Raw genomic sequence first — 276,315 nt, forward strand, 5'->3', positions numbered from 1 at the left:
ACACACCCTCCACCTTTCCCAAAGATAGTTCCTGAGACTCCTGTCCCATGGGACCAGGCCCTCAGTTTGAATTCCAAATAGTTCCCATCGCCATCTGGATAAAGTCTCCACTCCCCCAGCTGGCCTTCCGGACCCTCACCATCCGGCCCCATCGCCGACCATCCTGTCTCCGTCCTTCCATGACCTCTGAACATCCTCGTTCCCTTGTCTAACTCCTAAACATTCTCTGAGGCCACACTCTGTAGCCCGTCTCTGAGGCCTGTCCCCACGAAGCCGGCTGGCTGGCTGGTAAACGAGGTTACCCAAAGGAGAGCCTCTACTTCCAAGTTTCCCGGGACAGGAAGTGCCCCTGGCACGAGGACAGGGCACGGCGTGACGCCCTCAGGGCCGCTTCTTGTGGCAGGTGCCCCTCCATCCTGGTTCAGTGTGGGACGCTACCGCCAACCCCCGCTAGGCTCCAGGTAGCACACGCTGGCTGTGTCGGCTTCGGAGGGCGCATGCGCTGGCGCGGTGGCTGTTTCCCGGCGACCCCGCCGCCGGCTTGTGGACACGCGTCCTCGCAGCCTGGCTGGATCGCGCGCGCGCGCTCGGGAGGCGGGGGGGTTGGGGGGAGGCGTGTGCAGGGAAGGGGAGCGCGGGCCGCGCATGCGCATGCGCAGCGGCAAGCGGCGGCGCGAGCCGAGCTGGGAGATGGCGGCGGCGGCGGCGCCGAGCGTGTGAGCAGCCGCCCGGGAGCCGCCGGCCCGGGCCCAGCACGACCCCGACCCCGCCCGCCCGCCATGGGCAACGAGGCCAGCCTGGAGGGCGGCGCTGGCGACGGGCCACTGCCGCCCGGAGGCCCGGGCCCTGGCCCCGGCCCCGGCCCCGGCCCCGGCCCCGGCGCAGGGAAGCCGCCTTCAGCACCTGCTGGCGGCGGACAGCTCCCCGCTGCTGGCGCGGCGAGGGCGACCGCAGGACCACCGGGCCCAAGTCCTGGCCCAGGCCCCGGCCCGGGCCCTGGCCCAGGTCCCGGAAGGTAAGCGCGCGTCGCGGCGCCCGGAGTGGTGGTGGTGGCGGGGGGGGGGGGGGGGGGAGGTAGCTGCAGCTTGAGTTCGGGGCCGGAGCCCGCGACCCCTCGATGTAGTCTGAACAGCGAGGTTCGGACGTCCGGCCACACTTTGAACCCAGTCAGATTGTCGTGAGTCTGGTGGTCGCGGGAAGTGGCCCTCCTTTTCAATCCGCCCTGCCTTGGTAAGGCAGGATGGTGAGTGAGCACAGGGTCAGTCGGGGCCTGCAGACCATGACTCCGTCACGAACCCCAAATTTGCTTCCCCCCAACGCTGGGCTCAGGAGGGGCTTATGTAACCTCAGCCTAGTCCCTCTGCACTGGCGAGCAGTGGGATGGAAAACGTCCTCCTTGTCTGCTGGTGTCTGCATGTGTCCATTGTGTTGGGCCAAGGAAAGAGCACAATGGGAGTGGCTGTCAGGGAAGATAAGTGTCACTGCGAGAAACAGAGAGATAAGGAAATAGTTGAACCATGAACTTGGTCATGCGCTTTTCTCAGGCATTTAGTCACCATAATCACCTTTGGAGGAAGGAAAAATGCCACCAGACACCAAAAAGTACTTATTTAGGCTCAAAATACAAACAGGGTCATGTGCTTTCATCAAGGTTTAGTGAAACACTCTGGGGTGAGGCAAAAATGCTATTGAATCATCTATCACCAAATATGTTCCTGTTGCCTTATGATTTCCATTACCACCTCAAAACCAGGGAAAAACGGAAACCCACATAGAATGCTTTCAACAGAACATATCTGATCAAATACTGTGAAACCGGCTTGTTTAAAATGTATGCCAACTGAAGTCCTACAAAAACACTCAAGTGGTAGTGAATGCAGTGGAAGGGAATGCCAATATATGATAGATTGATTAGTAGACTGAAAACTCAGGAAAGATACAAAGAGACAACAGGATAAAATGGAAGGCATTATCTTTCCACCAAATGGGACTAGGGAGTAGAAAAACCTGGGGTAGGGGGTGGGGGGTGCCGTGCTTCTGGCTCCATGAGAGTCTGCTGATAATTTTGCCTTGGCTTTTCTGTGTGGGAACACATAAACTGTGAGGGAGCATAATTTTTGATTCTTTGGCTGCCCAGCTGTGCCTCTCATGTGTTTATTTCCTCAGAAGTCATTTCTTAGACAACTAATCGTAATGAAAGGCTCTTAATAGCCTGAAACCTGACACAGACAGGCCAGCCTGTGAGCACCCCCTTTAAAGGGGAAATTTGCCCATTTTACATTAGCTATTACAGTAATGCAGTTGGTTAGCATACGGTTCTTAGCACTGCAAATACTGTCCATTTTGCTGCGTGTTGAGCTGCTGTTTGAGTTTTAGCTTGAGGGAGCCTCACCCAGGCTATAGAGCTCTCTGTCCAAGGGAAGGCGTCTCCAGATGAATGGAAAAACACCTTGTTATTGGTAGTTCTCTGTATGGGGAATTTGACGTTTCTCTTCTGGTAACCAAACAGGATGCTCTGTTTATAGTTTATCTGATGTTGCAGAGCCAAGCATATGAGATTTTGGAAAGATCTGGGCAGCTCAGAAGGACAGGAAGGAGGCTGGTGTCTACTCCTCCAATTCCTTTCATTTCTACCCCATCTGTGCATTCTGGGGAACCATGGGCTCCTGCTCCATTTAGCAGTCACATAATATTGCTCCTGGCTGTGGGCAAGGTTCACACATGGGCCTGTGGTGCTAAGGTCCTATGGCTGTCAAGCTCAGGGCAAGCTGGTTACTTGTCACCAAAGCTCAGGTGACCAAAGCCCCTTAGGAGACAGGATATACTGCTCCAGCTGATATTCAGCTTGTTACAGAATCTGAGATGAGTGGCGCCTCCATGGTATGTCTCTCCTTCAGCATTAGAATGGCTTCTACTTCTCACTAGAGCGTCTCAGGTACCTGATGCCAAATTTAGCATGTTCTGTTCAGAGATGCTGATGAATAGATTGGCCCATTGATGAAGAAAAAGCCCCGTGGCATAGGCTTTTGGGCATTCAGGAAAGAGCAGTGGCACAGTTTCAAGCAAGCTTGTGAATTTGAGGGGTGGAAAGCTTCATAGAGGTAGGTGGAGGGTCACATAAGGGGGAAATCATTTTGCTAACCCCACAGGGGAATGGAACTGAGGTTCTGGGGGAGTTGATTCCTGGCTCTTTCCTGTTGCGTTATCACCCCTTACTACCCCAGAATTAGTCTTTTCATCCTCATACTGAGCCTACTTGGGTGCTGTGAGGGCACAGTTCCACCAATTATGATGGAAGAGCCTGACTTGAATGCTGTAAGTAGCAGCACCACCACACCCACAGTGCTGCCTCTTAGCCCATTTTGATGATATGGCATTTCGGGCATCGGATAGTTCCTCAAGGCCAGGGGCTCTCTGTTTCTGGTCTCAGGGTCACATGTACAGTTATATAGCTTGTGCCTTTCTCAAGAAGTGCCAAATCAGGGAAGGCTGAATTCTGTCTCAAACTCTACTCTCTGAGCTGTATGCCCTGGTGTGGGCTGCATCCTCCTAGAGAAAAAGACACTTATCACTCATTCATTCATTCACTTATTTTTATGCCTGTTGTACAGTGAAGTGCTCAGATTGATGGGATTTAATATATATATATATATATACACACCCATGACACCACCAGTTCAAGATGAAACTTTATCAATACCCCCAGAAAGCACCTTTTATTTTTTTATTTAAAAAAAAATTTTTTTTTAACGTTTATTTATTTTTGAGAGAGAGAGAGACAGAGCATGAATGGGGGAGGGTCAGAGAGAGGGAGACACAGAATCTGAAACCGGCTCCAGGCTCTGAGCTGTCAGCACAGAGCCTGACGCGGGACTCGAACTCATGGATCGCGAGATCATGACCTGAGCCGAAGTCAGCCGCTTAACCAACTGAGCCACCCAGGTGCCCCCAGAAAGCATCTTTTAAAAAAATTGCACAAAGGAGCCACATAAACCAGTGGCAACCTGTGTAATCTATACCAGCCCTGTGGACTTTACATGTTCTGACATTTGCAAATTGATCTTCACTCAATACAGCCAAGGTGTATTTACTAGTATCAAGAGCAAGCACTGTTCTGGGTTTTGTGGAGGGTCTGGAAGGATATACAATGCTCCCCTGTCCTCTAGCACCTCACAGTCTGGTTGGTCAGACAGCTCTCGAAGAGCCAAATCATGGAGTCTCAGTCTGAGCAGCTCAGACTGAGAAGGCTCGGTGTCCGAGCAGCTCAGTGTCTGAGAAATGCCAAATAGACAGTGTTTATAGAAGGGTTGTCAAATGAGAAGAGTGGAGAGGCAGAGCCAAGTCTCAAAGGAGAAATCTAAGGCATGCTGGAAAAATGGTGGGGTTATGAGAGATGGAGAGAAGGAGACAGCACAAGGAGTGTGGTCTACATAGGCTGGGACAGTGAGAATGGGGCCAAGGGCAGGAGTGTGGAGGAGAGCTGGGGCAAACCAGGTGAGGCGCTTTTCTCTCATTACCCGTCAAAATCCGTGATCAATGCCCAGGTTGCCTCTCACTCACTTTCAGCTCAAATATTGTAGAGACATCTTTAATCAAAGGCAGCTGGCACACAGAACTTGCCCGTGGGCTGGAAGGTGAGTAAGGCTACTCTGAGAACCACATCCTGAATTCCTTTCTCAAAATGGGTTTGTCGTAATTCTATCTCAATAAGAAAATAAAAATAAAAAGTTTGTCAGGTACAGTATATCTGGTCTGGGATTAACCAGACTTGTTATACTATATCAGCTAACAGTGAGTCTCTAGTAAAATCTGGGACTAATTTGTAAGGATGAAATGAAAGGATATAATTGCCAGGTTTAGAAATAATGGCCCTTTGTCATTTAGAGATCACGTTTGGCCCTAGGGCTGGATTCTCATGGAGGCATGCCATGGGGATTATACTAAAGTGACCTAACATCTGAATGGAGATGATGTCAAAATTTCACCCAAAGGGGCAACCATTTTTCATCTTTTGCCAGGGAGAAAGGAGCAGCTTTGAAAATATAGCTTTTCCCAGCATTAGTAAGACCAATAAATTGCTGCTAAAAAAAAAAAAGTTGGGGAAGAAAGGCCATCTGTTTTCTTTTCAACTTTTTATTATGGAAAATTTCAAATCTACATAAAAGTTGAGAGAATAAGCTAATGAACTCTCATGTTCCCGTTGCCCAGCCACAGTTATCACCAACTCATGGCTAGTCAAGTTTGTATCTTCTTCACCTGCCATCCTCCATGGAGGCCATTTCCAGACATCTTAATATTTCATCTTCTATGTTTCAGTGTCTATTTCTAAGAAATAAGGGCTTTGTGTGAACATTACCACAACACCATGATTGCATCCAAACAGGGTAACAATTTCTTCTTTTTTTTGAATTTTCATATTTTTAAAATTTTTTTTAAGTTTACTTATTTTGAGAGAGAGAGAGAGAGAGAGAGAGAGAGAGAGAGAGAGAGAGAGAATCCCCAGCAGACTCTGCACTGTTAGCACAAAGCCTGACATGGGGCCTGAACCCACGAATCATGAGCTCTTGACTCAAGTCAAAGTCAAGAGTCAGGCACTTAACTGACTAAGCCACCCAGGCACCCCTGAATTTTAATTTTTTTAAAGTAATCTCTGCACCCTTTGTGGGGCCTTAACTCATGACCCCCAGATCAAGAGATATATGCTTTACCAACTGAGCCAGTCAGATGCCCAATAACAGTCCCTTCTTAATCTCAGCAAATATCCAGTCAGGGTTCAGGTTTTCTGATTATCTTATGAATTTATTTTTCCAGTTGGTTTGTTTGAATTGTGATCTAAATAAATGCAATACACATTGCATTTGTTTGATACATTTCTTGAGTTTCTTTAAATCTGTAGATGCCATTTTCTTTTTTCCCCCTTGCAGTTTATGATTGGAGAACTGTCATTTGTCCTTTGTTTCTCACATTCTGGGTTATGCTGATTGTGTCTCTGTGGTGTCATTTGAGATATTCCTCTGTCCCATATTTTTACTGTAAGCTGGGATTGTATCTAGAAGCCATTCAGATTCTAATTTCATTCTTTTGGCCAAGAAATTCTAGCTTTTTAATTTTATTTTTACTTAATTTTATTTTATTTGAGAAAGAGAGAGAGAGAGAGAGGGAGAGAGGGAGAGAGAGACAGCACAAGTCAGGGAGAGGGACATAGGGAGAGGAAGAGAGTATCTTAAGCAGGCTCCATGCTCAGCTCTGAGCCTGATGCACGGCTCAGTCCCTCAATCCTGGGATCATGACCTGAGCTGAAATCAAGAGTCAGATGTTCAACTGACTGAGCCTCCCAGGCATCTCGAAATTCTAGCTTTCAAAAAAAATTTTTTAACGTTTTTTATTTGTTTTTGAGAGACAGAGACAGAGTGTGAGCAGGGGAGGGGCAGAGAGAGATGGAGACAGAATCTGAAGCAGGCTCCAGGCTCTGAGCTGTCAGCACAGAGCCCAACGTGGAGCTTGAACCCACAAACCATGAGATCATGACCTGAGTTGAAGTTGGACACTTAACTTACTGAGCCACTCAGGTGCCCCTAGCTTTTTAAAAAAGAGTTTGTTGAGGTCTTTAGACATGAAGGGTCTAGAGCCAGACCTTGGACTAGTTTGGGAGCCAAAGAATGATGCAATGGGTCACTTTTCTGTTCTTTTTTTCTAAAGTTCTCCTTTCTCTTAGTAAGTTTGTTCTGAGTTTAAGAAGGCAAAGCTTTCAGAGCCTGTGGGTCATGCCTTTACACCCAGCTATGGGGAGCCCTCACTGTATATTTAAGTAGTAGGCTGCTAGGATATAGGGTTTGGGGCTTCAATAAACCCTCTCTCTTCTCAGAGGTCCTGCATGTCTCAATAGTGCCCTTTCTTCCCATTAGTGATGGAAGTGGGGAGAGACAGGCCCTTCCATGTGTGGGCTATTTGAGGGGAAATCTGTTCCTGGAAGCTGTAGCCCATGTGCAGCAGGCTGGGGCTGACTGGGGAGGTAGGTTGGCAAAACTGTCACAACGGTTATAACTACTCGTACTGGATGTCTGCTTCACCATGGACATTCTGCTCAGTGTTTTGCACACACCTGTTCCTCACTCCACTTGCCTGGCCATTCAGCTCCTGTAGGCCCCGTCTGTCCAGGTCTTACTCATCCTTCCTGCCTGGGGACTCACTTTTTACAATGATGAAAAGGTAGCTGAGACCTGCATGCCTACAGCAAGGGCCAAGTGTCACTTTAGGACTTGAGGCCCTCCTGGTGAGCTGGGACAGTCTAGCCATATGGGGACTCCTGCCTGGGCCTCTCAGTTGGTGCCAGGGGTATGTCACACTGGCATTGATATTTCATTGCTTGCTTAGGCTCCTTTCCAGCCTTGAGGACCCTCTCCTTCTCCAGTCACCAGCGTAGTGGTGGAAGCTGGTCATAGCTGGGGAATGACTTGGAACCATGGCCTCTGGGGTTGCACCTGTGGTAGGGTAGATGGAATTCTGGTGTCCCACTCTCTGTGGTTCCCTTCCTGCAGATGGGGCCTCTGGTGGGTGTCTCTTGCCCCGTGGCATGCCCTCAGCTCATAAGTCATATACATTAGGTTCTGGTCATCTGTGCCTGTGGGATGGAACTGGTAAGCATGCACCCTGATTCATCTGTGCTGTATTTTGAGCTCCAGGCTGGTCACAGCCCTGCTCTGATCTCCCCATCTGTTCTTTGCTCTTATGGGCATCTAGGCTTCTTAAGAGAGCTTTGCTTTAGAAGAGACCCCTTACCTGGTACCCCCACTTCTTTCTAGCAAGAAGGTCACATGGAGGCATATTAGGAGCCTCTAGAGAACTCTAGGTCACCCTGGGATCAAATCCAGAACTGTTTGGGCAGGCTGGCTGCCCCTGAAGTGTGTGGGGCTGCTGTTAGGGCCCAAGGTGAATTTTCCCTGAGGGGAAGTAGAAAGGTTAGCTTCTGGGTCTTGGCCCCAACCATTGAGGAGATCAAAAGCCTCAGCAGCATCTCAGACAAGGATCACCCAGAGGAGATTTCCAGGACCCAGTCCAGTGGACTGCCCCTGGACCCAGAGTTGCTCTCCAGTGCCATTGGCTCAGGGAGGGAGCTATCCTTTCCCAGGATGCTGGAAGAATCAGTAAGGCATTTGGGTGCTTTGGAAGAAAAGGGGGTAAGGAAATTCCCTAATAGTCACACCTGTAAATTTGACACATTTGTAATGTATCAGGTAGGTAATATGGGTTGTCTGCCTTTTTTGTATATGGGGGTAGTTGTGAGAGTTTCTACAATTAAGTTCTACTTAGCAATAGGAGGATTTTATTTATTTATTTATTTATTTATTTATTTGTTTGTTTGTTTATTTTCAGAGAGAGAGGGAGCAAGTACAAGCAGGGAAGAGGCAGAGGGGGAGGGAGAGAGAGACTCTTAAGCAGGCTCCACACTCAGTGAGAAGGTGGACGCAGGGCTCGATCTCATGACCGGGAGATCATGACCTGAGTGGAAATCAAGAGTTGGACACTTAACCAACTGAGCCACCCAGGCACCCCAGTAATAGGAGGATTTTAAAGTGAAAAATGTGGGGTGCCTGGGTGGCTCAGTCAGTTAAGTGTCCGACTTTGGCTTATGGCACAATCTCGTGGTTTGTGAGTTCAAGCCCCATGTCGGGCTCTGTGCTGACAGCTCAGAACCTGGAGCCTGCTTTGGATTCTGTGTCTCCCTCTCTCTCTGTCCCTCCCCCACTCATGCTCTGTCTCTCTCTCTCAAAAATAAATAAATAAACATGTAAAAATTTAACAAAAATAAAGTGAAAAAAATATTTTAAAGGAGGCTTCACACCCGACATGGGGCTTGAACTCACGACCCTGAGATTAATAGTCGCATGTTCTACCAACTGAGCCAGCCAGGCCCCCCTTACAGTGAAATTTTATCCATGTATTCAGGAAACTGTTCGCTGAATACCTACTAGATGCTTAGCCCTGGGTGAAATGTGAGGAACAAAGGAAGGAGCACGAAATGGGCTGTACCCTCAAGGAGCTTCCAATCTGGTGGGAGAGAAAGAGGCACTTGTTTCGATTTTTACCCTGAACTTCCTTAAATTAGAGTTTGCTCCTGCTTTTTCTTTGTCTCACAGAGGTAAGATAAATGAGCGCATGATTAGAAGGGGTTGGATTATTTCATATTCTAAAATAGTAGAGCATATATTTGTATGGTATTTTACAGCTTACAAAACACATTCACAACATTAACTTATTCTGTTGGGAACTCCAGAGGCCTAATATGAGAGATTTAGAAGAACAGCCAGCTAGCTGACTTTAGCAAACTGAAATGCCATACACCAAGCACAGCTGGAGAACTGCATCACTTCCTTGCCTCCTGCTCCGAGAAGATGGAAAATTTAGCAAGAGGATGGGGAGGGCTTTGAGGATGAGAAGAGGATCAGGAAGTAGGACATTTGAACAAAGGACAGCATAGGGTGGGGTGGGGAATGAAGAATACTGGAAGCCTCCTGGGTAGGGGTCAGAAACTCAGGTTTTAATCAATCCTGACATTGCCCCAATCTGGCCGTACATATAGTAGGTCCTCACTATTTCTCATCTGTAAAAGGAGAGATTTAACTAGATGTTCTCCAAGGTCCCCTCCATCTCTGACAGCTTATTTTTGTTAGATGAGTAAGAAGGAAGGGTGATGCTTCCTGCTGTTCCTCAGCCCCACTGTGGAGAGAAAATAGGTACATCATGCAGCCTTTAGGTTAATTAGAAGAGATTTAAATGAAGAGGTTGGCTCTTCCTCCGTGCTCCAAAGATCTTTCAGGGTGGACAAGATGACCTCACAATCAAGCCTGGAGCCAGAAGAGGGACTGGCTGGTGCCTTGCACAGGAAGGGACTCTTGAAAAGCTACTGGCTTCCTTCTACTGGGTTGGCCGGCAAGTCAGCCAGGCTCCTACCTGGGCCTGCGGAGCCTGATGCAGGCTCCATGTTTCCAGCCGTGCATGGCCGCTTGCCTCCTGAGTGTTGTTCCATCCATATCCCTCAGGTGCACTGGCACCTGGTTTGCCCCCTCCAGTGGGCAGTTGTATAGAGTCCTCCATTTGGAGGTGATGGACGTGGTGCTCTCTGCGGTTTCTCCTGCAGCTCTATAGGTTCTGTGGGCTCAGGCCAGGTCTCCACCAACATCAAGGTCTGACATGTGAGGCCACTTCCTTCAGGAGCATGGTTTAGCTTCAGCGGGTGTTGTGTTTGCTCTGCCCTCCTTTTATTTTGAGCATCTAATCCAACCTCTAGTGGATGCCAACATGTCTGCTTCCATGTTCTCTGAAGGCAGGAGCTCTGCCTTGGTGTGAACACCCAGTGATCAGTGGCCTCTGGTCCCTTCTAGGCAGATGACTCCATTGTTGGAAAGTTCTTTTGGTTTGTCTGAAATGGGCTTCCTTACACCTCCTGTCTCTTGGCCTGGCCCTGCCCTCTGGCACAGCCAGCGTATCTGCTCGCAGGTTTAGGAGGAGCTCACTATGCTCTTACCTTCTCAACTCTGAGGTTCTTCTCTATACTTGACTTCTCTAGCTCCTGTGCTGGGATGTGACTCTGGGACCCTTGCTGACCTGGGATGTGCTGCCCAAGGCTCTCAATATCTTGAAGACAGGGAGGTTCAGAGAATAGGACCCAGGGCTCAGTATGTCACATGGACTGAGTGACACCATCTGAAGGATGACTAGCCTTCACTTGCCAGCCTAAGAACACCATCATCCACCTTCCTGAGTGCTCTCTGGCACTACACCCCACACTTGGTCCAGCCTCATGCTGGGCATCTCAGCATGAAGGCTGGGTTCCCTCCATCTTGGGCTTGTGCAACCTGAGTGTGAATCTGTGGGGGCCTGCATGGGTCCCTGCTATGTCTTCTTTCACTGTACTTGGAGATCCCTTCCAACCTAGTGAGACCCTTTGGATCCTGACTCTGTCTCCTGAAATAAGGGTAATAACTAAGACAGTGTACTTGTTTTAGGAATGTTGCTGGGAGAACTTCTCCCCTTTTATGGCCCTGTGAGCCCACTTTCCACATCCCTGTATCTAACTTTGAGTGGCCAGTGTTAAGCCCTCCAGGCCAAAACCTTGCCAGCTCTGGTTTGAGGTGGTGTCAGCTGAAGGTAGTGGTAGAGCTGGGTTGGACTGGAGAGGCAACCACCCCTTGCACTCTAGCCATGGAATCCTCTGTGCACTGCAGAGGAAACTCTTTTGCGGGCCTGTTCTCTGGTCAGCCATGTCATTCTGGCCTCTTTTGGGGTACACTGGCCTTTGGCTCTTTAGGGTAGATGTCCTTAGGAACAGTAAACACTCTGCAAATGAAAATTGTAAACACATGTAAAAGGAGAAAAGATGGTATGTATGGTGAACCTCTTCCTGCAACCATGATCAGTGTTTTGCTATCTTGTTTCATCTATATTTCTCCAGCTTTCTTTTTTTAGACTGGATTATTTTCTTTCTTTCTTTCTTTCTTTCTTTCTTTCTTTCTTTCTTTCTTTCTTTCTTCCTTCCTTCCTTCCTTCCTTCCTTCCTTCCTTCCTTCCTTTCTCCCTCTCCCTCCCTTGTTCCCTCTCTTCCTTCCTTCCCTCACTTTATTCCCTTCCTTCCTTTTTCATTTATTTAAATCCAAGTTAGTTAACATATAGTGTAATATTGGTTTCAGGAACAGAATATAGTGATTCATTACTTGCACGTAACACCCAGTGCTCATCCCAGCAAGTGCCCTCCTTAATGCCCATCACCCATTTAGCCCATCCCCCTACCCACCTCTCCTCCAGCAACCCTCAGTTTGTTCTGTTTAAGTCTTTCTTATGGTTTGCCTCCCTTTCTGTTTTTATCTTATTTTTCCTTCCCTTCCCCTGTGCTCATCTGTTTTGTTTCTTAAATTCCACACAAGTGAAATAATATATTTGTCTTTCTCTGACTGACTTATTTCACTTAGCATAATAGACTGTAATTCCATCCATGTTGTTAGAAATGGCAAGATTTCATTCTTTTTGATTGCTGAGTAATAGTCCATTGTATGTATATACCACATCTTCTTTTTTTTTTTTTTTAATTTTTTTTAACGTTTATTTATTTTTGAGACAGAGAGAGACACAGCATGAACGGGGGAGGGGCAGAGAGAGAGGGAGACACAGAATCGGAAGCAAGCTCCAGACTCCGAGCCATCAGCCCAGAGCCCGACACGGGGCTCGAACTCGCGGACCGCGAGATCGTGACCTGAGCTGAAGTCGGACGCTCAACCGACTGAGCCACCCAGGCGCCCCTATACCACATCTTCTTTATCCATTCATCAGTCAATGGACATTTGGGCTCTTTCCATTATTTGGCTATTGTTGATAGTGTTGCTATAAACATTGGGGTGCAGGTGCCCCTTCAAATCAGCATTTTTGTATCCATTTTTTTTTTTTTTTGAGAGAGAAAGAGAGTTTATTTTTGAGAGAGAGGGAGAGAAACAGAGCGTGAGCGGGGCAGGAGCAGAGAGAGAGAGGTAGACACAGAATCTGAAGCAGGCTCCAGGCTCCGAGCTGTCAGCACAGAGCCCGATGCAGGGCTCGAACCCACGAATCGTGAGATCATGACCTGAGCCAAAGTCAGCTACTTAACTGACTGAGGCACCCAGATGCCCCTCTTTAACTAAACAAAAATTTTTTAATGTTTATTTATTTTTGAGGGACAGAGACAGAGAGAGACAGAGCATGAACAGGAGAGGGGCAGAGAGAGAGGGAGACACAGAATCTATCAGCCCAGAGCCCGACGCAGGACTCAAACTCATGAACTGTGAGATTATGACCTGAGATGAAGTTGGACAATTAACCAACTGAGCCATCCAGGCACCCCAACATTTTTGTATCCTTTAGGTAAATACTTAATGGTGCAGTTTCTGGGTTGTAGGGTAGTTCTATTTTTAATTAAAAAAATTTTTTTAATATTTATTTATTTTTGAAAGTGAGAGACAGAATGTGAATGGGGGAGGGACAAAGAAGGAGGGAGACACAGAATCTGAAGCGGGCTCCAGACTCCAAGCTGTCAGCACAGAGCCCGACGTGGGGCTTGAACTGTGAGATCATGACCTGAGCTGAAGTCAAGAGTCAGACACTTAACCGACTGAGCCACCCAGGTGCCCCTCTATTTTTGATTTTTTGAAGAACCTCCATAATTTTCCAGGGTGACTGCAGCAATTTGTATTCCTACCAACAGTGCAAAAGTGTTCCCTTTTCTAGACTGGAGTATTTTCTTTTTTCTTTTTTTAATGTTTTTATTTATATTTGAGAGAGAGTGAGAAAGAAAGTGCACGTGTGCACACAAGAGAGCTGGGGAGGGGCAGAGAGAGAAAATCTGAAGCAGGCTCTGCATTGACGACAGAGAGCCTGATACAGGGCTCAAACTCAGGAACCATGAGATCATTTCCTGAGCCAAAGTTGGATGCTTAACAGACTGAGCCATCTAGGCACCCCTGGAGTATTTTCAATCAAAATACAGTATCATTTCACTCATAAATACTTTAGGATGTACCTCTAGTTAAGAGCTGTTTTTATTTTAATCCAATGACATTATCACAGCCAACAAAGTTGACTATAATTTCTTTTTTTCTTTTTAAAATTTTTTTTTAACGTTTATTTATTTTTGAGACAGAGAGAGACAGAGCATGAACGGGGGAGGGTCAGAGAGAGGGAGACACAGCATCTGAAACAGGCTCCAGGCTCTGAGCTGTCAGCACAGAGCCCGACACGGGGCTTGAACTCACGGACCGCGAGATCATGACCTGAGCCGAAGTCGGCCACTCAACCGACTGAGCCACCCAGGTGCCCCAACTATAATTTCTTATATAACTTAATACTTAATCCATGTTCAATTTTACTTGAGTATCTCAAAAATGGCTTTTTAGGGTTGTTTTGTTCAAATCAAGATCCAAACAAACATTGCATATATATAGAATATTATACATATACATACACACATGTATATGTAATGTATATATGTATATTGGTTTTGAAATAATAATATATATATTTTAACTAACAATAATACTAATGAATGTAATTTAAGATTTCCTTGTGTTTTCGTTTGTCCTTAGTTTATTTCTTTCCAGGGATGTGTAGTCCAAATTCTGTGTTTTAGATTTAGTAGAAATAACTTCTCAGTGAGGTTATGCCATTAAGAAGATATGCAGTTAAGCTCTTTTTTTCCAGTTTGTGTTCAGTTTGTAAGGGTTGCTTTTTGATCACTTATCTGTTGCTATGATCATACTGCACAGTAAATCAGCCAACACTCAGTGGCTTCAAACAGCAATTTTTTATTCTCACTCTTGCATCTGCATGCTGGCTAGAATTCACTGATCTAGGCTGGGCTCTGGGCTGCAGTTGAGTCCAGGTCTGCTCCACATTTTCTTCCTGTGGTGATGACAGACATGCAAGAGGGCATGCCTAACTACACACACACACACACACACACACACACACGCGCGCGCGCGCGCGCACATGCACACACACACACTTCAGACCTCTGCTTAAAATGACACACCTGCTAATATTACTTTAGTCAAAGCAACTCATTCTTTTTAAGTGTTCTTTATTTATTTTGAGAGAGAGAGAGAGCATGAGCAGGGGATGGGCAGAAAGAGAAAGAGAGAGAGAGAGAATCCCAGGTAGGCTCTGCACTGACAGAGCGGGGCTTGAACCCAGGAACCATGCGATAATGACTTGAGGCAAAACCAAGAGTTGACTGAGCCATCCCCCACAGCAATTCATATTTAAGCCTAGAGTTAAGGGGTAGTCTTGCAGTTACTATGACTATATAAGAAATTACCCTAAAGCTTAGTGGCATCAAACCACCACTATTGTGTTCGTAGACTCTATAGGTCAGGAACTCAGGCAGGGCACATAGGATGGCTTATTTCTGCTCTACAGTGTCTGGAGCTTCAGCTAAGAAGACTCAAAGGCTGGGGGAATGGAATCATCTGAATTGTCTTCCTCACTTACAGTCTTACAGTTGATTCTTGCTAGTAGCTGGGAGCCTCAGTGCTTCTCCACATGGGCTAGTTTCAGTTTCCTCTCAACATGGTTTCTGGGTTTCAGGGTTGTCCTAGGAGAAAGAGAGAGAGAGAGAGAGGAAACCAACTGGAGGATGTACTGCCTTTTATGATTAGTCTCAAGAGACATTTATTGTTATTTTTGCCACATTCTATTCATTGAGATGGTTCTAAAGTCCTATCCAATTTTTAAAAAAAGTTTTTGATGTTTATTCGTTTTTGAGAGAGAGACACACAAAGTGTGAGCAGGGGAGGGGCAGAGAGAGAGGGAGACTCAGAATCCAAAGAAGGCTCCAGGCTTTGAGCTGTCAGCACAGAGCCTGATGTGGGGCCTGAACCCATGAGTCGTGAGATCATGACCTGAGCCAAAGTCAGATGCCCAACCGACTGAGCCACCCAGACGCCCCAAGTCCTATCCAATTTTGAGAGGAGGAGATATCGGCTCCAGCTCTTGACTGGGAATTTCCAGTTTCTAAAAGAGCTTGTGGGACTGGAAATCTTGTGAAGGCCATTTTTGGAAAATAGAGTCTGTCACATTCTGGAAAAATATACTTTACCCTCAGTGGGCAGAATTGCAAAGTCACATGGCAAAGAGCAGAAATCGGCTGAGAACAACAGTGCCATCTACCATATTTTTTCTTTCTAATTTAATTTTTTTTAATTGTGTAAAACTTTCATGTGATTTAAATAAACCAAATGTACCTAGAAACCGAATGTATCTAGTTCTATCTTGTTCTTTTCCACCTTGTTTTCTTCCTTCTCTGATAAGAATTCACCTTTATCAGTTATTTTTCCATTGTTCCCTTTTGAAAATATAAGGAAAATACACACTTATTTACCTCTCTCTCTCTCTCTCTCTATATATATATATATATATATATATATGTGTGTGTGTGTGTGTGTGTGTGTGTGTATGTGTGTATATATATATATATATATATATATATATATATATATAGTAGCAAACTCTGAACCCAGTTCTGAAAATTTTTTTTCCACATAATATATTCTGAAGATCACCCTGTAGCAGAATGGAGAAATCTTCCTGATTGCTTTTTTTTTTCTTTTGCATCTGCACAGTGCTCTATCACGTGAGTGTGCCATAGCTGATGTATGGATATTGGCCTGTGGCCAGACTTTGCTCTTGCAAGTAGCACCACATTGAGGGACCTAGTGTATGTGTCATTTTGTATTTTTACTGGTGTATCTGTGGAGTAATGTATCCATGGGATGATTTCCCGGTGTATCTTATGGGATATTTTGTATTTTTCCCAGGGTATCTCTGGGTTAGTTTCCTATGAGATGCTGAAACAAGATGGTAAATGCACATTTTGCTATGTATGCCAAACCTGAGGGGGAAGGGTAGAGGTGGGGTGCTAGTGAGGGGCTTGGACAGTGTTCAGGTATGAGAGGATGGTCACTGGACCAGGATTGGGGGGGGGGGTGGCAGGGAGTAAGGAGAGAGAGAAAGAGCTAAAAAGTGCTCAACTTCTGAATATATGCTGAATGTAGAGCCAGAGGCATGCTGAACGGCTGGGTTTGACAAGTTAGAGAAAGAGGAGTCAGGAAGACCCCTGAGTTCCGGCCTGAGCATGTGGTGTACACTGGGGACAACTGGATGGGGCCTAAGAGGAGGAGTTCGTTCCTGGACAAGTTGTGTTTTAGAGACACCCAAATGAGATATTAGGTAGGCAGCTGAATATTCAAGTCTGGGCTGGGAAAATAAAGTAGCACCTCACGTGCAAATGCATTAATATTAATGCCACTGGTTTCTACAAGTACGCTGAGAAAGAGATAAGGAGGAGGAAAAAATTGAGGCAATACCGGGGTTACAAGAGGGCAAGTCAAGTACATTGAATTTAACAAATTTTTATCAAATGAAATGCCGGAAATGAGAGCCCTCAACATGAGGCCTGGTATTAATTACCAACTGGTTGCCCGGTCCCTGCCCGGCCCTGAAGATATAAAGGTGAACAGGTAGATTACCATCCCTATTTCCTACTACAGAGCATACTTGAATTAAACTTGATTAAGGGTTTGGTCCCTGCCCTCTGGGAGCTCTGATTGAATATGGGGATGCCTGGGGGGCTCAGAGGAACCACGGTGGTCCATCTTTCTCATCTTCACATATAGCTGCTAAAACATACGGAATTTGGGCCTGAAACTGGAGAGTTCACTTGAAAGGGCTGGCCCATCCCAGAGGTTTTCAGCCCAGGGGTTTCAGCCCACACCACCAGAGCCATAGAAAACACCTGCTTGCAATGGAGTGTCATTTTGCCTCTTAAACCGCATTTGTGTTCATGAAACTCCAGGAATTTTGGGCAGTGGTGTGGGACAGGGTTCCCTTGGTAGCTTTTGGGGATTGGGAAGAGGGCAGGAGGGAGGGAGCTTCAGGTCTCAGGCTGCTGGTCTTGAGTGGTGATCTGCCAGTGGGCACCCAGGGCAGAGACACCAGTGTGACTCTGGGATGTGTATTTATTTGGGCCCAGGGCTCTGGAGGCAGGCTGTGACACACAGAGCTGGCTCAGAAGCCAGTGGACTGGAGTAGGGCTTTCCCAGGGTCCAGGGGCCCTGCTTCCCTCATGTACTGAAAGCAGTTTTACAAATGATAGTGCTTAGCGCTGACTGCCAGGGGCAGAGGGGTTTCCTGACAGGATGCTTTTGGGCCTGTGATGCAGGCCGAGCCTATGGAAGAAGGGCAGCTTGCTCTAGGTGCTCCCGACCGGCCAGGTCTGCCACACTGTCCCCTACCCTTCCCCTAACTCCCCTGCTTTGTCAGGGTATATAGTGGAGCCCACCCAAGGGTTCCTGCTCTCATTGGTACTTGACATCTCCTTGGCCACAGTTTCTGTACTGTTCCTACCCAGGCGCTCAGTCAGGCATGATGAGCCCTGGGAAATCCATCTAGGGCTCCAGGGACAGGTGTCACACAACCGTCTCCTGAATGTTGAGTGAGGAAAGGGAAAATGTTCTCCCTGTCCTCAAGTGGGAAAGCCTGGTGGGGACTCTTGGGGGTGACACTGCCCCCTTTCAATTACCAAGACCCTGGCTTACTGCTCTGGGTCTGCCTAGTGGTGCCGAGAACCTGTTTTCAGAGGCACGAAGAAAGAAGAAACTAGAAGCTTTGCCCTTTGGGAAAACATCTTTTGTTCCCTGTACTTCCTTATGAGCACTTACTCTGGGATTCCCAGGCCTGTGAAATGGAGGGGCAGTGACCCCAGAAGTAATCAAGGCTAAACCTCCTGGCAAAGTTTTCAGGGGACATGGGCCCTAGTTAGGCTCCTCCAGCTTCCTTTCCCTTAGTCGCTGCTGGTAGCTCAGGAAAAAACAAGCCGTTCCGATAAAGGCAAGCATTGCTTTTGAAAAGATAGTAATTGATAGTAATTAGTAATTGATTTTGCTTATACAGTGATTTCCCCTCTGTGTAGCTCTGGCCAATAGAGGGTCAGGAACACTGGTGGGGGATAAAAAGACTGAGGCCAGAGAGGTTCTTTCTAAGAACCTCATAGCAAGGCCTGGCAGGACCGGGAGGAGGGATCTGGGTTTCCCAGCCCTGGCCTCTGCTTGGTGGATCACCCTGGCCACTTTGAGATGAGGAAACTTTCATGTATCCAGTGAAAAGATTGGACATCTGATATGAAGACCGGTCTACTTGGCACCATCCCTGCCCCTGGATAGAGTGGGCTGCCGCTGGGGAGCGGTTGTCCCCAACAAATTAATTTCTCCAAAGACCCTGCTTTATCCCCAGAGAAGGATTTCCTTCCCAAAGATGCAGACTCATTGTTTGAGAGTGTTGTTTCTTTGTCCAGCATCTTTGTTCACTGTTTATTTTTGTACAGCGTGTTCATTCAACAAGCACTCCCTAGTCCTGCTGTGGAGCAGGGTCTGTGCAGATGCTGAGTTCACAGAGGAAATGCAGTCGCTGGCCTGAGTGGATCCCGCAGTCTAGGTGAGCAGGAAGGGCTCACCCAAAGCCACCAAAAGGAGCACCAAAACTTCTCTGGTATCCCCAACCCCTTCATGTTGTAGGGAGTTGCCCAGAACCTCAGATGATGGCTGCTTGTCCACACATGCACACACATGCACACACACACATACACACACACACACACACACACCCAGACACCGTGATTCCTTCTGGGGCTTCAGGGACAAGCTAATGGTCCAATCCTTTTTTTTTTTTTTTTAATTTTTAAAGTTTTATTTATTTAAGTAATCTCTGCACCCAGTGTGGGGCTCGAACTCATAACCTTGAGATCAAGAGTTGCATGCTCTTCCGACTGAGCCAGCCAGGTGCCCCCAGTGGACATTTCTCTGTTTGAGCTGCCTACACCTCCCTGTGGACTTCTCATCACACTTCTCTTCTGCAAACTCCCTTCCTGGTTTCTGTAGCACTTCCTTGTTTACTTGTTGGTCTCCTCTGTGACACCCTTGCGCTGCCTACCTGAGGTTCCCAGGACTCAGTCCTGAGCCATGTTTCTTCTCCCTCTCACAGGGCCCACCCAGGGCTTCTGCATGACAGGTGCTGCCTGCTGACAGCTCCCTAAACCCTCTCCAGCTCATTTTGTCCACCTTCCAGTGGGAGCCTCCATATGGGCACCCCTAGCCATGTCCTATGCACGGTACCACACCTCCCTGCTCTCCTCTCCCCTTTGGCTGGAATAGGACTTAATGTTGGGTTTGTAGGTTCTCTTTTTTTGGGAAACCTGAACCCATACAAAAATGGAATTAATCTGTCATAAAGTATTTTTTTGAAGACAGGAATGTTGATGATTTTCTTTGGTGTCCACAAAAGATCTCAAAATCTTTTCTTTGGGAATGGAGCCTCTTCCCAGCCTCAGGCCTGGAGTCCCTAGGGCCATGAGGCCAGTGGGAGCAGCTGAGCAGGGTGTGGATGCTCAAAGACCCCATTGGTCTGGCTAAATTCGTCAAGGGAGGGGAATCATGGGGTGGGGGAGATACTGGAGGTGAATTAGGGAGTGGGAGCAGGAAAGCCTGCATGTGGTGGCTTCCCTCAGATGACCATGACACCCTGATCACAGTGCTAACTGCATTGTTGCTTAGCATGACAGGGGAGAAAGTTTACTATGTTCTCATCTCAGACTAGATCACAGAGGTGCCCTGGGCCACTGAATACCCAGCAGGGAGGGGCATAGTGGGGACCCCACGAATGGTGATGGACACTTAGGTGTGACTTTGGGAAGGAGTATTGCTTGGAGGTGGGGCCCCACCCCTCTTTGGGTCCTGTTACACCATGTGCTTCTCAGTGGTCTTGCCCAAGCAGGACTCTGATTGCCATTGAGTCTTGTTCTTTGTCTTTGTTCCCATGCTCTTTTCTTGGCATTGTTTTTTTTTTTTTTTATTAATTTTTACTGTTTATTCATTTAAAAAAAATTTTTTTTTAACGTTTATTTATTTTTGAGACAGAGAGAAACAGAGCATGAACGGGGGAGGGTCAGAGAGAGGGAGACACAGAATCTGAAACAGGCTCCAGGCTCTGAGCTGTCAGCACAGAGCCCGACGCGGGGCTCGAACTCACGGACCGCGAGATCATGACCTGAGCCGAAGTCGGCCGCCCAACCGACTGAGCCACCCAGGCGCCCCTGTTTATTCATTTTTGAAAGAGAGATACAGACAGACAGAGTGTGAGTGGGGGAGGGGCAGAGAGAGAGGGAGAGACACAGAATCCGAAGCAGGCTCCAGGCTCTGAGCTGTCAGCACAGAGCTTGATGCAGGGCTCAAACCCATGAACCATGAGATCAGGACCCGAGCCGAAGTTGGATGCTTAACCAACTGAGCCACCCAGGTGCCCCTCTTGGCATTGTTGTTTTTACATTACTCTCCTGACTTCTGATATGTTTAGGCACTTTTCAATTTTAACTATATTGATGAGACCCTTCTGGAATTTTTTAAAAAATGTTTTTTATTTATTTTTGAGACAGAGAGAGACAGCATGAGTAGGGGAGGGTCAGAGAGAGAGGCAGACACAGAATCTGAAGCAGGCTCCAGGCTCCGAGCTGTCAGCACAGAGCCCGATGCAGGGCTCGAACTCACAGATTGTGAGATCATGACCTGAGCCCAAGTCGGATGCTCAACCGACTGAGCCACCTAGGTGCCCCCCTTCTGGAATTTTTTAAAAGTTTTTATTTACTTATTAAGTAATTTCTACACTCAACGTGGGGCTTGAACTCATGACCCCCAGGATCAAGAGTCTCATACTCTTCTGACTGAGTCAGCCAGGCACCTGTGGAATTTTTAAAAATTATACACCAAGACATAAGCATATTATTGATGTGAATATTTAAACAATCCAGTCATTGAGTAAAACTTCTATTTTCCCCTATCTTTCCTTGCATTATTACTTTTCTATGCATATTTCTAAGATCTTCCTCCATGTACATCCCTGAATCTATTGTGTACTTACACACAAACTTTGTTTTAGTAGCTCAGTTTTATTTTCTGTATTAACAAAAATTTAATCATCAAACAAAACTTGTAGACCCTGAGTGCCCCAGGGCCATTACAGTCAAAATATTAGGTCACAATAATAAAGTAGCAACTACTCGGGGCGCCTGGGTGGCGCAGTCGGTTAAGCGTCCGACTTCAGCCAGGTCATGATCTCGCGGTCCGTGAGTTCGAGCCCCGCGTCGGGCTCTGGGCTGATGGCTCAGAGCCTGGAGCCTGTTTCCGATTCTGTGTCTCCCTCTCTCTCTCTGCCCCTCCCCCGTTCATGCTCTGTCTCTCTCTGTCCCAAAAATAAATAAACGTTGAAAAAAAAAAAATTAAAAAAAAAAAAAAAAGTAGCAACTACTCCAGAAATCCAGTGCTCTGGGGAGGAGTGTGCTGCCTAGGAGGGGACACAAAGTTAGGCTTAGCCCCCTTTCCCCTGCTGAGGGTTAATGAAAGATGGGGGCACAAAATTCTGCTAGGTCTGCACCACCAGAGGAAGCTGGCCAAAACAGGAGGGGATGGAAATTCAGAGTTAGCCAGGGTCTTCAGCAGTCAGATAGCCAGGACACTGCTGTTCAAGTTGAACAATTCCTCCTCCTCTTCTTCCTCCTCCTCCTCCTCCCCCTCCTCCTCCTCTTCCTCCTCCTCCTTCGTCTCCTTCTTCTCCTCCTCTTCCTCCTCCTCCTTCTTCTCCTTCTTCCTCTTCCTCCTCCTCCTCTCCTCCTCCTCCTCCCTTCCTCTTCCTCTCCTCCTCCTCTCCTCCTCCTTCTCCTCCTCTTCTCTTCCTCTTCTTCCTCCTTCTCCTCCTCCTCTTCCTTCTCCTCCTCCTCCTTCTCTTCCTCCTGCTTCTCCTCCTTCTTGTCCTCCTCCCTCTCCTCCTTCTCCTCCTCCTCCTCCTTCTTCTTCTTCTTCTTCTTCTTCTTCTTCTTCTTCTTCTTCTTCTTCTTCTCCTTCTCCTCCTCCTTCTCCTTCTCCTCCTCCTTCTCCTCCTCCTCCTCCTCCTCCTCCTCCTCCTCCTCCTCTTCCTCCTCCTCCTCCTCCTTCTCCTTCTCTTTCCCTTTGTCCTTCCCCTTCCCTTTTTCCCTTTCCTTCTTTTTACATTGAACTCCTTCTTATCTGGCCCTTGGAGTTCAGCCTTTAGGGTCAGAGACTGGACAGCAATCTCTGTCTTCATGGGTAATAGGAAAGGCATGATGAGGGTGGATTGGAGCAGTGGGGTTACCCGGACCTCTAGCTGATGGGCACTGCTTCTCTTTCAGGCCCTGGTGCACGGGTTGCCTGCTGGATCTGGGGAGTACCACTGATTGTGGCATCTTCTCTTGTGACTCTGGGGTCTCTGGTATCCCTTGGGCTACCAGGGGCACTGGGGTCCCCAGGGCCACCTGGCCTGCCCTGTTGGTGTCATCTGCTACACCCACTGCACTGGCTGGGGCACTTGTGCCTTCCTTAGCTGCACTCATAGCTCCTCCACCATCCGCCTTAGACCCCATCGTGAATCCGCCCATCCTCTCTACTGGCTGCCGAAGGACTGACACATACTTTTTTTAAAGAAATGGGATCACATTGAATACATTGTTTTACAGCCAGCTTTTTTCACAGAACAACATAGGGAAACATTTCTCCCTACTCTCCCACTTCTCAAAGAATCAGCAGTTTTGGGTCCCCCATGACTTTTTGTCACCTTGTCACTTCTTGAATTGGAGCAATCCATACTGCCTTTTGGAGGCTGTTGTCCACTCCTGTGTCTCAGGCATATCTCCAGGCAAGCTACCAGACCCTTTGTCATAGCTGGACACCTACTTGCTTAACCTTTGAGGGGAACTGAACTGAAGCAGCACCCTGCAGGGTAGGATACCGGCTTTGTCCCCGAGGCTCTGCCTCTGAACTTCAGAGAGTTTCCTCTGAAGGTTCTGGTCTTTCTGGCCAGGGCCATCTCCGGTATGCAGGCGTCTATGCAGAATTCCTTTTTCTTCCCCTGTATGTGGTATGAATTCACGTTTCTTTATTTATAACTTCTTCAGATTGCATTCCTTAGATTCCCAGTCATCTGAGCAGAAGACTGCATAGCGTGGCCACTTGCAGCATGAGGAATCATCTGTGGTTGGCATCTTACCTTTCCTCTTGGTTCCAGATGGTGCCCTATATTAGAACACACTGACTATATGCCCCTCCAGAGGCTCAACCCCAAATCTGAAGGGGGTGGACCCCATCTCTCTGTCCTCTTCCTTACTATGGGTTTGGTGTTTGAAATTTGAAGGTTTTTTTCTAGCGCGACCCAGCTCCACCTTGAATCAGACCTCCACTTCAGGGCAGGATAGTGCTTAGAGTCATTCATTCATTCAGTGAATATTTACTGAGCACATACCACATGCCAAGTACCATTGTAGGCAATCCTCACTGTTGGCTACTGATCATGTCCTGCTCCCAAATTTCTTTTTTGTTTTATAGGTCTTCCCGCTGCTTGTGGAAGACTTTTGCCTCTAAATTTGCCCTAAGTACATGATTGTGAATTTCCAACCAATCAAATCACAAGAATTTTCCCCTGGGTTTTTACTCAAGGTCTACCCTACTAGGTAGGAACATTTTATTCTCCTATGAAATGCCAAATGCCTAGGAGTCATGTTTTCTAGGGACTGGCTTTGGTGTGTTTCTGAGGAGGCACTTAGTTTTATAGGGTTAGGGGCGTGAGAGCAGGGCTTGGGACTCATAAGTGCCCAGGTCAGTTCCTAGACTCACTGCCCATTCTTCTAGCTCCTTTTAGTGGTTTTGTTTCTTTAATCTCTAGTTTTCAAATTTGAAAAAAATGGAAATGATAAGAGCACCTACCCTGCATGGTTGGTAGGAGGTTGATTATGTGAAGAGGGAACCTGGCACATAGAGTGAGCTGAGGACACAGTAGGTAGCTGCTGGGGGTGATGGTGTTACTGTTTTGACTCCCAGGAACAAAAGGCATTGAAATCATTAACTATTTCTTCAACCAAAGTTTTAATATATATTTATGCCACTTTTTATTTTTTGATTTTATGAATGCTTAATACATTAGCACAGAAGTACAGGCTTACAGTTTAGAAATGGTTATTGCATATTTGAGAGTACAGGTCCAGATGTAATTTTTAAACTTTTTTTTGAGATATAATTCACATACCATAAAATTCACCCATTTAAAGTGTATCATTCCCTGGGCTTTATTTATTTTTTTTAATTTTTTTAATGTTTATTTATTTTTGAGACAGAGAGAGACAGAGCAAGAACGAGGGAGGGTCAGAGAGAGAGGGAGACACAGAATCTGAAACAGGGTCCAGGCTCTGAGTTGTCAGCACAGAGCCCAATGCGGGGCTCGAACTCACGGACCGCGAGACCATTGACCCGAGCCGAAGTCAGCCGCTTACCCAACTGAGCCACCCAGGCGCCCCATTCCCTGGGTTTTAGTACAGAGTTGTGTAATCTACAAAACTACAATCCAAGTTCACAATATTTTCATCACACCAAAAAGAAACCTCAAATCTATTAGCAGCCACTCTCATTCTCCACTCCCACCCCACCCCCACCCAGCTTAGGCCACGACTAATCTATTATCTGTCTCTGTCAATTTGCCTGTTGTGAACATTTCATGCAATGGAACGGTGTAATATTTTTGTGTGTGTCTGGTTTCTTTCATTTAGCATGTTTTCGAGGCTCATTCACAATGTAGAGTGTATCAGTAAATCATTCCTTTTTGTTGCCCAGTAATGTTCTATTGTATGGGTGAATGACATTTTATTCTTCAGTTCTTGTACTTTTGGGTTATTTCTACTTTTTGGCTTTGGCTCTTATAAATAATTCTACTGTGAATATTTTAGTACAGGTTTTTCTGTAGACAGGTTTTAATTTCATTGGGACAGGTTCCTAGGAGTAACGTTGTTGGGTCATATGGTAACTCTGCATTTCACATGAAGAACTGGACTGTTTTCCAAAGCAACTGCACCATTTTACGTTCCAACCAACAATGAACAATGGTTCCATTTTTTTTCCCACATCCTTGTCAACACTTGTCATTATCTTTCTTTTTTCTTTTAGCCATCCTATTGAGTGTGAAGTGGTATCCACTGCAGTTTTGATTTGCACTTCCCTCATGAGTTGACCATATCTTCATGTGCTTATTGTCTATTTCTGGATCTTTAGAGAACATCTATTCAAATCCTATGCCTATTTTTGTAATCGAGTTGCCTTTTAATTGTTGAGTTGTGAAAGTTCTTTACCTTTTCTAAATAGTAGACTCTCATCAGATAATTGATTTGCAAATGTCCTCTCCTATTCTGTGGTTTGTCTTTTTACCTTGCAAATGATACATTTGCAGTACAAAAGTTTTAAATTTTTATACAGTCCAGTTTACCTTTTTTGTTGTTGTTTGTGCTTTTGGTTTCATATCTAAGAAACTATTGCCCAACCCAAAGTCACAAAGATTTACTCATGTTTTCCTCTAAGAGTTTCATAGTTTTAACACTTACATTTAGGTCAATGATCCATTTGAGTTAATTTTTAAGTATGGTGTGAGCTAGGAGTCCAGCTTCATTTTTTGCATGTGGATATTCAGTTGTCCCAGCACCATTTATTGAAAAGACTATTTTTTTCTCTATTTTTTCTATTGTATTTTCTTGGCATCCTTATCAATAGGAGAGGAAGAAAGACAGAGGAGCAGTCAGAACACACACACTTATCTGGAGTGCCTGGGTGGCTCAGTCCATTGAGCATCCTATTCTCAACTTCTGCTCAGGTCTTGATCTCACCGCCCCCCACATCCAGTTCTGCACTAACACTGGGGAGCCTGCTTGGGATTCTTTTTCTCTGCCCCTCCCCCACATGTGCAGTGCACGTGGCAGTCTCTCTCTCTCAAATAAATAAACTTAAAAAAAAAAGAACACACACAGTTATCAAGTAAGTTTGCCATCCTATATGGGCACAGTTTATGGTGTCTGAAAACAATTACAATAGTAACATCAAAGGTCACAGATCACCATAACAAATATAATAATGAAAAGTTTGAAATATTGCAAGAGTTACCAAAATGTGACACAGAGGCACAATGTGAGCAAAAGCTGTGCAAAAATTGTGCCAGTAGAATTGGTCAATGCAGGGTTGCTACAAATCTTCATTTGTTAAAAAAAAAAAAAAAAAAAAAAAAAAAAAAGGCAATACCTGTGAAGTACAAAGAAATGAGGTATGCCTGTATGTAGGAAAGTGTTGTTTAATTTACATTTATTTGTGAATTCCCCCCATTTCTTTCTGTTATTGATTTCTAGCTTAATTATGTTGTGTTCAGAGAACAAACTTTGTATGATTTCAACTCTTTTGGATTTATTGAGACTTGTTTTATGGCCTTGCCTATGGTCTAACCTGTAGAATGTTCCATGTGCACTTGAGAAGAATGTACATTCTGCTGTTGTTGGGTGGAGTGTTTGATAGATGTTTGTTAGATCGAGTTGCTTTATAGTGTTGTTCAAGTCCTGTATTTTCTTGTTGATCCTTTGCCAAGTTGTTCTGTCCATTATTAATAAGTATTGGTATTGAAGTCTTCAATTATTGTTGTTGAATTTTCTATTTCTCCCTTTAATTCTGTCAGTTTATGCTTCATGTATTTTGATGCTTCATTGTTACGTATATATTTATTTATTTATAATTGTATGTAACTATATATATTATATATTGATAATAGATAATTATAATAATTGTATATACACTTAATCTTTCTAATGAATTGGCCTTTTTCTCAATCTTTATCTTCAGTAACTTCTTTTTGTTCTAAAGTTTTGTCTGATATTAATATAGCCTCTTATGGTTGCTGTTTGCATGGTAATCTTTTAATCTTTTCCCATTAAAAAAAATTCAAACTGGGGCACCTGGGAGGTTCAGTTGGTTAAGCGTCTGACTTTGGTTCAGGTCATGATCTCATGGTTCTTGGGTTTGAGCCCCATGTCAGGCTCTGTGCTAGCAGCTCAAAGCCTGGAGCCTGCTTTGGATTCTGTGTCTCCTTCACTCTCTGTTCTTCCCCTGCTCTTACTCTGTCTCTCTTGCTCTCAAAAATAAATAAAAGATTAAAAAAATTTTAAACTATTTGTACCTTTGAATCTAAAATGTGTCTCATATATAGGATTTAGTTGGATTTTTTAATCCAGTCCGAGAATCTCTGTCTTTTGGTTAGATTCTTTAATCAATTTTTATTTAAATAATGTTATTGATATGGTTGGATTTACATCTGCTAATTTGCTTTTTGTTTTCTGTTTGTCTCTTGCTTTTTTATTCTTCTCTTTCTCCTTTTTGGACTTCTTTTGTATTAAATGGACACTTTCTCTAGTGTAACATTTTAATTCCTGTGATGATTTTGTCTATATTTTAAAATTATTTGCCTAGCAGTCCCTCCAAGGTTACAATATCCAAGCGTCCAACTCTTGATTTTGGATCGGGTCATGATCTCACAGTCTGTTGGTCAAGCCTCGCATCAGGCTCTGCACTGACAGCATGGAACCTGCTTGGAATTCTCTCTCTCCCTCTCTCTCTGCCTGTCCCCCACTAGCTCTCTCTCTCTCTCTCAAAATAAATAATAATAAATAAACTTAAAAATAATAAAAAAGGTTACAAGATTCTTCTTAGTAGTCTGTCAGAATCTACTTCAGATTTATGCTGACTTAATTCCACTGAAATTCAGAAACCTTATTCATATATAGTCCCATTACTTCCTCCCTTTTTCTTTGTGCTGTTATTGTTATACATATTACATCTATGTGTTACAAACACTGTTATAATCTTAATAATTATTCTATAAAATATTATTAATGTTATATATAACTTAAATAAGATCTTTTAAAGAAGCTGAGAGAAAAAAGGAGAGCAAGTATATATTTGTGGGGTTTGTTATATAAATTTTCCTGTTTACCATTTCTGATTCTCCTCATTTTTTCCTGTGGATTCAAGTTACTATCTAATGTCATTTCCTTATTCCATTACAGCTTTGTTCCCACCCACCTGCTTTGTGCTCTTTTTGTCAAACATGCTACATTCCTATATGTGATGAGCTCAACAGTACACACACACACACACACACACACACACAGAGACTCACTGAGTTTATCTAATTGCCTTTTAATCAGTTAAGAGAGCAAAAGAGAAGTATGCAATTATACTTTCTTTTATACTTACCTACATAATTACTTGCACCAGCACTCTTTGTTTTTTTGTGTAGATTCAAATTACTCTGTGGTGTCACTTGCTGTCTGCCTGAGGAACTTCCTTTATTATTTCTTTCCAGCCCCCAACCCAGCTTTTTTGAAGTATAATTGACCTTTATTATTTCTTGTAAAGCAATTTGCTATTGACAATTTTTTTGGCTTTTGTTTATCTGAGAATGTCTTTATTTTTACCTCCTTTAAGAATTTATTTTTCCAGAGATTTTTTTTAAGTTTATTTATTTATTGAGGGAGAGAGAGAGAGGGAGAGGAGAGAGAGACACAGAGAGAGAGAGAGAGAGAGAGAGAGAGAGAGAGAGAGAGAGAATCCCAAGCAGGTTTTGCACTGACAGTGCAGACAGTTTGACACGGGGCTCAAACTCATGAACTGTGAAATCATGACCTGAGCCGAAGTCAAGAGTCAGACGCTTAACCAACTGAGCCACCTGGGTGCCCCACTTTTTCCAGAGATTTTTAAGGTCATTTCTGTTTGTTATCAAAAAGATTGTTGGCTCTGATAAGGTTGAGAACCAAAGACATAGAGTAATATTATGAAATGATGAAATGGCAACACATTTCCTATTCATAATTTTTATTTTTATTTTTTTAAGTTTTATTTATTTTGAGGGGGGAGAGGGGGGAGACAGAGAGAGAGAGAGAGAGAGAGAGAGAGAGAGAGAGAGAATCCCAAGCAGGTTTTGCACTGACAGTGCAGACAGTTTGACACGGGGCTCAAACTCATGAACTGTGAAATCATGACCTGAGCCGAAGTCAAGAGTCAGACGCTTAACCAACTGAGCCACCTGGGTGCCCCACTTTTTCCAGAGATTTTTAAGGTCATTTCTGTTTGTTATCAAAAAGATTGTTGGCTCTGATAAGGTTGAGAACCAAAGACATAGAGTAATATTATGAAATGATGAAATGGCAACACATTTCCTATTCATAATTTTTATTTTTATTTTTTTAAGTTTTATTTATTTTGAGGGGGGAGAGGGGGGAGACAGAGAGAGAGAGAGAGAGAGAGAGAGAGAGAGAGAGAGAATCCCAAGCAGGCTCTGCACTAACAGTGCAGAGCCAGATGCAGGGCTCATTCCCGTGAACTGTGAGATCATGACCTGAGCCGAAATATAGAGTTGAATTCCTAACCAACGTAGCCACCCAGGTGTTCCTGTTCACAGTTTTTAAAAATGGCAAGCCAATGGAGTAGAATAATTTGAGACCTATTTGACTTTTTTTTTAAATTAAGATTATTGTAGATTCACATGCACTGGTAAGAAGTAATACAGAGACAGCCCTTTCACAATTTCCCTGGTTTCTCCCAGTGGTAACATTTTGCAGAACTACAATATAATATCACAACCAAAATATTGACATTTCTATAATCCACACCAATCCTATTCAGTTTCCCCTAGGTTTACTTGTACTCGTGTGTGTGTGTGTGTGTGTGTGTGTGTGTGTGTGCTTATTAAGTTGTGTACCATTTTATCACCTGTGTAGATTGAGCCTCATATCACAGTCAAGATCCTGAACAGTTCCAGCTACAAGGTTCTCTAGCGTTGTCCCTTTACCACTATACCCACCTCCTTCCCACCTCTTTCCTTCACTCCATCACTACTCCCTGTCCACCAATCTGTCCTCATTTACAAAGATTTGACATTTCAAAAATGTTACATAAGCAGAATCATACAGTATGTAACCTTTTGGAGTTGGCTTTTTTCACTCAGCATAATTCTCTAGAGATTTACCCAAGTTATCCCTATTCATAGTTCATTCCTTTTTATTGCTGAATAGTATTTCGTGGTCTGTGTATACCACAGCTTATTCAAACCATTCACTGTTGAAGGACGTCTGGGCTGACTCCAGTTTTGGTGTATTACAAATAAAGCTTTTATGAACATTCATGCTCAGGTTTTTATGGGAGCATAAGTCTTCATTTCCGTGGGATAAATGCCCAGGAGTGCAATTGCTGGGTCATGTTTTGGTTGCATGCTTAATTTTTAAAGAAACTGCCAAACTGTTTTTCAGAGTGGCTGCACCACTTACATTTCCACCAACAATGTATGAATGATCTAGTTTCTTTGCATCCTCGCCAGCATATGGTATCAGAATTATTTTTTATTTTAGTTATTCTGATATTTATTGCGGTTTTAATTTGCATTTCCCTAGTGGGTAGTAATGCTGGACATCTTTTCATATGCTTATTTCCTGTTTGTATATCCCCTTTGGTATATAGTCTATTCAGATCTTTTGCCCATTTTCTTTTTCTTTTCTTTTTTTTTAATGTTTATTTATTTTTAAGAGCGCAAGAGGGGAAGAGGCAGAGAGAGGGGGACAGAGGATCCAAAGCGAGCTCTGTGCTGACAGTGACAAACCCAATGTGGAGCTCATACTCACCAACTACAGGATCATGACCTGAGCTGAAGTCAGATGCTCAACCAAATAGCCACCCAGGCACCCCTCTTTTGCCTATTTTCTGGTTAATTTGTTTTCTTCTGTTGAGTTTTTTTTTTTTTAACGTTTTATTTATTTTTGAGACAGGGAGAGACAGAGCATGAACAGGGGAGGGTCAGAGAGAGGGAGACACAGAACCTGAAACAGGCTCCAGGCTCTGAGCTGTCAGCACAGAGCCCGATGCAGGGCTCGAACTCACGGACCACGAGATCATGACCTGAGCCAAAGTCGGCCGCTTAACCGACTGAGCCACCCAGACGCCCCTCTTCTGTTGAGTTTTAAAAAAAAATTTTTTTTCTTTAATGTTTACTTATTCTTGAGGGGGAGAGATACAGAGTGTGAGTGGGGGAGGGGCAGAGAGACAGGGAGACACAGAATCCAAAACAGGCTTCAGGCTCTGAGCTGTCAGCACAGAGCCCAATGTGGGTCTTGAACTCACGGGCTGTGAGATGTTAGATGTCCAACCGACTGAGCCACCCAGGCGCCCCTCTTCTGTTGAGTTTTGAGAGTTCTTTATATATTCTGGACTCTAGTCCTTTACTGGTGTATGTGATTTCATATACTTTCTCCCACTCTGTATCTTGTCTTTTTAATTCTCTTCACATGGCCTTTAACAAAGCAAAACTTTTTATCAGTTTTTCCTATAATGGATCATACTTGTAGTATCAAGTCTGAGAACTCTTTGCCTAGCCTAGATCCTGAAGATTTTCCTGACATATAAGTCTGTTACCCATTGTGAGTGAATTTTTGTATTCATGGCTTAGGCCAAGGTTCTTCTTTTCCCTTTCTCTCGCTCCCTCTCTCCCTCCCTTCCTTCCTTCTTCCATCTCTTTCTTTCTTTCTTTCTTTCTTTCTTTCTTTCTTTCTTTCTTTCTTTCTTTCTTGTCTATGGATGTCTGATTGCTCCAACACCATTTGTGGAAAAAGCTATCCTTCCTCCATTGAGTTTCATGCAACTTTGTAAAAAATCAGTTGAACAAATTTGTGCGGATCTATTTCTGAATCCTCTATTCTATCCTATTGATTTATGTGTCTATAATTCTACCAATATCATACTCTTAATTACTGTAGCTATATAGTAAGCCTTAATATTGGGTAGATTAATTCCTTGCACTTCTTTGACAAGTTTATTTTAGCGTTCTAGAGCCTATGCTTTTCCATATAAATTTTAGAATAAATTTGTGTATGTCTATAAAAACCTTCCTGGGATTTTAATAGGAATTGCATTAAATCTATAGGTCAATGTTGAGTCTTCTAGTTCGTGAACATACTATGCCTTTCCATTTATTTAGGTCTTCTTTGACTTCTTTCATCAGCATTTTGTAATCTTTGACATGCAGATCCTATATATGTGTTTTGAACGTATACCTGAGTATTGAATTTTCTTTGGAGTGTGTTTATGTGTGGTAATGTGTGTTTAGTTTTGATTTTTTTAGAGTAAGCTCTGTGCCCAACATGAGGCTTGAACTCACGACTCCAAGATCAAGAGTCACATGCTCTACCGATTGAGCCAGCCAGGCATGCTTACTTTTGATTTCTTCATGTTCATTGTTAGTATATAGAAATATGATTGATTTTTATGTGTTTATTTTGTATCCAGTCACCTTCCTGAACTCAAGTTCTGTGATTTTTTTTTTTTTGGTAGATTCTTTGAGATTTTCTATATAGACAATCATGTCGTCTGCAAATATATACAATTTTATTTCTTCCTTTCCAGTTTGTACACCCTTTATTCCTTTTACCTGCCTTATTGCAGCAGCTAGAACTTACAGTTCTGTGTTGCCTATCAGTAGTAGGAGAGTGGCTGGAGGGGAGGGTTGGGCTGAGGGATCTCTGGACACCAGGTTATGTGGGGTGGTGAGGGCCAGAGACCAGAGGGTTTGGAATGGCAGGCAGGGTTTGGACTTGAGCCTAAAGGTGGCGGAGGAACTGTTGAAGGTTGGTGAGGTTTGTTAGGAAAATTCTTTGGCCACTGTATGTGACATGCATGGAGGAGGGGAACCTGGAGTCCTGAGAATTAAGTGGAGTCTGTAGTCACAGCCCAGAGCCCCACCTTGGAGCCAGTGACAGAGATTGTTGAACATGGGTCTAAGACAGAAGAATGGCCCACAGGGAATGAGGAAGGAGTAGATGAGGAGCCATCTTCAAGACTGGGTCAAGGCAGGACAAGAAGCCCCAGTCCATTTTTCCCTTAGCCCTTATAATATAGTCATTGACCAATGGCAGACACCAATGCTATACCAGAGAAACCCCTCTGGGTTTCAGACAGAGTGGGTTCTCCAAGAGGAAAGTAGGTAGTAAGGGCCCTGGGCTCCAGAAAAAGGAAGCCAGAGGGTGGGTGGCCTGGAAATATGGCCAGAAAAATTGGAGGAACAGAGGAGGTAGTCTGCAGTGCAGGTAGCAATTACTAGCTGCCTAAATATCCACATGAGACCTTCTTCCTAAAGGTTGTGCAGAAGTTCAGGAAGTCCTTACTTGCACTCGTAGGCATGAAGTCTCCAATGGGTTCAACTCTGCTTTTCTTTCCAAGGCCTCATGAAATGTATGAGTGACCAGAATCCCAGAAAGATCTTTAATAAGAGCAAGGTTTCTTGGAGGTTGGTCTTCTGTAACACCTCTTCCAGTGCTACCTTGTGACTTTGTGTCTTGGCTAAGAAGCTTAAGGATGAAGCCAAGTTTAGAGCTGGCAAACAGAGCCCAGGGGTCTGGTGGTAGTGCCTGGAGCAGATTCCCCTTGATATCATTTTCCTCTCTGAAGTCCCTCCGTGGTGTCTCTTTCTGAGGGAAAGCTGAATCTCAATCTAACCTGGTTTATGTCTAGTCTCAGAATGATACCAGAACAGTTTTTCAAGTTTTTTTTTTAAATGTATCACTAGCGTGGTTTTCTTCTAAAGAATTTATTCTTTTATTTTTTAATAGGAGGTAGTTATTAGATTTCTGAAAACTGTGGGATTTGTTTAAATGAGTCACAGACTTGGCTGAAATAGAGAGGACTCCATCTGTTGCCTTTGCGTGGTCTCCAGTTCTGTTCTGTGTGACTGAGCTATAAGGGAAGCAGGAGAACGTGGTGTTCCGTGAGCTCACCACGACTGGCCCTGCCTATCAGACACAAGCCTGACCAAGTAAAGATATGGGGAAGTGGACCCTGTTTCCTGAGAGCTTTTCAATTTGAGATCCCAGCAATTAGCACTGTGTTTGGGTGAGAGGGGGTAGGGGCCAGCAGCCAAAGGACCCTTGTCCACTGACCTCTGTCAGCTCTTACGTTAGAGTGCCCTTGAGTTTATTCTCAGATGTCAGAAAGGGGAGCATCCACTGCAGGGATGATTTCCTCAGAGCTTCCTGGCCTGCTGAGCCCTGATGCTCTCCTCCATGTCCCTGGTGGGAGAGCAAGACAACTCATTCTGACTGAATTGGCTCTCTGAGGACAGGTGGCAATGCTTCAGGTCTGGAGGGGTCATGGGAGCATGAAACTATATGGGGGAAGGGGCACAGGTTTGGGGAAAGAGACCTAGGTACCATGGCTTAGCTTTATGCCGGTGATTTCCTCTCTTTAAATCTTGGCTTCCTCACCTGAGCCTCCTCTGCAGAGCTCTTGGGAGGGTAACTGAAACGATGAATGTGAAGGGTCTGTCACGTGCTAGAAATGACCAGTTTCCTTGCTCTGGTCCACCTTGCTCTCTTCTGTGCACTGTCCTCTTTCATCAGTGACAGATCGTTCTGGTGTGCAGAGTGAAAGAAGAGGTGTGCTGTGAGTCAGGGGCACAGCACAGAAGATGCTGACATCCCACGCAGCTCCCTGCAGAGGGGCGGGAGCACTGCGGGTGGAGGAGCCTCGTGCTCAATCAGCAGATTGGCCTGACCCACTTGGCCGCTCACGTACTTGCCTCTCACTGGGCAGCTGGGGCCTGGCCTTCCACACCTATAGGAGGGGCTGTGCCCATCAAGTCACGCCCCCTCCACTGCTGACTCCTCCAGGACGACCAGTCGGGGACTCTGGAGGGGCAGGGGCGCTGCTCTGCAGCTTTCCTGTTCTGCTCCGGTCCCCAAGACATTGTTCTCTGAGCTGTCACAGAAAGTGCTCTTGCCTCCATGACTCACTCTCTCTACCTCTAGGTAGTGTGCTGCCTGGCCAGTGTGGGGCCTCAGTGGACTCCTCCTCCTGTGGGGCCAGTTGAAGAGGCTGTGTGGCCCTGGGAGCAGATGCCACCAGCTTTGCCTGTTTCCTCCTTCAGTTTCCGTACTACACGGGGTGTACCACGGGAGTTGCCTGTTGAGGTTGCCACTCTAGGCGACACGGGCCTGTCGGATTACACTATGATTACTGACTTAGCAAGTGACCAGAGCCTTGTCCAAGGGGACCCCTGTGTGTGAGTAGTGCTGAGTGGCCCCTGCTGCATTGCTGGAGATGGCCCAGAAGCTATTCCTTGCAATGATGCCAGTAGCTCTGAAGGTCCAAGGAAACAGATTTCCTGGTGACCATTCTTATAGCAGGTCTTTGGTGAGCCGTGGCTGCTGTCACTCTGTGCCTAAGCTCAAGAACCAGCTCAGCCCAAATAGGCGATTGGCTGACCTTGCTGGCTCCCAGCTAGCGTAGAATCCCCCACACCCAGACAGCGCTGTATTTTGGGTTGGGTCTTTCCCTTTCCTGGTATATCCATGAAGCAGCTTTTCCTTCCCAGCAACCAGCACCGGCTTGCTTTGACCCTGTGAGTTGGTTTGAATCACTGGCCTCCGACTAGGCCTATACTGGCCTTCCTGGATCCTCTAGCTTCCTTCATTAGGAATTAGGGAATTCCTTCCTTCAGTAAGAATTAGGCTTAACAATTCTGCCCCTGACTTTGTTTCCCTGACGATGATCCTAGGGATCATCCTATGGCAGTCTGCAGACACCTTCCTTTCCACAACAATGGAGAATTCCGTTATTGTGGCTGGAGCACAGTTTTATTCAACTAATGCACACCAAAGACATTGTGGTTGTTTCCTGAGTTTTACCCTTACAAATAGTTCTGCCATGTGTGCATGTGTCGTTTGTATTTTTGTACCTGGACCTTATAAGCTTGGGTCCATGTTCAGTTTGTGTCACAACTTCCAGAGAGGAAGCATGATATTTTTTTTAGCATTTAGGATCTTCAAGCCACTGTGCTACAGATAATTAAAAGACCAGTAAGTGAAGTTCATTTAGAAGGGAAACAAATTGGAAGTGATTTAACTTGGGGGAAAAGGCTAGGTAAATACTCATTGGGTGCGGTAGAAGCGTCCAGGGTAACTAGAAGGCCCAACAGATGGTGGGAGGAGAGCAGGACTGTGAAGACTTCTGGCATTTCTCAGTGTTGGGTCAGGGAAGGAACAGGCACCCACAGGTTCCGTGGTGGATTAGCTGGGACCTGCCTCACGGCGGACAATATGGCCAGAGGTGGCTCTCTGCAGCCCAGTAGAGGTGATCTCTGATTTTCCTCAGGGAGTCTTTTTTCCCCTCCCCCATCTCTTTCTTTGTTGTAGTGAAATTCCAATAACATAAAATTAACTATTTTTTAAAATGTTTATTTATATTTTGAGAGAGAGACAGACAGACAGAGTGCTAATGGGGTAGAGGCAGAGAGAGAGGGAGACACAGAATCCGAAGCAGGCTCCAGGCTCCGAGCTGTCAGCACAGAGCCTGACATGGGGCTTGAACCCATGAACCGTGAGATCATGACCTGAGCCAAAGACAGACACTTAACTGACTGAGCCACCCAGGTGCCCCTAAAATTAACTATTTAAAAAAAATTTTTTAACGTTTATTTATTTTTGAGACAGAGAGAGACAGAGCATGAACGGGGGAGGGAGACACAGAATCCGAAACAGGCTCCAGGCTCTGAGCTGTCAGCACAGAGCCCGACGTGGGGCTTGAACTCACGGACCGCGAGATCATGACCTGAGCCGAAGTCGGCCGCTTAACCGACTGAGCCACCCAGACGCCCCTAAAATTAACTATTTTAAAGTGTGCCACTCAGTGGCATTTAGTCCATGCACAATGTTGTGCAACCACCACTTCTACCTAGTTCTCGAATACATTCATCACCCCATACCCATTAAGCAGCTGCTCCCCATCTCTTCTGGCCGTCAGCTCCAGGCAACCACTAGTCTGCTTTCTGTCTCTACCAATTTACTTCTTCTGGATGTTTCATATAAATGAAATCATAAAATATGTGTCCTTTTGTGTCTGGCCTCTTTCTCTTAGCATAATGTTTTCAAGGCTCATCCACATTGTAGCATTGTAGTATTTCATTCCTTTTGTTTTGTTTATTGAGGTAAACTATACATCACATAAAATTTACCACTTTCACGGGCTCCTGGGTGGCTCAGTCGGTTAAGCATCTGACTTCGGCTCAGGTCATGATCTCAGAGTTCGTTGAGTTCGAGCCCCGCGTTGGGCTCTGTGCTGACAGCTTGGAGCCTGGAGCCTGCTTTGGATTCTGTGTGTATCTCTCTCTCTCTTTCTCTGCCCCTCCTCCTCTAGCACTCTGTCTCTCTCTTTCTCAAAAATAAATAAGCCTTAAATTTTTTTTACCATTTTCGTCATTAGTAAGTGTACAATTCGTCAGCATGAAGTGCATTCAGTGTTGTGTAACTACCACCACCATCCGTCTCCACAACTCTTTCCTCTTCTCAAACAGAAACTGTGCCCATTAAACTAGTTCCCCAGACCCCTCCCCACCCCCTGATAACCACTGTTCTTCTTTCTGTCTCTGTGAATCTGATTATCCTAGATACCTCATATCAGGGCAGTCAGATAATATTTGTCCTTTTATATCTGACATCTTAGTTAGCATAATGTTCTCAAGGTTCATCCAGTGGTAGCATGTGTCAGAATTGCATTTCTTTTTTTTTTTTTTTTTAATGTTTATTTATTCTTAGAGAGAGAGAGAGAGAGTGAGCAGGGGAGGGGCAGAGAGAGAGAGGGAGACAGAGTCCAAAGCAGGCTCCAGGCTCTGAGCTGTCAGCACAGAGTTCCATGTGGGGCCCTGAACCCGCAAACCGTGAGATCATGACCTGAGTGGAAGTCAGACGCTTAACCAACTGAGTCACCCAAGAGCCTCAGAATTGCATTTCTTTTGAAGGCTGAATGATATTCCATTGTGTGTACATGCCACATTTTGTTTTGTCATCTGTTGATATTTCATCTGTTGGACATTTGGGTTCCTTCCACCTTTTGGCTATTGTGAATAGAATACAGGGATTCTTGCATCTCAGCAGCCTGAGAAGACACATGGATGGGCACTGAGACGGGATGCCAAAGCTTGGGAAGGAGTCTGGAAGCAGGGTCTGCTCCCACGTACCAGGCTTCCCAGCCCGACTTCTACGCATCCCCCTCCCTCCAGGCTTAGTGGCCTGCTGGTGGCTCCCTGCCTGCAACACACACTCGCTACAAAGCCTAAGCCCCTGACATTTCTTCCCCTGGGATGCCCCTCCCTGGGCCTCAGCTTGGCCCCTCCCAGGATGTCTGCATGACTCTGCTCATGTGTCCCTCCTCCAGAAGTGCCCCCCCCCCCCAACTCACCAGCATCGTCTTTCTCCTTCCTTATTTCTTAGTATACTTCCTTGTTCTTATTATACTCTGGATAAATCTAGACCTACCTGTTTATCTTGGTCTTTGCCTGTCTCCTGTACCATAAGGCAAGTTCCGGCCTTGTCTGCCTTGCTCACTGCTAGTAACCAGTGTCTCTAGCGCGTCCAGTGCCAGGCACCCTGTAGCTCTTGATAAGGATCTGGTGTTCACCGAAGCCTCCCACTTGTGCCATTCTGGCTGCCATTGGAGCCCTAATCCCTTCTGTCACTCCCTTTTGTATTTGGACCTGTATTCACCACATCCTCTATCCCAGATACCCCACCCTGTTCTCTGGAACCCCAAACTACCCTGGACCCCCAGCACCTTCCCCAGACGTTCTTTCCACCTTCTGCCAGGTGAGAGCCTGGCTATGCCTGAGTACAGCATTGCCCTCACCCTGCAACAGGCGTCCAGGTTCACATTCACTTGCTTGCTCCCCCTAGCTAGGGGGTCTTTGGGTCTGCTACACAAACCTGGCCCTCAGACCTGGGTCTTTGCTGTCCTGTCAGCCATAGGCCATATGGTTCTACCTCTCTCTCCCTCAGCAATGCTGGGCTTCTATTACTTCCCACTTCCCTAAAGACTTTGGCATCAAAATCCCAGGCTTCCTGCCCACTCTCCTTGCTTCAAGCCAGGGAAGGAAGGAAGGGAGGAAGGAAGGGCTAATGTTTTCCTCAGTGCCTACTGTGCACCTGGCACCGCTCTCCGTCAGGCTGGGGTGACCCTGGCCCCGCTGTTGGCTCAGTCTGGCCCAGGCAGTCTAGGCATTGTGACTCAGGGCTGGGCTAATCCCTCAGGGCATTTGGCCTTCCCCTTGGGAGCTGGCCTCCTTGACAGTGTCTTACTCATTACACAATGGCTCGCCATGTGCCGTGAAGAGTGTGATCACAGGTGCTCACATGTGCTCACGTGAGTGTGCATGTGCACACGCACAGACCGGAGCGTGCATAGCCCTGTACACACATGCGAGCACGTGTGCACACGCCACATTCACACAGTGTCTTGTCGTGCTTTTTTCTCAGCTCTTAATCACCACTCTCAGACCCACAGGCAGGTATTTTCCCTATGAGAACATCTATCTTGATGGTGTTGAAGCCCGAGCAGCTGAGTTTAATGCTCTCAACATGTGAAAATGTGTCAGGTAGGAACACAGGCATCCCTGACCTTCTGTTGCCCAGACACAGAGCCCTGGAAAGGGAAGGAAGGGGAAGAGAATAGCAGAGGGAATCTGCTGGTGGTTGGCCAGAGGGAGGACCTCTCCTGGCCAAAGGTGGCTCTAGCCTCCTGAAAGGGACTAATGCTTTTTGGATGGAGCTTTGGGCCTTAGACTAGGCTGTGGGGCCTCCTGAGAGAGTTAGTTCCCCCCGAACAGGCTGAGCAGTGAGGGGGGAGTGAGCATCAGCCCTTGAGCCAGGAGGGGAGGATGGGAATTAGGAGTGGTGAGGGGGACACCTCCTGCAGGAAGTCCTCCAGCCTCTCACCTTGCTGGAGAATCTCTAATAGTGGGAGGCAAGCTCCCCGAGGGGCTGACAGGTGAGTCTCCCACAAGAGGGATCTTGAAAGGAACCCCCAGCACCTTCTGGATCCTCACAATGTAAGGGAGGAGAGGCAGGAGCCAAAGTGCTTCAGGTAGATAGCAGACTTCTGAGTTAGACCCATAGGAAGTGAGAGGTGAGCAAAACTGCAGGGTAAAGACTGCGGAGTTGGTGCAAACAGAAAATGAGCCACAGTCCGTGGGCATTTGTCTGCAACAGGTCTAACAGGGCAGGTAGAACAATGGATGCAATAATGTTGAAGGCTGGAAGGGTACTGGGTGGCTTTCTTTTTAAATATCCTTTAATGTCACAGTGGGAATTACTTAGAGGAGGGTATGTTTTTCCTGCTGGAATCTTGAGTCTCACTTACCATCTCTAGATGCCATTCTTTGTCGTTCTGATTTTCTCACACAAGCCCTGTAAAGAATTGCATTCTGTAGATGGACACTTGCTCGGCACTGGCCCCCTCTGGGTCTGGGCATTTGGCCTTGGAGGGGAGAGAGGATGGGAGAGAGGGAGACCGGACCAGGGAGGCGCCCACAGGAGTTGTCCTGCCTGGGGCTGGAGGAGTCTGCAGGAAAGCATGGCAAATTTCCGGGGTTGGGAGCTCTGGGGAAGGCCCTGTCGAGGACAGAGTGCTTGAGCTGGGTTTTGAAGGTTGAATGGGTTTTAAGGAAAGGACCTTCTAGAAAGAGAGCAGAACACAAGCTGGGAGAAGTGATGGTCAGGTGAGGAGCCTCCAGACTCCCTGCCTGAAGGCAGCGCCAGAAAAGGAAGCGGCAGAGATAGGAGAGACCCCATGGTGGAGTGCTTTGAGGGCAGAGGGCCTTTGAGGGCAAAGGGTGGGGTGCTTTGAGGGCAGAGCGGCCTGCAGGGCTGCTGTGCGGTGACCCAGCGACGCAGGGTGGGGCTGGTGGCATTTTCCTCTCTCTGGACAGGAAGAGTGAGCACTTAGCACAGGTGGCTTGTGTGAGGCTCTGGGGCTGTGATTGTGTAGTTGCCACAGAAAAGCCAGGCTGCTTTCTTTTTTTTTATTTTAATTTTAATTTTTTAATGTTTATTTTTGAGACAGAGAGAGAGAGACAAAGCGCGAGCAGGGAAGGAGCAGAGAGACACAGAATCTGAAGCAGGCTCCAGGCTCTGAGCTATCAGCACAGAGCCCGATGCAGGGCTCGAACTCATGAACTATTAGATCATGACCTGAGCTGAAGTCTGATGCTTAACTGACTGAGCCACCCAGGTGCTCCCAGGCTGCTTTCAAGTGGGCTTTCTGAACAACACTCCTGAGCTGGGCCTGCCCTGTGTCTCTGTCCCAGACCTCAGACACCTTTGTCCCCCGCCATGCAGACTGTCTATCATCAGCTGGAGAAGTCTATAGGCCCCAGGATTGTGGCAACACATCCTCCCTCCTCCACGGCCAGTGTGTCAGCCACTGCAGCCACAGAGGACCACCCATTCCCTAATCATTTACCTCAGTTCATTGGTCTTTCAGTCCACAAACACTTACTGAGCCCTGCTCTGTTCCAGGCTCTGTGCTGGGCTCCAAGGACCCTCATGGTGACTGTGTGTGGAGGAAAGACAGATGACCACTTTTCTCTGGAACCCTCTTTCCTCCCCCCTGTCTTCCTCCATGGTTTTCTCTGATTCTGCCAGTCCACATTCATTTCTTTCTCTGGGGCCCCCTGAGGACCCTACACCCACCCAACCACACACACACACACACACACACACACACACACACATTTAAGTTCTAATTATTTTGTGTATGGTATGTGGAGTTTTATGTGTGAGAACACTTGCTTTGAATTCTTTTAATTGTAATAAATTTGAAATTGTAAAAGGTATTGTTCAGAGGATTTCATTCTCATGTTATAACCTGTCACATCTAGTGCCAAGACTGCCTGGCCCCACACCAGGGCTGCTGACCCTTTGTCCAAGGGCAGGATTCTTTAGCTGTTGGAATAGCCCTGGCCAAGAGCTAGCACGGGGCCCTGGGCTATGGGGGCAAGTGACAGAGGGATGAGTGCCAACAGGGTGGCTCTGGGAGGTGAGTGGGGGTGGGACCCCTTGTGATGATTTAACTCAGAGCTGAAACTAAGGGCCATGGATAATTCCCAATCATAATTCTCTTTTTAGGTCACTGACAAGTTTTCCCTTTTTCTTGTATAGAACCATAAAAAGCAAGAAAGGTATTGCTAGTAAAAAAAAGTTTTTAGGGGCGCCTGGGTGGCTCAGTCTGTTGAGCGTCCCGATTTTGGCTCAGGTCATGATCTTGCAGTTCGTGAGTTTAAGCCCTGCGTGGGGCTTGCTGCTTTCAGCCCAGAGCCCGTTTTGGATCTTCTGTCCCCCTCTCTCTTTGTCCTTCCCCTGCTCGTGCTCTCTCTTTCTCAAAAATAAATTTTAAAAAAACATTTAAAAAAGTTTATAAATTTTTAAATAAAAAAATAGCAGTTCTGATTTCTGGACAGGGAGATTTTTTTAACATGGAGTGGGCAGACATTACTTTGGTATTTCTTTCTCTCCCAAAATACCCAATAGACATAGTTTTTGGATACTACCAGCTTCCCATGAGAAAGGAATCAAGAGGTCTCAGCCAGGTGGGGTTTCCTTAGGAGTCTGGAGGAATAAGCTCTGGGAAGCCTCATACCTTGGGGTGTTTCCAGGTCTAGCAGAGAGCACCGTACCCAGCAGGTGTTCACCCAATTCATGTATTAATGATGCAGACGCTGGGATATCTTGCTAACTGCATTGTTGGCTCTTGTCTTCCTGTGCTTGGAGCAGGGCTGGGTGTGAAGTAGGCCCTTAGCCATCTTTGTGGACTGAGGCTGTGTCCTGGCAACCCCCAAGCGCAGGCTGAGTGCTAAGTCCTCAGCTGTAGGTCTGAAGACTGGGCAGGAATTTGTAGAGTTTTCTGGCTTCTGCCCTACTGGGATTGGCATGGGAGAGTTGGGCCTGTGGCCTCCACAGTCGCAAAGACTTGTGGTTTTCTCTTAACTATCTCAACTTTCTGGTTTCAGCAGATTTTGGAAGAGAGCTAATAAGCACAACACTATCCCCTTGGTAAAAGGCTGTAGTAGTAGAATTTGCAGGAGCTAGAAGCTGGGAAAAGCTGGCTCAGCTTTATGTAATGACTTCTGACTCCTGATTAGAGCTTCCTAGCCTTAGGAGTACTCCCCCTGAGCCAGAAAACTGGGACACTTCACATCTCAAAATTGTTCCCATGCAGGGTCCTAATGCAGGTGTCTATAAGCCTGGAGCTGGGTGGGGGGCAGGAGCCTCAGTGGCTTTGGCTGGATCAGAACTCCTAGGCCACATTTGGGAGCCATGGCACTTCCAGAAGACAGGGTCAGTAAATGTGAACAGAGGACCAGCACTGGGGCTGAGGCTTTTGAGAAGGCTGTGGAGAAGGGACTGAGAATTTGCCTGTGTGGCCATGTGTCCCCTCAGGAAGCTGAGCCAGGTAGGGGAGTCCATGGGGGTGTCCGACTGGCCTGGAGGCACTCTTGAAGAGGGCTGGAAAAGCCAGGAAATTCCTTAAAGTGCAAATGCTGTGCATAATGTAAGGCTTGGTGTAGGGGTGTACTGTGATTTGCCCAGACAAGTGTCAGGGTCCTGGGCTCAGTCTTTATGGTGCGCAAAGGGACGGGTCCTAAGGTTGGTCCCCTTTTTTCTTCTGGTGTCCCAGGTAGGGTCCCTGGGAAAGCCTGGGGGGTAATGAGGAGAGCCCTTCAAGGAGCTGCTGACCTGGGGCTTAGCTCTGGGTGGGGACTCTGGTCTGGCCTCTCCCTGTCTCCTCTTCCTTTCTCTGGCCCTTTGAGCTCCCAGCATGGGCCCCCACCTCCCCTGGTTCTGTCAGGAGTCTCCTGTTGATGAGCTCTTACCCAGGTCTGTGAAATATGTGGGAAAAAAGGCATCAGGGCACTGAAAACAGTAACACTTCCCTCCTACTGATTTCTAGCTCAAGAAGCCAGCTCCTTTATGTACTGTAGTAAAACCCAACCTTTGGATCTCTTCCTCTTGGAATTTGTGATAATTGGCTAAACCAGATCTTTGTAAACTGTGAATAATGTAAATATGACTGATTAATTCACCTAAAAGAAGTTGCTTGTTTCAAGCCTTAGCAGGGTCATTTCCTACAAACCTTGCCCAATTACAAATTATTTTTCATCAATTGATTAAAAGAGCCTGTGGAACCTCTGTGTCCTTTGGCAAACACATTAGATTCTGGGCACCCCTGCCCTCATAGAGGGCTCAGTCTGAACTGAAAAACAGATAGTAAATGGTGCCTTGCAGGGGGGTGGCCTTGGGACTGGGCTTGGGGGCACATGTATAGGGAGGGAGGCCCAGGATGTTCCACATCTAAAGCTGGGTTTGAATGGCACTGAGGAGGTGTTCAGCTGTGCCTCTGGAAAGCCTGTGGGCATGAACACAGGAAAGCTGCTGCTAGCTTGTCAAGAGCTCCCAGGCCTCAGGCACTTGTACTGGGGGCATGTGCGTGACAGGCCGGTGTGATAGGCTTGGGCCTGCTGGTCCCAGGCCAAGTTAGTCATTGAGGAATTTGGTTCCTAGGAGCTTCTGAAATCAAACAAAAATGCTCATGAATGTGTACTTTTTTTCTTCTTAGGGATGAAATCTAAGGTTTTGTTTTATTTTAATTTTTTTATTTTTTAAAGATTTCATTTTTAGGTATTACACTCAATGTGGGATTTGAACTCACAACCCCAAGATTTAGAGTTGCATGCATGCTTTACTGACTGAGCCAGCCAGGCACGCCCTAAATCTAAGGTTTTAAATTCGATTTATAAAGGGTCCCATGCTTTAGAAAAGTTAGAGCTTGCACAGTGGAAAGCCAGAGAAAAATGGTATTTGTTTTCGGTTGTAAAATGTCTTCTAGTCAAATATGATGAATTAAAAGAATCTCCTGTTCATTCTCCTTATTGAACTAACGAAAAACTATTGCACTGCAGAGGAAAGTGTTAATATACCTATAAGGGGAGCTAGCCGATCAGGCTGGCCCAGAACTCACCACAATAAGAGTTGATACTAGAAAGCAGAGGGGCTGGACCTGCAAAGTCTTCAGGGAAAGAAAGCATAAACCTAGAATTTTTAAATTTTTTAAATCTTTTTTATTTTAGAGGGAGCACAAGTGGGGGAGAGGGGCAGAGAGAGAGAGAGAGAGAATCTCCACACTGAACGTGGAGCCCAACACGGGGCTCGATCTCAAGACTGTGAGATCATGACCTGAGCTAAAATCAAGAGCCAGACGCTTAACCGACTAAGCCATCCAGGTGCCCCTGAACCTAGAATTTTATATCCAGACAAACTGTTGTTCAAGTTTAATGACCACAAAGATACTTTTAGATATTGAAGAGCTAGAGAATGTGGTTCCTATGAGCCCTTTTTAAATGAATGAATGAACAAAAATTTCTAGAGAGAAACTCCTTAAGAATGATGAAGGTATGATGAAAGGACTAGTAACCCCTCAATAGAGTCCTTAGAGCAGGAGGATGGTGTCTGCCACCATGTGCCTCAGGCAAGCCATCAGCCACACAATGTCCCCTGCCACAAGCACCATGGTACAAGAGACATTCCCAGTTACACCAAGCTTCTGGCATTCGCTGCCCTAGCCGACTGATGCCTACATACAGCTGCCGTGGCTCTGGGAAAGCCATGGGATGGAGGTGAAAATGGGGCTGCAGGGAAGGTCATAGGTAAACACCACATGTATTCTCTGGTCTCTTTCTTGCGGGGATGGATTTGTCCTGAGTTGGGCCTGGCCCAGCTCTCAGTGAGACACTCCAGGATGTTGGGTGTCACTTTAGGCAGCTCTAAGGGTCTGGTTTTGTTTTACATCACGGATGACAGTTCTATGGCCCTACTCCCAGGTTCATGACAGACCTTACTAAGTGATGGCAACAGTCTTTCCCACAGATCTTTCCCAAGCCCAGTGCTCTATGCAGTCACTATCACTTAACAGGGTTAGAGGAAAGTTACCCTTATTTCCCATTCTTGTTCTGGATTCTGGAGATGGGCTGGATCTAAAGGGAACCAAGACCAAATGGGATTGTTCTGAGAGATGCTCAGAACATGTGGGCCCCAGGGCTGGGGAATGGGGTCCCCAGGGCCTGCTTTCCTCACAGTTGTGGACCGGCCCCCACCTTGCTGCCAGTGCTGGTGGTCTCTCCTCTCATGCTGGCAGCTCCCCTGGCCCATGCTGGATGGCAGCAGCTTGCACTTCTACTGGTCCCTCTCGTCACCCTCTCTGCCATCCTGACCCACCTGGCGAATCATCCCAAACTCTCCCTCAGCAGCAGCAAAGCAGTCACAGCTCACTGCCTTAAACATGTTCTCTGCTGGCCCAGATGGACTGGCCTGGCACCAGCTGAAGCTTGTTGTTTGGTCCCAGGAAGAGTTCCAACTGCTAGATGTTCCTAAGTGGAAACGATGAGTGGAGGTGGTGGGGATCTTCACATGGGTTTGTCTGCTCAGGGGTGTGAGTACGTGTATGCCCAAGTGCACAAGTATATACTTGCTGCGGGGGCTGTCACCAGGATGGCAAGGTGCTTTGTCCTCACTTGTAGGAGAGGAGCTAATTCTCTGGGGTCTCTTGGGTCTTGGAACCTTACCTTCATAGTGGGGCAGGAGCTTCAAGGGGCTGGAAGTTAGGAGGGGAGGATGTCGGCCTCTTGGGGAGCTCTGTGTGTAGCATGACACCCTACCACCACCACCCAGGAACCCTGTGGGTGGTACCTTCCCTCTCTAGCCAGCAGGGCATCCCCTGGCTTCAAGAGAGCAACTCAGAGGCTCTGAGCCTATGGTCTAGGTTTCCTGTCCCATGAAAGGTTCTGAGTGCTGTAGCTGAGTGTTATGGAGACCCTCACCTCTGTGCTGTTGGTCTCAGCAGAGCAAATTCTTTTTGGTTGATAGGTGGTCAGGAAGGGGTCTTCCTGACACTGACCTAAGTCCACCTTCAATGGGGCAGGTCTGGGGGCAGGAGAGAATCTGGTCTGGGCCACCAACAGACTCCTTTTAACATTGGGAGATTAAGAATTTCCTTAGCAGGGGGGGCGCCTGGGTGGCTCAGTCGGTTCAGTGTCCAAGTCTTGATTTCGTCTCAGGTCGTGATCCCAGGGTCGTGGGATCGAGCCCCGTGTCGGGTTCTGTGTTGAGCATGGAGCCAGCTTGGTATTCTATCTCTCTCCCTCTGCCCCTCTCCCCCACTTGTGCTCTCTCTCTCTCTCTAAAATAAAAAAAAAAAAATTAAAAATAAAAGAATTTCCTCAGCAGAGCCTCCAAACTGGGGCACACGTGCCAAGAAGGGGAGGGAGATGAGGCAGCCAACTAAAGCTGTGAAAACATTTATATCCTATCTCATCCTTTCAAACTTTTCCATTTGGGGAGGTGTGTTTTATCAGTAATACATGTGTACGTAATCGGTGGATAAGTATTCATATGTTGGGGGTATGCAAACATACTTTATTGATAGGGATGCATGATCAGAAAGGCAGAAGGCCACTGGCCTGAAACTGGGTAGGTCAAGAAGCTTTTTTTGTGTGTGGAAACTGGAATGTTTTTTCTAAAGTCAAACTTTCTGTGTTCTCCCATCCATTTGTGAGAGAATTGCTCCAGAACCCACGACCTGATCGTGCTTCCCAAGATTCTGCAACCCTGAGGCGCCTAGCTGGCTCAGTCAGCAGTGCATACAACTCTTGATCTGGGTCGGGGTTGTAAGTTCAAGCCCCACGTTGGGTGTGGAGATTACTTAAAAAAAAAAAAAAATACACAGAAAAACCCAAACCAAGATTCTGCAACCCTTGCTTCTCTGCCTGAATCCACAGGTACCAGTGGGTGGCCCAGTGGCCCTTCCTGGCATGGGCCTGAAAGGAGAGGATCCTCCCACAGCATCTGCCCAGTCATAATTGCCTATTACAGAAAGGTCAGCCATGAATTTATCAAAACCTTGTTTGAAGCTGTGGGACCTCTTCCGGCTGCTCTGACTTAAGAAAAACAGTTTCCCTAAGTTCAATCCCCTCCTGGTGAACAAAGACAGTCATTTATTGGTGTGAAGTATTTCTTTTTTAAATATTCAACTGGAGGCGGTGGGGGGCATGCTCTAGAATGCTGCCATGTGGAACCCAGCCTGGTTTTCCCTCTGGAGCCCGCACTGTCTCCCTGCCTCCCTGCTTCTCCTTCTGTTAGTCTGCTTCAGCCTGAGCAGGTCCTCTCTGAGCACAGCTGCCGCAGTGGCTCTAGGCTCCTCCCCACTGTGGAGCTGGGCAGCCACATCTCTCCCTGTTGGCCCTGACCTTAGGGATGTACCTGGTGGCTGGGGCATCTTTGGTCAGTGGAGCTTGTTGGCTTCATGCCTTTCCTGGGATATCTGACAGCGGCGAGCCCAGGTCTGACCAGCACAGTCTGGATCATTTCTCCCAGTGGTGGTCATGTTATGGGACAGGAGGCTACTGGGGTACTGAGGAGTGCCGAGGGGGATGCCAACTGAATTGGCTCTGTGCCCCTCCCCAACAGCACCCATGTGGCCAGGGGGGTGGTCCTTCCAGCCCTGCTAAACAGCTTCAAGACTTGTTTCTGATCAGTCAATAGCCTTTAGTGCTGAAAGGGAGGAAAGCTGGTAGAAATCCAGCTATTTTTACCCCCCTCTACCTTTCTTGACTATCTTTTAAAAATATGTATCCCTGGATAAGCCATTTTTAGTCTTCCTTGCTTGGCTTCCAGCCACTCCTTCATATCTCTGCTCTCTCCCTCCTTCTCACCTACTTGTCCTCCTGTGTCTCCTCTGCTTTATGGCAGTGTCCTTCTTCCCTCCTTGCTCACCTGTGCTTATCCCAACCCTCACCAAGCAAGAGCGGTCCCTGGGGCTTTTGGGAGGACCATTGGCCTCATGGAGCCTCACTGCTGATGGTCCAGATCCATGAAACCAGGTCTTCTGTGGGGCTGAGCTGTGTCCTACCTGTGGACGTTTCCCTCCCCCTTTCCTTCCTCTCTCCCTTCTCTACCCAGTGGAGACCTTTATTAAGGAGGGCTGCCTGAAGAGGCCCAGGGCTACCCCAGCCATCCTGGTCTCTATGAGACTTGCATCCAGGGATGTGTCACAGATGGAGCTCCTGCATCTCCTGCAAGAGATGGGTGGGTCCTGTGTTGAGCAGGATGGGGAGCCAGCCCTTCTCAGGTCGGTCTGGGTGGGAGAGGGCCTGGGCAGTCACAGGGTGCGGCCCTCACTGGTATAGACTTTTCTTCTGTGGCTTCTCCAGTGTCGCAGCCTTCAGGCACAGAGATTCTTCACAGCAGTTTGTTGCATGCTCCTCCTCTGGGAGCTTCTCAAACCCTGGGAGGAGGTTGTGTCTTTTTGTTCTTTCTCTGACTTCTCCGTTTCTGGCATCTCTTCTGCTCCCATAAACATTGGTGCTCCCCACAAATCTTTCCTAGACCACTGCTCCCGTGTGATCTCTGAGGCTTGCCTGTGAATCGAACCCTTAACTCTCCCCAATAGAAATATCTAGACTTCTCTGAATTGAATCCAAGCCCCGACCCATCTCCTGATACCTCTTGTACCTACCTCCCCACCTCAACAAAACCAGATCCAACTTCATGATTTTGCCATTTTATTCCCCATTCTCTGCTCACCGACTGGCTTCTGTCCCTGGACCCCCAGTCTCAATCAAAAGGACCATTCCTCCTCAGACCTCAAGCCAGAATACCTCTGCTGAAACTTCCCTCCCTCTCACCCCATGGACTGTCTCTTGGGCTATTGCCGATTTTTCACTGTTTCCCTGCCTCTACTGTCTCCTTGACACACAGCCAGAGCACTCTCTTGTTTGAAAACCTTAGAGGCCCTATTATTCCCCTGGCCTTTCCCTTTTTAGCTCTAAGCTTGCCCGTAGTTCAGGAAGTTCAGACCACAGGATTGCTGGGAGCTGTTCTAGGTGCAGGGGATAGCACTGGCTTAAACCTGCCGTGCCTGCCCCCCACAGCCACCCAGCCTGAGCATGCTTTGTCATGTCTCTGAGCCTTTTCATGTGCTCTCACCTCTACCTACCTATCCCTTTCACCTCAAGGAGAAGCCTCATCAGACTTCTGTCCCTTCCCTGGACCGTGTGGAGGCATGTCGTGCGGTGATTTGTTTGCACATCCGTCTCCCCTCTAGACTGTAGGCTCCCAGAGGACTGGATCCCTGTCTGATTCACTTTTTTAAAAATGTATTTCAATTAAATATTGAATAGGTATTTCTAAAGAATGTAAGAGTACTTATAAAATATGTATAAGATGTAAAGGATACAATACAATACAATGAACACCTGTAGACCCACCTTCCATTGTCAGAGACATAGTTTGTTCATACCGTCAATACCTATCACGGGGCCTGGAACTATTCCAGGGGTCAGCAGGTGTTTGTGAATGACTACATGCCTGAATGAATGAATGAATGAATGTTAGTTTTCTCTGTGAGTCTCTCAGCGTTGCTGGGCAAACTCCATGTGAAGTGGTCCCAACTGAATCGTGTTGCTGCCTGAGGTCAGTCCCACCCTGTGAGCTCGCTGAACCACTTACACATCTTTCCATTTACTTTGCATATGTTTATTGAGGGCTTGCTCAGTACCAAGAGTGGTGGGAGGACTGGGCTGCAGTGGGGAGCAAAACGTCAGAGACCTTCTCCTAGGGAGCTTCCACTTAACCAGCTCTTCAGAAGAGAAAAAAATAATCCAAAGAGCCCAAAGTGCAGTGCTGCCTACCTGTCCACAGCCTCACTGCGCTCCCGAGAGTGACAATGTGCGACAGTGGTTAAGGACAGGGACTGCAGGCCTTGATACAAGTCATGATGGCTTTGCAAGTTATATAACTCCTATGTGTAGCAGTTTCCTTGTCTGTAAAATGGGCAAAATGGTTCCTGTCTTGTGGATTTGCTATGAGGCATAAAGGAGTTAATATGTGATAGGTGCCTGGCACACAGTGGGGCTCACAGTAAGGCTCAGTTGGCATCACCACCACCATGGTGAGCAGAGTATTCTGTATGGTGGGACTGGGGGTGCAACCAATAACCAGAGAGGACTCCACTATCATATCTGCAGCTCTCTCCAGCATGAGCTCAGATCCAGGGAAGGGCCGAGTGCCATGCTAGTCACGTGCCATGCCTTGTTTCCTCAGCTCTAACACACTTTTGGGCCACGTTTGCTTTTCTGAGTCATGATGTGCCTACAGCCAATCTATTCTGGAAACACCAGTTGTGTGTCCAGTGTGTGCTAGGCACTGTGCTGGGCTCCGGGATGCAGCTATGGAGGTAGCACACAGAGGCCCTGCCCACAGAGCTGACGGTCTAATGCGGGGATCACAGAGGATACACAAAAGCAATACATATGATGAGTTGGAAGGTACTCAGTGCCATGGAGAACAAAGAGGCAGGAGGGACAGAAGCTACATTTTATTTTTTTTAAGTTTATTTATTTATTTGTTAGCAATCTGTACACCCAACGTGGGGCTCGAACTCATGCCCAGAGAGCAAAAGTCGCATGCTCTTCCAACTAGCCAGGTGTCCCAGAAGCTTCATTTTAAATAGATCAGGGAGAGTGTCCCTGAAAGGATGCCACCAGCGCAAAGACTTGAGGGAGTGCAAATGCCTGCAGATGTGGATGCCCAGAGGAGAGTGGCCTGGCCTACGGGAAGTAGAAGGAGGGAGGGAGAGAATAGTAGGGGATGGGGCCAGGGGGAAAGGGGCTGTATCTCGTGGGCTTGCAGGGGCCATTGTAAAGCCTTTGGATTTTCTTCTGGGAGGGAAAAGAAGTGTTGGAGGGTTTAGACAGAGGAGGGAAGTGGCTAATTTATGTATGTAGAGGAGTATCCTGGCTGCCATGCAGAGAAGACCACAGAGGGGTGAGTGAAAGCAGCCTGGCTTGTGCAGAACTGAAAAAAAGAGGGGACGGTGGGGAGAGAGGAGGCAGTGGGAGTGGCCAGACTCTGAAGCCAACAAGATTTACTGATGATTGACGTGGATGGGAGAAGAAGGGGTCAGAGATGGCGCCAATGGGAGGCTGGGAAACGCACATATAGGGGAAGATAAGAGCTCAGCTTGGACACTTCAGGTTTGGGATGCCTATGCATATGACATCTCCGTCGAGATGCAGAGTCTGCAGTTAGACCAGTGACAGGTTCAGGGAAGAGGACTGGGCCAGAGACACATATTTGGTAGTTGTCACTGGGAAGTGGGATTTCAAGTCTTGAGTCTGGGTGGGCTTTGAGACCCAGGATCGTGTGTACTCAGAGAAGACCAGGTTCCTCCAGTGTAAGGAGCGGGGTTCTGGGAATGGGAGAGAGTTTAAACAGGTGTGGCCAGGAGGGAGGAGGAAACCTGGGAGAAGGAGGTGTTCCAGAAGGCAAGTGGAAAACTTATCTCAGGAAGGAGGGAGCACTCAGCAGTATCCTGTGGTGCTGCTGAAGTGAGATGAGAGATTGAGAAGGGATTGTTGGATTGATAATGTGGAGGCTGTTGGTGACGATGACCATAGCGGTTTCTGTAGAAGGGTGTGCAAAAGCCAGGTTGGACTGGGTTGAGAGGAAGGGAGGGGAGGAGCAGAGAAATGGGGCAGTAGCTAAAGGGGAAAGTGGGTCAAAGTTATTTAATTAATTAATTAATTAATTAATTAATTAATTTTGCGGATGGGAGAAGCATGTTTGCATGGTTATTGAAATCATCCAATAGAGAGGGGAAATGGTTGATGAAGGAGAGGAGGTGGTTTGTGAAGGTAAGAAGTGGGCTTTGGGAACAGGAGACTGGCAAATATTGGGGGACAGACGTCGAGCGGCTGTGGATGTGCAAATTCTCCTCTAGTAGCTCCCACTTTCTTGGTGAGATGGCATGCAGGTTGTCAGTGACAGTTAAGAGAGGGAGAGACATACTGGAGGCTTGAAGATCATGGAGAAGGGGTGAGGAATCATCCAGGAGGATGGAAAAGAGAAGGGATCGCGGACAAGCAGCTCGATCGCCAGGTGTCTCCTACAGCCACCGTGTTAGTGCGTGCACACGCATCAGACCCAGGTGCAGGGAGCCCTTGCCGGACAGACTTTGCTGGGCCACAGAAGGCATTGTTTGCTTAGTCATTGTCACTCTGGCTGAGCTGAAAGTTAACTTGAATCTGGATCTCTGTCACACAAATTTTGTCCCCAGAAAGACTACATGGTGATACAACATTGAATTAAAATGCAACTGTGTACACAGAAGATTGCCTGTCACAGACCAGGCAACTCACAGACAGTAGAGATGGCTACATTCCTCAGAAAAAAACTTCAGACCTTACACAGCCTGGGAAAGGGACTGCAGCCCCTCCCTCCACATGGTATAAAGGGCTCTCAGTAGCTTCTGATTAGCTTTCAGGGGCTCCTTTTTTTTTTTTTTTTTTTTCCTTTTAATTTTAATTCCAGTATAGTTAACATACAGTCAGGTGCTGCTTTTAAATTCCAGCCCCAAATCATTCAAATAAAAAATGAAATTATAAATTAACCAAGTGGGAATCTTCCTTTACCATGCCTAGAAATTAGTCTGCTGGAAGGCCGTGGAGCCTAAGTTCCAAGTGTGGCCCAGAGATGCTGTGGCCACTACATACTGGGCCTCACAGCTGGTGGCAAGATGGCCCAAGGGGGCTAGACTCTCAGGTTCTGGAGATCCTGTTGAAGATGAAAGTGGCAGGTCCGTGAGATGGGATGGATGGGTGGGTATATGCTGTTGTTGGTTGATGAAAGAAATGTTTGATAGACATGTAATAGTGTTTCTTTTTTCTGGAAGAGTCTTTATTAGACCGAAGGTGTGGCTCTCCCCACACTGTTCCTCAGAAGGGAGGAAGAATTGCAGACAGTCTTGGAGGAGGCCTCCCCAGGTGGGCTCCTCGCCCCCTGCCCCCCCCCCCCCGCCCCCCATCTGAAATGGCTTGTTTTAAGACATCCTACCAGTTGGCCCCTGAATCTTTTTTGCAAGCAGATGGCTTTCATCTAGGGGCAGCAAACTCAGAATCCCCTCCTGTCAGTCAGTCAGACCCTAGGAGGACACAGGGCACTAGGGCAGATGGCGCCAGGGTGGCTTCCCTGCAGGCAGCTGTGGTCCAGCCTCCACAGTGGCGCTCAGCCAGTCTGTCCTGTCTCCTGGGTGCCAGTATCCACCCAGATGAATACACACTGGAACAAGGATAGAATTTCAGGGAAGCCATATAAAACATTGCCTTTGGCTTTTTGTGCTCAGCTTCTTTCAAATTGGAAAAGGAAAATGGGGAAAAGGAAAATAAGGAAATTGAGTTTAGCTTAACTTTCTACCTTACTGAACTACTCAACTCTGCGGGCTTCCCTGCAGCTGCGCCAGGTCAGAATGGAGATGGGGGTCAGGTACATTGGATTTCTCCTCAGTGGTTCCTCAAGGGCTGGATCCTTAGGACCGCAACCCCACCCAGCCTGGTACTAGCGGAAGAGTAACACTTCACCCATCTCGATGGACTTGGTCTAGCATCAGGCCTGCTGGTGGTGAGCTGCCAGAAAGTAGGTTCCTTTGTCACTGCTGGAGATGGCATTAACTAGGTAGGCATTGGGATGCCTCCCCCACCCATCTCCAACTGTCTGGGGTCAGCCTTTGAAGGGAACAAACCAGAACAGACCTGCCAGGGCAATAGCTCTGAACTTGTGCTGTATGTTGGGATCACCTGGGGAGGGAAAAATACTAATACCAGGGTCCTGCCCCCACAGATTCTTTTTTATTTATCTTTTATTTTTGAGAGACAGAGAAAGACAAAGTGTGAGCAGGGGAGAGGCAGAACGAGAGGGAGACACAGAATCCAAAGCAGGCTCCAGGCTCTGAGCTGTCAGCACAGAGCTGATGCAGGGCTCGAACCCACAAACTGCGAGATCATGACCTGAGCCGAAATTGGATGCTCAACCCAGCACCTCAGGTGCCCCTGCCCCCACAGATTCTGATGTAATTTGTCTGGGGTATAATCTGAGAATCAGAAATTTAAAAATAACTCCAGGTGTTTCTAACATATAGGTTTAAAGCCTTGGTTCTTAAAGTGTGGTCTGCAGACCACAGTATAGGTATCACCTTAGAGATTCTTAAAAATGCAAACCTCACACTAGACTTGCTGAATCTGAATCTGTACTTCATCAGGATGTAGGAGGGGAACTCAGGATTCTACCACATGACCTGGTGCTCAGGGTTCAAATGGGAGACGCTTGTCAGCGCTCAGCACGGGACACAATCAGCACTCAGCAAATGATAGCTGTGATGATGCCACTGGGCAGGAAGAGGAGAGCGGAATGGGGCTCGGCAGGGTCACCGAGCTTGATAGAGCCCCCTGCAGGCTGCTTCTCTGAGAAGTGTCTCTAACATAGTGATTTTCAATGTCATTTCAGCGTTTCCAGGAGACTGGACCCCAAGGAGCCCCCGGGTAGCCAGAGAGCAGCTTCCCCAACCCCGAAGCAGGCTTCTGCTACTGCTCCCGGCCGCGAGAGCCCCCGGGAGACGAGGGCACAGGGCCCAGCAGGCCAGGAGGCTGATGGCCCGCGCAGGACACTGCAGGTAGACAGCAGGACGCAGAGATCAGGGCGGTCGCCCTCTGTGTCACCGGACAGAGGCAGCACCCCCACATCACCCTACTCCGTCCCCCAGATCGCCCCCCTTCCCAGCAGCACGCTGTGTCCCATATGTAAGACCTCGGACCTCACGTCGACCCCCAGCCAGCCAAACTTCAACACCTGCACCCAGTGTCACAACAAGGTCTGCAACCAGTGTGGGTTCAACCCCAACCCTCACCTCACCCAGGTAACCACTTTCTGCGCCGGCTTCCCCCACCTACCTTCCCATGCCTCCCTCGGTTCCCTTCCCCTCTTTAACCAACTCTCTTTTCCTGGTTGTTTCCCTGAGCCACCAGCATTTGTGTCTCCCTGGCTCAAGATGTGGTAGCAGAGAACAGGCCTGGCCGCAGATCTCCTGAGGGATTCCTGCACCTCCTGAAAGCTTGGGCAGAGTCCCAGAGTAGAAGATGCTTTTGTAGCTGGTGTGAGTTTGACCCAGAAAAATGGCCTTAGAGAGGGCCAAAGACAGGCTTCTGGGCAACTTTTCTCAATGGATACTCATTTGGAGAGGGCTATAAATAGCCACAGGCTGGAGGGGAGGCAGATTTCCCTGGCTCTAGGCCAGCCTCTTTCCCTGACAGTGGGCACTGGAGGGGGATGCTGGTGAGGGAAGCAAGGTTTTAGGAGAGGCAGGAAACAGCCTTCCAGTTGGGCCCTGGGAAGCTTCTCCTCTGGACTTTCATTCCAGTTAGCTGGGCCTGAGATGGCAGAAAAGCTAGCCATCCCCAGAGAAACAATCTCAGGGTAGAGACCCAGGCTGGGAGCCAAGCATTCACAGTGGGTGATGGTGTCCTACACTCACTGAGCAGTTACTGAAGGGCCATTTCCACTAGATTGGCCTCCTTTGTGCCCTGGGTCCACAGCCCCATCCTGGCTTTGTTCAGGATGCTTTGAGTTGCTGTGGGATGCTCAGCCAAAACCCTGAAGGCTCTTTTTGGGGACCTGGAGGCTGGGTGCCCCAGTGTACTAGTGGAACTGGGGCCATGCCTCTGAAATGAACTGAGTGGGCTTGCCAGCTTCCTCCCTCTCCTCTGGGGTAACCCATAGAAGTCTCTAGTTCCTCCTCCAGGGCTCTGCCCTTGGGCAGGATGGAGCATGGCCGGGCTATAGGCACAGGCATGGCCGTCTCTGGGATTATCAGCAGCAGGAGCCATTTGGACCTCGTGGGTGGGGGAGATGAGTGAGAATAATTGTTCACAGGTCGGGGTCTATTTGTGACGTGAGGTGCTGTGGGTGTGGGATGTGTGGTTTGCGAGAGGTAAGTGTGAGATTCCAAGGAAGGAGCTGCCGTTGTGGGGAGATGACTCAGTACGTTTGGAGTTGCTCCTGGAGTGTGGGGGCTTCCTTGAGGAGGCGTGCACACTCGTGATTATTACATCTGTGATTAGAAACAGGCCCATCCCTGAGCTGATCAGTTAGGTAAGTGTTTGCTCTTCAGTACTTAGAACAGTGTGATCCACACCAAAGAAACTCACCTGTGTGTTTGTGCCAGCACAAACCAGAAGCCAGAAGCCCTGACCCCCCAGGAGTGAGGTTTGACAGGCAGGGGTGAGATGCTGCGGTGGCCCCTGTGTGGTGTTGCCCCTCTGGGTTTTAGCCTCCCTGAGATGCTCACTTGAGCTATAGGACCTGAAGGGCAGAGGTCAAGGGAGAGCCACATATGGGGCACTGGTTTCCTGGTGGGCACCCAGCCCTTGCCACACAACAGGCTCCCCCAAGCCCAGGACCTTGGGTGACGTGGGAAGGGAGCCAGCCTTTAATGTGCCAGGAAAAACAGCAGAGTGGGAGGACCTTGGCCACACTCAGTCCATCTGCCTCGTTGTGCCGGGAAGAAGCCGAGGCTCAGGGCCAGGAAGGAAGGGGCCTCAGACTTAACTGCAGATTCACAGTGTTTGGTGAAGAGCAGTCCTCTCATCTAGGTGCTTCAAGCAAATCTGAGCCAGACAAATGCATTGGTTCTTTGCTGGGAGGCTTCTCAGGCCTTCAGCACCCTGAACGGCACCATGGAGCTCCAAGACAGAGCTGTAGCCAGCAGCCTTTCCCAGACTTGCTTTCTCAGAACATTAGGGGCCGCTGTTCCATGGCATCAGTTTGGGAAATGCTGACCTAGTCCATTCTCCAGGTTCTCGGAACCTGGTGGATGCCCTTTTCTGACAGGGTCTCCAAGCAGAACCTTTTCTTCTCCAGAGCTGGCTTTCAGTGGTGTTCCAGTCAAGGAGAAAGAGCCCTCAGCACATTTTCCTGAGAGGCTGGCAGAACGTAATTCTCGAGTCAGAGCGGTTGTCCATTGTCACTCTGCTAAAAGCAGATTCACCTTCCTGATCCTTTTGCACAGAAAGAGAAACCCAGTTTGCAGGTTTTGTTCACGCACCTGCTGATCCGCCCTGGTCAGACCATACCTGTCCTGACACACCTCCTAACTTGATGTTTTGCCAGCCAAGAAGGCCGTTTCTGGGATTACCCTGGTGTCTGTGGGCTGGGCTCCTGCCTGGCCTGAGATGCTGGGCAGGGCCAGGGGCTGGTTCTGAAGTAGGGTGTGTCTAGGTGGCAGGGTGGTCAGGCAAAGCGACCTTTCCCAGGACACCCAGGTCCAGGACTCTCTTCTCAGCAGGGGCCCTGCTACGGTGCAAGAAGAGGTGGTGCTGGTTCCAGCACCAGATGCACTGCAGACACTGGCCACTGGGGGGCATACTGGGGACCTTGTCTGCAGGGTGGGGCTGTGTGTCTGAAACTGCTTAGTGCAGTGATGCTGCGGTGGCGGGGTTGAGGAGGCCTGGGTCCCACATTCTGCCTTGAAGCTCACCGAAGCTCATCAGGGCATGTCAACATTGAGGCTGCATGGAAGTCAGGGAAGGAGCTCAGGGCACTCTCTGTTTATAGACAAGGAGACAAAGTCTTGGGAAGTCTTGGCTTATTCAGGGTCATTTTGGAGCAATAGACCTGGGGATCCAGAATCAGTTGCTAGGTCTCCAGTTTTCCCTCAGGGACTCTCAGCACCATTTTCCCTGTCCACAGTCCACTCTTCCTCCTCTTCTTGAGGAGAGTTCAGAACAAACAAGGCCATCTCAGCCACTCTTTGTGGTGAGGCCATTTCTTTCTGGAGTTTTGTGGTCCTGGAGCTCAGGGCAGGTGAATAATTTACCCTGTTTGAAATTGTGGCAAAAGACTGGGGGTTTCCTTGTGGGGTCTGAACATCTCTCACCACCCACAAGAGACCGTCCCTGTGAGGAGGAGCACTGATCAGGAGGCCAGAGGCATTAGGATGTAAGCCCATTCAGTACCAGTGATAGGGAAAAGACAGGAAGATTGTTCTCTTCTCTCCCTGGATGTGGGTCCTGAGAAAAGTACCTTAACTTCCCAAATGTCTGATTTCTCTAAAGGAGAGGCAGAGGGCCAGGGACCAGCCTCGGTGGCTTTGCTGATGCCTCATGCCAGCTCAGGCCTATTAGCCCACCTCTCTACTCTTCAATGACTTAATGTTCAGGCCTGCCACCCCTTTCTCCTGCAGGAGGGAGGCCCTTGTTGCACAAATCAGGCTCTATTCTGATAGGGGGGATGGGAGACAAGGCATGGTTGTGAGCCTGCTGGGTGGAATCTGGGAGGTGAGGTTTGGGTGGGCAGTGGGGGTGGGAGTGAGCTGCTAGAGAATACGAGTGATGGCCAAGGGCAGCCCAGCAGCACATCCTGGCCTGGACTTCCTCTAGATGTGCGTCTGGCCTCACCCGGGGAAGAGTGTCACAAGAGCACGTGCTGGTGCAGACGCAGGGCTGGCTGCATGCCCGTGCTTCCAGATCTGATTGGCAGAAGCGTCCCAGAGCACCAGCTACAGTGCAGCCGCAGCCTGCCCCTGGGAGGCCCACCCTCTGCCCCAGTGGGGAGCCATAGAGCTGCTACCCCATCTCTAGCCTTCCAGGTTCAGACAGCTCATCTGAGCTCATCTGCCTCCCATCTCCCTTGCCCTAGTCGGAATTGCTCAGAAGCCCCTCTGAAAAACTACAGAAGAATGATCATGGTCTTTCTTTGCCTGTCCTAAGGTCTAGACTTTGCCGAGACCAACCCAAGGATGTTTAATCCACTGTGCACTGGCCTCCCCCCTAACCTGCTCCATCAGCACTTACCCATGGGCTAAGTAAGGGCTTAAGCACTTACCCATGGTGGGCGGTGTGGAGAAGGGAGGGAGATGAAGCAATGGCCATAAGCCTTTCCTCTACTGCCTGCATCCCACTCCTTTCCGGCAAGGGCCGGAGCACCAGATGGCCCGGGGGAGGTGCTGTGAGTGCCGCACCGGATCCCTCCGCTGCAGCCACCAGCCTTGCCCCCTTCCCTCTGCTCCTCCATGGCCACACTGCCTCCTGGGCTGGTAGGGAATGAGGAGCAGGTGTTAGGAGGACATAGATCAGCAGTGGGCTGAGGAAAGGCAAAGTTGTCTCCCTCCTCCCTGGGCCTAGGAGGAGGTGGTGTCTGCACACATGCCCAGGCTTCCCTTCTCCACCACTAAGCCAGATGGAAGTTGGTCTCCAGGGGGCAGGCCCTTTGGGAAACCTTTCTCCCACAGTACATCCAGTCCTTGAGCAGCTTGCCTTCCAGAAGCCAAACAGTCTTCAAGTCAATAGGGAAATACCTGCCAAGCTTCAGTCAGTCCTGGACAGCCAGCCCTGCTGCCAGTCCGTGCTCCCAGGAGGCAGGACTCTTGGCCTCCTTGCTGGGACCACTGCGGGGCAGAGGCCAGAGCCACTGGGTACATGCAGAAGAGACAGCTGTGTGGGAGTGGGAGCTGTTTCATAGCTGGAGCTGTCAGGCATGGCACTCCAACTTTTAGCTACAAAGGGGGCTGTACAGTTATCTAAGAATGAATGTGAAATTAATTCAGAGCAGAAACCTGAGATTTTATTCTCAAAACACCTGCTCCTATATGTGTGGGCAAAAGAAACAGAATGAGAAGAGAATTGAGTAAAAATTGAGAAAAAAAAGAGAAATAAATAAAGTGGGAACAGGGAGAAGGAACAGGGGGGAGAGACAGGAAAGGGAGGTGACAGAGAAAGCCAGAGGCAGGAAGAGGCAGGAGAGCTCAGTGAAGTAACCAGATGCTGGCTGGTCACCTTGGGCAGGTCTGCCTGTACCCACTGTCAGATGGTAGCCCTTTCCCTTCTTCCCATCCTTTCCTTCCCCTGCAAATACTTTTGAGCCCTTATGTTAAGCCAGGAACTGTCCTTGACACTGGAGAATCAGGCAGAGCTGAAGTATGTTGCTCAGCCCTGTGGAGCCCGCAAGCCAGAGGGAGAGGCGGCCCTTCCGCCAGTAACCGCCCAAGCAAACACACAGTCACACCTGGGGGTCAGGTGTGCGGAGGACCAGGAGGGAGGCTGGGGTGTTTGATATGCTGCTGCACCAAGACTCTTGGGGGCTTCTACAAGGAGGAGACATTAGACTGGAGTTGGCCTAGGGACAGGTGGGGCCCAGGGAGGCCTGAGGGGAAGTGCATGGGAACAAGCCAGGGCTGGGTGGCTGGAGTGCCGTGAGCAGGCCCAAAGGGCAGGCAGATCCTGCTGGGGTCTCTAGATGGGCTGCCAAAGATTTTGAAAAGTGGCAGTGGGAAGGTCAGATGTGCATTTAAAAACACCTCTTTAGAAATAGATAACGGTGATGGTTGTACATTATAAATGTAATTAATGCCATTGAATTGTACACTTAAAATGGTTAAATGGCCAATTTTATGTTATATTTATTTTATCACAAAACTCTCAACAACAACACCCCACTCCTCTGACTGCTGGGTGGAGAAGAGCCCATGCGGTGGGGCTGGATCCCCAGAGCAGGCTGGGGCTGGGGTGGTGGGAGTGAAGAACCTTGAAAGACTCCTGGTGGATTTCAGAAGCTAGATAGACAGATTTTGGAAATGTGTTGCACATGGGGGTTAGGGGATAGAGATGGAGAATTTTTCCATTTGGGCCACGTCAGGTTGGAGGTGCCTGTGAGCATCTAAGTGGGGTTCAGTAGGCTGACAAGTCTAAGACCCTGGCATGCAGCAGATAAGTCAGGGCCAGAGAACTTTGAAATTCACAGGCATATTGACATCAGCATACTTCCCACTAAACACTTCAGTAAGCATATCATTAACTTGAGTTTAGTATGGGGGGGTGGGGTTAGGTAAAATGTACATGTATTGTAATGTTTAGAGCCCAAGTGTACCATTCAGTGAGCTTTGACAAAAGCATGCAGCTGTGTCAGCCAAACCCCTCTATCAAGGTAGATGTCCTCATCACCCTAGAAAGTCCCTTCAGGCCCCATTCCTGTCCATCCCCACCCTTCCTCCAGACACAACAGTTGTTCTGATTTTTATCCACCATAAACAAGTTTTGCCTATTCTAGAGCCCCGTATAAATGGAATTGCACAGAATGTGCTCTTTTTCGCTCTTTTACTCAGCACAGCGTTTTTTGAGGGCCGTCTATGTGGCCAAGTCTTGAGAGGCCTGACCGAGCAGGAAAGGAGAGAAGACAAAACAGTGGTGTGCACAGGAAAGGTGCGCAGACAGAGGAGGGCTCCGAAAAGCAAGAGACAATGGCACTGGAGTTCTGAGAGGCAAGGGCTGCACAGGAATGTGGGGGGTGGAGTGTGGTTGAAAGAGCGGAGCCCCCAAAGAGGCAGGTCTAGATCCTCAGTGTGGAGGAAGAAGCCTATTGTGTGGCTCCTCTTGACGACATTGGAAGCAGGGCAGCGGTTTGAGCCAGAAAGCAAGGGAGGGGGACAGGCAGGGAGATGGACACGAGAAATTGAACAAGCCATTGTGGACAAAAGCCTCCTGGGGAGATGGAGTGAATTAGTTAACCGGGCAGATATGGGGGTCCAGGAGAAGTTAGACGCAAGTTAATTTACAGTGGAGCCCATCCGCCTGGTGCCCATTTATCTGTTTGGGTGTAGGCCCGGGGAAAAAAGGTATCTGGCTGGATCCAGTTCTGAAGCAGACATAGATCAAGAGAGCACAGAAATTTAGCAGAGTGACTGCGTGACAGACCATAGATTCAGCTGGTCAGGAAGACACGTGAAGGCAGAGGGCCTGTGGAAGAACAGAAAGCAGAAGCTCGGGGCAAGTAAGTTCAAGTAAGGGAGCAGCTGAGAAAGGCTCTTCTTGGGATGAAAGTCCCTTTGGAGCCAGAACCCATAAGGCCCTGCTTTTCTGAATCCCCAGCAGGCTCCTGGCAGGGCAGGAAGTGGCTCCCTGAGGGAAGCCACTTTCCTGTAGCTTCTGCTTCCCCCACTTCCAAAGCAGCCCTTGGCCTGCACACCACACTGAGCCTCCCCATTCCTACTGCTGCTCGGGCCCCACTGGGCTGGGATGCACAGGTGTCCCGCCTCTGAGATGACAGGATGGGTTTCCTTGCTGGCAAGAAGGGTCAGCCTGACAAAAGCTAGTGTCTGACAGAGCCATCCACATCAGTGCAGCCCTGGGCAGTCCCCTTAGCTCACCTCTGGTTCTTGGGACGTGAGTTCTGTGGCGGATAGCCTGCTCATCTCCTGGCCATGTGCCAGGTCAGGCTCATGGAGGTACTGGACAGCATGACTCTAGGACAGGTTTCCCGTCACACTAGTAGAAGGCCATTCATTCATTGTGATTCTGGTGGGCAGCTGGATTGGAGGCTGCCAAGAAGCCACAGACACCGAATACAGTTAGATGAGGAAGGCTCTCACTGCTCTGGTCTCAGGGCTGACGAGTCTGCCACAGGCCTGGCCATGTATGCCCAGCCTAGGTGGGCAAGTGAGCTGGGGTGCATGGCCATCTATCTCCCTGTCCAGTAGACAGCATCCATCCCCCTTACACAGGGATGAGGACCTTGGAGGAGGGAGGAAGAGGCTAAGGCTGAACCCCTCCGATCAAGCTCCTGATGATCAGTGGGGGAAGCAGAGGGAAGTCTTGCTGGGCTCAGAGTGCTCCCCTCCCAGTGTCCTCCCTGGGAGGCCTTTCTGCCTGGGCCTGAGTCTGGGTGGGGCTGGGAGAGGGCGTGGTCAAGGCTCCTTGCCATCTAGAAGAGGCTGGATAGAAATAGCTGTGCCCATCTGGGCGATGAGTCACTGAGGGGCGTTTTAGCTGTTTCTTGGAGAGGTTCTATTTTAGGTGAATGCCTGTGACAGCCTGGGTGACGGAGGCTGGGTAAGGGAAGGTTCTGGTGGTGAGTGCAGGAGTTTTAGCACATGCCCTTATTCAACCCTGTCCAGAACCTGAAGGAGGGTCACTCTGAAGTCCCAGGATAAGGAGTTTTACATTCCAGACTCCTCTTGTCACAAGTCCCACCTCAGGGCATGCTATACCTGTGCAAGCGCACAGTGGAAATGGAGCCTGGGGTGTGCACTGGGCACCCACCCCAGGAAGTGGGTCTTTGACAGCTGCCCTGGGCCAGGGCCTGGGGCTCCCCTCAGAAGGCTAATCCCCTCCGGGGGACCATCTGAGGGTGAGCAGAAATAGCCTGCCCCTGGGAGCTCCCATTTTGATGGGAAGTGAGCCCTCCCCACCCAAGAGTAACTTTCTAAAGTGTCTTTGGACTGAGTCCCAGAGACCCAAATTGTTTCCTCTGAGGCTCTCTCTGTCCAAAAGTAGACAAAGCTCCCTTGGGTCTTCAAAAATACGTAGGGTGAGTTGACAGTTCCCATCTGGGGGGGATGGCTTCACACCCCAGTGCTGTGGCATCACTGTTCTTAGGGTTTCTGGAACTGGGCTTGGCCTTTGAGGGCTCTGCCAGTGTTTTGCAGAGGGGACTTCTAAACCCATGACTTGACCTGCATGAGGTTGAGTGGCCTTTGGAAGAGGCAGAAATGCAGAAGGCACCAGACTCCAGGCCATAGCTCAGGAGCTGGGCTGGGCTGGCAGGGCTGGTCTCACCCACAACACCACTTCCTGGCTGGGTAACCACAAGAGTATGTGGTTAAATTAGATCAGACCTTGATTTTCTCTACTGTGAAAACTAAATGATAATGTGAACTGTGAACATGCCCTGTGTGGTCCTGGGCACAAGGGGGTGCTCACCAAAGTGTGGTGTTCCCCACTCCTTGGATGCTGCTTTTGGCCTGCTAGGCAAGACAGCCAAACCCAAGCTCTCCAGCTGGCAAGTCAGCTAAAGCAGCAGCTGCACAGCCCTGTGGCCTCAAGGAAGAGAGCAGGACTGGAGGTACTCCTAAGGGTGGACAGAAAGGGCTTTTTGCCTCAGGAACTGGATTGGACCTTTCCCTGGTGACTGGGCCACCATGGTGCTTTCAAAGGCTCTGGCTACAAGCACAGATGGAGCAGCCTTGGCCTGCAGCCTCAGCTCTGGTTGGAGAGGAAGAGCCTCTTCACCGGGGCACCAAATCTCCAGTCTCATGGCTTTGGCTTTGTGGGAACTGTGCCCCCCACCCCCTGTTAATAGGTTGTTGGGATTAATCCCACAAGAAGTCTCTCTGGAATGAGCCCTGTTCTGTACTACACACTGTGCACAGTCCTGAGAACACCTCAACCAGAACTCACAAGCTAGGTGGGGAGAAAGGAGACACCCAAGGAAACAAATTGGTAGATACTTTGGGAAAGAGTAAGCACCGTGAAGAAGATGAAGTGGGTGATTCGATACAGAGTGCCTGGTGGGGGAGGCGTATGTTAGATTGTGTGGCCAGAGAGGGCCCTGATGGGGAGATCTGAGGCCTATATAGCTAGCTGGTCTGGGGGCAGAGAAAATTGTGAGGGCCGAGGCCCTGGTTACAGAAGTGAGCTTAGGGGACTACTTGGCAGAACAGGAGGCCCAGAATCTCTGGGGTAAGACCACTAAGGGGGGATGGCAAGGAAGGAGGCCAGAGAGAGGAATGCGCTGGAGTAGATTGTGGGATCTTATGGGCCCTGGTGAGTTCCCATGGCACACATGATGAGAATCCACTAAGGGATTTGAGCCTGTAATTGATAGGCTCTGGTTTGTATGTAGATTTTTTTGAGAGAAAAATATTATTGGCTTATGCACCTGGAAGTCCAAGGGCAGACTTAAGGTATAGCTGAATCCAGGGAATTAAATGAACTCATCAGATCTGCTCCTCTCTCCTTACCTTGGTCCGCTTCTGACTGTCTATTGATGTTATCCTTAGCATCTCGCTGCATGTGGGGAAAGAGGGCTGCTGGCCACTCTAAGGCTACTTTTCTCTATGAGTAATCCCAAAGGAAAAAAGCCCCTCTTTCTTCTATTGTTCATTTACCAAGGGCTCTGATCAGCCCTGTTTGCAAGGTCACATACCTGTCCCTGCGCCCCTTGCTGAAACCAGTGATTGGCCCAACCTGAGTCATGCGCTCACTTTATTCAGGGAAGGGGTTGATGCAGAGAGAAACTACATGTCCATCACATAAATAGCAGCACACAATTTTTTGTTTTGGAGGCACAGATTATCCCATTTTCTTAAAAAATGTGTCTTGCTTAAGGAAACTTTTTCATTCTACTTACATCATCACTTACATTGCATTATTTTGCTCTCAAGATTGTTCATGTATATCTTGCGTCCTCAGCTAGACTCTAAGCTCCTCCAGGACAGGGAGGAAATTAAAAAAAAAAAAAACAAACACGTATACTTCTGAAAGAGAGAGAGAGAGAGAGAGAGAAAGAGAGAGAGAGAGAGAGACCAAGCATGAGCCGGGGAGGGGCAGAGAGAGAGGGAGACACAGAATCCGAAGTAGGTTCCAGGCTCTGAGCTGTCAGTGCAGAGCCTGACGTGGGGCTCAAACTCATGAGCTATGAGATCATGGCCTGAGCTGAAGTTGGACATTTAACCGACTGGGCCACCCAGGTGCCCCGGTTTCTTTTCTTTTCTATGCCTCCCTCTCCCTCCTGTTACTTTTCACTTATTTATTCATTCTGCAAGTTTTTAATTGAATATCTATTGCATACCAGCACTGTACTAAGGCCATCCTTTTCTTCCTGGTTTAAAAGATCACTCTGGCTGCTGTCTGGAAATGGCCCAAAACAGGCAGCAGGGGAAAGAGAGTGACCAATTGGAGGCTTTTGGGGTCATTGGTGAGGCAGGGCATGGAGATGGAATAATGTACACAGATCAGAGGTACAGCCAGTGGGTGGTGGGGAAGACTCTTGAGCAGGAGGGTCTGCAGGCAGCAGATTGGTGGTTGGGGGGTGGGGAGTGTGTGTGACTGCCCCTGTTCTGCTCCAGGCAGCTGGCAGCTCCCAGAGGTCAGGGCAGGTGCCATCAGCCCCTTCAGCTTTGCCTCCTGGCAGCCCAGAAACACCTGAGTGGTGCTTGCTGCTCCTGCCTATGCTTGGAGCTGGCCCTGGCTGCTGGGGGGCCTGCAGCGACCTGAGCTATGGGCACTGTCAGTCCTGACCACCCCGATGACCATGATACTTCCTCCTCAGGTGAAGGAGTGGCTCTGTCTGAACTGCCAGATGCAGAGGGCTCTGGGGATGGACATGACCACTGCGCCTCGCTCCAAGAGCCAGCAGCAACTGCACTCCCCGGCCCTGTCTCCTGCCCAGTCCCCAGCCAAACAGCCCCTGGGGAAGCCGGAGCAAGAGAGATCGCAGGGCCCAGGGGCACCACAGCCAGGCCTCCGCCAGGCTGAGACAGCCAGGGCCACCTCAGTGCCGGGGTCTGCCCAAGCAGCTGCCCCTCCAGAGGTGGGGAGGGCGTCTCCTCAGCCTCCTCTCCCCATCAAGCCTTCCACAGCGGATCCCAGGCCACCTGCAGGAGAGGCCCTGGCCAAAAGTGCCACCACAGTGCCCTCTGGGCCTGGTGCTGCTGAGCAGACCCAGGAGGGCCTCACTGGGAAGCTCTTTGGCCTTGGAGCGTCACTGCTGACCCAGGCGAGTACCCTCATGTCTGTGCAGCCCGAGGCTGAGCCCCAGGGCCAAGTGGCTCCCAGCAAAGGGCCACCTAAGATTGTCTTCAGTGATGCCAGCAAGGAGGCTGGCCCAAGACCCCCAGGCTCAGGACCTGGGCCTGGGCCAGCACCTGGAGCCAAAACTGAGCCTGGAGCCAGACCAGGTCCTGGATCGGGGCCTGGAGCCCTGGCAAGAACTGGGGGAACAACCAGTCCAAAACATGGCAGAGTGGAACACCAGGCAGCGACCAAGGCTACTGCCAAGCCAAAGACCACGCCGAAGGAAAGGGCCACTTGCCCACTGTGCCAAGCTGAGCTCAACGTGGGCAGCAAGGGCCCAGCCAACTATAACACCTGCACCACCTGCAAGCTCCAGGTGTGCAACCTGTGTGGCTTCAACCCAACGCCCCACCTGGTAGAGGTAAGAGAGCTGGACCAAGACCTGGAGTAATGGGGGGCCTGGGAGGCATGGGAGCCAGAAAGGGCTACAGAGAGCCAGGTCTTCAGCACTTGTGGGGCCCCTACACAGGTACAGAGGGGCTGTACTCCCTTTTCTATCCCTGCCCCAGGCTTGTTGTTCTTCTCAGAAAACTAACGGGCACAGCGGATGGGGTAATGGTGCCCGCTGCCTCTGACTGGCTAACCGGTGCCCTGAGGCCAGTCCTAGAGGTAGCTAGGCTCAGAGCACCCTGAACTGGCCTCCTCATTCCCAGCTATCCTGGGCATGGCCTGGATGGAAGATGCCAACCTCCCCTGCTCAGGTGGGAAGAACCTGAGGTCCCACCCTGCCCTCCGTCTATGACCCACACAGGGGGTTGAAGGGCTGTTAGGCACAGGACTATGCCCCATTGCCCCAGGCTCCAGCCAGGTGGTATCCTCCCTCCATCCCCTCTTCTGAGGTCATGGGTATTGACGTCTACTTGTCAGAGCTAGTCTTTGGGCCACATATTTTCCTTTGGCTGGGCCTAGTTCTTCCTGGGGCTGCATGTGGGGATGCTCAGGGATGTTCTTTTTACCCCTAGGGAAGTTTGAGAGAGTTCTGGGGTTAGGGCCTATCTCTCTGCATCCTTGCTCCAGGGAAGGGTTCTGGGCGCTGTGCAGAGCTGGATAGAAAAGAATAGGAGGCCCAGTGTTCTCTCAAAGCTTGGAGCCCACCTGGCAGGCTCAGAAGATACAGACGTACCTGGGCAGAGTTGGATGAGCCTGGGCCTGGAGGCTGCTTCTGCTCCTCCCCTTACTCACTCTGCCCTGCCCACAGGGCCATCCATGTGAACCCTACCTTGGCTGCCTTGGGCATAGCTGATGTGTCCCATTCCCTTAAATGCCCTTAGGGTCAAGATGAATGATTGGCTCATCTTAACAGACAGATACACCCCCAGCTATGTCACATCAGGAGATGATCAAGCCAAAGCCCTTCCTCCTGGACACAGGCAGCCACCTGAGTCCTTGGGGATTCTAGGCAGAGCCATGCACGGTCAGTGGTGGGGCAGGGAGTCTCTGGCACCTTGTTCTGATTTGCATTGAGTCAGGCCTCCACTGGAGCAGCCCACTGTGGTAAAGAAGACTGCTTTGGCTGTCACAGGCCATATTTTCCAACATGCAGAAAGAGGCAGCTCTAAGCAAGAAAAGTGACCTCCTCACATGATGCCCATGTGGCCCTCGAGGCCCCATACTGCCATCTATCTCCTTAGATCCAAGGGCTCACTGGAGGACAGTTGGCCTGGCTGACTAGGGTGGGGAGGGGACACCAAGGGGCCACCAGAGAGCCAGAGGAGCTCCAGTCCAGAGACTACCAGGCACACACTGGCTGTCAGTTGAGTGGGGGCACCCTGATCCTGAGGGACTGTGAGCCCTGTTGGACTACTGAGCTGGTGCAGCCTGGGGGACCCTTGTCCCTGAGAGACCTCCTGACCCACATTTCCTCACTCAGCAAGACATGCACAGAGAGAAGGGGAAAACTGTCTCAGTTCAAGAGTGTAAATGTTCCTGACAACTCCTTCCAGCAGCCCCTGGGCCAGGCCAGAGGAAGTGCTGATTCTGCCCAAACATGTCTCAGTCACATGCTGACTCTTGGATGAGCATCTGGATTCTGATCCAAGCCTCTCCTTAGCCATTTGGTTGTCACCTTCCTGGGTTCCAGAGCTTCTGCTTCTTGATAGTCAACATTGCCGCCTGCCCTACCCCCTCCATGTCCTGCTGTCTCCATGTCCTGCCCCACTGCCACTTCCTTGGCCAGAACCACCCTTGTCACCACAGGATCTGATGGGTTCCATGGGCCTGACAGCAAACTTCTGGGTGTTTAGCTCCTCCCCACCCCGGGGCCTCTTGCTCCTAATAGCAGTCAGAGGGTAGCCCAGCTTCTCCAACTCCTTTCTCCTTATGGCTCTACTTATTAATGCAGCTGTCCCCAGAGGGGTGCTGGGGAATGTGTGAGTAGACAGCCATGATACCTCCCTCCTGTGGTTCCTGGTACCACTGTTGCCTTTCTTCACTGTAACCAGGCCATGGACCGTCTTTGATCTCACCTCAGCAAATGGCTACTTGACATTCGGAGCAATTGTGTGCTTCCCTATGACCTACTTTGTGTGAGAGACCTACTGTCTCTCCCACACCTTGCTAACTGAGGCCAGCCCACCAGGCTCAGGATGACTGTGTGTCTCTGTGTACAATGTGAGCCAAGGGACCCTGTCTGCATGTAGGCCGGGGGCTTGAGGGAGGGATGGACCAGGGCAGTCCCACTGCCACTTCCCCACAGGCCTGTTAGACCTGCTGTGACTCCACCTAAGATGAGAGTCAACTGTCTGGGCTGTTAGGTTGGGGATTTTCCTCAACATCTTGGAGCTATAAAACCTTTTACCTTCTTCCTAGACAGGGAGTCCAGAGCATACAATGAAGGAAGCAGTAAAACTAGATCCCTTTTTGCTCTGAAATTCCCTCTGAAAAAATAACCATAGTGCTATTTAGTGAGTCATTTCATAATTAAGAGTTGTTGATTCCAAATTTTTTTACCTATTTATCTTTTGAAGGATAATAGTACCCTCTGGCTTAATTTTTAATTGGCTTTCAGTTCAAAATAGAGTTTGTGAAGAAATTAGTGGAATTGGAAATGTTACAGTAACACCACCAGTTTCTGATCTTATTAGAATTGCCAAAATACCAGCCATACCCTTGAGAAGTTGGGCCTCCCTGGGGAAAGGGCCTGGCACCTGTGATATGCGGGGCTGGGCTGGGCTTATTTGGGGAAGGGGTTGCATCGGGGGCACCAAGTGAGAGGCCAGCAGCTGCCTCTGGCAATAGTGGTCTCAGGAAGCCCTGTCTCCTCCGTGTGGAATAGGGGTGATAGCACTCCCTCTTAGGTTTCTGGGAGAACTAGTTGAGATGCCATACTTCAGATACTTATGCAAGATCCAACACACAGCCAGATTGGAACCAGCATGTCCTAACAGGGAGTCTCTATGCAGGGAAGAAGGAGTCTCCTCTGGCCCCCAACTATCTGAGTGTGAATCAATCCTGTGGCCAGTGTAAGACCCTGGTCTCATGAAGGATGCCCCATGGGGAATGGACACATTTGGTACTGGAGCGTGAGGAGAGCACAGCCCAGCCAGAAAGAAATATGTTGGGGATATCAGAGAGGATTCCTCTTATTGGAGGCAGAGGCCCAAAAAGGAGAAGCTTAAGGATGTCCAGAGACAGGATGGGGCAGGGTCATAGCATCAGGAGAACGGCAGCACCAGTGACAGCCATGCCTATAGTCCGGGGTCTGGCCATGCCTATTGGGCCCTTTATGTCCAGGCATCCTTTCTCTGAATTTCTCATCTACTGCCCCTGGTCTTGCAGTGAGGCTGGGGGTATGTTGGGCCCAGCAGCTGGCCATGGGCTGTTGGTCAGGCTGGTGTCACGTGATCAGACTGACATAGGCCAGCTCCACATACACAGAGATTGTGTTCTGCAGGGTCATTCAGACAATGGCAGGCAGTGCAAGAAGGATGCCCAACATGCATTGCAGCCTCACTGGGCAACCTTGGCCCTTGAGGCACAGTAGCCAGTGATCCTGGAAGGCAGCAGGGCTCATCCACCCGTGGAGTACTCCACCAACTCACTTCCCCTTCTTTACCTTGACCCCATCTCCCACCATTAGGTGGTACTTACCCTGGGGCATTCCTAGCTGCCCCCAGAAAGGAACTGGACAGAGGGAGGCAAGGCAGAAGTGGTCATCAAGTGTCCCACTGTCCATTCCTAAGTCCCAGACCATCCCCTTCCCACTTGCCAAGGGGTCAGGCAAAGGGGAAGAGAAAGTAGCAGCTCCCTGGGGCTGGCTGGGGGCGGGGTTGGGAGAGTACAAGAAAGGGTGTACAGGTAAATGAATGAATGAGGGAATAAACATGGATGAGTGAATGAATGAACAAGGGGAAAAATGGAATGAATGAGCAGGGGGCGGGGTGAGGGAGGGCATGCTGTCAGGGGGCAGAGATGAGAACTGAGTGAATAAAAGGGCGCCTGGGTGGCTCAGTCAGTTAAGCCAGCTTAGATCATGATCTTATGGTTGGTGGGTTTGAACCCTGCATCAGACTCTGCTGACAGCTCAGAGCCTGGAGATTGCTTCAGATTCTGTGACTCCCTCTCTTTCTCTGCCCCTCTCCTGCTCATGCTCTGTCTCCCTCTCTTAAGAAGAAATTTTTTTTTTAATTAAAAAAAAAAAAAAAAGAACTGAGTGAATAAAGAAATCAGGACCTGTGCTCCAGCCCTCAGGCATAGAACCTCCTCATGGCCAGCCTCCTACCCCATCCCCATTCTCCAGAAACTTAGGTCTGTGCCAAGTCTCCTCAGACTCCACCCGAACAGGCCCCAGTGCCCTGCACCCTTCTCCCCGCTCCCAGAGAGCTGGCAAAGGGCCTCCAGCAGCCAGGTCCAGTGTTTATTTTTAGCGCTTACCTCACATGCCTCCCCCTGCCTGCCTTCCCTCCCTCCCTGGCCGCCTGTTATAACAGAGCCAGGAGCAAGAGGCCCAACTGGGCAGCCCGTTCTGCAGCCTGGCTGTCTCTATGAATAAGCGTGGGAAGGAACAAAACCCTGTGGAGCATGTGACCACAGGTGACATGCTCTGCTGAGGGCTGGGCCTCTGGGCTCAGGTAAGCAGGCTGCCACACAGGCTGGCTTTGAACACTTGGCATTAGGTCTGCCTCCTCCATCCAGAGCATCTTTCCAAGGTGCCCTTCACTGGCACTGCTTCACTGGGACTATTGCTTCTGGGGTGGGGTCTGCAGGCCAGAGGCAGGGGTCAGAGGTTTGCCAAGCCCCTAAGGTGAGCCAGGGCAGGTGATCTGACCTCGAGAGGCCTAAGCTGGAATGGCTGTGTGCAGGGTCCCAAAGTGGAGCCAGAACAGTGTTGCCATAGGCCAGCCCCCGGTCTGGGCCCAGATCCTAACCCCATCATGCTGATCCTGGGGGGCTTTTCTCATTTCCAGAACTCTCTTGGCCTCCCTACACCCCTCTTATGTCTCCAGGGTCTTTTTGTCATGTCATAATCCTCTTTGAGGTCGGGGGGGTTTCCACTGTGTCCCTAGGTGATGTTAGAGGCATTGTGGGCTCTGGGCTCAGGCTGAGCATCTGTGCTCTTCCGTGCCCCATCTCAGGGCTTGAGCTCAGCCTGCCTAGCATTCTCCCCAGGCACCTCTAGGGGTGACTAAGCCAAGTGAGCCCAAGACCCAACAAGTAGCCAGCACCCATTGCTTCATAGGGGTTTGTGTCAGGAATGCATAGAGGACCAGATAAGGTCAAAGGGAGTTAGTCGTGGTGCTAGGGCCAGGGAACAGGGTGAGTAGATGTAGGACCTCTGAAGGGTCACCCTCCATAGCTGGGCCCCTCTGCTTAGGGGCTGTGTGTAGGATTGGGCCTCAGGGCAGAGTCAGAGCTCCAGTCTCAGCAATCTCAAGGCTCTGAGTAACAAGCCTGTGGATCGGGCCTATCCTTAACACACACCAAGGGCCTGCCACCTGCCTGGTCTGGCCTCTGCTGGTGCCCAGGGCAGAGATGTGGTATGTAGCCCTGCGGGCAGGAAACCAGGGCAGAATCATTGATATGGCATCTGCCATGGTGGCCTGAGGATACCAGGCTGAGGGCAGGCACTCTGGGGGTACTGTGGGAGTACAGATCCAAGGATCTGCCACATGTGCTAGGGTCTGACATGGGCACAGGGCAGTGTGTGAAGTAAGGGTGCTGAGGCTGCCAGCCCACTTTAGGCTGGCGACGGCCACAGGCTACCTCCTTGCCCTGTCTTCTGGCTCTGTGATCCTGTGGTTCTGGGTCTTGTGGTTCTCCTAATGGCCCATCCTAGTGGCCAAGCTGCTAGTGGGAGTCTGAGTGTCTGGGCACCTGAGAGGACCAGCAGCAGGAGGGTCAGAGTACCAAGGCTCTTCCCCCTCCTCCAGGGTGAGAGCAGACATAAGTGTGTGGTTATCCTCTTTTCCGCCTCACTCTGTGGGCCAGGGTGGGGCTTCCAGTCTTGCCAAGGAAGAGCCCTGACTCTGGAGGAAGTTCCTGGGAGACACGCCCCTGTCAGCCTCTGACCTGCTGCAGGAATCACCCATGCAGGGCCTGGGATGTTCAGACCTCACTCCTGTGCAGACAGCTGGAGCTGGGGAAGTAGACTTGGTTTCTGGTGTTCTAGGAACTTTGCCACTGATATCCACGTCATACTTGGATGACCAGTTTGGGGCTGTGGTCTCCAGGAAGGCTACATGCCAGCTCCTGTGTCTGTCTTAATCATGGCTGTGTCTCCAGTCCCCAGCACTGAACCTGACAGAGGGGATTACCCTGAGAGTAGTGGACTGATGATTGAGTGTTTGTTCCCCACCCAGATCTGGAGGAAGCAGGGCCCTTGGTCTAAGTGCCGGCACACACAGTCCCCATCGGAACAGTCCAGAGCCCTGGGGGCAGGAGGAGGCTTCCACCTGAGGGTCTTTGCTGGCCTTGGACAAGGTGACTTGGGCTGGGGGGTATAAGCAGAGGGGACTGCTTGGCCCCATCCTCCCAGCAGGGCTTCTTTCAGATGCCTCCCCTGGCCCCAGGAGCCTGTGGCCTCCCAGCACAGCCCTTACTTGGGAAGAGTGTGGGGAGGATGGTGTCTGAGGCCTGAGGGCTAGGAGGCCAGGGAGGAGCTGGGCACCTAGGAGGCGCTCCCTGTCTGAGGCTACTCCTGGTTTGCATGGGCTCTGGACTGATGGACTCCACACCAACTCCCCCTCTTCTCCAGACTCATGTGCTACCTGTAGCCTCCCCTCCCCTGCAGGTCTCCTCCTTTTCTTGCCAGGTGAAAAAGCTCTCTACAGGGTAAAGAAGAGATCCTTCTTTTTGGTTTATCATTTGAACTCTGAAGGATGGGGAAGTCTGTCATTTGGGGGCAACAAATCTATTAGTCATTTTCTCCTTGTGCCTTTGGGGTCATGCTTTAGAAAACTTTCTCCTGCTTACACTTACAGAAATAGTCATAGAAATACTCTTTGAGTACTTCAGTGTCTTTGTGATTTTCATCAACCCCCTCCCCTCCCATTTCCTTACAGAAAACCGAGTGGCTCTGTCTCAACTGCCAAACTAAGCGGCTACTAGAGGGCAGCCTGGGAGAGCCGACCCCCCTGCCGCTGCCCACCTCACAGCAGCCCCCCTCGGGGGCCCCTCTCCGTGCAGCTGGAGCAGCCCCTCTGAAGCAGAAAGGGCCACAGGGGCTGGGCCAGCCATCGGGCCCCCTGCCTGCCAAGGCCAGTCCCCTGCCCACCAAGGCCAGCCCCCAGGCCAAGCCCCTCAAGGCTTCTGAACCTAGCAGGACCCTGAGCAGTGCCCAGGAAAAGAAGACAGGAATCCCAGCTAAAGCCGAGCCTGGGCCGAAACCACCTCCAGAGACTACCCTGCCCCCTGGGACTCCTAAAGCAAAGATGGGGACCCGGAGGACTGAACCTGCCACGCCTGTCGTCAAGGCTGTTCCAGAAGCCCCCAAGGGTGGGGAGGCAGAGGTCAGTCCCATTCACTTCCCAGGGACCTTAGCTCTCAGGTGGGATGGTCTAGAGAAGGGCTTGGTTCCTGGAGCAGGTCCCTTGGGGCCACAGAGGTGGTAAGGGATGCCTGGATGAGACCCTAGTGGGCCTGGAGCCTATGAGTTATAGGCTGGTCTTATGTCTGGCACTTGGTTGAATGCTTGGGTGGATTTTGCTATCATTAGATCTAATAAAGCTTCTCTTTGAGAATCTAGGGCTTCTTGGGGTTTTTAAGGCCAGAGAAATGGAAGGTGGTGGGCCCTCCCCTGGGAGGTGGAGGACCCCTTCCTCAGGGCCCTGGGATTGACAGAGAGGGCTGGGCTTCTCCAGTGAGCTGTCTGCCATGGGGAGTCAGTGTCTGCTTCTCACCCTGCTGCAGGAGCTGGCAGGCAAGCCTTATTCTCAGGACCTGTCTCGGAGCCCACAGAGCCTCAGTGACACAGGCTATTCGTCCGACGGCATCTCCAGCTCCCAGAGCGAGATCACAGGCGTTGTACAGCAGGAGGTAGAGCAGCTGGACAGTGCAGGGGTGACAGGGCCTCGCCCGCCCAGCCCCTCCGAGCTCCACAAGGTGGGGAGCAGCCTGCGGCCTTCGCTGGAGGCCCAGGGCCCAGCCCCCAGGGGCGAGCAGAGCAAGCCACCCAGGAGCAGTGGTGAGGAGCAGAAACGGAGGCCCCACTCCTTGTCCATCATGCCTGAGGCCTATGACTCCGATGAGGAACTGGAGGATATCTTGGAGGAGGAGGAAGACTCTCTGGAGTGGGGGCGCCAGAGGGAGCAGCAGGACACAGCCGAGTCATCAGATGACTTTGGCAGCCAGTTGAGGCACGACTACGTGGAGGACAGCAGTGAGGGTGGCCTGTCCCCTCTCCCACCCCAGCCCCCAGCCCGGGCAGCAGAACTGACCGACGAGGAGTTCATGCGACGACAGATACTGGAGATGAGCGCCGAAGAAGACAACCTGGAAGAGGATGACGTTGCCCCCTCTGGGCATGGCCTGGCCAAACATGGCACCCAGAAGGGTGGCCCCAGGCCCCGGCCTGAGCCCAGCCAAGACCCAGCAGTGCTGCCCAAGAGACGTCTGCCGCATAACGCCACCACAGGCTACGAGGAGCTGCTCTCTGAGGGAGGCTCAGCCGAGGCCAGCGATGGCACCGGGGCCCTACAGGGGGGGCTCCGCCGCTTCAAGACCATTGAGCTTAATAGCACGGGCAGCTATGGCCATGAGCTGGACCTGGGCCAAGGTCCTGACCCCAGCCTGGAGCGGGAGCCGGAGCTGGAAATGGAGAGCCTGACAGGCTCGCCAGAGGACCGCTCCCGTGGGGAGCACTCCTCCACACTGCCTGCCTCCACACCCAGCTACACTTCGGGCACCTCTCCCACCTCCCTGTCCTCCCTGGAGGAGGACAGCGATAGCAGCCCCAGCCGCCGGCAGCGACTAGAAGAAGCAAAGCAGCAGCGCAAGGCTCGGCACCGCTCACATGGGCCCCTGCTGCCCACCATTGAGGACTCCTCGGAGGAGGAGGAGCTGCGGGAGGAGGAGGAGCTGCTACGGGAGCAGGAGAAGATGCGGGAGGTGGAACAGCAGCGTATCCGCAGCACGGCCCGCAAGACACGGCGAGACAAGGAAGAACTGCGGGCCCAGCGGCGGCGCGAGCGCTCCAAGACCCCCCCGAGCAACCTGTCCCCCATCGAGGATGCCTCCCCGACTGAGGAGCTGAGGCAGGCAGCTGAGATGGAGGAGCTCCATCGCTCCTCCTGCTCCGAGTACTCGCCCTCCCCTTCCCTTGACTCGGAGGCTGAAGCCCTGGATGGCGGCCCCACCCGGCTCTACAAGTCAGGCAGTGAGTACAACCTGCCCACCTTCATGTCCCTCTACTCGCCAACTGAGACGCCCTCAGGCAGCTCCACCACTCCCAGCTCCAGCCGGCCCCTGAAGAGCGCAGAGGAGGCCTATGAGGAGATGATGCGCAAGGCCGAGCTGCTCCAGCGGCAACAGGGCCAGGTGGCAGGTGGCCCTTCTCAGCCCACTGGTACCCGGAGCCAGGGTGCCTTTGAGTACCAGGACACCCCCGACCAGGACTATGGCAGGGCTGCACAGCCTGCCCCTGAGGGCACACCGGCCAGCCTGGGGACAGCCGTGTATGAGGAGATCCTTCAGACATCACAGAGCATTGCCCGCATGCGGCAGGCCTCCTCCCGGGACTTGGCCTTTGCGGAGGACAAGAAGAAGGAGAAGCAGTTTCTGAATGCCGACAGTGCATACATGGACCCAATGAAGCAAAATGGCGGCCCACTCACCCCTGGTACCAGTCCCACCCAGCTGGCTGCCCCTGTGTCCTTCTCCACCTCCACCTCCTCAGATAGCAGTGGTGGCCGAGTCATTCCTGATGTCCGTGTTACTCAGCATTTTGCAAAGGAGCCTCAGGACCCCCTCAAGCTTCACAGCTCTCCTGCCTCCCCCAGCTCTGCCTCCAAGGAGGTAGGCATATCCTTTTCCCAGGGCCCTGGCACCCCAGCCACCACAGCTGTGGCTCCTTGTCCAGCCAGCCTGTCACGAGGTTATATGACTCCAACCTCCCCAGCAGGCTCTGAGCGCAGCCCTTCACCGTCTGCCGTAGGCCACAGCTATGGACAGAGCCCAGCCACTGCGAACTATGGGTCCCAAACTGAGGAGATACCCCAGGCCCTCAGTGGCACCACTGCCAGTGGACGGGCTGCCAGAGACAAGCCCCTGAGTGTGAGTGATGGCGAGAGCGGCCCCCACAAGGCCTCCCGGGGGTATTCCTACTTCGCAGGCTCCAGCCCACCTCTCTCTCCATCTTCTCCTTCAGAGAGTCCCACATTCTCCCCTGGCAAGCTGGGCCCAAGGGCCACAGCCGAGTTCTCTACACAGACGCCAAGCCCGACCCCTGCCTCGGACATGCCTCGGAGCCCTGGTGCCCCGACCCCAACACCCATGGTGGCTCAGGGCACACAAACGCCACACCGGCCCAGCACACCTCGCCTGGTGTGGCAGCAGCCCTCTCAGGAGGCCCCTTTCATGGTCATCACTCTGGCATCAGATGCCTCCAGCCAGACCAGGATGGTACATGCCAGTGCCTCCACCTCCCCAGTGTGTTCGCCCACTGACACCCAGCCCACCACCCACAGCTATAGCCAGACAACACCTCCGAGTATGTCCCAGCTGCCCCCAGAGCCACCTGGGCCACCTGGCTTCCCGCGGGCACCCAGTGCTGGCGCGGATGGGCCCTTGGCAGTCTATGGCTGGGGCGCCCTCCCTGCTGAGAACATCTCCCTGTGCCGGATCTCCTCTGTCCCTGGAACGTCTAGGGTGGAGCCAGGCCCTAGGCCTCCAGGCAGTGCCGTGGTAGACCTTCGCACAGCTGTCAAGCCTACTCCTATCATCCTTACTGACCAGGGCATGGACCTGACCTCTCTTGCCGTGGAAGCGAGGAAGTACGGCCTTGCCCTGGATCCAATCCCAGGACGGCAGTCGACTGCTGTGCAGCCTTTGGTCATCAACCTCAATGCCCAGGAGCAGACCCATGCCTTCCTCAGCACCGCCACCACCGTGAGCATCACCATGGCCTCATCTGTGCTCATGGCTCAGCAAAAGCAGCCTGTGGTCTATGGAGACCCCTTCCAGAGCCGGCTTGACTTTGGCCAGGGTGCGGGTAGCCCTGTGTGCCTGGCCCAGGTCAAGCAGGTAGAGCAGGCCGTCCAGACAGCCCCATACCGAGGCGGGCCCCGTGGAAGACCTAGGGAGACCAAGTTTGCCAGGTATAACCTGCCCAACCAGGTAGCACCTCTGGCCAGAAGGGACGTTTTAATCACTCAGATGGGCAGTGCCCAGAGTGTTGGCCTCAAATCAGGCCCAGTGGCAGAGCCTGGTGCCGAACCCCACCGGGCTGCCCCTGCAGAGCTGCGGTCACACGCTGCTCCAGGTGCCAGGAAGCCACACACAGTGGTGGTGCAGATGGGAGAGGGCACAGCAGGCACTGTGACCACACTGCTCCCAGAGGAACCTGCAGGTGCCCTGGACCTCACTGGGATGAGGCCTGAGAGCCAGATGGCATGCTGTGACATGGTCTACAAGTTCCCCTTTGGCAGTAGCTGCACAGGCACCTTCCACCCCACCCCCAGCGCTCCTGAGAAGAGTGTGTCAGACGTTGCCCTACCTGGCCAGAGCAGCGGCCCCTTCTACAGTCCCCGGGACCCTGAGCCTCCTGAACCCCCCACCTACCAGGCACAGGGGGTAGTGGGGCCTGGGCCCCACGAGGAGCAGAGGCCCTACCCACAGGGCCTCCATGGCAGGCTATACTCCTCCATGTCTGACACCAATTTGGCAGAGGCTAGCCTCAACTACCATGCCCACAGGATTGGGCAGCTCTTCCAGGGCCCTGGACGAGACTCAGCTGTGGATCTCAGCTCGCTGAAGCATTCCTACAGCCTGGGCTTTGTGGATGGACGCTACCTTGGGCAGGGCTTGCAGTATGGCTCGTACACAGACCTGCGTCATCCCACAGATGTTTTGACTCACCCACTTCCCATGAGGCGCTACAGTTCAGTGTCAAACATCTACTCAGACCACAGGTATGGCCCACGGGGAGATGCAGCTGGCTTCCAGGAGGCCAGTCTGGCCCAGTATAGTGCCACCACTGCCCGTGAGATCAGCCGCATGTGTGCTGCCCTCAACTCCATGGACCAGTATGGAGGGCGGCATGGCAGTGGTGGTGGTGGCCCTGACCTCATGCAGTATCAGCCCCAGCCCGGGCCTGGGCTCAGCACTCCCCAGGGTCTGGCTCCTCTCAGACCTGGCCTCCTTGGGAACCCCACCTTCCCAGAGGGCCACCCAAGTCCTGGGAACCTGGCCCAGTACAGGCCTACGGTAGGCCAGGGAACAGCAGTCAGACAGCTGCTGCCATCCACAGCCACTGTGCGTGCAGCCGACGGCATGATCTACTCAACTATCAACACTCCAATTGCTGCAACACTGCCCATAACCACCCAGCCCGCCTCAGTACTGCGGCCCATGGTGCGCCGTGGCATGTACAGGCCTTACGTGTCGGGTGGGGTCACAGCTGTGCCGCTCACCAGCCTGACACGCATGCCCGTGATTGCCCCCCGGATACCTCTTGGGCCCACAGGGCTGTACCGATATCCTGCACCAAGTAGATTCCCCGCTGCTTCCAGCATTCCACCTGCTGAGGGTCCTGTGTACCTGGGGAAACCTGCTGCTGCTAAGGCCCCAGGGGCTGGGGGCCCACCAAGGCCAGAGCTGCCAACAGGGGCAGCTCGGGAAGAGCCTCTTTCCACAGCCACCCCTGCTGCCGCCAAAGAGGCTGTAGCAGCCCCACCCCCAGCCCCAGCCCCTCTGGCCAGCCAGAAGCCGCAGGTAGATGCTGCTCCCGGGGGCGGCAGCGGGGCCCTCAGCCGGCCAGGGCTGGAGAAGGAGGAAGCTGCGCAGGAGGAGCGACAGCGGAAACAGCAGGAGCAGCTGCTGCAGCTGGAGCGGGAGCGGGTGGAGTTGGAGAAGCTGCGGCAACTGCGGCTGCAGGAGGAGCTGGAGCGGGAGCGGGTGGAGCTGCAGCGGCACCGTGAGGAAGAGCAGCTCCTGGTGCAGCGGGAGCTGCAGGAGCTGCAGACCATTAAGCACCATGTGCTGCAGCAGCAACAGGAGGAACGGCAGGCCCAGTTCGCCCTGCAGAGGGAGCAGCTGGCACAGCAACGTCTGCAGCTGGAGCAGATCCAGCAGCTGCAGCAGCAGCTGCAGCAGCAGCTAGAGGAACAGAAGCAGCGGCAGAAGACCCCCTTCCCCGTGGCCTGCGAGGCACCTGGCCGAGGGCCTCCCCCAGCTGCCACGGAGCTGGCTCAGAATGGTCAGTACTGGCCACCCCTGACCCACACAGCCTTCATCGCCGTGGCAGGGCCGGAGGGGCCTGGGCAGCCTCGGGAGCCCGGGCTGCATCGGGGCCTCCCTAGCTCTGCCTCGGACATGTCACTGCAGACAGAGGAGCCGTGGGAGGCAGGCCGCAGCGGCCTCAAGAAGCGGCACTCTATGCCTCGCCTGCGGGACGCCTACGAGCCAGAGTCGGGGCCCGAGCCCTGCGCGGTCAGGAGGATTGCAGACAGCAGCGTGCAGACAGACGAGGAGGATGGGGAGGGCCGCTACCTCCTGAGCCGGCGGCGCCGGGTGCGGCGGAGTGCGGACTGCAGCGTGCAGACTGATGACGAGGACAGTGCCGAGTGGGAGCAGCCGGTGCGCCGCCGCCGGTCCCGGCTTTCCCGCCACTCGGATTCCGGCTCCGACAGCAAGCATGATGCTGCCGCCTCATCGTCCCCTGCAACCGCTGCTGCGAGGGCCACGAGCAGCGTGGGCATCCAGACCATCAGTGACTGCTCTGTGCAGACGGAGCCTGACCAGCTGCCCAGAGTCTCTCCAGCCATCCACATCACAGCCGCTACTGACCCCAAGGTGGAGATCGTCAGGTACATCTCGGCGCCAGAGAAGACTGGACGCGGGGAGAGCCTGGCCTGCCAGACGGAGCCCGAGGGGCAGGCCCAGGGTGTGGTTGGGCCGCAGCTTGTAGGGCCAACTGCCATCAGCCCCTACCTGCCTGGCATCCAGATCGTCACCCCAGGGCCCCTCGGCAGATTCGAAAAAAAGAAGCCAGATCCCCTGGAGATTGGATACCAGGCCCAGCTGCCCCCGGAGTCCCTGTCACAGCTCGTGAGCCGCCAGCCTCCCAAGTCCCCCCAGGTCCTCTACTCACCGGTCTCACCCCTGTCCCCACACCGGCTCCTGGACACCTCCTTTGCTTCCAGTGAGAGGCTGAACAAGGCTCACGTGAGTCCCCAGAAGCACTTCACGGCTGACAGCGCTCTCCGCCAGCAGACGCTGCCTCGCCCCATGAAGACCCTGCAGCGGTCCTTGTCTGACCCTAAGCCCCTCAGCCCCACCGCCGAGGAGTCTACCAAAGAGAGGTTCTCCCTCTACCAGCACCAGGGGGGACTGGGTAGCCAGGTATGGGCACAGGGGCTGGTCCAGGGTGGGACAGGGGTCTCTGTCTAGCCTGGGGGCCCCACAGGGAGGGGTTTCTCCTGGGGTGGGGGTGGAGTCACCTCCAGCTCCAGAGGCCCAGAGGAAGGAGTTGAGGATGAGGACTGGATCTTCCTTGATGCACACCTGGTGGAGCCAGCAGCCTGGCAAGGACATCTGGGCAAATACAGACTCACACACTGGCCCCCACAGCCACCCATCCAGACACTGCTAGAAACTTCAGCCTCTCCTCAGCACTGCCTCTTCACAGCCCATATCTGGTCCAGTCCCTACCGTGCCCCGTGCCCCCCCCCCCCCCCCCCAGTCTGGGCCTCTCCCATTCCAAACCTCTACCGTGGATGTTTCCTTAGAAAATCAGTAACATAGACCTGGCTGGGCTGCTCCCTACTCCCCATCCCTGGCCTGGCTTCCATGGCCCCACAGGAAGTCCAAGCCCCTTGGCCTAGCATTCAAGGTCCATCCCAATGGGCTGCAGCATCTCTCGGTCTCATCTTGTCCCCTGTCACTATCTGGCCCTCAGTAAATCTGCTCCCTGTCTGCTCCCCTAGGCAGGGAACCCTGGAACATCAATGTGCCCTTGCCTGTGGCTTTAGTTGCCAACGATATCCTGGGACTGGGCGAGGTGGCCTGCTGTGGGCTGCCATGCAAGGGAAGATAGGAGTTGCAGGGGCCTTCTGCCAAGGATTTTGAGTGCCAGGCTAAAGAGCACGGGCTTTTCTTGTAGGCCCTTGGAGCTTCTGGAGGTTTGGGGCAGGTGAGACAGGCAAGATGGGTATTTTAGAAAGCTTCCTGGGCAGAATGTGGGTAGATAGGCTGAAGGGAAAGACTGCACAGTGGCCCTGGGGAAAGGGGTAGGAACCAGGTATGTTTTCTGGGTGTGATGCAGAGAGGAGAGGGTGAGGCCTCAAGGTGGGGTGGTGGAGGTGATGAGCTTGGGTAATGGAGAGCCCTGGGGTGTGCAGTCCAGAGAGCGTGGGGGTGGGATCAGGAGTCTAGGCTGGCAGGGAGTGCAGGCCAGAGAGGCAGGCCGTCCTGGCTCCAGGCCAGGGTGGGCACAGAAGTTCCATGGGCCGGCAGTATGGTGCCATGCCATGATGAGCCCTCAAGGTGTGCAGCCAAAATAACAAAAGATGAACAATAGAATGAGGAGTTGAAAAAGCGAAATGTATTGTTAAAGGCCCACCCATTGTTCTGAGGCTCTGGGACACACTATCATTTTCTTTGTGACAGATGGTGAGTGTGGGTGGGAGGTTTTTATGTAGTTTCTTGGCAAGGTAAAACGCAAGAAGCCCAATGTCCGGGCCTAGTGTATTTTGGGGATTTGGGTGGTCCATAAAAGCCCAGAGTCCCAGGGCACTCTGGGAAGGCTAGGAACTAGAGACAAAGGACCCAAGGTAGACCTTCCATCACCATCCAGTGATGTGGACCTTCAGGTAATGTGAACGGCAGGTGAGGAGAACTGCAGAGAGGGCAGGGTTAGGGAGTCTGGACCAGGAAGCAACACAGCCAGAGACAGGTTGGAGAGGCCCTGCAGGGTAGCTGGTAGTCTCAGAGAGTGGTGGGCCAACAGGGATGTGGAGGGAGCTGGGGGCCAGGCCAAGAGCACAGTCCAGAGAGTTTGGCAGAGGGTGGTGTAGGGCAGCTGGGAGAAGAGGGTGGACCAGGCGGCTGAGCTGCATGTCACTTAAAACAGCTGTAGGACGGGGCAGGAAAAGACCCAGAGCCTGCAGTAACTGACAGTCAGCCTATGCCCCTTCTCATGATCCTCTGGGGATCCTGGTGGGCACCCAGGGACCACTCCATTCCTGTCCATGGCCCTCTATTGCCCTGGTCCCCACCAGCTTCTAGACCTGAAACCAGAGCCAGACTGTACTGTCCTCACCTCAGGACACTCAGTGGGAGAGAGAGGGTGGCAAGCCCACTGGACATGGGCAGGGTCCTCAGGGCCACTGTATGCTAGAAGTTCTCAGAGGCAGGCTAGTCCTAGAGACCAGCACAGAGGGGCATCTGCTCCACCCCTCCCCTGCTGCCTGGAGTGCTGGGAGAGAGAAGGCCTGTAAAACGATCACAGGCCAGTGATGATGTCCACTGGGGGCGGTGGGGAGGAGGCGGCGGGCGGGGAGGCAGTCCTCAAGGCTGCCTGGTGAATCAGAGCACCAACTATATGGAGCCCAGCCTCTGCCCCAACCCAGGCCAGGGCTCTTCTACCTTTGCCCCACCAAGTCACCCACACCTTGGGTCTCAGTGCTGCCCGCCCTTCCCTCTGTCTCAGGTGTCGGCGCTGCCACCCAACGGCCTGGTCCGAAAGGTGAAGCGGACACTGCCCAGCCCCCCTCCAGAGGAGGCTCACCTGCCCCTGGCTGGCCAGGCCCCCCCACAGCTGTATGCGGCCAGCCTGCTGCAGCATGGGCTGGCGGGGCCCACCGCTGTCCCTGCCACCAAAGCCAGCCTGCTCCGGGAGCTGGACCGGGACCTGCGGCTGGTGGAGCATGAGTCCACCAAGCTGCGCAAGAAGCAAGCGGAGCTGGACGAGGAGGAGAAGGAGATCGACGCCAAGCTCAAGTACCTGGAGCTGGGTATCACACAGCGTAAAGAGTCTTTGGCCAAAGACCGGGGTGGCCGTGACTACCCGCCCTTGCGTGGTCTCGGTGAGCATCGTGACTACTTATCAGACAGCGAGCTCAACCAGCTGCGGCTCCAGGGCTGTGCCACTCCTGCCGGCCAGTATGCTGACTTCCCTGTCACTGCCCCTGCTCCTGCCACCCCCTCTGGCCCTACTGCCTTCCAACAGCCCCGATTCCCACCTCCAGCCCCACAGTACACTGCAGGCAGTGGTGGGCCAACTCAGAACGGATTCCCAGCCCATCAACCACCCACCTACCCTGGCCCCGGCACATACCCAGCACCTGCCTTTCCTCCTGGCACCAGTTACCCAGCTGAGCCTAGCCTGCCAAGCCAGCAGGCTTTCCGTCCCACAGGCCACTATACAGCCCAAACACCTATGCCAACCACACAGAGCACTCTTTTCCCAGTCCCAGCTGACAGCCGTGCCCCCCACCAGAAGCCACGCCAGACGTCACTAGCCGACTTGGAACAGAAGGTGCCCACTAACTATGAGGTGATTGCCAGCCCAGTTGTGGCCATGTCTTCAGCCCCACCTGAAACCAGCTATAGTGGCCCAGCAGTAAGCAGCAGCTATGATCAAGGCAAGGCTGCTGAGCTGCCCCGGGCCGGGGACCGTAGTGGTGTGAGCCTGAGCTCAGCCTCCACCTACCCCTCTGACTCCCACTACACCAGCCTGGAGCAGAATGTCCCTCGGAACTATGTGATGATTGATGACATCAGTGAGCTGACCAAGGATAGTATCTCCACTACCCCTGATAGCCAGCGACTAGAGCCCCTGGGGCCAAGCAGCAGCGGGCGTCCAGTGAAAGAGCCGGGAGAACCCAGCATCCTTGAGGGCACTGCATTGCCCTGCTGCTACACCAGAGGGGAGGAGGAATCTGAAGAGGACTCTTATGACCCCCGTGGGAAGAGTGGCCATCACCGGAATCTGGAGAGCAATGGCCGACCAGCCAGTGCCCACTACTACAGTGACAGCGACTACAGACATGGAACTCGAGCAGAGAAGTATGGTCCAGGTCCCATGGGGCCTAAGCATCCCTCCAAGAGCCTGGCACCAGCTGCTATCTCCTCAAAACGTAGCAAGCACCGGAAGCAGGGCATGGAACAAAAGATCTCCAAATTCTCACCTATCGAAGAGGCCAAGGATGTGGAGTCTGACCTGGCCTCCTACCCCTCCCCTGCAGTCAGCAGCAGCCTAGCCTCTCGGGGCAGGAAGTTCCAGGATGAAATCACCTATGGGCTCAAGAAGAATGTGTATGAGCAGCAGAGGTACTATGGGGTGTCCAGCCGGGACCCAGTGGAGGAAGATGACCGCATGTATGGAGGGAGTGGCCGGTCCCGGGTGGCATCTGCATATAGTGGGGAGAAACTGTCCGGCCATGACTTCAGCAGCCGGGGCAAGGGATATGAACGGGAACGGGAAGCCATGGAGAGACTCCAAAAAGCGGGCCCCAAGCCCTCGTCCCTGAGCATGGCCCATGGCCGGTCCCGGCCCCCCATGCGGAGCCAGGCCTCTGAAGAGGAGAGCCCGGTCAGCCCCTTGGGGCGGCCCCGCCCTGCCGGCGGCACCCTCCCTCCTGGGGACACCTGCCCACAGTTCTGCTCCAGCCACTCCATGCCTGACGTCCAGGAGCACGTCAAGGATGGGCCTCGGGCCCACACATATAAGCGTGAGGAGGGCTACATCCTGGATGACTCCCACTGCGTAGTTTCCGACAGCGAAGGTAATGGCAGCCAGGGGTGATTTCTGCAGCCGCTCAGCACCCGGGGGGCCTGCCCGCCCATGGGGCCCTGGGCCCTGAGATGTCCCAGGGGGGCCTGGCTTGGCGCCTCATCCAGTGGGCTGCTCCACCTGCGCCCTGGCCCTGGTTGTGGGGGGGACGGGCTGGGGGCCTAGTGTTAATTGCTTGTGGCTGTGGTGCCCACTCTCTGGTTTCCTTGCATGGCTTCAGCTGGGCCTCCCCCTGCGGCCAGCCCAGGGGTTGATGGTGTTCTGTTTTTGGTCTCTGAAGCGTATCACCTGGGCCAGGAGGAGACAGACTGGTTTGATAAGCCCCGGGATGCCCGCTCTGACCGGTTCAGGCACCACGGGGGCCATGCAGTCTCCTCCTCCTCCCAGAAGCGAGGCCCTGCCAGGCACAGCTACCACGACTACGATGAGCCCCCCGAGGAGGGCCTGTGGCCACATGATGAGGGTGGCCCGAGCCGCCACACCTCAGCCAAGGAACACCGGCACCACAGTGACCACGGGCGGCACTCAGGCCGCCACACTGGTGAGGAGCCAGGCCGGCGTGCTGCCAAACCACACACTCGGGACCTGGGCCGCCATGAGGCCCGGCCTCACCCTCAGCCCAGCCCTGCCCCGGCCATGCAGAAGAAGGGTCAGCCTGGGTACCCCAGCTCCGCTGAATATTCACAGCCATCCCGTGCTCCGTCAGCATACCATCATGCCTCTGACAGCAAGAAGGGCTCCCGGCAGGCCCACTCGGGGCCCACTGCACCACAGCCAAAGCCAGAACCCCAGCTGCAGTCACAAGGTCGGCAGGCAGCTCCTGGGCCACAGCAATCACAGCCGCCACCATCAAGGCAGACACCCTCGGCAACAGCATCACGCCAGCCACAGACGCAGCAGCAGCAGCAGCAGCAGCAGCAGCAGCAGCTACAGCCCCCTCAGCAGGCCCCAGCGCAGGCTCGGCTGCAGCAACAGGGCCAGCAAGCTACCCGGGGCCCAGCCTCTGCTGCCAGCCAGCCAGCAGGGAAGGCTCAGCCAGGCCCCCCAACAGTCACAGGCTCCCAGCCAGCAGGACCGGTAAGTAGGGCTCCAGTGCATGGATCCTACCCAGGGTGTATACTGCGGCCGCAGCTTGGACGTGCCCTTGGTTCCAGGCTGGGCAAGGGCAGAATCCACAGACAGTATCTGAGCTATGGGTTCTGTGTTGCAGCCACGGGCAGAGCAGGCAAATGGCTCTAAAGGGACAGCTAAAGCACCCCAACAGGGGAGGCCTCCTCAGGCCCAGCCACCACCAGGACCTGGACCTGCAGGTGAGCCTGTATTTTGGTGCCCTCGGCCACGGCCCAGAATTCCTGGTCTGCCCTCTCCCTACACCCATGGGCGTCCTGAGCTCCCCTGCACTGCCACCCGCACTGCTCCCTGCGAAGGTGCCCAGGGGGCTGCAGACCTTTGCAGTAGGAAACAAGCTTGGGGTTAGAATGAGCCAGTTGGGGTCACCAGCACTGGGGACTTTGGGCCCAGGCAGCTCTGGTCAGGGAACCTGAGTACAGGGCCAGGACCACAGCTTCTTACTGTCTCTTTCCTTCCCCTTCTCTCCTCCCATCTGTCTTTCCATCCTCCTCTTCTCCTTCCTTGCTTTCCTCAACTTCCCTTTTTCTGCCTGCTCCAACCCCTTTCCTTCATGTTCTCTCTCTCTCTCTCTCTCTCTCTCTCTCTCTCTCTCTGTCTCTCTCTCTTCATTTCTCTCTCCTCCCCCTCACTCTCCAACCTCACAACTGCCTGTATTCAGATTCCCTCAGGGCTGCTCTCCCACTCAAGCCTGTCTCCTGATGGTGGTTTCTTTCCCCCTAGGCATGAAGGCCGGAGCCAGGCCTGGAGGGACCCCAGGGGCTCCTGCCGGCCAGCCAGGCGCCGATGGTGAGAGTGTGCTCTCCAAAATCCTCCCTGGTGGGGCAGCAGAGCAGGCTGGCAAGCTGACAGAAGGTAGGCACTGCCCGCAGCCAGGTCCATGGTGGGCGGCAGCTCCAGGGCCCTACTCTGGCAGAGGTTACGTCTGGGAAATGATTCCAGGCTCGGTCAGCCAGACATAGGCCAGCCTGAACATCCACCTGCTGCTGCCCAGTGGCTCTCTGGGTGGTCATTGCCCCTTGGGGTGGGCTTGGCTTCACTGTGCCAAATGGCCCCAGCTAGGAAGGAGTCTAGTCCAATTTCCTGATGCCTCTCTTTTTCTTTGTCACAGCTGTCTCTGCTTTTGGCAAAAAGTTCTCCTCATTCTGGTGACCATGCCCTGCAGGGTAAGTATGGGCTGCCTGTACCCAGCCTCCCTTTGCATGGGGGGTCCTGAGGAGTCCTCTAGGAGGAGTCTGGTCTTTAGCAGTGGTGATGTGGCCAGAGCTGCAGTATTCTCTCCTGTGAGTGTGGGAGGAGGAAGAGGAAAAGGAGGAACCCAACGCATAGAGGCCTTAATGTGGGGCCAACTCCATAGGGGTCCTGGGAAAGGGAAGCTAGGGCCAACACTCCCTTGTCCTTCTCCACCACCCCTACCACCCCTCCCGGGGCTTTCACAACTTTGAACTGGCTTTAGTTTGTAGGTAGGGCCCCCTGGGATACAGCTCCTCCTCAACCTTTCTCTGTAAATGCTCCACAGGCTCTTGAAAAGACGAAAGGAGATGATATCATTGCTGTGGAAAAATCTCTGGAGTCAGAGGCCTGGGCACAGCTCTGGACTCTGCGTATAACAGTGAGTGTCAGGTCCAGGGTAGGGCGGGACAGAGGAAGGGGTGAAGGTCCAAGGCCTGGCTGACCAGACCCATGTAGCTCCTACAAATGTGAGCTGGGAGGAGGCTGGTGGACTTCCTTCAGCTGTGATGGGCCTCGCAGCTACCCGAGGGCCAGAGACCACCAAGCTGGCTGAGATGACTCAGGCAGTAACCTCAGGGAAGGACCCAGCAAAGCCAACCATCTCCCACAACTTCGGGTCTGTGTTCTGGGCACTGATTCCAAAGCCCTTTCCCTGAGGCCTCGTGCTGGTGACTTTGCTCCAGACAGTCTGGTGAGGCCTGAGTCCCCAGTGCTGCAGACCGTAGTAGCCATGAGCATGAACTTAAAACACTGTTGGCTTTCACAGGCTGAGCTCATGACCTGCAAGATGGAAGAGCAAAATGAGAAGTGAGGCAGACAGGAAGAGGACAGAGAGGAGAGGGAGGTCACTGGACAGGCAGTCTCAGCCCCTAGCCAGGTCAGCCCAGGGAGAGAGTGGAAGGGCCTCTGCGCAGGGGCCGTGGCTCTGCCTGGGCTGCAGTGGCCAACACGGGATGAGAAGCCTTCTCCTGGAACCCTCTCTGGTCCCAGCCCAGCCTCTGTGGCAGAGGAGGAGGTAGCGCATCATCCAGGATGGCAGGGAGGGTAGCCTGGCTAGTGGCGCTGCTCTGTGCACGGCCAAGGGCCACCTTCTACCATTCCATAACCCTGGGGCCTTCTCCCTCCCCTTCCTTCGCCACCTCTCAGGTTAAGAGTTTAGAGGTTTGTGTGCTTCTCGTGGTGAGCAGGCAGGTGTGTGGCAGGGCCAGAGAGTCAGCGAACAAATCACAAGGGCGCCCAGGCCAGGGCTGCTTGTAGGAAGGAGCTGGGTGTAGTGGCAGAAGGGCTGCCTGTCTCTGGAGGAACAGTGGGGGCCCTAGAAACGTCCGGTCTCTCATCCACTTAGCCGTTTATTCCACAAATGTTTGTCAAGTCCTAGGCAGGTGCCAGGCCCTGTTCCAGGTGCGAGGGATACAGCAGGAGATAAAACCAGGTCCCTGCCCTCCAAAGTGGACAGTCCATTTAAGGGGGACAGAGAAAAAATAAGTAAAAAAAAAACACTAAAGGTTAAAAAGGTAATTTCTGAAGGTGGTAAGTGTTATGAAGCCAGTGAAGCAGGGTTGTGGGGCAGGGGGTCTGCTCTAAAGAAAGTAGTCAGTGTGAGGTAAGGCTTGAGGCGGGACGATGTTGGGATGGGACAGGTGGGCCTTCAGGCCAGACAAATGGCCGGCAGAGCCAGAGCCACAGCAAGGGGAGAGACGGTCAGGGTGAAGTCTGAGGGGGTGAGAGCCAGCTCGGGTGGGCTTTGTAGGCCAAAGTAAAGAGCCTGGAATTTGTTTTAATTACAGTAGCCACAGTGCAGCACCCCCAGCGTTCTTCCTGCCTTCACCCCACTACAGCGGGCTCCCTGCTGCTTTCCCGCCCAGCCGGATGTTTCCTTGGAGTTGCCCTGGAACAGATGTGAAATCAGAAATTGTGCTGAAGGGAAGGAAGGGCAGCCCATGGGCTGGGTTCACGGCAGAACCTACCTTGGGTTTAGGGCTAGGGCTGTGTCACTGAGGAGCAAAAGGAACCACGGGTGTGGTTCTATTCTGCATCCTGCCACACAGCCTGGGTGGGCCAGTGACACCACTAACTTTGTAGTTAAAGGAATCTCCCTCAGGTTCTGGTATCTGGCTAATGATTGGGCCACACGGCCAGCACTTCTCTGAGTGCCCATCTCCTGGTGTCTTCTATGGCCATTTCAGAAGTGGGCTGGGAGAGGTGGGCCATTTTAAACAAAATCCCATCTCCCTCACGCTCAAGCAAGTTATGTTATATTCAAGAAATGTCCCTTCCTGGCCACCTGAATACGCCTTGCTTCCTGTCCTTGTCTTCGTGACCTCAAAATTGCCCAAGCACCTATCTCCCCAAGACTCAATGGGTAGGGACCCCCTGGGTGAGGAAAAGTTGGTCCATCAGCACATGGGCAGATCACCAAGAGGAGGGCAGGGATGGAAAGCAGCTGTCCACAGCTCTTGACAAAATCCTTCTTTCTTTCCTTCTTTCCCCCTTCCTCTTTTTCTCTTCTAAGCATCTGCAATCTGGCAAACCCTTGGCCCAAAGACTCACACGAGGTGGGACGTGGCAGGCAGGCCTCCGTTGAGAACGGGATGTTTTCTAACAGCAGCTGTCTGGGTGAAGCATCTGCTGGACACGTTGAGACCACTGGCCCCGGGGGACCCGTGATTGTCTTTCCAGAGACACTGCTCTCCTCAGGGCGCCACCTTCAAGGAATAGCCTTCGCTGGGAGGGAGGAGCCCTCTCCGGACACCCTGCCACCTCGGCAGTCCTGCTGCTCTTCCCACAGCCGCCTTTCTGCGGCCCGGCCAGCCAGGCTTCCTATGCGTTATACACAGAGTTTGGGCACAGGCTGCCTCTTTTTGACGGACACTGCCCTCCCTCCACGATGCCAGAAGTTTTTCCACAGCCTTGGAGAGGGGCTTTGACTGAGGGCTGGGGGCCCCGGGCTCCGTTTCCTTCACATTCCAGCTGGCCCGGATCCCTCTGTGGCCACAGGGCCCTGCTCCCCTCACCCTGCCCTCTGGGTGACATTGGAGCAGACTTCCATGTGGCCAGCATGGGGTTGGGAGAACTTTACAAATATTAGGACCTAACACTGTCTCATCGCTGAAATAAGAGGCCATAGCACCGAAAAGCAGCGTGGGCACTGGCTGAGGCTTCTCCCAGCCCATGGGTGGCAGCATGCTAGCACGCCTGCCACCATCTCAAAGCCATCCGCCCCCCCCCCGCCCCCGCCCCCGCCCCCGAACTCCCCAGCCATCGTGAGCATCCCAGCGACACCGCCATCATCTTGAGCAGCCAGCTCCTTGTTCATACACCTGGGGATTTCTTTTGATTTCAAGAACAGCCTTAATCATTTCCGTTTGATTTACGTGTATACCTCATAAGCAGTTTTCTTTTGTTTCTCTTTCTCCCCCTTCTTTTTCTTTGCTCGCCTCCTTGCCTCTCCCCTCCACCACCACCTGTGACCGATGGTTTGGTTTCCTCTCTGCTCTGCCCCTGATCAGCACAGGGAGAATGTTGACTCAGAAGCAATAGGGGGCAGCAGGCCACCAAGAGCACAACCCCAGGGCGAGGTCTAGGAAGGCCCCTCAGCCCGCCTCTGTTTACTGTGCAATCCAGTCCTTCTTAAGCCATCACCAGTGGGCGTGCTCAGAGCAGAGGGGCCAGGGCTTCTGCCATGCGAGGGCAGGGCCCAGAGCCCTGTGCTGGGGAGTATGGCACCGTCCACCCACCTGGCGTACTGGGCGGCATTCCTCCCCAAGGCCCTTACCTTGGGGGCCTCCCTTCCTCTTGGGCACCCCCACCAGTCTCATCTCTAACGTTCTATGCAATGAAATATAAACCCTCAAAGACAACTGTTAATATTTAATAAATACCATGTTATGTATAAGGAGTTAATTGCAAACATGCAATTGAGAAACTGGATAGATAAGCTCATATCAAACACCGCCCCCCCCCCCGCCCCCTGCTCCCACTGTGTGTGTGAAATTCTCAGTCTGTGGCATGTTTGACCTGTGGCAGGACTCGCTGCTGCCAGGTGAGTCACCGCCTGTCCTGCAGTGGAGCATGCACAGCTCGCAGCCTTTTTGCACGATTTCATCCATTTTAACTGCTCCACCCTCTTGCTTGGGAGTTCTTTTTGCCTCAGAACCTCTCCTTCAGGAGTGCTTCTAGCTGACTTCTGCACGAGCTAGTGAGGACCTGCTGGAATTGTTGCCTGAGCGTGCAGGCTGCGGGGCGGGCAGAGCAGGGCCTCGCACACCTTGCAGGTTTCTCGGACCAGGATAGCAGGTGAAAAGAAGCCTTTGGAGTAGACATGCTGCTGGAGCCCACACAGGAGTGTGTGGGTGAACATTCTGAAGGTTTGCTGTATGATTTCCATCTGTAAGTCACTCCCCCTCTTATCCCATCCCTGAGCCAGAGGCGTCTGGCCACCCCTTTCAGTGGGACATGGCTCAGGCACAGAGCTGGGCTGTGTCTTTGGCCAGAGACACAGAGGCAGGGTCTGGCTATGTCCTAGGGACCCCAGATCCTGACTGTACCTGCTCCGTGCCTCTTCTTTGTAGCTCGGTGGGGGCTCCAAGGTCTGTGAGCCAAGAGATCTAGGCTGGGACAAGGGGATCAGCAAGTGCTCAGTAAGAGCTAGGTCTCTGGCACTTGTGGCAAGGACAGCTAACAATGCCATCTTGGACCAGAGCAGGTGTTCACATAGACAGTGGCTTCACGCTGAGTTTCTTGGGAAGCTTTTCAATAGCAAAATTCACAGAAGGTTCTTTTGTGACGCTCTTTCCATCTGTCTCCAGGACCTAAACTCCCTGCCCCCCCCCCCCACCCCTCATCTTGAAGCCCAAGTATCGTACTGCTTGTCAGCTTCTCTGTGACTGAGCCGGGAGTGCAGCAGGCAGTGGCTGTCCAACCCCTCGAGGCCTGGCCTTCCTCCAGTTTGCTTTGGTTTGCACCATGCATTTCTCAGGGGTCCACATTTCTCATACTTTCCTATAAGGTCTACACAGCCCTTCAGAGGGGGATCCTGGCCTACCTCTGGCAGCTGTGGATGGGGCAGGAGGCTGTTGACCTCTGTTTTGGGCCTGTGACCCTGGTCCTCCTGGATTTGGGCTTCACCCATCCCCCAGGACACCTGCCTCATCCCAGCGATCAGGCCTGGGCTGTAAGAGCCCCATCTGAGCAAGGGCTAAGGGAGGCCACTATTCATCACCTTTGACTACCCAGGGCCAAGTCCATGTGGGGATGTGCCTGTGGCTGGACATATGGGGGACCAAGGCAGTAATCCTTCCCACTAAAGGCCAGGGGGTGGGACCAGGAACAGGGAGCAAGCAGGGAGAGGACAGCAGGTCAGCCTCCATCGGGCCCAGTCTTAGGCTCTACAATGTTGACTTTTCAGCAAATTTCCTTTGTGACCAAGCCTTCTGAGTTTGAAATTTCTGACATCTGCCACTCCCCACTGTACCCCCAGGACACATCTGTATCCATCACCCCTTGTGAAGGTGGCTGGAGCAGGCCCCTCTGGGCCACAAGTGTCCCAGCCCTTGTGTAGATGCAGCTGTGACTCTGGAGGCACTGCAGCCAGAGACGGAGGGACCAGCATTTGGTACCTTGGCAGTGGTGGAGCATCGAGCCCATCTCCAAATGGGCAGAGTTTCTGGGATGTGGTCTAGGCCTTCTCCATACCTGCTTCCCCAGTGTCATGAGCAAGGGCATTGTCTCTGCCCACTCCAGGGCCTAATGCACTCACTTCACAGCGACAGTCCCCTCCCACCCACCCACTTAGTCCTTGGGAAGAGAATGTGGTCTCAGGGCCGATGATGAGAGGGCAGCAGTGGCAGTAACTATGGCCTGTCTTGTGGAACCTGTGTGGAGTTTTCTAGGCAGATCCTTTGCCATGGCAGCATGGCCCTTCCCCTGCCCTCATGCCACCCTCCCCCCCATCTGTAAATACTTGTCATCGTGGACTCCGACAGGGTCAGAGGGACAGGCCTGACCAACTGAAACTCCTCAGAGATATCATCTCTGTCTCCCTGGGTACCAGCAGCCCTGCTGCCATGTGCACTGGGGTGGCGCTGGAGAGCCATGGAAATCGTGAGATAACTGTGTGTGTATGCATGTGAACAAGCGTGTGAATGTGTATGTGTGTGCGTGTCTGCCCCACTCAGCCTCTGGGATCAAATCAGCTCCTGCTCTCCCAGCGCAGTGCCCTGGAGAGTGGTGGCTGCCCAAAGCCTTTTCTCTGCTAGCTTCCATGTCTTGTTTTTGCTTTCCCCTCACTCCTTCCCTCCCTCCCTTCTTGCCTCTCTCCCTTTCTTTCCTTCTCTCCTTGGAGGGGGGAAGAGTGCTGTACAAAGTGAAACAAACAAGTTTACAGTTGTAAGTGCAATGACCCGAGTCCTCCACATGACCTTGTGAATTGTGTGCCGTCCTCCTGTGCTCTGTGAGAACTCGTGGTACTTCAGTGTCCCTCCCCCTGTATTGTGACAAGGTAATTCTGTGGTATCAGAATAAAAGGACTTGATATAAACAACCTATAGAATGTCTCTGGGATGGTTTCTGAAATGGTAAGGCTTAGCCAGAGGAACAAAGCCTCAAACTTGTGACAGTCCTGTTTACAGTTAAAGGGAGAAGAGTAAAAGGGGTATGTTGTAGAAGTGTTGGCAAGGCCACAGCTAAGTCTACACCAAGCTGGCCAAAAACAGCGGGTCCTCCACAAACATGCTCAGGGCAGGTCCCAGGTTTGGACCTGGAGGGAGCAGTTAGTTCACTGTGCAGGTGTTGAGGGATGGTGCCTCCAAGGCGGGTGTGTCCAGGCTGTGCCTCTTTCTGGCCCCGGTTCCTGGTTAGCCAGGTGAGCAGGTGCTGCCCCCTGGTGCTGCCAACAAGCACCACACCTATCTACCTTGCTATGTCTACTCCCAACCCCTCAACTCTTGCAGGCTGCCAGACCTTAGTTCTTTCCCAACAGCATGAGTGAACCTCCTTACTAGAGTAACCCAGAGCTGCTAGAAAATTCTTAAGATACAGATAAAGGAAAAGAGTATCAGCCTCACCTCTGACCTTCCTCCAGAGTTAGTATGTTAACATATGTCCTTACTTCCTGTTTTTCTTTTTCATTTTAAACAGAAGCCAGAAGGTGCAGTACCTTCTGTTTTCTAGCCTCCTGTTTATTTCTACATGTTCATCCCAGGTACTTAGACGTTTATTCTCCAATGCCCAGCCTCCAGAGAGTTGCATGATGAATTTATAGCCAGTCTACAGTACACACCCTGAAGGCTGGGCACCACAGTCCCGATTTTCCTTAAAATAATAAATAACACTGTGATGAACATCTTAGTTTTCAACCTTTCCACTCAGCTTGGTGGCTGCGGTCACTCTTTCCTCTCAGTTCTGGCCTTGACAGGCTTGTACAAACTCGGTGGTCACAAGTGCAAGTGGCCTCAGAGAGTAGGGACTGTTCTTACTTAACTAGTCCAATGTGGTTGATGGGGAAGGGGAAGCTGCAGTCCAGGCAAGTGGGGAATCTCAGAGGCAAGGCAGAGTGCAGGAAGCCTGGTCCCTGAGGTGTGGAAGACCACCCAGGCTCAGGGTATATGGAGTAGGGGACATCCCTACTAGCCTGACTGCTACCCAGTCTCTCCTGCCCTCCTCTGCCATCATAACCCACCCAGTCCTGTGCCACTGCACTGAGGGAGCCTACCTGCCCAGGTTCTCCTGTCCACGGGAAGTTTTCTGGTTCTGGGTGCGGCCTGACCCCCATCAGGCCCTCTGCACCCAAAAGTTTTGGATGAGGCCTGGGGAGGTAAGATCCACCCACCCTCTCATGATCCCCAATAAGGTGCCACTTGAGCAGGGCGGTTGAGGGCTGCAAGGACAGATAGCTCTTAGAGTAGGCCTGGTGGCCGATAAGCCCAGGCGACACCCGGAGAGCTCAGCAACCGCCCTTCTTTAACCCGCACCCCAGGGCTCTGCGCGCTCCGCCAGAGGAGTGCACCTCGGTCCTTCTCTCCGCATCTACCTGGGAGCCCCTCCAGAACAGAGACTGGTACCTGCTGGTGAATGTTTGCTTCGTAATGGACCAGGAGGAACAGTCAGCCCCAGGGCGCGGAAGATGCCTGCTGGGGCCAGCTTCAGCCCCTACCTCGCCTCTCCTGGACACGCCCTCTTCGCCTTTTCGTGGATCCGACCCTTATTTGGCTCTGCCCGGTCCCGCCCCGCCCTTATCTTCAAAGATCTGTTGATCCGCGTCCCCCACCCCCCCAAGGCCCTGTGCTTCTTAGGGCCCACCCCCGTCCGACCTAGCTTCTTTCACCTCACTGGCTATTCCCGACTCAGACCTCACCTCCTCGCTCGAGCCACGTAACTGCTCACAGGCCCCGCACTGCCTACAGATCGATCCTGTATTCCGTTTCCTAGAGCCAGCCCCTCTACTCAGAGACTTCATTTCCTCCTCTCCTAGTACCAGGTCTGGGATTTGGCCTCAGTCCAGTTCGCCCTCCCGGAAATGCCTGTTCCTTTCCTCCAGATACCTGCCCCCACCCTCCCGGACTCCCGGGTCCAAAGCTCAGACGACTGACTCACAGAACTCGCGTCCTCACCCTTGAGGTTCCGCCCCTCTGCTTAGGGTCCTCGCCCATTCGTCAGAACACCCGCCCCTCCCACTATGCTCGGTGGCTCAACAGGCGGGGCCGTTCCTGGCTCCGCCCCCCGGAGCCTCACTTCCGGGCGCCAGCACGCACCGCCCCGTCCCGCCCCGGCGGCCGAGCGGTATCATGGAGCGCCAGGTGAGGGCTCGGCCCGCGGTGCCCGTGGCCCCTGCAGCCCGAGCCGGGCCTGACCCTGGTGTGTCCCCTGCGCAGGTGCTGCTGAACGAGCCCGAGGAGGCGGCGGCGCTGTACCGGGGTCTTAGCCGCCAACCCGCGCTGAGCGCCGCCTGCCTGGGCCCGGATGTCACCACGCAGTACGGGGGCCGCTATCGGACGGTGCACACCGGTGTGTGTATGGAGGGGAATCGAGTGGCAGGCCCATTCCGGGGCCGTGCGCTCTCGTGGAGAGAAGGGAGATGTGGAGGGCTTTATGCTTGACAGTGCACACGAGTGTGTGGAAGAAGACAGGGCTTGGAGAACGTGGGCTTAGGGGTGGGAGGGTGCACCCCTCAGAGGACCCTACATACAGGTGTATGGGGGACGCTGCTTGGTGTGTTCTGGCATGGTGCCCTTGATTGCATGAGTTGAGCGTGTGGGAGTAGAATTCAGACCGGGATACATGGCGTGGGCCTTGTAGGCTCACCTCCTCAACCTATCCCCTACACGTGCCAGGCTCCTGTCAAGTTCTAGAGTGGAGGGTGGTGGCTGCTGGGAGCAGTAGTGATTTCTCTCTTGACATGCCATCGGCTCAGGCCTACACCTGAGTTGTGGCCAAGTGTTGTCCATCCTGCATCCAGTATATCTGGAGACAGACTGGGGAGGTGGGCTGGGCCTTCCTAGGGTGGGGGCAGTGTTGAGAGGAGCCTGTACTGGGACTGGTCAGTCTTGATAGCAGTCTCATGCCTGTCCTCACAGAGTGGACACAGAGGGACCTGGAACGCATGGAGAACATCCGATTTTGCCGCCAGTACCTGGTGTTCCACGACGGGGATTCAGTGGTGTTCTCAGGGCCTGCAGGCAACAGTGTGGAGACCCGCGGGGAGTAAGTTTGAGGGAAGAAGCTTGTGGGCAAAACCATAGCCATCTGCAAACCTTTTATGAAAGCCTTGTGTACCATGTGTCTTGGTGCAGGTAGGGCCCTGAAGGGAGGCCAGGAGCCAGGTTCTTGCCCCTTGTAAGCTCAGTAACATGGCCTGATAAGCATTGGAGGCTTTGTCCACATTTGGGCCCGGACTAGAGCCCATGGAGCTTCAGGGAGGCTGGGGAGAGTACAGTCTCTGCACCAGGCAGGAGAGGCAAGGCCAGGGCTGCAGGGGCTGATGTGGGACCAAAGTGTCAAGAATCTTGTCTAAGAGGTTGTGGTCAATAAGGGGGCAGGATGGGGCTATCACTGTATAATCCCGAACTGCTACCTGTGTTCTCTTCAGGCTGCTGAGCAGAGACTCTCCTTCAGGCGCCATGAAAGCTGTGCTGCGCAAGGCTGGAGGCACGAGCCCTGGGGAGGAGAAGCAGTTCCTGGAGGTGAGTCTGCATGAGACCAGGTCGTGGGCAACTGGGGGCTCAGTCCCACAGATGAGGTTCTGTTGTGGGGAGGGGGACAGGTAACCTGATGCCCAGATGTCCTCAGGTCTGGGAGAAGAACCGGAAGCTCAAGAGCTTCAACCTGTCGCTGCTGGAGAAACATGGGCTTGTGTATGAGGACGGTGAGACAGCTGGCTGGTGAGCAGACAGGGTGGACAGGAGGGGCAGCCATAGCCCAGGGCTCCCCCCTGATCAGCCTTCCTTGCACCCAGACTGCTTTGGCTGCCTGTCCTGGTCGCACTCGGAGACACACTTGTTGTATGTGGCAGAGAAGAAGCGCCCCAAGGCTGAGTCCTTCTTTCAGACAAAAGCCTTGGACATCAGTGGCAGCGATGATGAAATGGCCAGGCCGAAGAAGCCAGACCAGGCTGTCAAGGTGCTCATGTTCATGGCCAGTCCAAGAAGGGCCTTCTGGGCAGCCTAGGGCTCAGCGTGCTCCCTGCCCACATTGTGCCTGCCAGAACTGGGGGCGGGGGGGGGGGTGGCGCTGGCTTCTAAGGGGCAGGCAAGACAGGCTGGGCATTGAGTGTCTTGTGTTCTTAGGGGGATCAGTTTGTGTTTTACGAAGACTGGGGAGAAAACATGGTTTCCAAAAGCACTCCTGTGCTCTGCGTGCTGGATGTTGAGAGCGGCAACATCTCTGTGCTTGAGGGGGTCCCTGAGAGTGTGTCCCCTGGACAGGTTAGCACTGACTTGGCCTACCCCACTCCTGGAGTCTGGGGGGCCCTGCTTGAGCCACTGCTCCTTGTTCACACTTGCCCTGGGGTTTTGTTTACAGGCATTCTGGGCCCCTGGAGACACAGGTGTGGTGTTTGTAGGTTGGTGGCATGAGCCCTTCAGGCTGGGCATCCGCTTCTGCACCAATCGCAGGTGAGGAAGCAGAGCAGGACAGGGGGCCTCACAGCTCAGGCTGGTTCTGAAGCTGAGTGTCTCTCTGGTGGTTCCAGGTCAGCCCTTTACTACGTGGACCTCACCGGGGGTCAGTGTGGTAAGTGCTGGTGCCCACCTGTGCTTTGTTGACACACGCTGGCCTTGCCAGCCTGCATGATGCTCACATTTTCATCTGGTCTAGAGCTTCTCTCAGATGACTCTTTGGCTGTGTCCTCTCCCCGGCTGAGCCCAGACCAGTGTCGCGTCATCTACCTGCAGTACCCATCTCTGGTCCCCCATCATCAATGTAGTCAGCTATGTCTGGTGAGCTGGAGGTGGGCGGGGAGTGGTCAGCAAGAGGAAGGGATGGTGGATGAGAGCAGAAGGGTCAGCTTCATCTCCTCATGGGCCCCTTATGGGCACCCTTCTGTCCTGGGTGCCGTGATGGTGTGAGTTCTGCCTGTCTTCCCAGGGCCAGTCCCTGGAGGCTAAGCATGCTGGCATGGGGTGGGGGGGGCTTTGCTGTCAGGACTTACCACCTTGGAGCACCCTCTGTCTACGAGAATGCTCCTCCTTTTTCTTCTCATCGGCCAGGCTCTGCAAGGGGCTAGGATAAAGTGTGCAGTTAGAGTCTTAGTCCTTCCCCAAGAAGAGCTCTGGGCTCCCTGTGAAAGTCAGAGGCCCCTCCGGATGTCTGTCCAGGTCACCAGAAAGGAGATACATTGGGCTTGTCTCAGGTCCTCCCCTCCCCTGAGGCTACCCAGGGTTATCAGAGAAGAGGATGGGTACAGAGCTCTGTGCCTGCAGGACGCTGCCAATCCCTTGGTGGGCCTGAGCAGGGTGTTCTCTTGCAGTACGACTGGTATACCAAGGTGACTTCAGTGGTGGTGGACGTCATGCCTCGGCAGCTGGGAGGTAAGGGGTGTGTCTTTGGGTGGATGCAGTGAAGCCTGCAGTTCTGTTTTCCCTCCATCTGTCATTTGCATGCAGGGCCAGCTGCCTCAGCTCTTCTTTCCTGGGTTCCGTCTGAAGTATCCCTCCCTGTCGGGCCAGCCCCATGACCAGCCTGCACAGGGAGTGGGGCCATCACCATAGGGAGCAGTTCTGATAGAAGGAAGTCAGCTGGACCAAAGCTGAGATCAGAGTGGCCCAAGCTGGCAGGTTTAGATGGTTTCATCCCCGTGCTGCAGCTCCTCGGTAGACCTTATGTTTCCAATGGCTGGTTAAATCCTCTGTTCCAGTGGGGTCTCAGAAAGTGCACTAGGTTGGAATGTCCTACTTGAAATGCTCCAAGCTCAAGGGTACTGCATTGTTCCACTCCCAGTCCCCACCCTAGCGTTTGTCCCATCCAAGCCTTTGAGTCAGTGGGGTCTCTGGGTGGGTGGCTCTTGGCCAACAGGGTCTGGTCACAGTCTCAAGTGTTCACTGCTTTGTTTGGGATCCTGAACCATACCAAGGACCTGAGGGGTTATAGTCTCTTTGTTCAGGACACCTGCTCAGTTCCAGGGGTCCACTGAACAAGATATGTTGTCTTTATCTTCTTTTGGGGTTGCAGGGATACAGTGGTGGGGATCTGGTTTGAATCCCAGCTCTGTTCCTTATTAGCTATGGGTCCTTGGGTGGTGTCCTCACCTCTTTGAGCTTCATTTGTTATCTGTGTGGGGATGGATCTGTGCTTCTTTATAGCATTGTAGTGAGGGTTAAATGAGTGATGTTGAAGTATGGGATTTATTCAGCCCTCTTTGCCAGGCACTCTGCTAAACGCCATAATGGACAGAAAGGTGTCATCTTGGTTACAGCACTTGGTCCCTATCAGAGACCCAATAAGAGCAGTTCATAGGAGAGCCAGTGCTTTTCTTCCAAGCAGCTATGGTTTCTCTCAGAACCTCTTGAACTCTGCCTCTCCTGGGTCCTCAGAGGTGTCCACCCCCAGCCCCCTCTTCAGGCACCCCCTCATCACCTAGGGTATCCCCATGTGTAAGACTGCCATTCTGTCACAGCTGCAGGGGCCTCTTGTGAATTCCTCAGCAGCCCAGCCTGCCTCATAGTCTTGACCTCCCATACCTCCACTGCCAGATATAGCCCTCAGCCCTCCCATCTTTGCAGAGGACTTCTCTGGGATCTACTGCAGCCTTCTGCCTTTGGGATGCTGGTCAGCTGACAGCCAGAGAGTGGTTTTTGACTCAGCTCAGCGTAGCCGGCAGGTAAGGGGCCCTGTGTTGAGAGGCAGACTCTCTGACCAACCTCCAGGAGCCCTGGGCCTGGGGCATAGCATATGCACACTGCTAGCTGGAATTCCTAGCCATAAGGTCTTGTGAGTCCCTTCCCTGCCTGCCCCTGTCCTGGACTTACTTTTTCTTGAGGAGGCTGCTGCCTGCCCTGGTGCCCCACGACAGAACCCTTGGCCTTTCCTCCTGAGGCAAATGTGTGATTCCCCTTCTCCCAGGCATTTCCAGCTGGAGAACAAGGGGGCTGCCACTAGGGTGGGTCCCCAAACACTATACAGGGAACTGACAGAGATGGGACAGAGGCTTTCTCCCAGGAATTGGGTGGAGACACCTACAGTGTGCCAGACTTTTGAGTGTGATATCATTTGTTCCTCGTGCTACTTCAGGGGCTCGGAGGCATTCCTTGCCTTGCCCAGAGTCAGGCAGCAAGTTGTGATGGGGCTGGGATTTGAGTCCAGGCCTTCAAGCCACTACTTACTGCACTGAGGAGCTGTTGCCATAATTGCTTACAGCCCTGCCCTGGCCCACAGGTCCCTAAGAGAGGAGGTGGGAGAGGGACTCATAGGGCTCTTGGATGTGGTGCCACATGTGGGCTCCTCTTTGCTTCAGGACCTGTTTGTTGTGGACACCCAGATGGGCACTGTGACCTCCCTGACAGCTGGTGAGCAGGGCTGGTGAGCAAGCCAGCCAGGCCAGGGGTGGGACTGGGACTCCAGCACATGGGGCAGTAGTGGCACTCTGGGCCACTCTGCACCGCTGACTGTTCTGCAGCCTTTACTGCATCTCTCAAGGACCCTGACCATGCAGGACCTTCCCAGCCAACAGACTGCCTCCCTTCTCCACTCTGCTCTGCACATCCCGGCCCTGCTTCCGCACACCCCTGCTCCTCAAACCTACAAAGTTTTCTCTTGCCAAGATCTGCCAGAGTCATCCTTCCCTGGCCTCCAAAACCTCAGAGGCGGCTCTGCCATCCCAAGGCTCATGAGGAACCCTGTGTTGGCTCCCTCATCTTCCTCTTATGTGGGCCTGTGATGCTGCCACTAAAATGTCTTTTGAGTTCTATGCCTGCCCTGACAATAGTCATTCCTCCACAAAGCTTTCAAAGTATTGTTCCTAAACTGTATTGCATGATACACTCCCTGCTTAAGAATCTCCTTGGACCCCACTGCCCAGAATCAGCAGCACTCCAACCCCCCAGGCCTAGCTGCCAGCCTTGAAGACTGTAGTCATTAAGTGGTGGGTGGACGTGCCATGGAAGTCTGTTGTGTCCCCAGATCTGGCAGTCCCTGGGCTTAGTTAGCATCTGCTGGATGAACAAGGGACTAAGCAGGAGGCTCGCCCATGGCTATGTGCAGTAGGGTGTCCTTTTGTGGGTGTCCCTTTGCTTCTCAAGGTAAAAGGGAAACCTTGGAATACAGCCACCAGCCTGGGACTCTGGTATGCAGGGAGTGGGTGGGAAAGGTGGTAGCATCTGCCTTCTCCAGGGGGTTCTGGTGGAAGCTGGAAGCTGCTGGCAATTGACCGGGACCTCATGGTGGCACAGTTCTCCACGCCCAGCCTGCCCCCAAGCCTGGTGAGTGTTGGTGGGTCCCAGACCAGGAGGTGAGGGTTCTGAGTAGGCAGAGCTCCCTAGGTCAGAGAACTGGCCTGAGTCTGACTATGGCTGGTTAGCATTTGAGAGACCAAGACGCAGGCCCAGGATGGTCCACAAGGTCTGGCACCCATTGGAACTACCAGGTGTAGGTCTGCTCTATAAAGAACAGGGTGCCTGGGAAAGTGGCCAATACTCTGACGTAGCAGAACACAAGGAGACAGTAGAACCTAAAGGCTCAGAAGGGAGGTGTGTGCGTGTTTGTGCCTCTGTATATACCAGCTCACAACAGGAGTCTCTCTGGAGGATGTACCCTCTGGAGGTGGGTAGAAGGCCCAAGCATAGTGAGAGCTGCCCACCTCCCACCCTGGGCAGAGGTAGAAGGGCAGGGAGGCAGCCAGACCACCTATGACACACTCTTTCCCCTTGGCAGAAAGTTGGGTTCCTGCCTCCTGCAGGGAAGGAGCAGGCAGTATTGTGGGTGTCCCTGGAGGAGGCTGAGCCTATTCCGGACATCTCCTGGGCCATCCGGGTACTGCAGCCACCGCCAGAGCAAGAGAATGTGCAGTATGGTGAGCTGGGCCATGGCAGAGGGACACCTTCTCCAAGTTCCCCAGCACACGGCTTCTGTGGTCACCGTTCTTGCCTCCGGTCTCACATTGTGGGGTTTCTTGGGATTACCTCTAAGAGGTTTTCTGTTCCTCTTAGGCACGGTTATGGGGAATAGCATCTGGGTATCTGGACACCTACTCTGGGTATCAGGGCTGGGCATCACCAGGCCAAATCCTCTGCGGTAGGGAAACCAAGGCTCAAAGAAGACAGGCCTTATTTGAGGTCTCTGGCCACCCCTCATCCAAAATGCTGTTCCAACTGATTGGGGTCCTTGACTAGGGCAGGAGTGTGACTCCTGGGGTCCAAGTGTCTCAGTGCAGGCTACCTTGGCCAGATCACTCTTCCAGAGGTCAGCCCCAGCTACAGCTACAGCTCAGGTAGCTGCAGCTACAGCTCAGGAAGCCCCTGGGCAGCAGGACTGGCTCTGCTGACTGCTGTCTTTTCCCTGCAGCTGGCCTTGACTTTGAAGCAATCCTTCTACAGCCCAGCAACCCTCCAGATAAGACCCAAGTGCCCATGGTCGTCATGCCCCATGGTAGGCACCTGGTCTAGGAGCCCCTGCCCTCTCATCACTCGTCCTAGCTGGCTCTTTCACCCTCTGCTCCATGTCTGCAGGGGGACCCCATTCATCCTTTGTCACTGCCTGGATGCTGTTCCCAGCCATGCTTTGCAAAATGGGTTTTGCAGTACTCTTAGGTGAGTGAGCAGGGCGCTGTGGCGGTGGTAAGGCTGTGGAGGGTGATGGAGTGGTCTGGTTTGTACAAGCATCATAGGTACCACCCTAGTCTCCAGGCTTCTCTGCAGCCTGGACCTGGCAACCATCACCAGGAACTGGCGTGGCCCAGCCTCAGGCTCCATGGGGACTTCCATGGAAAGTGCTGTGGTCACTGGGCAACAGCCTCAAATCTCTTGGCCCCTTCGCCTTGACAGTCTGTGGTACAGCTGGCCTCAAAGCCTACTTCACAGATGGGTGAAAAGAATGTCCAGAGGGCTGGGCATGTCCCTTAATCACCCTGTCTGGTTCCTCTCTGGCTTCCAGTGAATTATCGTGGTTCTACGGGTTTTGGCCAGGACAGCATCCTCTCCCTTCCCGGCAACGTGGGCCACCAGGATGTGAAGGATGTCCAGGTAGCAGGGGCTGGGGGGTAAACTGTTAGGGTGTGCTCCATTCAGCTGGGTGGGCAGCTGGCTGCAGCACACTCTGCCCCACCCTGTAGTTTGCAGTAGAGCAGGTGCTCCGGGAGGAACACTTTGATGCTGACCGAGTAGCTCTTATGGGTGGTTCCCACGGTGGCTTCCTCTCCTGCCACTTGATTGGTCAGTATCCTGAGACCTACAGTGCCTGTGTAGTGAGGAACCCTGTGATCAACATTGCCTCCATGATGGGCTCCACTGACATCCCTGACTGGTGAGTGTGCTCTACAGGTCCCTGCCCTTCTCTGTCTCACCTCTTACCCCCATGGAGCCCCTACATGCTTCAGGGCTCCTGGGGCTGCATCAGCGCAGTCTCTTGCAGGTGCGTGGTGGAGGCTGGCTTCCCCTACAGCAGTGACTGCCTGCCAGACGTCAGCGTGTGGGCTGAGATGCTGGACAAGTCACCCATCAAGTATACCCCTCAGGTATACATCCCTCCCTCTGCCCAGTGTGCTGCCAATCTGTCCAGAGCCTTGGGGCCCTGCTCACTACCACTCCCCACATCCCCAGGTGAAGACACCGCTACTACTGATGCTAGGCCAGGAGGACCGGCGTGTGCCCTTCAAGCAAGGCATGGAGTATTACCGTGCCCTCAAGGCCCGGAACGTGCCTGTTCGGTGAGTGCATCAGGACAGCCCTGGCAGCTGGTGGGCAGGTGAGCAGGGAGAGCCGTCCAATCTCAAACATTGCTGCCCGACCACTACAGGCTCCTGCTCTATCCCAAAAGCACCCATGCACTTTCAGAAGTGGAGGTGGAGTCAGACAGCTTCATGAATGCTGTGCTTTGGCTGCACACGCACTTGGGCAGCTGAAGCCATGCCTCCCTGCATGAGCTGGTTGGCATAAGCCACACTTTCCTCTTGGAGAGCCCCAGGGTCTGGCAGATCGGCGAGAGGATTCCTGGGCTCTGGACTCCATGGATGGGTGAGCTGAGGAATGTAGGCTATACAGTCATAATAAATAAGGACACAGAATCTGGTTCCTGCTGGTACTTTGTACCAAGCCATCCCTAACTCCAGCCTCACCCTGGGGGTTGAGAGACCATAGGCTCTGGGTGTGGTAACCTTAAGGACCTCACCTACCTCCAATGTGAGAGGGAGGGGACAGCGAGAGGCTCAGCTGCTGCCTGTCAGGGCCAACTGGGATACTCCCAGGCTAGCTGTCTCTGCAGCAGCTCCTTCTGTTAGAAACTGCCCTACACCACCCTTCTCTTACCACCAATTTGTCTAGGGAACTAGTGAGGCCCTGCTCTTCCACAGTGGCCACAGGCTAAGGTAGTCCTAAAAACCAGGTCTCCTAACCCAGCTATGCTGGGCATGAACCACGTGCATACAGCAACTGATTTCCTAGCAGAGGCTAAGAAGCATCCTGCAACAGGTGTAAAGAGGAGAGGCAGCTTTATGTCTGACAACAACCTTTGTTCTCTCTCCAAAGTAAATGGGATTGAAGGCTGGGCCTAGCCCAGCCGCATAACCTTGTGAATCCAGTCCGTAAACACAGAGACACGCATGAAGATGGCTGGCCAGCGGGGCCGGGCGCACACTCGGTTGGGGATTATAATTCCCTCCAGGACCCAGCAGTCATGGGTAAAGCAGGCAAGTGGGCCTCCGTAGTCACCCTGGTAGATGGAAGAACTGGTAAGAGAGCCCTAGGCCAAGGCAGAGACTAGCTCCCTTGTGGATAAAGTAGCCCATTTTCAGCTTCCCAGACCCTCCCTGAGCTGGGAATCGGACCCTGGTACAGACCTCACAGGCTCCCACAGGGGCCAAGAGTCCCTCAGTGCACATCTCACTCTCCCGTATGCGTCCTCGGTGCTTGATGTTACATTCCTGGTTGGAGATGACATTCAGCGAGGCCACATTTAGGACTTTGTTATTCCCTGTACCTACAGTGAGAAGAATGGGAAGGAGAGGGCCTCTGGATAGAATTTGAGGCTAGGCCTCCTGGCCTGGGGTAGTCCATGCCGCTGTGCTGTGCTTTTTCTTACCTTTGGTCTCACCCCAACCTGCGATCTCACACTTGGTACCTGGTGGCACCACATACCTCTCGGGGGGCAGGCAGATGAGTGCCACTCGCTGGTTCAGGGTTACAGGTCTTTAATGGGAAATGAGGGCACTCAGGATGTGAGCCCCCAAGGGTCAGCCCCACCTCACACCTTCTTGACTTGTCACACACCTCTCCAGCTTGAGCAGAACAAGCTGGGAGCCGGAGGGCCCACACACCATCTTGGCCACTGGGACCTGCTGCAGGCCTGGCTCTCCTGGCTGTGGGTTCTGGAACAAGGTGCCCAACCACACCTCATAGCCCATGAGAGGCATATGGCTGGGGGAGAAGCTCTGCTAGATCAGTCATGACACGCAGCCTGCTGCCCCAAGGCTCACCTGGGAAAGGTGGCTAAGGAGAAGAGGAAGGCAGGGGGGTGGGACTGGGTCCCCAAATCTAAGGGAGGCTCACCAGGAGGAGAAGCACTGCCGGGCCGTCAGTACCCACTGCTCCTTCACTAGGGAACCCCCGCAGAAATGCTGGCCCTGCCTGGAGGAGTAGAGATTAGGAGAAAACCGTGAGTTCTGGGACACAGGCTGGACCTGCCATCTCTTGGCCAGGACCTCTGAGGCCAGGGACAGGTTCCCACTCCCCTGGCATTAGCACGGAGGATATATCCTCAGCTCCTCTCTTGAGGAGAGGCAGTGTGCCTCACCGATTGCGCAAGCTGACTGTCCAGGGCGAGTTCCCAGGCTGGCCCCCCACCACACGCAGCTTGGAGCGCTGCTGGTCCAGGCGGGTCACCCTCTTGCCACACTTCTCAAACACCACCTGGTCTGGGGGACAGGATGGGCCGCGGGAAACTCCCAACTAGATGGAGGCCCCAAAGAGACCCCAACCCACACTTGGTCCAAGTGCATACCTGGGGGCTCCAGGATGGACGGTGGTTGGTCGTCATCTGAAAGAACCAATTCACCTGCGTTGAGGGAGCCAGCCTTCATTGGTGGAGGCTGGGGGCGGGGCCCCGAGGGAGGGTCACTTACCACAGCGTCGCAGTGCACAGTAGTCGAACGGAGTACCCGGGTCCGTAGTGTAGCACCAGGGCCCATGGCTATCCCTGTCCGGGTTCCGGCAAAAGTTCTCCTCCAGATGCGCGTGGGGGGCAGAGGTGGGTGTGAACCTGAGTGGGCAAGGGAGTAAAATCCTAGCAAGGTAATCCTGACCCTGCCGGGCTCCAGTTGGAGAGGCTACGGCGTACCGCTTTAGGGTTCGGCAGGGGAGGGGCCGGGCGCGCGGGCCGACTCACTGCGGCACGTGTGGCATCTCTGTGGACCAGTGCTGGCACGGGACACCTTTTCGGGTCCTGTTGACCAAGCCGCGGTACTGCTCCCCCACGCCGTGGTAGCAGTCTGTGACGGGCGGGGATGGCTATTGGCGAGTTCTCGCCCCAGCCCTCCCGCTCCAGGCCTCCAGTTTCAGCTTGGGCCTTACCCTCAGGCCGCACGTCGTCGGCGCAGCGCCGGATCTGGTAACAGAAGGCCACGCGCATGCCAGGCCGTGACGTAAAGCACCAAGGCGCTTCCGAGCCGTCGGGGTTCCGGCAGAAGTTCTCCCGAAGGTCCCTGGGCGGGCGCTTCCCTCAGCTCTTGGTGGGGCCCATCCCGCGGGCCAGCCAGCCTTTGGCTGGAACCCCGCCCCCCCGACCCCCGTCTTTCTTCAAGCGCCGCCCAGGACCCCTCTCCTAACGTCCCCGCCGCAGGAGCACGCCCCCAGCGGCGGCCCGCACCTCACTTGCATGCGTATTTCTCCGGAGCAAAACGATGCTGATGGGGGTTCTGCGCGTCCCACCGCTGGCAGGGTACGCCTGCGGCGGTGGTGTTGGCCGTGCCCCTGTAGCCCTCGCCCTTCCCGCGGAAGCAACTGAGCGTCGTGGCCTCGTGGCGCGGCTGTGCCTCCGACCCTTGGATGGACCAAGGCTGGTCGGAGCCTGAGCGGGAGCTGAGACCCGGGCTGGGGCTGAGGCCGAGGCCAACTCCAGTGGGTCCACCTCCGGGTCACGCCCAGTCGCTCCTCTTTCCCCAGTCAGGCCACGCCCCCACGTTTCCTGGGTGCCCTCCCAGGCCCCGCCCCCGTGCCCTACCGCAGCGAGGGAGGTCGCAGAATTCTCGCTCCACCTTCGGGTCGGTGGTATAGCACCAGGGCCGCTCGGAGCCGTCCGGATTCCGGCAATAGTTGTCGTCCAGATCTTTGTCAAGGAACCTGAGGGCGGTAGCAGGGCGTGAACAAAACTCCGGGACTCGGGCACTGCCTGTCCCCTGCTATTTACCTGGTCCAGCCCCTGGAGTCCTGGCCCCTCCCCTAGCCTGGCCCCCTAGGTGCCGAGCCCGCGCGCACGTACTTGCCGGGCTCAAAGGGGTGCGCGTGTGGCCGCTGCAGGTCCCAGCGCTGACACTCGCGTCCCGACTCGGTGCGGTCCACTGCCCCGCGATACTCCTCGCCATTGCACCAAACGCAAGCGGCTGGAGAGACAGTGCCGGTGGGTTCGTGGACGGGCGTGGGCATGTTCCTCACTCCAGTTTGGACCCAGAGCGGCTTACCTTCCCGGCAGGACTTGATGCCACAGGTCTGGAAGCGCACTGCAGGGTCTGTCGTGTAGCACCAGGGACCTCCTGGGTCCCCGTCGGGGTTTCGGCAGAAGTTCTCCTCCAAGCCGTTCCGGAGTGTGGGTGTGTACCTGGTGCAGAGAGCAGCAATTCAATGCGTGTTGGGGTGGGGGCAGGAGCCAGCCGGCAAGGACAGAGGGGAGGTGTCTTACTTGTGGTCATTGGGGAACCTGTGGTTCCAGCGCTGGCAGGGTAGGCCGCCAGTGGTGATGGCCACCGTACCACGGTACTTGACCCCATTGTCCATGACGCAGGTCCGCACATAGTCTGGGAGCAAGAGACCCATTGTCAGTAAGTCCTGAGGCCTCAGCAGCCCTATCCATGGCCCACCCTTCTCCACAGCCACTTACCTTTCTTTTGGAAGAGATCACAGCGCCCTGAACGTTGCAGCTGTGTATAGGGTGAGTATTGGGTCCATGGCAGCAGTTGGCAGCCGTGGCTGCTCACATTGTAGTGGAAGGCCCTGGGAGGACAAGGCACAGAGTCACCCAGGTTCCCCTGCCACCCAGTCTTATCTAGTCCTGTGGCCACTCACCTGCAGTCCAGTAGGGGCCCGCAACGCCCTGCACACTCCTCAGCATCTGCCACATGTTCTTGCCAAGGCCCAGGCCCCACTGCATGTAGCAGGTGTTGCAGCTCTGTACCCCGGAGCACCTGGAAGTCATTCAAGGGCGAGCGCTGCCCTGCGGGGATGGGCATGCATGTCAATGCATTTATATCAGCACATCCATGCTTGGTTCATTCAGGGGATCAAAGCTACAAGGCCTCTGGGATGGACCCTGTGGGTATGTTCAAAGGTCACACCCCTGTACAGGGTGGGAGAAGCAGGCCCAGACATGGTAGTTATCAACAGTGGGCAAAGTACTAGGCTCAGGTCTAAAACCTACACTTTATGAGAGCAGTGGGTGGTGGTGCCTGCCCTATGGAGCTCATTTCATCTCCCAGATGAGAATGCTAAGGCTCAGGGCTGTTAAATTACCCTGCAAAGACTCAACCCAGGCATTCTGAGTCCAAGTCTGAGCTCTCATCAGCTCTAGGGCATATGTTAGGTTAGAGGGTTAGATCAGGCTCATGAGGGATAATTGCCTGCACGTGTGCAGGCATCTGTGCCGTTTCAATGCTGCCTCAGTGCTACAACAGATGTTCTAACTCAGGCCTGAATAGGCAGGGGCTGCCCAGCTCCGCACAAGAAGCCAAGAGCACTCATTGCTCCATGCCTAGTGGGAAAGTGAGCTCCTGGCTTGAATGGCAGGCTGGGCCTAGCTAGGGCTGACTCCTTCCTGAAGGCAATTGGGGATCAGGGAGCGGGGCACTCACCCGGGACCCTTGAACACTGTGTCAGAAGCAGCAGCAGTGGGAACCACCCCATTCTCCTGGCTGGAGGCTGCACTGTGACCCACCACAGCCGCATCCGGGAAGTTGTGAAACCTGTCCCTACGGGATTGGGTGGCTCTGCCTCCACACCCCCACCCCAGGCCTGCTAGAGCCTGACCTGAGACCCAGTGGCAGGAATGGGGGTGGAGCCAGGCCTCAGGCCCCCTGGGTGAAATGTCAGGCCCCTTACTCTGGCCTATGTAGTGGGCAGGTGCTGGAAAGTTTCAGTGGGGACACTTGATGTGCCCTGGGGTAGGGATGGAGACACCCTGAAGCTCACATTGCTCTGAAGGGGAAGTTAGTGTGGACATAATTGCTGCCAGAGGCTGGGGAGCCCCTGGGTGGTGTGATATTAATCTTTTCTGAGCCTCAGCTTTTCCTCGTAAAGTGGCAAATGTTCCCTGACCCAGCCTCAAAGCAGCCTTCCCCTTTTGCTGTCTTATCTGCCCCAGCTGTAGGCAGGTCAGCCCACGCCCCTGGCAGCAGGGCCCAGAGAGGCTCCCCTTGCCTTGCCACAGGTGCCATCCCAGGAAAGGTAAGCGAGGCGACCTGTCTGGCCTGAATGGAAGTGGGGGTGACAGGTTGCAGGGACCTTGGCAGATAGCCTTTCAAATGTCCTAGCAACCTCTGGGCTGGGCCTCCAGGTATGGGTAGGAGTTGCGATAGGCGGCCTGGGGCTCCAGTTAGTACATGGCATTCCGACCCGGCTAGGCTAGGTGCTTCTCTTGCGCAGGCGGGGGTCAGAGGCGGTTGGGCTGTCCGGCGACGCAGAGGCCCTGAACTACCCGGCTGGAGGCCGCGAGGGGGCTCCCTCGAGGACGCCCGGCGCTGACTGGTGCGCCTGCGCGGCAGGCGCGCGGTTTGGCCCTGGAGGCGCGCCGTAGACGAGAGGCTGGGCGGATGTTGTGAGCCGGGGCGCCGCGGCCGAGGCTGGGGGTGAGTGAGGGGCGGCTGGGTTCCGAGTCGGGCGGGTCCCCGCGGCTTCCCTCGCACCTGCGGCCGGCCCGGCGAGGGTGCTCACAGCTCAGGGCTTACAGCCTGTGATGCGAGACTCCGGGCTGGAGTTGACCTGAAGGTTTCTCCGGAGCTTGGGGCTGGGCGGGGGCGACTTGGGGGAGACATGCGCTGCTCTTCGCGTCCTTGGGCTCCGAGATGGGGTCGGTTCGGTCCGGAGCCCGGATTCCTCGGCGGGGCTGGACAGGATCGACGTGGCAGGGAATCCCCGAGCAAAGTCAAGGTCCGCCTATCAGCTGGGTCCTTAGCACCTGACACCCGGAGTGGATGTCTGGAAGGTTTGCTGATCAAATGAGTGATCAGGTCTAATCTGCCCTGCACCTACTCTGGTATGAGAGGCGCAGCGGTCATGGATGCCAGCGGAGGGCCCGTGGTAGGCGGCAAGGCGGGACAGTCACCTTCTCGAGGGGCGGGCGTGGTGCAGACTGTGAATGGGCAAGGGTGTGTGGTGGGAACGGAGGACCTGTTTGAGGTGAGATAAGGAACTGGGCTGCGGAGAAGGGAGTGCAGTCTAAGGCAGTGCTAGAAGGCCAGGCTGTAGACCAGCGCTGTCTAACAGAACTTTCTGTGATGATGGAAATGTTCTGTTTTTAGTGTCTCGTACAGTAACCACTAACCATATGTGGCTGCTGAATCCTTGAAATGTGCTTAATATAACTGAGAAGTTGAATTCTTAATTTTTATGTTTTAATTCAAATTTAAATAGTCACATATGGCTAATGGCTACTGTATTGGGGACAGCACAGCTGTAGATCAGTGAGGCAGTTACCAGCGACTTAGTGCGTCTGCAGCTGCAGCAACACCATGACATGTAAGGGATGGACAGCACTGGGAAGACCAGCAGGGTCTGCAATGATAGCTGGGTGGTGCTCTGATGGAGCTGAGATGATGGATGAGAGGCTGTGTGTGTGAGTGGGAACAAGGCCTTTGGAAAAGAGAAGGGAAGATCCTGGCCTTAGGTATCAGTAGGACTTGTAGGTGGAGATGGCCCCAAGCCCTTGGATGATGGACCACACTTGGGGAATGTGATGTAGGGTTCTCTCTACTGGGAATGAGCTAGACCTAGTGTGGCTTACAACTGAGAAGGATACAGGGTCTCTGTGTCTAGGCCATCTCACTTTGGACAGTTTGGTCTGATTTTCCTGGGGTTGAGACATTTAGTTTGGTTTAGCAAACCTATATCTGGCAACTGCTCTCCGTTGGGCCCTGTGCTGAGCACTGGAACATGGTGGAGCCCTGTGTAGGAAGCTGGGAACCCCTGGTTTCTTGCCCCGGGTTGGTTTGTGTGTGAGTGTGCATGTACCTGGTCTCACCTGCTCCCAAGCTTTCTTGCTGCCCCAGAAATGAGGTGGGTATGGAGGCCCTTGGCTGGCCTCAAATAGATAGGCTCTGCCTCCGGCTCAGCCCCCAGGACCGCTGGCTGCCCACAAGAAATGAAGGATGGCATCTAAGGGGTCCAGCATGTCTTTCTCCCGCAAGAGCTATCGGCTGACATCAGATGCTGAGAAATCCAGGGTCACAGGTAAGGGCTGACGTGTCTGGGAGGAGGCTCCTTGTGTTGAGGGAAGGAGAAGGAAAAGACAAAGGCGGTAAAGTCCAAGGTCTGGTGAGCTCCAAGCCTTGCTGCACCCCTTGTACCTGTGAGCCAGCTCTTCTCCATCAGCCGCGATGGAGCAGTGCACCCAACATGACCGCTCATGTGACCCCTGTGGCTAGCCTAGGACCAGGAACCTGTAGAGCCAGCCCAGTCTAGGAGCTTACACTGACTGTGTGGCCCTTCTCTTCTTCTGCCCTGTGGCACAGGTATTGTGCAGGAGAAACTACTGAATGACTACCTGCACCGCATCTTTTCCTCTCCTGAGCATGCGCCCACCGCAGCCACCAGCAGGTATGGCCATGTGGGTAGCCCCTGACTCCAAAGGACCAGCCCAGAGCCTCTGGGTAGGCTGGCTTGGGTTCTGTTCTCCCTCTACTGCTCCTGGCTGTGAGACCTCTGGCCAGAGAGTCTGCCTTCTGGACTCTACATCTTCATCTCCTCTGGCCGTGTTAGTACCTTCTTTCTGAGGGTGTTGTGGAGGTTAGGGAAGTGGTGCACATTCAGTCCTCAGGAGAGCACCTCACTCCTACTCCACAATCAGCATCTGGTCCCCACATGCACCTGCCTGCACATCTGTCCCACCCCAGTCCTCTGTAGCTGCCACCTGAACCTATAAAGTGCAGACCCTACCAAGCCCCTTTTCCTTGAAAGTTGAGTGCATTATTGTTCCTAAAAAAGTTACAAGTGCACTTGAGCAGAAACTTAGAAGAAGAAAAAACGTCTGTGTGTCTTGTTCTAACTTGACCATTTGAGCATAATTTTTCTGTTTTTCTTATCTTGTGATGTGTATAGTTTGGATTATGCTGTATAGACTTTTTTTAAAGTTTTCTGTCACCTTCAGTTCTTTTTAAAGTTTTATTGAGAAATAATTGACATATAATGAACTACATGTATTTGAAGGGTAAAATTCAGTAAGTTTTTATCCAGATAACCTGTTAAACCATTATTGCCATCGAGATAGTGGATCGATCCCACACCTCGAAAAGTGTATAGAAGTTTAGATTCTATCTTGTCATTAAACATTATCTCCTGAGTGTTTATTTTCTGTATTACAAGTTAATCTTGGTGGGCATCTTTTAGGGCCAGGGGTCTGTTGTAGCCTTTAGCACTGCCCTGGTTTAGAGGGGCTTTTGCTTTTGTAAACAGTGCCGCTGTGAGGATGCCCAGGGTTGGAATCATGGGCTGGAGCATTTGAACTGCAGTCACTTTTAAGACTCTTGCTACATTACTTCTTCAGAGGGTCACGTGGATTCTGCCTTCCTGCAGTGAGGCATGGGTGTCCCTATCTCTCAGCCCTCCTACCAGCTGGGCTCTTCTGCCTTCCACAATCTCTGCTCTCTGGGCAGCCACAAAGGGCAGTGCTGTTGCATCTTCCATTTAAATGTCTGTGGTGGCCATAGGATTCCTGCTTATGGAGAGCTACTGCCCACCTCCACTCCAGCCCCATTCTGGCCTGTTTCCAAGGCCATCTGATCCCTACCTCATGTGATATCAGAAATGGTCCTACTGCCACTGCTTCTGTGGCTGCCAGGAGGGAGAGCAGGTGGCAGGGCCATCAGTCAGTGCTTGTGTGGATGCAGAGCCCTGGGCTGGGACGTAGGCGATCCAAAAAGGGCAGGCAAGTGCTGGGTTGGCCAAAGGACAGTGCTGCAGGCACTCGCTGAGGCTGAGCTGCCCCCAGCTGCTCTTGAGAGCGGGCAAAGAACTAGAGCAGGCCTCCCAAGTGGGGGCCGGTAAGCACTGCCATGACAGAAGCCTTTATCCCTGGGCCTGTTGGGGTGTTTAGAGAGGAGGTTGACTGGAACTTTCCAAGCTACTGGTGGAGCACCCCATTGCATGGCTGCCACTTGACCTTGGCTTGGGGGTTAGTAGGAATGGGGAAGAGGATTCACGCCTCTCTACCTCTGGCAGCTGAGTAGTAGCTCACAACTGGGGAACATGTGGTTCCTGAGCCAGTTGAAGCTACTTTGCCAGAGAGTTGGTGCCTTGGCCCATCTATGTCCCTTCCAGAGCCTACCCTCTAGACCATTGAATGGAGAAAGTGCTGGGATCAGAGGTGGCAGAGAGGTGCCAGCAGTCTGTGGGCTGCGTCCAGATGGGCACTGGTCTCTGTTCTACTCGAGCCCTGCTAGTTACTGCCACCCCATTCCCTGCTATTCTTAGCAGCTGTACTCAGGACAGGGCTGGCCAGCATCAGACAGAGGCCTTTCTCCTCTGAGCATGTGTGCTGGGTATATAAGGGGGCCACCCAGATTTCCCCAGCCCCTCTGGCTGGGGCTGATGGCAGACAGGCAGGCCAGGTGCTCTAGTTTCCTATACAGGTGGGTACAGGACAGAGCCAGCTAGCAACTCAGAGGGCTCAGCCCTTCATCCTCCCAAGACATGTCTCATTCAACACAAACTTCCCTGGCTGGGACCACAGGCCTGGGATCAAGGGCTGGCCTAGCTGTCATTGGTATAGGCTGCCTTGGGGATTGGTACTTCTCCCAGCCTTCCTCTCCCAGGCAAAGCAACAGATCCTTCTTTAGGGGTGGGTAGGTTATGGGCCATGCAGGGAGCACACATTATGCCTTGGAATCTTCATAGCATCTCTGACATACAGCTATGTTCCCTTTTTACAGATGAGGGAATTAAGGTTGAGGGAGGGCTCTTTTTTTTTTTTTTTTTTTTTAAGTCCTGAGGTACACCACATTGGACTGGTACTTTTTAGTTTAGTGGGTAGTCCAGCCTTCTGACCCCCCTCCCCCCCGCATTCAAGAATATAGAACTAGGCACAAGCCTTTTTCTGGAATCTAGGCAGCCACTGTCCGAAGCTCAGAGGAAAGGGAGTAGGAGAGGGGTTTAGTGTCATCTGACTGGTTTCAAGGACTTTTGGGCCCCTCGCAGCCTCTTGCTCTCCCCAGGAAACCCCTGAACTTCCAGAACCTGCCAGAGCATCTGGACCAGCTGTTACATGTAGACAATGAGGATGAGGAGAGCCAGGGTATGTGGCAGCTTCTGGAATGGGATTGGGGGAGCCAGGCTGGGCCCTGGAGGCCCTGGGGGCTGCCCTGGGGAACATAGTATCCTCTATGCATTCTGTCAGACCCTGTGCCCTGCCTGACCCCACACCTACCTCTCCCTTTCAGGACAGGTTGAAGGGCGGCTTGGCCCATCCACTGTGGTCCTGGACCACACAGGTGGCTTCGAGGGGCTTCTTCTGGTGGATGATGACCTCCTAGGGGTGAGTGAGGGCAAGGCGAGGCCCCAGGTCCAAGCCCCTCCTGACAGCCCCAAGCTGCTCCTGATGTGGCCTTGGTCTCTCTATCCTTTTTTATGGGGCTGCAGCCACAAACCCCTCCTGATGTGCTCATTGAGTCCTCAGCCCCCAAACCCTCCTGATACAACCCTAAAACCTACTCAGTGCAACTCCAGCCCCAAGCTGTTCCCATCACAGCCATGAACCCCTCCTCTCATGCTGCCACCCCTCCCACCCTGTTCAGGCTCAGTGCGGTATTGGCTAGAACAGGCAGGCACCACCAACACAACCCGAGTTGAGGATGGGGCCATTCCTCTTTGGGGAGGCACTCTGTGTGCCTGAGAGGAGGCTCACCATCTCTACTCTTCACCCAGGTGATTGGACACAGCAACTTTGGTACTATCCGCTCAACCACGTGTGTGTATAAAGGTGAGACCATGCTCTGGCCACCATGCTGTGGCCCAGGTTGTTGGGAGGGGATCTGTGGGCCCAGGTCTGAGGCAGGAGGCAGTCTTTTTCTATCTGCTAGGCCTGACTTGGTTTATTCCAGGGAAATGGGTCTACGAGGTGCTCATCTCCTCTCAGGGACTCATGCAGATTGGCTGGTGCACTATCAACTGCCGCTTTAATCAGGAGGTACGTGTGAGAGAGGCCCCCTCCTAGGGAGACATGCTGCTGGAGGCCTCATCAGGGTTCGGGCAACCCACCAGACCACATGAGGTCTGCTTGGAACTGTAACCCGACTGCCCTCTGGAGGAGGAATGCGTCCCACCCCGCCCTAGGACAACAGCAACCCAGGCCAGGAAATCACTCCTTCCCTCAGAGCATCAACCCTTTTCTCTAGAACTCTGTGGGTGCAAGGTTGACGGCTGGTGGGCTCTGGACCTCACAGACCCTTCTTCCCTAGGAGGGGGTTGGAGATACACACAACTCCTATGCTTATGATGGCAACCGGGTACGCAAGTGGAATGTGACCACAACGAATTATGGCAAGGTGAGGGCCAAGACCCCGGAACCCGCTTGCCCCATGTTCATCCTCACAGCTTGGGTGGGAGCCACCAAATAGCCACGAGAGACTGTAGGGCAAAGGGAGAGGGCAGAGATTCAGGTGCTCTGTACTTATGGCCACCTACTCTGAGGGGTAGTGGACACACAGCCAGGGGGCAGAGCGGGCAAGCTGCTGGGCTTCTGTATGTCTGTAAGGCCTCCTCCCCTGGCAGGCATGGGCAGCGGGAGACATCGTGAGCTGCCTGATCGACCTGGACGATGGCACTCTGTCCTTCTGCCTGTGAGTCTCCTGCCTCTTCCCACAGGCCTGGCCTCTGGGACCTCCCTGAGCTGCCCTCAGCTTCCCAGTCCCTTTAAGGGGGCCAGGCCGACTTTAATAGCCTGAGGGTGGACAGCTGCAACAGAGCCTTGCTTACTGGCCTGTTTCGGCTACATCCTTCTTAGCATGGGCTCACAGGCCTTCCCTTCTGCTCCAGGAATGGCGTGTCACTGGGCACCGCTTTTGAGAACTTGTCCAGGGGCCTGGGCATGGCCTACTTCCCAGCCATCAGCCTTTCCTTTAAGGAGTCTGTGGCCTTCAACTTTGGCAGCCGTCCCTTGCGATATCCTTTTGGGAAGAAGTCTGTGGACTGCCTGGAAGCTCTTGAGGAAGCAGGGATGAGGGGCTCCCTGCCCTGGGAGTTCTATGGGCTGGTGGTGGGCCATGGTTGCCGAGGGGAGAGGGGCGAGTACAGCTTAGGTGGGTGCCGGGAGGCACAATTCCTATGGCAACCTTATTAGGTGGGTACCGTACTGTGTGGAACAGATAAGAATGTGAAGCGGCAGGAGTTGCACCCCACAGAGACAGAGAGCTGTGCCGCAGACCAGGCCTTGTGACTCCACAGCCCTGCCCTGGAGCCTAGGCCCCTCCTTGGGGATCTCAGTGGAGAGGGACGGGTGCATCTGAGCCACAGACCAGGTATTGCTGGCTTAACTCTGTGCCACCTACCCAGTGGCAGGTTACCGGCCCCTGCAGGACCCACCCCGTGCTGACCTGGTGCGGGCACAGAAGTTGCTGGGCTGCTTCCGGGCAGTGCTCAGCGTGGAGCTGGACCCTGTGGTGAGCCAGGGACTGGGCCGGGTGAGCTGAGGGCCTTCTGCAGCCTTTGACCCCCACTGTCCTTTCTTCCCCACATAGGAAGGCCGGCTGGTGGAGAAGGACAGCTCCGAGTGGCAGTTGCAGGGCCAGCCCACCGTCCTCCTCACGCTGGCCCACATCTTCCATCGCTTTGCACCACTCCTGGTGAGGGGATGTTTGAGAGGGGAAGAAGTGGGCTGTGGCACAAGTGCCGGTGCTAGGGGCTGGGAAGCCGAGGCCCATGAGGCTCAGCACCGTCACCTGGCAGGGGTCCCATGTGACCAGAGCCCTTAGACCTCAAGGATGTCACTCAGGGAAGGAGGAGATGCTTCCAGCTGAGGATATCAGGGGATGTCCTAGAGAAAAGATTGAGGGGTAATGACATCACTGGCTAAGGGAACTGCATGTGTGAAATGCCAGAGGAGCCCTGGGGCGGCGGCCCTTCTTGTGTCTCAGACCCTGGAAGGGCTCATCTGTGTCTTGGGGTTGCTTGAGGGAACCCAAGACTATACCTGTGGCCTTGGCCCCATGCCAGGGCAGGGGCAGAAGGCCACCACCTCACCAGTGCCCGCCCTTGGTGCAGCGCAAGGTATACCTGGTAGAGGCTGTGCTCATGAGCTTCCTGCGGGGCGTCGTGGAGGCAGGCACCCCTGCACAGGCCCAGTCCACGGTGCGTCAGATCCTCGACCTCCTGTGGCTCTTCATGGAGGTGAGGCTTCGGACTTCAGGCCTCAGGCCAGGATGTCAGGCTCCACCGAGATGGGGGAGGTACAGGGAGGGTTTGGGAAAGGACCCACAGATGGCTGTCCTGGCACCTGCCCTCTGCCAGCTAGGTGTGCAGCCCGGCATCTCTCCCCCAGGACTACGAGGTACAGGATTGCCTCAAGCAATTGATGATGTCCCTGCTGCGGCTTTACCGGTTCTCACCCATCGTCCCAGACCTGAGCCTACAGGTGGGAGCTCCTGCCCCTGCCCCTGCCCCTGGGCCCCCTGGGCCCTAGCCGCCCTCTCTGAGCACCCCATCCCCACAGATCCACTACCTGCGGCTCACCATCGCCATCCTGAGGCATGAGAAGTCCCGCAAGTTTCTGCTTAGCAATGTCCTGTATCCTTTCCTTGCTGCCAGACAGGCCAGACATGTGGTGTCCTCTGGAGTCATTAGGGGCCAAGGAGGGCAGCGTGCCTCTGGCCAGGGGTCCCTAGGGAGGCTCAGAGGCCCAGAGCCGTGCAGTATGTGAGTCCTTGTTCCAGGACCCAGCCTTCCCAGCACTCTCTCTACAGAGCAGAGAGGGTAAAGCAAAGGACCCCGGCCAGCTGGCCAGCCTGAGCAGGGATTTCCAGATGGCTGCCGACTCTTGGGCTACGTAGAGGTGTGGAGACGCCACCAGGGCCTGACTGCTGTAGCCAAAGCAGCACCGAACTTTTATCTGGGTCCCACGGCAGGGGTTCCCATGAGATCTTCTTTTGGGACTTGGCTCTTCCTGCTTCCCAACACTGTTGAGGACTGTGCTGCAGGAGGGAGGGTGCTGGTGGGGAAGCCTGTGCTGGTAGCTGTCTTTGTGTGGGGTCTTCAGCCTCCAAGAGTTAGAAACAGCTGGGAGACGGAGAGGCCGCCAGGCCCTCTCTCAGCCTGTTCCTCCCACCCCCCTCATGTGTTCCTGTGACAAGCCTTTTTAGTACATTTGCTGGGAATCAGGCTTAGTGGACTTGATGGCCACAGCTATTTTTCAGGGCTCATGGTCGAGGGAGACTGGCTTATAGTAGCAATGGTACCTCTAAGGGTAGGAGAATATGGTGGGCATATGGGGAGACAGGTGAGTTTGGAAGAGCTTCCCAGGGAGAACTTGTGAGGGTGTAGGGTACACCCCTTGGTGAGTGGAGCTCTGCCTTGACAACCACCAGCTTCGACGTGCTCCGGTCTGTTGTCTTCTTTTACATCAAGAGCCCTCTGCGAGTGGAGGAGGCTGGCCTACAGGAGCTCATTCCCACTACCTGGTGGCCCCACCGCTCCAGCAGGGAGGTGGGCCGACTGAGATGGGCAGGCAGGGTCACAGGGAGGGCTGACCCAGGGTATCTGAGCCACCTGGCCTTGAGCATGTGAGGCCCCTTCCCCAGCCTGGTCTCTGGCGTGGGAGTAGGGGTTTCCTGTCTGAAGCAGGCCTGGTTAAGTCCTGAGTGAGCTCTGCTGTCTCCCATCCCCTGCTCCTGCCCAGGGCAAAGACAGTAAGGATGTAAAGGATGAGACCGCTGAGGAGCACAGACGGAGGCGTGCCTACGAACGTGGCTGCCAAAGGCTCAAGAAGCGCATCGAAGGTTAGCCCCCTGCCCAGGGCACTGAGTAGGGGGAGGACGATTTGTGTGTGTGTGTGTGTGTGTGTGTGTGTGTGTGTGTGTGTGTATCGGGGGCTCTTGGTAGTGACCATGTCTAGATTCAGCTTGTGGAACCCTGAGAGTGGAGCCCTGATCCAAACCTGCCGCCCCTTCCCATCCCTGGGAGCCTGAGAGCAAGGCTCTGCCTGAGGAGAGCTCAGTGTTGTGTTCCCTACCCCACCTCCAGTGGTGGAAGAACTACAGGTCCAGATCCTGAAGCTGCTGCTGAACAATAAAGATGATAACGGGGTAAGTGACTCCCAGACCCCCGCGTGGGTCCCTGGTAGGGATGGGTGCTGGTACTGGGGCCCTGAGACCCAGAGGGCAGGGACTGGCTCGGGTTCCCATAGCAGGGCCCAGGCTAAGGCACAGCACCGAGCCAGTCCACTCCAGGGCCAGCTCCTCACAGCCTCATTTTTCCTTCCCTCAAAGGGGGAAGCTTCTAGGTACATCTTCCTGACCAAGTTCCGAAAGTTTCTACAGGAGAATGCCAGTGGCCGGGGGGTAAGTGTCCACTCGGCTAGCCCACCATGGACACTTGGCTGTGTTGCAGGGTCTGCACCCCAGGCTTCCGGCACCTCTCAGCCTGCTGCATCCCTGCCTAATCTTGCTCTTCCTCTGCTGCCCCGCCCTCTGTGCTCACCCCAGGGTCCTGGGACAGGCCTTGGATGAGGAGTGAGCAGGCTCTAGGCTGGCACAAATGCATGTCCTGTGCCCTGTGCCCTGCAGAATATGCCCATGCTGTGTCCCCCTGAGTACATGGTCTGCTTCTTGCACCGGCTGATATCTGCCCTGCGCTACTACTGGGATGAATACAAGGCTTCGAACCCTCGTGCCTCCTTCAGTGAGGGTGAGTGGGGCCAGGCCTCATCAGAGAGGCTGGGCAGCGCTGTCCCGGTGATAGTGTAGAGTGTGGAGCTGGCGGCAGGGTGGGGGTGGAGCTGTCCCAGGCTTCCTAACAAGTTGAGTACTCTCCTGATGGGTGGCTTTTCCACAGGCAGCAGGAACTCCACTCTGTAGGAGTGCCAAACCCACATTCACTCTATCCCCACAAGTTCCTGCCCACTACGGCCTCCTCTTCTCGGTCCCAGTCCGTCCAACCCTCTGCAGTCCTTTGTAGGGGACACCAGGGACAGGCCCTGAGGTGTTGGGGGCTGTGTTTGTGTGGGACAGGGTCCTCAGGGCCAGTGGGAGCCGTGTCTGCCCTGGATTGGGGATGTCCATGGGGCTGGGTCAGGGCCCTCTCTGAATGTGACTGCAGACAGAGTGCTCCCTTCATCCCAACTCGTGCAGTCACTGACACTGACCCCAAATGGTCGGGGGTGGGGTGGGGGGGAAGCCATGCTGTGTGCCTGAGCAGGGCAGGTAGGTGGCCAAGGCCAGGGGTCTCCTCTGGGCTAAGCAGCGTAGACGGGTGGCTTCTCAGTGTGTCTTCCTATCTGGCTCACTGCTGGCCCGGCCTCCCAAACCCTCCTTGCAGAGGCCTACATACCGCCTCAGGTCTTCTATAATGGCAAGGTGGACTACTTTGACCTGCAGCGCCTGGGAGGCCTCCTCTCACACCTTCGGAAGACCCTCAAAGGTACGTGTAGGCTTGTGGGCAGTGGGCAGGGCCGGACCTGGTGAGTGTGGGGCGTACAATCCTCAGCCAGCTCTGCACTGGGTGCAGGGTTACCCTCTGCCCGCCAGAGGGCGCCCGAGTATCTCGACCTGCTCCTCCAGGGAGATGCCCTCTGCCTCAGGTCTTGGGTCCAGCCATCCCTTTCCTTGAGCTCCCTTCCCTTGAGCACCCGCCCCACGGGAAGCCTAGGGGTCTTATAAGGAACTAGGGAGCATATGTGGAGTGACCACGGGATCTTGGTGAGGTCACAGGGGTGAGAGGCGAGCGGGCACAAGTGCTGCCTGAGTGGCTTTCAAGGACGAGCACACGTGGCCACGGCACAGGGCACTACAAGCACAGCGCACGCAAAGGCAGGGATGCTCACAACAGCCTGGTAGGGCCTGGAGACGGAAGGCTGCTGGGGTGCTGGTGAGGAAACTACCAGGTGGGGAGTGGTGGGAAATAAGGCCAAGGAGTCGCACGGGTAGAGTCTGAGGGCCTTGTGGGGCACGAAGTAGGTGTGGGCTCATTCCAGGGATAGGGGCAGCTTTGGAAGGTCCTGAGGCAGGGGAGTGAGGTCAGGGATCTGCGTGTGATAATGGAGTCAGTACGTGGGCCAAGAGAGGAGATAGAGGGAGGGCAGGAGTGAAGGGGAGGAGTCAAAGATGACCCCAGGCTTCCTGCCCGAGGCTGTGGGGATGGGGCACCGTCAGGAAGGGGGCTGTAGGAGGAGGCTGAGGTGGCAAGTCCGCTATGTTTGAGGACCACAGCCTGGGCTGGAGGCAGAGGTGTTGCTGTTCCACCTGTCACTGACAGCTGAGGGGATGAGCCTACGGTGAGGCCTGTGTGCAAAGTGAGACAAGCAGTGGCCTAGACAGCCCTGGATCTTGTGTTTGTAGGTTAGAAAGTGCTGGGGAGAGAAGTAGGGGACCCTGGAGAGCGTGCAGTCACTGGAAACAGAGGGACCGACAGGAGTGTGATGGGGAACACCTCCTGCTGTTAAGGTCCCTGAGACAAAAGGCCTTGGGGCGCAGTGAAGGCTGGCGTGGAATAAGTGGAGTGCATAGGCAAAGGTGCAGTGGTAAATGTGGGGCCCTGCAAAGCCCCCCGCTCAGCCAGTGGTGCTCTCTCGCCATTGTGGGCGGTTCCGTGTGACCCCTGAGCCCCCCACTGGCCTGAGAACCCTCCTGCCATTCCCTGCAGATGACCTTGCCTCCAAGGCCAACATCCTGATCGACCCACTGGAGCTCCAGGCAGCCACCATGGATGACCTGGACGAGGACGAGGAGCCAGCCCCAGCTGCGGCCCAGGTGCCGCGGTAGGGGCAGGCAGTGGGCTTGGTATTGGGCTGTCCCTCTATCATAAGGGCAGGGGTGTCACACGGGGTCACCTCCTTCTCCAGGCAGCAAGGAGCTTCTCACCAGGCAGGTTTCCTTGCTGTAGGTGGAGGCGCGAACCTTCCTGCCATTTCCCAACCCCACAAATCAAGGGAGTCCTACATGGGCCCCGGTCCTGGGGAGCTGAGTGGCGTCTGGCCTCCTCTCTCCTACACAGCGCCCCATGCAGGCTCTGGCCATGGGGGGCGTACTGCCCCTGCCCCGGCCCAGCTGGCTCAGTTCTCCAACCCTGGGCCGAGCTAACCGCTTCCTCAGCACAGCGGCTGTGAGCCTGATGACCCCACGGCGGCCTCTGACCACCTCGGAGAAAGTGAAGGTCCGCACGCTGAGCGCAGAACAGAGGACTCGTGAGGACAGTAGGTGCCAGGCAGGGCCAAGCACATCCATAGTTCCCCACCCTGGGCAAAGCCAAGCTACACCCCCATTCCTTCCCGGTCCTGTGGCCTGGCAATATCTCAAGGGCATGGGAAGTGCACTCTAAGGGCAGGAAATCGATGCTACAGAAATAGTCCTGGAGCTGCAGGCCCTTGCCCTACCCCTGCCCCCATGTTCTCCCCTGCAAGTCCCTCCTTGGGCCCAGGCAGGGAGAAAGGGCTCCCTTCTCCTACTGTGAGGCCCGTCCTGGCACCACAAGCTTGGGAGAGAGCTGGAATGGCCTACGGCCCTGACCCTCCCCTTCCCCCACTCCGTAGTTGAGGGCAGTCACTGGAATGAGGGCCTGCTGCTGGGGCGGCCCCCGGAGGAGCCTGAGCAGCCCCTCACGGAGAACTCCCTGCTGGAAGTCCTGGATGGCGCCGTCATGATGTATAATCTCAGCGTTCACCAGCAGCTGGGCAAGGTCTCCCACTGGTGGCCGATGAGCATGTCCTGTGGTCCCACACATTCAGATGCTTGTGTGTGTGTTGGGGGGGAGGGGCGGATATCTACTCATGACTGCATGTGAATGTGTGCCACAGCAAGACTGATTGCTGCCAGTGATGTGTGGGCCTGACCTGGTTTTGTGGGAGGGGGTTGTCTGGGGCCGAAGGTTGGGAGCTTGGCAGGGCTGGGAGCCAGGCTGGGTCTGGAGAAACCTGAGTGACATGCCTGAGGAGTCACGCTGGACCTGTGGTGTCCGATGCTCTAGATGGTGGGTGTGTCTGATGATGTCAATGAGTATGCAGTGGCTCTGAGGGACACAGAGGACAAACTCCGGCGGTGCCCCAAGCGGGTAAGACCTAGATGGGCAGGGGGGTTTTCGAGAGGGAGGGCTGTTGCAGAGAGGAGGCTTGCCAGCTCAGGCTTCCCAGGGCAGGCCACAGAGGGACTGTCCTGCCCCTGCTTCTGGGGGCTACACCGGTAGTTTTCCTGTCCCCACCCACCTGACTATGCCACGTCAGTGAGAGCAGGGCTGGCATTAGGGCAGGGCAGGGCTTGAGCCCCATCACTAGCTGCAGCCCGCGCCAAGGTGCCCCTGCCCCCTGCCCGCTAAGTGCTGACGCACACCCACTCTCCTCATCAATTATGAATTCAACCCTGAGTGCTTCCTCGGCCACTTGCAGAGTCAGCAGGAAGCAGGACCTGACTCTCACACTTCCCTGCAGCCCCTCTGCTGTAGCTCTCCTGGCCTGGGGAGTAGGGCGTCCTGTGCCTGGGCTGGACTTCCCCAGCAGGGCCCTTTCCCTGCTGTCTGCAGAGCCCAGGCTTGCCTTTGCAGCCAAGCGAGAGCAGCTACCGGGGCCATGGTCCCAGCCCAGCTAGGGGACATGGCCAGGGGCTCATGGAACCCCAGCTGTGTCTCATTTCCACGCTCTGCACAAACGACCAAGACCCTTCTCTGAGGCCTGCTCGGGCTTGCCAGTGGGTCCTAGGCAGAAGAGGGTTTTGAAGAGTAGAGCTGAGTCTGCCCAACCTTTTGCCTGCTCCAGCCACCAGTGGGGTTCCTACCAGGCTTCCTGGGGCAAGCAGGGTGGGTGTGGGTATGGTGCCATGGCCTGATTGTCTTTCCCCTTGGGTGGCAGAGAAAGGACATCCTTGCAGAGTTGACCAAGAGTCAGAAGGTTTTCTCAGAAAAGCTGGACCACCTGAGTCGCCGTCTTGCCTGGGTCCATGCCACTGTCTACTCCCAGGTGAGTAGGTGTGGGCTTGGCCAGTGACGGCTGCCCTCCCCGAGCTCACTGACTAGTCACAGATGGCCAGGCTGTGCCGGCCTCTCAACGCTCCCTGCCCTCCTGGGCCTCTGCCATGCACGTGCCCCCTCTCCGCTCCCTATCCTCCCTACCTCCACCACATGCTATGCCCCCTGAACCTCTCCTGCCCTGTGAGCTTGATTAGATGTCATTGTAGGCATCCCAGGTCCCCTCCAGCTCACAATTCCTCCCTTGAAGGAACAGGGCCTGTCTGTGCCTGTCTCCCCTTCTTCGCTTCCCCTTCCTTCTCTCCCGGGGTGGAGGTGTCCTCTTAGGAGCCCCAGTCTCCCTCACTCTGCACATGCTTCTCTCTGACTCCCCTTCTTCCTTTGAAGCCACAGCCTTGTTTTCTGTTTTGTCATTCACTCATTCGTTGATTCAGTAACATGTGCTCGGAGCCTGGAGTATGCCAGGTACATCTTGATGCTAGGGACACTCAGTCCTGACCCATGTCTGAGCCACGTCTGCCCTCCCAAGGCTGTCAGCCTTGAGCAGTAAACTGAAAGATGGTGTACTCTCTCTGTGACCATGCTTTGACCCTCAGGTCCCGGGCCCTCCAGACTTGCTTCCACTCCCTGCCTGTCCTAGCATCTCTCTCCAGCTAGTGAGCGCCCATGTCAGGACATCCGTCTACCTTCTTAGGCATGCCCTTCCCTCATAACTGGGTGATCAAGGCCCTTGGTGTCCCTACCTCTACCCGCCATCCCCACTTGCTTTTTCTCAGGCTCCTCCCGAGCCCAGACCGCTTCCACCTGTTACTCCTCCTTTCTCTCTTGCTGCAGACCACCTTGCCTCCAGCCCCATGCAGGAGGCTCCTCTCCTCCCTTGACTGGGATTTCATGGCTGTCCACTGGCCTATGCAATCTTTTATTTATTTATTTATTTTTTTAAATTTTTTTTTTTTTTTCCCAACGTTTATTTATTTTTGGGACAGAGAGAGACAGAGCATGAATGGGGGAGGGGCAGAGAGAGAGGGAGACACAGAATCAGAAACAGGCTCCAGGCTCTGAGCCATCAGCCCAGAGCCTGACGCGGGGCTCGAACTCACGGACCGCGAGATCGTGACCTGGCTGAAGTCGGACGCTCAACCGACTGCGCCACCCAGGCGCCCCTGCAATCTTTTTTTTAAATGTTTGTTTATTTTTGAGAGAGAACAGAAGTGTTAGTGGGGGAGGGTCAGAGAGAAGGAGACAGAGAATCCCAAGCAGGCTCTGTGCTGTCAGCGCAGAGCCCGACGTGGGGCTCAAACCCACAAACCATGAGAGCATGACCTAAGCTGAAATCAAGAGTCAGATGCTTACCTGACTGAGCCACCCAGGCTCCCCTGGCCTACGCAGTCTTGCTGCCCCTGCCGCACCATCTTGTGAGGAACCTAGCCCTACCATCTTTATACCTTCTTTTCCTTCCTTTTAAATTTAAATTGTGATAAAATATGCATCACACAAAATTTGCCATCTTAACCATTTTTTTTTTAAGTTTGTTATTTTTGAGAGAAAGAAAGCATGCACATGTGCACTAGAGCAAGGGAGAGGCAGAGAGAGAGGAAAAGAGAGAATCCCAAGCAGGCTCCGTGCTGTCAGCACAGAGCCCTACTCAGGGCTCGAACTCAGTGAACTATGAGATCATGACCTGAGCTGAAATCAAGAGTCAGATGCTTAACTGACCAACCGAGCCACCCAGGTGCCCCTTAGCCATTTTTTTTTAATTATGGTAAAATGCATACAATATATTGCTTATTAACTTAGTCATTTTAAATGTATAGTTCAGTGGTGTTAAGGATATTCACATTGTTATGCAGCCAGTCTCCAGAACCCTTTCATCTTCCCAAACTGAAACTTATCCCCCAACTCCCCATTCCTTCCTCACCTCAGTTCCTGGCACCCACCATTCTACTTTTTGTCTACTTGACTGTTCTGGGGACCTCATATAAGTGGGATCATATAGTATCCTGCTTTGTCACTGGTTTGTTTCATTGGGCATAATGTTCTCACAGCTTTTCACCCATGTTGTAGCACGTATCAGGATTTCCTTCCTCTTTGAGGCCGTATATTCCATTGTGTGTATATACCACATTTTGTCCATTCATTCATTGATGGACGTTTGGGTTTCCACTTTTTGGCTATTGTGAATGGTGCTGCTGTGTTCATGGTGTGTACAAATACCTCTTTAAGATTCTGTTTTCAGTTCTTTTGGGTATATACGCAGAGGTAGAATTGCTGGATTACATGGTAATTCTATTTCTCATTTTTTGAGGAACTGCCATACAGTGGCTGTACCATTTTACATTCCTGCCAGCAGGGCACAAGAGTTCCAATTTCTTCCCATCCTTGTAGCCACTTGTTACTCTATGTATGTTTTTTCTTTTTTTGGTAGTGGCCATCCTAATCGATGTGAAGTGGTATCTCATTGTATTTATTTATGTATATGTGTGTGTGTGTGTGTGTGTGTGTATGTATACATTTATTTTATTATTTTTTAATATGAAATTTATTGTCAAATTGGTTTCCATACAACACCCAGTGCTCATCCCAACAGGTGCCCTCCTCAGCACCCCTCACCCACCTTCTCCTCACTCCCACCCCCCATCAACCCTCAGTTTTTAAGAGTCTCTTATGTTTTGGCTCCCTCCCTCTATAACCTTTTGGTTTTTTTTTTTTTCTTCCCCTCCCTCATGGTCTTCTGTTAAATTTCTCATGATCCACATAAGAGTGAAAACATGGTATCTGTCTTTCTCTGTATGACTTATTTCACTTAGCATAACACTCTCCAGTTCCATCCACATTGCTACAAAAGGCCATATTTCATTCCTTCTCATTGCCAAGTAGTACTCCATTGTGTATATAAACCACAGTTTCTTTATCCATTCATCAGTTGATGGACATTTAGGCTCTTTCCATAATTTGGCTATTGTTGAAAGTGCTGCTATAAACATTGGGGTCCAAGTGCCCCTATGCATCAGCACTCCTGTATCCCTTGGGTAAATTCCTAGCAGTGCTATTGCTGGGTCATAGGGTACTTCTATTTTTAATTTTTTGAGGAACCTCCACACTGTTTTCCAGAGCGGCTGCACCAGTTTGCATTCCCACCAACAGTGCAAGAGGGTTCCCGTTTCTCCACATCCTCGCCAGCATCTATAGTCTCCTGATTTGTTCATTTTAGCCACTCTGACTGGCGTGAGGTGGTATCTGAGTGTGGTTTTGATTTGTATTTCCCTGATGAGTGACGTTGAGCATCTTTTCATGTGCCTGTTGGCCATCTGGATGTCTTCTTTAGAGAAGTGTCTATTCATGTTTTCTGCCCATTTCTTCACTGGATTGTTTGTTTTTTGGGTGTGGAGTTTGGTGATCATTGTGGTTTTGATTTGAATTTCCCTGTTGAGTATCTTTTCATGTGCTTATTGGACACATGTATATCTTCTTTGGAGAAATGTCTATTCAAGTGCATTTGCCCATTTTTAATAGGATTGTTTGGTTTTTGTTGTTGTTTTGTAGGAATTATTTATATACGTTGGATATTGACTCCTTATCAGATTATGATTTACACGTATTTTCTCTTCTTCTGTGAGTTGTCCTTCCACTCTGTAGATGGTGTCCTTTGCTGCACAGTTCATTTTGGTAAAGTCCAATTTATTTTTTCTTTTTTTGCCTGTGTTTTTGTTGTCACAGCCCAAAAGTCGGTGTTAAATCCAAGGTCATGAAGTCCTCTCCCCATGTTTTCTTCTAAGAGTTTTATAGTTTTAGCTTGTAAGTTTGGGTATTTGATCTATTTTGAGTTAATTTTTGTTTAAGCTATAAGGCAGTGGTCCAACTTTATTCTTTTGCATATGGAAATTCAATTTTCTCAGCACCATTTATTGAAAAGACTGTCCTTTCCTCATTGAATGGTCTTGACAATCCTTGTCAAAAATCCTTTGACCATATATGTGTGAGTTTATTTCTGGGCTCTCTGGTCTGTATGACTATCTTTATGCCAGTATCGCACTATCTTGATAATTGTAGCTTTGCAATAAGTTTTGAAATCAGGAAGTGTAAGATCTCCAACTTTGTTCTATTTCAAGGTTGTTTTGCCTGTTTGAGTCCCTTGGGACTCCATATGAATTTTAGGATAGATTTTTCTATTTCTGCAAAAAATGCCATTGGGATTTTGATAGGGATTGCATTAAATCTATACTTTGCTTTGGTTAGTATTGTCATCTTAACAATATTAAATCTTCCAGTCCTTGAACATGGAATATTTTTCCATTTATTTGTGTCTTTTAAAATTTCTGTCAGCAACATTATATAGTTTTCAGTGTACAAGTTTTTCACCTTCTTGGTTATATTTATACCTATTTCATTCTTTTTGATACTAATGTAAGTGAAATTATTTTTCTGATTTCCTTTTTGGATTGTTCATTGCTAGTGTGTAGAAAAACAACTGACTTTTGTGTATGAATTTTATATCCTGCATGTTTCCTGAATTCATTTATTCTAACAGATTTTTTTGTGTGTGGATTCTTTTTTTTTTAATTTTAGTTATTAAGAATTTTTTTTTATGTTTCTTATTTTTGAGAGAGCAACAGGGCGCGAGTGGGGGAGGAGCAGAGAGGGAGACACAGAATCTGAAGCAGGCTCCAGGCTCTGAGCTGTCAGCATAGAGCCTGACGCGGGGCTTGAACCCATGAACCGCAAGATCATGACCTGAGCCCAAGTCAGTTTCTTAACTGACTGAGCCACCCAGGCGGCCCTAATTTTAGTTTTTTAACATACAGTACAATATTGGTTTCAGCAGTAGACTTTAGTGATTCATCACTTACCTACAACACCCAGTGCTCATCACAGCAGGTGCCTTCCTTGATACCTATCACCTATTTAACCCATTCCCCCATCCACCTCCCTCCATCAACCCTCAGTTTGTTCTCTATTATTATGAGTCTCTTGTGGTTTGTTTCCCTCTCTTCTCCTTTTTTTCCCTCTCTTGCCTTATGTTCATCTGTTTTGTTTCATAAATTCCACATATAAGTAAAATCATATGGTATTTGTCTTTCTCTGACTTATTTCGCTTAGCATAATACATTCTAGCTCCATCTACATCATTGCAAATGGCAAGATTTCATTCTTTTTGATGGCTGAGTTATATTCCATTGTAGATATACACCACATCTTCTTTATCCATTCATCAATCGATGAACATTTAGGCTCTCTCCATACTTTGGCTATTGTTGATGATGCTGCTATAAACCTTTGAATCTGTATTCTTGTATCCTTTGGGTAAATACCTACCAGTGCAATTGCTAGATCGTAGGGTAGTTCTATTTTTTTGAGGAACCAGCAGTGCAAAAACATTCCCCTTTCTGCACATCCTTGCCAACACCTGTTGTTTCTTGTATTGTTGTTGTTGTTGTTGTTTTTAATGCTTATTTTTGAGAGAGAGAGAGAGAGCGGGGAGAGGGGCAGAGAGAGAGAGAGGGAGACAGAGGATCTGAAGTGGGCTCTGTGCTGACAGCAGAAAGCCCGATGTGGGACTCAAACTCATAAACTTCAAGATCATGACCCGAACCAAAGTTGGACACTTAACTGACTGAACCACCCAGGTGCCCCATCTTATGTTGTTAATTTTAGCCATTCTGACAGGTGTGAGGTGGTATCTCATCATGGTTTTGATTTGTATTTCCCTGATGACAAGTGATGAGCATTTTTTCTTGTGTCTGTTAGCCATCTGGATGTCTTCTTTGGCAAAGTGTCTATCCATGCCTTCAGCTCATTTTTTAAGTGGGTTATTTGTTGTTTGGGTGTTGAGTTTGATAAGTTTTTTTTTTTTTTTTTAATTTTTTTTTTCAACATTTATTTATTTTTGGGACAGAGAGAGACAGAGCATGAACGGGGGAGGGGCAGAGAGAGAGGGAGCCACAGAATCGGAAACAGGCTCCAGGCTCCGAGCCATCAGCCCAGAGCCTGACGCAGGGCTCGAACTCACGGACCGCAAGATCGTGACCTGGCTGAAGTCGGACGCTTAACCGACTGCGCCACCCAGGCGCCCCTAGTTTGATAAGTTTTTTATAGATTTTGAATACTAGCCCTTTATCTGATATGTCATTTGCAAATATTTTCTCAAATATCTTCTTCTGTAGGCTGCCTTTTATTTTGCTGATTGTTTCCTTCACTGTGCAGAAGCTTTTTATCTTGATGAGGTCCCAATAGTTCATTTTTGCTTTTGTTTCCTTTGCCTCCAGTGATGTGTCTAGTAAGAAGTAGCTGCGGCCGAGGTCAAAGAGGTTTTTGCCTGCTTTCTCCTCTAGGATTTTGGTGGTTTCCTGTCTCACATTTAGGTCTTTCATCATTTTGTTTTTACTTTTGTGTATGGTGTAAGAAAGTGGCCCAGGTTCATTCTTCTGCATGTTGCTGTCCAGTTTTCCTAACCCCATTTGTTGAAGAGACTTTTTTCTACTGGATATTCTTTCCTGCTTTGTCGAATTTTTTGCTAGATTCTTGAGGGTTTTCTACGTATAAGATCACGTCATTTGCGAATGGGGATAATTTTACTCCTTTGTTTCCAATTTGGATGACTTTTACTTCTTTTTCTTTCCTAATTGCTCTGGCTAGGACTTCCAGTACTGTGTTGAATAGAAGTAGCAAAAGTGGGCATCTTTGTCTTGTTCCTGATCTTAGAGAAAACACTTTCAGTTTTTCACCATTGAGTGTGATGTTCTCTGTGGGCTTTTCATAACACAGCCCTTGCTATGTTGAACTGCTTTCTTCTCCATCTTCAGTGCTCACCCTCCTGCCTCCTGCTCATTCACTTTCTCCCGTTAGTAAAGAGAACAGTCCATGATGCCCCTCCCTTGACTCTACATCTGCTTACAGAAACCACTCCCTTCCAACAACCATTCCCCTCTTCCTTGTCTGTATCACAGCTTCTTCATCTTCCCTTCACTCTTGGTCCAACACAGGTTCCTCCACCTCTCTGGAATAGTCTTGCACGGTCCCTCCCAAGCCCCCCCCCCCCCCCCCCCGCAATGCAGTGGCTCCCTGGGTGCATAGGTTCCATCCCCTCTTTAGACTTGGTCTTCTCTGGCCTTCTGTGGCAGTATGCTCCCAGCAGGCCTTCTGGCTCAGGCCCACCCTCTGACCCCTGCTTGTGTCTTCTCGGGTTTTCAAGTTTGAGGGCACATCAGAGCTGGTGTCAAGTCCAGATGCTCCGACTCTGAGAGATTTGGGTGGTCTGGGCTGGGGCCTGGGACTTTGCTCTGCTCTGCTCGGTGACCCCTCCTGGACACAGACCATGTGGAACAAGGCCCTTGGCAGGTTTGCTTTCTATGGCCTCTGTTGCATGTAATCATGCTCTTCAACATCACCTCTTTGGGGACACTTTTAGGCACCATATGCTGCACATATCCTAAGCCACATCCCCTCTGCCCTGGACCAGGCCTGCTTCTCTCCCGGTACTTCTGACTTCCACGGAGGTTCCATCACCCCCAGAAATGTGGGCCCTGTTTGGTGCAGCCGGTCCCTTGCCCCCACAGCCCATCGGTGCTTCCCCATTCCTGGCCTTCCAGTCCCTTGTCTGCTGTCTTGGGCCTAGATGAGGCCATGTAGCTTCTTTACTGTCCTGCCCCCACTCGCCCCTGCAGCTCCTTTTGCACTGGGCAGTGCTCCAACTCAGACTTATGGTCACATGACACCTTCTCACTTAAAACCTTGTGTACCTTTACTAACGCAAGCCAGAATTCTGATCTAGGCTGGGGTGTTGCCTCTCCAGGCACAGGGTGCACCCTCTTGCCTATCAAGCATGTGACTGCCCTGCCTGAGCCACTAACGAGGAGGCCTTTCCCGAGCCCCAGACTGTGCCCTGCCCCTTGCAACCCTTTCTACGAACAGCCTAGCAGCACCCCTTGTGCCTCCTATAGGAGAAGATGCTAGATATCTACTGGCTACTACGCGTCTGCCTGCGGACCGTCGAGCATGGCGACCGCACAGGTTCTCTCTTTGCCTTCATGCCTGAGTTCTACTTGAGCGTGGCCATCAACAGCTACAGTGCTCTCAAGAATTACTTTGGCCCCGTGCACAGCATGGAGGAGCTCCCAGGTGACAAAGCCATTCAGGGGGCAGCCGGGAGGGGGCAGGAAAAGGGCCTTTATTGTAAACCCTTAGCAACCCTGTTCTGCACCCTCATGGCCCAGCAGCACACATCCGTGTAGGAAAGAGGGGAGGTAGCCCCTGTTCTCTTTGGTCCTGTGTTAGACAAGCATCTGCAAAAGCCCCACATGGTGGAGAGCCCTGCCCTGGTATTAGCGGCCACAGAGCCAACAGCTTCTCCCGGATGCTAGGAAGGAAAGAGACAGGATGGAGTGCTGGAGTGGGGGCCCCTCCGCTTTCACTTCCTTCTTGCTGTGGTACGGGAGCCGGTTGGCCTCACACAGACACCCTGGCACTGCACGTGGGATGTGGCAGCCCATGCAAAGGCAGAGCGGCTTGTGTTTGCAGATCGCAGTAAGGGGTGGTGGTACCCTGCTGGAGGCCATACGTAGGAGCTTGGGCTTCTTGCAGACTACTGATTTCAGGCTGGGTTTGGTGGTTTATGTCTGGATCAGGCTGTAGGCTGTCAGGCCCCTGGCCTGTCCCCTGCCCCGCCCCAGGCCTAGGTGCAGGCTTTGTCCTCAGAGGCGGAGCCATGGGTGCCCAAGGGGCTTTGACTGCTGAGCCATCAAGTGTGTGTGCGGAGATGGGTTTGAGCCCAGTCAGGACTCTTGCAGGACCCGTCCTCCCCCACAGTGAGTCTGTGCAATGGCCTCTCACAGTCAGTGAATGCCATGCCCAAAGTCCCTAGATGACAGCTTGGGCCCAGACTGGCCCTTGAAGTCAGCTCTGGAGCCCGCTGCCCAAGCCCACTCACCCTGCCAAGGGACGTGCCTGCCTCTGGAACCCCCGCTCCCGGCCAAGCACTCCTACTGCCCCATCCTGCAGGCTATGAAGAGACTCTGACACGCCTGGCTGCCATCCTTGCCAAACACTTTGCCGATACACGCATCGTGGGCACTGGTGAGGTGCCCTACAAAGGGCTTGGGGATATGGGGATGGGATGGCACTTCTGGCTGGCCGTTTTTTGCACAGAATGCCGGCCAGGTGGGCTTGAGGCATGGGGGCCGGGGCTCATGCCAGCTACCTGCTGAGGCACAGCCTGTCCCAACAGACATCCGTGACTCGCTGATGCAGGCCCTGGCTAGCTACGTGTGCTACCCACACTCCCTGCGGGCTGTGGAGAGGATCCCTGAGGAGCAGTGAGTGGGGGTCGGAGCAGGGAGGCGGGCACTCTGACCTGCACAGCACCATGTCTGGCCTCACCCTGTGCCCACCACCCCTTGCCCTTGCAGGCGTATTGCCATGGTAAGGAGCCTCCTGGCTCCCTATGAGCAGCGGCCCTGGGCCCAGACCAACTGGATCCTGGTGCGACTCTGGAGGGTAAGTGTGGTTGGATGGGAAGTGGCTATGGCTGGCTGAAGGGGAGAGTTTCCCTGACCCCCACTGACCCTACCCACAGGGCTGTGGCTTTGGGTACCGCTATACACGGCTGCCGCACCTGCTGAAAACCAAGCCAGAGGACGCCAACTTGCCTAGCCTCCAGAGTGAGTGTCCAGGTTGGGTGACCCAATGGCTCTGGCCCACTGCTGTTGGTCTTCTTGGACTCTTCTCGCTTCTCCTGGCCTGTCTCCCGGACTCCTGTTGGGCCCCAGCTCTGCCCCCCGGCATTTCCATTTCCCTGCTTCCTCCCAGTCCAAGGACACTCTGGGACACCTCCCCCTTGCTCCCCTGTCCCATGTGTGTCCTTTGGGTCTGAATGCTGTGCATGGGTCATGGTGAAAAGGGGCAGCATCTTCTCAGGGTGCTGGCAGCTTACTCAGAGTGAGGACTCCGAACCAGCTCCCTGACCTCCAGCCTCGTCCTGGCACCATGTCCACCTCCCACTTCAGTGTACTTGAGTCAAGGCAGGGGCACAGACTGGGGCTTGGTCAGGGCCCCAGAGGGTGCCCATGGCGTTCCCAAGAGGAAGGGGAATTTGGTTGGGGGCAGAGGTTGTACTGTCTCTCCAGGGGCCATGGATGGCCCATCAAAGCCCTGTGAGCCTGAGGACCTTCACCTAGGCCCCTCCTGGGTCCTGGGTTTTCTGCCTTGCAGTCTGCCTGCCATACTCTGCACTCACCCCACTTGGTGGTTTTCCTAGGCCTACGTGATGTGTTTCTGCCTTCATGGGCAGGGTTTTTGCACAAAAGCGTCCCCAGAGACTGAGTGCCTTGTGTGAAGTCACTCATCAAGTCCTTGCCGGTTTTCTTGGATGCACCAGCGGGTGGAACTGAGCTGCAGTTAGAGTGGCAGTGGGACTAGATACTCATCCTGCTGGCTGTAGGAACTATTGATTTGCACGGGGTGGGGGGTGGTGTCCAGCCCGGCTGTGGCTTAAGGGCTCTGGTTACCGCTCCCCGTCAGCCCAGACTTGGCACCCACCACCTCGGCCATATGCCAAGGCCAGGCCAAGGGCAGCAGAGGAGAGTAGAGGACGGCAGGGCTCTGACACAGTAGGTCTCGGGGATGCTGGTCTTGAAATGAATGAGGAGAGGCCTAGGTCACCCTGTCTGGGTCTAGCCCTCTCTGAGGGGCATGCAGCTGAGGACTTCTTTGGGGGCAGGCTATGGCTGGGGGGCTGCTCTAGGCCAAAGGGATGGTGTGGGGCCAGGAATAACTTCAGCCTGTGGCTTGCCAGCAGGAGGAGGGACAGATTTAGCCCTAACCCCCAGGCAGCACTGTACCCTGTCTTCCCTGCCTTCATGACTTGAGCATCCTCAGGGAGTCATCTTTTTGTCCTTACACCAATGGCCCAACAAGTCAGGACAGAGGTAGATAGGCAGGAACCACAGACCAGAGTCCCCAGTGATGCCACCGTGTCAATGCCCCTGCAGAGCCCTGCCCCTCCACCCTGCTTCAGCAGCACATGGCAGACCTACTGCGGGAGGGTCCTGATGTGGCACCCAGCTTCCTCAACAGCGTCCTCAACCAGCTCAACTGGGCCTTCTCTGAGTTCATCGGCATGATCCAGGAGGTGGGTCACAGTGGGTCGCGTGGGCTGTGGTGTTGCAGAGGACCAGGCATGAACTGCAGTGTGGCCAGGCCACTGACTGCCCACCTGCTGGTGGCTCAGATCCAACAGGCTGCCGAGCGCCTAGAGCGGAACTTTGTGGACAGCCGGCAGCTCAAGGTGTGTGCCACCTGCTTTGACCTCTCGGTCAGCCTGCTGCGTGTCTTGGAGATGACCATCACGCTGGTGCCTGAGATATTCCTGGACTGGGCCCGGCCTACCTCTGAGATGCTGCTGCGGCGTCTCGCACAGGTGTGTCCATCTGGGCAGGGAGGGGGGCCCCTGGGGACCCCCCGGTGGTGAGCCCACCCATCCACTCCACCAATGGGCTCCTGCCCTCACAGCTGCTGAACCAGGTGCTGAACCGGGTGACGGCTGAGAGGAACCTGTTTGACCGCGTGGTCACCCTGCGGCTGCCTGGTGAGGACCCAGTGCCCTGAACCCAACATAGCACAAGCCTTGGTTCCTCTGCTAGGAGTTGTGACACCTGATTGTCCATTCTGCATTGGGACAGGCAGGCTTGGTACCCTCAGCCTTAGGTCGCCCTGCTGTGGGGAGGACAGGGGGGCTCGCACTAGCCAGGAGGCCTGGATCCCTCTCCAGGATCCCTGGATCCCTCCTTTCCCTTCAGGCCTGGAGAGCGTGGACCACTATCCCATTCTGGTGGCTGTGACAGGCATCCTGGTGCGGCTCCTGGTGCATGGCCCGGCGTCGGGGTAAGTGTTAGGCACCAGGGCCCCATGGGAACTGGCATGGCTGATGGGGAGTGCACCAGGCAGGGTCTCCCTGCCGCCGTTTCTTCATCTCTAAAATGGACCTCAGCATCAGGCGTTGAGGCCAGGGGGAGCTCATGAGGTACAAACTGCCTAAACAGGTGGTAGCAGCAGTAGCTCTGAGTAGGAGAATCGGGGACCCCAGCAGAACAGGGTGCCCGAGCCGCACGGTCATAGCCACTGGCTTGTGGTTATATCTCAGGCATGGGCAGGGTGCTCTCCTGCAGCATCCAGCACAGCACTGCTGGGAAGGGGGGCTGAGCGCACACACTGCTACTTGTGTTCACGAAGGCTCCGGTGATGAGCGTGTACCACCTTTATTAAGGAACTCCATGAACAACTGGATCCAGGACTTGTAGGAGCCCCCAGCTCAGCACCCACGCAGGAGGGGTTCCCAGGCCCCCCGCCCCCTTCCCTGCCTCCCTGTGGTGGGTGGTAAGAGCAAATGAGACCAGGGCACTGCCTCAGCCATTAGACCAAGATCAGTGCCAGACCTTAAGAGGCTTCTACCCTCGAGGGACAGCAAGTTCCGGCTAGGCCCTCCCATCTTGGCCATGCTCGGGCTTTTTACTGCTAAAAAGCTGGGGGCACAGGCCATGTTGCCCCTTACTGCTGTCTTGTGAGCCCACGGGAGAGGCTGTGCTCTCAGAGTGGTCTGTGGCTGCCCCTGACCAGAGGGAGCAGGGCCACTCTGGCTGATGCTCGGGCCAGGCCCCCTGGGGGTCTCTTGAGGAGCCCCACCTGCTTCCTTCCTGCCCAGCAGACTGCATGGAGTTGTGGAGCTTGAAGTAGGTTGGATGTTGGTGCATGTTTCCTCCTTCCACCCTGGGTGGGGGCCTAGGTCTTCCTTTGGAGCCCTTCTCCTCTTCCCCTGTGGGCCCACTCTCTTCCTGTCCCCTTGGGAAGGGGAAGATGGTTATGCTTCAGTACTTCACCATGGCTTGGTAGCTGCCTCGGCCTCTGAGGTGGTGTACCTAGGGCTCTCAGGCAAGGGCTCTTCCAGATGGCCCCAGTTCCAGTCCTCGTGGGACGTGTGGGCACCAGTAGGTCCTGCTAGGGTCTAGGGCCTTTGGGCCCTGTGTTAGAGCAGAGCAGGAGAGAGGGTGGGGAGCCCAGCCCCTCCATTAGTGAGTGGGGCTGCTGTGGTTGAGGTCAAGGCCGTGCAGGAGGCTGGAGGACCAAACCCAGCGCTCCCACCAGCATCTGGCAGTTGTCAGGGTGGCAGCAGGGAGCAGGGCGAGCAGCGGGTGGCAAGTGGCCTGGCTCTGGGCCCAGGGCAGCCTAGGTCATCACCAGACCCTCAGAGCCCGCGGAGCTAGCAGACTCAGAGCCAGCCTTGAGCCGCAGGCCCACAGGATTGTAGAGATCAAAGTCCTCGGCTACTGCCAGCTGCACACGCCCATTGAGGCCCCTCCTGCCCGGCTCCAGAAAGACCACATGCTTGTGGACACTGGCCTTGCGGCTGGGCACATCCGGTGGTGTGCTGAGCACTGAGGACTGTGCGCTCAGCTCCTGGAGGGGGCTGGGTGCCCGGGGCCAGCGGCGGCAGTGGCAGGTGCGACGGTAGCAGCGGCGGCAGCCTGGGCAGGGTGGCGCAAAAAGGTAGAGCAGCACGAGCACCAGGCCCACAGCGCAGCCCAGCAGGGTGGTGAAGCCTGTGTTGAAAGCCTCGGGCTCAGGGTGTGGGAAATGCACGCTCACGTTGTACTCGTGCGTCTGGTTGTGATGCAGGCGGGGCCCGGCTGCCAGGCACACAAAGACCCCCTCGTGCTGCGGCTGCACATTGCTGATGGCCAAGCTGCCATCAGCCAGCACTGCGATGCTGCCATCTCGGGATCCTGGTGCCACCAGCAGCTCGTGCTGTGGTGACACCCAGGCGATGCGCACAGCTGGGGCACTGGTGTTGCAGTGCAGCCTCAGGGACCGACCCATCTGCACGTGCAGCTGCACTTCGGGCTGCTCTAGGCCCTGAGCCAGGGCAGCTGAGCAATTCTCAAAGACACGGCTGTGCTCAAAGAAGCGCACACGGGATGTGGGTACCTTGAAGGCCAGGCACATGTACTCTCGGGCAAAGTCACTCACAGCGCTTAGGCCCCGCTGATGCCAGCGCTGCAGCAGGTGGTAGAGACGGCAGTCACAGGGTAATGGATTGTTGTGCAGGTAAAGGCCGTTCTTAAGAAAGGCTGGCAGTGCAGCCAGGTCAGGTACTGGGATGCGTCCCAGGCGGTTGGAGGAGAGATCCAGAGTACGTAGGTGGGTCGTGCCCAGACCGTGCAGGTGGTCAAAAGAGAAGGAGGAGAGTTCGTTGCAGCCCAGGTAGAGGCGGCTGAGTGCGCCCAGGCCATGGAAGGCGTGCTCATCCAAGTGCGCTAAGCGGTTATTGAACAGAAGCAGCCTCTCGAGCGCCCCCAACCCTTCGAGGTCGTGGCGGCCAAGCGCCCGCAGCGCGTTAGATGATAAATCGAGTAGCCGCAGGCCGCTGGCGTTGGTGAAGACTCCGTGACCTAGCACGTCCAGTTCGTTGTGGCCTAGGCGCAGGGCGCGCAGCCGGGAGAGTGGCGCCAGCCAGCCGGGGCGGAGGCGCTGGAGCGCGTTGTGGCTCAGGTCGAGGTCCGCAGCAGCGGCAGGCAACGCAGCCGGCACGTCCTGCAACCCCAGGCCCGCGCAGCTCAGCAGGTCAGCGGCGCACACACATCTGTAGGGGCAGTTATGGGGTGCAGAGGGCAAAAAGCCCTCTGAGCCCAGACTGCCCACCCCGACGCGCGGCATGCACAGCAGTGCGCCCAGCAGCACCAGCCAGGCCATGGTGGTGACTGCCGGGGGTGGAATGGGGCAGTTCTGTGTGGGGCGCGGCTCCAGGACTCACCCACTTCTGCTGGATGTGGGCTCCACCCCACACGCCAACCGCCCCTGCTTCCCGGGTCCAGGTCGGGACTTGGGGCCGAGCTCCACTCAGCACTCCCTCCTCCGGCTTCCCCAGCTCTCCGGGTGCTTCCCGGATCGGCTTCTAAATACTCTCCTGGAGGAGGGCGGGGCCTCGGCCTCCCATTGGCCCCAGGCCGGAGGGGGTGGGGCACCCCCCCCCACCACCACCACCTCGACCTAGGTCCATGTGTGGCCGCCAGAGGGGGTGCGAGTCTGTCTCTGATATCCCAGCCTGTTCTTAGCCTATGGCTTTCCCCGGTGCCTGTCTTCCCGGGAATAGTAGCAGGGAAACCTGGGAGGCACGCCTTTAAGCTGCTAGTGCTATTTATTTGTTTTCTTTGGAGTTAGTGTATATTAGGGGGTAGGTAGAGTTTCAGTATCTGCTAGTCACCCATTTAAACTGGTACAAGGGCTGTATGGGTTCTTACTGGGACCCAGGACTGGGCGGGGAGGGTAGGGGGTGTGGCAGTGTGAGCAGCCGGGAGATGAGGTGGGACAGAGGCAATTCAGGTGGGCTGAATTGTCCCCCCCACCCCTCCAATAGGTATCATTTTCAGATAGGCCCAACCTTCTGACTACCCTTGCACCCTCTCCCACCCAGGACAGAAAGAGCCACATCAGTGCTCCTGGCTGATCCCTGCTTCCAGCTCCGCTCTATATGCTATCTCCTGGGGCAGCCAGAGCCTCCTGCCCCTGGCACTGTCCTGCCTGCCCCTGACCGGAAGCGCTTCTCCCTACAGAGCTGTGAGTGGGCCAGGGGTGGGTCAGGGAAGAGGGATCCGGGACTGGCCTAGGTGAGGAGTCTCCAGAAGAGCAAATTCCCAAGTTGTGGTATTTAAGAGGCACTGGGTTCTAGGGCCACGTTGGGTCTGACAACTGCCACCAACCCCCAGACACAGATTACATCAGTGTTGAGGAGCTGGCCCAGGTGGAACAGATGCTGGCACACCTGACTTCTGCGTCGGCCCAGGCAGCAGCTGCCTCTCTGGTGAGTGGGAGCCACTGCACACACGTCCACACCACCCAAACACACGTTAGCACAGATGTGCATACCACACAGGTGTGGCATGTGTCCTTGTCTGGGTATCTGACCCCAGCCCACCCTGCACTCTGCTCCCTGCAGCCCACCAGCGAGGAGGATCTCTGCCCCATCTGCTATGCTCACCCCATTTCTGCCGTGTTCCAGCCCTGTGGCCACAAGTCCTGCAAGTAAGTGGGCCCCATTGGTGCAGGGGGCTGGGGAAGCAGCAGGGATACACAGACCCTCCTCCTCCTCCCGTTTTAGAGCCTGCATCAACCAGCATCTGATGAACAACAAGGATTGCTTCTTCTGCAAAGCCACCATCGTGTCTGTAGAGGACTGGGAGAAGGCAGCCAGTACCAGTACCACTTCCTCAGCAGCCTAGCCCACACAGCAGCAGCCTCCACCCTTGAACTCAGACCCAGGCTGGGCCCTATTTATGAGCTCCTCTTGCCCTATTCCCCATGTCCTCCCCCATCCCCGCCATGTCCAACCTCCTTGTCTGAGTGTAACCTCATTGGCGGGAACCCAGCCGTGTCCTAATTGTGCCTGAGCTTGACTTTCAGTCAGGGCCACAGTGAACATTAAATTATTATTCCATACAGCCCTGGCCCGGACCTTCTTGAGGGAGTAGGCTTTGTAGAGGATGCCCAGCAAGGATCCTGCCAGATTATGTCCACAAGAGAGGGCAGGTGTCCGACAGCTTCAGCCTTGTCTAGTCCTCTGAGATAACGGCGAGTCCAGGGCCTTTTGATGTGTCAAGCCAGAGCTCCCCATGCCAGTAGGGAAATGGAGATTCAGCCAGCCCCATGGTATCCCCTCACATGATGATACGTGGTTCCGGCACCGACTCGCCAATAGACTTGTGGGGCAGCACACTGGCCCCGTTGAGGTAGAGCTCGTCGTTAACTATGACGTCCTCACCCAGCACTGTCACGTTCTCCATGCGCACCTCGAGGGAGGGGGCAGGCCTGGTCAGCAAGGCAGGCACATTCCCTGCCCCTCTCCCCATCTGGCCCAGCCCACAGGCTTACCCACTGGCCCACGCGGCAGCGCCAGCCCACAATGCAGGACTCTAGCCAGGAGTGGGATCGGATGTGGGCGTCTCGCAGCACTGTGCATCGCCGGATGCACACACCATCCTCCACTACCACGCCAGGACCCAGACTCACGTTGGGGCCGATGCTGCAGTTCTGGCCAATGCGGGCACTTGGGTCCTAAGGACAATGAGGGAAATACAAGTGAACCACTTGTCTCCCGAGATGAAGTTGGGGGGGGGGGGGGAGGACGTGGGTTTACGATGGGCTGGGCAGGGGCCTTACCACCAGCACATTGCCCACAATGCCAGGGCCTGAGCACAGTTGCTCAGGCTGCTTCTGTCGCAGGGACTGTAGGAAGAGGCACATGCCAGTGAGAAAATCCTTGGGCTGCCCTATGTCCATCCAGAAGCCTGTTGGGAGGAAATGCATCAGGGGGCTCAGCCCAGCCACACCCCACCCCCAGCCTGTGGCCTCCCTGCCTCACCCTGCAGCTCCATGGCATATAGCTGCCCCTCCGTGGCCATGACAGGAAAGATCTCCTTCTCAATGGATGTAGGTTGCAGCTGTGGGAGTGGGCAACTCGTGAGCAGGGTCAGGGGGGTAGGGGCCTGCCCTGCCCCAGCCCACCCAGCAGCTGGCTTCTACACACCTGGATGCGCCGCAGCACTGCAGGGTTCAGAATGTACATGCCTGCGTTGATCTTGTTGGACACAAACACCTGCGGCTTCTCCACGAACCGGTGAATGCGGCCTGTGTCAGCCTCACATACCACCACACCATACTTAGAGGGTTCCTCCACTTTGGTCACCTGAGTACAGGGGGACCTCAGGCCCAATCCAGTGTGCCTGAGCCTTGATATGCTATGCATACTGTCCTAAATCTCCGGGGCTGCGCCCCAAATGCTTAAAGACACATACTGCACAGCCCTGCACCCACAACACAAGCAGATAGTTAAGGGCCGCAGACTGGAAGAGGCTGGGCATCGGGGCAGGAGTGTCAGAGAAGAAAGACCTGATCCCTTACCAGGATGGAGCCCTCCTGGCCATGGTGCCGGTGGAACTGCACCATGGCTTGGAAGGGGAAATCGCAGATCACATCACTGTTGAGAACGAAGAAAGGATCTGCAGTCTCAGAGAGCAAGTCACGGGCCAGTGCCAAGGGCCCAGCTAGGAGAGAGGTGCAGATCACCATCTTTCTAGGGGTTTGAACCTTTGGAACCAGGCTCAGCATACCCCATCCACGCTGAGTCTCACCCCTTCTCAGACCCTAAACCCCAAAGGAACCTTCCTGTCTTTACTGACCTGTGCCTAAAGGCTCTTCTTCGTGAGACATGGAGATTCGGATTCCCAGCTGAAAGGGATAAGCCGCCTGTCAGGTTCCTCCCAACAGGATGGGTGGTTGCGCGGGGAGCAAAGAAAAAGGTCAAGAGTCCGAGCCTCACCCTCTGCTCCTGCGCCTTCATTTCCTTCTCCAGCACCTGAGACATGTAGCTCACCGCCAGAATCACGTGGTCTACGCCTGCCTGTTGGACAAAACAGCGCCGGCCGACAGAAGGTCTCAGCCAGAAGGCACAGGCATTCACGACCTAGTCCCTCGTCCTGCCAGGTCCCACCACGACACCGACCCCGGGTCTTACCGCGGCCAGCGCCTCCACTTGGTGCAGCAAGATGGGCTTATTGCAGAAATCCACCAGTGGTTTCGGGATGCTCAGCGTCAGCGGCCGCAGACGCGTCCCATAGCCGCCCACCAAGATCAGTGCCTTCATCGCGCCTGCGGGCGGCCGGAGAGTGAGTCCCAGACTCCGAAGCGTCCGCGGCCCGGCCCGCCCGGCCGAGCCCTGCCGCGAACTCCCGCCGCGGCCCGAGCCCTTCACCTGCCAGACTGACCCACTCTGGCTCTGCCTTGGCCGCCCAGTCCGCCCTGACGCCTACCCGGGACCGCACACAGGAAGAAGCGACGCCAGACGGAGAGCTGCTGGCCCGGAACTCAGGCCGGACCTAGGCGGGGGGTGACGTTGGCCCGAGCCGGCCAATCGGCTGCCGTATACGTGGCACGGACGCCGACGTCGGAGCGCCGGGGCGCGGCGTTCTGGCAGACGTAGCCAATGAGAGCCCGAGCACGCCGAGCTGCCATGGGGACCGGGACGGGGTCTGCGGGTCAGCTGCCCATTGGCGGATCCAAAGGCGGAACTGGCGCCAAGGGCGAGGCTCTCTCGCCGACGGGTGCCGGGGTCTGCTGCCGCGCGGTCGTTTCCGGCCCCGCCCCGGCGCAGCGGCTCGTGGGACTCGGCGGAGGGACACGGGGCAACGGGGTTGGACCTGCCTCCCGGGAGCCGCGGGACTGCAAAGATGCGGACACAGCTCAGTTTCTAGCGGCTTTATTTTGACATACACGACCTTAGACACAAGCGGGGCGGGCAGCTATAGGTGTACAGAAAGGGGCCGCCGGGCCCAAGGCCCGAGCACCCCTCCCCCGCACGCAAGGTTCCCAAGGAGACGCAGTGGCCCAGCCGTGGGCGGAGCCGAGAGTGGAAGAGGGTGCAGACCTGGGGCAGCTTGGGCAGGTTTAGGCAGCTTCCAGGAAAGTGGAGCAAAGAACGATTCCTAGAGACGAGGCCTTACGGTGCCCCGAGAAGCAAAGGAACCACGTCCTTACCAGGGTGCTCCAATTTTTCTCATTAAAACATTTTTTTAAATCAGCACAAACAAAACCAAATTGAACAGCTTTAAAGTTCCAAGCAATCTGCATCTAGGGGGCGTGCACGTGGCCAGATGTGCGCGAGTGAGCAGCGGCTACTGAATTAGCCCAGGGCTTTGGCCCCTGGGGAAACCCCCCCACACCCACTGCACAGGCCCCAATGTGAGGGGAGGGAGAGGTGGGGTCTCCTGCAAGTTGCTACACTGGTCCCCTTCCTCGTTAAGCACCACCGGTCCCACCCCACCCCCCCTAGCCCAGGGGGCTGGTGTTGACTTGGCCCAAGTAAGCACTATAGAGGGGGGTCACTTGAGCGCCCCAATCCATGATCCCGCGTTGTACTTTGGTCCCAAGTTGGGGTTTGGGAAGGCAGGGCCTGGCAGGGACAGGGCTCTCTGGCAAGGACCAGGGAGAGAGTAGAGGCAGAGAGAGAGAGCATGTGTGCACACACAAGCTCAACACCCACCAGGTAACAGAGCTGGGTCCCCCCAGTGTCAAAAGTGCCGAAAAGAGGGGTCCTGCCCTAATGGAGAAGCAGCAAATCCCAGACCCTTCTGCTCTTTTTAGTGCCAGGAAAACACTGAAGATAAGTGGGTATAGCTCTCTCACTACGAAGAGAATGGGGCAGCATCTGCTCCCCCAAATACAGGAACTGAGGCGGCACAGCACATCCCCAGGCTGGAGAGTTTCAACTGAAGGGAGTCCCAAGCAGCCCCTGACTCTGTCTTGGCCTTTGCCCTGCCAGGAAACGACGGTCTGCACTAATGAAGAGCTACTACCCCTATGGCTGAAGCCACAGAATGGTACAAGAAAGATGGTCATTATTGACCAGAAACAGGCAAGCTGTCCCTCCCAGCCCCAAGGAATGGGAACCTGCCCACCACTGGCACCAGGATCAGAGGGCAGAGAGAGATGGGATCCATCAAGGAGCCCATTTAAAATGTGTGAGGCTGCATCTCTAAGGACTAGGAAAGTAGTCCACCAGTTATCAAGGCTTCTCATATACAGACTGGCAGGCTTACCTTTAATGCCCAAACAAGGGCCATGCCAAAAGTGACAATGACAGCGGCCCTAGGCCCAGAGGTGAGGGCACTAACCATGGCAATGGCTGAGTGCCGTGTCACCTCCTGGCCACATGTTAGAGGTGGCAGGTCTCTGTGCCATTAAGGGCTGGCGGCAAAAATTACTGAAACCACAAGAAGGGTTGCCCCTTGGGCCTTCACTGTACCACACTGTTGAGCAGGGCCACACTCCAGGCCTACAGACAAGGTGCTGGGCCAGCAGGGAAATACCTCATACAATTCATCTGCTACCAGTTCTTTGTAAAAAGGTAGCACCTGCTGACAACAGGCACAAGGGCCAAAGCTCACCGCAGAAATGGAAAAGACTATTTTGCTGAGGAAAGCATGATGGAAATCAATATTTACTAATAAACAAGGCTACAGCCCAGGGGAAAGATCCCAAGTAACAAGGGCTGGCAGATGGAGAAATGGACAGACTGATGGATCCCAGGAATGATAAGACAAAACTCATTAGCAGAATCTGGGCACCTGCACCCAGGGCCCAAACAATGTCCCTATGAGAAGACAAGCTTAAAAAAAGCTCTCCCTCCCACGACTGGAGCTCCTTACAATGGGCTGCTGCCTTGAGCTTAGCCTGGGGAAAGGTGACACCCTGAGCGGACCACAGCCCTTGAGCCCTGGGACGGGCAGCCCATCCAGAGGCAGCACAGCTGCCCAAGCTAGAGGAAGAGGACTCCCACCCATAGCCCAAGAACTGCAAATACTGTCTGGGCCAGAGCCACCAGAGGCCCTGGAGCCTGCTGGGACATTAACTCTCCTTGGCAAATACAGCAGGGACCCCTTCAGTGGGGCAGGAAGGGGTAGCCTCTTCAGGCAAGGGACCTTGGTGAGAAAGGCTGGCTGGGGTGTGCAGGCAGGAGGAGGAGCAGGCTCAAGTGCCAAAGAGTGCCTGGGAATCCCATGGCCTACTCTCTGTCAAAAGCTGGCTTCAGCACAGCTTCATGAATCTAGCCTCACGCCAAGGTCAGAACTGAGAAGGACGGGTCCAGCTATGTGCAATTGGCCCTGTGGTATCCTGGGGGCATCTGTTAAAACACTGGCTGATGCCCACACCACCAGACTAGAAAGTCCCCAAGAGCTGGGCACCCAATCCTCTACTTCTGAGGAACAAAGGATGAGTGAGCACAGAGGGACCCTGCACCAGCCCAGTGCTTCACCCTAAAACCTGCAGGGCCCTATAGCCACAGACCCCAAAGACCTAGGCCAGAGAAACCAACGTCCAAGAGCACCCTGTCCCTGCTGCCAAGCCCATCCACCAAGGGCACCTCTTCCTTCCTAAGTCAGCCTGGACACAGCAGTCAGAACTGTAGAGCTAAAGAAGCCTGGCTGTGAGGATGTGTGTTGTGCCCTCCTTCACTTTATATATATGGATTCCAGGCTACAGCTAAAAACATTTCTTTTAGTTTACACCAAAGAGAAATATAACCCTTTAAAAGCAAGTCTGTGTGTCCTCACGGCGAGTTCAGTCAGAGCAATGGTCCCTGCCTGCGGGTGGAGAGGAAGGGGTTCTGGGGGCCCAGGGCGGGGCCTACTGGTTCTCGTCCCGCATCTGTTCCATGATGCTGATGAGGTTCTCCAGGCCGAACACATAGCCTCGGTCTGGCCCATCATGCACGGTGGGGTCATCCCGGAAGCCCTTGAACGTGCTATGTGCAAAGTCGATCATGCGGACATCCACCTTGGGTGGAGAGGAGGGGCCGGCCTCAGGGCTGGTGCTACTGGGGCTGGTGCTAGGGCCACAGGGTGGCGCCACCTCAGGGAGCCCAGTATCCAGGTGCTTGAGACGCATCTCGGCCCGGCGGTCCAGGAAGGACTCTGCCCGGCACTCCCTGCCATCGTAGATGACAAGCAGGGAGCTGGAATAGAAGCGGTAGGATGCCTGCCGCTCCAACACAGCTTTCAGGCCCCGCAGTTTGCTCAGGATGGGCTCAAAAAGGTCACGCCTCAGGTCCAGGCCATTGTGCAGGTACTGATAGAGGGCGTTGCGGAAGCCTTCAATGGAGAGCCCACGGCCATAGTACTTGTTCCTGCAGAGGTAGTGTCCTGTGTCCAGCTGGTATACCTGAAAGCCCAGGAGACAGAGGGGGTGAGCACCAGAAAGGTCTGATGACCTTATAGTGCCCTGGGCAGGCACTGTCAAAAGTACTTCTGACCAGCCTTAATCGTCCCAATGTCAAGGCAACAGGCTCTCACAGTGGCTCTGTGTCTGGAGCCCAAAGGTCATCAGGTAAGGCCGAGAGGGCTCAGGGAACATACCTATAAGGATGCACTCAGCATCCCGTGGGGCACTCACCCTCTCGGAGGAGATTCTGGACCACTGTGGGCCCGGAGGACACCTGGCATGGATAGCAGGCAGGCACATGTGCAACCCCAAACACGTGGGCGGCAGCAGCTAGGCTCTCACCAGGGCAACTCACCTGCATGCCACAGACCCTGACACCCAGTGTAGCTGACGTACTCTGCTCGCACTTCCTCATCTGCCGGGCCGCCTTCTCAGCTGATGCATCATCACCATGCTGCCGGGTGCCCATCTTCAGGTCCAGAACACAAGGGTACTTGAAGTGGTGCACCACGTTCTCAAGCAAGAGGAACTCTGGACCACGTCAAGGAGAGTAACAGCCACACTCACCATCAGCCCCAACCATGAAACCACAACCAAGTTTTTCTATAAAAGGGGGCATTCTCTTTAAATGTAATCTGTATTCACCTCACAAATTCTCAATTTGTGACCTATCAAATTATTGATAGGCACCACAGGCCTATCAATTATTTTCAAAAATGTTTCTACTGTGGCAAAATACACATAACAAAATTTACCATTTTAACTATTTTTTAAAAGTGTTTATTTAGTTTTGAGAGAGAGAGAGCACACACGTGCAGTAGCTGGGGAGAGGCAGAGAGAGATGGGGACAGAGGACCTGAAGCAGGCTCTGCACTGATTGCAGACAGCCCGACTCAGGGCTCGAACTCACAGACTGTGTGATCAAGACCTGAGCCGGAGTTGAACGCCTAACCGACTAAGCCGCCCAGGCACTGCCCGCCCCCCCACCCCCACGCCATTTTAACTACTTTTAACTGCACAGTTCAGTGGCATTAAGTACATTCACATTACTGTGCAACCACCATCACCCTTCATCTCTGGAACTTTTTTATGTTCCCAAACAGAAACCAGAAATTGTACCCACTACACACACTCCTATTCCTCTTCACATCCCCATGTCTGGGAACTGCCATTCCAGTTTCTGTCTCTATGAGTATGCCTACTCTAGATACTTCGTATTTGTCTTTTTGTGTCTGGCTGTTTCAGAGCAAAATGTTTTCAAGTTTTAACTATGCTGTAGCATGTGACAAAATTTCATTCCTTTTTTATGGCTGAATAATTTTCCACGGTATGGATCTATGACAATCTGCTGATACCATCACATTTATTTTATTCTACTTTACTCTGTCTGGTAGGCATACACAAACTAAGAAGGTCTGCCAGATTTACATGCATCCCTGGCACCGTAAGTAAACCCCAGGCCTAAAAGAAATAGGGAAGACATCTTCACAGCACTATCACAAACACGAGAAATCAGGTTTACCACTTCCAAACAGGAATCTTAGGAAAAGATGGATTTAAATTTCTACCCTGTCAGGGCACTTGGGTAGCTCAGTTAAGCGTCCGGCTTCGGCTCAGGTCACAATCTCACAGTTCTTGCGTTCAAGCCCCACATTAGGCTGTGCACTGACAGTGCGGAGCCTGCTTGGGATTCTCTCCCTCTCCCTCTGCACCCTCCCACACTCTTCTATCTCAAAATAAAAAAAAATAAATAAAAAACTTTAAGTAAGTAAATAAATAATACATTTCTATCCTGCCATTTACTGACTAAACTTCAAACCAGTGGACTATATACTTCAGCTTGTCCCTTAGTACTTTTAGGACCTTCTGCTCAAAATGCCTCTATGGTCCTGGCCAGCTGGTATTTATACCCATGTCCTCATTTAAATATGTGGTCTGCAACCACCCTGGATAAAGGTACACAGGCTAGTCACAAGGCTGCCAAAAGTCATCAGGGCCCAAGCCTGGACCTCAGTTCCATACTGGAGGACCATGAAGCAACCACAGTCTTGGATGATAACATACTTGGCATTGCTCGATAATGCACATATTAACATCTCCTAATTCTTTAAAGAAGATCTACTAGAAAACCATTAAATTTGGCTATTAATTTCATCATCTGCAATAACTTATAAACAAATGACAATAAAACTTAAAAAGGGCTGCAGAAATATCTCACAGTGCCCGAGAGCATGGGCTCTTGAATCTTGCTTTGGCCTCTCATGGGCCTGGGCACAACACTTAACCCCCTTGGGCTTCCATCTCCTTATCTTTATTTATTAAAAAAAAAATTTTAATGTTTATTTTTGAGAGAGAGAGACACAGAGTGTGAGCAGGGGAGGGGCAGAGAGAGAGGGAAACACAGAATTCGAAGCAGGCTCCAGGCTCTGAACCGTCAGCACAGATGCGGGGCTCGAACTCACAAACCGTGAGGTCATGACCTGAGCCGAAGTCGGATGCTCAACCGACCGAGCCACCCAGGCGCCCAGCCATCTCATCTTTACACTGGCATCGTAACATTTTCTCCTTCAAAAGACTGTTATGAAAACTGAGTAACCAGGCCTCAACACATTCCCCTCAGTTTCTCAGTAAGTATTAGTCATTTACTGCCTACTGCTTCAGATAGTAACTGACCAGCAGAATTCCCATTTTATAATATTTCTTTGCGTTTACCATCTTAAAGACTATTATACGCTGTTCAGGTATGGTGTTTCTCTTTGGACAAAAAAAAAGTACCACTTTGTAATTATTATCTTTTGGGAGTGGAGAAATGTATGTGTGCATATGCACGTGTGCACACAAACGCGGATCCCTGATTCTAGACCTGCACTGACAAATCTGGTAGCCACTAGCCACATCTGGCAATTTGAATTTAAGTAAGTATAAAATTCTGTAACTCAGGCACAGCAGCCACATTTTGGTTACTCAGTATGGCCGGTGGCTGCCATACTAAACACAGATACAGATACTTCCATGGTCTCAGAAAGTTCTACCACACAGCACTCTTCTAGACTGCCAAGTTGAAGCTTCAGGCTTACCAGCCCCAAAAGGCAGAAAAAAACATGTCAATAAAACAAAGAATGACAGGGGTGCCTGGGTGGCTCAGTCAGTTGGGCATCCAACTCTTGGTTTTGGCTCAGGCCGTGATCTCACGGTCTGTGAATTCAAGCCCCAAGTCCAGCTCTCACTGGCAGTGCAGAGCCTGCTTGGGACTCTCTCTCCATCTCTGCCCCTCCCCAACGTGTGCTTGCTCTCTCTCTCAGAATAAATAAACTTAAAAAAAAAAAAAAGAAGAAGAACGACAAAGAGCCTATGAAAAAGGGAGATGAGAACAAGTGGGACTCCTGAACAGAGAGGGCCCTGGCCATGGTACTAGAAGGTATCCTGACACAGGAGCTACCCACGGTCGCAGCAAGGAACACCGCTGAAGTAGTAACAAGGATACTGTACAGCTTTCGGTCCTTGGACTCCGAGCGCATGCGGCTCAGCTGCTGCTTGTGACAGCGCAGACTCCAGGGGTTATGGCTGATCTTCTCAGAACTCAGACCGCTGTTGCCATCCAGCATCTGGAAAGGGACGTCTGAGTGGCTGTGGAGCTCCACCTTCGGACTCTTTGCCTCCTGGGAGCTAAGAAGGAAGAACATAACACATTGCTGAAGGGGCTCAGACGAGTCACCCTCTGGCGTCTCAGTGCAAAGGGTGAAGGAGACCTGGATCAGACCTAATCTGCTACCCTGGTGGCACCAGACCCTGGTGACGGGTGACACAGGGACCCCAGATGCAAGAGTGCATAAAAGTGAGCAATAAGTAGTGTTTATACTTGTGTCTCTGAAAACTGTCTGAAAAATAACTCTTTGTACCAAATTACGTGATGAAGATACCACTCCGCATCCATTAGGAAGGCTATCACAAAAATAAACCAGAACAAGTGTTGTAGAGGATGTGGAGAAACTGGAACCCTCAAATATTGCTGGAGAGCATGTAAAATGGTATAACCGCTATGAAAAAGTCTGGCGGTTCCTCAAAAAGTTAAACGTACAATTATCATATATGACCCAGCAATTGCACTCTTTGGTATATACCTGAAAGAACTGAAAACAGAACTCAAATAGAAACTACACAAATATTTGCAGCATCATTACAATAAATAAGAGGTGAAGCAACCTAAGTGTCCATCAGTGGATAAATGGATAAACAAAACATGGTGTGCCCATACAATGGAGTGTCATTCAGCAATAAAAGGAATGGAATTCTGACGCATGCTATAACCTGGATGAACCCTGAAACATCCTGCTAAAGTGAAATAAGCCATACACAAAAGGAGAAATGCTGTATGATTCCACTCATCTGAGGGAACTGCACATTCACAGAAACAGAAAATAGAAAGGCAGTTGCCAGGGGCTGGGGGGAATGGGAATGGAGAGTTATTTAACAGGTGTGGAGCTTCTGGCAGAGATAAAAAGGAGTTCTGAGAACGGACAGTAGTGATCACTGCACAACAGTGTGAATGTACTTAATACTACTGAACTATACACTGAAAAAAAGGTGAAAATGATACGTTGTTAGATGTACTTTACAATTTAAAAAAATACAAAAATTGACAAACGTGCAGTCACACACTTAACAAATATAGGGTGGAGCACGGGACACCACTGTCAAGAACACGAGTAACTATCATATTTCTGTCCACATCTACAACCAAATTTTTAATAAGATCTAAAGAAAGCATATGCTGACATTATATGCTTATGAATGTCTGTCTGCTTGTGTATCAACCTGGAAGAAAGAGGAAAACATCAAAGAAAAAAAGGCAGGATAGGCCCCAAAGAAACTTTCTCAGTGGACAAAGTTTGTGCCTGTGGAAGTCATGAAGCCATTTCAGAAAGGGGATTTTATTTCTAAAATAAGTCAAACCACAAAGGGGTTTTATTGAGAAGGTGACTCCAACTGAAAATATTAGGACTTTACTACAACTTCCTTTTTCCCACCAACACAAAAATCTTTGAAGTAACTTGCAATGTTCCTTCACCATGCCAAGCCAAGCCAAGCACTGGAGAAGCCATGTGCGCTGCAAACAGCAGAGCAAGCCTGCAGCTCCGAGCAGAGGCAGAGCACTGCAGCAATATCAAATGCCACCGTCCTCCCCAGAACTTCTGGCCTCTCCTTTAACTGTAAATGGAGTAAGTCATGCAGAGTTGAGCTAGCCACTAGGGCTGGTGTGTACCAGAAATTGCTGACATTCCCCTGCAGGGTGATTGGACAGACTAGGTGAAATGGCTGAGAGACACGGGCAGAGATCCCTTTCCCCTTTAACTGAAAGTAGAGGAGCCACCAATGCCTCTCAGCGTCATAAAACTCTCATTTTCTTCTGGTGAGGGCATGGCTAAGGCCATTCATGGATGCTTTCTTTGTGATGCTCTTTAAGAAACAGTAAGGCTTACTCATCTGCCAAGTAAACCCAAATAAGTCCTCTGTGCCCGCACGGGGCACCCATTCCTCCTGGCATTACCCTTGGTATTGTAGCTCTGGCCCTGGTGAAGAATAAGCTGCATTCCTAGAAGGGACTTGTGCCTCTGAGAATGGGCCAGAGGTCTGGTCACTGCACACAGAGTTGTCACTTTCAGAGCAGAGCCTTGAACCTGGACATGGGTAGACTTTGATGTTATTCTATGTTCACTGGCTTTTCACCAGATGACTCGAGAAGCAATTTCTGTACCTTTGGCGGACCAAAGAAAGCCCACTCTAAAGAGCTATTGAGAGAAAGGCTTCAATGCCAGCTATGGGCTTGAGGACTTGGGGAAGATTCCTTGTCACATGAATGACTAAGCTTAGGTCCCACAATCATCAGTGAAGAGGAAGCCCCTTGGGGAATGAACAAGAAGCCCTGAAGAAGTGCTTCTGCAGACCAGAGTCTATTTTACACACACACACACACACACACGAATATTACTCTATCAAAAAGAATGAAATCCTGCCATTTGCGATGACATGGATAGAGCTAGAATGTATTATACTAAGTAAAATAAGTCAATCAGAGAAAGACAAATACAATATGATTTCACTCACATGTGGAATTTAAGAAACAAAACAGATGAACGTATGGGAAGAGGGGGGAGACAAGAGAGGGAAACTAACCACAAGAGAGACTTGATGATAGAGAACAAACTGAAGGTTGATGGGCGGGGGCGGGGGCATGGGCTAGATGAGTGAGGGCATCTGTTATGATGAGCACTGGGTGTTGTAAGTGATGAACACTGAAGTCTACTCCTGAAACCAATACTGCACTGTATGTTAAATAACTAAAATCTAAATTAAAAAAAAAAAAAAAAAAAAAAAAGCTTAACTCCTGGAGACCCTGCTTACTCAGAGTGAAGGCCTCTCCTCTCCAGAAATGCAGATCTGGCCCAGAGAGGAAACATCACACACTCAGCCAGAGTCTCGTGGGGTTCTGTGCTCCTCGATGTGAGTGTGTCCTCTTCCATCAATGGGAGTAAGGAGAGCCGGAACACTCTGGGCTCTTACTGCTTCAGGAACTAGGGTGCACAGCACGTGTTGCTCAACTGACCTGATGTCAGAGATAAACTAATATGCTGCCACACGCATATAAGAAAAGTCCCAAATCTAACTTCTAAGTTGAGGCACAGATCTTATTCACTGAAACTTATTTTTAAGTGAAGTTAAATATACTTTAAAAAAAGGGTTTTTTTTCAAGTAATCTCTATACCTAGTAACATGGGGCTCGAACTCACAATCCAGAGATCAAGAGTCGCATGCTCCACCCACTCAGCCAGACAGGTGCCCCCAAATTAAATATAAAGTAATTTAGTCATAGAATTTTGATTTTACCTTGTTTCAGGAAGCTCACATTATTTTTAGCTTACGTTAGTTTTATTAAATTTTTTTTTTTTTTTTTTTACAACTCAGTGGTTTCTTTAGTATATTTATAAGGTTATAAAACTTCACCACTATCTAATTTTTAGGACACTTTCATTACCCCCAAAACAAACACTATCACCATTAGCAGTCACTTCCTATCCTCCTCTCCCCCTCAGCCCCTGGTATACCTTAACTTGCCTTCCTGTCTCATGCACTTGCCTATTCTGAACATTTTCTATATATGGAATCACATGTGTTTTTCTGTGACTGACTTCTTTCACTCGGCACTTTAGTTTTTTGTTTTTTGTTTTTTGTTTTTTTTTTAAGTTTATTTATTTATTTATTTATTTTTTAATTTTTTTTTTTTCCAACGTTTATTTATTTTTGGGACAGAGAGAGACAGCATGAACGGGGGAGGGGCAGAGAGAGAGGGAGACACAGAATCTGAAGCAGGCTCCAGGTTCTGAGCCATCAGCCCAGAGCCCGACGCGGGGCTCGAACTCACGGACCGCGAGATCATGACCTGAGCTGAAGTCGGACGCTTAACCGACTGAGTCACCCAGGCGCCCCAGCACTTTAGTTTTTAAAGTTCATCCCTGTCGTGGCTCATATGTGCATTCCATTCCTTTTTATCACTGGATAATATTCTATTATATGGCTACACCACATTTATTTATCCATTCATTAGCTGATGGACACAGTTGTTTTCATTTTTTGGCTGTTAGGAATAATTCAACTATAAACATCTGTTTACAAGTTTTGTGTCTGAATGTGTTTTTCCAATTCTCTTGGTAAATACTCCTATTCCTAGGAGTAGCATTGATAGGGTTAGCTTTCTGAAGAATAATTATTTTTCCAGAGTGGCTGCACTATTTTACATTCCCATCAGCAATTTAAGAGGGTTCCAATTTCTCTAAATCTTCATCAACACTTTTATTGTCTGTCCTTTTGATGACAGCTACCCTATGAGAGTTCACATTTCTTGCATAAAATATCAAGAGAGACAATGCTTTATACACTATTTTCCTAATCTACAAGAAAAATAATTTCCAATGCAATAAACTAAATTTTAGTTGCAGGGAAAGGGTTAACAGCTGACCTCATAGAGGTCAAAGAACCTTGTACAGAACCCTTAAAGAACACTGGTCTGGATGGCCTCTCACTGCGCTTGGGCAGTCCTACAGGTCTGAAAGCAGGTGCAACCTCACCGTGGACCAAGGCATTTCGACCTTATGTGTGAGACACAACAAAGCTGGAGAGCACAGAGCATGGGGAGTCCTTGCTTCTGAAGGGCTGAGATCTTCACCATCACTCTCTCTTGACCAGCTACATCCATACACAGACAGCATCACTGGGGTGATGTGACACACTCAGGTGGTAGCCAAAGAATACCAGCCATCTTTCCCCAAGCTTGGGCCCTACTTCCCCATGTGTCAGGACTCTAGAGAGGTCTTGAGTCTTTGTAATGCCAGGACCAGTCATGCACCTTCACCCTGCTCACCACCCCCTTACCTCTCAGAGGTTTCAAGGGACAGGCTGGCTTTCTCTTCCTTGTGGTCACTGCCACTGCCTGACCGGTGCAGGCTCCGGCGGGAGTGTTTGCGCCGAGGTTGCTCCCGCTCTGGTGTGTCATCCTGCTCCACAGTCTCACTTTCCACATAAGGGTAGGCCACCAAGTTGATGTAACCATCACTGTCTCCCTCAAAACAGACAGACACCACGCCTGTTGAAAAAAAGGCAGCCAGTCAACAAATGTCTACACAGGCTGGGTCTATGCAGCACAGACTGCTGGCACTTGCCGTCTCACAGCACATCACCTGCCATGAACCAACTGAAGATCAATGTAGGAACAATGACCAACAGACCTCTTTCCAGAAGACAGCTGACCACTCACCCCAACTCTAAGTCTGCTACTTAACCTCTGATCGGGGGTTAATCTCTGTTTATTTCCCACTCTCCTCTGCAGCCCTCTGATTTTCAACAACTGACTCCTGTACCATTCAAAAGAACTGTGTTCACTGGAGACACCCACACCTAACATGATTTAACCCTCTACTTATACAACTGCTCTGTGATACTGCCATTCCCTGTGTCATTTTCTTGCTCTGTTTCTCTCTGCCTGGCAGAGTCACCTAGAGACAAGACTTCTTCCAGCAAAACAGTCCCAAAAAGAAGTCTTCTGCCCACACTAAGCATCAGGCGATTCTAACCTCACCAGACAGAACTTCTGTCTCACCAAACCACCAGCATTTCTAAGTTGACACCTTTCTACTCTCCATGCTGTACTCAGGCAAAACAGCTTACCATGTCCATTTTTTACCCAACAGGTTATCCGTTATTTCTTCTGAATCGTTAACAAAGGATTTAAAACACAATACCTAGAAACCTAACCCAAGGAGATTAAAACAAAAAACAAAAAACAAAAAAAAAAAAACAAAGTCCAGGCTGCCCTTTGTCTAACTTCCACATCTAACCTTCTGTCACTACATGTCTCCTTTACACTCCCGGTGTACAAAATTGGCCCCATAATATGAACAAAAATGAGAAGCATTTATGAATAAGTCAATGTCAGACTAAGAATATCCTTCTCTTTGGTCCATTTCATCCTCATTCCCTAGGCCCTTTTAGAAAAAATTCCTTAAACTTGAAATTCTTTTTTCATACTTCCCACTATACTGCTCAAATGCATGCCACACTTCCATGGGCCTCGCATCTGTACCCTGGCTTGCTTTCATAGATGGCTACCTCTCCTGCAGGTTTTCACCTTTGTAACTTCTTGTCTTCACTAGAACCTCAACTGTTCCAGCTTGAATGCTCTCTGGTCTGCCAATCTTCTCTGTCTCCTGGGCTCCCCTTGTGCTCTGACCTAAAGTGTCCTCCAGGCCTGCCACACAGCTTTCACGCTGACTAGGGTGAGGGTTGAGGGTCATTCCTTCTATGGTCCTCTACTTCTCCCACTCTTGGTTTACTCCTTAGAGTGGAAGATGTCTTCAAAGTAGCTTTCTAAGAAAGGGCGTTCAGGAGGTCACTTTTGAGTCCTTTGCAGGATTTTATTCTGCTCTTACACCTGACTGACTGAAGGCAAAATTCTATGTTGTCTGCAAATAAAGAGTTTTACTTCTTCCTTTCCAATTGGAATGCCTTTTTATTATTTCTATCTTGCCTAACCACACTGGCCAGAACCTCCAGGAAAATGTCAACTAGAAGTGGAGAGCATGAACATCCTTGTCTTATTCCTGATCTTGTGGGGCAACTGTTTTGTCATTATGATGCTGGCTAGAGGTTTTTCATAGATGCCCTCAGGTTAAAGAACTGTCCTTCTATTCCCAGTTTGCTGCTGTTGTTGTTTTATCAAGAACAGATGTTGGATATTGTTGAATGCTTTTTCTGCATCTGCTAAGATATAGATGGTTTTTCTTTTTTTAGATTATTAATATGACGAATTCCATTTAACCTTTGAATGTTAAACCTACCCTGTATTACTCAGATAAACCTTACCTGGTTATGATGCAGTGTCCTTTTAATACACTGTTCTAGTCAATCGACTAAAATTGTATTCAAATTTTTTACATCTAGGTTGGTGAGGGGCATTTATTTTCTCATAGTGGTCTTGCTGAATGAGTTGGGACATACTCTCTAATTTTTTTGGAAGAGTTTCTGTAGAACTACTATTTCTTAAATGTTTGGTAGAATTCACCGTGAAGCTGTGTGGGCCTGGAGTTTTCTCTGCTAGAATGTGTTGAACTCCAATTTCAATTTATTTGATAGGACTATTCAGAGTCCCCATTTCTTCATGAAAATTTTCATAGCTTGTATCTTTCAAGAAATGGTCTCTTTCATCTAAGTTGTAGAATTTATTGGGATAAAGTTTCTCAAAACATTCTTTTATCTTTAAATATCGGTAGATCCTAGTGAAGACACATATATCATTTCTGATATTGGACATTTATGTCATCTCCTTTTCCTGACCAGTCTGGCTAGAGATGTTGTTCTCAAAGAATCAGCCTTTTGTCTTTGGTTTTCATTTATTTTCTTAATTTGGTCTTTGGTTTTCATTTATTTTTTTAATTTTTGCTCATTTTCATACTGAACTATCTTTTCCATACTGATTCACATTAATTTAGATATAGATCTATATTCTGGAAACTAATCCTTGGTCAATTATATATGTGGTAAATATCTTTACTCATTTTCTCTAAAGGTGAATTTTAATAAACATAAGTTTTAAATTTTATATAGTCAAATATATCATTTGATCTTTTACGATTAGCTCTTTTCTGTCTTGAAGACTCATCTAAAGCTATACTGGAAACCTTTCATTCTCTTCAGGTACATACTTTTGAGTACCCTGACAGATCACTGGCAGACACAGAGCATCATACCTGATACGGGGAGATATGGCTATGCTGTGGATAGGGCAGGAAGAAGTTCTACAAATAGTAGATGAAACTTGCCAATTAAACGAATCCTGCAATCTACTACTAGTTTAAGAAGAAAATATTTTTGATCCTGACATTATTTTTTACATCAGTACTTACACCTAGGTAGAATGCAGATGGGCAAATGAAAAATCAATGGTCTGATATAAGCCCCAGTTTTCTTGGCAATTGTAAGACTAATTTCAATAGACACTAAAGATTACATTTGGTGGAGGTTTTGGTATTTTTAAAAAATATATTTTTAGAAATTATAGTAAAAAAAATACGTAACATAAATTTATCATTGTAACCATTTTTTCCTAAATGTTTTATTTTTGAGAGAGAGACAGAACATGAGTGGGGGAAGGGGAGAGAGCGAGGGGAAACAGAATCTGAAGCAGGAGCCAGGCTCTGAGCTGCCAGCACAGAGCCCAACGCAGGGCTCGAACCCACAAACCATGAGATCATGACCTAAGCAGAAGTCGGATGCTTATCTGACTGAGCCACCCAGGTACCCCTCATTTTAACCATTTTTAAACATACAATTCACTGGCATTAAGTGCATTCACAATGTTGTCTACCATTATCATTATCTAAATCCCACTCTTTCTCATCACTTCAAACAATTCTATACCCATTAAATAATAACTCCCCCTCTCCTCCTCACCCAAACCCAGGTAACCTCTAATCCACTTTGTCTCGTTACACACTTGCCTATTGTAGATATTCTAATATAGGTGGAATCATGTAATTTCTGTCCTTTTGTGTCTGGCTTATTTCACTTAGCATAATGTTTCCAAGATTCATCCATGTTGTAGCATGTATCAGAACTTCATTTCTTTCTAAATCTGAATACTATTCCATTGTGAATATATATCCCAATTTGTTTATTGATACACTTACTGCGACACATGGGTTGTGAATATCGTGAATAATACTTCTGTGAATATTAGCTTTATGAGCATCAGTTTGAGTCCCTGATTTTAGTTCTTTTGGGTACACACCCAGGAGTGGAACTGCTGATCATATGGTAATTCTGTTTAACTTTTTGAGGAACTACCAAACTGTTTTCTGTAGTGGTTGCACCATTTGACATTCTTACCGGCAGTGTTCTATTTCTCCACATTCTTGCCAACTCTTACTTTCCTTTTTCTTGTTTTTAATTATTATAGCCATCCTAGTGTGCACGAATGGTATCTGATTTGTGGTTCTGATTTGCATTTTTAAAAATTTTATTTATTTTGAGAGAGCGCACGCAAGTGGGGAAGGGGCAGAGAGGGAGAGAGAGCGAACCCCAAGCAGGCTCTTCACCACCAGTGCAGAGCCTGATGCAGAGCTCAAACTCACTAACTCACAAAGTCACTAATCATGACCTGAGCTGAAGTCAGATGCTTAATTGACTGAGCCACCTGGGTGCCACCAATTTGCATTATCTTAATGACTAATGACATTGATGTGTTGTTGGTCATTTGTGTATCTTTTTCTGGAGAAATGTGTATCCAAGTCCATTGTGCAATTTTGAATCCAATGGTTTGCTATTGTTTTTTTTTAAGTTTATTTATTTTGAAAGTGAGTGCATGAGAGCCAGCAGGGGAGGGGGAGGAGGAAGAGAGAGAGAGAGATAGAGAAAGGGAAAGAGAAAGACAGAGAGAGAGAGAGAGAGAGAGAGAGAGAGAGAGAGAATCTCAAGCAGGCTCTACATTGTCAGTGCAGAACGTGACACGGGGCTGGAACCCACAAACTATGAGATTATGACCTGAGCCAAAAACAAGAGTTGGACACTTAACCGACTGAGCCACCTTAGAACCCTGCTACTGTTTTCAAAACAGAACCAGAAGAATATTACATTTGAAGGAATATTCTAGGACTACAAAACAAGAGAGAAGCCAGAATCAAACACATTGCTGTCTCTAAGTGGCTAAGAACAGTTGCAAATGCTTTATATGCAGCTTCAGCCACCAACTCATCCACACTCAACACATCCATGGCCAAACCTTCTGCTATAAATATGCCAAAATGAGATAGAGAACTATAAGCCCTGTTAGCTCAGAGTCCTTCTGATGCTAAGGAAAAAAAAAAAAAAAAAAATCTTAAAAGGGAGTCAAATCCTGGCTCCAGAGAAATGTTTTCTAAATCACAACCGACAGAACTGGGACAAGTTCAAACCTCCAGGTGGCTCCCAGGAAAGGACTGTCAGTAGTGGTTCAGTTTTTCCCCTTTTCTCAGACTGGGGAACAGAAGTCTTTAAAAGCCATAGCAAATCATTAGTATCTATTTTCTTTTCTCGGGCTGCATATTCAGATATTATTGGTTCAATTAATATATATCAAAACCCAACAGTACAGGGTTTGTTTTTTTTTTTTTGAAATACATTTAATATTATAGAAAGTTACCAAAAATATAGAATTCCCATATACTCAGCTTCCTCTAATGCTCCCGTGAGGCCAGTGTATCAGGTAAAGCCCTATCACAAAGTGACACATCTCTCCTTCTCTGGTTGCAGGCCATGTGCAGGAAGACTCTCTGACCCAACTCTTCAAGCTCTTGAATCCCATCAAGGTATTTTAAAATGTCTGTCTGAACTGAAAAGCTATGGTTAATGGTCACACCAAGATGACTGACATGTCAGATGTGGACTTGGATGTAACCAACACAATCCAAGCTGATGAGCCAACTGCTTTACTAACCAATGCATTGGGCTTAAATCCCATGCTTGGAAAGGATTATGGAGCACTGAAAGACAAGGGCACTGAAAGATCATGATTAACACAAACCCCACCTCCCCCCACCCCCCTTGTGCTGTACTGCAGGGTCCTGTTCACTGTTCTCACACATGCAGCAGTCAACAGCGAGCCCAATGTCTTATCGAGTGCTTTGGCAAGTACACCAAAAAAAACCAGCCCCTCATGAATATCACCTGGGGTTTATTCTAATTGGGAAGAATGTGCTGAAGATTAAAATGCAGTTCAGTATCCAAACGATGTGTCCCATCAAAGGAGAAAGAAACATTGCACATTTTTTCTTTTGTTTGGCCAGAAGCATAATGCTATAAATTTAACCCTTGTAAAAACCTGGGTAGATAATAGCTATTTTTCAGCTAAAAGAAGGAAACAGTAAAGAAGAAGCCACTATATGGGGGTACCTGGGTGGCTCAGTCGGTCAAAATCCAACTTTTGATTTTGGCCCAGGTCATGATCTCACAGTGGTGAGATCAAGCCTCATGTCAGGCTCTGTGCTGAGCATAGAGCCTGCTTGAGACTCTCTCTCCCTCTCTCTCTGCTCCTCCCCTGCTCACATGTGCACACCCTCTTTCTCAAAAATAAATAAATAAATGAACATTTTTTAGAAAGAAGAAGCCGCCACTATGTTCCACTCCATGAAGGCTACTCTTGGGAAGAGCCCCTGGCTTGCTGGGAATGAACTCGCTTCAGCAGATGTTGTACTGTGGTCTGTGTTCCAGCAGATGGAAGGCTGCAATATGATGGTGCCAGCCAACATGCAGAGATGGATAAGGGCCTGTGAAAACCTGGCCCCTTTTAACACTGCCCCCAAGCTCCTTAAGTGAATTTCAGTAATTGATTTTAGATTTTTTTTTTTTAATTTTTTTTTTCCAACGTTTTTTTTTTTATTTATTTTTGGGACAGAGAGAGACAGAGCATGAACGGGGGAGGGGCAGAGAGAGAGGGAGACACAGAATCGGAAACAGGCTCCAGGCTCCGAGCCATCAGCCCAGAGCCCGACGCGGGGCTCAAACTCACGGACCGCGAGATCGTGACCTGGCTGAAGTCGGACGCTTAACCGACTGCGCCACCCAGGCGCCCCTGATTTTAGATTTTAAGAACAGTGCTGTTTCATGCATATTGTTGATAAACTGACTTATTCTAAAATCATCAATACTGTCTTCATTTAAGCCAGTTGTTGAACATCAATAAGAGCATATTAAAAAAAACTGTTAAAAATGAAATCAATTTATAATTACCAAAACCAAGAAATGAACACTGACATAATAATATTAAGTAATCTGTATACTTTATTTGAATGTTGGCAGTTTTCCCACTTATATTCTTTTTCTGGTTCAGGATTTCACTTCACATTGCATTTAGTCCTCCTCAGTCTCCTCCAATCTGATATAGTTTCTGTCTTTCTCTTTCATGACTTTGATACTTTTGAAGAATACTAACAGTTATTTTGTAGCATGTCCCTAAATTTGGATTTGCATTATATTTTCTCATGATTAGATTGATATCACTCATTTTAGGCAACAGAAATGATCTTGTGTCCTCCTCAGTTCTTATGTCAGAAGATACAGGTCTTGTTACTGGTGATTTAACTTTGATCACTTGGTTAAGGTGAAGTCTGCCAGGTTTCTCCTTTGTAAAGTTATTATTTTTCCTATTGTAATTAATGAATATCCTATAGGGAGATACTTTGAGACTTTCTAAATATTCTGTTTCTTATAGTATGTTAGCCCACTCATTTTAGAATCAATCATGGTTCCTGCCGGGGACAATTATTACTGTGTTGTGTGTCTAATGGTGACTTCTGTTTCCATCATTCCTTCTATATCTTTTAATTAAAAGGAATTACAATTCTATAAGGAAGAAATGTCCCTTCTCACCCATTTATCTATCAGTATGGAGTTAGGGATATTTTATTTCTCATATTCTAGATTTGGCCACTGGGATTCCCTGATATCGGCTCTTGTGTGCTTGTAACATACACTCCCATCATTTTTTACCATTTCTTTACTTTTAGTTACCAGGGGATGCTCCAGGCTCATCTTTTATTTTCCTGCCCCAATTCAGAAACCAATCATTCCTCCAGGGAGTTCTGCTTCCCTTTACTGTAGGAATGGTATTTAGAAGGACCAAGATCTTGGCCCTATGATTGCTACTGGAGTATCATTGTTTTTAGGCCCTTTCAGCAGACAGATCTGGGAAATACATGTATAAATACTAACCCACACATACACATATATCTCTTTATTGCCAGGAACACAGGTGTTTTTAAAATTCAACCAAGCTAAGGAAAAATGCCAATAATATTCTGTGTTTTGGTAAATTTCAAGAGGGATTTTTATGTATTTAGTATTACCAGCGGCAGTCATCAGGGGTTACCACATATAGTACCAAATATGAAGTTCTAGGCTTCTATATCCTTATGCAAAACTTTCCCTAATCCATTAGTCAAGTATTTATTAAGCATCTACTAGATGCCAGGCCCTGTAACAGTTTGGCAGTTCTTCAAAAAGTTAAACAGAATTACCATATGATCCAGCAGGTTCCACTCCTAGGTATGTACCCAAAAGAAATGAAAGCAGAGACTCAAACAGATGCTTATAAGCTAATATTAACAAAAGCATTATTCACAATAGTCCAAAGTGGGAACAACCCAAGTGTCCGTCAACAGATAAGTGGATAAACAAAATGTGATATATATTCACAATGGGTATACAGCCATAAAAGGACATGAAGTTCTGATACATGCTACAACATGGGTGAGTCTTGGAAACATTATGCTAAGTGAAATAAACCAGACACAAAAGGACAAAAAATTACATGATTCCACTTCTATGAAATATCTACAATAGGCAAATGTGTAAAGAGACAAAGTAGACTAGAGGTTACCTGGGTTCGGTGAGGTGGAAAGGGAGAGTTATTATTTAATGGATACAGAGTGGTTGTTTGAGGTGATGAGAAAGTTATGGAAGTAATGATAATGGTAGACAACATTGTGAACGTACTTAATGCCACTGAATTGTACATTTAAAAATGGTTAAATTTTATGTTATGTATATTTTGCCACAATAAAAAAAATTATGGATTTTTTTAAACCATTTTTTAACCATTAGTAACATTTTTAATTTTTTTTTTTTTTTATGTTTATTTATCATTTTTGAGAGACAGAGACAGAGTGTGAGTTGGGGATGGGCAGAGAGGGAAACACAGAATCCAAAGCAGGCTCTGGGTTCGGAGCTGTCAGCACAGAGACCTATGTGGGGCACAAACCCACGAACAATGAAATCACGACCTGAGCCAAAGCCAGACGCCCAACCGACTGAGCCACCAAGGAGCCCCTGAATTGATTTTTCTAAACTGAGGATCTTTTGGGGAGCCTGGGTGGCTCAGTCAGTTGAGAACCAACTTCAGCTGATGTCATGATCTTGCAGTTCATGGGTTTGAGCCCCGCCTCAGGCTCTGTGCTGACAGCTCGGAGCCTGGAGACTGCTTTGGATTCTTGTCTCCCACTCTCTCTGCCTCTTCCCAACTCACGCACGTGCGCTCTCTCAAAAAATTAAACATTAAAAAAATTTTTTAAATAAAATAAATTGAGGATCCCTTAAGTAAATAATGACGTAAACATGACTAAATTCATAACAGCTTTGGGAAATTAAAAAGTAGAATACAAGGAGCACCTGGGTGGCTCAGTCGGCTAAGCATCCAACTTCAACTCAGGTCATGATCTCACAGTTTGCGAGTTCAAGCCCTGTATCAGGCTCTGTGCTGATAGCTCAGAGCCTGGATGCTTCAGATTCTGTGTCTCCCTCCCTCTCTGCCCCTCCCCTGCTCATGCTCTCTCTCTCTCTCAAAAATAAATAAACATTATAAAAAATTTTTTTTTAAAAAGTAGAACACAAAAATATAACTTATCCATGGTGGGCAATGAAAATGTATAAACAGAGTAACAAAAATCAAATTTTAACGTTTATTTTATTTATTTTTGGGACAGAGAGAGACAGAGCATGAACGGGGGAGGGGCAGAGAGAGAGGGAGACACAGAATCGGAAACAGGCTCCAGGCTCTGAGCCATCAGCCCAGAGCCCGACGCGGGGCTCGAACTCACGGACCGCAAGATCGTGACCTGGCTGAAGTCGGAGGCTTAACCGACTACGCCACCCAGGCGCCCCAAAAATCAAATTTTAAAATAAAGTGACTTAATTCTGGTATATATTCATGGGGTTCTATTCTATAAAGTTAATTTACATTTTCAAACACTATTTTTCCTTCAAAAGGACTTTCAGACCTTCTCAATCCTTCTGTAAACTCCTTATCATCAATTCATTCCCCCAGCACAAAGGCTCCACACAGCCTCCTTGCCAGCTGTCTCACTGCCTTGGCCTGGAAAGCATCCAACTCTTCCTCCTACGGAACCAGAGAAGTACTGCCCCTCTCCTAGAGCATCCCAGCAAACAGGGGAAACCACCTTGCTAAGAGCATGCTCTTCACCAACAGTATTTAATGCTGTGAATTCTTCCAGGTTTACCTATTGGTGAATTCAGATTTTCAAGATCTAAAGACTGTGCTGGTGCTTTCAGTCTCAAATTGTGCTTAACAAAGTGATTTAGTTTGAGACAAAAGAGACCTACAATCATATCACCTGGCCCACAATACAAGGAAAACTGAGCTGAAAACCTGCAAAAGCCCAAGGCTACTGCTCTCTCCAAACTGGCCAGTGACTGACCTTTGTATTCAGGGGTGAACTCCTTCATTTCGGGAGGGAGGGACTCATAGAACCGCTGCTCCCGGGAGATGAGAGGCTTGCACACAGTGTGGTCGTCGTAGCGCATCATGCTGCTGTGTCCGCCCACCTGGTGGATGAAGGGCTCCAGGAGGACTCCCCGGTCTCCGGCCCGACTTGCATTCTTGCCATACTGCCCCACTTCCATGGTTTGACAAACACACATTGCGTTGGGGGCCAGCTGCACACTGAGGGCAGAGGATGCAGCACATGGGCCACAAAAGGACAGCTAGGCAGAAGATCCTGGCGAACTGAAAGCCAACAGTCAGAGTCTGTTCAGCTTATTCTTCTTTCCTAACAGAAAGGAGAGAGGAAAAGAGGGAATCAAAACACCCGGCAAGCACAATTTTCCTACAGTTCAAAGAATATCTGCTCTATGAAAAGAATGGGATTCTGGGGGCACCTGGCTGGCTCAGTCAGTTAAGCATGTGACTTGATCTCGGGGTTATGAGTTTGAGCCCCACATTGGTCATAGACATTACTTTAAAATAATAAAAAATAAAAATACAAAAAAAAAAAGGGATTGTTTTGTTTCCTGCTATATATTCCCCCAAGCATGTACAACGCTGCCTGGTGCATGAGAGACAGGTGGTAAGTTTTTCTGAATGATACAACTTTGGTCTCCTCCATCCATTTTTTTTATGCACAGAAGCCCACATTCTCTTCCCTTCCTAGCTGTCATATACCCTCCATGTTCCCTATAGGATTTGATTTTAGAGCTGCAGTACGTTAACAGCCGTCAGAAAGGCAACTCTCCCTGCTTATTCCACATTCAAAGATAAGTGTTCAGGGAAAAAACAGAAGGCAACACAAATTCATTGTGTTCAGACTTCTCACCATATCCAGTAATGGTAAGGGTCTCGGGTCTCTCACTGACTCAAGGAAGGGTTTTTGTCTGGGAAATCAGGTCACACTTTCCAACTTTTCTGTTGAAGGTGCCAAGGAGCAGCCGGGGAAAGTCATCCCTTGCTGAGTTGTAGAATCATAAAAAGGGTTTGCTTTTCCCAAAGAAATTCAGGCTTCTGATTTCTTCTACTTTAAATCTGTGGCCATCAATTTATAGCCATGTCTGGCACCACAGAGCTTGCCTTTCTGTCTGACTCTACACCAACCAGTGGGACAAGGAAAGGCCCTTTGTACTTAAATACCTACCCTGTAATGTCAATTTTCTCTCAAGAAAGTTAAAGTAATGGGCAACTTCCCTAGTACTGAATATATTTTGTGATTAGGAATGTAGCAGGCAAGACTACATCTGAAAGATCAAGACGAAAGAAGAAAAATTAAATATTTGTGAAAGCAGGAATATGGCTTTACCTGCAAGAGATGAAATATTTTCTTCTGAACCTCATAACTTATGGGCATAATAGTCTACTGAAGAAAACTGCTGCAAAACTGCAGAAGTTCTTTTTTTTTTTTTTTTTAATGTTTATTTTTGAGAGAGAAAGAGTGCTAGCGGGGGAGGTACAGAGAGAGAGGGGGACAGAGGATTCGAAGTGGGCTCTGTGCTGACAGCAGAGAGCCCAACGCGGAGCTCGAACTCACAAATCGTGAGACCACGACCTGAGCCGAAGTGGGGCACTCAACCAACTGAACCACCCAGGCACCCCTGCAAAAGTTTCTGAATTCAAAGCTGCCCACAAGCTCTATTTCACAGCTATCAATAAAAATTAATGATTTTCCATTCCCCTAACTGATCAGCACCACTTCAATAAACACACACTTTTTTGCTTAGCTATCCACTTTCCACTCCTCCCTACCCCATGGAGTTTTCCCCAGACTCCATTCTCCCAAACAGGAGTTGGGTGCACACCTCTATGGCTCCTAAGGTACCTGTGCCAACTATCTCAGCCATACATCACTGTACCTTCATCTACTTGTCTGTCACCACCATCAAACCATTCCCTTGTATCTCTAACTAGGGTCCAAAGCAGTACCTGGCACACAGGAAATGCTCAAAGACAGGTTTGTTGGAATGAATGAAGTGATTCCAGGAAGATGGCTGCAGGGAGTAAAAGCACCAAATGAAAACAGAAGGAGTCACACAGTGGTAGTGTTAAGTGGAGAAGCAGCTTGAAGGGCCTCTTCTCGAGGCTCCTGGAGGTGCCTACGGTGGCAGTGGACACAGCTTAGCACTGTCAATCAGCTCTTACCCTGGCTCAGTTGTTCGCTGGGATTGCCCCCGTGGGGGACAGGGTACCCAGGAAGGTGCCGAACTTTCTATTCTGGGTCAGTGGGTGTCTGGGAAAGGAGAGGGATGGACAGTGCCAAATGCCCCGGAAGAGCTGGACTCAGAGATGCGTGCCCAGCTTTGCAACCCCCACAGGACAGAGAAGCACAAGTCCAACCTTCAGTCAGATCTAGACTTTTGATCTTTTGTTTCCACATGATAGACACATAAAATTATAGTACTGTTTTTGTGTTTCAAATATTTTCTTAGAAGTAAACATGTAAAACATTCCATATTTCTATGGCTTTGTTTGGCATTTCTTTTTAAATAAACCTAGAACCTAAAAAACTAAAGTGCCCAGAACTCTCCAGCCCTCGCTTACAAAGTGTGGAGCTGTGGGCGAGTCCCTTAACTGCAAATTTCCTCATCTCTAATTTGAAGACATGCCCACCGCTAACCCTGTGGGATATTCTGATGCAGGTGAAGGGGCCTGGGCTAGCCCTGCCTACTTCTAGCCTTGGAAGTACTGGAAAGAGAAACAGCTCAGACTAAAAACAATCAGAGGTTGCTCCTGAAGTCTGGTGTCCACGAAGGCCCACTGTGAAAACCATGGAATGAGAATGCTGTAGATGATGACGTCTTTCTCCACTATTTCCTTACTAACAGAATCCCAATCAGGTAGTCCACCTTCACAGGAATGTGAAACTGCATTCTAGTTAAGGGAGAATCTTGAACAGTAGTACTTCCTTCTGATCCTAAGAGACAGCTGATTTAGGAAAAGGGCATGTAACTTGTCTTCTAACCACGAGACATGAGGGGAAGTTGGCCAGGGGTCCTCTGGGAAAAGTTACCTTGCTCTTAAAGAACAAGAAGATGTCCCTTCACTTCCTCAAGATATTATTCTGTCTAGATGTGTATCTGAGACTACTGAAGCCAAGACACCTGGTGACCCTAAAAGATACTAGCCTAAAGACAAGGCCAACATGTTGAGCATGCAGCACAGAAGAATAGAAATCAGGGTCACTGATGTTGTCACTAAAGTACTGGATATCTTGTTATGTAACAAAAATAAATTTCCCTTTATGCTTTTAGCCAATCTCATTAGGGTTTTCTGCTACTTGTAGTCAAAACCATCCTAGATGAAGGGACAAAAAAAAAGCATCAAAATCCCCAGATCTCCAGGTAATACACTTTGCACATTAAAGAAGTGTCTTCTGATAAGGAAACTTCCAACAACTGAAGAACAAGCCCTTCAGTGATGACAAAGGACAATCTTCCCAAGCTCCAAAAGGAAAAATGTAGCTTTATAATCTTTAAACTGTCAGGGGTGCCTGGGTGGCTCAGTCGGTTGAGTGTCTGACTTCGGCTCAGGTCATGATCTCTCAGGTCTGTGGGTTCGAGCCCCGCGTCGGGTTCTGTGCTGACAGCTCGGAGCCTGGAGTCTGCTTTGGATTCTGTGTCTCCCTCTCTCTCTCTCTCTCTGCCCCTCCCCAACTCATGCTTGCTCTCTCTCTCTCTCTGTCAAAAATAAATAAACATTTTATAATCTTTAAACTGTCCCCAAAGGCAGACAATCTGAATTATGTCTGGTCTATTAGGGCTGGCACCAAAATATTAAAAGAGAATCTGCCAAACACAAAATCCATTCTCTCATAAGTAGTAAGGAATCTACCCAAATAACCAAAATTAGCTTAGAACAGGCAAACCATAAAAGAAATTTATACTCCTGCCACGTCAGGACCTTAACTGATCATTATTTTTCACAAACACATCTAAATACAATGGAGCCAATAAATCCTATTTTTCAGAGTGTAATTAATCCTCAAAGATTTTCCAGGCCATCTTCTGCAAAATCAATGATCTGATTTCAAGTAGTTTATGCCATTCAAAGTGTCAACAGCTTCTGTCTTTTCTAGACTTAAATAAGGAACTACTAGTATGAAGAAAAATGTGTAAATTCCTTAAAAGCTACACAGTATCTGGGGCGCCTGGGTGGCTCACTCAGTTAAGCATCTGACTCAATTTTGGCTCAGGTCATGATCTCATGATCAAGTTCCATGTCAGGCTCTGCCCCGACAATGCGGAGCCTGCTTGGTATTCTCTCCCTCTCTCTCTCTCTCTCTGCCCCTCCCCTGCTTGTGCTCTCTCTCTCAATATAAATAAATAAACATTAAAAAAAATAATAATAAAGGAAAAAATAAAAGCTGCAAAATATCAAAAACATGTCATGGGGCGCCTGTGTGGTTCAGTCGGTTAAATGTCCAACTTCCACTCAGGTCATGATCTCACAGTTTGTGAGTTCAAGCCCCACACTGGGCTCTCTGCTGTCAGCATGGAGCCTGCTTTGGATGCTCTCTCTCTCTCTCTCTCTCTCTCTCTCTCTCTCCATCCCCAACTGCCTCGCTCTCTCCCTTAAATATAAACATTAAAAAAAAATTACTAAAAAAAAAAAAAAGTCATAAAGCCCAAATCAGGGTTTCATTGCCCTGGGTTAAACTAACAACAACCAACAAAAAACAAAAACAAAAAAAAAAACAAAAAAAAAAACAAAAACAAAAAAACAAAAAAACACCCATCAGTATATGTGTTGTTGTTTTTTTTTTGTTCTGTAAACAACTCCAAAGGTTTCCCTGGGGGAAACTATAAATGATATGCTTTTTCCCATGTGGCAACACATGGAGGTTCTCTATTTGGTTTATAATACAACAGTGTTTCCTATGCACCTGATCTGAAATTAATATCGTTCAAGTATACAATGCACAAAAAAATTGGGGGCTATGACAATGGGAACAGAATGACTATGACTACATCATATATCATATCACATCATATCATGTGAGAGAGACTGCATGCACACACATGTGAACACAGGGGAGGGGCAGAGGGAGAGAGAGAATTTTAAGCAGGTTCCATGCTCAGCATGGAGCCTGACACAGGGCTTGATCCCATGATCATTACCTAAGGTGAAATCAAGAGCTGGATGCTCAATCAACTAAGCCACCCAGGTGCCCCAGAATGATTTACAAAATGTTAATTCCAGTGGGTAATATACAGTGTTATATTAGTTTCAGGTGTCCAATACAGTGATTCAACAATTCCATACATTATTCAGTGTTCACTGTGGTGTTTTTTTAACTTTTTTTAAAAATTTATTTGAGAGAGAGAGAGAGAGCATGCGCATGCTAGTGGGGGGCATGGGGGGAAGAGGGAGGGAGAGGGAGGGAGAGGGAGGGAGGGAGGGAGGGAGAGAAAGAAAATATGCCGAGCAAGCTCTGCACTGTCAACGCAGAGCTCAATGTGGGGCTCAAACCCATGAACCTGAGATCATGACCTGAGCCGAAGTCAGATGCTTAACCAACTAAGCCACCAAGGCGCCCCATGATAAGTGTATATTCTTAATCCCCTTCACCTATTTCACCCATTTCCCCCGTGGTAAACATCTGTTTGTTCTCTACAGTTAAAAGTGCTTTTTGGTTTGTCCCTTTTTGTTGGTGTTCATCTTATTTATTTTTTATTATTTTTTAATGTTTATTTATTTTTGAGAGACAGGGAAAGCGTGAGCAGGGGAGGGACAGAGAGAGAGGGAGACACAGAATCTGAAGCAGGCTCCCAGCTGTGAGCCATCAGCAGAGCCCGACACAAGGCTCCAACTCACAAACCATGAGATCACAACCTGAGCTGAAGTTGGATGCTAAATTGACTGAGCCACCCAGGTGCCCTGAGTTTGTTCGTTTTACATATTAAATTCCACGTATGAGTAAAATCATACAGTATTTGTCTTCCTCTGACTGGCTTATTTCACATAGCATTATACTCTCCAGATCCATCCATGTTGTTGCAAATGGCAAGATTTCATTCTTGTTTATGACTCAATAATATTCCATTGTGTATATATACCACATCTTTATTTTTTTTCTCTTTTCCTTATTTTTTTTAAATATATGAAATTTATTGTCAAATTGGTTTCCATACAACACCCAGTGCTCATCCCAAAAGATGCCCTCTTCAATACCCATCACCCACCCTCCCCTCCCTCCCACCCCCCATCAGCCCTCAGTTTGTTCTCATTTTTTAAGAGTCTCTTATGCTTTGGCTCTCTCCCACTCTAACCTCTTTTTTTTTTTTTCTTCCCCTCCCCCATGGGTTCCTGTTAAGTTTCTCAGGATCCACACAAGAGTGAAAACTTATGTATATACCACATCTTTATTCCTTCATGGACACTTGGGCTGCTTCCATAATTTGGTGTTGTAAATATGCTGCAATAAACATAGGGGTGCACGTATCTCTTCGAATTAGTGTTTTCATATTCTTTGGGTAAATACCTATGGAATGATCTTTAGATTGAAACTAATAAAAAATAGTTGTTTAAAAAAAAAAGAACAACTAGGGGCATCTGGCTGGCTCATTCAGTGGAGCATATGACTACTGATCTAGGGGTTGTGAGTTCAAGCCCCACACTGGGTGTAGAGATTGCCTAAAAAAAATAAAATCTTTTAAAAATTAAAATTAAAAAAAGAACACCTAGATAATCCCTTCCTTGCAAATGTCACAGAACTCATTTAGGAGGAGAAAAAGTTTAGATATAATAATCTGAACGTTATAAAGACTTCACAGGTCTATCCACTGAAATACATTAGGATTTGCAATCTTTTTTTTTTTTTCCTTTAAGTCACTATGCTTTGTAATTAACACAGATCAAAGAAAGATACTCTCCCTTAGCACCAAAAATATTCTTTGATCCTAGGGCGCCTGGGTGGCTCAGTTAAGTGTCTGACTTTGGCTCAGGTCATGAGCTGAAGCCCACACTGGGATCTCTGCTGTCAGTGCAGAGACTGCTTGGGATCCTCTGTCTCCCTTGCTCTCTGCCCTTCCTCCGCTCACATGCATGCACTCGAGCTCTCTTTCTCTCTCTCAAAAATAAACAAAAAAAAATTTCTTCAATCTCTTAAGCACAACTACAATTTCTCATCCTGTGGTTTCTACATAAGACTTGTCCACTCGCAGGCACCTGGCTGGCTCAGTCGGTAGAACAGGGAACTCTTGATCCTGGGGTTGTGAGTTCAAGCCCTGTACTGGGCATGAAACCTACTTAAACAAACAAACAAACAAATAAATAAAAGACTTATCCACTCTTCTCATGAGGAAGTAAGGGCTCATTACACAGTTATACTTGTTTCAGACAAGAGCCACAAAGCAGACAGAATCTTCCCTTCCTGTGGAACTTCTGAAGCATGTAAATACTATAAGAACAACAGGAACAGAAAGGAACCTAACAGTCTAAAACCGTGCCAAGAGACTAGTAAGAAAAAAGGAAAAGGCCGGAGCCATTTCTTGCAATCACTGCTAAGCTAAACAAGGAAGAATAAACAGCAAAAAAACAATCAAGAACCAAGTTGTTCAGGGGTGCCTAGGTGGATCAGTTAGTTTATTGTTCAACTGTTGATTTCGGCTCAAGTCATGATCTCACAGTTGTGAGATCTAACCCCACATCGGGCTCCATGCTGGGCATGGAACTTACTTGAGACTCACTCTCTCTCACTCTCTCTCTCTCTCAAAACAAATAAATAAACTTTAAAAAAATAATAAAAAAAATTTTAAATAAAAATAAGGAAGTAAATAAAAAATAAGAATAAAAATAAAAAGAACCAAGTTGTTCAAAGTTCCTCAAGTTTCTGGGAGAGAGATACTTAAAAAGACAATATTTTCAAACCCTTTGGCAAGAATGGTCCCAAATGAGCCTACCTTTGAGCACCTGGACAGCAGTCCGATCACCAGCAGCCTCTACTGAGTACTAACCTATCTGAAACTCCATTCACAACATAGACAGAACCTCCTCTTCCCCAGTGGTGCATTTGTCACCTGGAAAATATCTGAAGGAAAGTGACGCCTAGGTTTATCCTCCACTCCAGAATTAACTACAGTCAGAGGCTTCTAGTACATCCCATTACAGTCTCAGTCCTTCTGTAGGTCATGACCTGACTGCAACGCCCAGTCAAGTAGTACCCTGGACACTCCTACCCCCAGCTATCACTGTCAAAGCCTTCTGTAGCTTTTTCCACAACACCATTGCCTTCAGCATCTTCAGCCTCATCAGCCCTCAGAGCTATTCAGTTGCCAATGCCATCAAGAGGATCATGGTCACCACAACATTCTGATCATACAATGCAACATGGTCACTAGCACTAACATTCTGGGCATAATGACAGCCATCCTGAGGATCCTCCTGCATAATAAGACCAAGTAACCAAGTATGATGCAAACCAGTAAGATAGGAAGTACCTACCTTCTCCCTGTCATGCCTTAAGAACCTGAGTAATCAGTATTATCAGAACACACCAAAGCAAGGCTGATGGAAAATAAAGTTTCTAAAAAAAACAAAACAAAGCAAAACACACACCCAAGAAACCCCTCACTACTTCCAAATATCATCACACTGGAATCTGGGGAGAGGGAAGAGACACAAACAGTCTATAGCAGAAATCATGATCAGTGTTTTAAGCTCTGCTTCCCGAGTACCTGTTCTTTTTGATGAGACTTCACCCTTTCTATGATGATTTGCTAGGATATTTGGTAAAGAAATCTTGTTTTTGAGAAGGAGCTTGTACTTTTTTTCTATTGAATAGTTTATAGCACTATGTATATTGGATTGAAAATTATTTTACTTTTAAATGTTTAAAAATAAGAAAATTCCCACAGCAGAAGCCTGACACATTTCAGTATTTAGTAGTAAAGCTCCTTTCTAACAAAGACAATCTTGAAAAATGGAAACTAATCAGGATTATCTAATATGGATGCATTACAGTAGACAAGACCACTGTGTGTTTATTACCAGGTCTGTTTTTATTGGGTTGTTTCCATTAGAGTCTGAATCAGGTCCTAAGGGAAAGGGAAAAAGTATACCACAAAGCTAGGCTTTGGTTTGCCAAAACAGATAGTTGGGACAAGATTAAGTTCTGGGTTTGGCAAAATCTTTGTGACTGAAATTATATGACCCCGTAGATAACGCTTATGCCCAAAATACAAGATGTGGCTTAGATTCTTTTTTGTCTTATCATAAAAAAAAACTGGGCCCCAACCAAAGGACCACTGGGACTTGACTTGTGGGGTTGCCCGCGATAGCTCCATGTCCTTCAACACCAACACCAGCCATGGGAGCAGAGCAGAGGTTTAATACTTGTAGAGAGGGAGGAGCAGGTGTTCTTCACAAATGTGGACGCTGGACTAAGAGAGGCTAAAGTAACTGCAATTCTCTCCATATATTTTTGGTGACTGATGTTCAGAGAGGAAATAATGTAGTTTGAATCAGTTATTTTAGATCACTGGAAGTTTATATTAAAATGGTTAAAATTTTGTCAGTTTATGAATGGACTGCTCCCCCAGAGGTCAAGGGGTTCCACTGCTCTACCTATGAGTTTGTGTACCACCAGCTACTGTGCACCAGTCTATTTGTTTGTTCTTCATTTGCTTTAAGACACTTTGGTTTCTGGGAATGCAAGCTGGTGCAGCCACTCTGGAAAACAGTATGGAGGTTCCTCAAAAAACTAAAAATAGAACTACCCTACGACCCAACAATTGCACTACTAGGCATTTATCCACGGGATACAGATGTGCTGTTTTGAAGGGACACGTGCACCCCCATGTTTATAGCAGCACTATCAACAATAGCCAAAGTATGGAAAGAGCCCAAATGTCCATGGATGGATGAATGGATAAAGAAGATGTGGTGTATATATATACAATGGAGTATTACTTGGCAATCAAGAAGAATGAAATCTCGCCATTTACAACTACGTGGATGGAACTGGAGGGTATTATGCTTAAGTGAAATTAGTCAGAGAAAGACAAAAATCATATGACTTCACTCATATGAGGACTTTAAGAGACAAAACAGATGAACATAAGGGAAGGGAAACAAAAATAATATAAAAACAGGGAGGGGGACAAAACAGAAAAGACTCTTGAATATGGAGAACAAACAGAGGGTTACTGGAGGGGTTGTGGGAGGGGGATGGGCTAAATGAGTAAGGGGCACTAAGGAATCTACTCCTGAAATCACTGTTGCACTATATGCTAACTAATTTGGATGTAAATTTTAAAAAATAAAAAAATTTGGGGCGCCTGGGTGGCGCAGTCGGTTAAGCGTCCGACTTCAGCCAGGTCACGATCTCGCGGTCCGTGAGTTCGAGCCCCGCGTCGGGCTCTGGGCTGATGGCTCAGAGCCTGGAGCCTGTTTCCGATTCTGTGTCTCCCTCTCTCTCTGCCCCTCCCCCGTTCATGCTCTGTCTCTCTCTGTCCCAAAAATAAATAAACGTTGAAAAAAAAAAAATTAAAAAAAAAAAAATAATAAATAAATTAAATTAAAAAATTTTTAAAAAAGACACTTTGGTTTCACATTTTACTGCATAAAATATGAAGGATCATATTCTTCTTTTAATGTTTATTCATTTTTGAGAGAGTGAGTGTGTAAGCAGGGGAGGGGCAGCAAGAGAGGAGGACAGAGGATCCCAAGCAGGCTCTGCACTGACAGCAGAGAGCCCAATCTGGAGCTCAAACTCACAAACCACATGATCATGACCTGAGCCGAAGTTGGACACTTAACCAACTGAGCCACCCAGGCGCCCTGGGGAGGAGGATATTCTTTTATTTATTTTTAAAATTTTTGTAATGTTTATTTATTTTTGAGATTAGGAGAGAGACAGAGCATGAGCGAGGAAGAGGCAAAGAGAGAAAGAGACACAGAACCTGAAGCAGGCTTTAGGCTGTGAGCTATCAGCACAGAGCCCGACACAGGGCCTGAACCCACAGACTGTGAGATCATGATCTGAGCCGAAGTCGGACGTTCAACCGACTGAGCCACCCAGGCGCCCCTAAGGATATTTTTAAAAAGAACTTGCTGAGACTGACTTTTTTTTCCACTTGTGGACAGTAACAAACGGAAATAAATGTACACTGCAAAGATACTAATTACAATAGTTAGGTCTACCTTCTGGGTATAGAAACTAACTCCTTAAACACATAATTGAACTTCAAAATTAATTACATCTCTCTTCAAGTAAAATAAATTACAAGAGTACAAGTAAATGTACTCTTCAAGTACAATAAATGCTGCTAAAATTTGTATATTATAATTATTGTTTTCCTTTAAAAAAATTTTTTTTAACGTTTATTTATTTTTGAGACAGAGAGAGACAGAGCATGAACGAGGGAGGATCAGAGAGAGAGGGAGACACAGAATCCGAAACAGACTCCAGGCTCTGAGCTGTCAGCATAGAGCCCAACGCAGGGCTTGAACCCACGAATCGTGAGATCATGACCTGAGCCGAAGTCGAATGCTTAACCGAATGAGCCACCCAGGCGCACATCGTTTTCCTTTTTTAAAGCAAAAGCACTTAGTGATGTGAAATGACTGTCAGATTTATTATAGTTTATAAATAAATAGGATACTTAATTTTATTAAAAAATTAAAATGGATAAACTGTGGTATATTCATTTTTTCTTAAATTTATTTATTTTGTGGGGGTAGGGGGAGGGAGTGTGTGAGCCTGCGAGCAGAAGAGAGGGAGAGAGAGAGAAGAGAGAGACTCCAAGCAGGCTCCACACTGTCAGCGCAGAGCCTAATGCGGGGCTTGATCTCAGGAACTGTGAGATCATGACCTGAGCAGAAACCAAGAGTCAGACACTTAACCTACTGAGCCACCCAGGAGCCCCTGCGGAATATTCATTTGATGGATTACTACACAGAAGTGAAAAAGAACCAACTACTGCCATACACAACACAGATGAATCTCACAGGTGTGATGTAGCAAGAGAAAAGTCTAGACTCTAAAGAGACTATGGGGTGTGATTCTACTCCCACAAAATTCAGAATGATAATGGAGACCACAATAGTGGTTACTCTGGGAAAATACTAATTGAAAAGGGGCACAAAGATGGAAGTGACACTGTTGAATACTGTTGAGGTGAGCTCTGTACTTGGATTTGTAAACTTTACTGTATGTTAGAGGTTAATTACAAGGAAAAAAACCAATAGTATTCCCCTGTACCAACAAAAAACAAATCAGAAAATAAAAACTGTTTAAATACATCCCATTCAAAACAGCAACCAAAACTATAAATTACTTACAAACCTTTAAAAATTATGTCAGACCAGTAATAAAGCTTTACTGAAGGACTTAAAAATTAAGAGACACAATATAAGCACCATTTCTGTTTTAAATCAACAACACAGCAACCCTAGAAAGTGGCAATGAATAAAAAGCCCTGGCCAAGAAAGAGAAATTGTGATCAGATACGGTGGTGAACAAGGTCAGGACTATTTTAAGAAGTAGTAAGACACTGTCTCCACAGCACAGCAGTACCTGGTCACCAAGTCCCTTAGCTGGGCCAGCACACTCAAAAATGCAGATCAGCAGACATGCTCTCTAAGAAGCTTGGTTAGAATTTCAAATTCTATGGACAACATATATTTCTAACTTCAGATTAAGCACTTGGGTTTGATATGTAATCTTTTTGTAAGGAGAAGCATACTTGATGCCTTCAGACTGCATAGGTGTATTTGCAGATTTCCTCAAAACTGGTTTATAAATTCAATTATTTCTACTACCTCTTCTAAAATTTGGGGTGCTTAGCTGGCTCAGTTGGTAGAGAATCCAACTCTTGGTCTTGGGGTCATTGAGTTCAAGCCCCACATTGGGCATGGAGCCTACTTTAAAAAGTAAAATTAAAAAACAAACAACAAAAAACCCTAGGGGCGGTGAGTGGCTCAGTCAGTTAAGAGTCCTCTCCCGCTTGCGTGCTCTCTCTCAGAATAAATATAAATAAACTTAAAAAAAAAAACTAAATTTAAACAGATCCACTTAAGCACTAAAAGGATGATGACAAAGTATGATGCCCTTAAAAAATAGTACGAAATGTTTAGTTTTTTAAAAATTAAACTTGTGGGGCACCTGGGTGGTTTAGTCAGTTAAGTGTCTGACTTCGGCTCAGGTCATGATCTTGTGGTTTGTGGGTTTGAGCCCCACGTTGGACTCTGCACTGAGAGCTCAGAGCCTGGAGCCTGCTTCAGATTCTGTGTCTCCCTCTCTCTCTGACCCTCCCCTGCTTGTGCTTGTGCTCCCCCCCCCTCTCTCTCTCTCTCTCTCTGTTAAAAATTAAAAAAAAAAAAATTAAAAATTTAATTAAAAAACAAATTTTTTATTAAAAAAAATAAAATTAAACTTATTAAGAGGCACCTGGGTGGCTCAGTTGGTTGAGCATCTAACTCTTGATTTTGGCTAAGGTCATGATTCCATGTTTGTGAGATCAAGCCCTGGGGCTCTGTGCTGACAGCAGGGAGCCTGCTTGGGATTCTCTCTCTCCCTCTCTCTGTCTGTCCCTCCCCTGCTCACACAAATGTGAGCATGCTCTCTGTCAAAATAAACAAGCAAACTTAAAAAACAAACTTGTTAACTCAGGAATGCTAAAAAAAATTATGGCAATACTGTATCTTTGGTTTACTTTTTACTGTCTGATACAATCCAAGTGAAAAAATAGCAAAATCATTCTTAATTGAAAAGAACACAGTGCACTGAGAACTCACTCCAACAGAAACAAACACACAAAGCCTGGGTTACGTAGCTCTGGACCTTAATTTCTAACCAATTTCAGAAATTAAAAAAAAATTGATATGGACTGTGACAGGAAAAGATACCAAAATACCCTCAAATTCATAGATGAAAAAACTAAAGCAGAAAACTAACGTGAAAGCATATCTGTTCTCTAAAGCACATAACCAAGGGAACATACTGTTTTCTTAAATTCAAGTCCATTCTTGCTTTTACATATGATAGTGGGCACTGATACAGATTAGGTCATTTGTGAGAGAGTGACAACAATTCTGCTTCCCCTGACCCCCTCGGGATTGTTTTAAGCACATGCTCACAAACCTCTCCTTTGAGGAGGAAGAAAACAAGGAATGTTATGAAGGTATGTAGGGCTGCCAATCTGAGCCTGCCCTACCAATCTAACCAGGGACTGGCATATCACCTAGAAACCAGAAATGTGTACAGGGGCCTGGGGCCTAGAGCAATCTGGGAGATTTGAAATAAGAAAGAAAAAAGGCTTAAAGGTATCTATTTTGTTGTTTGTCCTCAGAGAAGAGATGAATGATTGTTTAGACTTTTGGGTCCTATCCCAGGAGCAAGGGACACAGTGGCATACTCCTGAGGACACCAGGCTGAGAGCAAACAGGGAGCAAGGAGAAAAGGAAACTTGGCAGGAGGCCTAAAATGTGCCAGCCCATCAAGAAACAGCCAGAACAGAATTAATGTAGGACAAAGACAGAATCCCCTTTCCTGTTTTTACTGGATTTGAAACCCATGCTTCCTGAGATATATAGATATGTAAGTTTAGTAAAGATCCTTTTGAAAGTGTCTCAACTGTGCTAAAAAGAGGGGAAAAGGAGGTTTGAAGACAGAATTTTATGAATACAGGTCCGAAGTGGCAAAGGGGAAATCAAAATGAGAAAACACTAAAAGAAAGGAGAAAGAAAGGTGCCCCATACTTCTTACCTGAAACCCTGTCTGTTCACAATTTGTATGGGATTATTCTTTAACAAGAAATTACAGAAATACCTCTGCTGTGACTAAATAGTTAAGGTGAGCCATACCTAAACCAGGTAAATCTCTGCCTGGCACATTTACAAGTGAATCTAAACATGGTGAAGCCTAGAAGGCACATGTATAGGATAATAGGAGAAATGATTCTCAAACAAACAAACCCACAAAACACTGAAAATGAGACTGTCTGAAATGCTAAAATATGAAATGAGGAGCTTCCTAGACACACAATACTGATCTCACTGAAGACCCAAAGCTAAAGAGAGCAGCTTCTGCACAACTGAAAAAAAGATGCAGAGGAACAGTACCATGCTTGTTCTCACAACCGAGGTTTTGGATGGGGCTGCTAACTCTAGTTCCTTTTCTTCACACCTCCATCCTACTGTAGCTCAATTGAAAGAGAAGCTGAACACAGTGGGGGCAAGCTGACAAGACTGAGGCAGAGGTGATCTGAGGTAACTGGGAAACTGATGTAGACACCTCTCTACTTGGGATTTCCCTTCACTATAACATCTTTTGAACAAAATCTGCTCTGTTGCAGAACAGAAATCAAAGAACAATATTTGTCACTCACCAGAATTTCAATTAGCTGTAACTGGGTTTGTAACTGGAAGTCACTCCAAGTACAATTCTGCTACCTTGTACTAGGGATATTCACACGTGTCCTGCTATTAAAGAGGTAAAAAGTAGAAATAAAATCTCCTACACCTAGGAGAAATGAACCCAAAGCTCCAGTTACAACATTGAGCTTTTGAGATTACTTGGGGACCTCATTTAGAACCCACTGCCATTAAAAATGATTACCAGCTTCAAACAAGAAGTCTCCCAAGTAAGTAGTCTCCAGAGTAAGGAATTATGCAACCATGAAATAGCTCTTGTCTTTCCTGTGATGTCTCCATGATACCACAAAACTGTTACAACTCCAAAGGAGTTTTAAATCACTGAATTCTGAACTATTTTAAAAGATGCACCAAGAAGCAACATACACCTAAACATCAGATATGGCTATATCTCAGAGGACTCTTCATTTGGCCGTGATATCACACACTTAAACATTTTGATGCTACACTACTCTGCAGATTATTGGAAAATACAATCAAAGACCAGATCACTCAGACATGGACAATGGGCTGTATTCAGCTACTATTGGATATGATGAAGTGTCCACCACAAAACAGAACTCCACTGAGCTTTGTTTGCTCTTTGGGAATAATATGCTGCTACATATGTCCCACACAGGGGTTGAGACCAACTCAAGTTATCTCCTCCAAAGACTATGTTCTTGGTATCCTATGTTCCTGCCTCTGGTGAGACATTTCTTCCTCAAGGCCAACAGTGTAATTCCTTATACACTCACACAGTCAGAAAATAATACAAGGAGATTTCAGGGCACAAACTTGACAGACAGCCCTCCATTTAAAACCACACACCACTGGGGGCAACACAATGACATATCTCAACATCCATCGGGTATATAAAGACTTTATTAGCAGGTACCTAGAAGCAGATGAGCAACATGCAAAGTGAGTGTGGGGAAAACCTGTAAACAGAGGAGGTAAATGACCTGTTTAATGCCTCACAAAATGCAAGAGTTTGACAGTTTCAAGCGGACTTCAGGAAGACTACATTCTGTCTTCTACCCTCCAGTGAAACACTAGAATTACTACTTTTAAACACTTTTAATTTTTTTTTAATGTTTATTTATTTTTGACAGAGAGAGACAGAGCACGAGCGGGGGAGGGGCAGAGAGAGAGGGAGACACAGAATCTGAAGCAGGCTCTAGGCTCTGAGCTGTCAGCACAGAGCCCGGCATGGGGCTCAAACTCACAGACCGCAAGATCATGACCTGAGCCGAAGTCAGACGCTCAACCGACTGAGCCATCCAGGCGCCCCACTTTTAAACATTAGAAAATACTTCTATCAACCTCACAGACAACCCATAGTTCCAAATAGATGGGGACCAACTTTCAACCACACAAGCCCAACAATAACCTCCCAAATTAAACAAGTGTAGAGAAACCTCCAAAGAGACACCATTCCGGGGCAGGTGGTGGCTCAGTCGGTTAAGCATCTGCCTCTTGATTTCAGTTCAGGCCTTGATCTCATAGTTTGTGAGTTCAAGCCCTGCTTGGGATTCTGTCTCTCCCTCTCTCTCTGACCCTCCCCCACTCACGCTTGCTCTCCCTCAAAATAAATAAACTTTAAAAAGAAAGAAAGAAAAGAGAAGAAAAGAGAAAGAGAAAGAAAGATCATTCCATAAGACTGGGTTCCAAATCTCTCTACTCTCTCAGCTTCCTTTCCTGACCTTCAAGTGACATAAGGAACTGAAGAGCCTGAACGTGTGAAGCTCTCAAGATTCTGGGAATCGGGACTATGTAAAAAAGATAATGGAACTCAACCTGGAAGCAAGCATCAATCTCATGATTAACAAGTTGTGCACCTGACAATGTACCAATTCAACTATTTTCTCTGTCAAGAACTTAAGACTATCTGTCCTGGGTACTTTTTAGGGTGAGGTAATATATGAAAAAACATTTTAGAAGTACACACGATATTGATGCAGCTAAAACCAATGCTAAAATTTTTAATATTTTAAGGTATCAGAAATATAGGGGTGCCTGGGTCGCTCAGTTGGTTGGGCGTCTGACTCTTGATTTCAGCTCAGGTCATGATCTCACAGTTCGTGAGTTCCAGCCCCACACTGGGCTCTGTGCTGACAATGCAGAGCCTGCTTGGGATTCTCTTTCTCTCCCTTCTCTCTCTGTCCCTGCCCTATTTGTTCTCTCAAAATAAATAAGTAAAATAAAAATAAGGTATTAGAAATATAAAACTAACGACTTTAGGTTCTCCTTAGGAAGCCAGTAAAAGACCAAAGTAAGCAGAAGAAAGCAAATAATAAAAATATATGCAGACTCAAAAGAATGGATGGGGGAGAGAGAATTAAGGAAACCAAAAGTAGATCTTTAAAAAGAAAAATCAGGGGTGCCTGGGTGGCTCAGTCAGTTGAGCATCTGACTTCAGCTCAAGTCACGATCTCACATCTTCTGAGTTTGAGGCCCACATCAGGCTCTGCGCTGATAGTTCAGAGCCTGGAGCCTGCTTCAGATTCTGTGTCTCCCTCTCTTTCTTCCCCTAACCCACTTGCATTCTGTCTCTGTCTCTCTCAAAAATAAATAAACATCAAAAAAAAAATTAAAAAGAAAAAATCAGTAATATTCATGGATCCTCTAGAGAAACTGATCAGTAAAAAAAGAATATACTAATTACTACTATCAAGGATGAAAAAAGGGGTATCACTACAGATGCTACAAGCATTAAAAAAAAAAAAAGGTAATACTATGAGCAACTGTGTATCAATAAACTCAATAACTCAGACAAAATGGACAAGCTCCTTGAAAAATACAACTTACCAAAACTGACACAAGATAAAATATAAAATCTGAATGGTCTTGTGTCTATCAAAAAAACTGAATTTATCAAAAATCCTCCACAAGGAAAATTCCAGACACAGAGTTTCACTAATGAATTCTATCAAACATTCAAGGAAGAAATAGCATCAATCTTGCACAAATTCTTTCAGAAAACAGGGAGCAAAAAAAACCCAAAAAACAAAAACAAAAAAACAAAAAAAAACCCAAACAAACAAAAAACCCCACATCTTCCAACTTATTTTATGAGGTCAGTTATCCCTGATAACAAAACCTAAAACAGAACCTTACCAAAAATATAACATACATACATACATAAAAAAAAAGAAAAAAGATTATAAACCAAAACCTGTCATGAACAAAAACAAAAATCCTTTAAAATATTTTTAGCAAAACGGGCACCTAAGTGGTTTGGTTAAGCATCTGACTCTTGATTTCAGCTCAGGTCATGATCTCACAATTTGTGAGATCTGGCCTCAAGTTGGGCTCTGCACTGACAGCACAGACCCTACTTGGGATTCTCTCTCTCCCTCTCTCTCTGCCCCTCCCCTGCTCTCTCACTCTGTCCCTCAAAATAAATAAACTTTAAAAAAAAAATTTAGGGGCACCTGGGTGGCTCCATCAGTTAAGCATTCAACTTCAGCTCAGGTCATGATCTCACAATTCGTGAGTTCAAGCCCCACGTCAGGCTCTGTACTGATAACTTGGGAGCCTGGATCCTGCTTTCAATTCTGTCTCTCTCTCTCTGTCCTTCCCCCACTTTTGCTCTCTCTCTCAAAAAAAATAAACAAAGGTGAATTCTTTAAAAGAAAAAAACAAGAAGTTAGTTGTTTTGTAGATTCCTAAGTATTTTCTATGTAAACAATCATGTTATCTGTGGATTGAGAAAATCTTATTTGTTGGTGCCCCAACAACTTCCAAAACTAGTATGTAAATTTAGCAAAGTCACAGGATACAAAAAGCCAATATACAAAATTCAATCATATTTTTATATGCTAGCAGTAACAAAAAACAAAAATTAAAAAATAATTTACTGGAGTAAATTAATGGAAAATGACAGAGTAGGAAGCTCTAAGAATCCATCATCCTTCCACCAAAACAGCTACTGAATTTGGAAAAACTGAAGTAACTTTTGGAACTCTGGAGTGTAGATGGAAAACATAAAGCTTCCAAGGTATAGATTGATGAAGAGGCTAGTGAATTTTGGTAAATTTCAGCCTTTTGGGTAGCAACTACCCAACCTCCAGCCCTCATTCCTGGGTGCAGCTTGCTGGAGGCTCAGATGGGCAATAAAGATAATTTGATTGATGACAACTGCTTTTGATCACTGAGGAGCTGAAGGAGGCAGTGACCACTGCTTCAACATTCATAGGCTGAAGCGGCTTCCAGGGGCATTTAAGAAGGCAGTACTCATTTTTACTGTTTTCCCCTTTTGGGAGCTAGTCATTTAAGGAAATCTTTACCAGGTCACTAACCGCAGAGGTAACAGAACTAGATACACATTTCCAATATTAGTTTGAAAAAGCCACAGATGGAAGTCTCTAGCACTCAATGAGCAAAAACTAGCAATTCCTGGGAAGTGGGAGAATCAAGATTTGCAAAATTACCAAATACTCAAATGTCCAGTTTTAACAAAAAATTAGGCAACAAAGAAACAAAAAATTAATGACCATTCACAGGAAAAGGAAAATGATGGAAAAAAAAATCCTGAGGAAGCAAAGACACTAGAATTATTATTAATCAAAGACATTAATGGAGCACATGGGTGGCTCAGTCAATTAAGTATCTGACTCTTGATTTCAGCTCAGGTCATGATCTCACAGTTTATGAGTTCAAGCCCCATATCCGGCTCTACACAGACTCTGTGAAGCCTGCTTGGGATTCTCTCTCCCCCCTCTCTCTCTGCCCCTCCCCTGCTTGCACATTCACACTCTCTCTCTCTCAAAATAAATAAACTTAAAAAAAAAAAAAAAGATGTTAGGGGCACTTGGGTGGCTCAGTCAGTTAAGTGTCTGACTCTTGGTTTCAGCTCATGTTGTGATCTCATGGTTCATGGGTTTGAGCCCCATGTCCAGTTCTGTGCTGACAGCTTACTTGGGATTTCTCTCTCTCTCTCTCTGCCCCTCCCCAGCGTGCTCTCTCTTCTCTCTCAAAATAAATAAATAGGGGCGCCTGGGTGGCGCAGTCGGTTAAGCGTCCGACTTCAGCCAGGTCACGATCTCGCGGTCCGTGAGCTCGAGCCCCGCATCAGGCTCTGGGCTGATGGCTCAGAGCCTGGAGCCTGTTTCCGATTCTGTGTCTCCCTCTCTCTCTGCCCCTCCCCCGTTCATGCTCTGTCTCTCTCTGTCCCAAAAATAAATAAACGTTGAAAAAATAAATAAATAAATAAATAAATAAAACAAAACAAAAAGATGTTAAATCAACAGTCTTAAATACATTCAACAGACTAAAGGAAACGATGGTCAAAGGAATTCAGAAAAATGTGTGAACAAAATATAATATCGATAAAGAGACAGCAATTATAAAAAGGAGAAAACAAATTCTACAATATCTGAAAACAGAAAAGTAAAATAATTGATATGAAAAACTCATTAGAGGGATTCAACAGCAGATCTGAGCATATGTAAGAAGTATCAGTGAACCTGAAGGTAAGATACTTGAAATTATTCAGAGAGGCAAAAAAAGAGTAAAAGTAAAGAGTCTGAGGGACCTGTGGGACACCACCAAATCTAACAATATATGGTTATAGAAAGAGAAGAGAGGAAAAGAGGAAAAGAAGGGCAGAAAAAAATAATCTGACGATAGTGCCCAAAAACTTTCCAAACTTGAGTAAAGACATGAATATATATGTGCAAGAAGCCTAATGAACCAACCCCTCTTTGAGGATTAACCAAGACACATTATAAAACAAAAACGTACTATTAAACTGTCAAACCCCAAAGAGAAGGAGAATATTTGCAGCAAGAGAGAAGCAGCTCATAGTGTACAAGAGATCTTCAATAAGATTAACAGCTGATTTCTCTCCAGAATCCTCTAAAAGGCAGTGGGATGATATATTTAAAGCCCTGAAAGAAAAAAAACTGTCAATCAAGAATTCTAGATCCTGCAAAACTATCCTTCAAGAATGAAAGAGAGGGGCACCTAGGTGGCTCAGTCAGTTAAGCATCCAACTTTGGCTCAGGTCATGATCTTGTGGTCTGTGAGTTCGAGTCCTGCATTGGGTTTATATGCTAACAGCTCAAAGCCTGGAACCTACTTTGGATTCTGTGTCTCCCTTTCTCTCTGCCCCTCTTCCTCCTTTGAGAGACCGATGCTATGTCTCTCAAAAATAAATAAACATTAAAAATTTTTTTTAATTTAGAAAAAAGAATGAAAGAGAAATTAAGATATTTCCAAATAACATACACTAAAGGAGCTCATTACCAATAGACCTGTCCTATAAGAAATGCTAAAGGGAATCTTTCAGGCTAAAATGAAAGGATAACTTAAAGCCATAAGAAAAATATACAACACTGGTTAACATGACTATATAGATAAATATAAAATCTAGTATTATTGTACATTTGGTATTGTTTATAACTTTTTTTCTACATGATTTAACAGACAAATGCATAAAATTTTAAAATCTTTGTTAAAGGCATACAATATAAAAGGATGTAATCTGGGGCGCCTGGGTGGCTCAGTCGGTTGAGCGTCCGACTTCGGCTCAGGTCGCGATCTCACTGTCAGTGAGTTCGAGCCCCGCGTCGGGCTCTGGGCTGATGGCTCAGAGCCTGGAGCCTGCTTCCATTCTGTGTCTCCCCCTCTCTCTGCCCCTCCCCCGTTCATGCTCTGTCTCTCTCTGTCTCAAAAATAAATAAAACGTTAAAAAAAAAAATTAAAAAGGATGTAATCTAATGACAATAAAAACACAAATACATATATGTATGTGATATACATATATACATATAAAAATTAAACATTAAAAATTTTTTCTTTTTTCTAAATTTTTTTTAACACTTATTTATTTTTGAGACAGAGAGAGACAGAGCATGAACGGGGGAGGGCAGAGAGAGAGGGAGACACAAAATCGGAAGCAGGCTCCAGGCTCCGAGCCATCAGCCCAGAGTCCGACGTGGGGCTCGAACTCACGGACCGCGAGATCGTGACCTGAGCTGAAGTCGGACGCTCAACCGAGCCACCCAGGCGCCCCTAAAAATTTTTTCTAAAAAAGTATAATGTCCTTTGGGTCTTGTAATCCTTAATGATTTAAGGTCTATTTTATCTGGTATTAGGATAGTCATCCCAGGTCTCCTTTGGTTACTATTACATGGAAATATCTTTTTTCATCCTTTACTTTCAATCTTTTTGTGTCTTTATATCTAATTTGAGTCTCCTATAGACTGCATATAGATGGATTGGGTTTTAAAAAAAATTTTTTTAATGTTTTTATTTATTTTTGAGAAAGAGAGAGACAGAACGTGAGCAGGAGAGGGGCAGAGAGAGAGAGGAAGACACAGAATCCGAAGCAGGCTCCAGGCTCTGAGCTGTTAGCACAAAGCCTGACACAGGGATTGAACTCGTAAACTGTGAGATCATGACCTAAGCCGAAGTCAGACACTTAACCAACTGAGCCACCCAGGCACCCCATATTATGAAAGGTTAAACCCAGGCACCCCATGATGAAAGGTTAAACACAACAAGAAGAAATAACAATTATATGTTCACGTAACAGAGCCACAAAATGTGTGAAGTTGACAGAAGTGGGAAAAAGACCACTGTACAATAGTTGGAGACTTCAATATCCCACATTCAGAAATGAATAGAACACCCAGACATAACATCAATAAGGAAACAGAATTTGAACAACACTAAAACCCAACTAGACCTAACAGATATATACTCAACCCAACAAAAGCAAAATACATACTTTTTTCAAATACACATGAAACATTCTCTAGGATAGATTATAAGTTATGCAGAAAACAAGTCTGAATAAAATTTAAAAGACTGAAATTATACAAAATATCTTCTTTAATCATAACAAAATGAAACTAGACGTCAATAAGAAGAAAATTGGAAAATTCACAAATCTGTGGAAATTACACAACATATCCTTAAACAACCAATAGGCTGAAGAAACTACAAGGGAAGTTTCTGCCAGAGCAATTAGAAAAGAAAAAAAAATAAAAGGCATCCAAATTAGTAAGAAGGTAACCATCTGCAGAAGACATGATCTTATATGCAGAAAACCCTAAAATTACCCAAACACACACAAAACCACTGTTAGAGCTAATAAATATATTGAGCAAATTCGTAAGATACAAAATCGCCACACAGAAATTGGTTGATTTCTTTTTTTTTTTTTTAAATATTTACTCATTTTTGAGAGACAGAGTATGAGTGCGGGAGGGGCAGAGAGAGAGGGAGACACAGAATCTGAAGCAGGCTCCAGGCTCTGAGCTGTCAGCACAGAGCCCAACACGGGGCTTGAACTCACAGAGTGCAAGATCATGACCTGCACTGAAGTCAGATGCCCAACCAACTGAGCCACCCAGGTGCTCCGAAATTGGCCGCATGTCTATACTTTAGCAGCGAACAATCTGAAAGGAATATTAAGAAAACAATCCATTTACAATAGTATCAAAAAGAAATAAATGTAAAAAAATTAAAAAAAAAAACCAATAGTATCAAAAAGAATAAAATACTGAAGAATGAATATAACTAAGAAGTTGAAAGATTTATATTCTGAAAACTACAAAACACTTCTGAAAGAAACATCTAAATAAATGGGAAAACATCCCACGTTGACAAATTGGAAGACTTAATATTGTTAAGATGACAAATACTACCCAAAGAGATGTGCAGCCTAAATGTAATCCCTAACAAAATACCAATGACAATTATTGCAGGCAGGGGAAAAAAAAAAAAAAAAAACTATCCAGAAATTCATAGAGAATCTCAAGGGACCCTGTATAGCCAAAATTCCTGAAGAACAAAATTGGAGGAATCACATTTCCTGATTTCAAAACTTACTGCAAAACCACTATAATCAAAACAGTGTGGTACTAGCATAAACACAGTCATACAGACTAATAGAACACAACAGGAAGCCCAGACATAAACCCTTGCACATATTGGTCAAATGATTTTCTTTTTTTTTTATATTTATTTAGAGAGAGAGATAGAGAACATGCATGAGCAAGGGAGAGGCAGAGAGAGAAAGGGAAAGAGAGAATCCCAACCACACTGTGTCTATCAGCACGAAGCCCGACTCAAGGCTTGAATTCACAAACTGCAAGATCATGACCTGAGCTGAAATCAGGAGTCAGACATTTAACCCACTGAACCACTCAGGCACCCCGTCTTTTCTAAGTTCATTTATTTATGAGAGAAAGTGTGAGTCAGGGAGGGGCAGAAAGAGAGGGAAAGAGAGAATCACAAGCAGACTCCACACTGTCAGAGCAGAGCCTGACGTGGGGGTGCTCAAACCCACAAACCAGGAGATCATGACCTGAGCCAATGTCAGACATTTAACTGCTTGAGCCACCCAGGTACCCCAAATTAATTATATTTTTATGGGGTTTTTTATACTTATTTATTTTTGAGAGAGAAAGAGAGAGCAGGGAGGCAGCTCTCCACTGTCAGTGCAAAGCCCAACGCAGGGCTCAAACCCAGGAACCGTCAGATCATGACCTGAGCCAAAGTTGCACACTCAACCAACTGAGCCACCCAGGTACCCCACAGTCAAATGATTTTCAACAAGGGTGCCAAGACTATCAATGGGCAAAGAACAGTCTTTTCAACAAGTGGTACTGGGAAAACTGAACGGCCATATGCAAGAGTGAAATTGGAGCATTCCTTCACATCATATACAAAAATTAACTCAAAATGGATCAAAGACCTAAACTTACAAGCTAAAATTATAAAACTCTTAGAAGAAAACATGAGGGGGGTATTTCATGACCTTATATATGACAATGATTTCTTAGCTATAACAACAAAAGCACAGGCAAGAAAAGAAAAAGTAAACTGGGTATCATTAAAATTAAATACTTTTGTACATCAAAGGACACGGTCAAGAGAATGAAAAGACAACTCACAGAATGAGAGAACCTATCTACAAATCATACCATCTGATAAGGGATTAATATCCAACATAGAGAACTCCCACAACTTAAAGACAAAAAAATAAACAATCCAAGGACTTGCTTGGTTAGACATTTCTCCAGGGAAGATATGCAAATACCAATATGTACACGAAAAGATGCTCGACATCCTTAGTTATTAGAAAAATCCACATGAAAGCCACAATGAGATACTACCTCACACCCATTGGAATGGCTATTATTAAAAAAAAAAAAAGTTAGCAAAGATGTGGAGAAACTGGAACTCTTATGCACTGCTGGTAGGCATGTAAAATGTTTCAGTCACTGTGGAAGACAGGATGGTAGTTCCCCAAAAAATTAAACACAGAATTTCCATGTGGTGCAGCAATTCCACTCCTAGGTATTCCACTCCTACCCGAAAGAACTGGAAGCAGGGACTCAAACCAATTATTTATACACTAATGTTCATAGCAGCATTATTCACAATAACCAAAAAGTAGATACAACTTGTGTCCGTTAACAGATGAATGGACAGATAAAATGTGTTATATACATACAATGGAATATTATTTAGTTATAAAAAGAAATGAAATTCTGATACGTGCTATAACATAGATGAACCTTGAAAACATTAAATGAAATAAGCCAGGCATCAAAGAACAAAAATTATATGATTCCATTTATATCAAATATCTAAAACAGACAAACTCATAGAGTTAGAAAGTATATTAGAGATAGAAAGTATATTAGAGGTTACAATGGACTGAGGGGAGGGGAAAATAGGACACTGTACAATAGATACAGAGCTTGTATTTGAGATGATGGAAAAAGTTCTTGAAGTAGTGACATGGTAACACAACACTGTGAATGTACTTAATACTACTGTATTGTACACTTAAAAATAGTTAAAATAGTAAAATTTTTTTTCTACATTTTACTATAACTTTTTAAAAGACAATTCATTTATGAGGCACCTGGCTGGCTCAGTCAGTGAAGTATGCAACTCTTGATCTCACGGTTGTGGGTTCAAGCCCCATGTTGGGTGCAGAGATTACTTTAATAAATAAATAAATAAATAAATAAATAAATAAATAAAATGAATAGATAGATAGATAGATAGATAGATAGATAGATAGGGGTGCCTAGGTGGCTCAGTAGGTTAAGTGTCCAACTTTGGCTCAGGCCACGATCTTGCAGTTCATGAGTTTGAGCCCACGTCAGGCTCTGTGCTGACAGCCTGCTTCGGATTCAGTGTCTCCCTCACTCTCTGCCCTTCCCCTGCTCATGCTCTGTCTGTCTCTCTCTCAAAAAAGTAAATAAACATTAAAAAAATTAAATTAGTAAGTAAAATCTAAAAAAAAAGACATTTCATTTACAATAGGATTAAAATAACATCAAACATCTTGGGATAAATTTATAAGATACGTGAAATCTCTGCAGTGAAAACAACCAAACAATCCAGAAAAATTAAAGAAGACATCAATAAATGGAGGTCTACACCAGGTGTATGGATTAGAAGACTTGATATGGTTAGGATGTCAATCCTCCTCAAATGAACCAATAAATTCAATGGAATCCCAACCACAATATCGGCAGGCTTTTTTTAGAGAAATTGGAAAACTAATTCTAAAATGTGTATGGAAATATAAAGAACCCTAAATACCCAAATCAATCTTATAAAGAAGAATAAAGTTGGGTGACTTATATACTACTGACTTCAAGACTTATCAGTGGGTATTAGCATATAAACAAATAGATCAATTGACAGAACAGAGATCCCAGAAATAGGTCCATACCTATAGTCAATTCATTTTTTACATAAGTGCTAAAGCAAATAAATAGAAAGTGAAAGTTGTGATAGTTTTAAACTGTCAAATTTTTTGATAGTTCTTCCCCCAAAAGGTAGAGCCTTCTTCTCTCCACCCCTTAAGTATGGGCTGGACTTAGTGACTCAATTCTAAGGAACAGAATATAATATGGCAGAAGTGACAGTCTGTGACTAGGTCATAAGAAGCTTCTTCTTTACTCTGTCTTGGATCACTCATTCTGGAGGAGGATCATAGAATGCCATGAGGATACTCAGAGAGCCCACATGTCAGAGAACTGTGGCCTCCTGCCAAAAGCCAAGTTAAGTCATCTTAGAAACAGATCCTCCAGTTCCAGGCAAACCTTCAGATGACTGCAGTCCCACAAGACATCTTAACCTGCAACTTCATGAGAGACTGTGAGCCAGAGCCACCTGGCTAAGCCACTCCAAATTTTTCATCCTCATAAACTGAGGCAATAAATGTTTGCTATTTTAAATTGCTTAAGTTTTGGGGCGCCTGGTGGCTCAGTTAAGTGTCCAACTTGGGCTCAGGTCATGATCTCATGAGTTAATGAGCTCAAGCCCCACATCAGGCTCTCTGCTGTCAGCACGGAGCCCGCTTCAGATCCTGTCTCTCTCTCTCTCTGCACCCTCCCCAAAATAAAATAAAATATTTAAACTACTAAGTTTTGGAGTCAAGAGATAACAGATACACATCTTTTTAGCAAATGGTGCTGGTATTAGAACAAGAAGACATCCATATAGGAAGAAAAATGAACCCCAACCATGGGATCATGACCTGAGCCGAAGTCGGACACTTAACTGACCGAGCCACCCAGACAACCCAAAAGTTTCTTTTAAAACTAGACACACATCTACCTGTAACCCAGCAATTCTATTCCCCTCTATTCCTCTATTCCCCAAGAGAAATGAATATATGTGTATATCCCCCAAAAACACTTGTACGAAAATGTTCATAGAAGCTTTACTCGTAAGTCAAACAATGGAAACTGCCCAGATGTCCATCAACAGAACAGACAAACCGGAATGTTTGCACAATGCAATAAAAAGGAATGAACTACTGATACAAACAGCAGGGAATTCTCAAAACATTATACTGTGTGAAAGAAGCCCTACATGAGAGTATTATTCCATTTAGTATTATTTATTACACAAGTATTATTCCATATAGTATTATTCCATTTATATGAAATTTTAAAACTGGATGACTAACCTATGATGAAAAAATTCAGAACAGAAGTTGTCTCTGGCTAGAACAGAACAGCACTTACGCACTTAATTCCTACATTAACACAAATTTAAAAACAGATGGTAGCAACAACAGTATTCTGTCAAGAAAATACTTATTAAATTATTAACAACCTGTTCATATAACTCTGACAAATAGCAGCTTACCAGTTATCAGTGTATTATCTCTTGGCTCCAAACCCAACCATCACCACCCGCTCTGCAAAAACGGAGCTGGACTCATTAAATATTTTTCCTTTGCCAGATGTTAAGTTTTGTCAGTGAAAGACACTGGGGAAAGTCTGCAAAAAAATATGCTCCTCTCACCAGGCCTCTGCCACCCAGTCAGCTCCTTTCAGTGCCCAGCCACTGGTGGCTGCCTGACTCCCAGAATGTATCACGGTCAGCAGCACACAGTGGCCAGCAGCTTCCTCTGACACCTCACTGAAGTAGAGAGAGTGCTTCCAGCAAAACGCCTCTCCATAAGTGGCTTTCTCCAACATCTTAGAGGGTAGACTTCTAGCATGATCTGCCAATGTGGCACCACAATGACTTTCTCTGCCATCCAGTTAGGTATGACCACCCCCATCTCCAGATACGAATCTCAGCCCTCAGAAGGGATCTTCCTTGAGTGCTCTGTATCAATGCTAGGGGTAATGGCTGCTCCTACATATGCTATTTCTATATGACTTAGAGTTCACTCTACTTTTTACTAGCCAAATTCTCATTACTCCAATCCTCAATTACAGTTAACAATTCTTTATATTAAACTTTACCTGTTCAAATTCCTGTGTGGTTTTTGTCTCCCAAAGGGTCACTGACAGTTGTTTGAAGGAGTTGAAAAGGTTAAGTAGTATAGACCAAAAGTGAAAAATTTTTATTACCTAAATAAAATCCACACAGCTCTGCTTTATTCACAATTTACCGATCAAAAGTAATACTACACTGTAAACAGCCAAGTTAACATGCTTAAGGGTCCAAGCAGCCCTGCCTGGTACACTCTGCTTTGGGGAATTACTCAAGCTTAATATTCAGCTCCCTGAGGCCAAAGTTAGGCACTTTCTTTAGAGAGACTCATAAAATAGCTAACACAATCACATATTTTATAATACATTTTCCCAAACACAGAAGAAACTTCTAAGCATTCATTCTGTTTTATGCTAAAGAAATCATTTTAATCTTCATGCAGAATATTAAATAAATAAATAAATAAATAAATAAATAAATAAATAAATAAAAAAAACGGCCTATGCACATCTTGTGGTTGCCTAAAGTATCTAGTGTGCTACTTGGCCCTGACCCACACATCTTCCAGTTGAGCAGAATCTTTATAAATAAGTTTCAAAATACTCTCCACTAAATCAGGTTTGTGACCAAATAGCAACTATAAAGTCTCCAAATCAATCCAGGACCATTAAAGTAAAATCTGCAAAAAAAAATTTAAAGTATATAATTAAGTATATGTTGAGTGGCTACAATGAATGAGACCCCATAGAACAAATATTGTACTAAGACAAACACAGTTCTTGTCCTCAGAAAACTGAAAGTGAGGATGCAGGACAGGTAGAAAGGAGAGACAAGTAAGCAAATTTAAGACTATGGTAAATGTTACAATGAGGAATGTTAACACCAAGAGTGGCCATTAACAAAGATGGAAGGTGCAGGTCAGGAAAGGGTTTGTAGAACATACCGCATCTAAACTGAAATCTGAAAGATAACTAGAGTCTGACAGGAAGCGAGATGGGGAGGTGGGGTGGGGGAATAAAAGCATGGGCAATGGCCCAGAGGGAGGAAAGAGAGTCACCTGAAACATCTGACGCTAGAGGGTCAAGAGATGCAGTTAGAGACCATTAAGAACCAGGTGAGGAAGTTCCTCATCTACATTCCGGAGCTGGGACCTGACCCACTTCCTACTGGGAGGTCACTGAACAGCTTCAAACAGGCCAAGGACTCAGATTTGCACAGCCCACAGTGTAGAGTGGACTGGATCGGGCAAAACTATGGGAGCCAAAGGAAACTATTTCCAAACAGTTTTTGAGAAATTAAAGTAAGTCATACATTAACCATTTGACAAGTTTTCCCTTTATCTGATCAACTCCATGAGGTAAGGGGAATAGGTGTGATTAACCAGTATTACATGGATAGTAGTAAACAGAGAAGTCAGTCAGCTGACTTGTCAAAGTAAGGTTCCACAGCTAGAAAGTACTTAAAAATACCAGCATTCACTCTCCTTGACTGCTTCCTAGGAGAGCTGAGGTAGGCATCACTTGTTGCATGAACTTATTAGCACTGTCAGCAGTATACCTGAAGGTTCATTTGCTTAGAAAGTTTACTGCCTTTACAAAATGATGTGGGAACCCCAAAACTTTCAGACTAGTGAGACAATATTCCTTCCGTTCCTTGTCATGCTGGCAGGGAAGCAAGGCCACAGGGGGTGAGGAAGAGAGACCGAGTTTCAGAATCAGACATTCACTTACGAAAATCACTTATTCTCTGCAACTGTAGTCACCACCTAGAAATTGAATACAATAATTCCCGAAGTCTCCACACTCTAAAAAATGTCTAAGATTCCATAGCTATCCCATGTGAAGAAAGCACGGTATCCTGGAAAACAATATTTTCAAGAATGGGAACATAATCTTGGAGGGTTTCAAATTCTCCCAGAAACACTTTGGGTACTAACAACCAGCATCAATGTCCATGGTCAGGAGAAACCTTTCTGAGAACAGCATCTGAAAATGTTTCCTTATCTGAGAATGCAAGCTGGTGCAGCCACTATGGAAAACAGTATGGAGGTTCCTCAAAAAATTAAAAACAGAACTACCCTGCGACCCAGCAATTGCACTACTAGGTATTTACCCACGGGATACAGGTGTGCTGTTTCGAAGGGATACATGCACCCCCATGTTTATAGCAGCACTATCAACAATAGCCAAAGTATGGAAAGAGCCCAAATGTCCATCAATGGATGAATGGATAAAGAAGATGTGGTATTTACAGGGGCGCCTGGGTGGCTCAGTCGGTTAAGCGTCCGCCTTTGGCTCAGGTCATGATCTCGTGGTCCGTGAGTTCGAGCCCCACGTCAGGCTCTGTGTTGACCGCTCAGAGCCTGGAGCCTGTTTCAGATTCTGTGTCTCCCTCTCTCTCTGCCCCTCCCCTGCTCATGCTCTGTCTCTGTCTCAAAAATAAATAAAAACATTAAAAAATAAAATAAAAATGAAATAAAAAATAAAGAGGCAGTGTCCACTGTGGTAAGTAGGCCTGAACACTTACAAACGCAAAAATCACCAAGGCCAAGCTCCATAGAGAGATGAAGGATGAATTCTGTGAACCCTGTGAATGACCAAGAAGCCTCCTGCCTGCATCAATTAAAGAAATCCAGAAGGATGATAAGCACTGATGTAAGTTCTAAAGCGAACAGACCCTCTCCATCTAGAAGCTTGTGTGTACCTGCAATAAACTGTTCCTGGTTACTTCAACTTCCCACCTCAATGGAGCGTCCATTAGTTCTTGTCTCATGATGGGAAGGTATAGAAATCCCGCAAAAGCAGAAAATGAAGCTTGGAGCTGAAAGCTATGAGGGATGAATAACAAAACTGGGCCCAGAGTCCAAAGGACTCTTAACATTTCCTGAAACATTGTTGCTCTGATGTGCTGACAGCTCAGAGTCTGGAGCCTGTTTCAAGATTCTGTGTCTCCTCTCTCTGCCCCTCCCCCACTCACACTCTGTCTCTCCCTCTCTCAAAAATAAATAAATAGTCTGTAAGTCAGAGCCATTCTACTCTCAGATACTTACTGAAGAGAAATAAAGGTATGTATACACACAGACTTGTATGAAAACATCTATCGCATCTCTCTCTATTCATAAGAGCCCCAAGTTAGAAACAACCCAAATGCCCATCAGCAAATGGTATAGCCATAAAAAGGAACACTACTCAGGAATAAAAAGTAACACAACAAAATGGATGAAACTCTAAAATATCACATTGAACAAAAGTAGCCTGATACATAAGACTTCTCATTATTTTCAGTAGCTACATTTTATAAAGTCACTGCTAACACAAATTAGCAAATATCAAGCCCCTATCCTAGGGGAAAAATAGGGTTAGGTTTCTGTGAGCCTCTGGTCACATTTTTATCAACCAATCAATTCATAACCTTCCAGAGCTACATACATAAAATATATAACCTGTACATATCTATTTAAAGACACTTTAGGGGCGCCTGGGTGGCGCAGTCGGTTAAGCGACCGACTTCAGCCAGGTCACGATCTCGCGGTCCGTGAGTTCGAGCCCCGCGTCGGGCTCTGGGCTGATGGCTCAGAGCCTGGAGCCTGTTTCCGATTCTGTGTCTCCCTCTCTCTCTGCCCCTCCCCCGTTCATGCTCTGTCTCTCTCTGTCCCAAAAATAAATAAACGTTGAAAAAAAAAAATTAAAAAAAAAAAAAAAAAGACACTTTAAAATACAGTAGTCCCCCCACTTATCCATGCTTTTGCTTTCCATGGTTTCAGTTACCCAGAGTCAATCAAGGTCCAGAAGCAAATGGTCCAGAAGCAAAGTATGTTCAGAAGGTCACTGGTAGCTTAACAGCTACGTCACGATGCCTACATCATGTAGCTCACTTCATCTTATCATGTAGGCATTTTACCATCTCACATCATCACAAGAAGGCTGAGTACAATACAAGACATTGTGAGAGACTCCATCCACACAACTTTTATTACAGTATATTGTTACAACTGTTCTAATTTATTATTGTTGTTGTTAGTGTCTGACTGTGCCTGATTTATAAATTAAACTTTATTCTAGGTATGTATGTATAGGAAAAAACATAGTATATATAAGGTCCAGTTTCAGTTTCAGGCATCCACCCGGCGTCCTGGAAGTATACCCTATGGATAAGGGGGAACTACTGGATATTACTGACTCATTAATACTGAACTCTCAGTCAACAGTACTATAATTCATTTCTGAATAAAACTTATCTAATACACAGATTTTCTCCATATTCTTTTCTTGTGCTTAGGAAGATTAACAGCACTTCAGCAATACACTTGAGAGCCATTTTAAGCAGCACAATTCCCAAAAAGCACAAAAATATTTTTAAAATATGGTACTAAGCAGACCACTAAAAGGACACTTGTTTACAGTGTTAGAGCTGAAACAAGAAGGCAGACTGTCACCTTGCTCCGCTTTAGCTGGGAATGTACACAACAGGCAATTCAAATTTTTTGCCATTTCTGGTCTGCAAAGGGATTTTTTTCCACTAGCAAAGTGGCTCAAATTTCCTTAATTCATTGCCAAATTAAAAAATCAGGCGGAGGGGCTCCTGGGTGGCGCAGTCGGTTAAGCGCCCGACTTCAGCCAGGTCACGATCTCGCGGTCCGTGAGTTCGAGCCCCGCGTCGGGCTCTGGGCTGATGGCTCAGAGCCTGGAGCCTGTTTCGGATTCTGTGTCTCCCTCTCTCTCTGCCCCTCCCCCGTTCGTGCTCTGTCTCTCTCTGTCCCAAAAATAAATAAACGTTGAAAAAAAAAAAAAAAAAAAAAATCAGGCGGATGCCTGGATGGCTCAGTTAAGCATCTGACTTTGGCTCAGATCACGGTATCACGGTTCATGAGTTCGAGCCTCACATCAGGCTGTGTGCTGACAGCTCGGAGCCTGGAGCCTGCTTCGGATTCTGTGTCTCCTTCTCTCTCGTACTCTGTCTCTCTCTCTCTCTTTCAAAAATAAACAAAACATTTTTTTAATAAATACATAATCATGAAATTTCACATAAAAATTCAGATTTCTTGTTTTCTTTAAAAAAAAAAAAAAATCACAAGATGTGGTACACAACTGGCTGGAACTGAGCAACAGTGACCCTTCAGATAAGCCTGCGTTCACCCTAGTCCCTTACATTCTGCTTCCCTCAATTTGTTGCCAACTGGCCCATGATGTAAATGCATCATTTACCAACACGGATGTTTATAATATATTGCTGACTGCAAAAAGGTACAAGTCAGGATGTATGGCATCATCTCATTTTTGTAAAAATTAAAGACAAAGAGAAAAAAAAGTCTGGTTATACACTAAAACAGTGAAAGTTATGGATGTTCCTTTATTTTTATTTCTTCCTGTTACTCATATATTTATCTTTTTTTTTAAACTAGTGAATATATATTACTTACATAAGTTGTTTTTTATAGCAGCTTTGAGTTAACAATCACACACCATACAATTCACCCACTTAATGCGTACAATTCAATGGTTTTTAGTATATTCATAGGCATGTGCAGCTACCACTACAATTTTTAAACATATTCGTCACCTCAAAAAGAAACCCAATAACCTTTAGCTATCATTCCCCTATGCTCTCATCTACCTCCAAGCCTTAAGCAATCACTAATCTACTTCTGATCTCTATTCTGGATATTTCATACAAATGGAATCATTTAATATGTGATCTTTTGCGTCTGGCTTCCTTCATTTCACATGTCCAGGTTCATCCATGTTGTAGCATGTAACAGCACCGCATTCTTTTTTATTGCTAAACAATATTCCATTGTATGTATACACCACGTTTTTATTATCAACTGAGAAGATGGTTGAGTTGTTTTCCTCTTTGGCTACTATAAATAACACTGCTATAAACATTCATATACAGGTTTTTGTGTGGACATTATGTTCTCATTTCTCTTGGGTAGATAACTAGGAGTGGGATTGCTTGGTCATATGGTAACTCTATGTTTAAGCGGTTCAAGAACTGCCAGACTATTTTCCAAATCCAGGCAAAAGCACAGATCTACTGGCACAAACATAAAAAATACCTGATTTGTCCCTGGCTGCATTATTTTACATTCATACCATTCTCTGTGTATGAAGGCTCTGATTTCTCCACATCTTCACCACCACTCGTCATTACCTGACTTTTCAATTACAGAATAAGTCATTTATAAGTGTTCATTTAATCCTAACACACTCAGATTTTTATGGACTTCAAGCTGATTCGTGGACATCAAATTTTAGACTTGAAAAGAGTCCAGTCCTAACCTACTCACCTAGACTGCCCATCTTCTGTAAAATGAAGGGAAAGGAATAAATGATCTAAACCTCTACCCACAAATGAAACTTTTACAGAAGAGATTAGCAGATTTTGTAAGCAACAAAACAATGTCCCTAACAGGGATCCAGCCCTCGAACAGGTTTTCCCATCAAAACTCATTTGTAATGCCTCCTACATAAATGCAACTTCAAACCATAGCAGCAAATATGACAGCCTTGATCTATCACTTTTCATGAGAACCAACATGTCTTAGGCTGTCCCACTCAGAATCCATTGCTCACATTCTGCTGTAATAGAGGGAGAAAATAAAATCTGATTTAAAACCAAGGCAAAAGCACACATCCAGTAGCACAAACAAAATCTGTGACTGCTCCATTGTCTGAAGTCAGAGATGGAGAGCACTGTGCAGCCTTCCCCCAGCTCTCTCCTCACTGCTCCTTATAGCCTCAGGGCAGCACTGGGACCAGGGCAAGCAGCAAATAATAGACACATTTACAGTAGTCCAAGGTGGCTGTAAGACCAAGACCCACCCAAGAAGGGGGTCTAAGAATCTCAGCACCCAGCCCTATGCTCACCCTATACATGTTTTCTCCAAGAATCAATATGGCATCTTAGCCAGGAAGGGGATGGGCCACACAGCCTCTTCTGAGATGCAGAATTACTTTGTTTTCAGGCTTCAGTTCTGCACTTTGAGCAAGTTCTGCCTCTGTTCTACAGCACTGAGGTACAAGCACTTCAGGCAGGACAGGAGATAGAGATCCATGGCCACCAAATTCTCATTTCTATGTGCCTATTCTCTCCATTTCCCTGTTTAAATACAGAGGGTGTTACGAACTCAGACAAATTTAACACACTCTCATAAACATTTAGTTCTCATCTACTACATGCAGGTACAAGAAGACACAAAAACACAGTCTCTGTAGGAAATGGGTTAGGTCTTAGAGGAAACAAACAAAATATTCTTAAAAGAGCAAATACTATTTTGTTTTTTGAATAAGGGCAATAATGCTGCTGCAGGTCAGAGTACCCTCTGGGACTGGAACACCTGGGAAGCGTTTCGCTGAGCTGGACCCTGGAGAAAAGAGAAGTGGAGATGAAGAAAAAGGATATTCCAAAGAGGAGCAAAAGTCACTGTACTCAGCTGGCAAGAGAACTGTGTAGGGAAATTCCATGTATGGAATGTCTAGCAAATCATTTGGTTAATGGGGATTAGGATAAGCCCTGGAGAGGTAGGCTGGGGCCCGCTGGGCAGCAGCACCTTGACTGCTTGAATGCCACGTTAAGACATCAGATCTCATCCCAAGCCTGCAGCAGTTTCTGACTTCAGTGTAGGATCTCCAGAGCGTCACAAAGTGTGTCTGTTGCTCATGATAGTTAAAGTGCTGACATTTACAGGTGAATTACATAAATACAAGGAAGAGTCTTTGTGTTCTCACAAGTAAGGCCACAGCAACAGGCCTCTTCTGGTTTCAGCATCTTCTCAAAAAGGATCTCCTGATTAAGGAGCTAGTCTCTTTCACAAATTAAAAAAAAATAAATTAAAAATTTTTTAATTTTTTTTTTTAACGTTTATTTATTTTTGAGACAGAGAGAGACAGAGCATGAACGGGGGAGGGGCAGAGAGAGAAGGAGACACAGAATCGGAAACAGGCTCCAGGCTCTGAGCCATCAGCCCAGAGCCCGATGCGGGGCTCGAACTCACGGACCGCGAGATCGTGACCTGAGCTGAAGTCGGACGCTCAACCGACTGCGCCACCCAGGCACCCCTAAAATTTTTTAAAAAGGAGTTAGTTTATTTCAAAATTAAACATTCTAAGACGACAAGATCCTGCCACAAATGCACAAAGTATTGTTGCCTCACTTCTTAGTTCACTCATGCAGGCTTTTTCTATGACCACATACAAAGAGCCTTTGCAGAGGAGTCAAGGGACCACATGGAAAGAGCAATGTGTTTTGGAGCACTCAGAACTCTTCCTAGATCTAACACCTTGCCCAAGGTCTCTAACCCTTCCACCCTCACAGGAAGGAGGCCTGACAGTCTGTTTTCATTGGGCAAGATACACTTAGCCTCTTAAAAGTTAATTTGGCAGTTCCATACCATCACAACGACAAAAATTAAGTTTCGTTTCTTTTTCTGATTCTAACACAGTACTACTTTTCCTTTGTCTCCTGATTACACTGGCAGAATACCTCTTCAGGAGATAAAATCAACCAAGTCATCACCATAATACTCACTTTCTTCTAGAGCAAAAGAAGACTTTACCACAAGACCAAAAAATGGTCACAAACCAAAGAAATTATGTTCCAAAATAAAACTCGGGCATCATGAACATTTAAGCAGGCTCTTCAGGAAGAAGCAAACAGTGAGCTCCAAGGAGCACAGGAGGCAGGAGCCTGGCAGAGGGCCTTAGCCCTGCCAGAATCACAGGGCCGTGACACTGGCCTGCCTGGGTTCGTGGGGGCTTTAGCCTGGTTCGTCTAGTCTAAGTTTCCAAGCAGTCTGAAAAACACTTGCAGGAACCACATCTAAGAAAGAGGTAAGTGTACTTCTCACTTGGCAGCAATAGAATACCCCAGAGAGCATCAGGCTGGCAATGGACACGTTTCAGCGGTACCGGTCAGCGGAGCTAATTTCCCACTACCCCGCCGGCCGGCCTTCGGGCGCGGGGCTCAGACCTCAACCCCGAGGCTGTCCACCCGCCTCAGCGCCGGTATCCGGGAGGCGCCACGGGAGGCGGGTCAGGGCGCTCGAGCACTGTTCGAGCGATGCTTGGCGGATGCCTCAGCCCCAGGCGTGCCGGCTCCAACCCCGCGCCCGCCGCCGCCAGCCCCGCCGGCGTCAGGCCGGTTTTTCGGCCCGGCTCCTGTCACTCACCGGCCCAGCCCGGGCAGTGGGCGCCCACGGCTCCCCACGGGAGCTGGGCCCCCCGGGCCTCCAGGTTTCGGCCCGCCCCTGGCAGGCAGCGCAGGTGGATGAGCCCCGCAGTAGCGGCCCCGCACCGGCCGCTCGGTCCAGCTCCCGGCGCTGCCCACTGGGTACGGATCAACAACAAGATGGCGGCCAGCCGAGGGGGCGGGGGCCGGGCGTCATAGTAACCAGGACGGCAAAGAACCCGCCCCCGGCTGAGGCTATCCCCAGTCAACAGCCTCTTCGTCCTAGGCCTAAGGGAGTGCTTCTCGCTGACAGGTCGGCTGGCCTGTCAATCAGAGCCTGCCTCTCACGGTCCTTGCCGATCGCTTCAGGACGTGACTGTGACGGCATCGCTTGGCGCATGCGCCTCGTTCCTGGAGTCGCTGGAGGCAGAGCTTTTGCTGGCGATTCTGAGGCTCTAGCGCCCTTGGCCTTTTTGCGTGTGTAGCCTTTTTGCGGGAGCCCACGGCGTCTTCTCATACACGCGCACACACTTAGGGAGTGCCTGCTGTGTGCTATATGTTTTTTTTTGTCACCCATCCTGGAAGGGAGGGGTTGTTGTCCAGGTTCACTGGTGAGGAAACTGAGGCGCAGAGGGGGAGGCCTGGCCAAGGTCACGCCCCTTCTGGAAATGGAGGCACCGGATCTCATACTTCCTCCTACTGGCATCAGAGTATAATTCCCTATTCCCAGTGGTTTCTCCACCTTTGCCCCTCATCAATGGCGAGGTGCAGCCCTGTGTGCTCCTCCAAGCAGTCCCTGGCCCGTTGCCCACGTTTGTCCTTTTGCCTTGAGTTCGGTGCCCAGCACAAGCCCTGGCACACAACAGAAACTCGTCTCTTCCTCCCCTAGAGCATCTTGTCTTTGAGTACCTGTGGCACAGCTTTTGCCCTGGACTGTCATGATCTATCTCAGAGGCTAGGAGTCCCAGGAAAATGGTTATCCCTGGCCCCCCATTCAGAGCACCTAACCCTGGGCTTGGTTTCAGGGTTAGGAACTCAAATGAAATCACACAGCCTGGACCCACATCAAGTGCCAGAACTAGCTAGTTATGTGACTTTTGAGGCTTAGTTGCCCCATCTGTAAAACAAAGATAACAAATGAGCCCTTAGAGCAGGGTAAGTGCTCAGAAAAGTCTGCCTGTAACACTTCCAGCAACAGCCTGCTCTCAGGTTGTCCTGGGCAAGCTCTAACACCCTCACTTTTGGGGGAACACCATGAAGCATACTTTTCCCACAGAAGACACTTGGCTTTTTCCCTGACTGGGACACCATAACTGGCTCAGGAAAGGAGGTCCTCCATTACCCTGAGAGGGTTCAGGTCCACAGACTTGACATGGGGGAGAAGATTGAAAGAACTTAGGGATACCTCAGGAAAGGTAGCCTCTACCCAGACAGCAGGTCCTCTTGGAGAGCTGGCAATAACCTGAGACCTGATCTGAGGCTGGGCAAGGGGAATGAGCTAGCACTGCATCCAACAGAACCTGCCCTCCTGCACGTTATTGCAGGCCACCTGGCTAAGTGCAACAGCTCAGCTCAGCATAGGGAGGGATAAGGGCCAAGACACCAGAAGAAAGAGATCAGGAAGAAATAGGAATATCCCGTCTGAAGGGGGCTACCATCAATCCCTCATAGCCATCCATGCCACAAGGGTCTCAAGTCTGCACCAACCCTCACCTCAGTGCAAAAGTTCAGATCCTTCCCAAGAAAACCACACACAGTTGGCAGAGCCCTAGAGGTTGGCGGGGGGCCTTCAAACAGCAACAATGTATTCCTTTCAGTGGGAAAAGGAAGTTCCTGGGCCCTCCCCATCTGCTAGAGCAGGTGGTCTTTGAAGGAACAGGCTGATTGGAGGCCTCTGTCACAAGGATAACAGCCTCTTACCTCTGCATTAATCATGATCAGTCAGAGCATCATACGATGCCTTCTTAAAAGAAAACTAATCTTGGGGTGCCTGGGTGGCTCAGTCGGTAAGCGTCCGGCTTCAGCTCAGGTCATGATCTCACCATTTGTGAGTTTGAGCCCTGCATCAGGCTCTGTGCTCTGTGCTGACAGCTCAGAGCCTGGAGCCTGCTTCAGATTCTGTGTCTCCCTCTCTCTCTGCTCCTCCCCCACTCACACTCTGTCTCTCTCTCCAAAATAAATAAACATTTAAAAAATTAAAAAAACAAAACTAAATTAAACTTACTACTCCCTAGAGCCTTCCCAGAAGGCAAGGCACTCTCCAAGTGAGAACAAGGAAGCTCAGATCCCAGAGCCTCTCCCACAGATGGTTTTCAAGGCTGGGACTCTTCTTTTGTAATTTTGTTTATTATTGAATCAACTTAAAAACTCAGCAGCATGATCATGGGAAGAAAAAATTCCACAAATAGTGAAGCAGCTTCTTGGCTTCAGAGCCAGCGCCGGGCTCCTGTGAGTGTGTTGAACAGGTAATCTCTGCCTGTGCCTGAGTTCAAATGGTCAGGAGGGAGAGAGGGCACTGCTGGACTCAGCAGAACAGCCTCCTTCCCTTAAAGGTAGGGGAAGACATTCCAGAACCCTTGGTGAGACCCTCCTTCTGCTTGATCCAACTTGTCCCTTCCCTCCTTTCTCAGCAATCCTGTGAGGTCTAGCTCAAATGCACAGGAAGCATCCTTGATTTCCCCAAACTGAACACCAGCTTCCCTAAGCCCAGTGCCAGATTAATCTGCCATAAATCACTGATGACAATGTAATATCTGGGGGCCTTTCCCCTCACCACTGCTTCTGCCATGGGCAGGAACCAGACCAGGTCTGAGTCACCTTCTGGCCCAACAGATGTTTGAGAAACATTGGGGTGAGAACAGACCCCATTCAGGGAAAGAGTAGATAGTGGATGCCTGGTGGTAGGAGGAGACACTGAGATGGGGTAAGGAGAGAAAGTGGACCCAGGTGAAGAGTAGTTTGGGAAAAGGGGGACTCACGGGAGTCCTGTGCTCTGCCATCAAAGTGCTGCTGATGGGAAGAATGAGAGGGGGTAATGAGTTGAGCCCTGCCCCCAGGAGCAGGTGGAGGTCTGCTCCCATAGGGGTCAGGAGCCCACCTCCCTCCTCCACTCTGATGGTGCTGGCATGGGCTCTACCACAGAGGTAGCCAGCCACAAGGAAGGAGGCAGGCTTGGGAGGGGAGTCCTCTAGAGCAGCCCAGTGCCCCCTATACAGGATGGTTGACATACCAAGCTCAGGTCAACACTGCTGGGTGCCTGGGACATCTCCATTCTCGGTGCCTCCGTGAACCCCTGAATGGACTCCTCAGTTCCCTGGATGCTGGGGCAAAGTAAAAGCACGAATACAGGATAAGGCTCTTGGCCCCAGGCTGAATTTAAGAGATGGACTCTCAGGCATAGAGGTATGCAAAGGAAACTGACCCGTTTAGTAGCAAAGCCTGGGCTGGTTTGCTTGGTGTCTGATGCATCTGGACCAACCTAAAATGACAGGAGGAGGGACCAAGCAGTGAGGGCTGCAGACCTGCTGACTCCAGGAACCAGCACCATCCATCTGCCCCTGTATACTGGAGATAGCCGATGTCCATATGCAATGCCTACATTGTTACCCCACCTTCCCCTGGTCAGTCCTGCGCCCATAAAAAACTCACCCTTAGGGGCAGAACAAGTGTCAAGTGGAGGATAGGGGTCAGGAATAGGGGCAAATGCCCAGTGCATGATAGACTCTGAGTGTCGAGCACTGGGTCTCATCCATACCCACTCCATTCCAAGACCAAGCTGTGCCAACAATGGAGACAATTTCCCCCCAGTGCCTCTCTGCCTCTAACCTGATGACCTCTGGAGGGAGAGCAGCCCCCATTAATAGCAGTTTGCCTGCTCATCAACTTGGGCATTGTCACCAAATCTTGGTGAAAGCACCTATCACAGATGAGGTCCATTAATGGGCTGGGGCAAGAGCCCAGGAATAAGAACCCTACCCCTGGAAGAGCCTGAGGAGGAGCCAGCCCAGAGCCAAGACAAAGAGGGCGCTGGTCACTGTCAGCACCACCACAAACCAGGGCTCCGGCTGCCAGAAAGCCTCTGTGTCGGTCACAAGCAGGGGTGTCATCACTGAAGGCACCTGAAATGGGGGCCACAGCCCTGGCAAAATGATCATCCAGCCTTCAAATCACTCCAAAGGTTGGGCTACCCCACACCCCAGAGTTGCTCTTCTGTATTGCCAGGCTCCTTATGTTCAACGGTTCCCTCTGGAATGCCTTCCCCCATAGTTCCACTTGGGGAAACTGGATCTCCTTGCCCTTCAAGATCCTTTCGTCCTACCCCCCAAGGTCCCAAGGACCCCCCCTCACTGTGGATCTGTGGGTGCGGGTGGCCACTGTGCTGGCACTCCAGGGAATTAGATGCACACTGACTGTGGCTGTGGTACTGAGGTGGGGGATGGAGGGACCTGCATCGGCCACACGGATCAACAGCTCATAAGTATAGAACTGCTCTGGCCAGAGAGGCCCCAACAAGATGTTGTTGTACACCAGGGTGGCTCCTTGCAGGCTGAATCGGCTCTGACTATTCCCTGAAAGCAGAAGAAGGGGACCGTTGTTGGCCTTGGCCTGCTCCTTCCCCAACAGCCTGGTGGCCCCCATGATCCTCACCTCCCACAATGCTGTAGGAGAAGGCCAGACGCTGTGGCTCCTGAGGAACCCAACATGACACCTTGGTCACCTCCACACTATGGCCCAGGAGAGCGTAGATGGTGAGTTCCTGAAATGGAGGCTGACACTCCGGGGCATGATCGTTCACATCCTGCAGGAATAGAGCCAGGTCACCCCAAATCCTCAGGCCAGCCCCTCAGTCTCCTCCAGAGCCTGGGTGTCAGACAACAGGCTCCAAAGGTTTCCATAATGAGGCACCATCCCTCTTCAACCAACTAACGGAGGAAACTTAGGCACAGGGTGGAAAAGCAGAATGCTAGAGGAAGATGTGAACACTTTCCAATTTTTCCCAAGGCCTTGGGGCTCAATTACCTCAACCTCAATGGTAATTGTACAGGAACCAGAGCGGTGGTGAGTGGGGTCCTGGTCTTGGCCATGGTCAATCAGCAGGACATTGAGCCTGTATAATGTCTGCAGCTCATAGTCCAAAGATCCCAGGAGATGAACCTCCCCTAAAAGAGATGCCTACAGCCTCAGCCTGCAGAGTCAACTCTGGTTCCAACCCTCCATCCCAGCCCTGGGGTGGGAGTACCACTGAGACGGTCCACAGAAAAGATGGTAGGCCCGCCAGAGATGTAGTACTCAATGTTGTTGTGTGGGTAATCCTTGTCCATGCCCACCACAGAGCCCAGCAGAGTGTGGGGCCCTGCATCTTCCCGGATCCGGAACTTGTGTGGGACACAGGCTGGGGAGAACTCGTTCACAGGAGTCACCATCACCAGTACTGGCACCTCAGCTGGAGGCCATTTGACAGTCAAGGAGCTGGCATGGGGTTCCCAGCCATTCTCTAGGGTCTAAGGAGGGAGACATGGCCCTGCCCTGGGGGTTCAAGGAGGGAGAGGGTCTGGAAGGAGGACGAACAATAGCCATTCCTCCCTGGGTGGGGAGGTGTCTAGGAAAGGAGACATATGTCCCACCCTAGGGAGACAACTGTGCCCTATTGATTTCTGTGGGAGGAGAGGTGACCCTATCTTAAGGATGGGGAGAGAGGTACAGAACAGCCCTGTCCTGGATGTCCAGGCCTGGGTATGGTTACTCACTGGTCATCAGGGGCTGACCACCATCGAGCACCAGGATGGAGGCTGCATGCTGAAAGCAGGCCCCACGAGCGTCACAGTCCAGTGTGGCATTCACCTGGCCAGAGGGGCCACAGAGTGAGGCTGAGTCAAGGCCTGGAAAAGTCTAGAGCCACACTGGGCCACCTCAGGTCAGGGCAACCACACATGGTCAACCCTGAGCCTCTGCTTTCCAGCTCTGTGGGTGCAGATTGGCTCCACCACCATCTCCCTCAGGGCAATGGTCTCAGCTCCCACAGACCTTTGCCCCCCGACCCCTCCACCTTACAGTCCCCAGCACCCTGCATGTGGGTCAGGAGGCGGGGACTGGGCACCTCCAGAACCCTGTCTCGAAGGCAGAGGCTAGCTGAGCCAGGAGGGCTGTGGAACTGCAGCTGGTAGTCGAGGATGGAGCCGGGAGAGTCTGGATCAGCACAAGTGAAGGTGTTCAGCACGGTGCCCACCGGCGTGGTCTCGGGGATTTGAGTCCTGGGAGCAGAATGCCGGCGGCAGGGCAAAAGTCAGTCTGGACCAGGAGAACCATGGTTCTCACCCCTATAGCTTACGTAAGGTTCCTGTATACTCACACCAGCATCGCTGGGAGGCAGCGCGGAGGCCAGCGGTTGACCGAGCGCACGTTCACCGTGAGCTCGAGCTCCACGCTGGCCCACGGCCTGAGCCGTTCGTAGGCCTTCACTCGCAGTCTAGTGACCGCCGCGCCCGGGGCCTGCGCTAACTCCAGAGGCGCGGTGGTGCGAATCACACCGTCGGCTGGGCGGGGTAGGGGCGGGGAATGCTGAGTTTAGACCCGCCCCCAGGTCGGTTTGGTCCCCACCCTCACACCTAATCCACCCTCAGCGGGAGGGGGCTGAGTCTGGCCACCCCTGCTGCCTCCTCCAAGGCTCGCCTCTAATTCTAGCCCGGCCCCCAAACGGCACCGCGCCCGTGTCTGCCTGGGTTTCAGCCCCGTTCCTCAGCAGGGCGAGGAGGTAGTGCGGATCACTGTGGACCAGCCTGGGAGGCATCCCGCACCGCTCCCCACTATGCCCCTCACCACGTCCGATGGAGAAGAGGGGGCAGGGCACCGGGGAGAGGATTTCGTAGCGCACGTCGAAGCCCCGGGCCCGGACCTGAACCACCTTACCCCCGGGGGGCAGGTCCTCCAGGATGGTGATATTCGAGGCTTGCTTCCTGGACCAAAAGGGGGAAACTAGCTATGCCCTCTCCCGCCACCCCTGGCCCTGCCGGCGTGCCCCTCCCCCGGGGCTTCCCTCATACCCGAGCTAGCTGGGGACACCCCAGCAACCCCACCCCTTAACCTCACTCCCAATTCCCTGGGGCTAGGCCATGTCTCCTTCACTGTACTCAGGGTAGGGGAGCCTTACAGGAAAGAGATCAGGCTGGAGGGAACAGGCAAAACTTTCACCTTGAGCATCCCAAGGCAGCTTCGATTTTGTCCAAAAGTCACCAAAATCTGAAGCTGGAAGACCTGCAGTGCACACAGAACAGTAAGGGAACTACAGTGTGTGTATACCTGTATGTCTATGCCCAGTCGTCCCTTCAAATAGCAACCGCCCCCCCCCCAACCTAGGGCCCTCCACAAGGAGCTCCCACTCCCACCCTATGATCTCTATGCTTACAGGCACTCCTTTAAGTCCCATTCTTGGGGCCATAAATATTTCCTTTAGGATGCAAACAGCCCAAAGAAGTGTGATATCTGAGTTATTCACAATGAAACATCATTTAGAGTTACTAAGAGCCAGTCACTAAAACATGGAATTTTAAAGAAGGAACTTCTCAGGGCACCTGGGTGGCTCAGTAGATTAAGCATTGGACTCTTGATTTTGGCTCAGGTTATGATCTCACAACTCATGAGTTTGAGCCCTGCATAGGGCTCTGTGCTGACAGTGCAGAGCCTGCTTGGGATTCTCTCTCTCCCTCTCTGTCTTCTCCTTTCCCACTTGCACTTTTTCTCTCAAAACAAATAAACTTTTTTTAAAAAAAGGCATGGAAATTTTAAAGAAAGAATTTCTCAGGACTCCTGGGTGGATCAGTTGGTTAGGCATCTGACTCTTGATTTCAGCTCAGGTCATGATCTCACGGGTTGGTTCGTGAGTTCAAGCCCTGCATCTGGCTCTGCTCTGACAGTGCAGAGCCTTCTTGGGATTCTTTCTCGCTCTCTCTCCCTCTGCCCCGCCCCTGCTCACACTCTTTCTCAAAATAAATAAACTTCAAAAGCAAAAAACAAAAACAAAACTTTTAATGTTTAATTTTTTTAATGTTTATTTTTTTTTAGAGAGACAGAGACAGAATGCGAGTGGGTTAGGGGCAGAGAGAGACACACACACAGAATCCGAAGCAGGCTCCAGGCTCCGAGCTGTCAGCACAGAGCCCGACGCAGGGCCCGAACTCACAAGCTCATGACCTGAGCTGAAGTCGGACGCTCAACCGACTGAGCCACCCAGGCACCCCGACAAAACTCTTAATGTTTAAAAAAATAATAACAACGAAGGAATTTCTCTAGCCTTCTCCAGACTGTACTAGCCACTTTACCCAGAACTTTCTCTTCCTGTGTGAATGTTTTGAACATTCTCAATTCTATTAGAGGCATGAGGGGCTCCCTTTTCTTTCTGGAACTCCAGAACCCATCACAGAACCAGGCAAATGTGGGAGAATAGCCATCATGTGGCAGCATGTACAGGTGGCTATGTCTGAACACGAGGCAGCAAAATCTAGGAGGCCAAGAACAAACAAACCTCCAGGAAGTGGTGGCTCTGTCCATTGTGCGCCCCATCCATGGGTATCCCCAGGTCCCAAGTCATGCTCACCTTTTCAGCCTGGCCTTTGAGGCCCTGGGATGGCACCAGCAGCCAACCTTGACCATTGATGGAGAAAGGTCCAGGAAAGTATGGAGGGTCCTGGGCACTGATGATATTTATCTGACAGGACAGAGATGCTAGAAGCCCCAGTCTCAGCCCCCAGTGCCCCACAGCATCCCTGCCAAAATCCCCCAGCAACCTAGCAAGTACCTGTCCACACCAAACCCTCCCATACCCCGATACAGGGTGGGTCCCCAACCTCCACCCTTGGCCCCGATCCTCAATCTTCTCTGGTTTTAAACCAATTATTTTGCTTTTTAAACTGCATTTATTTTGGGGATTACAAAAGTAACACAATTTTCAGGGAGAATTCAGTACACACAGAGAACATGAAAGAACACAAGCCCCTGAGATGTCCTTATAGGAACAGCCATGGTCTTTGGGGATGGGCAGCCAACAGCGGCTCTCTCCAAGAACATACATCACGCAGAGGCTTAGCTGACACTAAAGTGTTCCTCTGCTGGGCGGTGGGGGGTGGGGGGGTGAGTGGCTAGAGAGGGGCTGGGACAAGAAGGGGCCCAGTTTGGTCTCCCCATGTGCCTCCCTCATTCTGTCCCCCACTACCTATGTGCTGGGCTCACCTGGGCACGCTGGACTTCCAGGCCTGGCAGCAGCAGAGTGTACAGTCTGGCCCCAGGTGTGACTGTTTCCAGAACCTGAATGATTTCTCCAGCTAGCCAGAGGAGAGGTCAGGGAGGCTCTGTTCAGGCCATGCCTGCCCACCCCCTGCCTGCTGCCCCTGGCCTCACCTGGGCTGGCAAATCGGCCAGTACATGCACTATGACCAGGGTCCCGCTGCACATCCACAGAGAGTGGTCCCTCCATCACATGGTTGCCACATGTGAACCGCAGCTGCAGCTTATAGTGATTCACCGATAGAGCATCCAGCCGGGCCGAGCTGCTTAAGGTCACCTGTGGCAGGTAGGCAGTGCATGTGGCACTGTAGGCTCTCCACCCCCCTATACTGCCTGTGGCTTTGTGAATTTAGGGACTGCCCGTGTTCCCCCATGGCTCCCATCTGTGCCCATGACCCTACCATGCCCACATAGATCCCCTGCCACCTGGTCAGGCTGGGTGGGTTGAAGAAGGTGGTGGGTGGCTGCACATGGACCAACTGCAGGGTGGGCATGTGAGAAGTGCAGTTGAAGGAGAAGGACTGAAGGATGGTGCCGGGTCCCTGGCTCTCAGAGACATTTATGAACCAGGGCAGGCAGTGGAGTTCTGTGAGGAAGAGACAATTCAGACTGGAGGTCCCCCCCACACACACACACAAGCATAGTCCTGACCTTCTCCCTCAGGGCCTGGTCACATCTAGGGGCCAAGCAGCCAAAACTCTTCCTTGTCCCCCATATCCAACAATGGCACAGCTCATTTCACAGACGTGAGCACTTGGTTGAGGAAGCAGCCATGATAAGAAATGAGGGTCAGGGAGTTAGATCTTTGCCCTTTTCCCTTGCTCTCCCCCAGCCCCTGCACTCCATGGTAGCTTATCCAAGAAGGGTCACAATTCCACTCCAGTGTGGAATGGGGGGAGGGGGTGGGCGTGAGAACTGGGGTTCCCCCACCCACCAGCTCCTCACCAGAGACCGTCAGAGCAAGCAGAAGCGCCAGGATCCTGAGCAGTGCCATAGTGGCCTCAAGACGCAGACAGCAGAGGAGACTCCAGAAGACCAGCCGTGTTTGTCAGGCTCACCCCGTTGTCAGGTGAGAGTCGCTTAAACACAGCTGGGCAGGCTGCACTCCTGAGCCTCCCAGATTCTAGCTCCGCCCATCCCTGGTGACTTGAGCTCTAGACTCCAGACAGGCATTAAGAGGTCTGGACAACCCCAGGTTTCACTGCTTCTGATGAATCCCCCGTTCTTACTACAACCCAAAGGAAATGTTAGAGGAAAAGGATCAAACTTCAGGTAGGGAAACTGAGGTTCAGGGAAGTAAGTCTCAGTCATGCAGTCCTTGGAGACAGCACAAGCACAGCACCCAGGAAAACTGGGCTCAGGATTTGCTACCCCACAGAGTCCAAACCCCAGTTGCCCACTTCCCCTCACCATTAAAACATTATCTGTCTACAAAATCTGAGCCCAGCCATCAACAAAATCTCTTAAAAGTTGTCTACATTCAAGAAGCAAAAAGAATCCTTGGTGATATAAATCAAATTAGTGGTTATGTGGGGGGGGGGGATATCAACTGGAGGGGGCACAAAGTGGCCTCTTGGAGGAGCTGGGGACAGTTTCTACCTTGATCTAGGTGACAGATGCATAAGTGTCTACAGACTTTAACATTTATTGAGCTGGGGGCGCCTGGGTGGCTTAGCCGGTTAAGTGTCCAACTCTTGGTTAGGCTCAGGTCATGATCTCATGGCTTTGTGGGTTTGAGCCGTGCATCAGGCTCTGTGTTGCCATCATGGAGCCTGCTTGGGATTCTCTCTCTCTCTCTCTCTCTCTCTCTGCCCCTCCCTCCACTTGTGCTGTCTCTGTGTCTCTCAAAATAAATAAATAAACTTTAAAAAACATTTATTGAGGGGTGCCTGGGTGACTCAGTCAGTTAAGCATCTGACTCCAGCTCAGGTCATGATCTCGCGGTTTGTGAGTTTGAGCCCCACGTCGGGCTCTCTGCTGACAGCTCAGAGCCTGGAGCCTGCTTCAGATTCTATGTCTCATTCTCTCTCTGCCTCCCCACTTATGCTCTGCCTCTTTCTGTCTCTCAAAAATAAATAAATGTAAAAAATTTTTTTTAATTTATTGAGCTGTACCTTTGAGAGTTGTCCAATTGTTATATTTATGCTATATGTCAATTTTTAATTTTTTTTTATTTTTTAAAGTTCATTTATTCTGAGAGAGAGAAAGAGAGAGAGAGAAGAGGGGCAGAAAGAGAAGAGAGAGAACATCCCAAGCAGGCTCCGCACTGTCAGCCCAGAGCCTGATGTGGGGCTCAAACTCATAAACCTGTGAGATCATGACCTAGGCCAAAACCAAGAGTCAGACATTTAACAGACTGAGCCACCCAGATGCCCCAAATTTATATGTCAATTTTTAAAAAGTTGTTTACACTTGCTCTTTCCAATTCTTCATCTCTCACTTGCTTCTGCCCACTATCATCAAGTTCGTCTCTCCCTTCATGAAACTGCCCTGTTGGAGTCCTCAGAGACCTGCATACTACCAGCTTCAGCAATTCATTCTCCAATCTTATCTCCTTGGTAGCATTTGACACTTGCTCCCTTGGCTCCTAAAGTGCCCACACTCTGTTTCCTCCCACCTCCCCAGCTGCTCCTGCTTAGCTCCTTTGCTGGTTCTGCTTTCCTACTACCACCCAGAGGAGTGTTCCAGGACTCAGTCCTGACTGCTGCCCTCCTCTGTCTATACTCACTTCTCCCATCTCCAAGTCAATGGCCTTAAATACCATCCACTCACTTTGCCTCCCAGATCTAAGGCTTCAGTGCTGATTTCTCTCCCAAATTCCAGAGTCACCCAGTGGCTGACCTGGCATCTCATATAGGATGTCTAACAGGCATCTCAAGGGTCACATGTCCACAAATAATCATTTGGTTTTCCTCCCCAAACCCGTTCTTCTCCAGTCTTTCCTGGATCAATTCACAGCAATTCCATCCAACCAGTTGTTCAGGCCAGAAATCTAGGAGTCATGCTAGATGCTCCTCTTTCCCTATTCATATTCATACATCAGCAAAACTTGATATTAACTCCAGAACATACCCCAAATTCACCCCCTTCTGTGCCCCAGCCCCACGCAGACCCAGGCCCTCCCTTCTCTTGGTGGATGAGGGCAGGAGCCTCCACTCTGATTACAGAGTGGTTCTCCTAAAGCAGATGGGATTATCTAAACAGGAGCCAGCCCAGGTCATTCCCTGCTCAAAAGTCCCAGTGCTCCCCCATCGCACCACAAACAAATCCCTATATTTCTTTCTAAGGCCGCTAGGAGACTGGTTTTGCTGATCTCCTCATTCCCCCAACTACCACTGTCTAGACACTTGGTCCTTCTTTGTCTTAAGCCCTGTCGAAATCCTCTCTTGTCCGGGCCTTTAACTGGCTGATCCATCTGCCTAGAATACCCCTCTTTTTTTTAAGTGTATTTTTATTTATTTTAATAGAGATATAGAGAGCAATTGGGGGAGGGGTAAAGAGAGAGGGAGACAGAATCCCAAGCAGGCAGTAGTACGCTGTCAGCGCAGAGCCCCATGGCCAAACCGTGAGATCATGACCTGAATCAAAGTCAAGAGTCAGACCCTCAGCCGACTGAGCCACCCAGGTTCCCCTAGAATACCCCTCTTCTTTATCTCCCATGATGGCTCACTCAGATCACATACAGAATGCTGCCTCCTCTGAGTCCCCTCTCCCAAACAAGCCCGTCTGCCCCCCATTTCCGGTATTTTTCTGTCTATTGATTAGTCTTGTCTCAAGTTAGACTGTATCCTCGAACCTAGCCTTGGATCCTGGAGTGGTCTCCAGGAACGGACTCGGACCATTCTGGGCAGAGAGCGCCGCCCTAACCCTCCTGCTCTCACTCTCCGTAGGCTAGTGGTGCGGGCAGAGGGAATGCGGATGTTGCGGCAGGAATCGCGGCTAACCGAGCCCTCCCCACTAGAGGGCGGCCCCGCCTTGCTTGGCCCAGATGCAGGACCGAGAGGGTGCGGGCTGGGCTTTGGCTGAAGCCCCTTCTCTGTGCTGCCTCAAGGTCCAGAGCTCCTGGAGTCCTCATTGGGGCCGGACCCTCCCATCACTTCCAGGGTCTGTCGAGGCCGGTTTCAGGACCGAATACAGTAGGTCGCGCCCGGAATGGGCCACAACACTGCTAGATCGACGGCTGGGGGCGCTCTGTCCTCACGTGGGCGTAGCCACCGGATCCGCGAGCTCTTGAGGCCCCCTGCGGGAGGGACTGCAGTTCTATCCCGGGAAAAACCGGGAAGCTGAGGCTACTGTGGGGAAGTGACTTGTCCTAGGTGAAGCAGCGAACCTGGAGTGAGCTGAACCGCCCAGGGTGGTCGGGAAGTCCTAGGCCAGACCCGCCCGGCTTCGAGACACAACCCAGCCCCTCGCCCCCAGAGCTCGCGGGGAGTGGGGAGTGGGCGTCAGGCACATCCACCCGTCAGTGCCCGAGGGGCGGGACCACTTCAGTCCCTCCCCGGCCCCATTGGCTGCAGCACCAGGGGCGGGGCGCGGCTGCCAGATGTTGGGGCGGTGGCGGCGGCGGGAGCTACAGAGAGCGAGGAGCCGCGGCGCCAGTCAGAGGGCCAGGGTGCCGCTGGCCGGCCCGCTGGGCCCGTTCCGCGCCGGTCCCGCTGGAGTTCGAAGAGGAACTGGCAGGCCTGGCGGGGGCTCCGGCACGGGCATGCACAGCGCCCGGCTTGACAGCTTCCTGAGCCAGCTCCGCTGGGAACTGGTGAGACTTGGGAGCGGGTGTGGCTTGTGAGGACGCGTGTGGGGTGCCCAGCTGCCGTCCGGCCCGAACGACACACGGGTAGGGGGCCGTCCCGAGTGCCCATCCAAGGCGGGATGGGGGCGGGGAGGCGCAGATGGCCCAGATGGCCCGCATCAGGTTTCGGACTGTTAGGGGCTGCCCTGGGCATCAAGTAACAGCCGCCCAGCTGGCCAAGCTGCTGGGGCGGCGGAGGGAGGTGGCGGGGAGAAATTTATTTTGGGGCTGAGCAGGGGGCTGCGAGGGACTAAAGAGGTGCTAGAGCTGCTATGGATGCCTTCTACCCCAGGCTGACCTGTACTTCTTCTGCCTCCCACCTGGCAAGTGCTCTTTCTCTGAAAGACGCTGTGAGCTTTGGGGAGCTGAATCCCTCAGGAAACAGGGGGTGCTCCCCCACCCCCAGCCCTGAACAGGACTTACTTCCCGATGCAGGCGGGCCCACAACCCTGCCTCCCTCCCTGGTGGCGGGTACCGACTTGCCCAGCTCTGCGTGCTGCAGCCTGCCGGACTGCCACCAGGTCGGCTGACGCGAGTCACACGAGCTACGTGTGCCAGCGCCCCCATGCCGGCCCTGTGCCCACTAGAGGCCTTGCTGCCCAGGCCTGCAGGCCTATCCAGTCCTCCTGGGCCTTCTGCTTTGGGACTAGTCTGGCTAGGTAGGCAGGGGTGACAAGCACTACCCTTCCAACTTGGGCCCTCTCTTCTTCCACAGCTGTGTGGCCGGGACACTGGCTCACCCCCCATGTCTGGCCCCCTTCCACCATCCCCCAAACCTGGCCCAGGTGTTTGGCTTAGCCATGGACTCAGGGCCTCAGATGCCTTGGAAGAGGACTCAGTCGGCTGTGTGGAAGAGGAAGAAGGTATGGTGACAGGAGACAAGGGTATTGCCTTGGGGAGCCCAAGGGAGCATGTCCTGGACTGGGACTCTGGCTTCTCTGAGGTGTCGGGCAGCACATGGAGAGAGGATGAGCTGCCTGTACTCCAGCACCCAACACCCCCAGCATGGCCCCCCCATAGACAGCGCCTCTCGGCCAGTGGCATTCCCCTGCCTAGCAGGGCCCCTGTGGCCGGTGCACCACCTGCCCGTCGACCACGGCCCAAGTCTACACCAGACGCTTGCCTGGAGCACTGGCGGGGCTTGGAAGCTGAAGACTGGACTGCAGCCCTGCTGAACAGAGGTCGCAGTCGTCAGCCCCTAGTGCTGGGCGACAACTGCTTTGCTGACTTGGTGCACAACTGGATGGAGCTACCAGAGGCAGCAGGTGAGGGGGATGATGGTGGTGGTCCCCGTGCCCGTGCTCGGCCCCCTCAGTTCCTGCTTGGGCTCTCTGAGCAGCTGCGGCGCCAGCTGGCCAGGGCACGCAGGGCTACTATGGCAGGAAAGCGACTGTCATGCCCACCTCGCCCGGAACCTGAACTGCCTGCAGATGTCTCACAATTTGCAGCCCTCATGAGCTGCCGAAGCCGCCAACCCATCATCTGCAATGATGTCAGCTACCTCTGACCCTGCCCTCCAGCCTGGGACAATAAAGGCCTTTCTCTGGTCTATCCTGGTTCCATACCCCTGAGGCTCTAGGAGGTGGCCCCAGCCCTTTGAGGCGCAGCCCAGGCAGGTGAAGCTAAAGAGCCTTTTCCTTTCCTGCAGGGGTCCCTGTCATGCCCACATCACCCACCCTGTGCATTACTGCCCCATGTTTTGCCATCCATCCTCTCCACTTACACCCTCCTTCAACAAGCATTTATTGAGTGCCTACTGTGGGCTCAGGATGCAGGGCTCGATAGAGCCAGGTGATAGGGCTGCTGCCTTGTCACAGCTCATAGTGCAAGGGTGGGAAGGTAGTGTCCTCCTCCTCACCCTCACAGCTGAGCTCCAGCACCAGCATCCGCTGCCCAGGCTCAAGCATCCGGCTTGTCACCTGCTGCACCAGTTTGGTCACCCTGGTAGTGTGGGGTGGGGGGAAAGAGGTTGGGAGAGATTGGGTAGGTGAGCAGTGGTAGGCAGAGTGACCTGACATGGACCAGGGGGTGCTGATGGGTCATAAGGAGCCCAAGCCAGGGGCAGGAGCAGCTTAAGACAGGAAACATCTGAAACTATTTTAGGAGCAGCAGGCAGGGCGGGCAGGAGGCAGGAAGCTGTGAGTCCCCTGGGAGTGGGCCGTGAAAGGGGGGCTTAACAGGGTGTGGAGGAGCTAATGGGGGTGTGGAGGAGCTAATGGGGCCGGCCAAGCAGTCAGCTTGGAGGCCCCTCCTCAGGCTTTCAGCCCTCACCCCACCCCCAGCCCATTTGCCGGCTCCATTTGGCAAAAGAAAGCTTCAGGAGGGTGTGAGAGGCCCAAATGGGGTTGGGAGGAGGAAAGACTTCATCATGTCTCCCACCTCCAACCTCCAGGGACAGAACAAGTCCTGGCTAAAGCCAGGTGCAGGCTCACCTAAGGGCCAGGTGCTGGGCCTGCTTTTCAGGTGACCATCCTGCTGAGTAGAGTAGGGCCTTGCCGTGCAACAGCATCTTCACCCTCAGCCCATACCGTTCCTAGAGAGAGTCAGGTCAAGTGCCAGCTAGACCAGGCTGGGCCAAGACTGAAGGCGAGGAGGAGGAATGGGGCTCACCTGGAGATGGGCCAGCAACGACTTCAGGGTCCTTTCTGGCTGCCCAGCAGGCACCTTCAGGCGGTCCCAACAGGTCCAGGTCCATGTCAGGTGATGGCACTGGGGATGGTGGGGGGAGGAATGAGAAGCTTCTCACACACACCCTCCCCCTACCCATTACCAGCAGCTGATGGCCCCTTTCCTAGGGGAGGAGCTGGACTAGAGGCAGGAAGCAGAAGCCCCGGGGCGGGGGGTTGGAAGGTGGGATCTGGGCCCAGAGTCTCAGTACCCTCCCCGCCTATGCTGGGGCCAGCACAGGAAATGGGGCTATGGGGCCCCCGCACAGGGAAACAGGCAATCCATCACACAGGCTGGTTGTATGTGTGTGTGTGTGTAGGGGGGCGTTGCTTCCTGAGGAAACAGGAGCAGGGCCGCTGCAGTCTCCGATAAAGCAGCTTCATCCTCAAATGCAAGGCTGGAAGCTGGGGGGTACATCCTGCCCCCTCATCCTGTATTGCCAGGGCCTTGGGCTATGTGGGCACAGAGTATCAAGGGGCACAATGACCACTAGGGCCCCACTGGCTGAGACCCCAGCAGGGACACAGTCTGCAAGGGCCTCCTCTTCCTGTCCCCTTTCCTTCCCCATTTCAAAAATCTTGGGATTCTGGTGACTGGAGCTGAGGGTGGCAAGGCAGCCAGGACAGACCCCCGCCTCCAGAAAGCACAGTGGGGTCAAGCTGAGATGAGGCCAGAGGTGAGTTGGGGGGGATCCTCCCTTGCTCCCTCCCCCTCTACCGCAGACAAAGGCAGCTTATGTGCTAGAAGCCTTTCACAAAGGGGCTCTGTGTACTGTGCCCTGAGGGACCCCAGCAAAAGCCCAGTGCTGGCCCATGACCTCTCCCCTCTCCCTTGGTGAGGGTATTCTCTCCACCCCCTCTCCTGTGCCCCAAGAAAATGCCAACTAACTACTGCCTAGCCTGGGCACACAGCCAGGGGCATCCACAGCCCTGCACTCGAAGGAACACACATGGACACAAGCCTGGAAATGCCTGCATGTGTACTCACATGCACACCCATGCAAGCCCACATTGAAGAAGAGTCCTGTACTCCCATCTGGCACACAGATGTGCCAGCATCCTCCCTCCATGGCCACAAACCTCAGGGCCAGGGATGCCCAGACCCCTGTGCACTTAGACGCACACAACCCTCCCCCCCCCCCCCCCCCCCACCGCAACTGGTGAGCTCAGTGGCCTTTAACTCAGCTTGGAGAGTGTGGGCCAGGATCCCCATGCCATGCAGGCTGAAGTTAGGCTCTGTTTGGGGCTAGGGCTCTAGTCCTCCCTCCCTACCACCTCCCCCTTAGGGCTGGTGGAGGCTGTGAGGGATATCTGGCTCCACTAATGAGTTAAAGCTGCAGCTCCCCCAGACCCGGGCTGTGGAGGGATGGGGGTGGGGGTGGCTGACGGCTGCTTCCTGTGTCTGACAGGTCCCAGTCTGGCTTCACAGCAGGAAGGGGGCTGGAGGGAGTCTTAAGGACTCCCCAGAGTCTGGGTTCTGGTACAAACCCAAAGCCAGAGTAGAGCCTATTTTGGTAGGTGCAAGGAGAACCCAGGCCTCGCGTGTGTGTGTGTGTGTGTGTGTGTGTGTGTTTGTGTGTGTGTGTATGTGTGAGTGTGTGTGGGGGGGGTGTCAAGGGCTCACCTTCTGGATGGCTGGGGCGCAAGGCACCCAGCGGCTAAAGCGGTTTTCAGCCAGATGCAGGTGGCTGTGGCGAAAAGCACTGAGGGGCCGTGGCCCATTCACCACCTTATACAGCTCCAGGCCCACCAAGCCAGCCACAGCTGCTGTAGTGGTGACAATGGCTGGAATAATCTGGCCCACAATTCGCTTGCTCTGCCAAGGACAAGAGATTTGGTCTGTGCCCAAGGTGTAGGGCTAGGGTTTGACCTCCACCTCTAGGCCTGAGCCCCAAAGGGCAGGGTTACCTGGGCGTGGTTGGCAGGGGGGATCCCATAGTTCTGAGCTCGCAGGCTTGCTGCCGCTGCCACAAAGTCCACATGGAAGTTGCTATCATTGTCCTGTGAGGCCCAAGTCACAGTCATGTTAACACTGCCCCAGAGTCCCTAGCCATGGCTGACCACGTGTCACTGTACAGGTCTTCCCATAATTCTGTGGGATGGATGCTTACATCTCCCCACTTATCAGGTAAGGAAGCTGAGGCTCAGGGAAGGTGATCTGCTTTTGGGGTCCTGCTGGGAGGAGGATTCAGGCCAAGGGACTTCAAAGCTACTTTCCTAGCTCTTGAACTTCCCCAACAATCTTCCCCAACTTGTCCCTTCACCCCTACTTGGACTCCCACCTTCTCAAACTTCAGGGGCTCGAGGGGAGGGCTCCCACTCCAGACTTCCAGGACTTTGTGCAGTTTCTTCAATTGCTCAGGGCCTGTGAGAGGAAGGGGGTAGTTCTTAGCCCCTACCTTCTGTGTTCTCCCTGGAGCCTGGTGCCTATTCTTGGTCTCTCCTAAGACTAAACTTGCCACTTTCAGGGAGACCCCCTGAATGATAGTGCAGTCTCCTCTCAAGCAGCCCCAGCCCTACTTGTGTGTGTATGTGTGCCTGCATGCGTGTACCAATTATCTCCGTCCTCACCTGGGGAACATAACTAGGTTTGGGGGGGGGGGGTTGCTGAGAATCTGCCATGGGAATAGAGGTGCAGGGGTATGGGTAGCAGGGAGAGTGCCTACTGAGGGGCTAGAGGATGAGCCCAAGCCTTGAGAGAAGCAAAATCAGAGGGCCTGAGAGATAGTGATTTGGCTGCAGGGTCCCCAGGCCCCATCTTCCTTCTGCAGCATAAGCTGAGGACAGGGCTATGCCTTTGGATGGCAGCATAGGGGGCCAGAGGTCAGGAGCCTCACCAAACTCAGCAGAAGCCCGAGCTAGCTCCAGGTCGTTAGGAAAGATGGGGACCAGGTTCTGGGGGACGGGCAGTGGCAGCAACTTCAGTAGTTCCCTGAGTGCAGTCTGGTCCCGTGAGCCAGACAGTCCATGCATCTGGGCATACAAGTTAGCGGCCGCCAGCACATAGAGGAGGTGTGTGTCCTGCAGTCAGAGCAAGAGCATGGGAAGATGCATGGGTAGAGCGAGCATGTACAGGTACATGGGGTAGGGGTCACCACCCATTTGTGGATCTGTTTGAATGTCTGCCTCTGTGTCACACGTGGACACCCACATGCGCACAAACACAGCAATCTCCCTCAGCATCTGCTTATCTCTGAAGAACAGGGGCCCACTTCTGCTCTGAGGGGTCACATCCCCATCTTGGGGTTCCTAAGGGACCCCACTTACTTGGCTGGCATCAAACTGCAAGGGCCGCGGACACTGTTTGGAACCTGACCAGAAAAGAGTTCCATCCTCAAGCACCTAAGGAAATGGAGGCTGCTGGGCTCGGTCTGGTTCCCCTGAGCCCTCAGCCTCCCAATCCCTAGCTACCCACTTTATCAGGTGGGAAACGATTCAGGAGCTGCATGATGCCATCATGGAAGCATAGTTGCCAGTGGCCAAGAGCCCACACCACACAGTCTTGCCAGGTCTGTGGACGCTCTCTTAGGACACCCAGCACCTCCTGCAGCAGGGTCAGCACCTTTAGCCCATCTGGTTCTGCCAGAGAAGTGGGTGCCCTGCGGACAGAGGAAGGGTTTCGAGGCTAAAGCCCTGAAGATTCTGGTACTAGGGGCTAGCTAGGGGTAGCCCTCTGGTGCTAGAGGGCTCCCGTCCACCCCTCTTTTTTTATTTTTTTATTTTTTTAAGTTATTTATTTTGAGAGAGAGAGAGAGTACACGGGAGGGGCAGAGAGAGAGAGGGAGAGAGAGGATACCAAGTGGGTTCTATGCTGTCAGCACAGAGCCCAACAAGGGGCCCCAACTCAAGATCCATGAGATCATGACCTGAGCAAAAACAAGAGTCGGATGCTTAACCGACTGAGCCACCCAGGCGCCCCTCCCGTCCACCCCTCTTGGTGGCCTTACTGTTGGTGGCGGTTGATGGTCTCAGCAGACAGACGGAAGAGCCCCTCAAACTCATCCCGGGCCCACTGTGGGGGAGAGAGGAACCATGAGGTGTCACACGGGGAATCAGTCTACAGCTGAGGACTGAGCTGGGTGGGCTAGGGCTTTCTGGGGTGCGTCCTACCTGCACGGTGTGCTCGACTGTGCTGGGGAAGTGCCGCAGGGTGCAGACAGGGTAGGTAGCATTCTCAGAAGCTATAGCTGAGGCAGGGGCTCTGTAGGTCTCAGTCACACACGGCATGAACACTGAAGCATGTCCCAAGGTACCATGTGTCCCCGCCTCCAGCAGTGGCTTCAGATAGTGGGTGCAGCGAGCAGCCACATAGCGCCCTAGCAAGAGGGGCAGAGGGTCAGGAGTGGGGCTGGCACTGCCTTGACCAAGGGGCTGAGTTTCAAGGGCGAGTGCTTACGGGCCTGGAAACTGTCCAGGGCAGCAGCCACACCGTCCACACGGGAGAAGAAGTTGTTCCCATAGATGTGCTCTGTAGTGGGATCCAGTGGGTAGATGAGTGGGGTCACCTGCAAGTCTGAGTTCAGGCGGCGAGCAGCCTCTGCAGCTACCTCTGCCTTAGGCCTCTGAAAAGAGAGCAGGAAGATGCTGGAGGTGTTGGGGGGCACTGTGGGAGGACTGTCCAGGATGCTAGGCGTGGGTAGGGGCCGGCACTCACACCAATGTCCTGGGTCCTGAAGAGGAACTGACGGCTGAGATTGGAGCGCTCTATGTGGTCCATGTCGGCAACAGTCACTCCCCCGCTGGCGCCAGCCCCGAGGCCCACTAGGGCAAAACCTTTGAGCAACTCACAACCGATAGCTCCAGCACCCACCTGCCAGCAGGAGCAGCCTTAGCCAGAGGGCCTGGCCTGGCCCTCCCACAGACATCTCCCAACTGGACCACAAAGCTCACCAGGAGGTAGTGCTGGCGGCTCAGCTTCTCCTGAAAACCAGCCCCAAACACTGCAATTTGCCCATCATAGCGACAATGTCTCTAGAAGACACAGACAGGGGTCAGTGATGGCCACTGGCCTGTGCTGTGTCTCCGTCTAACGCTAACTTTTCCAGGTCAGGATCTCTGGATTGTTCTTCCTGTTCCTTCCCTAGTTCTGAATTTGGAGAAAGCTTGCACCCCTACCCCAGGTTCTTACCGGAGCACAGTCCTCTGGTTTGGGATGGGGCTCCCCGTCTTCTGGAAGGCAATCGAGGGCATCAAAGTAAAGCCACTGGTCCAGGGGCATGAACTTCCCGGAGATTGCCTAGAGGCCAGCATTTTAGTGTAGGGACTCCTGCCAGTTCCAGAGCCCCTAGGATCCTGGCTGGGCTTCACCAGATTGGCGAAGCCTCCAAGGCCACTGTCTGGTACTGGGCACTCTCTGGCACCCACACTTACCTCCACACCCTTCCCAGTCCCACCCTGCCTGTGCCTGTGCTCACTTTCAGCACTTCCTGGGCGGCCACCGCACCCAACATGGCTGCCATGGGGCTCAAGCCACCAGCACTACTCAGGGCGACTGTCTGCACGAGAGCCTCATCCAGAGGCTCTTCCAGCGGCTCTCCTTCTGTACCTTTCAGTGGTTCCAGGGACTGGGCCAGGCCCACCACCATCTCTGCGTCAACCTGTGGGGTAGAACTCTGTGGGCACGGCAGCCCTGGCCTGAGCTCCATTCCCTGCTCAAACCCTTCATGCAGCCACCCCCCATTTCCAGAGAAGTGGAAGCAGAGCCTAAGTGTGAAGGCCCAAACCAGTTGCCAGACTGTGCGGCCCCACCAGAGAACGCCTAGACAATGCCCTTGAGGGCTTCACCAACACGGGTAGAGATTTCACCTTAGAACTGAGTGGTTAGGAGGTGGCGGGGTCCCCAGCCTTTGTGCCTGGTACTTTCAGGGACCCTCTCTCTGGCCTAGAGACAGTGTTATCATTTCCTATATGTAAGTGGGAAAATGCCTCTGGGATTATAACTTGGGTCTGTGAGATAATCATTGTTGCCTCCTGGCAGGTGAGACCCCAATAAGACAGAGGCTCAAGAAAGAGCAGAGGGGCCACTCACAGGATCCCAGGGCCGGGGCAGGCGGCCATTGAGGTGCTGGAACTGGTGCAGGGCACGGAAGGCCTGATGTAGGCAGCGGGCGCGGCGAGCTTCCTGGGAACTCTGGGCCACCACACGGGGCTGGAGCAGAGCTACATCCAGGGGCTTCTGTAGCAGGTACTTAGCTCAGGGTCAGGTTCAGAAGACTGTGGGCCCCTTGAGGCTCCCAAGCTCCCCTACTTCAGATGCACTTGCACTCACATGGCTCACAGTCTTGGGCCTCTTGACCTCAGTGACAGTCCCACCACTCAAGTAACAGGAGAAATTTGCTGTGTCCCCAATCTCCAAGGTTCTGTCCCCTAGGGGAGATCCAGCCTCGTCAGTATGATCTCTGAACCGGAGTAGTTCTTTATAGTCTATCCTGTCTTGCATCTGTGTCCTTGACCTTGCTCCATGCTGAGGAAGGTGGAAGAGAACCTACCCCCAAGGACCAGAGCCAGGCTGTGTGTGCCCCCAGTTGGGGCTTGGGTGCTAGGCCTGGAAGTGGAGAGGGTTGGCTTACCGTGCACGTGGATAGGCCGGGGATCACAGCCATTGAGCTCCACCATGCCCTTAATGCCCGAGAAAGTCACCAAATCCCCATCGCAGAAGTTGTGGGCCTCTTTTTTCAGAGTAAGAATTCCAGGGGAGCCCTAGAGAAGAGGAGGCTTGGTTCAGGGGTGCCCTCCTTGGTCAGCAGGTGAGCACCCACACTTCAACACCCACCTGGGAGATGTGCTGGATAGCAGCTGTCAGGGGTTCTGCCTCTGTAGGATCCTGCACAGTGAAGTCCTCACCAAAGTCACAGAACAACTGCCTGTGGTGTGGTGGCAGGGGTCACTGAGACGGCTCAGTGGTTAATCGCCATGCTTGTGGTGAAGCGTGGGAGACACTAGGGCAAGCTCAGAGAGCCAGCACTGGGAAGGGATACTGGGAGAGGCTTGGAAGCTAGAGTTTGAGGGACTTACTGAGCGGGTCTGGAGGCTGGGGTGGAAGAAGCAGAGGGGTGGGACTGGGGACCAGAACCAGAAGGGGATGCTGGGACAGGCCTGGGGCTGGGTGGAGGGGCACTGGAGCAAGCCTGGAGCTAGGAATAGCACTGGGACCAGTTGCTGCCTGTGATGTGGTAGGCCAGGCAGGTAGCCTTGCTCACCCCACAAGGCCCCGGGTATCGGCCACCAGAAAGCAGACTCCGAGCTTGTGGCATAAAGTGCCCAACTTCAGCTGCTCCTCCAGCTTCGAGGTGGTCAGCACCACTACCTGGATGGACCCCGTGATCAGCAGGGCCAGAACCGCTGCTCAGCTCAGGGCTAGAGGAAGGGACTGGGCTCACACGGAGAGGGGGGCAGGGAGGGTACCTGGAAGTCCAGCAGCAGCTCCTCGGTGATGTCACCTGTGTGGATGCATACCTGGACAGCTCTGTTAAGCTTAGACACAAGTTCTTGAGATGCCTCAGCCCTGCTTCTTTCCAAGTCCTGCTCTGAGAGGAAAAACTAGAGAGGGACACAGTAGTCTGGCTTGAGCACGGAGATTTCTCTTGGGTTCTTGGTCTGGGAAGCATAGCCACCCACCCCACCACCCCGGCTGACCCTCACCTGGGCAGCCAGGTCAGACCAACAGGTAGGGTGGGGGTCATGCAGAGTGAGGCTGCCCACACCCATCAGGACCAGGTTTTTGGCCACCTCAGCCCCCAGGCCCTGAAGGCCTGACAGCAGGACCTTCGCTCCCTGAATCTTCTGCATGGCCGGCAAGTCCAGCACATACCTGCGGATGGGGAAAAAGAAGGTAGGCGATCGGCGACCAGAAGTCAGAAAGCCACCCCATTCCCTTCCCCACCTCGGGCCTCACAGCTGCCGTGAGTATCGCTCCTTATCCAGCATCTTGGAGGTCTCCGGGACAGCCATCCTGCGGCTGGACAACAGGCTGCAGCGCTTATAGACGCGGTCGCTGCGTGGGAGGCTGTGCTAGCAGAGGCCAGTGCCTCACTGTGGCTAGTGCACACAGGCACTTTGTCTACGGGACTGAAGGACGATACCAGTCACAGCTTTCTTCCTGGCTCCTCCGTCATTTCAGGGGAAATGAAAGTGAAAGTAAAACTAGACTGAGCCGGCTTAGTCCTGCTAGTCCTGCCTCCAGACCATCCTGAATGGTTCTGGCAGCTGTAAGTCACAGGCAAAGTGGGACAGAACTCCTGGGTCTATTTGGCCTCTGTGAGAGCAGGTATCTTTCTTGAGGAAGGAAGGGAGGGATCCATGTGGACTGGAGGCGATGGTCTCCTGTGGCTCTCTAGATGTCCCAAACCTCAGGCCCCATCCCCCCCAGTGTGGCTGCCTGAATGGGCTTCCTGCCCACAGAGTGCTGGCAGGAACCCCTGTGTCCTGAGGACTCACCTTGTCCACCACACAGGGTAGAGCCAGTCCCATCCCAGAGGCTGTGGGAGCTTATGAAATTACATTGTCCTGCCCCCGGGGCCCAAACCACAGACCCAGGTGGAACCTGGCATCTTTGGGAATACCCACCTGCTTGGCCCTGGGCCAACTCCTCAGAGGATAAGGATTCCCCCTTGCCCACAGCTGCCAGCCTAGGACAGATGGCAGTCCTAGGTGACCAGTCAGGGATGAGTCTTAGGACTCAAAAAGAGGGTGGTCAGTCTCTGAGTGCCAGACCTAAGAGTGGCAGCCATGATCACATGTGTCCTTACTTTTCATTTGAATTTTTATTTTGAAATAATTATAGACTCCAAGGAAGTTGCAAAAAACGTAGAGGTCCTGTGTACCCCTCACCCACGATGTGTCCTTCTGCCTTCTTTAGGAACCAGGGGCCAGTTCTCCAGATGACAGAGCACAGTTCCCCACAAAACTGCACAGTAGCTAAACCAGATGTGGTCATAAGTTCTTTTTTTTTTTTTTTTTAATGTTTATTTATTTTTGAGAAAGAGAGAGAGTGTGAGAGGGGAAGGTGAAGAGAGAGAGGGGGACAGAGGATCCAAAGTGGGCTCCGAGCTGTCAGCACAGAGCCCGATGCAGGGCTCAAATTCATAAACCATGAGATCGTGACCTGAGCCGAAGTAGGACGCTCAACCAACTGACCCACCCAGGCACCCCATAAGTTCATTTTTTTTTTTAATTTTTTTTTTCAACGTTTATTTATTTTTGGGACAGAGAGAGACAGAGCATGAACGGGGGAGGGGCAGAGAGAGAGGGAGACACAGAATCGGAAACAGGCTCCAGGCTCTGAGCCATCAGCCCAGAGCCTGACGCGGGGCTCGAACTCCCGGACCGCGAGATCGTGACCTGGCTGAAGTCGGACGCTTAACCGACTGCGCCACCCAGGCGCCCCCATAAGTTCATTTTTTAAACTGAGGTAACATTCATATGTTAAAATAACCATTGTAAAGTGGCATTTAGTGTACTCACAATGTTGTACAGCCACCACCTCTCTCTAGTTTCAAAACTTTTTATTAAAAAAAATTTTTTTTTAATTCTTTATTTATTTTTGAGAGAGACAGAGTCAGAGCAGGGGAGGAACAGAGAGAGAGGGAGACACAGAATCCTAAGCAGGCTTCAGGCTCTGAGCTGTCAGCACAGAGCTGGACGCAGGGCTCGAACTCACAAACCGTGAGATCACCATCTGAGCCGAAGTCAGACGCTTAACCGACTGAGCCACCCAGGCACCCTGCAAAACTTTTTCACAACCCACTGAAGAACACCCCCACCACATTAAATAATCACTACTTATCCCCTACCCCAATCCCCTGGCAAACACTTAGATTCTTTCTGTCTCTAGGGATTTGCATATTCTGGATATTTCTGTGAAAGTAATCATACAAAATGTGACCTTTGATATCTGCTTTCACTTAGTGTATTTTTGAGGTTCATCCAGACTGTAGCATGTATTGGTACTTCATTCCTTTTTTTTTTTTTTTAATTTATTTATTTTTGAGAGAGAGACAGAGAGAGCGAGTCAGGGAAGGGCACAGAGAGAGAGAGAGAGAGAGAGAGAGAGAGAGAATCCCAAACAGGCTCCACATTGTCAGCACAGAGCCCAACACAGGTGCTGAACCCACAAACCATGAGATCATGACCTGAGCCATAAACCAAGAGTCAGACGCTCAACCAACTGAGCCACCCAGGCGCTCCGGTACTACATTCCTTTTTTATGGCTGAATAATATTCCATCACATGCATATATCATGAATCGTTTATCCAGTCACCTGTTGATGGACATTTGAGTTGTTTCCACCTTTAGGATATTATGAATGGGCTGCTATGATCATTCTTGAAAATGTATTTGAGTATTTGTTTTCAATTCTTTGGGGAAATACCTAGGAGTAGAATTGCTGGGTTGTACAGTAATGTTTACTTTTTTTGAGAGACCAACAGCTGTTTTCCACCAGCAGCGTACAAAATTCCTATTTCTTCACATTGTACTCAACGCTGGTTTTTCCTTTAAAAAAAAAACCTTATACCTGGACTGCCTGGGTGGCTCAGTTGGTTAAGTGTCCAACTTCAACTCAGGTCATGATCTCACTATTCATGGATTCAAGCCCTGAGTTGGGCTCTGCACTACCAGTGCAGAGCCTGCTTGGGATTCTCTCTCTTCCTCTTCCTCTTCCTCTCTCTCTCTCAAAATAAGTGAACTTAAAAAAAAATAAAACTTATACCCATCATAATGAATATGAAGTAGTATGCAATTTTCTTTTCACTCAGTAAACATTAACTGAGTGTGTCATATGTACTAGGTATAGAAATTAGGGCTAGAGTGTCTTTTTGTGACTGGTTTATTTCACTTAGCAACTATCTCCAAGGTCCATCCATATTGTAACATATTACAGAATTTCCTTCCTTTTTAAGGCCACATAACAGTCCTTACATGTATATACGTTTCGCTTATCCATTCATTAATGGATGGCTATTGGGTGGCTTCCATTTTTGGGCTATTGTGAATATTGGTGTTATGAACGTGGGTGTGTACAAATATCTCTTTGAGATCCTGCTTCCAGTTCTTTTGGATATATACACAGAAGTGGAATTGCTGGATCATATGGTAATTCTATTTTTAATTTTTTGAGGAGCCACCATATTGTTTTACACAGTGGATGTACCATTTTACATTCCCACCAACAGTACACAAGGGTTCCTATTTGTCCAAATCGTCCCTAGCCCTTGTTTTGTTTTTTAGATAGTAGCCATCCCAGTGGGTGTGAGGTGGTATCTCATGGTAGTTTTGATTTGCACTTCCCCAATGATTTATGGTAGCATCTTTAATTAAAAAAAAAAAACAACCTTTTTTTATAGTTTACTTATTTTGGGGGGGGGGGGGAGGAGAGGAAGAGAGAAAGGGAGAGAGAAAACCCCAAGCAGGCTCTGTGCTGACAGCACAGAGCCCAATGTGGGGCTTGATCCCACAAACTGAGAGATCATGACCTGGGCTGATATCAAGAGTTGGATGCTTAACTGACTGAGCCACCCAAACGCCCTGATATTGAGCATCTTTTAATGGGCTTATTGGCCACTCAGATATCTTCTTTGGAGAAATGTCTGTTCAAGTCTTTTGTCTATTTTTGAATTGGATTTTTGTTGTTGATTTTTAGAAGTTCTCTACGTATTCTGGATATTATCCCTTATCAGATATATGGCTTGAAAATACTTTCTCCCTTCTGTGGTTGCCTTTTTACTATGCAGATAGTGTCTTTTGGTGTGAGTCTTTAAGTTTTATTTTTTTAAAATGTTTGTTTGTTGTGTGTGTGTGCGTGTGTGTATGAGAGAGAGAGAGACAGAGAGAGAGAGTCCCAAGCAGGCTCCACGCTGTCAGCACAGAGCTCGGAGCTGGGCTCTATCTATCTCACAAATTGTTATATCACGACCTGAGCTGAAATCACAAATTGGGACACTTAACCCACTGAGCCACCCAGGCATCCCAGTCTTTTTTTTAATGATTTGTAGAAACACCAGTGAAGCTATGTGGTCCTGGGCTTTTCTTTCAAGACTTATTTATTTTGAGAGAGAGAGAGAGAGAGAGAGAGAGAGAGAGGGAGAGAAGGTGTGAGTGGAAGAAGGGCAGAGGGAGAGAATCTTTTTAAAAAAATTTTTTTAATGTTTATTTTTGAGACAGAGAGAGAGTGAACGGGGGAGGGTCAGAGAGAGAGGGAGACACAGAATCTGAAGCAGGCTCCAGGCTCCGAGCTGTCAGCACAGAGCCTGATGCGGGGCTCGAACTCACAGACTATGAGATCATGACCTGAGCCGGTCAGACACTTAACCGACTAAGCCACCCAGGCACCCCGGAAGAGAGAGAATCTTAAGCAGGCTCCATGCTCAGTGCAGAGCCTTATGTGGGGCTCCATCCTACAACCCTGGGATCATGACCTGAGCCAAAATCAGGAGCCCAACACTCAACCAACTGAGCCAACCAGGCACCCTGGGAGTTTTTTGAATACTGATTCAATCCCCTTACTAGTTGTAGGTCTATTCATGTTTTCTTTCTCTTCTTTGAGTCAGTCAGTGTTGTTGGTTTCTGTGTTTCTAGAAATTTGTACATTTTAATTAGGCTATCCAATTTGTTGGTGTACAATTGTTCACAATCCTTTCTATTTCTGTAAAATTGGTAACAACGTCCCCATTTTCATTTCTGATTTTAATAATTTGTCTTTTTTCTCTTAGTCAATTTATTTAAAAGGTTGCCAATGTTGTTGGCCTTTTCAGAGAAGCAGCTCTTGGTTTTCTCTGTTTTTTAGGATTCTGACACCAATTCCAATGTGTGCATTTATTCCACACCACCAAGCAGTTCTCCAACACTAACTGGGAGTCTGACAATTCAACTCAATTCTGAAACTACCTGGAGACAGCATCAGATCCACTGCCTGCCTTGAAATCAGTCAGCCGCTTTTGGGGAGCTGCTATCCCCATAACCCTGAGGAATGGGGGATGGTGGCTGGTTCAAGCCCCGCTCTTCCTTCATCAAGTACTTTCCTTGTTGTCTGATCGGGTACCAGAGTTCTGAAATAGTTGATGACAATCGCTTTTTCCAGCTCTTTGTATTTAGGTCTGTCATAATTGTTTTATTGTTGTTCTGTAACCATCACCACTATTTCAAAAACTTTATTTTTTAAGATTTTATTTTTAAGTAATCTCTACACCCAATGTGGGGTTCAAACTGATCACCCCAAGATCGGGAGTCACATGCTCTACTGACTGAGCCAGCCAGCTTGCCCCAATTTCTAAAACTTTAAAGTCACTCCAGGCAGAGGGGGGATGGGTGAAATAGGTGAAGGGGATCAAGAGTACCCTTTATCGTGGTGAGCACCGAGTAATGTACAGAAGTGTTGAATCACTATATCGTACACCTGAAACTAACATAACATTGTATATTAACTACACTGGAATTTTTTTAAAAAGGGAAAAAAAAGTTCATGTAGAGAGAAAACAAGTCACCTCAGACAAAAATTCTATAACCATTAAGCAACAACTCCATTTTCTCCTCACCCTAGCCCCTGGCAACTTCTATTATATTCTACTTCGGTCTCTATGAATTTGTCTATTCTAGATACCTCATTTGAGTGGAATCATACAATATTTGTCTTTTGGGTCTGACTTATTTCCCTCAGGGGTCATAAGTTCCTAACCTGTAACGCTGACTCATTAGGTTCCCACAACTGGGAGTTTAGTGCTATTGTCCCTACTTTAAAGAAGTTGGACACAGAAAGGCTGGGTAATTTGCCTAAGATCACTCAGCTGATAAGGAGCACTATTGGTCAGCCGCTGGCTGCACCCTTAACTTGGTGCTGCACTTCCCCTCACCAAACCTCCTTGGTTCAAGGCAGCAGCAAAGGGGTCCAGATCCCGTAACCAAGAGCATTACTTCCTCCCTGTGAGGCTCACTCCTCCAGATGTACTGGGGGCAGCTGGGCATGCTCAGCCTGAACCATGAGGGCACTCACCCTCATTCTCTGTGCCAGGCCCATGGTGGGCCCTGCAGAGGCAGATGAACTCCCATGCAGTAGTCAGAGAGGGAAGTTTAGGAGGCCTCACCCAAGCTAGAGGTCAAGAAAGGAAGTCTTCTAGGAGAAAGTGCTCTTGAAGTTAAGACCCAAAGGTCGCTGATTATTTGTCTTGCTTGCTGTGAGCCCCCTGTATGGCTATACCTGTTTACCCATTTGCTTTCCTGCCTATGGCATTTGGGCTGTGCCTAGGCTAGAGGCTGTGAACAAAACTGCAGTGATAGCATTCCTGCTGGAGTCTCCCTGTGTCCTATGAGGGGACACATGCCTAAGGATAGGATTTCTCAGTGTGAGCCGAGGTGAAGGTCCCACTTTAGAATCTTATGCGAGGGGCGCCTGGGTGGCGCAGTCGGTTAAGCGTCCGACTTCAGCCAGGTCACGATCTCGCGGTCCGGGAGTTCGAGCCCCGCGTCAGGCTCTGGGCTGATGGCTCAGAGCCTGGAGCCTGTTTCCGATTCTGTGTCTCCCTCTCTCTCTGCCCCTCCCCCGTTCATGCTCTGTCTCTCTCTGTCCCAAAAATAAAATAAACGTTGAAAAAAAAATATTAAAAAAAAAAAGAAACTTATGCGAAATGGTTTTCTAAAGTGTTGGTGCAAATTTACACTCCCAGAGCCAGGAAGAAAGTATTCTATCTTTTTTATTTTACATAGAAATCTTCCCCCCTATCCTCTCCCACCACCATCCCCTCGTTCCCCACCCTGCTTGGCTCCGGCCATGCCTAGCAGCAAGTCAGAAGCTGGCAGAAGCATGGGCAGGCTGAAATTGCCTGAGAAGCCTTGAGCACTTTGGTCCATACAGTCAACAAAAGACCTGGAGAACCAGAAGCAGCCCGGCTACATCTGGCTATACACAAGAGCCTTTAACAGACAGCAGGTCCTGCTGGTCTCACATCGGCAACCACATGTAGGCCCAGTACGGTAGACCCAGTATGGTGGGGGTGGGCAGGGTAAGTTCAGGAAAAGCACAGTTCCTGGGCCTCACCCTCATCCCCATCTTTTCATCTACCCTTGCCCTCAGGGCTGGTCCCGGAGGAGGGGCCATGCCCCCAAAACCTCCTGCTGAGCCAGTCCAGGCCTATAAGTTGGAGGCGTATATCTGGCCACTGATCAGACTCACTGTTCTCACTACCACAAGAAGGTGTCCAGTTTGGCCTGGGAGGGAGGGAGCACTGTCCTTGCCTTGACTCTCTGCTTAGCCTTGGGCTTGGGCTTAACAGGCAGTGGGCGGATCATAGTTGTGTCAGTCTGAAGAAGATGTCAAGGAAGAGGCCTAAAGAAGAGACTGAATGCAGGGCAGCAAAGGCTCAGACTTGGAGGGGGGAAGCTCTGCTATACTGAGCGAGGTCAGGCTCTGCACACCTGAGGCTGCAGCCACTGCCAGGCTAGGGTCTGAGGGTACAGGTGAGGGATGGTGTGGGTAGCTCAGCTCAGCCCAGTGCCACAGAACAAGGATACAGGTTGGATGAATTTTGTCCGACCTCCAAGACCATCGAAGCCAGTCCTTACCTAAGGCGGAAGGAAGAAGTGAGTGGGCCAGGTTAAGAAGCTAGGAAGCTGGCCCCCCACTGTCCCCCTCCCCCGCCCAGAGGGCTGGCATTTGCCACTTGTGGGAAGCCATACTCACGGCATCTGTGCTGCGACGGGGCTCTGCTTTGGCCCTCTTGGGCTGTTTCTGGCCTAGGACAGCATTCCGGATGAAGACAGGAAAGGCACTAGCCAGCTCCTCATCTGGCTCTCCCATACAGCGCTGGCCACCCAGCGAGAGCTGGGACTCCTGGGGTGGGGGAGTCCCCAAAGGCAGACTTGACGAGAGAGATGGCAGCAAAGGAGGGGGCGGGTAGGGGTGGTAGAGCAGGACCAGGATCTCTGATGCTTCACCAGGAGGCAGATAGGATAATGAATAGAGTTCCCAGGGTGGCTCCATAGTGTCTTAGCCCCAGGCCAGGAGTCAGAGGCCTCTGGCAACACCCTGCCCTTTCAGAAGTCCCGCTTTACACTCAGTTCTGGCAAGGGTTGGATGGTGACTGCCTGACTTCTTCAGGGAAACCTTACCTGCTTGGGGTCATTGGGCATCTTCTTGGGGATGTCCTGAACAGGAGAGCTGTGAGAGCAAGACACAAAGACAAGAGGCAGGTGAGCAAGATATAGGGCCTGGTGAGCCAGGCTCAGCACATGGCCCTTGGGGAACCACCATGTGGCATTGCTGCTGTAATGGCTGTGCTGGGCAAGGCACCTCAGTGAGCCCCACCCCAAGTGCAGGTCTGTGAACAGCTGCCAGAGTGGAGGAGGAATGGGAAGTTGGACCATTTTTCAATTTTGTGGCTTCCACTCGGGGCCAAGCCAATTCCAATCCTCCCCAAGGCCTCAAGTGCCTCACTATGTCCTGGGTTCTATGTGTGGCTGGAGGCCCAGCTGATTCACCAACCACACGGGGAAAGCCAGTCATGTTCTGATATAGGCAGAGGGCACCTCGTGATCTCAGACTTAGCCTTGTCTGCCCAGAGAGGGGCTACCATCTCCACAATACCCTCAGTAGATAGTCTATCAAGTACTCTCACAACACAGGGCTAGGCCATCTTCTTAGGTAATCTGTGCAGGCACAGTCTGGGGTATAATGAATTATGGCCCCAAGCCCCGGCCCTTCACTCATAGCTCCAGAGCTAGACACAGTGTTTCCACCCAATCCCTGGGGACACTAACAGCTGAATACCCTCTCCTGGTATTTTCCCAGAGGGGGTAGCAGGAGGGTGACCTAAAGGCTGACCCTGTGGTTTCTCATAGCCATGAGGACAAGGGCAGGGTCAGTCTTGTCAACTCTGGATCCCTTCATTCCTGTCCCTATAGCCTGTGGTGAGGCTACATGAAAGCCATGGGAAGATTCTCCACTTGCTGCAAGTTTGGCTCTGGGGAGGCTGATCCAAGGGGGCAGCATCCTGGATTCCCTCACACTCACTGCAGGCCCTCAAGATGATAAAAATGTCTCTAAAAGGCCTGGCAGTCTGCAGGCCCCAGGTGTCCACTTTCACCCTTTACAGCTAGAGAAAAGACAACATGAAGAAGCCAGGGTGTGCAGCAGGCACTAACAGGCCCTGTGACTACAGCCCACATGCCCAAGGCTTGCTTCCCACTGCTACCAGGCCTGGCCCTATACAGCACGGGTACCTCCACCCCTGAGGGTGGGGAGAGGTGAAGAGCTCAGCTGGCTCTCCCTTTTGCTCTCTCCCTGGGCCTCTTCCATTTTCACTGCCTAACACCTCAATTTCTTTCTCTCACGTCCAAAGGTTTTGATTAGGAGGAAACCGCTCAGCCCTTGACCCCCTCACCTGAGTAGCATATACCTACATGTACGTAGGGGAGTAGTTCTTGTCTTCCTGATGAACTATACTCGCCCTGTGTGGCCAAGGAGACAACCTCCCCATTCCCAGTCCCACTGGGTCCCTTGTGCAGGTCCTGCCCATCCCACTACAGCTCCCCACAGCTTCTCAAGCCTGCCCCTGTGGGCTACCCCCTTAGATGATGGGGCCCTGGGCACCATGATCTGAGATGGTCCTCAAGCATGAGCCCAAGAGGCACACAATGGAAGAAGAACTTCAGAGTCCCTGGCTCAGGACTCTGGTGGGCAGGCATTCAAGATATGGGGAGTACACACATACCCCAACACCATCAACCTAGACCTGCCCCTACTGGGACCCCTGTGTTCTCTCCAACTCACATCCCAACACCTTTGCTTGAAGGGTGATAGTGATGACTGAAAGAAGCGAAAAGGGCTTTGCCCACAGTGAGTACTCAGGAAAGGGAAGAAGAGGTGGCTAGAACCAAAGTAATAGTCAACCCCAGGTGACCCTCACTGCCCTGTCAGCCACTCAGAGCAACTATGGCAGGGCCTACAGAGACCTCTTGGTCATCCTGCCTCCAGGCTGTGGACATGGCCAGGCACTACCACTTACTGGGCTATCTCTTGGCAGAGCTTCTTGGCACGGCCCTGCTGGATGCTGGCAGGCTGGGCTGGAGGGGTGTCCACATCAAAGGTGGCATTGAGGTCAATATCATCACCGAAGGCTGGTCGGCGAAGCTTCAGGTTCAGCATTTCCAAAGGGGCTGGGCTATAAGCAGAGATGGCCTGGTTACTCTGGACCACCGTGGCAGTTCAGAAGGACAACAGTCTCTGCAGCATCAGAGATGGCTTGGTTCCAGGGGTCTGGAGCCCACACATGGCCCAGGGCCACCTTGCAAGGAAGCCTGAATCTCTACAGAAAAAAAAACCACTTGGCTTAGTGCTTCACACCATAGTGGGACCAGTGAAAGTCTTCAAGACATGGAAGGAAGCAAGCAAAACCACACACAAAACCCAAGTGTACAAACAAAAGGTTACTGCCTTTTGACCAAACAGCCTCAACTCTCAGAATGCAGTACAAGGGGCCAGAGATGTGACCACAGATTGATGTAGATGGCACATAGCCCAATATTGGAAATGGTCAAAATGACTCTCCTAGGGAGCTGGCACTTTCATAGCTTGACTATGATACAGATATTATAGTAGTGTTTCTGGAAAGTAAACTAAGTAACATGGGGAAATGCTCATATGTTGCATTTATAAAGTAATATGAGGGGTACCTGTGTGGTTCAGTTTGTTGAACATCCAACTCTTGATTTTGGCTCAAGTCATGATCCTAGGGTATGGGATTGAGCCCCGTGTCAGGCTCTGTGCTGAGCGTGGAGCCTGCTTAAGAGTCAGTCTCTCTCTCTCTCTCTCTCTCTCTCTCTCTCTCCCTCCCTCCCTCTGCTGCTCTCCCCAACTTGTGCACTCTCTCTAAAAAAAATAATAGTAGGGGCGCCTGGGTGGCACAGTCGGTTAAGCATCCGACTTCAGCCAGGTCACGATCTCGTGGTCCGTGAGTTCGAGCCCTGCGTCCGGCTCTGGGCTGATGGCTCGGAGCCTGGAGCCTGTTTCCAATTCTGTGTCTCCCTCTCTCTCTGCCCCTCCCCCGTTCATGCTCTGTCTCTCTCTGTCCCAAAAATAAATAAACATTGAAAAAAAAAAAATTTAAAAAATAAAAATAAAAAAATAAAAAAATAAAAAAAATAATAGTAATAAAATAATAAAAAGTAATATAGAACTCTGGGACACCTGGGTGGCTCAGTCAGTTAAGTGTTAAGTGACTCTTGGTGTTGGCTCAGGTCATGGTCTCACAGTTCATGAGTTCGAACCCGACATCAGGCTCTGTGCTGACCGTGTGGAACCTACGTGGGATTCTGTCTGTCCCCTTCTCTCTCTCTGCCCCTCCCGCGCTTGCTCTCTAAATAAATAAACTTTAAAAAAAGAGAGGGGCGCCTGGGTGGCGCAGTCGGTTAAGCGTCCGACTTCAGCCAGGTCACAATCTCGCGGTCCGGGAGTTCGAGCCCCGCGTCAGGCTCTGGGCTGATGGCTCAGAGCCTGGAGCCTGTTTCCGATTCTGTGTCTCCCTCTCTCTCTGCCCCTCCCCCGTTCATGCTCTGTCTCTTTCTGACCCAAAAATAAATAAACGTTGAAAAAAAAATTTTTTTAAATAAATAAATAAAGAGAGAGAGAGAGAGGGGCACCTGGGTGGCTCAGTTGGTTGAGCGTCTGACGTCGGCTCAGGTCATGATCTCACAGCTCTGTGAGTTTGAGCCCCCAAAGGGCTCTGTGTTGATGGCTTGGAGCCTGGAGCCTGCTTCAGATTCTGTGTCTCCCTCTTTCTCTGCCCCTAACCCACTCGCATTCTGTCTCTGTCTCTCTCAAAAATAAACAAACATGGGGCGCCTGGGTGGCGCAGTCGGTTAAGCCTCTGACTTCAGCCAGGTCACGATCTCGCGGTCCGGGAGTTCGAGCCCTGCGTCGGGCTCTGGGCTGATGGCTCAGAGCCTGGAGCCTGTTTCCGATTCTGTGTCTCCCTCTCTCTCTGCCCCTCCCCCGTTCATGCTCTGTCTCTCTCTGTCCCAAAAATAAATAAATGTTGAAAAAAAAAATTTTTTTTTAATAAATAAATAAATAAATAAATAAATATTAAAACAAATTAAAAAAAATAAAATAAAAAAGAGAGAGAAAGAAAAAAAGAAAATTGCAGCCAATAGGATTTTTCTAGCCCATGCAGGCCTGGTGGCGTTCCCTAGATCCTGTGGTCAGAAAACTCTGGGGAATGGCAGGGCAGCCCCAAGAACATCCCTATTTCCTTCCCTTAGGAAGGAACCTTTTCAGGGCTGCCCAAAGCCCTACGCCCATCGCTCAAGGACAAGGAGATGCACTGTAAGGGTATTAGTCACTGGCCAGGAGCCCAATGGGGCATGCAGATTGGAGAAAAGGGAATTACCTACACTGATTTGGATGGGTAAGCAATGTGGGAAGATTAGACTCTCTCTTCCTTTCCCTGGCCAGGTCCCTGAACGCTCTACCCTCTCTTGCCTGCAAGTGAAAACAAAGGTTGCACAAATACACCTCAAACCAACGCCATGCTGGTTGTTTTGCTTCCCCCACTGGGATCCACAGCATAAAGCAGCAGCCAGGAGCACTCATGACAACGTTTTTGTAGTATCTGTTATTCTGCCAATATCTACCAACCCCAGCAAGTCCTCTGCTACTATCTACCACCCCAGAGGGTCAATAAACCTCATCACACCCTGCTCTCCGCAGCCATGCGACAACCCCCTGCCAGCCCGAGCTGCATGCCCTGGTGGCTCCTATGTGCCTCATCCCTGAGCCAGGGCTCACCCCTCACTGAAGCTTCTAGATACAAATGGCACAAGCGCCACTTTTCTTGCCATGGGATTTGGCCTGTCGTAGTATGTGGTCAGGGGGTTTTGGGGCTTAGCCATCTAAGCCCCCAGCTTGCCTATCCCACCAGAACACAAGCTCCAAGAGAACCGAGAGGGCCATACATGCAGCATGCACTCAGTAAGAACCTGTTATGGAAGTTTAGGCCTCACTCTAGCCTGGAGTGGTAAAGAAAGTAAGCAAAAGCAAGTATGCAAAGTCTCTGGGAGCCTGGAGGCGTGCCTCACTGTGGATGCTGGATACAGAGGACAAGCATGTGGAAACACCCTGAGGACCATCAAATGGGAAGTGTAGGGAGCACCGTGGAGCTTGTAGATAGCAGCCTTGAGTGATATCCTAGCAAAAGAATTTTTACTTCCTGCTGAGAAAGCTTAAATTCTAAATGTTTGAACACATGAGATGGTCTTTGAGACTATCAGCTCCCTAACTGTCAAGCTTCTGACAGGGCCCTTGTGCTACCTGGGGGTCCAAGCTGGCATGGCCAATGGGCTCTGAGGGTGGAGTGCAGAGGAAGGACCAGACACACAGGCTAGTTCATCAAAATCAGCCACACACTGGACTTCACCGTCAGTCATGTGCCCATCACATCCCCACAGCCATTTCTCAGTCCAACCCAAGCTGGGGTGGGCAGGCAGCTCTGGCTCCATAAAGAGACATGGAAGGTCTGAGGTAAGAAAGAAAGCAAAGGTTGAAGAACTAAAGGTCCAATGAGAATGAGAAGCTGGCTTGTTGGCACTCACTCCTCTGTGCAGATGCTATGGTGTAGGGAAAAGATGGTGCATGTAAAGAGGCTGGTGGTGAGGGACACAGATTAAGATGTGGCTCCCAGTCTACTCATAGCTGGGTGTGTATGTATTGAGTGGTCCAGGCTCTGGCAAGACTCTAGAGCACCTCTGTGGCCCATGGCACCTGACACAACATCTAAATAAATACTACTTGTGCAGAGGAGGATGAGCTTACTCCTGCTGAGGAGGCTAGGGAAGGCTCTGCAGGGCAACTGACCCATCAGTGTGGACAGGAGCTGACATACAAAAAGGCCCAGAAATGGGAAGGCAAGGGATATTCTGCTTGGTTTGACAGTATTATTTGGCTGAAGCCTAAAGATCTACTATAGCCCCCAGGCTGGCTCTAAGAGTGTGTTGGCATAGTGCAAGAAGGTCTGGGAGTGTTTGGTGGGGGAGGAATGATGTGATACCCAGGGGCTGATAAGCTGGGCAGACAAGAGGAGCAGGAAGACGGGTCACAATCCTTACGTGGGGGTGGTGGTAAGGGGTAAGATCAGGAAGTACCCCGGAGGTTAAATGGGCAGACTCCAGCAACTCATCAGATATGGGGAAGGAGCATAAAGATTTTCCAAAGGACATTAAAAAGTGGCTCAAATACAAGGCTGGGACGCTGGGTTACATGCTTTCTGTCTGGGGCATCAGCTGGGCAGCTAGGTAGGACATCCCTGATGCTCTCATCTAGTTGGCTTCTGTGAAACACCCAGAGAGGAATGGGCAGCCAGTCCTGGCAGGGACACCCATCCCCCTGCCTCTTGGCTCCCTCTGCTGGAAGCTTTAATGCACACATTCCTGAGACCATAGGGGAATTATTTTGGTGACTGGTTTCGTGTTTGTTTCAGAATCTGGGGTGGACAGATGCATTCAGTAAGCATTCCATAAACAGGATTCCTGAAGACAGTCCATGCTCCTTCCCCTTCCCCTTCCCTGCCCATCCCTAGGTCCCCTATGGCCTACCCTGGCCTCTCGTTAGAGCCCAGAACTTGCCTCAAAGCTGTTTTCCCACCAAATCTTGGCTGTGTCCCAGGGCAGGAGGCTCACAGCCTACAGGCCCACATGGACCACCCACCCGACCAAAGCCAGGAGTAGTGAAGACCCTTACCAAAGAGTTCTTCCAGCTTATGACCACCCCAGAAGGTCAACAAACCTCTCTAAAACCAGGCGGTTGACAGTCTCACTGTCCACTGGTGGCAGGTTCAGGGTTTCCTGCAGCATCGATAGCTTTTTTTTCAGGCTCTTGGGAAAGGAAAGAGAAGAGTGTGAAAGGGAGGCTGAGGCAGCAAGACTGGAGAGACTGCCAAGGACACGAGCAACATGCATCCTGGGAACAGACCAAGATCTGAACCCCAACATCAGGCTCAAGAGGCCAGGAATACCCAGCCTCAGAACCCCTCTCTGGGGAAGCCTCCCCTCTGGTGACCCTGGGGACATAGGTACAAGACAGGTGCTGTCTGTCCCCTACTGAGAAGGCCCAGGCTCCAAATCAGGGTCAAAGTGCATATCCTGACCCACTCTGACCCAGGAAGATAAAGGGAACCCACAACCACTGCCACTGACTGGGGCACAGGTTCCCAGGCTTTTGGAGCACACACAAAATACTCCTCATTCCCGTCTGGCCAGGGATGTCACTTACTGTGATTTCCTTGTCAGCACTCTGTAAGTCCTTCTGCGCTGACCTCAGCTCCAACCTTGTCTGGTCTAGTTCAGAGTAGACTGTCTGCAACTGTAAGAAAGTGTAGGGAGTAAAGGACAAGCCAACAGGTGGCCCTGTGCTCTGCCTCCACCTGCTGCTACCTAGTGCATGCTCGTAGGAGCCCAGAGTCCAGAAGAGTCTGAGGACACAAGGAGAGACTCTGGCCTTGTGGGGCAGGGCTTTAATCCGTCAATGTCCATCTGGAGCTGCCCAGGAACAAGGCCTTCGTTCTATGCCCAATAGTCCACGGATGCACTGGGCCCAGAAATAAAACAGCTGTGCTGACTGAACCAGGTTCCAAGTAGGTTCCTCCTACTTTGGGCCTGGTACAAAAATAGGCCTCGGACACTGGCACCTTAGGGATCTGTGCTCTCCAGCCAGCTAAGAGGTGCCTAGGAACCAGGAAGAATAGAGGGGAGTGTAACCGTGCGCATACTGGGGGAGAGCCCTGTGTGAACTGCCAGCCTTGGTGGGCCAGCCACAGAGCCAGAGCCAGAGCCCAGTAAGGCCCAGTAACCAGTCTCTGTGAGTCACCCAATAGCCCCATGGAGTCCGTTGTGCCATCCAGCCCCATGGCTTTGCTCAGGAGACAGGAACGAGCATGACAAAAGGACAGCCACCTCTCCCCTCATCTTCTGCTCCCCACTGTTACCTTGCTTTTGGAAGAAAATAAGTCCTTCTTCAGTTTGTCAGCCAGCTCCCCTGAGGCCTTCCGTGCCTCTTTTAGATTCTCATACTCTCTACAAGGGGACCAGGAAAAGAGATGTCAGAATAGGACATGCTGCTGGTCAGAATGAGCCACAGCACCAAGCAAACACAAAGCCCAGGCTGTCCCCTAGGCCGGTTCTCATTCCTACTCTGACACCTGAGCGCAACAGGGTAATGTTTTGGGGGGTCCTGCAAGGAGAGCTGGGGAGTCTCTATCCCCTGTCTGTCGTGCAGGCACCGGTGATTTGAGAGGATGCGCAGCAAGCCCTGCCCTTGTTAAGGTCTCACAAAGAGGCTCCCTACCTCATCTGGGTCTCACAGGAGATATCTGGGATCCCATGCCTGTCAGCCAAGTTGTCCCTTTCCCCCAGTCTCACCTCCATGATAGTGGAGAATCTGAGCCAAATTTCTGATGTAAATCAGGCAGAGTCAGTAAATGCTGATGGGAAATAGGCTCCATTTATCATGATGGGGTTTATATAGCTCAGAGAGTGGTGCCGACCCTCTTAGAAATAACACTTATAGGGGCGCCTGGGTGGCTCAGTTGGTTAGGCGTCTGACTTCGGCTCAGGTCATCATCTCGCAGTCTGTGGGTTCGAGCCCCGCGTTGGGCTCTGTGCTGACCGCTCAGAGCCTGGAGCCTGTTTCGGATTCTGTGTCTCCCTCTCTCTCTGACCCTCCCCCATTCATGCTCTGTCTCTCTCTGTCTCAAAAATAAATAAACGTTAAGAAAATAAATAAATAAAAAGAAATAACACTTATAATTCACACTCATTCTTTCAATAGCCCTATGAGGCAAATTATTACTATCTCCATTCAGGAAGCTGTGGGTCAGAGGCTAAGAGACTGGCTCCTGGCCACATTGTGAGAGGTGGGGTCAAGGTGCAAACTGAGGCAGCATAGCTCCTGAGCTTGCCCCTTAACTCTGCCTGCTCTGCTTTGCAAGAGATGGAGAGCAGACGGATTGGGTGCCGTGGCTTAGCTCCTGGGCTGGGTCAGAGGGGCCAGAGTACACACTTCTTGAGGGACACGCAGTACACAGCCAGCTGCTCCACCGCTGACTGTCCCACACCCATGTCTCGGATCATCTCCTCCACCTCGGGCCGCTGGCTCTGGAGTAGGAGCTCAATCCTGAAAAACACCCAACCCACGGCATTTAAAATCTGGAGGCTGATGGGTAGGTACCCAGTACAGCTCTGCTTCCCTTTGCTGTTGTTGCTATGGTAACAGCCTGAGCTGCCAGCATGCTCTAGCAGGCGGGTCTATCCAAAGAAAGGCCCCACAGCAGAGCTGAACACAGCTGTAGGGATGCTGCTGGGGAAGAATGGGTGCTGACAGCTCCTCAAGGTCAGGAATCCGTAGAGAAAGGTTTTTGGAGCAAAAAACCTGCCAGGTTGTCAGGCCACAGGCAACAGAACAGGGAGGAGTGAGGCAAGGGCCCCCATGGGAAGCAGAGGTCAAGCAAGGAGACCTGTGCCCATACCCAGCTGGCCTGAGCCCCATGTGGCCTATGGAGAGACATGAACCACAGAGGTGACCCAATCCCCCTGTAGTCCTGAGAGTTGTGCCACCTGGGAGCCACAGGAGCAAGGGCAGAGGGCAGTCCCTAGCTCCAAGCTCACCTCTCCATGGTCTTCATCTTGGTCCTGAGCCGGCGGGCCTCCTCCTGTGCTTGTTTGGTTTCATCCTGCTGCTGCTCCAAGTACTTCATCTGTTTCTGAAGAACACACACATCCATACATACCTGTTGCTTGGACAATCCCAGGGACGATGGCTAAAGTCATCAGGAGAACTGTCTCCTTTTCAAAATGCTGATAACCATGTGTCCCCAGCCCCCAGGGAGGAAGGCGCCTGGGCCCCTCTGTTTGTGCTTTTTCTGCTACGAGGCCTTAGGCCAACTGTTTCCTTAGCTCTCTGCTTGCTTCCTCCTGAGATATATTATCACAGGCACAGCCCACTGCAACCATCTACAGGCCCATTGTGGGCTGCCAAGGTCCTGTGGCTTAAGGGCTCATGGTGCATGTTGTATAGGAAGGTGAAGAAACACAGATCCAGGCCTCGCTATCCACCATCTAGACCCATGGACAGTTACCAGGATAGAAGAGCCGAGACAGAGGCAGCTGGCCAGGCTGTCCTCAGCACAAACCACTCCATCTCTGACCTGGGAATGCCATCAAAGACTCCTGCTGTGCAGCTAGGTACTGATTCACTCCTTCCCTCCCACTGGCCAGGCCATGTGATCCAGCCCAGCCACCAAGCAGGAACAGAGACAACGAACACCTGGGGCCCTATCTGTTCACAAAGATGGCTCCCTTTCCCTTACAAATGGCATCCAGCAAGGACTGCTCCTTCCTACGAGGCCAGCATATCAATTGTGGGTTCAGATCAATCGCCTCATGCCCCTTAGAGAGCAAGAGGCTCACCAACCCAGGCTGATACAAAATTCATCTGGGTCTAGAGCTGCTTGCTCTGCAGGCTTTGATCTGCCTGGTCAGCTCAGCACAGCCGACTTCAAAGGGCCCCTGCTCCTCCCTGGGATGCTGTTTGATCTGGCTCCAGAGAGCAACCCAGCCAAGGACTAGAGTGCTAATGGAAGGTTCTTTGGTCTGGCTTCATCAGTGGAGTACAAACCACTTTTGGAAACAAGGTCCAGCCTCACCTAGGTCTTGGCTAAGCAGCCCCTCCAAGAAGCCCTGGGAAGTCCTCACCTGTCCGAACTACCTAGTACAAAATCCAGAAGTGTAGCCAATATGGCTCTTTGTTTATAGGCTGGATGGGCACAATATGGGAGGCCTGGGGGAAAAGGGATTTGCCTCCATTTTACAACTGTATAAATGAAGGTAATGACAAAGATAAGCCCAGAGTGGTGAGCTCAGGACCAGGCTATATCTCCCAACCAACTTGTGCCCACAGAACCTGAGGACCAACCTTGAGGGTGGAGCATAGCATTTCGGCCTTGTCTAAAGCCTTCTGCAGAGATTCCACAGTGGCGTTGCGCTCTTCCAAGGTGTCCCGCAGAGTGTCGATGATGACCTGGCTATCCCTTTTCTCCTTCTCTGGAGTGGGGGGTGGGGGAGGGGAAGGTCCATTCACCCATCAGCATAAGAACCTTAGACCTTAGGTTCCAGCCCCCCACCACAGAGCCAAGTAAGGAAAAGTCTCAGGTCAGCAATTGGGTGGCCCGCTTCTCTCTCTAGCATGCACCAAACCAGGGAAGCTGAGCCAGAGTTTCTTCATTCAGGGGATGAGACCCTCTTTCTGCTGCTTGGAACTACTTGAGTAAAGATTTCACTGCTCCCCACTCCCATGGGTAGAGTTAATTCATCATCTCAGAACTCAATCAGGTTTCCAGCCAAACCCTCTCCTACAAATACTCTGTCCCATTAGGTAGCTCCCTCCCGGCCTGGGTCCTGGGCAGAAAGCCTCAGACAAAAAGAAGAAGCTCACCTAATCTAGATGGACAGCTTTAGGCACCTCCTTTTCCTTTCCTTTCCTGCCAATCACAAGACCTGGCAAAACTCTTGGAAATACAAAGCAGGGAGAGCCCCTAGCTTCACCAGAAGACTGGAGGCCTTCCTCCCAAGGATCTCTCCCTTCAGGACCTGGGTCAGGGACTTCCCAGGGCCACCTATCTCCTACTAACTCACCTTTCTGGGAAAGCTGGGCTCTGATATTATCCAGTTCATTCTGTAAGGCAATAGCCACAATAAGCAATAGAAAGGCATCATAGCTGGCTTCCACACAGCACCCCAAAAGGCATAAAGGGAGATCCAGGAAGGGACAATGAGGTCTGTAGGTCCAGGGAGGCACAGACCCTGCTGTATGTCACAGCCAAGCTAAGCCAACAGTGTAGAGATACATCTTGCTTTATCTCTGTACTTTTCTGAAAAGTAGGTGAGGTGGAGAAAAATAATCTCTGGTAGAAGACCCTGGGACAGGGAGAGAGGCAGAAGAGGGGCAAGAGAAGTGAAGTTGGACCTGTGTGATCAGTCTCACAGCAAAGGATTCCATCATTTCCTTGGCCCTGTGTTGGCCTGGCCCTTCCCCTCTCCAGGCTTCAGCTGCACTCACCAGGGACACAGAGTTGGGATGCCCAGGGACCTTGGGTCATCACTCCTTCCCTCCACCCTTGCTTCACAATCTACTTCTCTTCAAGCTCTAAGCTGGCTCTGTATACCATGAATCTCCCAACCTTAATAAGGTAGGTGAGCTGGGACAACTTTGTATCTCTGGATGAAACCTCACATGTGCTAGGCTCTAACCAGACTATTCTGAGGGTCAAATGAACCTCTCAAAGCCTGTGCATAAGTTACACAGCCACTGCCGTAGAACCACTGAGAGGCTGGGGCAGAACTGAGCCCAGACTCCATTCAGGAATTCAAAGCACTCAACACCCCCATAGGCAAGAGAAGTACCTACTGCATAAGCAGGAAAACCAGGCTCTGCAGAACTGAAAGGCTTGGCCAAGGGTTCAGGATGGTAGCTGGATGGAATCCAGGCAAATCTTCCTCCAGATCACCTTTCCCGGGTCAATATAAGACTCAGGATTTTACATGTGACCAATACTAAAGCCCAGCCCCAGTGGGTGGATAAGCCCCCTAGTGTCAAAATCCCCACCCAGGACTCTGGGGCAAAAGCTTTTGGTAGCTGGACTGGTCACTGTGGGAAGAACATCCTAGAGTGCAAGTGGTGGGTAGAGAAGGGCATGCATGGGCTGCAGAGGACAGACACCAACCCAAAGCTCCCCCAAGTCCCCTGGCTTTTTTTTTTTTTATACCTGGCAGGGTACCTTCCAAGCCCTTGCTCCAAACTACTCAAGACATTGTCTCTCCCTCTCCTAGACCTGGCTTTGAAAGCCAGAAAGAAACGAAGCTGCCTTTGTTGTCTTTATCACAGGGAGGATGCGGCTTAAAACCAGGAGCAGTTACCATGACAATGAACATGTTGGCTTTAAGCACAAAAGCTCTACCTTCTTGAAGCAGTAAGGTTCCAAGGACATCATCCACCCCCCACCCCCCACCCCAGCCCAAAGCCAAATGAACCCAGGACTGACAGATGCCCAGCAAGTTAACCCTCAGAGTCCAGGTTCATTGTGAACCCCAATCCCACTTTCTTGAGAGGTTTCTACCAATCTAGCCCTCTGGTACACAAAGAAAGCTAAATCTTGGACTTGGGGGAATAAGTGTAGGAGGGAATCCACCCATTCTCCCCAGCAATGTGGGCTCACATCCTGATTCCAGGGGTTCTGCCCTCTATTCCTGATCTGGGAAAGACTCAGTCACCTGGATATACACCAAGCTTTCTCACAGTTTTGAGGCACAGCCATGTTTGTGAATAGTGGGTCCACACATCTTCTCTGTGGGGACTAGAAGAGTTTTCTAATCTGTCCAAGCAGCAAAGTGGGCTGGGAAGGATGGCTGTAGAACCTCTGCAAGGTGAGAGAAACTCAGGAGAGATATTTTGGCCTTTGTTGGGAATTACTCTAAAATCCCAAAGGGAAGGTTCACAGTCAAGAGGCTCCCTTCCTTCAGGGGCGCCTGGGTGGCTCAATTGGTTAAGTGTCTGACTTCGGCTCAGGTCATGATCTCACGGTTTGTGAGTTCAAGCCCTGCGTCAGGCTCTGTGCTGACAGCTCAGAGCCTAGAGCTTGCTTCAGATGCTGTGTCTCCCACTCTCTCCCCTTCTCCACTCACTCTCTGTCTCGCAAAAATGAATAAACGTTAAAAAAAATACATTTTTTTTTTTTTAAAGAAAACAGTCTTCCTTCTTCCCTAACAGTGTATTTCTCCAATGACTGGTCTTATCATCACTTCTCCTCTGCTCTCCTCCCCTCTGCCTTGAAACCTCTACAAAATCTCCCTCCAGACTCCATCGTGACACTCTAGGTACCCACCCTGGGTGGGAGCAGAAAGTAAATTCTCAAGGGGCTTGGAGTTCAGTAGAATGACATAAATCCCAGGTACCTTTAAGAATTCTGCATCTAAGACACTCTCCTCCTCTTGGGCAAGGTCAAAGAAGAGCTTATTGATAATGGTTCTTTTGCCAACCTGGATAGAAGGACAAGATAGAGTATGAGTATATAGCTGGGTCACGTGCAAGGACAGGGATATACATGCAACCTAACGTGCAGCCAGGCCTATTCTCAGGCCCAACTTTTCACAACACTTCCCTTGGAATCAGATGAACTCTGTAACCCTATAGTTTCCCTAAGCTGGCGCCACCACTTTGGTGGTTACTAAAGTCATGTCACCACAAACCCATGTGGTAACTACTCAAAAGATACCCCAGCTCTAAGTGCTTTGAGGAAATGGGGAAAGGTAGAGAAGGAGGCCAGATTTACCTAGGTGAAGACTAGCCCAGGCAATAAGTCCACCTGCTAGCTACTCATAGGCATAAGCAGGCCTCCTGAGCCACTCAAAAGCACAAGTAAGGTTTGATCAGCCTCAAACCATGAGGGTCCAAAAAGGTCAGATATTGCTCAGTTTCAGAGATCTTTCCTTATTTCTGCTTCCTGGCAAGTAAAAGATATCTTCAGCTGAAGTGTTTTCACCCCACCACCCTCACCTGGATTCGGCACTGTGGGCAGGTCCGACTTGGTGCTGTCTCAAACCACTGAATTAGGCTGGAATGAGAAGCAGAAAAGCAGACTGGTGAGCCTTTGCTTGGGTAGAGACACATAGAGCAGGTAGCCACCCCAACCACAACAGGGTCTGACTTGTTCTTTCTTGACCCAGAGCCTGCCCACATAGGAGGGCGGTTACCACAGGTGGTACAGCACATCCCATAAGGCCTGACTGGGACAAGCACTCTGGGACAAGTCCCTTTTTTTGGCCCTGTTGGTGTGGCCCTCCTTACCCCTCAGCTGCTCTTTTGTCAACATTCTAGGCTTGGACTAAAGAGCAGCAGTCAAAGCACAGGATCCCTCAGAGATAGGGATTCTAATAACACACCCACTTTAAGCTAGGATTCCCAAGGGCTACACTTTCAGAGTAAGGGTAAACTAGAAGTAAATGCAAGTAGTGGTAAAAGTAAAATACTGTCCAGCTTTGCATCGTCTATCTGAGTGGTCCAACAAAACCTCAAGCCTTAAACTTTAATTAGTCTCCTACTAGTAGACTCTCCCACCAGGAAACAGGGAGAAACAGAGGTCTTTCTGTTTCTGGGATACCATCATCCCAGGCCTCAAAGTTTTTCTATAAATAATTTTTCATAGGGGTGTCTGGGTGGCTCAGTTGGTTGAACATCTGACTCTTGACTTCGGCTCAGGTCATGATCCCAGGGTCATGGGATCGAGCCCCACGTCAGGTTCCATGCTGAATATGGAGCCCGCTTAAGATTCTCTCTCTCTGCCCCTCTCCCCTGCTCGTTCACTCTCTCTTAAAAAAAAAAAAAATTCATATGCTATGTACAAGATATAATCAAAGCTAGCCATGCGCAATGGAATACTATATGGCAACGAGAAAGAATGAGTCTACAACTAGGAACAATATTACAGATGAATCACATATACACAACATTGAGGAAGACAAACCAGATACGAAAAAGGTATACTGCATATGACTCCATTTACATAAAGTAAATGCTTTAGTTTTCTTAAAGTAAAGTCATACAAGGAAAAGAGCATTACAAGTGCAAACCAGAACATATCCAGCAAGACTTCAGATGTGGGAATTGTCATATACAACATAACACATTATACTAAAGAAATAAAAATCAAAACTGAAAATATCATTAGAGGAGTACCTGTTTGGCTCAGTCAGTAGAGCATGTGATTCTTGATCTTAGGGTTGTGAGTTAGAGCCCCATGTTGGGGGTAGAGTTTACTTTAAAAAAGAAAAAAAAGGGGGTGCCTTGGTGGCTCGGTCAGTTAAGCATCCAACTTTGGCTCAGGGCATGATCTCACGGTTCGTGAGTTTGAGCCCCACGTTAGGCTCTGTGCTTACAGCTCAGAGCCTGGAGCCTGCTTCAGATTCTGTGTTTCCCTCTCTCTCTGCCCCTCCCCTGCTTGCGCTCTCTCTGTCTCTCAAAAATAAATAAACATTAATAAAAGAAAAAAAAGAAAAAAACAGGGCACCTGGCTTAGTTGGTTAAGTGCCTGACTATTGATTTCAGCTCAGGTCATGATCTCACAGTTCATGGGTTTGAGCCCCACATTGGGCTCTTCGCTGACAGTGTGGAGCCTGTTTGGGATTCTCCCTCTCCTCCTCTCTTTCTGCCCCTCTCCCATTTATACATGCTCTCTCTCTCTCCCAAGAATAAATAAATAAATTAAAAATCAATCAATCTATCTATCAATCAATGGGAAACAAAGAAAATATCAGTAGAGAACTACAAAATAAAAGGTGACATGGCAGAATTTAATAAGAACCAAAGAAATTCTAAAACAAAAAAGTGGCCAAAATCAATAATTAAATGGATCAGTTTAATGGCAGTTTAGGCATAGTTGAAGAATTAGTAAAACAAAAAGATAGGTTAGAGAAAACATTGAGAATTAAAAAGATGGAAAAATGGGGGTGCCGAGCTGGTTCAGTCAGTAGAGTGTGCAACTCTTGATCCCAGGGTCATGAGTTCAAGCTCCATGTTGAGCATGGAGCCTCAAGATAGAAAAATATATAAGAGATTATAAAAGATATAGAAGATATTGTGAGAAGATCTAGCATACATATGATAAGGAGCTTCAAAAAGAAAGTATTAGGTAGAATTATGCCTTTTCCCCAAGAAGTCTATGTCCTAATTTCTCAAACCTGTGAATATGTTACCATTCATGACAAGAGTAATTTTACAGATGTGATTAAGGATCTTGAGATGGGGAGATTATCCAGGTGTGCCCCCATGTAATCACAAGAGTCCTTAAGTTAAGTGTCAGAGTCATACAAAGAGATTTGAAGATGTAACCCTGCTGGCTTTGAAGATGGGGAGAACAGGGCCATAAGCCAAGAAAGGTATATTCCCACATTGACTATAACCCAGTAAACCCATTTTCGACTTCTGACCCCTGGAACTACAACATAATAAATTTGTGCTGTTTTAAACCACTAAGTTAGTAGTAATTTGTTATAACAGAAATAAGAAACTAATATGAAAAGAAAAGAGATAATGGGATAGAGGCAATACATGAAGATAATAATAATGGCTGATAACTTTCCAAAATTGAAGAAACCATTCCATAAGTTAAAGAAATATAATGAATCCCAAGCAGGATAAGTAAAAATGGTAACAAAAAGAGAGCTGAAGTGGCTATGTTACTGTAAGGCAAAATAGACTTTATATCAAAAAAAGTTACACAGGTCACGATCTCACGGTTCGTGGGTTCGAGCCCTGAATTGGGCTCTGTGCTCACAGCTCAGAGCCTGGAGCCTGTTTCAGATTCTGCATCTCCCTCTCTCTCTGCCCCTTCCCGACTTGCGCTCTGTCTCCCTCTGTCTCAAAAATGAATAAACATTAAAAAAAATTTTTTTAAGTTACAAAAAACAAAAACAAAAATAAATTAATTAATTAAAAGGGGCACCTGGGTGGCTCAGCTCGTTAAGCCTCCAACTCTTGATTGCAGCTCCAGTCATGATATCACGGTTCGTGAGACAGAGCCCCGTGTTGGTCTCGGTACTGGCAGTGCAGAGCCTGCTTGGGATTCTCTCTCTCCCACTCTCTCTGCCCTCCCTTCTCTCAAAATAAATGATCTCTCTTTCCCCCTGCCTCTGCCCTTCTCCCCTGCTCCCATATTCATTCTCTCTGTCTCTCTCTCTCTTTCAAAAATAAATAAATAAATAAATAAATAAATAAATAAATAAATAAATAAAAAACATATATGAACCTAACAACAAAGACCAAAAATATATGAAAGAAAACTGGACAGAATTAAAGAGAACAATAGACAGTTCTACAATAAAACTTGGGGAGGTCAATACCCCACACCTTTAATAATGGGTAGGACAATCAGATAATCAATAAGGAAATAGAGGACTTAGACAACACTATAAACCAACTAGATCCAACAGACAAATACTCCACCCAATAATAGCAGAATACACATTTTTATCAAGTGCACATGAAATATTTCTCCAGTATAGACCATATGTTGGGTCATAAAACAAGTATTAATAAATTTTAAAAGGTTGAAATTACACAAAGTATCTTTTCTGATCACAATGGAACAAAACTGAAAATAAGTAACAGGAAAAAAAATGGAAAATTCACAAAATATGTGGAAGTTAAACAACACACTATTAAACAACCAATGGGTCAAAGAAGAAACCACAGGGAAATCAGAAAATACCTTGAGATGAATGAAAATGAAAACACAACATACCAAAATTTATAGAATACATTGAAAGCACACTAAGAGGGAAGAGACAGCTGTAAACACACACACTAAACAAAACAAAACAAAAACAAACAAACAAAAAACACACCCATTAGGATAACTATTATGAAAAACAAAACAAAAACAGAAAATAACAAGAGTTGACCAGGATGTGGAGAAATAGGGCCCTTGCGCATTGTTGGTGGGAATGTAAAATGGTGCAGTTGATGTGGAAAACAGTAAAGCAGTTTCTCAAAAAATTAAACACAGAATTACCATTTGATCCAGCCATTCCACCTCTGGGTTTAGCCCAAAATAAATGAAAGCAGGGACTCGAACAGATACTTCTACACTAATTCATAGTAGCATTACTCATACTAGCCAAAACATGTAAACAACCCAAGGTCCATTAACAGATGAGGAGAAAAACAAAATGTGGTATTTCCATATAATTGAATATTATTTGGTCATAAAAGGAATGAAATTCTGATGCATGCTACAACATGGATTAACCTTAAAAACATTATGCTTGGTGAAGTAAGCAAAACTCAAAAGAACAAATATTGTATGATTCCACTTATATGAGGTACCTAGAATAGGAAAATTCAAGGAAACAGTGTAAAGGGGCACTTGGGTGGCTCAGTTGGTTAAGCTTCTGACTTGATATCAATTCAGGTCATGATCTCATGGTTCATAAGATGGAGCCCCACATGGGGCTCTGTGCTGACAGTATAGATCCTGCTTGGGATTCTTGCTCGCTTGCTCTCTCTCTCTCTCTGCCCTCCCCACTTGCTCTCTCTATCCCTAAATAAATAAACAAACAAATAAATAAATAAACTAAAAAAAAAAAAAAAAAAAAGAGACAAAGGGTGAAATAGAAGTTTCCAGGAGCTGTGGGGAACAGGGAATGGAGAATTGTTGTTTAATTGGTACAGTGTTTCTGTTTGGAATGATGGGAAAGTTCTGGAAATAGAAAGTGGTAATGGTTACACAGCATTGTGAATGTATTTAATATCAGTGAACTGTACGCTTAAAAATGGTTAAAATGGAAGGCATCTTTGAGCTTACCAATTAAACATCATGAGCAAAGCTCACCCTCCCAAATTAAAAAAAGAATTATGGACAAGAAGTTATCGTTGAAATTAAATGGTGGCAGATATGTCCAAGGAATGCTGCAGGGATTTGATCCCTATAAGAATCTTGTGATAGATAAATGTGTGCAGATGATAACTAGCAGGCAACAGAACAATACTGGAATGGTGGTAATAGGAGGGAACAGTATAATCATATTAGAAGTCTTGGAACGAGTATAAACAAAGGCTGTGTTCACCAGAGAAATCAACTGCTTCCACTTGTCCCCTCTCCAAAGGGTCCATTTTACTATAATAGAAAAACTGGGTCATGTACATTTTCATATTGAAATTCTTTGTTAAATAAACTTTTGCGATAGTCAAAAACAGTTGACGTGGCAAATCTTATGTGATGTATAATTTACCACAATAAAAAAAAAGAAGGTTTTACAATAGCCAAGGTATGGAAGCAACCCAAGCGTCCACTGATAGATACACAAAGAAGGCATAGCATACCTGTGCACACATGCACATGCACACACACGTGCACAGGCGCACACACTGGAATATTACTCAGCCATAGAAAAGAATGAGATCTTGCCATCGGTGACAACATGGATGGACCTAGAGGGTATTATGCTAAATGAAATAAGTCAGAGATTTCACTTTTATGTGGAATCTAAAAAACAAAACAAACAAAAAACCAGACTCTTAAATACAAGGAACAAACTGGTGGTTGCCAGAGGTAAGGTGGGCGGGGGGATGGGTGAAATAAAGGGAATTAAGAGGTACAAATTTCCAGTCATAAGATAAATAGGTCATGGAAAAGTACAACATAGGAAATATGCTCAGTAATAACTGTTGTATGGTGAAAGATGGTTACTACGATTATCGTGGTAAGCATCAAGTAATGTATACAACTATTGGATCCAAATGTTGTACACCCGAAACTAATATAATATAGTATGTCAATTATATTTCAATTTTTAAATAGGAGCTCTGAATCAGCCAGTTCACAGCTGCTGGGGGAATCTTTCCTCACCAGCTGTACATTCAACAGAACGGTCCTATAGGGACAGCAGGACTTGACCAGGGAGCACCTCCTTGCCCTTCCATGTTAACTTGGGTTACCTGGCATCAATGAATACTCTGGAGTGTCTGACCAAGGAGATGACTCTGGATAGAATTATCCCAAACCATCAAGCAAACCATAACAAATCGGATAGCCAGAGGCCTACCACGTTATCTCAAACAAATAAAAGGGCTCATTAATTTGGCAAAAGTTGGGCACCTAGGTTACTCAGTCAGTGAAGTGTCCCACTCTTGATTTCCGCTCAGGTCATGACCGCACAGTTCAGGAGATAAAGCCCAGCACCCAGCTCTGTGCTGACAGCGTATAGTCGGCTTGGGATTCTCTCTCTACTACCCCTCTCCTGCTTGCTTTCTCTCTCTCAAAATAAATAAATATATAAAAAATTTTTTTTAATCTTTTTTTTTTTAATAAAAAAACAGCAAAAATTCACCTCCGACCAGATTAATAGTTTTGAGGTCACATCACTTTGCAAGCTGACCAAGAAATCCTCTACTCTATCCGCACTGAGCCAACTCTGTTACCCTGGACTCAGCTCAGTTGTTACCTCCTCTGGGAAGCCTGCCCTGACCTGCCTCTGCCCAGGTGGGGAATCTACCTTGGGGCTCCATCTAGTTCCGTCTTAATCACCTGTTTGGGCTCCGCCCAGAGACCCGACACCCCACAGTACTGTAGCCATACTAGGCCGAGCGCCCAGCCCCGACACAGCAGTCACTCACCACTGTAGGTGGAAGGTATGGCCGCAGTGGATGGCGGCCACATCTCGGGAGTGGTCAAAGAAGTCGGAGCAGATGGTGCACAGCGCACGGATAGGCATGATGACTGGTCCTAAGGGGGTCAGGCAGCCAAGGAAACCTCGACGGGTCCAGCTTTGCGACCGCGCCCCCACCCCCGTCCCCGCCTCTCCGCAGGCTTCAAATTTGGCTCCACTGCGGGACTTCCGGGAGTGGACCGGAAGTGGTGGCAGCAAGGTAGAGGCGGAGCCTGAAGGCTGGGTCCCGATTGGACGAACCATAGGGGGCAGGGCTTAACGGCCGTAGAGAATCCTGGGGCTGAGCGCGAACCTGGGTCTGTCAGCGGTAACTGTCTAGTGGTTCCCTTAAGGATTTGGCACGTAGCGGCAGCAGCCACGCCGCCAGCCGTTCCCCTTTCTGGAGGAAGACACGGCATTATGCTCCTAAGCCAGATCTGGTGCCAGGAACGCCGGGCACGGCGCTATTCTCTCAGGGCAGCCTTCTCTGCATTTCGGGAGTGTGGAGAAGACCGAAGCTGTAGGGGAATGGGACGATGAGGAGCAGTCCCCTGGGCTCTGGGCAGTGCTCAGCCGTACACCTGGAAGCCCGTAGTTCCCGCCCTCTCAGTCCTCAGCTCTGGGTGATTTTAGAAAGATGGACACAGGTCTAACCACTCAGGACACCCTAAGCTCACTCTTGGCTTTATTCAAGCAAGTCATGATGATCCCTCAGTTTGGAGGTGGCAAGGCCTGTACCCTGACTTTAGCTCTTAGCTCCCAAGAGGATCAGCATGCCTCCGAACTGTACTAGGGTTGGAATTTTAGAAGCCCAGATGCTTCACAGAACAGTGACTAACAAACCCTTTTTCTGATTTCCACATCAGAGAAGTTATCTTTGGAGTCCTCCCTGAGTAAGAGCAGCATCCCTGGTGAATTCACCTGGGCAAGTCAGGGCTGGAACAATTCTTCCTATGAGTTCTCATGCTTAACTCTTTTTTAGCAGTGTTAATACCCTCTCCCCAGAAGAAACCTTCTGTAAAGCCCCGTGATATAAAGCTTATTTTTCCACCAGAATTAGACCCAGAGTGAAGTTCTTTGAGCCTATGTGGAAAGCACAGGTGTTGTTCACAGGGAGGAGGAATCAACACAAAGGGTAGCATAGAACCTTTGTGCAATGCCCACCCTGCACCCTCTCCCCAACTCTGGGAAGCCCACTTTGGCCATGGGCAAGGTCTCTACCTACGGTGGTTGCCCCATGGTGGCCTCCAGTTGTATGCCTAAGTCAAGACAAGGGTTCTTGTTCAACAGGACTTGTTAGAACAGCAGCCCAGAGGTTATTCTTTGGCACAAGCCCAGGAAAGGACTCCCCATCCATAAGGATTTCTAGAGTCCGGAAGACCCGCCACAATCAAGGAACACACAGTGGTAAAGGATGATCTGCACTCTCAGCCCAAGCAATCCTCATGGCACTGAGCACAGACCAATACCTGTGAACCTGCTCCCAGCCTCTTCCCCCCCCCCCCCATTGCCTTCCAGGGGCCCCTCCCCAGTAAGACAGAGGAAGCAACGGCGAGAGGATGGCCAGAGGCTTTGGCAGGGTGACATTTATTTGCCAGGTTCAGCAGGCACACAGTTAGCCTACCAACCTTCATACACCAGAGCAGACCCACAGGCATGCAGGGAGAAGGGCAGGACTGACACTGGAGTGCCGAGCAAAGGCCGGGACCAGTGTGGCTGCCTGCCCAAGCTGTGGTGGGGTCTGACAAAGGGCACCTGCCAGGAGCCTCGATCAGGAAACGGGGAAGCCTTATTCCACTTCCTCATCCCAGAAAAAGCAACTCAGCATGGCTCAGAGGCACCTGGGCCTCTGTTTCAGCCATGATAGAAGGGGAAGTGGGTCACAGACGTAGAGGGGGTTCCTCTCTATTTTGTTGTTGGATTAGGAGGGCAGAAATCTGCCCCTATGAAGGGCAACCCCCTAAATCAGACTATGGGACACTGCCATGCAGCAGGCCCCCTTCAATGGAGAGGACTGTAGACTGAACCTAAGGGACTCCAACAGAAAAGAGCCAGGGGATACCAGCCCTCCCTGTTTGGCTCAGGGTAAGGACCAAGCTAGGCTGGTGCATGACGTGCTGGGCCTGCACTCTGCCTTCCAGTTTTCACTGCCACATCCCAACTGCTCCTCCTTCCCCTTACAGGCTCATGAAGCTCAGGGCACAGGGCAACCCACTGCAGAACCCAGGAGGGCAGGAAATAGCATAAGGGTGTTGGTGAGCACTTTCCAGGGACAAAGATGGAAGCTTCTACCCCCCCCCCCCCCCACTTATTCTCTTTCACTTCTGAGGACCCCTAAAGCTACCAAGCAGTGCCCCCAACCATGCGACCAGTCTTGTCTTAAAGCATACTGCCCTAGATTTCTGAATTCTCTATACAAGCCTGTGTCCATTCTTAGAGCAGCCCACATACCACAGGCACATACCTTCATGTGCAGGAGCCTAAGACCGCTGACAGGGCCTCGCTGGAGGACCAGCTCTCAGGGCAAGGCCACCCAAGATTAGGGCCTGGGAAAGGATGGGACCTGCAGGGCCTGCCTGGGGAAATTGTGAGGCAAAAAGGGAAGGGGAAGGGAGCAGGGACCTCCTGAGTATCCCTAGAGCAGCATCCCGCAAGGAACAGAAACTGGTGAAGCTAGCGAAAGACAGAAAAGCCACAAGGAATCCATGCAGGGGCTGGGGCCGGTCCTGCCTCTGGCCTGCCCACCACTCACGCACATACACACAGGAGATGAGACTGCTCTCCCGTGGCCCCCAGACATGCCCCACACTGGGAGGCAGGGGCAGGGGGAGCAAGGGCATCAGGCCAATGACTCTATGTACAGTGAGAAGCCCCTCATCCACTCTCCCACCCTCCTGCCCATCCCCTGCCCCACACCAGACTGCCCACTCAGCTGGTCTCCTCCCTCCGAGACTCCTGGGCATAGCCAGCAGCCTCTTCCCCTTTACTAGAGGGTGGAGCCTGGCCTGTTGTGCCCCCGGGGGCTGTGCTGTCCGGCTGGGCCAAAGCCGGCTCAGGGGTGGCAGCTGCCTTGGTGGCTGGTGTGACACTGCTTTGAGTGGTGGGCATGATGCTCTCTTCTGTGGCTGGTGTGGCTCTCCCGTCGGTGGCTGGAGTAACACTCCTGTCGGTAGCTGGGGTGATGCTCCCATCGGTGGCTGGGGTGATGCTCCCATCGGTGGCTGGGGTGACACTGCCATCAGTGGCTGGGGTGACACTGCCATCTGTGGCTGGGGTGGCACTACGGTCTGCGGGGGCTGTATTATCACTCTTTGCAGCAAAAGCAGCATCACCCACTGTGGCTGAGGTGGCACTGCCCCCAAGGGCTGGGGCAGCTCCACTTGCAGCTGTGGCCCCACCTGCAGCCCCAGCGGTGGCAGTGTCTGTGGCTGGGGCAGACTGGGCTGTAGCTGTGCTGGACTGCTCTGGTGCCCGGAGCCGTTTCATGAGGGTGGTCACTCGGACAGCCTTCTGAAAGGAGGGCAGTGGAGAGAGGCTCAGAGTGGGGCTCACAGAAGCTGGACCCATTCCTTCGCAAAGGCCAAACACAGACCATTCCATGGTGTCCCTGGCTGCCTCTGACCACCCGAGGGCCAGGGACCCAGCTGTTCAACACACCCACTTAAGGTAGTGACAGTGGCTACAATCACACCTGATAGCTGAAGAAACGCCTGTGTGTGGCTGCAGGGATATGATATAGGCAAGAAACTGTGTGTGCCAGAAGGAGCACTTGGGATCAATCCAAGAAAGGGAGTCATCCAAGCCTTACCTTCCACTTAGCCCTGGCAAAGTTCTTTTCAATCTGGGCGCAGACACCATCCTTGATGTTCTTATCAGAAGCAGCATTGCCAGAAATCCTAGAAAGGGTACAGATGCATCTGGATCTGAGGGTGTATAGGCCTTCAGGGAGACTGCCCAGTCCTTTTCTCTTAAGATCCAGAAGTTACCAGGCAGGCCTCTGGGCTGGGCCTGAGCTCTGGGCACCCCCAACCCCTACTCAAAGCCTCAAGGATGGGGGCTACTAGATGTGAGGAGGACAGAGGCCAAGGGAAATCTGGCCTCTCCTTCTGTCCTCCATGGGCCCTGCTCACCACTCATGGGAGATGGCCTCTTCTGCAGTGATGCGCTGGTCTTGCTCCACCTCCATCAGCCTTGTGACCAGGTCTTTGGCTGGGGACAAAGCCAAGGAGAGGTGAGGCATTGGCACCTCATATCACTGTCTAGAGGTGATGAATAGGCTGGGAGGTAGGAGTAGAGTCCAGCAGAGAAGGCTGAGAGCAGGTCCCCCATACCAACCCTCCCGCTACCCACACACTGGGCACCTCCTCACCTGCCTGGGAAATGTCATCCCAGTATGGAGAGTCAAACTCGTAGTCGCCAGCTAGGATCTTGCGGAAGAGGTTCTTGTCGTGGTTCTCATAGTCATCTTCCTCCACCTCCTCATAGAAAGGTGGGTTCCCTGAAAGCCTACATGGGGGCCAAAGGGCAGGGTCACTTAAGAAGGCCATGGACAAAAAAAAAAAAAAATTAAAAAAAATTAAAAATAAATAAAAAGAAGGCCATGGACACAGAACCCCACCTGGCCTGGCTACAAACCCATTCACTCACAGGATGTACATGATGACTCCAATGGCCCAGCAGTCCACGGGGCGTCCATACCGCTGCCGGCCTACCACCTCTGGGGCTGCAAACACAGTGTCCATCTGGTGGTCAATATCAGGCCTGGCCAAGCCTGGGACCGCTCATACCCACTTCCTGGGCTGGAGACTTCCTTCCCCCTACCCAGAACCACTCCTTGAAGGTTGTCCCCCACCCTGTCCCTGCCCCACCCCCTGCTTGCCCAGGTACTCGGGAGTCCCACAGGGCTCCTTGATGAGGCCATTCTCTAGCTTAGCCAGGTGGAAGTCGCTGATGACAATCTTTGAGTTCTTCAACCGATTATAGTAAACCAGGTTCTCCAGCTGCTCCGGGCAGGAATGACATGTGGGTGGGCAGAGAAAGACTCCATGAGGACCTCAGAGGCTAGACCAAGACCCCAAGGTGCTGCCCACCTCAGCCCCAGGCCGGGTGCCAACAGACCTGGCTCCTGGCCTCACCTTGAGGTTCCTGTGCACGATCTTGAGTGAGTGCAGGTAGGCCACGGCCTCCAGGACCTGCCGCACCACATTGCTTGTATCTCGCTCCGAGTAGTAGCCCTGGTCCAGGATCCAGTCAAACACCTCCCTCCCCGTGGCCCTGAGGGACACCAGCCCCTGAGCCCGCGTGGGCAGGATCGGGGGTGGGGCAGGAGTATTTGGGCAGGCTGCCTACACCAGGCAGCTAGCTGGGCAAGGCACGGGGACCCAACACCCCAAGGGGCCAGAAAGGGGGCTTTCCCTGGTTGCAGAGGGTAGAGCAGGTAAAGGCCCTGGGGACTGAGGAATCCGGGGACCCCAGACCCACACTCACAGCTCCAGGAAGATGAAGTACTCCTTGCGGGTCACAAACACATCCACCAGTTGCAGGATGTTGGGATGCTTCACCCTGGCAGCGGAGAGAGGGGCCAACAGTTAGGGCTGGGTAAACCCCTAAGAGAGGCTCTGGTTGCCACTGTGGGCCACAGCAAACTAACTGGTCAGAGCCTGGTACTGCTTGAGGTCACCTGCCCTTGAAACCATTCCCTGCTACCTCCTATGCCACCCCACCCCGAGGCCTCACACTCACATCTTGAGGATGCCTATTTCGTTCTTGGCCGCCTTCCGCACCTTGCGGCCGTCCCGCTTCTGGAACTTCTTGCAGGTGTGCAGCTTGCCCGTCGTCTTGTCCTTGGCCCGGAAGATCTCACAGAACTCCTCACTGTAGCCAGCAAGCACCCCACTCAGCCCTGGCCTCAATGTGGGCTGCCCTCTGCTCTCCTTTCCCAGGCCCTTGCCCACCCACCCTTGACCACAAGACCCCGCACTCACGTCTTGATGACCTGTCCCAAATCATATCTGTCAGTCACCTCCGACGGCTGGTTATAGTTCTTCTTATCGCCCAGAGTCACACACCCAAACGGCATTGCCAGTCTCTGAGCTGCAGACAGGATGGAGTCTGGCTCAGCTGTACCACAACATGGAGGCTTCTCCCCACAGTATGGAGGCTGGCTCTGGGAGACCCCAGCATGGCTCAGGACAAGGCAAGGGGCAGAGACTGCACTAGGAAGGGCTAGAGGGTGGTCAGCCTCCTACCCCGGCTTTTCTGGCCACAGCTCCTGCCACTCAGCTTGGCTGCCTGAACTACAACAGCCCCTACTTACGAAAAACATATTAAACTGACATATCAGGGAATCACTTTCTATTATGTACATTAAAAATTTTTTTTTTACCAATTTCTTTAAATTTCAGCTATTGCACAGATGATGGGGAATATAACCACCCACCCAGCAGATAGCCATCTCTGAAAGTCTGAAGATACCAAGTGTTAGCAAAGACTTGAGCAGAAATGCATACATTTTTGCCGCAGGACACTCATATTACACAGCAATGGAAATGAAGGAGCTATAGCTATAGCCAACCACATGGTGAATCTCAACAATACAGTGTTGAGTGAAATAGACACAAAAGAATACATACAGCATAATCCTATTGATTCAGAGTTCAAAACATGCAGAACTAACTTGTACTAAGGATACAAACATTCTGGTAAAACTGTTTTCAAAAAGAGCTAGGAAATAAGTACCACGAGTCCTTCCACAAGAAAGAGAGTAGTTGCGATTGAGTCAGGACACGGGGAGATTCTGGAGAGCTGATTTCTGAACCTGAGTGGTGGTTTTCACAGGTGTTTTCTTTATAATAATTTGTAAAAATGTACATACAAGTTTGGGGCACATTTCTAGATTTTTGATATATTTCACAATTTTAAAATGTTGATAAAAATTATAGCTATCTGTGGGGGTGCCTGGGTGGCTCTTTCAGTTAAACACAGACTTCGGCTCAGGTCATGATCTTGTGGTTTGCAAGTTCGAGTCCCACATCAGGCTCTGTGCTGACAGCTTAGAGTCTGGAGCCTGCTTCAGATTCTGTGTCTCCCGCTGTCTCTGCCCCTCCCCCACTCGTTCTCTCTCTGTCTCTCTCTCTCTCTCTCTTTCTCTCAAAAATAAAATAAACACACAAAAAATTTTTTAATCAAAAAAGAAATTATAGCCATCCATATTGAAGAACACTTGGTAGGGGCGCCTGGGTGGCTCAGTTGGTTAAGCATCCAACTTCGGCTCAGGTCATGATCTTGTGGTTTGCAAGTTCGAGCCCCACATCGGGCTCTGTGCTGACAGCTTGGAGCCTGGAGCCTACTTCGGAATATGTGTCTACCTCTCTCTCTGCCCCTCGCCTGCTCATGCTCTGTCTCTCTGTCTCTCAAAAATAAGTAAATGTTAAAAAAAAAATTAAAAAAAAAGAATACTGGGTAGCTATTACAAAGAATAAAGTATGGAAATGCACTGCTGTTGGACGGTTTCTGAGATATGTTAGGTAGAAAAGCAAGGGACAGAACGCTGGGTCAAGGGTGCTGCTATTTGGGTAAATTTTTTATTTAAAAACAATTTTTTAAATGTTTATTTGTATTTTGAGAGAGAGAGAGAGCATGAGCATGAGTGGGGGAGGGGCAGAGAGAGAGAGAGAGGGGGAGAGAGAGAGAGAGAGAGAGAGACAGAATCTGAAGCAGGCTCCAGGCTCTGAGCTCTCAGCTCAGAACCCGACACAGGACTCAAACTCATAGACCATGAGATCGTGGCCACAGCCAAAGTTGGATGCTTAACCAACTGAGCCACTCAGGCTCCCCTGGGTAAATTTTTTAAAGTTTATGTTCCAGTGTATACTCCAAACTCCATTCTGTAAAGACAGCTAAGAAAATCAGAGTGCTCTTTGGGGCAAAGAATTGTGTGTTAAAGGGGCAGATTTATATCTTGTATTATTTTCTGTTAGAATTTTTACTATGATTACCTTTATTGATTTAATAAATGTTGCATTCAGGCACAGTCCTTGGAGAGTTTCCTCAGAGAGACCCCATTTGGGTGGAAGTGAGGAAAGGCTTTGAGGAAGAAGCAGCAGCAGGGCTGAGCCTTAGAGGAGAAGGATTTGCCAGGAGGCGTGCAGGGGTAAACGGTCCAGAAAAGCTAGACAAGCCTGCCAGGGCCTCACTGCCAGGGCCCACAGGAGACCTGGGCAGTCAGGTCCAGGGAATAAGACCCTGGCCAGGGGTGGGTGTCACAAAGGTGACCACGTGCAGCTGACTACAGTGGGTTCCAGGCACTCTGGCACCTGGGACATGGCACCCATGGGTCTGCAACCTTGCCAACCCAATCCTCACCTGTGGTGCTGGGTGGACTGGCTCCAGCACCCAAAGGAAAATGCACTCGCAGCTCTTGCTACAGGTAAACTTCAGGAGGGGAGTTAGTGACTGTCTGGACCTCCATAACACATGGTTAATGTGATACTGAGGCCATGGCAAAAGCTCTGCATGGAGGCTGCAAACGACCCTGCTGCTGCTGGCTGTGCATATCGTCCCTCCATGCCGATTAGCACCTGCTGTGCACCTAGATGCTCCCCTATCTGGACTCACTGCAACTACACGGTAGTAGAGAAGGAAAGAAGCCATCCCCAGAGGAAGCCGCTTGGGTCACAGGGACTCTGCCAGCCAGGGTCAAAGGCCAGGACCCACACAAGTCCCATGGCTAGCCCTGGCTTTTGCTTGATTCCTCCCAGGCAGAGGCCACTCCCTCCCCAGGGGTCATAGTCCCGTAAGTTTTCCCTCAAATTTGTCCTCAGCATTAGGAAACAAATTTCATCCTTCCCTCATATGGGTTATTTGGGCTCAGGAAACACAAATGCATTTCACTGGCGTGATTTAAGCCAGGGCTTAAGCCATCTTGTGAGGCACTGCAGAGGCAAACAAGAGAAGCTTTGAAGATTGTCCCCGACTGTGTGTCTTTGCCACCATGGTCACAGCCCTGCTCCTGCGTCTGCCGGAGAGGAGCATGTGGCTGGAATCCCACACTCACAGCTGAGAGCAGAGGCACAGCCACCCACCACTGCCGGCCACTCATCTCTGTGCCCTAACAATCTGGGGGAGGGGGCCTGCATCAGTCCCTCAATGGCTCTAACGCCACTGTGATTCCCTTTCCGGGCTGGAATCCAAGAGCCATGTACTGGGCAGGAGGGTGGTACCTCAGCCTGTGGGCCCCCCAGGAGAGGTGGGAGGGACCTGTGTCCCAGCTCTGTTGCTTTGCTTACATCGTTCCCTGTGGCAGGAATGCCCGTCCCCCAAAGCTTCCCATCAGTATCCTATTTGTCACGGCAGAGTTATTTATAACGTAAAAAAAAATCAGCAACTACCTAAAATCCAACAACAGGTGACTAACCAGCTCAACTGTGTCCATTCAATGGCAGGAAGTGTGGACACTGACAAGGGTACTGCCCACCTTGGCCTCCCTGTGAAGCAGCCTCCACATGAGCTAGGTGTCAAGACCGGTGCTCAATCTCTTTCTTGGTTTGTTGTGATTTCTGACGTTATAAGGTTGTTTGTGCAACCAATTGTCTAAAATGATTCTGATGTTCCAGGCTCAAAATGGCCCTTCTCTGAGATACTTTCCACAACCTCCACTTCCCCCACCCTATCAGCTCCTTGCTCTGCTGCGTGGTATGGGAGATTCTGTATATGCCCATCCCTGATATTGGCCCAGCTTTCAGCCATACATATTCTCTTGTGCTCGCAAGGATCCAGGGTTAGTCTTGTGGTCTCCTCCACCACAGAAATCCAGGCCTCTGCTCACAGTCACATCAGCCTGGATCTAGATCCTAAAACCTCATGAATGGGGCAGGGACAGATGGGCCTCTCTCCCTACTGTGGGTGCCCTGATCTCAGTCGGTTACTGCTTCCCTCACCAAACTGTACCCATTTGCCTCTACCCCCTTTCTAGCCCCAGGGCGAAGAAAGGAGAAAAGGGGTCCCCTCTACCCCCACCCTCTCCACCATCTGCTGCCCACTGCGGCTGCCTGGGAGGTTGCTGGTGTGCGCACCAAGCCCCTGGCACCTGCTTGCAACAAGGGAGGCCCTGGTCCTGAAGCTAGGGGAACAGTCAAGGGACAGCTTCAAGAACGGTGACAAGCCAGGCAGAAAGGGGTTTGCATTTCTCACCCCCCACGGCCCAGTCAGCCCAGACCCAATACCCAACAGTGGAGAACTATCCTCCCACTGACACAGGGGCAGAGCCCAGGTCCACACTGGGACATGGGAGGACACAGAAGCCCCATAACGGCCGTTTCCCTAGAGACATGGCTCTTTTCATTTCCTGCAGAGAAACGGTGTGCGCAGGGGGCTGTCCAAAGGGAGCTTAGGGGAAGCGCGGAGCCTGGCACTGCCAGTGCCCTCCAGCTGACTCTAAGGATGCCTGATGGCCAAGCGCTCCCAGTTACTGCCTGCTCCTCAGGTCTGACCCCTGGGCTTGGGCAATCGAGCCTCAGGCAAACCTGAGGGAGACTCTGCCTGTTGGTGCCCTGGTAATAAAGGGTCCCATAGGGGCCCTGCTGCAGCCTTAAGCAAGTCTGGCTCCAGAGGTCCTGTGGTCCTGCATTGGAGTCTTGTTCCCTCCTCCACTGGGGTCAGCCTGGTTCAGGCCCCACCTTTCACAGCAATAAACAAGTTTCCCGCTGCCCTGGACCTCTCCCATGTGGAGTTCCAGAGCTTGCAGTAAATCCTGGGAGGCCAGGAGGGGCCCAAGAGGCCTCCCGCTACCTCCCAACAACTGTGGGCAACACCTCCCGATTTAGTGGCAGCTGTGAACACCAGCCTTCAGGTACCCCCTCCCCTCCCCTACTCTCCTCTCTCAGGGACTGGGGCTGCATTTCCTGCTGCAAAGGACATGCCTAGGCCCAAGCCTTGCCTGGCTCTCACAGCTGAGGTCTCACTAGAAGGACCAGGGGAAATGGAGACTTCACCCTCAGGGTCTGGTGTCAGAAGGCACAGCCAAGCTTCTAGCCCACTGTCCAGCTGCTTCAGGGACATGCTTCAGGGGGCCGCTGTGGCTGGGCTTCAGGCTCCAGCTAAACCATGGTCCATAGTTCCTGCTGCTGACTCTCCCGTCTAATGACGGAGTAAGGACAGGGGGCCTCTCCAGCCTCAGCAGTGGGCATATAGTCCAGTGGTGCCTCCAGAAAGTTCAGCCTTGAACTTGGCATGTCAGGGCTAAGAACCAACTGGACCCTCCCAGGCACCTGGGGTCCCAGTCTTTGAACCCCTGAAGGAAAATCCACTGGCGGCCCTGCTGCCCTGTGGGTGGAGGAGGGAAATGCAGGGGAAGGCCCCAGAGTAAAGGATTGCTATGGTGATGGAAGTTTTGAAACAAAGGGAAGGGGAAGGGGAGAGGTGTTGGCCAACCCCTTTTCTAAGAATTCCTTGAGATTTTGGCCCAAATCCTTCCCCATGGGTTCTGGCACCTGGCCCCATCAAGGAAGGGGAGGTGGGGGAATTGAGAGACTTTAGAAAAGAGAGAGGGGGGCAGGGACAGTGAAGACAATGGCAAAAAGTGATGGAAGGGTGACAATAAAAAGGACACAGGCACAATGACACAGGCAAGAAAGGTGGGTAGGGGTTCTGAATGGGTCTATGGGCACCCAGCAGAGCCCTAAGGCCTCCACAGCCATATGCTCTGAACACCTGGGCCATGAGCTGCCCATGGTGCCCGGACCTTTGACACTGAACCCTCCTGTATCCCTCAGAAATGCACTGAACTTGGTGTGGGAAGCACAACCACACCTGGGGGAAGAGGCCAGCTGTTGCAGTCCCCTCCGAACAATTCCATAGCCCCTCTCCCAATCATTAGGCAGCTTAGGTAAGGCAGGTCCATCAGGTGGAGGGTGCATGCCTGGGGAAGGGGGCTGGAATGAAGCTTAGAGACCTGGCTGCTTCCCTGTGTAGCCCCTTCTCTCAGCTGGCCCAGCCCAGCCTAGACTAGCCACGCCCCCTTTACCTGCCATCCTCTCCAGGCCTTGGGTCCCCAGGGCCCCTCTTGCAGTTCAGCCTAATTCCCTGCTGCAGCCATCCCACTTTCCAACAGTGGATCCCGTCAGGGGGGCCAGAAACAGCACCCTAAACAACCCAGAAACAGGATAACAACTGCACAGCACCAACCCCCTGCCTCAATTTCCCTAGATGGAGATCATGAAGTCTGTGGCCTTCTTCCAGGGCAAGGAATGGTGGCCAGGACATGGGCTGGAGAGGAGGGCCAGCAGCACATATGGGGAAGGCAGCCTTTGGCACCTGGGGGTTCACACCAAATGCTGTGAAAGAAGGGCAGAGACCTCTGCCGCACCCTGAGCCCAGCCTGACACTGAGGGGAGGAGAGACACCAATTTCCCAGTGGAGAAAACTGGGGTCCATCAGGTGGCTAAAATTCAACTGAGGAGGTGTGGAGTGGGGGGAGGGGGAGAATCAGGTCTCTCTAGGTGGTCCTGGGGGGCTCAGAGTCTGGGCCTTGGAGGGGGGCAGCAGGACAGGGGCTGGACTGCTGCAGACTAAGCTTTTGGTGAAGGATAGAGGGCCCTACTCCCCAGAAGGGAACCTGGTGGAGCAGGCTCTGTCTACGGGGTGCGGACAAAAGCAGTTTGGCACAGCTATGGGGGGCTGGGAGAGCCTAGGGTCTCTGACAGACACTACAAGCTGGGTAAGGCAGAAATTCATTTGTTCATTGTCCACTGCCCCCCCACACACACCAGCCAGGGACCCCGCTCCCCAACGTGGCGCCACCCTGACCCCCTTCCCCAGCGCTGCTGACTCGCCCCCGCTGGCACAGCAACACACATGCGGGAGGCACACGTGTGAGCACCAAGCCCCGCACCTCCCAGCAGAAACATGTGCGTCCCCTACCCCCACCGCGCAGCGCTGGGTCGGTGCCCTGAACCCCCAACTGGCCCCCACGTTAAGGCTTGGAAGCTGAATCTTGGCTAGGGGGCTGCGGGCCCCCAGGGGCTTGGGGCCTCCTCCCCCACCTCGCGGCAGCCCCGCCCAGCCCCCTTCAGGTTGTCGCCTATAAAGAACTCTCCGTTGTCATGGAAATTAGTGACTGCCTAGCTGGAGGAAGGGGACCCGGGGGCAGTTGGGAGGGGTTGAAGGCGGCTCTGGGAGTCGGGAGGGTCGGCTTAGCCCTCGGCCCCTACCCCCAAGGGGCACCACGAACCTTGGAGGGTTAAGGTTTTCACAATTAGGAGCCCAGCAAGACGGGGGGGGGGGGGGGGGGGGGGCGCGAGAGGGGCGGAGGGGGGTCGGGGGGGAGAAAGATTCGCCTGACTTGAGTCTCAGAGGCTTCCCCTGGGACCCCCGAGCCGTGAGAGGTGACGGGGAACTTTAAGCCCAACCCCGCTCTCCGACCCCCGGATCTCCAGAACCCTCGTGCTCTGCCCCCACTGAGACCCCAAGCCCTCGCGGAGCCCCCGCGCACTGAGCGACCCGAATCTTGAGTCAGAGACCCAATCCCCCAAGACCCCCACAACGTGCGTTCAGGGGGCGCCCCCCCCTCGCGGCCCGCCCCGCACCTGCAGCGCCGGTCGGTCACACGGAGGAAGCGATCTCGGGTTCAGTGGGGCGCCGAGGGTTCCGGGGGCGGCGGGCAGAATCCGCTCCGGGCACGCGGGGCAGACGCGGCGCCAGCTGCAGCCGCTTGGGCTCGCAAACCTCCAGCATCTCCCGCCGCTCGCCGGCACCGGATTCGCACCCCGGGCCGGGGGCGGGCTGGGGGCGGGGCCTCCCTCAACCGGCTCCGCCCGGGCCCTTGAGGAGCTTGAGGCCAGAAACCCACTCGAAGGGGGGCGGACGACCAGCGGTAAAGAGTTGTTGAGCACTGGCCAGCCTGGCGCCGGCCTGGCTCTCAAAGACTCCCTTAGGCCCTGGGACTGACTGGGCAACAGGGGCCAGAGGGGCCTTCTTATACACATGGCAGGGAGTGGGGAGTAGGAGGTGTGGGGAAAGCCAGAGTCCTGGAGCTGCACAGGAATCTCTTGGCAGGTAGTAGTCCCCAGGGGACCAGCACTCTGCCTAGCTCCCAAAACCTGACCCAAAGGGTGGAACCTACTTACAAGAACAAAGTGTGCAGTTGCTAGGGCAAGCTGCATTACAGATTGGCATCCTCTAGCTAAGAATAGTAAGCACATGGTTGAGTATGTGGGCAAGTGGTCAGTGAGGGCTCCAGACCATGGTGGCAGAACCTCCTATTCCCCCACCCCACCCCAATTCAGCCTTTCTCAATTCGAAGTCCCAGCCAGGGTGGCTAGCCCAGCCCACAAGGCTGGCCCCCCTCCTTGTGCAGCACTGAATTTCCCAGCCTATAAAAGTCACCTATGACATGGTATGGATTGTGCTTTCTTTGCAGTTTAATCACCCTCAAACACTTCATGAGCAGCATCACCACCAGCAGCCTAGGCTGGGATGTGGGGACACAGGAGAACTATTGCACCAAGGGGTCCCACCAGTCCTGTCCTCTGATGGGAAGAGGCTAAGAACTGCCTGGAAGAAGATTTGAAGGAAGTCCTTGGCCATTTCTTTGTCCTTTGTCAGGGAGGCACATAGACCCAGTGCTTGCCCCTTCCCCCTCACAAGCACTGAGAACCATCCTGAGGCCCATGTCGGAAGGCCAGACAGGCTTCTTGGTGCCTGGAGCTGGGTTCCACCCCACCCCAAACCTCCCAGTGAGCCTTCTGACCCCATC

At 50.4% G+C, this 276,315-nt stretch overlaps 13 protein-coding genes, 1 non-coding gene and 1 pseudogene across 50 annotated transcripts; 6 read left to right on the forward strand and 9 right to left on the reverse strand.

Annotated features, from left to right (window-relative positions):
• The first annotated feature begins 627 nt into the window (after positions 1 to 627).
• BSN (bassoon presynaptic cytomatrix protein) lies at positions 628 to 96,084 on the forward strand. 2 transcript variants are annotated; one of them, XM_045496851.1, is made up of 12 exons: positions 628 to 1,015; positions 55,679 to 56,087; positions 67,268 to 68,152; positions 75,291 to 75,737; positions 76,138 to 82,785; positions 85,094 to 87,170; positions 87,459 to 88,255; positions 88,389 to 88,488; positions 89,030 to 89,161; positions 89,418 to 89,472; positions 89,826 to 89,918; positions 92,052 to 96,084. In XM_045496851.1, the coding sequence occupies exons 1-10, from the start codon at positions 780 to 782 to the stop codon at positions 89,456 to 89,458; spliced, it is 11,772 nt and encodes a 3,923-aa protein (XP_045352807.1). In that variant the 5' UTR covers positions 628 to 779; the 3' UTR covers positions 89,459 to 89,472; positions 89,826 to 89,918; positions 92,052 to 96,084. The 2 variants fall into 2 exon arrangements, with proteins under 2 accessions (XP_045352807.1, XP_045352809.1); XM_045496853.1 differs by lacking the exon at positions 67,268 to 68,152 and having other exon boundaries at positions 629 to 1,015.
• Positions 8,840 to 8,912, reverse strand: TRNAN-AUU. The gene has a single exon. It is a non-coding gene; the product is annotated as a tRNA-Asn (tRNA).
• A 2,121-nt stretch (positions 96,085 to 98,205) lies between the features above and the next one.
• APEH (acylaminoacyl-peptide hydrolase) lies at positions 98,206 to 107,246 on the forward strand. 4 transcript variants are annotated; one of them, XM_045496865.1, is made up of 22 exons: positions 98,206 to 98,334; positions 98,410 to 98,542; positions 99,112 to 99,238; positions 99,624 to 99,717; positions 99,824 to 99,899; positions 99,990 to 100,153; positions 100,321 to 100,458; positions 100,556 to 100,647; positions 100,725 to 100,765; positions 100,850 to 100,971; positions 101,502 to 101,562; positions 102,754 to 102,851; positions 103,485 to 103,536; positions 104,360 to 104,448; positions 104,900 to 105,038; positions 105,530 to 105,613; positions 105,694 to 105,774; positions 106,118 to 106,206; positions 106,296 to 106,486; positions 106,595 to 106,697; positions 106,783 to 106,889; positions 106,979 to 107,246. In XM_045496865.1, exons 1-22 carry the CDS (start codon positions 98,323 to 98,325, stop codon positions 107,082 to 107,084), a joined length of 2,199 nt encoding a protein of 732 aa, XP_045352821.1. In that variant the 5' UTR covers positions 98,206 to 98,322; the 3' UTR covers positions 107,085 to 107,246. The 4 variants fall into 4 exon arrangements, with proteins under 4 accessions (XP_045352821.1, XP_045352820.1, XP_045352823.1 ...); XM_045496864.1 differs by having other exon boundaries at positions 106,595 to 106,889; XM_045496867.1 differs by lacking the exon at positions 100,321 to 100,458.
• A 406-nt stretch (positions 107,247 to 107,652) lies between these two features.
• Positions 107,653 to 112,363, reverse strand: MST1 (macrophage stimulating 1). 5 transcript variants are annotated; one of them, XM_045496872.1, is made up of 18 exons: positions 112,236 to 112,363; positions 111,454 to 111,601; positions 111,269 to 111,381; positions 111,071 to 111,185; positions 110,853 to 110,989; positions 110,658 to 110,774; positions 110,396 to 110,514; positions 110,047 to 110,215; positions 109,747 to 109,877; positions 109,562 to 109,683; positions 109,299 to 109,435; positions 109,178 to 109,213; positions 108,971 to 109,091; positions 108,727 to 108,804; positions 108,448 to 108,594; positions 108,260 to 108,366; positions 108,018 to 108,157; positions 107,653 to 107,890 (listed from the first exon to the last, which is right to left on the reverse strand). In XM_045496872.1, the coding sequence occupies exons 1-18, from the start codon at positions 112,327 to 112,329 to the stop codon at positions 107,729 to 107,731; spliced, it is 2,193 nt and encodes a 730-aa protein (XP_045352828.1). In that variant the 5' UTR covers positions 112,330 to 112,363; the 3' UTR covers positions 107,653 to 107,728. The 5 variants fall into 5 exon arrangements, with proteins under 5 accessions (XP_045352828.1, XP_045352827.1, XP_045352825.1 ...); XM_045496871.1 differs by having other exon boundaries at positions 109,562 to 109,664; positions 110,047 to 110,231; XM_045496869.1 differs by having other exon boundaries at positions 109,747 to 109,780; positions 110,654 to 110,774.
• Positions 112,309 to 144,230, forward strand: RNF123 (ring finger protein 123). 9 transcript variants are annotated; one of them, XM_045496857.1, is made up of 39 exons: positions 112,309 to 112,827; positions 114,711 to 114,828; positions 115,110 to 115,194; positions 117,807 to 117,886; positions 118,032 to 118,126; positions 118,516 to 118,570; positions 118,692 to 118,777; positions 119,049 to 119,135; positions 119,362 to 119,429; positions 119,626 to 119,751; positions 120,134 to 120,248; positions 120,327 to 120,431; positions 120,802 to 120,975; positions 121,127 to 121,219; positions 121,298 to 121,371; positions 122,169 to 122,286; positions 122,480 to 122,579; positions 122,824 to 122,885; positions 123,069 to 123,140; positions 123,366 to 123,486; positions 124,117 to 124,218; positions 125,440 to 125,546; positions 125,791 to 125,989; positions 126,326 to 126,471; positions 126,760 to 126,843; positions 127,634 to 127,741; positions 135,687 to 135,864; positions 136,744 to 136,818; positions 136,970 to 137,057; positions 137,151 to 137,238; positions 137,318 to 137,402; positions 138,732 to 138,871; positions 138,971 to 139,159; positions 139,252 to 139,327; positions 139,539 to 139,623; positions 143,207 to 143,349; positions 143,499 to 143,593; positions 143,729 to 143,814; positions 143,891 to 144,230. In XM_045496857.1, exons 2-39 carry the CDS (start codon positions 114,747 to 114,749, stop codon positions 144,009 to 144,011), a joined length of 3,993 nt encoding a protein of 1,330 aa, XP_045352813.1. In that variant the 5' UTR covers positions 112,309 to 112,827; positions 114,711 to 114,746; the 3' UTR covers positions 144,012 to 144,230. The 9 variants fall into 9 exon arrangements, with proteins under 9 accessions (XP_045352813.1, XP_045352810.1, XP_045352817.1 ...); XM_045496854.1 differs by lacking the exon at positions 112,309 to 112,827 and adding an exon at positions 113,102 to 113,228; XM_045496859.1 differs by lacking the exon at positions 112,309 to 112,827 and adding an exon at positions 113,103 to 113,228 and having other exon boundaries at positions 125,440 to 125,554; positions 125,889 to 125,989.
• On the reverse strand, positions 139,963 to 142,786 carry AMIGO3 (adhesion molecule with Ig like domain 3). The gene has a single exon (XM_045496873.1). It carries the CDS (start codon positions 142,483 to 142,485, stop codon positions 140,962 to 140,964), a length of 1,524 nt encoding a protein of 507 aa, XP_045352829.1. The 5' UTR covers positions 142,486 to 142,786; the 3' UTR covers positions 139,963 to 140,961.
• Positions 144,200 to 146,707, reverse strand: GMPPB (GDP-mannose pyrophosphorylase B). 2 transcript variants are annotated; one of them, XM_045496876.1, is made up of 10 exons: positions 146,598 to 146,707; positions 146,303 to 146,436; positions 146,108 to 146,188; positions 145,968 to 146,016; positions 145,690 to 145,832; positions 145,316 to 145,474; positions 145,151 to 145,229; positions 144,949 to 145,076; positions 144,661 to 144,843; positions 144,200 to 144,578 (listed from the first exon to the last, which is right to left on the reverse strand). In XM_045496876.1, the coding sequence occupies exons 2-10, from the start codon at positions 146,429 to 146,431 to the stop codon at positions 144,447 to 144,449; spliced, it is 1,083 nt and encodes a 360-aa protein (XP_045352832.1). In that variant the 5' UTR covers positions 146,432 to 146,436; positions 146,598 to 146,707; the 3' UTR covers positions 144,200 to 144,446. The 2 variants fall into 2 exon arrangements, with proteins under 2 accessions (XP_045352832.1, XP_045352831.1); XM_045496875.1 differs by having other exon boundaries at positions 146,553 to 146,682.
• Positions 146,708 to 147,027: 320 nt separating this feature from the next.
• IP6K1 (inositol hexakisphosphate kinase 1) lies at positions 147,028 to 207,807 on the reverse strand. The gene is made up of 6 exons (XM_045496874.1): positions 207,606 to 207,807; positions 169,299 to 169,649; positions 158,932 to 159,142; positions 153,989 to 154,170; positions 150,860 to 151,035; positions 147,028 to 150,504 (listed from the first exon to the last, which is right to left on the reverse strand). Exons 2-6 carry the CDS (start codon positions 169,519 to 169,521, stop codon positions 149,971 to 149,973), a joined length of 1,326 nt encoding a protein of 441 aa, XP_045352830.1. The 5' UTR covers positions 169,522 to 169,649; positions 207,606 to 207,807; the 3' UTR covers positions 147,028 to 149,970.
• LOC123607524 lies at positions 159,193 to 165,421 on the forward strand (annotated as a pseudogene).
• A 2,124-nt stretch (positions 207,808 to 209,931) lies between the features above and the next one.
• CDHR4 (cadherin related family member 4) lies at positions 209,932 to 218,613 on the reverse strand. 11 transcript variants are annotated; one of them, XM_045496886.1, is made up of 19 exons: positions 217,826 to 218,613; positions 217,282 to 217,466; positions 216,995 to 217,157; positions 216,827 to 216,918; positions 216,195 to 216,305; positions 214,752 to 214,855; positions 214,421 to 214,557; positions 213,954 to 214,137; positions 213,702 to 213,855; positions 213,352 to 213,445; positions 212,844 to 213,047; positions 212,624 to 212,763; positions 212,252 to 212,402; positions 211,952 to 212,172; positions 211,580 to 211,722; positions 211,026 to 211,082; positions 210,834 to 210,924; positions 210,583 to 210,610; positions 209,932 to 210,086 (listed from the first exon to the last, which is right to left on the reverse strand). In XM_045496886.1, the coding sequence occupies exons 1-19, from the start codon at positions 217,872 to 217,874 to the stop codon at positions 210,031 to 210,033; spliced, it is 2,364 nt and encodes a 787-aa protein (XP_045352842.1). In that variant the 5' UTR covers positions 217,875 to 218,613; the 3' UTR covers positions 209,932 to 210,030. The 11 variants fall into 11 exon arrangements, 8 of the variants coding, with proteins under 8 accessions (XP_045352842.1, XP_045352841.1, XP_045352839.1 ...); XM_045496885.1 differs by having other exon boundaries at positions 210,583 to 210,613; XR_006716765.1 differs by lacking the exon at positions 211,580 to 211,722.
• Positions 218,614 to 220,828: 2,215 nt separating this feature from the next.
• Positions 220,829 to 223,218, forward strand: INKA1 (inka box actin regulator 1). 3 transcript variants are annotated; one of them, XM_045496892.1, is made up of 2 exons: positions 220,829 to 221,016; positions 222,385 to 223,218. In XM_045496892.1, exon 2 carries the CDS (start codon positions 222,415 to 222,417, stop codon positions 223,174 to 223,176), a length of 762 nt encoding a protein of 253 aa, XP_045352848.1. In that variant the 5' UTR covers positions 220,829 to 221,016; positions 222,385 to 222,414; the 3' UTR covers positions 223,177 to 223,218. The 3 variants fall into 3 exon arrangements, with proteins under 3 accessions (XP_045352848.1, XP_045352846.1, XP_045352847.1); XM_045496890.1 differs by lacking the exon at positions 220,829 to 221,016 and adding an exon at positions 221,138 to 221,636; XM_045496891.1 differs by lacking the exon at positions 220,829 to 221,016 and adding an exon at positions 221,601 to 221,714.
• Positions 223,219 to 223,395: 177 nt separating this feature from the next.
• On the reverse strand, positions 223,396 to 232,455 carry UBA7 (ubiquitin like modifier activating enzyme 7). 6 transcript variants are annotated; one of them, XM_045496877.1, is made up of 24 exons: positions 232,230 to 232,455; positions 231,977 to 232,145; positions 231,740 to 231,874; positions 231,535 to 231,641; positions 231,108 to 231,198; positions 230,905 to 231,034; positions 230,604 to 230,701; positions 230,364 to 230,510; positions 229,750 to 229,932; positions 229,464 to 229,571; positions 229,226 to 229,306; positions 228,990 to 229,145; positions 228,732 to 228,897; positions 228,446 to 228,651; positions 228,283 to 228,347; positions 227,751 to 227,934; positions 227,603 to 227,677; positions 227,173 to 227,356; positions 226,618 to 226,700; positions 226,244 to 226,336; positions 225,960 to 226,151; positions 224,280 to 224,378; positions 224,102 to 224,202; positions 223,396 to 223,610 (listed from the first exon to the last, which is right to left on the reverse strand). In XM_045496877.1, exons 1-24 carry the CDS (start codon positions 232,283 to 232,285, stop codon positions 223,481 to 223,483), a joined length of 3,039 nt encoding a protein of 1,012 aa, XP_045352833.1. In that variant the 5' UTR covers positions 232,286 to 232,455; the 3' UTR covers positions 223,396 to 223,480. The 6 variants fall into 6 exon arrangements, 4 of the variants coding, with proteins under 4 accessions (XP_045352833.1, XP_045352836.1, XP_045352834.1 ...); XM_045496880.1 differs by lacking the exon at positions 229,750 to 229,932; XM_045496878.1 differs by lacking the exon at positions 229,464 to 229,571.
• Positions 232,456 to 238,999: 6,544 nt separating this feature from the next.
• Positions 239,000 to 262,991, reverse strand: LOC123607504 (TRAF interacting protein). Of its 2 annotated transcripts, XM_045496893.1 has the most exons (15): positions 261,532 to 262,991; positions 254,917 to 254,974; positions 254,316 to 254,399; positions 252,000 to 252,039; positions 251,281 to 251,408; positions 249,975 to 250,069; positions 249,370 to 249,483; positions 248,297 to 248,384; positions 247,585 to 247,674; positions 247,099 to 247,187; positions 242,327 to 242,482; positions 240,432 to 240,480; positions 240,004 to 240,153; positions 239,835 to 239,885; positions 239,000 to 239,624 (listed from the first exon to the last, which is right to left on the reverse strand). In XM_045496893.1, the coding sequence occupies exons 1-15, from the start codon at positions 261,825 to 261,827 to the stop codon at positions 239,505 to 239,507; spliced, it is 1,608 nt and encodes a 535-aa protein (XP_045352849.1). In that variant the 5' UTR covers positions 261,828 to 262,991; the 3' UTR covers positions 239,000 to 239,504. The 2 variants fall into 2 exon arrangements, with proteins under 2 accessions (XP_045352849.1, XP_045352850.1); XM_045496894.1 differs by lacking the exons at positions 251,281 to 251,408; positions 252,000 to 252,039.
• Positions 259,644 to 260,141, forward strand: LOC123607506 (small nuclear ribonucleoprotein G-like). Its single transcript, XM_045496898.1, has one exon. The coding sequence runs from the start codon at positions 259,771 to 259,773 to the stop codon at positions 259,963 to 259,965; it is 195 nt and encodes a 64-aa protein (XP_045352854.1). The 5' UTR covers positions 259,644 to 259,770; the 3' UTR covers positions 259,966 to 260,141.
• A 125-nt stretch (positions 262,992 to 263,116) lies between the features above and the next one.
• Positions 263,117 to 275,345, reverse strand: CAMKV (CaM kinase like vesicle associated). 2 transcript variants are annotated; one of them, XM_045496895.1, is made up of 11 exons: positions 275,147 to 275,343; positions 267,548 to 267,656; positions 267,306 to 267,437; positions 267,051 to 267,125; positions 266,699 to 266,837; positions 266,443 to 266,563; positions 266,211 to 266,286; positions 265,933 to 266,069; positions 265,694 to 265,772; positions 265,372 to 265,459; positions 263,117 to 265,073 (listed from the first exon to the last, which is right to left on the reverse strand). In XM_045496895.1, the coding sequence occupies exons 2-11, from the start codon at positions 267,640 to 267,642 to the stop codon at positions 264,492 to 264,494; spliced, it is 1,524 nt and encodes a 507-aa protein (XP_045352851.1). In that variant the 5' UTR covers positions 267,643 to 267,656; positions 275,147 to 275,343; the 3' UTR covers positions 263,117 to 264,491. The 2 variants fall into 2 exon arrangements, with proteins under 2 accessions (XP_045352851.1, XP_045352852.1); XM_045496896.1 differs by lacking the exon at positions 267,306 to 267,437 and having other exon boundaries at positions 275,147 to 275,345.
• Positions 275,346 to 276,315: the final 970 nt, after the last annotated feature.

This window comes from Leopardus geoffroyi, chromosome A2 (assembly GCF_018350155.1).
Source record: "Leopardus geoffroyi isolate Oge1 chromosome A2, O.geoffroyi_Oge1_pat1.0, whole genome shotgun sequence".
Lineage (NCBI taxonomy): Eukaryota > Metazoa > Chordata > Mammalia > Carnivora > Felidae > Leopardus > Leopardus geoffroyi.

Bases quoted from the DNA above. Each gene is read 5' to 3' on its own strand.
- IP6K1 (XM_045496874.1), bottom strand. From the start codon at position 169,521: ATGTGTGTTTGTCAAACCATGGAAGTGGGGCAGTATGGCAAGAATGCA. The intron at 159,143-169,298 runs GTCAGTCACTGG...TTTTTTCAACAG, and splicing joins GTTCACCCCTGAATACAAAG to GCGTGGTGTCTGTCTGTTTT. The intron at 154,171-158,931 runs GTAAGGGGGTGG...CTTCCTTCTTAG, and splicing joins TCCCTTGAAACCTCTGAGAG to CTCCCAGGAGGCAAAGAGTC.
- UBA7 (XM_045496877.1), bottom strand. From the start codon at position 232,285: ATGGCTGTCCCGGAGACCTCCAAGATGCTGGATAAGGAGCGATACTCA. The intron at 226,152-226,243 runs GTAACCCTGCCC...TGTCCTTGGCAG, and splicing joins CCCCTGCCAACCACGCCCAG to AGCAAGCGAATTGTGGGCCA. The intron at 224,379-225,959 runs GTGAGCCCTTGA...CACCATCCCCAG, and splicing joins GCGCCCCAGCCATCCAGAAG to TGCCATCACCTGACATGGAC.
- CAMKV (XM_045496895.1), bottom strand. From the start codon at position 267,642: ATGCCGTTTGGGTGTGTGACTCTGGGCGATAAGAAGAACTATAACCAG. The intron at 267,438-267,547 runs GTGAGTGCGGGG...TGCTGGCTACAG, and splicing joins TTGGGACAGGTCATCAAGAC to TGAGGAGTTCTGTGAGATCT. The intron at 267,126-267,305 runs GTGAGTGTGAGG...CTCCGCTGCCAG, and splicing joins GAAATAGGCATCCTCAAGAT to GGTGAAGCATCCCAACATCC.
- CDHR4 (XM_045496881.1), bottom strand. From the start codon at position 217,874: ATGGCACTGCTCAGGATCCTGGCGCTTCTGCTTGCTCTGACGGTCTCT. The intron at 211,723-211,951 runs GTGAGGGGGGGT...CCCCCATTTCAG, and splicing joins CCCGCACCCACAGATCCACA to GTGCCTTCAGTGATGACACC. The intron at 211,083-211,579 runs GTAGGGTTCTTA...CTGTCATTTTAG, and splicing joins CTCCTCAGGCTCTTCCAGGG to GTTGGTCCAGATGCATCAGA.
- LOC123607506 (XM_045496898.1), top strand. From the start codon at position 259,771: ATGGACAAGAAGTTATCGTTGAAATTAAATGGTGGCAGATATGTCCAA.
- LOC123607504 (XM_045496893.1), bottom strand. From the start codon at position 261,827: ATGGTTCGTCCAATCGGGACCCAGCCTTCAGGCTCCGCCTCTACCTTG. The intron at 254,975-261,531 runs GTGAGTGACTGC...TTCTCATTCCAG, and splicing joins CATACCTTCCACCTACAGTG to CCTAATTCAGTGGTTTGAGA. The intron at 239,886-240,003 runs GTGAGTATGGCT...CTTCCGCCTTAG, and splicing joins CCCGTCGCAGCACAGATGCC to GTAAGGACTGGCTTCGATGG.
- MST1 (XM_045496872.1), bottom strand. From the start codon at position 112,329: ATGCGGCTGTGGTGGGTCACAGTGCAGCCTCCAGCCAGGAGAATGGGG. The intron at 111,186-111,268 runs GTAAGTGGCTGT...TCTTGCTCCCAG, and splicing joins TGATCTCTTCCAAAAGAAAG to ACTATGTGCGGACCTGCGTC. The intron at 110,775-110,852 runs GTAAGCCGCTCT...CTGTCTCTCCAG, and splicing joins CATCAAGTCCTGCCGGGAAG to CCGCTTGCGTTTGGTGCAAT.
- APEH (XM_045496864.1), top strand. The intron at 102,852-103,484 runs GTAAGGGGCCCT...TCTTTGCTTCAG, and splicing joins CAGCTCAGCGTAGCCGGCAG to GACCTGTTTGTTGTGGACAC. The intron at 106,890-106,978 runs GTGAGTGCATCA...CGACCACTACAG, and splicing joins GCCCGGAACGTGCCTGTTCG to GCTCCTGCTCTATCCCAAAA.
- INKA1 (XM_045496890.1), top strand. From the start codon at position 221,424: ATGTTGGGGCGGTGGCGGCGGCGGGAGCTACAGAGAGCGAGGAGCCGC. The intron at 221,637-222,384 runs GTGAGACTTGGG...CTTCTTCCACAG, and splicing joins GCCAGCTCCGCTGGGAACTG to CTGTGTGGCCGGGACACTGG.
- GMPPB (XM_045496876.1), bottom strand. From the start codon at position 146,431: ATGAAGGCACTGATCTTGGTGGGCGGCTATGGGACGCGTCTGCGGCCG. The intron at 145,475-145,689 runs GTAAGGGATCAG...CCCTGTACTCAG, and splicing joins GCCAGGAGGGCTCCATCCTG to GTGACCAAAGTGGAGGAACC. The intron at 145,230-145,315 runs GTGTGTAGAAGC...CCACTCCCACAG, and splicing joins CAGTGCTGCGGCGCATCCAG to CTGCAACCTACATCCATTGA.
- AMIGO3 (XM_045496873.1), bottom strand. From the start codon at position 142,485: ATGGCCTGGCTGGTGCTGCTGGGCGCACTGCTGTGCATGCCGCGCGTC.
- BSN (XM_045496851.1), top strand. From the start codon at position 780: ATGGGCAACGAGGCCAGCCTGGAGGGCGGCGCTGGCGACGGGCCACTG. The intron at 1,016-55,678 runs GTAAGCGCGCGT...ATGTCATTTCAG, and splicing joins CCTGGCCCAGGTCCCGGAAG to CGTTTCCAGGAGACTGGACC. The intron at 88,489-89,029 runs GTGAGCCTGTAT...CTTTCCCCCTAG, and splicing joins ACCAGGACCTGGACCTGCAG to GCATGAAGGCCGGAGCCAGG.
- RNF123 (XM_045496857.1), top strand. From the start codon at position 114,747: ATGGCATCTAAGGGGTCCAGCATGTCTTTCTCCCGCAAGAGCTATCGG. The intron at 122,886-123,068 runs GTAAGTGACTCC...CTTCCCTCAAAG, and splicing joins ACAATAAAGATGATAACGGG to GGGGAAGCTTCTAGGTACAT. The intron at 123,487-124,116 runs GTGAGTGGGGCC...CCCTCCTTGCAG, and splicing joins TCGTGCCTCCTTCAGTGAGG to AGGCCTACATACCGCCTCAG.